A 288,358-nucleotide genomic window follows, 5' to 3' on the forward strand; every position below is an offset into this window, starting at 1 on the left:
CTCCTACACCATCACCCACCTTCAGTAAAGCCCGCCTCCCTATTTTCAAAGAAGAGCCGGTCTCCAGTCCTCAGCCTCTTCATCTGCATGGTTACAATATCGTTGAAAAGAAAGTGGAGGAGACTCAGTGCCTCTCCCTCATCCTCGGCCAAGCCCCCAGTGAAAAGGTCAATATCCTCTGGGCATCTGAAAAGTCAAATGTACTGTATAAATGACAATTAAATGACAGTCTACATGGTGCACATAGAAAACAGTACAACTTCATCAACTTGTCACATTGACCTTTCCAGATACATGTACATGAACAAAAGGCCGCCTGTGGATCGTGCAAAAGATACAATTTAAAGGCGAGGTGGTTGGCAACACTTGAATGCTCAGATATGTATGAGAGCGTTTACTGATCGCATAGAACTTAATATGGCAGCGAGCATATTTTGTTGTGAAGACACAACTCTATAGTTATGTATAAACCGCCAGTTAGTGCGTTTTCTATGCGTTTAAAAGTAGCTTATCTGAGGTCATGTGAAGATAAAGGCTCGAACTCGCGAGGGTTAGAGGCTGATGGATATCTTAACCACTCGACAACCTCGGAACATGACATTGACCTTTTGACATGACCCTTGGAACATGGCATTGACCTTTCGACATGACCTCGGAACATGACATTGACCATTCGAAATGACCTCGGAACATGACATTGACCCGACCTTTCGAAGTGACCTATATACATGTCATTGACCTTTCGACATGACCTAGGAACATGCCACTGACCTTTCGACATGACATCGGAACATGACATTGACCAATCGACATGACCTAGATACATGACATTGACCTTTCGACATGACATAGGAACATGACCTTGACCTTTCGACATGACTTACTGATACACTTTCGCTAGCCGATCCTGAATATCCTTCGGAATGTTTTCAAGGTCAGCGAAGGTAGCCGCCACCGACCGGTTGAAGAAGGCCCGCATCTGGTTGTAGGTCGGCAGACCGTGATCACGACCCCTGGATAAAACAAAACAGAACTTAGAGTAATAATAATAATAAAAATAATACGAGATATTCATACTGTGTACTAGTTCCACAAAGAATGTCTCTATTTATAGGCGTTCCGTCTTATACACCGACTCTCCAGGCTGGCTGACATGGACACTAGACTATGCTGATAGGCCAATCGGAAAACTTCGGCCATCTCCGGCTACGATGAGCATCGGATGTACGCCAGTGCATTATTAGTTCGTATAATATATGATAATAATATTAACCATTTGTAGTGTTTTTATTTCATAACTGGGTAAAAATTGATTCCAAATGATTGTTTTATTGCATAAATCATGAAGATTCCTCAAAAGTAAAAAGCAAAGTCCTAAGGCTTAACTGCTAAATTGGAATAACTACGCGATCTACTTGCAGGGTAGGTAAATGTCACGATTTCTGACATTGTAAACCGTCCATATACATTTCTGACATTGCAAACCGTCCGGCATATACATCTGAGGTTGTTTTCGATGGAAAATGGCCGAGGAGTTCCGAATGTACCTTTGTGCGTTGAAATATATGTTCTCGTGACTTTACCTTTGAATGCCGAGACTTGCAAGATCGTAACTTCCCCCCATTCCATCTCGAAAGAGGTTATCGAGGTAGTCAAGTTCCAGGAATGGACTGAAAAAACAACAACAACACAAACATAGACAGATTGTTCAGACTTTTGTGAAAGTTAACAACGTTGTTAACGTCATTGTTGTTTACTTTCAAATATGTACTGCTCTGTAGTTTAATGGATATACTTGTGATCTGCAATATTTCTAACAAGATGTAAGACAGCTCATTAAGCTGCACTTTGTATTTGAATATATGAGCACATTATCAAAAACTTCATGTTTAACAGTTAACAACGATCTCGTTTATCACGTAGCAGCCTATATAATATTAAGATAACATGAAATAAAATCTTGATGATAAAGAATGGGCGGAGGAAACGTAGTAAGATTTTGAACCAGTTTATCTAGAGGCTCTGTGGTATGTCTGACATTAATGTTCGCTCATCAAAAACCAAAGAGTTCAAAATAAAGCAATTTTCTGTCAATTTCATTCAAATCTTTTGAACTGTTTGTCATGCTTCTTTATAAATATGGGATAAAATACAATCATTATAGAACGATTAACTCTTACTCAGCAACAGTTCCAATGGGGCTAGCTATGAATGCCCGAAGGAGGTTTGTCACGCCTTCTCCGCTGCCGCCGTCAAAATAGGTGGCCACATTAAAGAGGATGTCACTGACGGGCACCGGGTTGCCAACCGCGTTGAAGTTGGCGTCAAACAGCCTCAGAAGTGCCGGTAATTGCGCGTGTGCGAAGCGCATGGCGGCGGTCGTGAACTCAACAAACACTGATGGGTCGACGTTGGCGTCGTAGTCGTTCTTGTAACCGCATACCTGTGGTAATAATTCGGTACATGCAACCATCATTACACCTGTACCAATGTTTTAAAGATGAATTTGTACGTTGCTTCCTCCTCTATTATGTTATAATGATGATGATGATGATGATGATGATGATGATGACGACGACGACGACGACGACGACGACGACGGCGGCGACGACGACGACGATGACGATGACGACGACGACGACGACGATGATGATAATGATTATCTACTTGCAGCGTGGTTAAATGTAAAAAATGTAATGACATTGTAAACCGTTCTTATATTTTCGAGGTTTTTATCGATTGAAAATGACCAATGTGTTCCAATTGAAACAGAATAGTGCGTTTACCCTGGTACCAATGCCCGCCTCTATAGCACTCGGCACGCTGATCAGTTTAATCAACCACTCATTGTAGATGATGTTTTGCCACTGTGCGATAAGTATCCTGCGAGTCTCCTGAAAGTCAATGACTACTTTAGAGTTTCATATCACAATTAAATACATTCTTAAAGGGACTACACACCAGATTGGCACCAAAAAAGTTTTATTCAGTATCGAATCTCAGGACAATTATTTGATACAATGTTTTACTCTTTGATATCATAATTGATAAAAAAAAAATGTAAACAAATTATCGGGTCGCAGACCGGGTTCGAAACGGGGTCGCCAAAAATTGCATTGCAGTGTTGTATCCACCGTGCTACGAAGGTTAACGGTATATTATAGGAATATTTAAAATATATACCTTACTTGGTAATATCACGTGATAATATCGACTAGCCAATCACGTATAAGAAATAATTCTTTTACGTAAACATACCTTGTAATCTTTTTTTTTTTATGGAAAAATACGGAAAAAAACTGCAAAAAATAAATTAATTGTAAACTATGTGGTACTTCAGTTAGTTAGTTTCAATACATTGTACACACCGATACCAAGTTTATGTCAGTTTTGAACGATTTTCTCCTTTTTTCCCCCGCTATTTCATCATACGGTGTATAGCCCCTTTAAAAACACATTTTTTTGCATTCAGAATGAGCAGAGTTTCAAATTAAGATGGAAGAACAGACATTGTACTCCAAACAGGGTTTGTTTTTTTTATTTTAAATTTTTGAACTTGTTCCTGTAGTTTTCATTGTATTATTGAAACAAAGATTTAAATAAAACGACAAAAAACAAAGTTTGTTAAACAGTTTAGATAATTGCATTAGCGGATCCAGGGTTGGGGCGCACCCGGTGCACACCACCACTAAAATCGTCCAAGTTTACTTTTTATTACAATAAAAGAGAAAAAGGTAACAAAATACCCCCCAAATGCACCGTTTCGGACAAGAAATTGCAAAAAGGGAGCGCAAGTCAAAAGGGTACGCCCCCTCTAACGTCAAATCCTGGATCCACCCCTGAATTGACGTACATATATGGAATTCAAAACCAATTTCAAAGAACTAGTTTTTCAGGAAAAAAAACAAAAAGCAAAATAAGTCTAGTTTAAAAGACGATTTTCAAATTAAGAATTGTTCGAAACCCAGTTTCAACTACATGCATAAGCATAATTCGAAACCATCTCAGTTTCAAATACATGCATAAGCATAATTCGAAACCATCTCAGTTTCAATAATAGTTTAGCTTGGCATCCGGTTTTAAAAACTAGAATATAATGGAATTCGGATTCAAGAATAAGCATAGTTTGAAACCTGTTTAAAGAATCAAATAATTATGGTCGGAACTCGGATTCAAGAAAAGGCATACATGTAGTTCGAAAGCCGGTTTATCTATTATGGAACAGGGATTCAAAAATAACCATACAGTCGAACCCCGTTGGTTCAAACTCGCTTGGCTCGAAGTCCTCTTTGGCTCGAACTGGATGTAAAGGACCGATATCTTTTTACTGAAGGCAAGCAATCCCGCCGAACGGGGTTCGACTGTATTGTTATTTTTGAATCCGTGTTCCATAATAAATTTGACTGTAGTTTGAATACACAGTTTAAAGAAAAAAATGGAGCTTGTTTTCATGGATAAGAAAAGTTTTTGACCTGGAAGAGCCGCTCGTCTCCCCAGTGTGGGTTCACGGCCGCGAGTCCGTCGGCTATCCGGTTGTGTTCCCTCGTGAACAGTGTTTGAATAGCGTCTGTGATTGGAGTGACCCTTTTAGCTCTGAAAGCTGTAGTATGAACGGGAAAATTATCCTTCGGAAACATACAATATAATATAATTATGAGCATGGTTTAAATTTAACTTTGCACAAGTGTTTTATTGTTCAGTGTTTAATGTTTCATCTAATTCTTAAATAGTTGGTAACATATACTAATTAAAAATTGTTTGTTCATTTATACTATTAATGGGCTCTGCATACCGCAATATATTGCTATGTATATTGAAATACGGGCTCTGCATATGACAAAATATTGCAATATGGGCATATCACAATACGGGCTCTGCATAATAAAAGCTACATGGCAATAAATTGCAATAAAGGCTCTGAATATTTCAATACAGGCTCAGTACAATACGGGCCCTGCAGATTGCAATGCATTGCAATACAGGATCTGAAGATTGCAATGTATTGCAATACAGGCTCAGAACAATACGGGATCTGCATATTGCAATGCATTGCAATACAGGATCTGAAGATTGCAATGTATTGCAATACGGGCTCAGTACAATGGGTTATCTGCAGATTGCAATGTAATTGTAATACGGGCTAATTGCAAAACTGGATCTGCAGATTGCAATGTATTACTATACCGGCTCTGAAGATTGCAATATATTGTAATATGGGCTAATTGCAATACGGGATCTGCAGATTGCAATCTATTGCAATACGGACTCTGCATATTGCAATGTATTGCAATATGGGCTCATTGCAACACGGGCTCTGCAAATTGCAATGTATTACAATGTGGGATCTGCAGATTGCAATGTATTACAATATAGGCTCAGTGCAATACGGGCTAATTGCAGTACAGGCTCTGCCGATTGCAATATATTGTAAAATGGGCTCAGTGCGATAAGGGATCTGCCGATTGTAATGTATTGCAATGCGGAATCAGTGCAATACGGGATCTGCATATTGCAATGTATTGTAATGCGGGCTTAGTGCAATACAGGCTAATTGCAATACGGGATCTGCATGTTGTAATGTATTGCAATACGGACTCAGTGCAATACGGGATGATTGCAATACGGGTTGCAGATGCAATACGGGTTGCAGATGCAATACGGGCTCAGTGCAAAACGGGCTCAGTGCACTACGGGATCTGCAGATTGCAATGTATTGCAATACGGACTCAGTGCAATACGGGATCTGCAGATTGCATTGTATTGCAATACGGTTTAGTGCAATACGGGATCTGCCGATTGCAATGTATTGCAATACGGACTCAGTGCAATACGGGCTAATTGTCATACGGGCTCTGCAGATTGCAATACGGGCTCAGTGCAAAACGGGCATAGTGCAATACGGGATCTGCAGATTGCAATACGGGATCTGCCGATTGCAATGTAATGCAAAACAGACTCAGTGCAATACGGGATCTGCAGATTGCAATGTATTGCAATACGAGGGCTCAGTGCATTACGGGATCTGCCTTTTTGCAATTTATTGCAATACGTACTCAGAACAATACGGGATCTACAGATTGCAATGTATTACTACGGGCTCTGCAGATTACAATACGGGCTCAGTGCAATACTGGATCTGCATATTGCAATGTATTTCAATACGGGCTCTGCATATTGCAATGTATTGCAATACGGGCTCAGTGCAATACGGGCCCTGCAGATTGCAATGCATTGCAAAACGGGCTCAGTGCAATACGGGCTCTGCAGATTGCAATGTATTTCAATACGGGCTCTGCAGATTGCAATGTATTACGATACGGGCTCTGAAGATTGCAATGTATTGCAATACAGGATCTGCAGATTGCAATGTATTACAATACGGGCTCTGAAGATTGCAATGTATAGCAATACAGAATCTGCAGATTGCAATGTATTACAATACGGGCTCTGAAGATTGCAATGTATAGCAATACAGAATCTGCAGATTGCAATGTATTAGGTTGCGATGCATTGCAATACGGGCTCATTGCAATGAGGGCTCTGCATGTCAGAACATATCTCAAAGCGTTTTTGAGCATATTGATGCAACCATAGGTCCTTGTAAACATTGTAAAGACATGAGACAATGCTACAACGAAAACACATACTTTGACAAAATATATATGGCCCGGTTGTTCAAAACTCTCGTTAAGGATTTAACGTTAACTATCATCATTAAATGTTACGCTGTCAACGTTAAAATTAATGTTAACTTTAACGTTGACAAAAATGAGTTGTTCAAACTTAACACTTACGCTGACGGCGATAAAGTAGGCGCTAACTTAACGACACTTCTAACGTTGGTCTGGACCAACATTAGAGTCAACGTTAAATAGTCTGTCAACGTTAAAAATGGCTGACACAGTTGGTGCTTTTCTCAACAACAGAAGAAAAGAGAGGATTAAATTATTTCTTTCGATCCACATGAAAAGTGTTGACTTAGAAATGCGATGCCGCTACTGTTTTGATATCAATGAACAATTGTACAGCTGCTTGCCGAAGACTTTTAACGTAAGACTAAACGGTCAGAGCGGTGTCAGCACGGGAGCGAGCAAGTGTGGCTCTGAGGTGGTGAATTGTTTAGATATGTCGACCATACTGTCCCTGACATTTGATACTATCCTCTGACTGGTCACTGCAAGTTAAATCACCAACCACCTGTCGCACATTTGATACAATAAGCGCAGTGTTTTTAAGAACCTGTTACTATGTTACTTACACATTTATTTACAGTACCAAACTGAATCAGTAATTGTTAACAGGCTATGAAATGATTATGGTTACCAAATAATTGCAGAATAATTACTAGTCTAAAATAATAGACGTGTTATACGGGATTCTTCCAATCCCTAACGTCTAAACGGGAATGTGCAAAAAACGGGGGTGTTTTAAAAATATTGAAATTGTTTTAAGTGAAGTATTTTATGGTTGAAATTGACCATAATGAGTTATATTCATATTTTACCATGTAAGTGAAATGCTATTTTGCACTAAACAAGCATTTAATGCATTAAAACAAGTTGTTTACCTTTCCAATAAAACGAAAGTTGAGTGACACAGAAAACAATTATGCGAAGGGGAACAACTCGATACAATCGTAATAACTCGGCCTCCTCCGACAAAGCTTCGAGATAGACCTCGTTGTACAATCGTAATAACTCGGCCATGGCCGAAATGTTCCGAGCGATTTAAAACTGTGCCCTGAAGCCTTGCAGGTGCCCTTCATGTATATATCGTTATGTTTTGACAGAATGAAATGAAGAAAAGCCGTCAAACTCATAATTATAAGTTGGATATTTATTTTTTGTTTACGGAACTAATATAAAATAACATTATCTGGTAATATTTCTTGTTTTTATGATATTTTATAGACGCTATATGCTTTAACCCGGAATCCTGATCGGAACAACTACCCACTTTTGATACTAAACAATTTGTACGTGAAGGATTTGCCATATCAAAAATCTAAAAAAATCCGTCAACGTACAATTATTTGGACTAAATAATTACCTGCATAAATGACCCTGAGGTGAAATATCTCAATGATGACAGATTGAGCTTCCACAAATGCATTGTCAATGTGACAAGTGTGGTAGACCACTCACTTTCCTATTTCCATAGAGGAAGCCACTACAAGTACAGTTTTAAATCCAATTTATCTAATTAAAAAATATTTTCTTCCACTGTTTACATCATCAGAACGCTTGAAATTACGACACAGATAAGTCGGTAAATTAGAAACGGTCGGACGCTTCACCCCACTAATAAATCGCCCCTTTTATGTATCAACCTGTTTCACTTCAATTAACAGGTTAACAGGTTAACTGTTTATCTTATCAAAATACAAATAAGCATGAATATTGCATTAGAATCACCAGTTTTGAACAACATAATTGTGAAAATGCAACATGAAAGAATTGCAAAATTATATTTGAGGAGGTTCCAGTTAAAACTCCCCATACCTGTTTAATAAAGCCTAATATTTTCCATTTCTGTTGTGATCCCCATTTTTATATCATGTTCTGTTTGTATATGTAAAGCATGTTTTTGCTCCAATGTTGACATATTTTACAAATTAAGTTTTTTAAGCTGCCCTTTGTGGTATAAATATTGCACATGGGTGCACAAGTTTGGTCTTAAAGCACTGTATATCCCCTGTTTGGTCTATTCAATCGAACACCATTTAAGTGTTTATACTTATCACGCCGATTAAATTAAAGCATTAATCCACTTTACATTTGATAAGTCAATGCAAAGTTAACTAGATTCTTATACTAGTAATATAAAAAAAATCAATAATAGGACGGTATTAAAAAAGCTCAACTGATATCCTAGTTAAGGGCAAGTAGTTCAGTCAACATGAATATTTAGTGTAATGTAACCTCAAATCATTTTTTCCCCTTTTTTTTTCGTTGTGGTTAAAACATGGCCTTGACATTCATGAAAAAAACAACAACGGATTTTTAGAAGCAGTTGTAGAATTTTGGTAATATATATAGATATACCAGTGTATGTATATATCATGTTATATATACCTTTAGGCTTTACGTATAACGGTTGGTTTACAAAACAAAACGCATCCTTAATTTGTATATCATTATTCATTTAATATTGACTAAAAAATAGCAAAGTGATGAAATGAATAATGAAATACACCACTGCCTGTGACTTATTAATACAAGTTTAACATTTTAAGTGGATTTACCCTTCAAGTGGACGCGGTAAGTTTAATTGGAATTTCGCCGTATCAGACCACAGAAATTGTAAACGATTATGGAAATACAAACAGGAAGTGAGCCTAACGCTGGTGTTAACGCCAACACGTAAGCGTTACATCAGTGTTAGCTAACGCTTACGCCTATAGATTTTTTAACAACAGGATAACGCTGATGTCGTTAGTTAACGTTAACGCTAACAGTTAACGCTAACATGTCAGCGTAAGCGTAAGTAATTTAACGAGAGTTTTGAACAACCGGGCCAAAGACTTACAAAATGGACAATAGTTGGTGTCCCTATTGAATGATCCCATCAGTTTACATGTGGTTTCTTCCAGGTTCGGAGGTAGTAGCCCATTGCGAAGTATCAGTTTTCCTGAAGTTCACCATTCAGTTAAATTTTATTGTTATATATATATACGCACACTACCTAAAATAATATATAAAGTATTGTAAATAATGAGCATGAAATTACATAAAAAATAAAGATACACTCTGAGCCTCAACTAAGATGTATAACAGGATTATTAATATATGTGTGTTTTAAGCTATTAAATACTCGGTTACAATTTAATTATCAGTAATTAACATTTTCCATAAATGTTTTATTTAGAAAGTACTTTTTAAAGGGTTAATCACTTTAAACTTTATGTTTGTTATACATGTATATGTATTGATTTTCAATACGAATGTCACTTAAAGCTTTCGGCGAGATGGCAGACATGAGGGATGATATCTGGTCGGTTTGAAAAGAAAAACTAGAAATGTGTCCATAGGACACGGATGCCCCCACTTCGGTTTTTTGTCACAGAAAATAAGCCATAATGATCTTTGAAGTATTTTTGGCAAAAAAGGGCCGTAACTCCTAAATGACTAAAGCGATTTCCATGACTATCGAACTTGATCAAGATATTATGGTCACAAACATGTGTTTAAAGTTTGGTGAGGATTGGACAAACAGTTTTCAAGAATTAGATCGGAAACAATCTTCGGGACGTATTTTTCAAGTCTTTTTTTTGCAAATAAAGGGCCGTAACTCCTAAATGACAAAAGCGATTTCCATGGCTATCGAACTTGATCAAGATATTATGGTCACAATCATGTATGTAAAGTTTGGTGAGGATTGGACACATACTTTTCAAGAATTAGATTGGAAACATATATTTTTGAAGTATTTTTGGCAAAAAAGGGCCGTAACTCCTAAATGACTAAAGCGATTTCCATGACTATCGAACTTGATCAAGATATTATGGTCACAAACATGTGTTTAAAGTTTGGTGAGGATTGGACAAACAGTTTTCAAGAATTAGATCGGAAACAATCTTCGGGACGTATTTTTCAAGTCTTTTTTTGCAAATAAAGGGCCGTAACTCCTAAATGACAAAAGCGATTTCCATGGCTATCGAACTTGATCAAGATATTATGGTCACAATCATGTATATAAAGTTTGGTGAGGATTGGACACATACTTTTCAAGAATTAGATTGGAAACATATATTTTTGAAGTATTTTTGGCAAAAAAGGGCCGTAACTCCTAAATGACTAAAGCGATTTCCATGACTATCGAACTTGATCAAGATATTATGGTCACAAACATGTGTTTAAAGTTTGGTGAGGATTGGACAAACGGTTTTCAAGAATTAGATCGGAAACAATCTTCGGGACGTACGTACGTATGTACGTACGTACGGACAGACAGACGTACGTACGGACAAGGGCAACCCTATATGCCGCCACTTTGTGGGGGCATAAAAACACACCAGTGAAATGTGTTTGCGTTAAATATCATACATGTATGTAGAACCTTTGGCGACAGGATATGAAATAATTTATAACGTCTTTATATATAAGCAATATTGACAAATTTTCAACTAAATGTTTTTGTATAAAATGTCACACGTTACACAGCCGGGGGACTTCAAAGCTTCTAAGTGAATATTTTCAACTTATAATGTGCTTTTATTTTAGGTTGAATAAAATGAAAACTAATGATGTTTAACACCAAATTTAAAAAAGGATAATCCATATACAGTCAACACCCGTTTGCTCGAACTCGCATAGACCGACGCAAGTACATCGAGCCTCAGAAAATTCGAGCCAAGCGGTAATGCTAACAATAAATAGAATAAAATCGTTCCTTTATATCAAATCAAGTTAGAATCAACGTGGTAATCGAGCCAAGCGAGTTCGAGCCAAAGGGGTTCGACTGTAATTAAGGCACGAATAGATTTGATTAAAATAGAGCGTATTTAAAATGTTCATTTTTTTAAAACCTTACTAAGGTCCAGGGGTATACCGGGTATAGGCGGGGGAAATAGGCCGTGTTTTAACCTTCCAGGTGGCCCCGTAGCGCCGGGTGAATGCGGTGGTTTAGTCTTCGCGCCAAATATAGGGGGCAATGGGCCTAACCTAGGGTCCCTGGGGTTCGGAGGCATTTGGCGGGCAGTCCGTCGTGGTTATAACTGGCTGGTGCGTTATACCACGTGCATTGTCCACTGACTCGTTTTCAGTCTCTGATTTTTCAAGTTCGGTTTCGTTCAATGATTCTTGAGAATGTTTCCGCTTAAAGACCGCAATCTTGTTACAAGAAACAAGGTTTACAAACACTCTTATTTGAGTTATAATGTCCAAATTATTTTCCGAGTCAGTGGTTAACGTTAATCAGAGTAATGTTTTAAAATAAGTTCAGGAATAAAGAAGTCTTCTTGAGACGCCACGAAGTTTTGCAACCTGCTTCATTTTATGGCATACAACTCCGAGGCCGTTTAAATTAAGATTTTAGTAATAAATTGGCAGTATTTAAACCGTCATACGGTTTCGTTATTTTGCTGCGTACAGTCGAACCCCTTTGGCTCGAACTCCCAGGGGTCGGCCAAATACCTGGAGCCTGTGAAAGTTCGAGCCAAGCGGGATTATTAACCCACAGTATAAAGAAAACGGTCGTTTACATCTAATTCGAGTCAATGAGTAGTACGAGCCAACCGAGTTCGAGCTAACGGGATTCGAATGTATTAAAGTGAATTGAACTTAAGCCTTTTTGTTATTTGATCATCACAATCAATAATGCATTTCAATTTTAAATTTACACACACACACTTGTGATAACGTACAAAAGAATGAATTTGTATTCTATAATCTTTGATATATGGCAGAAGGGGCGTGGTCAAAGGGGTGTGTCAATAAAACGCACCCTGCCTCCGTGCATCCACCTACCTCCCGTAAACATCCTAATCCTCCTGTTTTCTTGCTTGCTGATCCCATACAAGTGCGACAAGTCTATGAATGAGGTCTGGAAGTTCACTGGGGTACGGGTACCTATAAATGGCATTAAATTATAACTATAAAGTGTACATCCTATGTACATGTATGTTATGGTTTGAGCATGTCAACTGCCCGGACAACAGATTTTAAATATAAGTAGTGGTGGATGTAATAACCTCACAAAATGCTACTCGGCCAAAAATTGATACGAAAACAGATTTTTCTATGAGTTCCAACGCTTACAACAGATGATTCTAAATCTATAAGTGGTATTTTTTACAAATATTTCTACACTTGCCTCCATTCACAGATGATTGTAACAGTGTCTACCTTTTCCCTTTGATTTTGGGAGCCCCTACGTTTACTGATGATTTTACTGGTATATACATTTACAGATGATTCTGTGAGTACATACGTTTACAGATGGATCTGTGAGTACCGACGTATACAGATGATTCTGAGGGTAACCACTTTTACAGATGATTCAGTGAGTACCTACATTTACAGATTCATCTGTGAATACCTATATATATACGGATTATTCTACTGTTATATACCCTTACAGATAGCTCTGCCAGTGCTACATTTACAGATGAGTCTACTGGTATATATGTTTACATATAGTTCTGTGGGTACCTACGTTAACAGATAATTTTACCGGTATATACATTTACAGATGATTCTGTAAGAACCTACGTTTACAGATGATTCTACTGTTTTATATGTTTACATATGGTTGTGTTAGTACCTAAATTTACAGATGATTTTAACGGTAAATAAGTTATCAGATAGTTCTGTGAGTATCTTCGTTTACAGATGCTACTTCTGGCATTAACGTTTACAAATAGTTCTGTGAGTACCTATGTTCACCGATGATTCTACTGGTATATACGTTTACAGATGATTTAACTCGTAGATCCTGTGAGTTTCTACGTTTACAGATAAGTTTGTGAGTACCTACATTTACAGATTATTATGTGAGTACCAATATTAACAAATTATTATGTGAGTAGCAACATTTACAGATGATTATGTGAGTACCTTCAATTACAGATGATTATGTGAGTACCTACATCTACAGATGATTATGTGAGTAGCAACATTTACAGATTTAACTCGTATATTCTGTGAGTATCTACGTTTACAGATGATTATGTAAGTACCTACTTTAACAAAAGGTCCTTTGAGTACCTTCTTTAACAGATAATTCTGTAAGTTCCTTCTTTTACAAATGATAATGTGAGTACCTACTTTTACAAATGATTCTATGAGTACCTACTTTAACAGATAATTATGTGAGTTCCTACTTTTACAAATGATTATGTGAGTACCTTCTTTTTACAGATAATTCTGTGAGTTCCTACTTTTACAAATGATAATGTGAGTACCTACTTTTACAAATGATCCTATGAGTACCTACTTTAACAGATAATTCTGTGAGTACCTACTTTTACAAATGATTATGTGAGTACCTACTTTTACAAATGATCCTATGAGTACCTACTTTAACAGATAATTCTGTGAGTACCTACTTTTACAAATGATTATGTGAGTACCTACTTTTACATGTGATCCTATGAGTACCTACTTTAACAGATAATTCTGTGAGTTCCTACTTTTACAAATGATTATCTGAGTACCTATTTTTACAAATGATCCTATGAGTACCTACTTTTACAGATAATTCTGTGAGTTTTACAAATGATCATGTTAATAACTACTTTTACAAATGATCCTGTCAGTACCTACTTTTACAGATGATTATTTAAGTACTTACGTTTACAGATGCTTCATCCAGTTTATCATTTACATATGAATATGTGAGTACCTACATTTACAAATGACTCCAGTTCAAAACAAAATTACCATTGCAGTTGTCTTTCGCCACGGATCGTACGAAGTTCATGCATCCACTGGTTGCAGGGAACGGGTCGCCATTTCTTTGAACAATGGGGAAACACTCGGGGCTGGAGCAAAGAAAACACTTCGAGTTGTTTTTGCGGATTATTACATGTACGGGTTTAAAATTTTATAATTTATCCTTTTACTATTATCTTGGGCATTCATTGGAGCCGTTACATTTTTGTTACGCAGTGTAAATGCTCCAACGTATCTTCCGTTATAGTGCCAATGAGTGAAATATGGGAGTAAACAGTACAAGTGGTTTCTGTTTTAGAGGTTTATAAGAGTATAATTAATCAAAGCGCGAGGCGCTGAAAGACTATCTGCGGGCAAATATGTAAGAGTTGCAAATTTTATTTTAACTATGGGAATGGCTGAAGAGCACATAAATAAAAGTGAAAAATGTGCCGACAGCGCTTGTGCCCACACTGGGCGAAGAAACAAACATATCTATATCTTTATGGCGTCGTGTGGCATTTTGTTTTTGTAAATGTCACTTCAATCGTCGTAATCCCCCATCCCCATGCTTCAATCATTTTCTTTTATTAACATACACGTTTTGTTTAGGGAAAATCATTTTTTTACAAACAACTTTAGCAATAATTCCATTCAAAATGCACAGCTTTATATCAATTCAGTCGACGTATCCCCATGTATTTGAAGTTACAGTAAATGCTCTTTTCAATCGCGTCTAAAGGGTTTTCGGTGCTTTGATTAGATAGCATACGTTAGACAAATTTTATGAACTTACACGTTTTAATTCTTTAAGGAAAATGATTTTATTTTTACGAGCAACTTTAGCAATACTACCTTTTGAAATGCAGAGCTTATCAGATGGTCGTTTTCTCGCGGTGAGGACAAACATGTGGTCAGTTAATGTATGTAGAAACTGTTTAGAATATAGGTGAGTTAATGAAGTTGAAACTATTTTTAGATTATCGGAACTAGTCTGTTTTTATGAATGAGAATGGGATTGTGCTTTTTAACGTTTATTGATAAATTTAATGTTATTTATGTTTAATGTAAGTACCTGTGTAGAAACAGTACTAGTGATGTTATGAATGCTTCGTACTCGTTGGATGTTAAACAGGTTTAATCCGAACTACTTTGATTCACCAAACGTATGCATGACTCACTGTCGTATCAGGGCATGTGTGCTTATATAAATTGAAAGCCTAATGTCTAAAACTATGCCAAGAATACACCGGAACGAAGCTTTTATGCAAAAATGAAAAACATCTCATTAGAAATATAAACGCCTAAAATCATAGAATGAATAGTATCTTGTTATTGTAGGTAAATTACAATGTATAGTATTTGAAGCATTAGCAATGCGAAACCTGAGATACAACTATTTTAACACTAAGACAATAACTATATTTGTTTCGTATCTCATATAAGTCAAATAAAAAAATCACGTCAGGTTTAAAAAACAAATCCTGCAGGCGATGGGACACTTGCGGACGGTAATAATTTCTGAAACATCATGGGCTAAACTAGAGTGAATATCAATACTGTATGTTATCTTCCTACCAGAGCCTCCATTATCTTGACCCTCATTAATCTGATAAATATAACGATCTAAAAATAGTTATATTCTGCTAAAAAGAAAACGCCGGGATACATAATTACAGCGCGGAAATAGCCGAACAAGCAAAAACTCATACTCGGACTGCAACACGACCAATCCATTTGTATGGTTTCGACGTCATTCTGCTAAACATTGAGCGCATTGAGACAAAACAATGGGTTAAAACGACATGAATAGAAGTAGTTCTTTGGAGTTTGTGGTCTTAAGACTACCTGCGCGCATGCGCAGATAGTCTAAAAATGGCTGAAGTTGCATGAAAAGATCGATTATGGGTTGTGTAAATTGTACAAAATGATCGTCTAGAACATGCTTAAGCTTAATCTGGACAACGTCAAAGTCTGGATGTTCATGAAAAGTGTTATCGTACCTTAAGTTTTAGCAATATCTTCACATGTTTTTAGCCTTTTATTGTCAAAACGTTGCCTAGATACCTTAAATTTGTGAAAGTTGTCTTGCTTAAAGATTGTAATTAGGTAGGAAATGAAATGTGAAAATACTGAAACAATTTACTTTATTAATATCATTTTCGATCTTTTGAAAGTATGACAAACTACCGTTGGAGCATTTTCAACGCATAACAAAATAGGTATGGTTCCAATGATTGCCCGCTGTGTACGCAACAGCTCAAAGCTTGAAGTTGACATCTTCATATGTTTCTTTTATGAAACAGCATCAATAAAACGAAAAATATGTGGTTAAACTTACTGATTGCATATACCATCACAGCAGTGAGGTGGTTCACCATCTTTGTCTGAAGATAAAGTATGCATTATTTTTTTTATATTTATCACTCGTGTGTTTGCTTTTATTTAATACTTATAAATGTGGACATGACCTACATATCAAGCATTGACTATTGGTTGGGGTTGTACCTTAAATTGTTTAATCAATTAAGTAAGAAAAATCTTAAGTATATAAACATATATATATAACTATATAAAGTTATATATGGTTAGTAATATTAATGGCAGTTTTAAAGTATCTTCACGATATTCAGAATTGCGCACCGCTTTGAAGGTAACATTTTTCAAACTAAAATGAAAAAAATATTTAACAAATAGTTTGTTTCATTCGCTAATGTTTTTGAAAATGCACGTTTTTGAATTGCTTAATAAAGCTTGGCAAATCATACGAAGTGTTAAAACCAAGATACCAACAGCTGGAATCTTACAGCAAATGTTACTCAAATATCAATTTTCACTAGCGTTAATAACGGTATTGAGCGATTCGTTGTTGCTTGATCGGTTGATTGACATTATCACTTGATGTTATCAATGTTTTGTTTAATGGTCAAAATATCTACACTTGGTGGCCTAGTGGTTCAGGGGTCTGCTATATATGTTTTCTTGACTTTACCGGCGTGGCTTCAAAGCCAACTATAGCCAAAATACCTTTTTATACTATAAATGTATTTTTTCTTCAATTTCGATATTATGAAAAATAGAGTGGTTTCAGATGCATTTCCGAGAAAACTTATATTTGGATCTAAACATGAGCGAGTCCCTTTAACGATATCAGATAATTACCTTTATCACCATAATCCGACTTTTATGCATACGGCCGTTATCTGTTAGTTTGTTTTTAATTTGTATTGGTATGACTGTCAAATTCAAAAGGCTAATATATAATAATCATATGTGTATTGTCTTTGTTAATTATTATTGTGTTCGTTTCATACAAACGGCCACATTGTAAACATGTTGTTTATTGTATTGAATATTTAAGATGAACTGTTATAAATACTTGTATCTTAATGTGTTACCATCGGCAAATGAAAATGTTATTAATATTAGTTATTATTATATTATTCAGTATTCTATTTCCTATTAAGATGCCCTCAAGTGATAAGTGACTTCGTAGTATTTTGACCTTATATAAATATTTATTTTAGATACATAATTCAAATTTAACATTAATATTTGCATTTATATAGTATTCATTTTGACATGAATGAAACACAAGCATGGTTAACAGATTACGCAAACATGATTAACACAGTCTTAAACAATCGGAACACCTCGGCCATTTCCTCCATACGACGGGCCTCGGATGTATACTGAAGAATCAGTAAAAGTAGTTCGTAAAATTATTGTGTCGAAGGAAAATGGCCGAGGTGTTCCGAATGAAGCTCGGATCTTTCCGTACAACCTCTGTTAACATTCGGCAATTATTATTATTATAGGTTTCTCAAATGACTAAGACAAAACCTTTGTTGCTTGCCTTCTGAGAAATCTTATATAAATCTATGTAGTTTTTTTCTTGACATCAGGATAAAACATGCATACTTCTGTTTGTTCTATTACCCTGGACTAAGACGTACATTTGGTTCTTCTATAAACATTGAAAAAGCTTCGTCAGCTTGATAGGAATAAGCCTACATATGAATTATGGTAGTTCTACAAACTTAGATAAACCCATATATGTGTAACTCCAGGATTCTACAAACGAGGGTCGTTATACAAACCAATCCACTTGAGTTCAGGGGTCGCACTACAAATCTTTACTTTTGACCTCGGATGCATCATATACAATGGACCCAAGCGTAGGGTGTTTTGGGGAAACGAGGTTTACCGAGTTTCCGCATAACACCCTGCGCGAGGGTTGGGATGAACCTATCTTTCACGAGTGGCTATGGTAGATGTTTTTTCTCCCACCTCAGTTAAACAAAATAAAGTAAAAATGTATTTTTTCGCTGGAACTCTTTTGTGCGTAGTGAAAGAATGTGCGAACAGATATGTGATAATTCGTGGTTGTCATGGACATGCGCGCAGTGATTCAGATAATGTTAAAAGTCAAATCATTCTGTAAATAGTTCTGAGGATGGTGCAGCATTATTTCTTGAATGCAGCGTGAAAACTTTTTTGTGTCATTTGAAGCGAGAATTGATTGATGTGGATTATAAATATTGCCACAGGACAAGGTTTCCATGATGCTATAGACGATGGTCTTCAACATGTGAGGTAATTGTGTGGTGACAATAAAAGAGTTCCAAAAGGGTACTTGTTTTATCTTTGCCCATGGGCTTTCCAGCATGACCAAATGTTTGGATCTTCTTATTTGAGATGGACAAAAATGTCATGTCATGTCTGCTTGACTTCCGGATAAAACATGCAAAAAGATCGTTCTATAAACCGACGTCAAATCAATGTCTACTTGATTTCAGGATAAACTATACAGTTGTTGTTCTACAAACCGAGATAAGGTTTTAGATGTGTGATATCCGCGACGAGGTAGGCACCGATCACCAGGTTCAGGAAGGAGAAAAAATTGTCTGTTTTGTTTTCCTGATCCGCCATAGGTCTGTGGACGGCTAGGCTGATCGCCCGTGGGTCTGGCAACTCCTGGCCACCACAGCCCGTCGTCCGTGGGGCGCCGGTACCTGGAGGTATGGAAAATAGTTCTTCATCGAATATGCATTCAAGTAAGAGTGTTTCCAGTACATTGCTGTTGATCTATTAAGGTACACAATCTCTTAATATAATGATAATACCGAGCGAGCGAGGCAGATAAATACCTCATGGATTAAATGGGTGTGCGTAGACAAACTTAAAATAATTTAATTTCATTATAATGACCGCGTAAATTCAATGAAAAATAACCAGTTTAATTACCGTTTGCATACACATGTATGTAATCTGCTAAAAAATGCCAATATTGTTAATAGTCACCAGCCATCAGCATTTAACACTATGTATGTGGAGCTATGACATAACTAGTTAACTGTTTGGTTGGATTCCTTAATATATCTAAAGGTACCACTCTTATTATTGCGACGAAATGAAAATGATCTCATAAAATAAAATTCAATCTGTATTAAACAGCCAATAAACGACCACATTTGTATACTAGTAACAAAAAAAACATATAAACATGTTAGTATATACATGTATATTGATTACAACACCATCAGCAATAACAGCAACAACAGCAACATCAGAATTAATGTGCTCCTGTTCTGCTCCTGATGTTAAGCAGAAAATAAAATAATCTATCTATTCAAGTGAATAAATATAGTGACCATATGAAATGAATAATAATGTGTTTTTTACCGTTTGCATAATTACTCGGCAACAACCTTCCTCGAACGGTTTTAGCCATGCCCCATGTTGGATTTTGCAGATTATTACAGCTGCCGTCAAATGTGCGATAAACGGAAGTGGTGCTACAAGTTCCGGTGCTCATACTACCCAGCTGGCCGCTCATAGGACAACCGTTTCTAGATCGATCTGATTGGAATGATTTTGGCATTGACCTCTCGAAGGAGCTGCCACGACAATAAATCATACAGCGCGTACTGAAATTATACATGCATGTGGTAAATAGAGGAAATTTGCTGATTTCAGTGTAGGATCGTATTCCATTAACAAGTGATCAAAGAAAAACCCCCAGTAAAATCGTTTGTTTGTTTTATTTCAGGGGTGATCAAAGAAAGAAATCATTTTCATGAGTTAAAACATAAAATACGTGTGTACGCTTCTTTTCAGATAAATGCAATTTTATGATAACATAGAATTATTTATGGAATTGTTCAAACATTAATTTAGTGGTATTTAACCACGTCAGCAGGCAGTAAGCTCCCGCATAAATTATTGCCTCAGCCAATCACCTCTGAGTTTTATCTCAAGTGGCACCGGACAGCCAATCGCGATAAGTTGTAGCCATTACTGATATATATTTAGGGTGGACAAAAGCCTCGGCATTACTACTTTCAACGGTAACTGTTTTGCTTAAAGTGCGTCAGCAAATGAGAACAGCACCTGACAATTACCTGAACATTTTGTTTTTCGGCAATGGTATTGATTAATTTCTGATTCGTGTTTTATTCAAAACATAGAACAGCACTTGTTCATTCACTAAATCGACGATTCAAGCAACTTCCCTGCACATAATGACTGGCAGAAAATCAGCTTTCAACATCGTATGTCTCACAAGGCAAAGAAATGTTTTGACGAAAGTCTATGAAATTATGTTCGAGCATTTTTATTGTTTTCATTTATTATGATTTTGTACTTTGTCCAAACAAGAGCGAAGGTTTGAGGACATTCAGCTTCAAAAAAATGGAGTCAGCATTTCCCTAATAAACAGTGCTTTTTATTTACAAAAACAGAATATACTTACACATAAACATTTTTTACAATCATACTATCTACATTGACAGATAACTCTATTTCAAAAGTGAGGTACTGCATTTTAATCAGAGGGAAGTAATAACAATTGATAATAAAAGTAGTTCCCAATATTGTTTTAGCAATGCAGTTTGATTTATTTTCACTGTTAAAGGTACGCTCTCAGAGTTTGACAGTTTTGGCTTTTATTTTATGTCTGTCTCAGAACCAGCTGATTTTGGCATCAATACCTTTAATTCGGTCATTGAAGATAACTCAGTAAAGCACATGTCTCAATCATAAAACATCAATTTTCTAACGTTAACATGAAAAACTGCGATCTGACCTTTGTGTCAGCAGTCTTTTATCACTGGTTTTCATACATTAACGCACAGATTGGCTCATTTCAATACAAAAGTTGTCAAAACGGTCAATCTGTGAGAGCGCAGCATTAAATTGCCATTTCACATATAAATATGGACATTAATATGAGTCGGTTGATATGTGCTGTCGTAAGCGTAAGTTGCTTGCGTAAATTGTATGTCTTAAAATACCCATTGTGCGGTGTTACTTTACAAAAGTAAAATTCGACCACAGATGTCTTGTTTCCGTCCGGAAGAATAATGGTAGTTGATTGTTGCGTGTGTACTGATATGGGTAGAGGAAAACACAAAGAGTAGTTCGTGCTTCTACATTTTTGTCTAATTATTGAAATATTTTAGACAAAAAACAACTAATGTTGATATTTTCCGAGAAATAAAATATTTTCTCTTCCGGACTGAATTTCAATGAATGAATTTCTTACTCATGTTAACATTGAAAATTCGCCTTTATTTTTGATTCTATTTTATTTTCGGTAAAGCAAAATCATTGAAGACATTTTTTTGGCGGATACACACGTAAATTTGCTGGACGAGCTTTTTAAACACTCTCTATCCGACACTAACATTCGTCGAAAAATACTCAAAACCTTAATTGTAATTGCATAACACATCTTGTAAAATTAATGTCCCGTCTTCAGTACATTCAGTGCTTTGATTCAGTGATCAATATCGGATAGAAGTGCAGACATTTTAATTCTAATATGATTCGAATTTAAAATTTAAATTTATGTTTGATTACTACGTTTCGTAGAAACAGCATAAAAGGTTAGTTGTTTTATTTCATTATCAAATGGGGCGTACCTGAAGCATTTTGCACTGTACGCCCGCGATGCCAACATGTATTTTGGTCTGAAGATGGTATATGGGTTTGGCACGGGAAGGGGTTCGCCTATCTAAGTATTTTTATAAGAAAATAGTTTTCTTTTTTAGAACCGGGATTCTGTAGTAAACCGCCCTATATCAGGTTTTATTACTATTGTAGAAAATAAGAATATATATATATATTTTTTTACATCAACACATAAAAAATACTTGCACTATTATTTTGGAAATTTCGGAAAAAAATCCACACTTTGGCAAACAGAGGTCAATGGCTGGGTGGACAAAATAGGGTGGGTCGAGTTAGTTGAAATAAAGTAATCAATGTTTTTACACCTTTCACATATATGATATGGTTATTTTCTCAATTTCAAAATCAAAGCACGGGAAGCAATGTAAGATAGTCATTATTAATGCAAAGAGCAATATGAGAATAACTATTCTATGCAGTAAGTAAAGATGTCATTTTCTGTATTCAGCATTTTTTTCCAATGTAAATTAAAATTAAGTGTACGAGTCTAGTAAGTCAAAACAATATAAAAAATAACTGGATAATCCCTTCATTAATTCCGAGCAGATAGTTTAAACGGACGGAATATGAACATATTTGAAATGGAAAATTGTACGAATCCACATCCAAGATAGTTCAAATTGTCTGGATTGAAACAGTGACATTGAACTTGTTTTAAAGTTAAATCTTGTTAAATCAAACTTGCTAAATACTCATTTTATAGTGAGACATCCCACCCTCCTATTCCGAAACTTACGCTCTTCTTCGCACTAGGAATCTACGAAGAAACTGACATTTATCAGTTGGAGCAAGCCCAGAAGTTAAGAAGTACAAGTCCTCGCTTGACAATTTCGTAAATTCGTCTGAAATTTGCCAAAAAACAAACAATTAGCAAACTCAACCGATTCATATAAAATGTCATGATCAAAAACTATTCTGGCATATATTAACAGTTTTTTTTATCTTTTGCGTTGAAAATAATAAGATATAATAAAAATGAGTCTCCCTCTTTCTATATATATATCACGAAAACATTCCATTCATTTAAATTCTGATGAACCTAATATTGAGGGGGAAATGTATCGTTGGTTCATGTTCAAATAGGGGTGGAATTAATTTAAGGTCGTTATTAAGCAAATAACACACCAAGCAATACCAATTTGGATTTATGAAAGTTCTTTTTATTAGAAATTAATGCAAATAATTAATGGTCGTTATCCATTTAAAAAAGTACGATTCTGAATAAATAACAGTTCCTACTGGCATAGAATTGTGTATTCGCCTCCTCAAGAAGAGTGGTGCAGGCAGCAGACCGTGGCGCTGTCATTGAATTCACCGAATGGTGACCAACAGAGGGTCGAGCCACGGAATTTGATCCTCTCCCATGCCAATTATGGTGTGCGAACGACCCGCCGATCAATATCACAAAGAACACAATCCTCATGACGGAATTGATCCCTTGTCTTCCTGATTTGCAATCATAAAGTAAAGAATATTTAATAGGTGCCTAAACATCCATTGCTTGTGTGACTGAGAAAGGCAGGCACACGCTTCCAACGATATACTTAACAATCTACTTTCCAAACAAAAAAATGATAAAAATACTCACCGAACGAATTTTGAAACTTATGTTTAAATAAAAATAAACTGCTTTCAAAGGGTTTTCTGCTGTCAAATAAAAAAAATAAACGGGCGCTGTCCTAATTCCAACACTGTGTCGGATCTTTTGTTACGTGCGACCGTCTCACAAGCAGTAAAAGTAACTCTCCTACATCTATCGGCATCCGGCTTCCACCGATGCGCTTACTTTTTCCAACGCATACTGATGTAAGGTTTGAACACTTTTGACAAAACATTATTTATTTGAACGATGTGTTGCCTATACTAAACCTGAATAAATTATTCGAAATATATTTCCAGTTCATACTTTAATACGTATGCAAAAAGCTGCAGAAACAAGCTCATATAGGACATATCTTGCATTGCAATATTCCATTGTTATTAATTTGTTTGTGAGCAATAATATGTATGTGAAGAACACATACAAAAAGTGCTAAACAGTTTCCATCTTATACAACGAATTTGTTTAATTAACTATAAATATCCAACCGTTGATGTATGTGAATATTTCATATAACATGTTAATAATAATACTACCACTCACTGTAACTGCTGTTTACTGAGTGTGATGTTGTGTATCCGTACGCGAAAACTGTTTTAAAATAATATACTTTTAATATATATCATAAGTGGTTTATATATAGCATTCCTCCGGCTATTATTCAACATACGCTTATTAGGTAAAAAGAGGGCGGGACCGACCGAATGTCACGAAGACCGATAACAGTTAAAGTTAACCAATAACATTTCAATAATATGAGGCGCGAAAATCTCTCTCACTTTCTCCCTCCCCCCGCCTCACCCCCCCCCCCCTCTCTCTCTCACACACACTCTCTCTCATAATCTAATAATCTAATCAATCACACTTCATATCATTCTTATTCATCGCATAGTTGTTTTCTTCTTTATACTGTTAAAAATAGGCAGGTTACATAAGCAGTAGTGTTTATAATTATGCTTAGTCAATCAAGACATATACGTATACCTATTAATTTACAGTGACATAAATTACTACGTCGTTATTAAAATAAAATATTAAATATTCTGTTTCCTGTTTAAATACACCAAAAACCCTTGAGAAATGACTTTAACAACGTCAAGTTTACATATATATGTAGACTTAATAAGAGTACTCTATTTCAAATTAAAGTACACATTTCAATATAATAAATACGCACTTTAAATGTAACTTAACAAGAGCGGTCACAGACAGCTATATCCCCCGCCTCACGGGGGCATTTTTTTGTAACGAAAGCCAATCAATGGTAAGGGTAGTTTCTCAGGCACATAAAAATTGCGTAAAATTAAGAAAGGGCAATAACTCTTCCTAAAATGGTCGAATCGCGAAAGCCCGACAATATGCGCTGCGTCACTATATAGTCATCAATCTGTGAAAGTTTAATAGAAATCGCATGAAAAACGTAAGAGGAGTTGCGAAGAAACCAATTTTAAATGTAAAAAAGGGCAATTACTCTTTCAAAAATGGTCAAATCGGGAAAGCCAGACAATATGCGCTGCTTCACTTTATGATCATCAATCTGTGAAAGTTTGGTAGAAATCGCATGAAAAACGTAAGAGGAGTTGCGAAGAAACCAATTTTAAATGTAAAATAAGCAAAGGGCAATAACTATTTCAAAAATGGTCGAATCGGGAAAGCCAGACAATATACACTGCTTCACTTTATGATCATCAATCTGTGAAAGTTTGGTAGAAATCGCATGAGAAATGTAAGAGGAGATGCAAAGAAATGAATGTGGGACGGACGGACGCACGCACGCACGCACGCAGTGAATCGCGCCTACCATTACTATATCCCCTCGCCTTTTCAAGGCGGGGGATAATAATATACACTACCTACAAGGAATGTTTTCAATTGTACGGACACTATAAATACATTAGATTGGATCTTCCGATTGCAACTAAGTGACAGAGACTAATCGAGAAAAAAATCGTAAAACAGGTCCTTAACATTCTTCTTCAGTTTTGTCTATCTGAGCTCAGGAGGGAACCTACAAGTAACAAAAATGTAGGGATAGAAGTAGGAGGATTTTGTATGCAGGTATTATAAAGGCAAAAGCAGGGATGATACGACTCTTTACTTACCTTTTTGGATGCAAATAAATGACTACTAAACCTTTTCATCACTTGTGATGTACATGTAGTTATCTTTGCCTAAACTAAAGCTTCAAGAGTGATTCAGCCAGAGGGTGAGGAGCTGAACCTGGAACTGATTATGTTTTATAAGATCCGAATTCAGAACATAGTAGGCATCATAAATAACAACATACTAATATAAAGTCTTTTACATATAGAACGTATTAAAAATATATTTGACATCTGTACAAAGTAGCATCATAAAGCAACCGGCAAGACAAGCATTTTGTACACAGAGTATGTTATGTCTGTTAACAATACTAATGTCATACAAGTATTACTAGCATGTCTTGTTTATATGAATATTTAGAAAAGCAAGAACCTGAACTACATAGAAAAAAACATATGGTAGCTACAATTATAAAAGGTTTTTAACTAAGATATGGCATTGCACATGGTTACATGCTTGAGTTAGAATAAAACAAAACAGACAAGGGTTTTGTACACAGTCAAGTAGTTATTTTATAATGATAAGGTTCTATTTTTGCTTCCAGCATGGTTACATGGTTAGAATGGTATATATGTTTCTATATATGAGATAGAGGAGAACTAGCCACCTGGGCTATTTATTACAAGCCAAGCACACAATTTCTACAGCTCTACCCATTAATTTTCAGATCTTCACCATTTAATGGCATTAAGTTCAGTCCACAACCACATATATACATGTATAGTTCAACTGTTAAACACTACACTTTCCTTCCTTCCTCTCTTTCTTTTAGTGACGATTCACTATAAAGCAATTTATGTCTTTTCACATTCAATGTCATCCCTATGTTTTCTGCATTTTTCCATGACAGCCCTTGCTTGGTCAAAGTGTTTTGTTGCCTCTTCCAATTGACATTGAGCAATGTTTATCTCAGGAAAGTTATTGTCCTTCACACCATTTGTCAGTCTTTTATTAGCTTCTTGAAATACACTGTTTGCATGATTAAGATCTTCTTGGAGCTGTTTTTCATTTGCTTTTACTTTAGCCTCTTTTTACTTATTTTCCTTTTCTTTCTTCATTATTCTTCATTGTTTTCCCTGTACTCTTTCTAATATTTTTCTTCTTCATCCCCTTTTCTCTTCTTCTAGTCTTTCCTGGTATTTTTGTATGATCCTTGAACATTTTCATTTTTTTTCGTGGTAATTGGTACTGAAGTGACATTTCCATCAAGTAACGCAGCATCACGCGTTAGTCTTAAGCCATTTAATGTTTCACTACACACGAGTGTTCGTTCTGGTGTCAATATCCTCTGATTTATAGACATACTCGTTTCAACATCGGCATTGCAATGGAAACGGCACAGGCATGATGGGACATCTTTCTTTAGGGCAGGATACTCCAGGGTTCCTGCAGCTGTTTCCTATCAAGGATATTATTCCAATACATGTCAACTCTCTTCAACATGCAATCCTCATCATATAAAACATCATCTTCAACATTTTCTTCCCTGTAAATTTGCCACTCATCCCCAGCTTTTGTAACATTCTCATTTGTAATGTTTGGAAGGGGCACTGCTAGTTAATGTGATCACCTTCATTGCATGATCTTGGTCTTTGACTTCTGGGTGCAGACATCGAGCATTTTTGACCACTGACTCCTGCAAGGGCAATTTCTAGCCAAGGTGTTTGTTAACTTTTTGATAGAAGGTTCATATGTCGATTTGGACAGCTATTTGTTGACCACCTTCCAGTCAATACAACCCATAAAAAAACTTCTGGTCTTCCGTCCATATCTTTCAAAGACTTGCAGTTGTCCTATTCTAAAGTATATTTTGCTGCCTTTTAGCTACTTGCAATTGTGTTTCCTATGGCTGATGTCTGGCAGATCTTTAAGAAACAATGGCAAGTTGTTGTCCAGTTGTCCTTTACTACCTGAAGACATGGCACAAGTGTCAACCATCGACATTGCACAGGAAATAAATCGTCTTTCTTTGTATTCATGTCTCTTTTGTACAGATAGCCATATGGGCCCAGTTCTTGATTTTAACTGGAAAAACAACAACAACAACATAAAAGCATACATGAATCGAACTTCAACGCAGTGATATCTTATGGCTTGATTTGAAAGTATTTCTTCCTTCCTCGGAGGTGGAAGCCTACCTTGGCTACATTAATAAAAATTGAGACGGGTTGGGTCATAAATTTAACTCCAACCAGAACGACAACTAGATAGTTAGGTAGCGCCATTGAAGGACATTAAAAACCCTAACACGCCAGACAAACATGCAATGTATGGAAGACACTATGAAAATGTCTTAACTCGTGAGGATGTTCGGAACAAACAGCACTATTATCTATAGCGGGGACGCTTGTATCCATTAATGCCAGAGAAAAGGGTCACTGAGTCGGGAGTCGGAAAACTTCTTTAACAGTTTAACTAACAATAAAATATATTAGGAATGTTCTATTTCGTGGAACTTTTTGTTTCTTAGATAAATGATCATGTCCCAATCATTTTTGGACTTGAATATATATGTATATATATTTATTTTCGGGGGGGGGGGGCGTGGCAAAAAGGATGGGTCCTGTCAACGTAATTGCCGCCTACCCGGCATGGTCATGATCAGGCCAACACTATTACGCAATTTAGTAATTAATTCCGGTGTCTAGAGGTTATATCTTTCAAACAACGCCCGGATTGTGAGAAAAGTATCTGAAAATTATTTGAAAGCCATATTCGGATAATGAAGAACGCTAACATCATATAACGATCCGAACTTATTCCACAATGGTCCGCCCAAATTTGGAGTATTTTGCTTCAGTCATAGTTAGCAACACATTTACAAATTAGAGTTGATGCAAGGTATGGCAGCCAGGTACCACCGTTGTCAATACAGCAATACAGAAACACCAGCAGCGTATCCGGAGTGTTTGGATTCATTTGCGTCCTGGCACAAAGTCTTCGAACAATCTTTCAGTCCCTTACAACAGGATCAAGCTTGTTATTGTTGTTTTAGTGGAAACTGTGTTATACTATCCATTTAAAAACTTTTGAGACTGTTTGAGATAGTATAACAATGCTTTGATTTAATGCCATGTGTTATTAAAAAATAACGCATTTCACAATGAGTAGGCGCTTCCAAATTTGTGTTATTTGCCCTAGAGAACAGACTGTAACATCACAGATTCACAGATTCTATCACCAAATGGAAGACTCCACAGGAACAAATGCTGAGACGTCTGACTTTTAACTAGTGGATACGTTAATTCATATCTAAACTATAAGATGGTATGGGCAATTTGATAAAAAAAACACTTTGAAAACGTGTCAAAGCTATGCTGTGTTCTGCAAGTAGAACATTTGCATTGAAAGCCTATAGCTATGATAATAGCTGTAGTAATGTGAAATAGAATATATGTTGAACAGACTACATGTTGAATTAACTTATGGGTGGCATTGTCTAATTGTATTCAATTGTACTGCAATGCTGGTCGAGAATAAATGTGTGTAAAGTTTATGAAATCTTAAGTTATTAATACAAAAGCATACATCTCAGGAACAATCGGACAGGTTGTACATATAACTACACATTTTCCATTTGAATTACTCGTATATAGGTTAGGTTAAGCCCACAAATCTTGAAAAGGAGAACTAACTGCTAGTTCCAATACTAGATGCCGTAAATAAGTATTTCAAGTTCCATTAACCTGCCATTAATTGTCACAAAGCATTCCCCTTTGTACACTAGAGGTGTTGATGAATTCGCCTTTAAATGTATACACACTCCAGCTTAACATTCTAACGCAAAAATGCAACTTCATTATTTCCATTACTGCTAAACCTTATCTAATCATATTTAACAAATAGTATTAAGAGAATATATAGAGTTTTAGCCCGGTATTAAAAAAGGCATGGTGCTGCAAAAAAGAGATGGTAATAAGAAAGAAAAGGGCATGTTGACAGACTATGAAGATTTTGAAAATTAGGAAAATTCACCAGAAATGTTAGGTATTCTGCTTAATTGAAGTAATCTTAGATTTGAACTGCCAAGCATGTTAAATTAAAAGTGTGTATGATTTAATAATCATATTTTAAGTTTTAATCAAATAAGAAATATTTCATTAGCTTCCTCATTTAATTCTACAAAGACACGAGGGTACGCATGTTTGTCTTAATGAAGGCAGAAGGGTCCTACCAAAAAGGACAGGATGCAGCACCCATCCATAACTTCTTAGTTAAAACCCTAGAAAAGACCTTCATTTTGGCCTTGGAATCCCATTTGCTGTACTGTGGAAAAAAGCAGTGTTAATGAATTGCACTGTCTATCAGCACCTTTTGTGCTTTGATTTTTAGCAAACGTTGAGGGATAGACAGAACAAATCAACTAGGATCTATAATACGTTTATAATACGTTTGGTGTCGCCTATAGTAGCGTACATGTATTCAATATACACCACAACTAGTATTTTCGTTTTTAAAATCATTACTCAAATATACACATACGCGCATGTTAGGTTGGTTAGTGGTCACCAAGCGGGACAAGTGGTTTTTCTTCGGGAACTCCGTTTTCCCCCACATCACAAGACCACACTCTCGTGCAACATAGTGCCAACGAGAGTGACTTACAATGTAGTATAAGCTATCATAGCTTTCTTCACAATCGTTGTAAAATATATAACGTTTAAACTCAATATACACACTGTCGTGAATGACAGTTGTTTATCTTTTGGTTATAAACACTATTTAAATCAACAAAAACACAGGGTGACTTGTTTCATTTATCATACAATGTACATTCCAAAGATACACAATGCATTCATAGTAAACAAGTCAAGTCCATCCGGTGGCCACAGCACATAACCAAGTGCCATACATTGGTCACAGTGCTGAGAGCCATCCAACGGACGGAGGGCTCAGACTATCTCTCGCCATAGTTCAAAGTCGAGTTGAGTGTAGTCGCTGCAGGCCTGGATCGGAATCTGTGGTAGGGGATTAACGAGAAGCCAGCGAGGGAGTTTGTCAGCCGAGGTGTTGTCGCATATTATATTTGATAGCCTCAACTGGCGAAGGTGGTTTAGCTGGCCTGCGTAGGAAATATATATTTATTATATAATATAAAGTCGAAACTCGTTTGCTAGCCGGGAAGCTTAAAGATGGACTCTTACTCCCAAATTAGATTTACCTCTATTAATAATATTGTTTCAATATTTAAAAAAGGATGAATAAATGTCGAAAATTATGGTTCTTATGAAGGATACCGAGTTAAGTTTGAAAGAAATGTGCATAAAACACGTTATTTCTACCTTATGAAACTATAGTAGACCACAGTAAATCTTTTAGCATTCACCAATCATTTAATATTTTTGCGTGTTCAGCTATTTAATACACGGTTACAATCTTGTTATCAGTAATCAATATTTTCCATAAATGCATTATTTAGTAAGTAGTTTAAGGTTTATCACTCAAAAATTATGTTTGTTATACATGTATATGTATTGATTTTGAATAAGAGTGTCACTTTAATGAATGTGTATTTTTCTTTAATTTAAGTTCAAGAAAGTCTTATTTACTTCGTTTGTTATTTGCTACATTATCTCTGCAATAGAAGAGTATGTTTTGGACATAGTTGCCAATACACACATTGAACAGTTCGCAACATGACATTTGATACTAAAATATCATTTGATTTTTGTTATTTATATACGCAATAAAAACATAAACATATCTATGTGAAAACAATTAACAAGCAATTTTATACAGTATGTAACACATTAGCATAGCTTCGGTTGTATATGGTCCTTCTCTTGATTGCTCAGCATTTGACATTTGTATATATAATTACATTTGGAGAAGCAGTCAGCGCATTTTTTATGTGAAGTCACCTTACCAAAATGCATTGAGATTGGTACATAAAAATCAACAACATATTTTGACGTTTGTACTTGTGACAATTAAAGTGATTGCATATTTGCTCAAACAGGTATTTAAGTTTGATTATAATTATGATACCAATCAAGCAAATCTATTCGATTAGCAGCCCGGCTCAATGAAGTCAACCAAACAAATCAAGGTGTGAATTTCTTACATGAGCCCGCGTAAATGACATCGAGTCAAGCAGACAAAACAAAGTGTGAAATTCTTACTAGGGACTTGACTTGACCTATACTTTGACTACGAAAACAACATCTAGCGTGGATATAATTATATCGACCCGCAAGATATTGAACCATCCGATAGAATTTTATAAATAATAAAATAAAATTGGTTCTTTTTATCCGGTTTGAGCTAACGATGATATCGGTTTGAGCTAACGATGATATCGAGCCAACAAGTTTTGACTGTAGTTATTTCCGCCTATGTGATTTTAAAGGAGTAAAATAATAGGTATAATTTCATCAGATGTTTATTTACAAACCACAACCAATCTACTATGATAGCATTTTCAGAGACTTCTCCTACACCCTCACTGACCTTCGGTAAAGCCCGCCTCCCTATTTTCAAAGAAAAGCCGGTCTCCAGTCCTCAACCTCTTCATCTGCATGGTTACAATATCACCGAAAAGAAAGTGGAGGAGACTCAGTGCCTCTCCCTCATCCTCGGCCAAGCCCCCAGTGAAAAGGTCAATATCGTCTGGGCATCTGAAAAGTCAAATGTACTGTAAAGAATAGTTCTTTAAATGAATGACAGGCCTCGAATCATGCAAAAGATACAATTTAAAGGTGAAGGTGTGGTGGCAACTATATTATAATAATTGGTTATACGTATGACAGCATTTACTGATCGCATAGAGCTTATGGCAGTAAGGGTGACACAATACAATTGATTTAGTTCATACTGTGTTTTGAAGACAGAACTCTATAGTTATGTATAAACCGCCTTTAAGAAACTGCAACCTATAAGGTTGGAGGCAGTGGGATATCTTTACAATTTGACAACCTCAGAACCAATCATAACAACTCAGCCATCTCTGGCAAGCTTCAAAATATACCTCGTAAATAATTGTAAGAATATACGAAAATGTGATGCGGCCGTCGGCGATTAACACCTTTTTTAATCTGCATAAAGAAGGCCTGTTATCAGTTCTTCCATTGTCTTGGAACATGAAATTGACCCTTTCATCATTATATTTGATATTACTTTAGTTAGTTGGCGCCCAGAAGGGCGCTGACTATATTTGATATTACTTTTGAAATATTCCAACTAAGGGACTAGTTCATAAATTGCAGGACAATGATTTCAATAATTTCCACGTTGCATAATATAATATGAAGTTTAGTATATTTTATAAAATTTTACACTTCAATTTATAATGAATACTTAAATCATAATAGCTCAGCTTATCATTTTGAAAATTTTTGATTTTTAATACCAACTCAATCATAACAACTCGGCCATCTCCGAGATAGATACAGGCCGAGGTGTTCCGATTTATATCAACTTCCGCTCAAATAGATGAAGGTTACACGGTACTATTACAATATCCTTTATGTTTGTAAAACTCTTACGCAGTAATCTGCCCTGGCGACAGCAAAAATTCCGAGTTTTGAAAAATTAACATTGAGCTTAATGGTTTGTTTAAAAAAAAAATCATTCGAAAGAATGAACACCAGATAATTCCCTCTTGATGTATAGTTTTTTATCCCCGTTCTATATACTCATATGAGTGAAATGTGTTACAAAAACTTATACAAAATATAAAGCAAGGAATTCACATAACATGCCGGTACAAATAAAAGGTGAATTTCATGCTATTGAAATCTATATATTAGACCATTGACTCTAATTATTCCGAAGAAACGTATGTATATTTTTGGAATAATTTAGTTTTAACTGGAGGATTAGCTTGAACCTCCCCCCCCCCCCCCCCCCCAGACTATCTATAATTCCGGGTTTAAGCTCTTGTAACAATATTATTAACCATAATGTCATTCAGCATATGTACACCCAACATAAAAAAGATATTATCATTGAAATAATTACAATTTTTGGTTATCTGCATGCACGTTTTTCTTCTAAGTTCATTGCGCCGACATGATGCTATGCATCAACTTTTTTCTTGTGACTTACTGATATACTTTCGCTAGCCGATCCTGAATATCCTTCGGAATATTTTCAAGGTCCGCGAAGGTAGCCGCCACTGACCGGTTGAAGAAGGCCCGCATCTGGTTGTAGGTTGGCAGGCCGTGATCGCGACCCCTGGATAAAACAAAACAGAACTTAAGTAATAATTATAATAATAATATGAGATGTTCCTACTCTACTAGTTCCACAAACAGTGTCTCTATTATCTATTATTATCACAACCCCTGAATAAAAACAAAACAGAACTTAGTAGTAATAATACAAGATGTTCCTACTATGTACTAGTTCAACAAAGAGTGTTTGTATAAGGTATTTGATCGCATACACAGACTCACCAGGCTGGCTGACATGGGCAATGGACTATGCCGATAGACCAATCGGAACACCTCGGTCATCTCTGCCTATGACAAGCCTCGGATGTATGCCAGTGCAATATTAGTTCGTAAAATTAATGATATAATTTTACAATAATAATGATTACTTAAATTTCATCATTGCACTGGAACTTTAATGGGTAAATATGTGACCTGTTATTTTTCTAACAATGTATGATCTCGTGACTGTACCTTTGAATGTTGAGACTTGCGAGATCATAGCTTCCCCCCATCCCATCTCGAAAGAGGTTATCAAGGTAGTCAGTTTCAAGGAATGGACTGAAAAAACAACAACACACACATGAACAAGCAGCCTATATCATAGATACATGAAATGAAGTAAAATCTTAATGATAAAGAACAGGTTTAGTGAGCAAGGTAAGACATTACCACAGGTCATCTAACAGTCTTATGGTATGTCCTACATTAATGTATCCTTGAGGAAAAACAGAGTTAAAAAAAAGAAGCAATGTCAGCTTCATTCAAAACTTTCGAAATATTTGTGACGCTTCTTTAAACCTGGGACTGAATAATACAGTCATAATTCAAGATAAACTCATACTCAGCACCAGGCGCAACGGGGTTAACTATGAATAGCCGAAGAAGGTTTGTCACGCCTTCTCTGCTGCCGTTGTCAAAATAGCTGGCCACATTAAAGAGGAGGTCAGTGACGGGCACCGGGTCGCCAAATGCGTTGAAGTTGGCTTCAACCAGCCTTAATGTGGCCGGTAATTGTGCGTGTCCGAAGCGCATGGCAGCGGTCGTGAACTCAACAAACACTGATGGGTCGACATTGGCGTTGTAATCATTCTTGAAACCGCAAACCTGTGGTAATAGTTTTGTTCACCTGTAGCAATGTTTTATAGGGAAAACGTCAAATATGTACCTTTAATACTTCTATTGTTTATTGGTATATGCTCCTTAATACATCTTTCTTGAAATTTAATTCCTTAAACAGAATACAATCAGAACACGCCGGCCATTTTCCAACCATTTTCAATCAAAACAATGTCAGATGTATGCCAGTACAGTATTCCAAGTCATTTGTTAAAAATAATAATAATAATAATAATAATAATAATAATAATAATAATAATTACAATAATTGAGTGTAGGGTTTAAACGTATAATTGGGATTACCAAGTTAAAAATGATTACCAAATGAAGTGTAGAAAATTGCATGAATAATTATGATCTTGTAGAATGAAGTCCTTAGGCTTAACTGCAATATTGAAAATACTACTTGATCTACTTGCAGCATAGTTAAATGTCAAGAATTGTAATGACATTGTAAAGCGTTCTTTTATATCCGAGGTTGTTTTCAATTGAAAATGACCAAGATGTTCCAATTAGAACAGAATAGTGCATATACCCTGGTACCAATGTCGGCCTCTACAGCAGTCCCCACGCTGATCAGTTTAATCAACCACTCATTGTAGATGATGTTTTGCCACTGTGCGATAAGTATCCTGCGAGCCTCCTGAAAGTCAATGACAGCTTATTCAGTTCCTTTGCAGTTTTATATCATAATTAAATACATACTTGAAAATGCTTGGTTTGCCCTCACTGTAGGAGAAAAAAGCAATAAAATATGTCCAAAATGCACCGTTTCAGCCCGGAAATTGTTAAAAGAGGCGCAAGTAAAAAAAGCCCCCTTAGTTACGCCCCCTCAAATAAATCCTGGATCTGCCCCTGAATTGACATAAATGTAATTCAAAATCAATTTCAAAGAATTATTTCAAAGAAAAAACATTGAGCAAGAATAGCATAGTTCGAAAGGCAGTTTAAAGAAGAAAAATATTATAAAACAGGTATTCAAAAATAATCATACATAGTTTGAACCCTGGTTTAATTAAAAATAAAAATATGGAGCTCGATTTCAAGGATAAGGTCAGAACAGTTTTTGACCTGGAAGAGCCGCTCGTCTCCCCAGTGTGGGTTCACGGCCGCGAGTCCGTCGGCTATCCTATTGTGTTCCCTGGTGAACAGTGTGTGAAAAGTAGTAATGATTGGGATGACCCTGATGCTGCTGGAAGCTAAAAGATGAACGGGAAACTATCTATCGGAACACACTATATATGAACATGACACATGTTTTTATCAACATATTTAACTGTACATGGTGTTAGATTGCAATACGGACTCTGTATATTGCCATAGATTGCAATATCCGATCTGCATATTGCAATATATTGCAGTACAGGCTCTGCATATCGCAATATATTGCAATACAGGCTCTGCATACCTCAACATATTGCAATACAGGCTCTGCATACCTCAACATACTGCAATACAGGGACTGCATATTGCAAAAGATTGCAGTACAGGCTCTGCATACCTCAACATACTGCAATACAGGGACTGCATATTGCAAAAGATTGCAGTACAGGCTCTGCATATTGCAATATACTGCAATACTTGCTCTGCATATCGCAGTATACTGCAATACTTGCTCTGCATATCCCAATATACTGCAATACTTGCACTGCATATCACAATATACTGCAATACTAGCACTGCATATCCCAATATACTGCAATACTTGCTCTGCATATCACAATATACTGCAATACTTGCTCTGCATATCACAATATACTGCAATACTAGCACTGCATATCGCAGTATACTGCAATACTTGCTCTGCATATCCCAATATATTGCAATACTTGCACTGCATATCACAATATACTGCAATACTTGCTCTGCATATCACAGTATACTGCAATACTTGCTCTGCATATCACAATATACTGCAATACTTGCTCTGCATATCACAATATACTGCAATACTTGCTCTGCATATCACAGTATACTGCAATACAGGCTCTGCACATCGCAGTATACTGCAATATGGGCTCTGCATATCGCAACATACTGCAATACTGGCTCTGCATATTGCAACATACTGCAATACTGGCTCTGCATATCACAATATACTGCAATACAGGCTCTGCACATCGCAACATACTGCAATATGGGCTCTGCACATCGCAACATACTGCAATACAGGCTCTGCACATTGCAACATACTGCAACATGGGCTCCCAAATCGCAACATACTGCAATACAGGCTTTGCATATCGCAATATACTGCAATACTGACTCTGCATATCACAATATACTGCAATACAGGCTCTGCATATCACAATATACTGCAATATGGGCTCTGCACATCGCAATATACTGCAATATGGGCTCTGCATATCACAACATACTGCAATACTGGCTCTGCATATCACAACATACTGCAATACAGGCTCTGCATATCACAACATACTGCAATACAGGCTCTGCATATCACAACATACTGCAATACAGGCTCTGCATATCACAACATACTGCAATACAGGCTCTGCATATCACAACATACTGCAATACTGGCTCTGCACATCGCAACATACTGCAATATGGGCTCTGCACATCACAACATACTGCAATACAGGCTCTGCACATCGCAACATACTGCAATATGGGCTCTGCACATTGCAACATACTGCAATACAGGCTCTGCACATTGCAACATACTGCAACATGGGCTCGCACATCGCAACATACTGTAATACTGCATATTGCAATACACTGCAATGCAGGCTCTGCATATCACAATATACTGCAATACAGGCTCTGCATATCACAATATACTGCAATATGGGCTCTGCACATCGCAATATACTGCAATACAGGCTCTGCATATCGCATCATACTGCAATACAAGCTCTGCATATCACAATAGATTACAGTATAAGGTCTGCGTATCCCTATATACTTCAATAAGGTTTTAAGGATATTGATGCACCTCTAAGTCCTTGTAAACACTGTAAAGACATGACACAATGCTAAAATGAATCAAAGCGCTGATAGCGCTGCATGAACAGGGTTTTATTCGGGTTTTTCACCATTATGATTCACGATCATGTGTGTATTAATAAGATGCTGATATGTAGCACAGTGAATCTAAGAGTCCCCGTGTAAAACAACCAAAGGAGCCGCCCCAGGTTTATTGAAGCATGCTGGTAAATGGTAATATTTTATTGACAATAAAGTTAATGTTGCTGTGTAAGCAGGCAAACCAGGATGGAGAATGTAACCAATCCCAGCATAACTCCATCCTTTGGTGTTACAATATAAGTTAGGCTTGCCAAGGATTTTTTAATCAAAGAAATAAAATAGAAATTGGTTGATCATCCAGGGTGAATTAAAAATATACACTAAAACTGTTTCTGGTTGGTAATTAGATGTTGGCATTAACAAAGACTATACTAATTATTAAATTGAAAACGGTCCTTTTCAGGGCCACTGTTAAAATTTTAAATAGTATTTTAAAATGATATATACATTATTTACATAAAAAATGGATTCTCACCCGGGAGGAACGATAAATAGATAACATGCAACGGCAGGTGAATTATTGAAACACCATAGAAACAAACTCCACGAAGCCTTCCTCACCGTAAATGTGTGGGGTTTATATAATAGAAAATGAAAATATAAAAAAGGGTGAATGCTTGTGCTATTCCCAACCAAGAAAATGAAATAATTATATACTAATCAAACTTTACTCATTAGCAAGAGTTTGCCTATGTTTGCCTTGTTATTCACAAAACAACTTCGAAAATACAACAGATTAAACAAAAATAGTTTCTCAATTAAAATGATCAAAATTAAAATAATTGATTTCGAACAATTGTAAATGAAACACTTAAAAAAGTTATTAAATCCGTGATAAGTTGTTACACCAAACCAGCAGAAAAATATAACTCAATTCATTTCAATGAAATGCCATTTTCAAAAATAAATACACAAACATCCGTCTATACGTACACTATAAAGGTATATAAAATAAATTAAACAAAATAAGTCTTGAAAAATCTTTAATTTCAAAACTTTTTTTTTCCTTCTTTGTCTTTATGGTCAGCAACTCTCGTTTATTTCTATATCATCAGCTAACTCTTCAGCACTTTAGTACGTGCCTGTCAAAATGGCGTAAGTTTGTTATTCCCACGTGGGCTATCACGTGATGTTTTAAGCGGGGAAACTGTGTGATCATTGAGATCAATGATATCATTGTGTCACATGATGGAATGATGCGCTTTGAGTGGATAGTAATTCTTTGTTTACGTTTCGATGTTCATTCATTTTTGGGCGCAGGGATACTACTTTAATATTATCTTTATTTAAGTTCAACAAATTTAATGATTAAAATAGATATTGCGTTTTAATTGCTTCTTGCTTCGTCAAATCTAGCTCGGTTATTGGAAACATAGCTTGCAATTTATATAGTCCGCACTTTCTCAAACTATATTTTTGGTGGTAAAGAGGCAGACGACACTTGTTACTATAAATAGGCATTTTGTGTTGTGAGTGTCGAGTTTGTGGCTACACTGAACAGGGTTGAAAACAACCCTGGTCAAAAACATACTTTGACAGAAAAAGGTCTTATACCAAATGGACAATAGTTGGTGTCTGGTCAAAAACATACTTTGACAGAAAAAGGTCTTATACCAAATGGACAATAGTTGGTGTCTCTATTAAATGATCCCATCAATTTGCATGTGGTTTCTTCCAGGTTCGGAGGTAGTAGCCCATTGCGAAGTATCAGTTTTCCTGAAATTCACCATACATTGAATTAAAAAAAAATATATATACAAATATGCACACTAACTGGCGTAAGTACAAGTAAATAAGATATAAATTAAAGTTCATATTGAACATGAAGTTATGTACATAGAAAAAAGCTTTCGGCAAGTAGTCAGACATGTGGGATGATAGATTGTCGGTGTGAAGAAAAATACCAGTGAAATATGTTTACGTTTAAGTTTACATATATGTAGACACTGTAAAGTTGTCACCCCCTTCATTGAAAAGCAATTTTGACAAAGTTTCAACTAAATGTTTTTTGTATGAAATGCCACAAATTACACAACTATATTAAAAATTAACATAAACTTTTACTAAGTAAAATTTTTCACTATAAAACCTTATGAATAGAGCCTCTTAAGTTCATGTTCTCTATGCTTTTTTTTCATTCCTAAGGATCAAATTTTGCTTAAAGACAAACCACAATCTTTTTACAAAAAACTAGGTTTACAAACTTTCTTATTGTTTTTTTCCAAATTATTTCCTAGTCAGTATGTGTAATCAGAAATATCAGCACATATGTAGGTCAAATATGATCATAGAACGTGTGCATCTAACAATGAACACTCTGTGTATACTGTTTAGATATAGAGAAAAGCCAGTTTCAGTGCTGTATGTCTTCAAGGTGATGTTTAAAAAGCGGATGTTGATGGCGTAAAACATATCATTATAGGCAATAAATAGTTAAAATGAAACTGGAACTGTTGTTTTCAAACCTTTATTGTCTTTTGTGCTGCCAAAGGATACTATTTTTAATATTTTAATTTGCTAATGGTAGAGATCCCAATCCTGCCTGTTATAATTCAATGGTATCCCATCTGGCTATCGTGATTCAAGGGTATCTCATCTGACTCTCATAAACCAGGGGTATCTCATCTGCCTCTCATAAACCACGCGTATCTCATCTGCCTCTCATAAACCACGCGTATCTCATCTGACTCTCATAAACCAGGGGTATCTCATCTGACTCTCATAAACCAAGGGTATCTCATCTGGCTCTCATAAACAAGGGGTATCTCATCTGACTATCACAAACCAGGGATATCTAATCTGGGTGTCATAAACCAAGGGTATCTCATCTGACTATCACAAACCAGGGATATCTAATCTGGGTGTCATAAACCAAGGGTATATCATCTGACTCTCATAAACCAAGGGTATCTCATCTGACTCTCATAAACCAGGGGTATCTCATCTGACTCTCATAAACCAGGGGTATCTCATCTGACTATCACAAACCAGGGATATCTAATCTGGGTGTCATAAACCAAGGGTATCTCATCTGACTCTCATAAACCAGGGGTATCTCATCTGACTATCACAAACCAGGGATATCTAAACTGGGTGTCATAAACCAAGGGTATCTCATCTGACTCTCATAAACCAGGGGTATCTCATCTGACTCTCATAAACCAGGGGTATCTCATCTGGCTCTCATAAACCAGTGGTATCTCATCTGGCTCTCATAAACCAGGGGTATCTCATCTGGCTCTCAGAAACAAGGGGTATCTCATCTGGCTCTCATAAACCAAGGGTATATCATCTGGCTCTCATAAACAAGGGGTATATCATCTGGCTCTCATAAACAAGGGGTATCTCATCTGGCTCTCATAAACAAGGGTATATCATCTGGCTCTCATAAACCAGGGGTATCTCATCTGGCTCTCATAAACCAAGGGTATATCATCTGGCTCTCATAAACAAGGGGTATATCATCTGGCTCTCATAAACAAGGGTATATCATCTGGCTCTCATAAACAAGGGGTATCTCATCTGGCTCTCATAAACAAGGGGTATCTCATCTGGCTCTCATAAACAAGGGGTATCTCATCTGGCGCTCATAAACAAGGGGTATCTCATCTGGCTCTCATAAACAAGGTATATCATCTGGCTCTCATAAACAAGGGGTATCTCATCTGGCTCTCATAAACAAGGTATATCTCATCTGGCTCTCATAAACCAGGGGTATCTCATCTGGCTCTCATAAACAAGGTATATCTCATCTGGCTCTCATAAACCAGGGGTTCTCAACTGGCTCTCATAAACCAAGGGTATATCATCTGGCTCTCATAAACAAGGGGTATATCATCTGGCTCTCATAAACAAGGGGTATCTCATCTGGCTCTCATAAACAAGGGTATATCATCTGGCTCTCAGAAACCAGGGGTATCTCATCTGGCTCTCATAAACAAGGTATATCTCATCTGGCTCTCATAAACCAGGGGTTCTCAACTGGCTCTCATAAACCAAGGGTATATCATCTGGCTCTCATAAACAAGGGGTATATCATCTGGCTATCATAAACAAGGGGTATCTCATCTGGCTCTCATAAACAAGGGTATATCACCTGGCTCTCATAAACAAGGGGTATCTCATCTGGCTCTCATAAACAAGGTATATCTCATCTGGCTCTCATAAACCAAGGGTATATCATCTGGCTCTCATAAACCAAGGGTATATAATCTGGCTCTCATAAACCAAGGGTTTCTCATCTGGCTCTCATATACCAAGGGTATATCATCTGGCTCTCATAAACCAAGGGTATCTCATCTGACTCTCATAAACCAAGGGTATATCATCTGGCTCTCATAAACCAAGGGTATATCATCTGACTCTCATAAACCAAGGGTATCTAATCTGACTCTCATAAACCAAGGGTATCTAATCTGACTCTCATAAACCAAGGGTATATCATCTGGCTCTCATAAACCAGGGGTATATCATCTGGCTCTCATAAACCAAGGGTATCTAATCTGACTCTCATAAACCAAGGGTATCTCATCTGACTCTCATAAACCAAGGGTATCTCATCTGACTCTCATAAACCAAGGGTATCTCATCTGACTCTCATAAACCAAGGGTATATCATCTGGCTCTCATAAACCAAGGGTATCTCATCTGACTCTCATAAACCAAGGGTATCTAATCTGACTCTCATAAACCAAGGGTATCTCATCTGACTCTCATAAACCAAGGGTATATCATCTGGCTCTCATAAACCAGGGGTATATCATCTGGCTCTCATAAACCAAGGGTATCTAATCTGACTCTCATAAACCAAGGGTATCTCATCTGACTCTCATAAACCAAGGGTATATCATCTGGCTCTCATAAACCAGGGGTATATCATCTGGCTCTCATAAACCAAGGGTATCTAATCTGACTCTCATAAACCAAGGGTTTCTCATCTGGCTCTCATATACCAAGGGTATATCATCTGGCTCTCATAAACCAAGGGTTTCTCATCTGGCTCTCATATACCAAGGGTTTCTCACCTGGCTCTCATAAACCAGGGATATCTCATCTGCCTCTCATAAACCAGGGGTATCTCATCTGACTATCACAAACCAGGGATATCTAATCTGGGTGTCATAAACCAAGGGTATCTCATCTGCCTCTCACAAACCAGGGATATCTAATCTGGGTGTCATAAACCAAGGGTATCTCATCTGACTCTCATAAACCAAAGGTATTTCATCTGACTCTCATAAACCAGAGGTATCTCATCTGACTCTCATAAACCAAGGGTATCTCATCTGGCTCTCATAAACCAGGGATATCTCATCTGACTCTCATAAACCAGGGGTATCTCATCTGGCTCTCATAAACCAAGGGTATATCATCTGGCTCTCATAAACCAAGGGTATCTCATCTGACTCTCATAAACCAAGGGTATCTCATCTGACTCTCATAAACCAAAGGTATTTCATCTGACTCTCATAAACAAGGGGTATCTCATCTTGCTCTGGTGAACATTGTGTATCCCATCTAGCTCTGGCAAAACAGGGGTATCTCAACCGGCTATCGTGAACCAGGGGTATCTCATCTGACTCTCATAAACCAGAGGTATCTCATCTGGCTCTCATAAACCAGGGTTATCTCATTTGGCTCCCATAAACAAGAGGTATCTCATCTGCCTCTCATAAACCAGGGATATCTAATCTGGGTGTCATAAACCAAGGGTATCTCATCTGACTCTCATAAACCAGGGATATCTAATCTGGGTGTCATAAACCAGGGGTATCTCATCTAGCTCTGGTAAAACAAGGGTATCTCATCTGATTCTCATAAACCAGCGGTATCTCATCTGACTCTCATAAACCAGGGGTATCTCATCTGCCTCTCATAAACCAGGGGTATCTCATCTGACTATCACAAACCAGGGATATCTAATCTGGGTGTCATAAACCAAGGGTATCTCATCTGCCTCTCACAAACCAGGGATATCTAATCTGGGTGTCATAAACCAAGGGTATCTCATCTGCCTCTCATAAACCAAGGGTATCTCATCTGACTCTCATAAACCAGCGGTATCTCATCTGACTCTCATAAACCAGGGGTATCTCATCTGACTCTCATAAACCAGGAGTATCTCATCTGACTATCACAAACCAGGGATATCTAATCTGGGTGTCATAAACCAAGGGTATCTCATCTGCCTCTCATAAACCAAGGGTTCTCATCTGCCTCTCATAAACCAAGGGTATCTCATCTGACTCTCATAAACCAGGGGTATCTCATCTGGCTCTCATAAACCAGGGGTATCTCATCTGACCATCACAAACCAGGGATATCTAATCTGGGTGTCATAAACCAGGGGTATCTCATCTGACTATCACAAACCAGGGATATCTAATCTGGGTGTCATAAACCAGGGGTATCTCATCTGATTATCACAAACCAGGGATATCTAATCTGGGTGTCATAAACCAAGGGTATCTCATCTGACTCTCATAAGCCAGGGGTATCTCATCTGACTCTCATAAACCAGGGGTATCTCATCTGACTATCACAAACCAGGGATATCTAATCTGGGTGTCATAAACCAGGGGTATCTCATCTGACTCTCATAAGCCAGGGGTATCTCATCTGACTCTCATAAACCAGGGATATCTCATCTGACTCTCATAAACCAGGGGTATCTCATCTGACTCTCATAAACCAGGGGTATCTCATCTGACTATCACAAACCAGGGATATCTAATCTGGGTGTCATAAACCAAGGGTATCTCATCTGCCTCTCACAAACCAGGGGTATCTAATCTGGGTGTCATAAACCATGGGTATCTCATCTGACTCTCATAAACCAAGGGTATCTCATCTGACTCTCATAAACCAGGGGTATCTCATCTGACTCTCATAAGCCAAGGGTATCTCATCTGACTCTTATAAACCACGGGTATCTCATCTGACTCTCATAAACCACGCGTATCTCATCTGGCTCTCATAAACAAGGGTATATCATCTGGCTCTCATAAACCAAGGGTATATCATCTGGCTCTCATAAACCAAGGGTATCTCATCTGACTCTCATAAACCAAGGGTATCTCATCTGACTCTCATAAACCAAGGGTATCTCATCTGACTCTCATAAACCAGGGGTATCTCATCTGACTCTCATAAACCAAGGGTATATCATCTGGCTCTCATAAACCAAGGGTATCTCATCTGACTCTCATAAACCAAGGGTATCTCATCTGACTCTCATAAACCAAGGGTATCTCATCTGACTCTCATAAACCAAGGGTATATCATCTGGCTCTCATAAACCAAGGGTATCTCATCTGACTCTCATAAACCAGGGGTATCTCATCTGACTCTCATAAACCAGGGGTATCTCATCTGACTCTCATAAACCAGGGGTATCTCATCTGACTATCACAAACCAGGGATATCTAATCTGGGTGTCATAAACCAAGGGTATCTCATCTGCCTCTCATAAACCAGGGGTTCTGATCTGCCTCTCATAAACCAGGGGTATCTCATCTGACTCTCATAAACCAGGGGTATCCCATCTGACTCTCATAAACCAGGGATATCTTATCTGGGTGTCATAAACCAAGGGTATCTCATCTGCCTCTCATAAACCAGGGGTATCTCATCTAGCTCTGGTAAAACAGGGGTTTCTCATCTGGCTCCCATGAACAAGGTATATCTCATCTGGCTCCCATGAACCAGGTATATCTCATCTGCCTCTCATGAACCAGAAGTATCCCACCTGCGTACCCCTCCTGCACTTAAGAACCAGGAGTATCCTGCCTGCACTCGAACAAGGAGACACTTAAGAACCAGGAGTATCCTGCCTGCACTCGAACAAGGAGAATCCCTCCTGCACTCAAGGATCAGGAGTATCCTGCCTGCACTCAAGCACTAGAAATATCATGCCTGCACACTCAAGAATCAGGAATATCCTGCCTGCACTCAAGAAACAAGAGTATCCTGTCTGCACTCAAGAAACAGGAGTATCCTGCCTGCACTCAAGAATCAGGAATATCCTGCCTGCACTCAAGAACCAGGAGTATCCTGCCTGCACTCAAGAAACAGGAGTATCCTGCCTGCACTCAAGAAACAGGAGTATCCTGCCTGCACTCAAGAAACAGGAGTATCCTGCCTGCACTCAAGAAACAGGAGTATCCTGCCTGCACTCAAGAAACAGAAGTATCCTGCCTGCACTCAAGAAACAGAAGTATCCTGCCTGCACTCAAGAATCAGGAAAAACCCACCTGCACTCAAGAAACAGGCGTATCCTACCTGCACTCAAGAACCAGGAGTATCCTGACTGCACTCAGAACCAGGAGTATCCTGCCTGCACTCAAGAAACAGGAGTATCCTGCCTGCACTCAAGAAACAGGAGTATCCTGACTGCACTCAGAACCAGGAGTATCCTGCCTGCACTCAAGAATCAGGAATATCCTGCCTTCACTCAAGAAGCAGGAGTTTAAAAAAAATGCACCACAAACCTATATTGTGCCCCTTTTGAAGATTAAAAGCCTTATTCAAACAGGTCCCCGTCATTCATCCACCTACCTCCCGTAAACGTCCTTATCCTCCTGTTTTCTTGCTCGCTGATCCCATACAAGTGCGACAAGTCGATGAATGAGGTCTGGAAGTTCACTGGGGAACGGGTTCCTTTTAATGACATTAAATTGCTAATATAAAGTGTACATCCTACGTACATGAATGTTATGGTTTGAATATTTTAACAGCTGGGATATTTATCTATAATATAAGTATTACTTTAATAATAGTAATAACCTCACAAAATGCTACTTGACCAAACATTGATGCGAACACCAAAATTTCTATGATTTCCACCGTTGATTATACAAATGGTATTTTCTTCAGATATTCTCACGCTTGTCTACATTTACAGCTCATTCTACCAGTATATACTTTAACAGATGACGATGTGAGTACCTACATTTACAGCAGATTCTACCAATGGCTTTGTTTAATTATTGCAACTTCAACAGACAGTTACTCAAAGACTAAATTGAAACTGTTCCTTGACAGATTTTCAGGTAAAAACAAAATTACCATTGCAGTTGTCTTTCGCCACAGATCTTACAAAGTTCATGCATCCACTTGTTGTAGGGAACGGCTCGCCATTTTTTTGAACAATGGGGAAACACTCGGGGCTGGAGCATAGAAAACACTGGTGTTGTTTTTCGTGGATAATTTATGGGCTTAAAATATTGTAGTTTATCTTTTATTACGCGTCAGTTCAAAACTTGAAGTGGACATCTTTCCATTTTTTCATGATACAGTATCAATCAAACGAGAGCTAGCATTTAAGAAAAATAAATAAATAATAAAACTTACTGTTTGCATATACCATCGCAGCAGTGAGGTGGTTCACCATCTTTGTCTGAAAATGAAGAACCATAAATATTATACATTTTTATCATGGTGATTTTATATTTATCACTTATGTGTTTGCTTTTTATAATACTTATTATTAAAGTCATGAACTACATATTAAGCATTGAATATTGGTTAGGGTTGTCCTTAAAGTGTTTAGTTAATAATGTGAGAAACATCTTCAAGTATATAAACATTTTAAGTTATTTATGAGCCGCTTCGCGCGATTTTGGGCCTTCGGACATATATTTGGTATTACAATGTTTTAAGGTATTTGAATGAAATGATATTTCAGGAAGAACTTCTGAAAATTTCATGATGATCTCACTTAAATTGCGAAAGATACATGTTTACAAGTGAGACCATGTATTGCGCATTTTGAATACTAAATTTGACGTCATTCACATGACGTTGTTACGAAAGCCCATTATTCAAATGACGTGCAAAATTAACGGATCAATATAACATCTAGCTTATAATTTAATTATTTTCTTATCACAAAATCTTTAAGGAACATAAATTAAGATAAAAACAAGAGGGCCATAATGGCCCTAAATCGCTCACCTGAGTAAAAGAGTTTAACCTTTGTAATCAATATAGCTTGATATTTGTTCTCAAAAAATATTGAAAAACATACTGATCAAACAGGTTGCCTGGATAAGCACTGACAGGACTTGTCACAGTTGCCTGCACACTGACAGGACTTGTCACAGTTGCCTGCACACTGACAGGACTTGTCACAGTTTCCTGCACACTGACAGGACTTGGTGATTGACTGCACACTGACAGGATTTTGTTCAGTTGCCTGCACACACTGACAGAAATTGATGATTGACTGCACACTGACAGGACTTTGTTCAGTTGCCTGAACACTGACAGCACTTGGTACAGATACCTGCACACTGAAAGGACTTTTTTCAGTTTCCTGCACACTGACAGGACTTTGTTCAATTGCCTGCACACACACACAGGACTTCGTTCAATTGCCTGCACACTGACAAAATTATGTTAAATTGCTTGCACACTGAAATATATTTTAGTATAGATACACAAACAACAAAAAGTGCACCATCCAATAAAATCAATAAACTGCCTTAAAGCTGCAGTCTCACAGAACTACCGTTTTAAAACCTTTTTTATTTTGTGTCTTGAAAAGAGCAAATTTTGGCGTAAATATTTGCCAACCAATGATAAAAGATTGCTGACAAAAGATCAGATCACAGATGTTCATATTTCTGTTTGAAAATTAATGTTTTATGGCTTAAAACGTTACTAACGGTTAAAGAAAAATGCAGAAAACCTCAATTTTTGAACTTAAATTTGTAAATCTGCGATCTAATTTTTTGTCAGCAATCTTTTATGACTGGTGTCCATGAATTTCCGCAAAAATAGCTCGTACCAAGACAAAAAAATATTGTCAAAACGTTCAATCTGTGAGAGTGCAGCTTTAAGCTCTAAAATTCAAATATCAGACCACATTCAGCACCCTCCACTATTATCATTGCTTCTTCCATTCAGGTCAACATCACCTTCCTTCACATGTTCAAGTTCAAAATTTTCTTTAAATACATCAAGGTTTATTCACTATCCACACAGAAGATTAGATTGTAGCCAAGAATAATATACATGAACATCAATGGAAATTATTAGTGTGATTATTTAATTTATCAGTAAAAATGAAATTTCTTCATAAGAATAAAGTGTATAATAATTATTTGAATCTATGAACCTAAAAAGAGAACAATAATTACCTTTAAGTTACTATGTTGAAGACTTAATAAAATTTAAAATCTATTCCCTTGTTACTAAAATAGAAAGTAGTGGAATCTCCAACAAAAAGGGAGACCATATAGCAAGACTTGCTGCCCTTGCTTCAAGTGTAAACTTTACATAACTATCAGATTTTAATATCTTGGCAATTTTATTGTTGTTGTTGTTGTTGTTGTTGATCAATCATGACCTTTGGTGTATTTTGGTAGAGGGTCACCCAAGGAATTTTCCTGTAAAGTTTCATTGAATTTGGAGAGGTAGTTTTAGAGGAGATGTTTTTTAAAGCAAAACAGGAAGTCGGCCATTTTGTTGTTGTTGCTGTTGTTGTTGTTGTTGTTGTTGATCAATCGTGACCCCTTGTTGTATTTTTGTAGATGGTCACCCAAGGAAGCTTCCTGTGAAGTTTCATTGAATTTGGCCAAGTAGTTTAAGAGGAGAAGTTTTTTAAGCAATTGTTGAAGGACGGAGTGATGACTGACTGACTGACTGACTGACTGACTGACTGACTGACTGACGGACGGACTGACGGACGGACGCCGGACAAAGACCGATCACAATAGCTCACCTTGAGCACTTCATGCTCTGGCGAGCTAATAATGAATTTGTATTCTTAATTCATTTGGCCATTTTAAACACAGACTATTAATGCAGTCAAAATATGTCGGGATGAAATCTATGGTTGCTATGGAAACTTGGGTAAACCAATTGTCATAAATCGTCGAGAAAATAATGCACCAATGACAAACCTTTAAAAGAAAGAAGTCTGAAAGAATTTGATTTACATAGAAATATATCATTATTTTTGGCATTTTTTATTAATTATTATTTATTTTGTAATAATTATGTTCAAAGGCTTAAAATCGCATGACGCGGCCCATATAATGATGTACATTGATGTCAGTTTTAAAGTATTTACAGATATTCAGATATGCTTTGAAGGTACCATGTTTTACTTAACATACAGACTATTTAATTTAAAAGGGAGTCGCTCTTGTTTTTGTAAAATGAATTTGATTTTTGTATGACAAAATAAAGTGCATTTAAACTATAAGATACCAAAAGCTTGAACCCTTATGCAAATGTAGATATTTGCTGAAATATTGTCTTTGAAGACCACAATTTTCATTACTGTTTAAAACAGCTTTCAGCGATTTGTTGTTGTGTGATTGGTCGATGACATTATCACCTGATGTTATCAATGTATTGTCAAAATGTCAAAATATCCATCACTTTTATATAAGTCCTTGTGGTCGAGTGGTAATTAGGTTTCTTTTTTCCTTTTCACTTGACTTTACTGGTGTGGCTTAATCGCACCCGAAAATAATGAATACTTTTTATGTTGTTTTTTTCCTGGAATTTTGATATTATAGAGAAACTATTTTTTGGTTCAAAAACATATGCGTATCCCTTTAAAGATATCAGCTTATTACCCTAGTCAACATAATAACATTGTCTGGTAAGCGCAGTGGTTAGTGCACTCGCTTTTCGCCAAGGCGACCCGGGTTCGATTCCCGGCCTGGGTGCATGTGAGTTTGGTTTCTGGTCACCAAGTCGGACAAGTGGGTTTCCTCCAGGCATAGTTTTTAAAAGTAATTACCCATTAAAGGGCTGTCTACTGTCTGTCTGTCTGTCAGTACAAGCTCAGATAAAACAATCTGCCAAACATACGAGGGTCGTTCTACAAACCAAGCCACTTCATCTCAGGGGTCGCTCAACAAACCATTTATCTTGACTTCGGATTCTCCATACAATTGTCGTATAACCTAGATCATGCCACTACTGCTTGACTTAAGGATAAAACATGCAAGGATCATTCTATAAACCTAGACAAGCCCATGACTGCTTGACTTATAAGATAAACTATACAGTGGTTGTTCTATAAACCGAGATAAGGTCTTTGTTGTGCGATATCCGTGACGAGGTACTGGCACCGATCACCAGGTTCATGAAGCATGCCTTCTGAGAAATCTTACATAAATCTTTGGGTTTTTTTCTTGACTTCAGGATAAAACATGCATATTTCTGTTTGTTCTATTACCCTGGACTAAGACGTACATTTGGTTCTTCTACAAACATTGAAAAAGCTTCGTCAGCTTGATATAAGGAATAAGCCTACATATAAATTATATGGAAGTTCTACAAACATAGATAAACCCATAACTGTCTAACTCCAGGATTAAACATGCGAGGGTCGTTCTACAAACCCAGCCACTTGGATTCAGGGGTTGCACTACAAATCTTTACTTTTGACCTCGGATACATCATATACAATGGACCCAACATCCTGCGCGAGGGTTGGGATGGACCTATCTTTTACGAGCGGATATGGTAGATGCTTTTTCACCCACCTCATTTAAACAAAAAATAGTGAAATAATGTGCATACACATATGTGATAATTCGTGGTTGCCATGGATATGCGCGCAGTGATTCAGATTATGTTAAAAGTCAAATCATTCTATAAACATTTCTGAGGATAGTGCAGCATTATTTCTTGAATGCAGCGTGAAAACTTTTTAGTGTCATTTGAAGCAAGAAATAATTGATTTGGATTTTTAATATTGCCACAAGACAATGTTTCAATGATGTTACAGACGATGGTCTTCAGCATGGGAGGTAATTTTGTGGTAACAATAAAAAAGAAGTTCCATACAGGTACTTGTTATAATCTTTGCCCATGGGCATTTCCAAATTTCCGAATTTCCAGCATGACCAAATTTTTGGATCTTCTTATCTGAGGTGGGAGAAAATTTCATGTCTGCTTGACTTCCGGATAAAACATACAAAAATCGTTCTATAAACCTACGACAAATTAATGTCCACTTGACTTAAGGATAAACTATACAGTTGTTCTACTAACCGAGATAAGGTTTTATATGTGTGATATCTGCGACGAGGTAGGCACCGATCACCAGGTTCAGGAAGGAGAAAAAATTGTCTGTTTTGTTTTCCTGATCCGCCATAGGTCGGTGGACAGCCAGGCTGATCGCCCGTGGGTCTGGCAACTCCTGGCCACCACAGCCCGACATCCGTGGAGCGCCCGTGCCTAGAGATATGGAAAATTGTTCTTCATCAAATATGCTTTCTAGTTAGAGTTTCCTGTACTTCTCCTGTATTGCTGTTGTTCTGTTAAGGTACATAACCTCTTAATTTTAATAGTAATGATCATATTATGTTAAGGCAAATCGCTCTGTGAATTTGTTTTCATTTAATTTACATGGGGAACGCAGAAAATTAGAATATCTTGAAATGGAACTATTTTTTGTTACTTAATCAAAGTAACGGGCGAGGCATATAGAATACCTCATGGACTAAAAGTTGTGCGTAAACAAAATCAAAACAACTAAATTTCATAATAATGACCGCACAAATTCAATAAAAGAAATTCAAGTTCAATTACCATTTGCAAATGTACTCAGCGAAAACTAACATATGTTTAAAGTCACCAGTCATCAATGTTTTACATTATTTTAATGTCTGCCCTATGTATTCAGCCAATCAGGGGAGCTAGATTTTTAAAATGTTGAGTTTCATATTTGTGAAGAATCATTTTTTATTGCTGAATACGACCCTTCTATATAAAGAAATTCCTATAAATGCGCATGTGCATATAGCCACGCCTTGTGTGCATATGCAACAGGGCAATTTCAGTGCCAACACCGATTTAAAAGATGTGATAATATCTTGCACTGATTGACAGGTCTTTTGACAGGAGCATGGCTTAATTTCAAAGCTGATTCAAATTGGGCGGGGCTTCACAAAGTCGGTTATGATTTATTAAGTAGTTTCTACATGAATATGGTAAGGTTACATATTAACCCTTACCATGCTGCAATGTCTCTGTGGCCTAGTGGTTAAGGCATCCGCCTACGGAGCGGGAGGTCGTGGGTTTGATCCCTGGCCGCGTCATACCAAAAGACGTTAAAAATTGGTACAAGTAGCTCCCTTGCCTTGTGCTTGGCCTTTAAAGGGTAGTGCTTGGAAAATAGGTGTACTCAGTACTGGTTTAACCCAGGAAAGTTGTATCCCGTGTATCAGTGCTTTACACTGAGCACATTAAAGAACCAAGGGGTCTCTTCGAAAAAGAGCTAGGGTATTGCACCCGGACTTCCTTGTATCCCAACCCTGTTTCTTCCACGTGCTTCCCTTCAGCAAAAAAACAAAGGAGCCCATTGAATATAAGTGCTTGCCCTTTCACGGTTATCCTTGACCGCAAGATCTAAAGAATTGTGAAGTTCTTTGTGCAGTGCTCACTGCTGAGTTGTTTTGAGTGAATGTTTAATATATGACCCATTTACTTTAAAAGAATGCAATTTATATAAACTTGTTTTACAGCATTCAAACTTTCATCAATAAAATCTATGCAATTGAAGTATTTTTGGGAATAATGAAGATTCACATTGTAATTGAATGCAACTAAATGAAAACATAATGTTATTGTTTATTATTTTGGACAACATTTGTTATATGGGTTGTGCTGCAAGAACTGAAGTTAAATGGATTTGGTGAACATCCCCTGGTAAATGTCCGCCCAGTTAGCTCAATCGGTAGAGCGTTGGACTGTGGATCGGACAACCCGGGTTCAGTTGTCAGTTCCTTGCAGAGGTGAAGGCACCTAGTACTGGTTAACTGCTTGATGGTCTGCTCAGGATAGGTGTGCGGTGGTTGAACTGTCACTCTGGGACCCTTCAATGTGCTCACACCGGGACCCGGAGTGTAACTACTAACACCACCACCCCTGGTAAATATCCTGGTCCGAAAATATCCAGACTTAGCATGGATCTAAGGGTTACCCCAAAACTAGATCCGAATATATTCAGACCCAGCATGGTAAGGGTAGAAATAACTTTGCATATGTAATGGAGCTATGACAGAACTAGCTTATTTTTGGGTCAGATTCCTTTTTTTTCTTAAGTAAAGGGTCGTTTTAAAAAAAATGAAAAATGTTATTTTTCGCATGTAAAGCAGGAAAGAAAATTATCTATTGAAAGTGAATAAATATAGTGATCATATTTTTATACACCTTCCAGATTGGCCAGTCTTTTATACCTGACTTTCTTTTCCGGATCGATACAGAGATTTCTGTGGATCCAGAATTAGTCCTGTCCGGCCAATCTTTTATACCCAACCAAAATGAATCATAATGAAGGCTTTTACCGTTTGCATAATTACTTGGCAACAATCTTCCTCGAACGGTTTTAGCCATGCCCCATGTTGGATTTTGCAGATTATTACAGCTGCCGTCAAATGTGCGATAAATGGAAGTGGTGCTACATCTTCTGGTGCTTGTACTTCCCTGCTGGCGGCTCATAGGACAACCGTTTCTGGATGGATCTGATTGGAATGATTTTGGCATTGACTTCTCAAAGGAGCTACCGCGACAATGAATCATACAGCGTGTACTGAAATCATATATGTATGTGATAAATAGAGGATTATTGTTCATTTCAGTGTAAGATCGTATATTATTTCAATAGTGATCATAGAAAAAAAATCAGTCATGGTCAAATTGTTTTTTACGAGTGTTCATAGAAAGTTAATCATTTTCATGAGTTAAAATATAATTTTATGTGATCAAAAGTGATAAAAAATACGCTTATTTTCAACATACAATAATATTTTGTTACTGTTTTGCTTAGTGGGTCAGCAAAATGGATTAGCACCTGACAAATATCTGACAAAATAGTTTTTCAACAATGGTATTGGTTTATAACTAATTCATGTTATATAAGAAAAACTGAACAGCATTTTTTTAATCATTCGTTTGACGATTCAAGCTAGGTACTTCCCTTAACGCACATTTATTACTGACTGAAAATCAGCTATCAACATCGCATGTCTCACTAGGCAAATAATTATTTTGACGACAGTTTAAGAATTTATTTTAGAGCATAAGGTTTTTATTTACAAAAACATTCTGTACTAAAACATACATTTTTTATCATCATACTAATTACTTTGACAGATTATTTCTATTTCAAAAGTGAGGTACTGTATACTAATCAGAGAGAAGTAACTACAATTGATAATAAAAGCAGTGCTTCGAGTTTAAGTAACGATTCTAAAAATCTAGCACCCCTGATTGGCTGACAATGTAGGGCAAACACTAAAATGTGTATGAGCTGGATTTCTATGAGCCACAAAACCTTTGAGAAATGTGTCACATTTTTATCATTTCATTTTACATGTACCTTTGAATAGGTCAAAACATAAAGTTATTTGTTTCCACTAACATCTCCAAAAGAAAAAAGTAGGCATATCTTTTTTTCAAAACAGGGATTCTGTACCAAACAGCCCTATATCAGGGTTAGGCGTGTAGCTGCTTATACACGAGTATGTGGCTGCAATTAATTCATGAATCAACATGATTCTGACAAAAATATATCAGCCTTAGTTGAAGTATGCGTACTTGACTACATGATCCTAAAACTGTTCATTTTCCGGTACTAAATAATGCACCTCAGAATGCCCAGAATGCACCAGATAGCACCATGGCTTTGAGGGGGAATGGCCCCGAACCCCCACCCCCAGCACAATTAAGAATCCACATGAACAGAGCGCTGGCTATGCTCCTGAGGATATAATCACAACTGTAGAAAATTTTAGTTATAAATTTCAATAAAAAAATCACACTACGGCAAAAAAAGTGGAAGGCCGGGAGGAAAATAAAGGGTCGGTCAAAATAGCATAAACAATGAAGTTATAATTTTAACGCCTTGCACAAATAATTCTTTTTTATGTTATAATTACTTTCTTTATTTAAAAATCAAAGCACTGGAAGTGATGTAAGATAGTTGAGGCAAAAGTGCAAGATGAGAATAACAATTCTGTGTAAGTTAAGATGTTTGGTTCTGAATTAAATATACATTTCTGATGTTTTGATAAACATTAAACTTACAAGTCTAGTTATTTAAGAGAAAATACATTTAAACATCATTTATCCGAAATCTTCGGGACCCAGATAAAATATATTGAAATAGCGATCTCTAGGATTAACAATTTTTAAAAATGACAGCGTTCACGAATAATGGATAACGTTAAGTATTTAGAAGTGAATATTGCATTGTTTGTTACATGATTACAATACCTCCAGGGAGAAATAGTGACTTTATATGTTCCTTTCGTTTTAGCCATGGTTACCGAGCCCTTCTCCTGGTTGTTCGGTAGTGAGTCGAGTGAGCAATGTGGTAATGAAATAAGATATTTTCGAATGATTGGGTAGACCAGCAATATACACACTACATCACCCAAATGAATCGCTTATTTTCTGACATTGATGTTTGCAACATACACATGCTCAATGTCATTCTTTAACAAGCGCTAATAGTGCTTTATTATCACCTCAAGCAGATGCCCGAGTGCTTTGCAGTAGTGTGTGAAAAACTATGAGATGATTGTGTTCCAAATAAGGATTGACAATTAGGTGTGAACAAAATCGGGACCATACTTTTTACTTGGGAATAGCGATTATTTCGGATAAGCGATTAAAACTTTAGTACAAGAGGGCCATGATGGCCCTGTATCGCTCACCTGTAGCTTTGCTAAATAAAGTGAACATTCTATTGACCGCGGATGACCCAATGTGGAACTTGACCTAGATTTTATAAAGATGATCAGTCTGACCAAGTTTCATAAAGATTAGGCTAAAATTGTGACCTCTATTGTGTTCATAAGGTTTTTCTAATATCTGACCTAGTGACCTAGTTATTGACTGCGGATGACCCAATATCGAACATGACCCAGATTTTATAGAGATGATCATTCTGACCAAGTTGCATTAACATTAGGCTAAAATTGTGACCTCTATTGTGTTCACAAGGTTTTCTACTAATTGACCTATTGACCTAGTTATTGACGGTAAATGACCCAATATCGAACTTGACCTAGATTTTATAGAGATGATCATTCTGACCAAGTTACATTTAGATTAGGCTTAAGTTGTGACCTCTATTGTGTTCACAAGGTTTTTCTACTAATTGACCTAGTGACCTAGTTATTGACCGCAGATGACCCAATATCGAACTTGACCTAGATTTTATAGAGATGATCATTCTGACCAAGTTGCATTGAGATTAGGCTAAAATTGTGACCTCTATTGTGTTCACAAGGTTTTTGTACTAAATGACCTAGTGACCTAGTTATTGACCGTGAATGACCCAATATCAAACTTGACCTACATTTTATAGCGATGATCATTCTGACCAAGTTGCATTGAGATTAGGCTAAAATTGTGACCTCTATTGTGTTCACAAGGTTTTTCTACTAATTGACCTAGTGACCTAGTTATTGACCGCGGATGACCCAATATCGAACTTGACCTAAATTTTATAGAGATGATCATTCTGACCAAGTTGCATTGAGATTAGGCTAAAATTGTGACCTCTAATGTGTTCACAAGGTATTTCTACTAATTGACCTACTGACCTAGTTTTTGACCCCAGATGACCCAATATCGAACTTGACCTAGATTTCATAGAGATGATCAGTCTGACCAAGTTTCATAAAGATTAGGTCAAAATTGTGACCTCTGTTGTGTTCACAAGGTTTTTCTAATAATTGACCTAGTGACCTAGTAATTGACTGCGGATGACCCAATATCGAACTTGACCTAGATTTTATAGAGATGATTATTCTGACCAACTTGTATTGAGATTAGGCTAAAATTGTGACCTCTATTGTGTTCACAAGGTTTTTGTACTAATTGACCTAGTGACCTAGTTGTTGACCGCGGATGACCCAATATCGAACTTGACCTACATTTTATAGAGATGATCATTCTGACCAAGTTGCATTGAGATTAGGCTAAAATTGTGACCTCTATTGTGTTCACAAGGTTTTTCTACTAATTGACCTAGTGACCTAGTTTTTGACCTGGGTTGACCCAATATGGAACTTGACCTAGCTTATGTTAAGATGATCATTCTGACCAAGTTTCATTAAGATAAGGCTAAAATTGTGACCTCTATTTTGTTCACAAGGTTTTTCTAATAATTGACCTAGTGACCTAGTTATTGACTGCGTATGACCCAATATCGAACTTGACCCAGATTTTATAGAGATGATCATTCTGACCAAGTTGCATTAAGATTAGCCTAAAATTGTGACCTCTATTGTGTTCACAAGGTTTTTGTACTAATTGACCTAGTGACCTAGTTATTGACCGCGGATGACCCAATATCGAACTTGACCTAGATTTTATAGAGATGATAATTCTGACCAAGTTGCATTGAGATTAGGCTAAAATTGTGACCTCTATTGTGTTCACAAGGTTTTTGTACTAATTGACCTAGTGACCTAGTTATTGACCGTGAATGACCCAATATCAAACTTGACCTACATTTTACAGCGATGGTCATTCTGACCAATTTGCATTGAGATTAGGCTAAAATTGTGACCTCTATTGTGTTCACAAGGTTTTTCTACTAATTGACCTAGTGACCTAGTTATTGACCGCGGATGACCCAATATCGAACTTGACCTAGATTTTATAGAGATGATCATTCTGACCAAGTTGCATTGAGATTAGGCTAAAATTGTGACCTCTAATGTGTTCACAAAGTATTTCTACTAATTGACCTACTGACCTAGTTTTTGACCCCAGATGACCCAATATCGAACTTGACCTAGATTTCATAGAGATGATCAGTCTGACCAAGTTTCATAAAGATTAGGTCAAAATTGTGACCTCTGTTGTGTTCACAAGGTTTTTCTAATAATTGACCTAGTGACCTAGTTATTGACTGCGGATGACCCAATATCGAACTTGACCTAGATTTTATAGAGATGATTATTCTGACCAACTTGCATTGAGATTAGGCTAAAATTATGACCTCTATTGTGTTAACAAGGTTTTTGTACTAATTGACCTAGTGACCTAGTTGTTGACCGCGGATGACCCAATATCGAACTTGACCTAGATTTTATAGAGATGATCATTCTGACCAAGTTGCATTGAGATTAGGCTAAAATTGTGACCTCTATTGTGTTCACAAGGTTTTTCTACTAATTGACCTAGTGACCTAGTTTTTGACCTGGGTTGACCCAATATGGAACTTGACCTAGCTTATGTTAAGATGATCATTCTGACCAAGTTTCATTAAGATAAGGCTAAAATTGTGACCTCTATTTTGTTCACAAGGTTTTTCTAATAATTGACCTAGTGACCTAGTTATTGACTGCGGATGACCCAATATCGAACTTGACCTAGATTTTATAGAGATGATTATTCTGACCAAGTTGCATTGGGATTAGGCTAAAATTGTGACCTCTATTGTGTTCACAAGGTTTTTGTACTAATTGACCTAGTGACCTAGTTGTTGACCGCGGATGACCCAATATCGAACTTGACCTACATTTTATAGAGATGATCATTCTGACCAAGTTGCATTGAGATTAGGCTAAAATTGTGACCTCTATTGTGTTCACAAGGTTTTTCTACTAATTGACCTAGTGACCTAATTATTGACCGCGGATGACCCAATATCGAACTTGACCTAGATTTTATAGAGATGACCATTCTGACCAAGTTGCATTGAGATTAGGCTAAAATTGTGACCTCTATTGTGTTCACAAGGTTTTTCTACTAATTGACCTAGTGACCTAGTTTTTGACCCCAGATGACCCAATATCGAACTTGACCTAGATTTTATAGAGATGATCAGTCTGACCAAGTTTCATAAAGATTAGGTCAAAATTGTGACCTCTATTGTGTTCACAAGCAATTGTGAATGGACGGACGGACGGACGGACGGACGGACGACGGACGAAGAGTGATCACAAAAGCTCACCTTGTCACTACGTGACAGGTGAGCTAAAAACAAAAATGAAATATCGGGAATGAAAAATAACTTCGAAATAGGAATACTTTCAGAAAAATGGTGTTCAGAATATCGGTGTATAGAGGAATTACAAAAATACCAGATTTCTTTTTAATTTTTGCAATTGTTCCCTTGAATTAATCCAGGCAGATGGCTAAAACTGTCCGTACATGAATTTATATTTGAAATGGAATTGCGTACAAATCCAAATCCAAGAAAAATTTAAATTGACTGAACTCAAGCAGTGACATCGAACTTAATTTTTACTTGGAACCCGTTGTTGTTTCATCCAACATGTTAAATACTATTTCTTTAATGAGACATCCAGCACAACTATTTTAAAAAGATAGAATGAATAAACAATAAGAAATAACTTACGCCCTTCTCCGCACCAGGAATCTGCGAAGAAACTGACATTTATCAGTAGGAGCAAGCCCAAGAACCAAATAGTACACTTCCGTGCTGGACAATTTCGTAAATTCATCTGAAATTTGCAAAAAACATAATTATTAACTGAATCATTTAAAATGTCATGATCGAAAAATATTCTGGTATATATTAACAGTTTGTTTTATAATTTCTGCTGAAAATGATAAGGTATAATAAGTATGTATGAATATCCTGAAAACATTCTATTCATTTAAATGCTGATGAGCCTAATACTGCATACATGCCATATCCCCCGGCGGGGAAAAAAATCCCCCGGAAATTCGATCCATCCCCCGGTCTCCCGGCGGGAGGTAAAAATCACCCGGAAGTAAAAAAAAAAAGATTTTTTATTTTTTTTTAGAGATTTTACATAAGGCAATAATGACAAAGTGAAACCACAGTATGTGAGAGAAACTGAAAGAAACAACTCCTCAAGGGTGAAATTACTGTTTAAAAAAGGTTTGATAAATGCCAAAAGGAAACCTTAACAACAAGTGATCAATTAATTTGAAGTAATGATCAAAGGCAAAGAAATATTACTATTTTGGAAAAGGAAGAAATTAATAATTTCTTTATCTTAGAGTCTGAACGTCATCATAGCTGATAGTATTAAGCAGATTTTTTTAAAAGACTTTGGACGAAGGTAAATTTAATTTACAGTAGTACAGTATGACATGACAGTGTATCATAAGAATATGATAAATCATGACATCAAATAATTCTGTATAATGGAAAAGTTAGAGGTTTTCATAGCAAAATATATGTGAATACTTTTTTTCGTACTTGCGTCTTAAAACACTTTGAAATTTCGCCAACTTAAACCTGTTAAAAAAATCCACCTGAATACTACCAAAATCCCCCTAAATTTCAGCCTTTCTGAACAAATCCCCCTGAATGGTCTCCAGAAAATATGGCATGTATGATACTGTGAGGGAAGCGTATCATTGGTCCATGTTAAAATATGAATGGAATTAATTAGAGGTCGTTAATATTTATAAAACGACAAACCAAGCAATAAGTAACTCATCCTGATTTATGCAAGTTTCAACTATCAGATGCCGATGGATTTAATTAAAAAGGTCGATATTTAGAAAAACAAATGCCAAGCAGTACGATTCTGAAAAAATAAAAGTTCCTACTGGCATAGAATTGTGAATTTGCCTCCTCAAGAAGAGTGGTGCAGGCAGCAGACCGTGGCGCTGTTATTGAATTCACAGAATGGTGAGCCACGGAGGGTCGAGCTACGGAGTTTGATCCTCTCCCATGCCAATTTCGGTGTGCGAAGGTCCCTCCGACAAGTAAGACAAAGAACACAATCCTCATGATGGAAACGGTCCCTTGGTGTTTCTGATTTACAATATATATTGGTAAAAAATCATTAATAATTGCCTTCACATCCATTGTATGTGTACGCCCAAGAGGGAATGGCAGTCACATCATGCCAACAATTTAAGCTTAATTATCTGCTTTCCAATGCTCAATGTGATAAAAATTTCTCGCTGAACAAACTTCCAAAAGCAAAATTAGCGTATGTACAAATGTAAATAGAGTGCTTTTTAAATATTGTTCTGTTGTCATATTAAAGCTGCACTCTCACAGATTGAACGTTTTGACAACTGTTTTTATTTTTTGTCTTGGAACGAGCCAATTTTTGCAAAAATCCATGAAAACCAGTTATATAAGAATGCTGACAAAAATTAGATTGCATATTTTTATATTTAAGTTCAAAAATCGATGTTTTATGCATTTTTCTTAAACCGTTAGTAACCGTTAGTAACGGTTTAAGCCATAAAACATTAATTTTCAAACGGAAATATGAAAATCTACAATTTGATTTTTTGTCAGCAATCTTTGATCATTGGTTTGCAGATATTTACGCAAAAATTCCAATACAAAAAATAAAAAGTTGTAAAAATTGTATATCTGTGAGAGTGCAGCTTTAAAGCTGCACTTTGACAGATTGAACCTTTTAACAACTTTTTGTCTTGAAATAACCCAATTCATGCGAAAATGCATGAAAACCAGTGATGAAAGACAGATTTTTATATTTAAATTCAAAACTTGATGTTTTATGCATTTTTCTTAAACAGTAAGTAACGCTTTTAACCTTCAACATTAATTTTTCGTAGGAAATATGAAAATCAGCGATCTGATCTATTGTCAGCGGTCTTATATCACTGGTTTACAGATATTTATGCAAGAATTGGCTCATTCAAAGACAAATTAAAAGTTTTTAAAACAGTAAGTTAATCTGTGAGAGTGCAGCTTTAAAATAAACTTCGCGCTATGTCCTTTTCTGTACCCTTTGCATCGATATGTCCCCTTTTTTATTGACTTTAATGCGTGCCATATGTTTGTAAAAAATGATGCAATATGTGCTATACATTTTGTATCAAATACAACGATTATTTTAAATAAACTATTGTTTCCAACTGCTGATTTATGTGAATATTTCCTTTAACATGTCAGTAAAATTTTTAAATATACTACCACTCACTGCAACTGCCGTTTACTCAATACTTGCAAGTATAGTATTTCTAAGTTTTAATTTCAAATTTGAATGTGACGTTGTGCATTGGTAAGCGGAAACTGTTGTAAATAATTGTACTTAATTAGTAATAATTAGTGGTTTGTATAAGATGTCCTGCGGCTATCATTCAACATAGTCTGATTATGTGAAATGGCAGGAAATGACATGAAGTACATTTACAGTAAACGTCAACCAATAACATTGCAAGAGATTTTTCTTGGAATTATTTTTACCAATGTAAGTGCAAATTGGGCTCCCTCCCTCCCTCCCTCTCTCTCTCTCTCTCTCTCTCTCTCTCTCTCTCTCACCCTCCCTCTCTCCCTCCCTCTCTCCCTCCATCCGTCTCTCTCTCTCTCTCACTCTCTCGGTTTCTCTTTCTCTCTCACTCTCTCTCTCGGTTTCTCTCTCTCTCTCTCTCTCTCTCTCTCTCTCTCAAATAACAATCACTTCACTTCTTATTATTCTTATTTATCACAACATAGTTTTCTTTGTTATACTGTTAAAGATGGGCTTGAAGCAAAGCAAAAACAACAGAAGGTCAGAGATTTTGTGATGTTTTTTTGTATCCAATTATCAAATTAACTTGATTAAGCTGTGCAACACATTTATGTGTAAATGCTTACTAATTATTATCCAGCATTTGTTTAAAATTATGCATAGTCAATCAATACATATACATATAAAAAGTATTGTACAGTGATATAAACTAGTTCTAGGTACAGTAATTCAAACATGTGTGATAATTAAATATTCTGTTTCCTGTTAAAATACATGAAGAGCCCTCGAGAAATGACTCCAATAACCTCATGTTCACAGTGCATATATGTAGACTTGATAGGACTAATTTACTTCAAAGCAAATAACACATTTCGATGCATATAATAATAACTTTGACCTTAATGTTTTAATCATAATGCAAAACAAATAATATTTACTTACTATGTCACAGGGTGAGAAAAATGTGCAGCCAGACCGGGGCTCGAACCCGGGACCCATTGCTTACAGGGCGGGTGCTCTACTGACTAAGCTACCGGACTGCTTACACATCTCCTCACCACCTGTATAGGTATTGGTACGTTGACATACTTCCCCACAAACTGGAACCTCGTCCTTGAATTTGAGGAACACCAGTGCTAAGGAATACACATAATTAACTCTGAGAGCATGTTATGCTGCCAAACAGTGCTGCCACGGTCTCTTGTTGGGAACCAAATATGTCACAGCCTGTCAGGGTGAGAAAAACGTGCAGCCAGACCAGGCTCGAACCTGGGACCCCTCACTTACAGTGCAGGTGCTCTACCGACTAAGTTTCCAGACTGCTTACACACCTCACCACCTGTATAGGTATTGGTACGTTGACATACTTTCCCCACAAACTGGAAATTCATTCTCGAATTTGAGGAACACCAGTGCTAAGGAATACATATGATAAACACTAAGTGCGTGTTTATGCTGCCAAACAATGCTGCCACGGCACCACATTGGGTGCCAAACAAGAAATGTTTGTTAATTGAACGGACTCTTCAAATACATCATATTAGATCTTCCGATTGCAACTAACTGACAGAGACTAATAGAGAATAAAAATCATTGAACAGTTTCTTAACATTCTACTTAAAGCTGCACACTCAATATTTATTGTTTTGACAAATTTTTCTTTTTTGTCTGTGAATGAGCCAATTTTTGCATAAATGTCTAGAAACCAGTGTTAAAAAAGCTGCTGAAAAAAATCAGAACTCAGTTTATTATATTTTGTTTGAAAATTGATGTTTTATGGCTAAAAAAATTACCAATGCTTTAAGAATAATGAAAATTTCTGCAGATTACCAAACAATTGAGATCTAATTTAACTGATTTTCAGGAACTCAGATACCGAAATCAGCTGATTCTGGGACAAATGTTTTAAAAAGTATCAAAACAGACAATTTGTGAGAGAGCAGCTTTAAGTTGTGTCTATTTGAGCTCAAAAAACAACCTACAAGTATAATTCCATTAACTTCAGACAACAGATTAATTCAAGTGACCAATGACAAAAATGTAGGGATAAAAGGAAGATTTTTTTAACAAAAAGAAGGGGAAAAAAGGGATATTGAGGGCAAAAAGTAGGGATAGTAGGGTTCTTTATCAATTTATTTTGGATGCAAATTAATGACTACTAAACCTATTCATGAATTGTGATGTCCATTTAGTTATCTTTGCTTAGAAACCAGTGCTACAAGAGTGATTCAGCCGCAGGGTGGGAAGTTGAACCTTGTGATGTTTTATTAGATCCAATTCCTGAACCTGTATTTTTTTGGTGCAATTTACAGCCTTCTAAAGGCTGTTTGCCCTTACAAAAAATTGTCCTTTATCCAAAAAAATTATATTATTTTCCCAATTTGATAAATTAAGAGTATATTAATGTATAAAAAAGCAATGAATTTCTTGAAAAATAAACAAAATCTTGACAAGTGTAACTCTTTCAAAGCATAAGGTATGCCTTAAAAAGTGGAAACACGTTTATTTGCCATTATATTAGCTATTTTGGCCTGATTTTGTATTTTTTTCCGAAGTCGACTTTTTTTCCAAATTTGCAAGGCACAGGCAGGAAAAATAATTCCAAAAAAAATCACTGTGAACACAAACTTAAACAATGAAATTATGTCAGAACATGGTAGGTATCATAACATAATAACATACTAACATACATTTAGAGCATTACCAGAAGGGGAGTAGTTCTCGAACTCTTTTTGATGTTTTATTGATATATTATACTAATATTTTTGAAGATATATGATAAATCAATGTTTATAATAAACTTCAGCTCTTTTTCTGTTAAATTAATGCAAAATTAATTGAAAATAAACAAATTAACTCCATTGTCATAGGCTCTGAATGAAGTGCTCAAAAAAATTATACTCGCCTATTGGTATATCTTTATATTAATTTACTTTGCACTAAGAAACGATCAAATGGAATATATGCCAGGTTTTATGTTAGCTTCTTTAAAATGCACTCAAATCATTTTACCATCAAGATAAGATGTGTTATCACATGAATTGAAGGTGATACCTGCAAATGCCACTTCTTTCAACACATGATTTCAGCTGTTGTTTCCTGGATTTTCATGGTAATACTTTAAGAACATCTTTATCAACATCACCACCTCCTTGTGATACAAGTTGTCCCCTCTCTTGTGCTGGAATCAAACAACGTTTGTTTAATTTTCAAACCTTTGCAAGTTATTATTACATAAAAAAATTAAAACACCCAATGTGATGCACCAGTCAATTGTAGCCACAGCCCCCCCCCCCCCCCCCCCCCCCCCAGGTCCTGGGAATAGTGAGGATTTTGACTTACTGTCCAGCAAATCCGGGTCAAATCCCTGCCAAATGCCCGTGCACCCAGGGGACATCCTGGGTAAGGCCCATTCCCCACTATTTCCTTTGTGAAAACAAATCTGCCGCATACACTTGGCACTGCGGGGCCACCTGGGAGTTAAAAACATGGCCCATTTCCCCCTGACCTGGAGGGGGTGAGGGGGGCGTGATTACAATTGACTGCTGCATTACAGACACTATGACTCAAATCTTCCAGACTTTGACAAATTCACTTGCAATCTTCCAGAGAGAATTTAAATTCCACAAATCACTGTCAATTCTTTATCACATGTATCATCCATTAATAGTTATTCTTAACTGAATGAATAATTCAATTTTAAAATAAAGTACTAATTTCCAAGATGGGGGGGGGGGGGTACGCCTGTGGTTACAATTGACGGGTGCATAATTATAAGCAGTAAACAAGCATTGTTATAACCAGAAATTATGTGGGCACACCATCTAGGAGATGACACAAGTTATAAGAATTTTTTGCTTACTTCTCAAAGATTAAGTTCAGTTTTTGAAATACCCTCGCTATATTGTACATGTGATTCAATATCTCCCATGTATTGGAAAATAAGGAACGCATGATCACAGTGAGTGTCTTTAACACTTGCCAAATTGCCAAAACATTGAAAAAGTACTGAAATATTTTGGTGTTTTCTTCAGCAATAACCACCATTGGGGTAGCATTGCTAATGTTAGTCTGTGTACAAAAAGCCTTTACAATCATACAATGCTTATCATGTTCCTGTATTATTCTTCAAAGCGTTGAAGAAAAAAAATAACCTTACCTGAAATTGGTGTCTCTGACTTGTCAATTTACACCACTCATTCTCATCATAGAACACCTCTTGCATCAAACTAATCCCACAGAAAAACTAAACATGGATTCTTATTTAAAGTCAAGATTTAGATTAGTTCAATCCTGGCTTTTACTTTAAAACTTGTCTTTTATTTCTACATTACTATTGCAACGTGCAAGGTCAAAGACGCAACTGATCCCTTCCTGAGAGAAAAGCATGCTCAACCCTAAAGTGGCCGACTGGTCTTATACATAAAGACCCTAAACCTCCACACTGCCAATTTGCATATTACCAATCAAGTACACAAATGTACTATGAACGCTACAGCGGAACGTTACGCTATGAACGCACTTCTGCCTACAGCGGAACGTTACATAACTTTCCATTATGAGAAGACTAGTCCCGCGTCTTAGCCTGGGAAACTCGTGGGAAAGGCAACTCCGAACCGGCAGTTGTCTTCATCCCACCGCTGCCACCATTTGCAACGTGCGAGGTCAAAGACGCAACTGATCCCTTCCTGAGAGAAAATCAGGCTCAATCCTGAAGGGGCCGACTGGTCTTATACATATTGACCCTAAACCTCAACATGGAGAAATGGATATGCCAATTTGCATATTACCAACCAAGTACACCATCGTACTATGAACGAACTTCCGCCTACAGCGGACCGTTACGCAATGAACGCACTTCCGCCTACAACGGAACGTTACACAATGAACGCACTTCCGCCTACAGCGGAATGTTACACAATAAAGCTTATAAGCCTGTTAAAAATGATTAAGCCATATGTGTGCAAACAAAGCGTTTACCGTGTGACACTGCGACGAAACATACATATGGTCGTTCTACAAATCTAGATAATAATTTGCGTTGCGACCTCTCGTAAAAAATATAAGGGGTTGTTTACGCATTTGAAGTCTAACTGTAGTTTGGAATAAGTCGTTCTACAAACCTTGATAATATCTTGTTTTGTTTGATATCTCTAAAGAAAAAAACGTCAATCGTCAAAGTCAGATATGTGGAATTTTCAACATCCGACGAAGGCCTTCTCCGCAACCCATGGCAACCACAGTCTATCGTCCGCGGGACACACTTGCCTAGGTGGTGGAAACATCGTTTTCCGTGGGTATACGAACACTTCTAACAAACATATCTACATTGTGTATATTTTAATACTTTTATTCCACATTCAAAAGTAAACACCAATTAATTGTACAAGCATATTCAAGCAACTAAATTATTTATCGAGACTTACAGTGTACATTATATTATTCGTAACTCGTGAAGTCATGTTGTCATACATGTAGATACGTTTCACACATTGATTGAAATTTTCTTTAAAGCCAAATTTCGTCAAAGGATTTTTCATGAATGGAGTTATTCCACCGTATCGAATGCCTTTCTAAAATCTAAAAATATTTATTGCCCCTTCTGTGTCCATCTGTTCTGAATATTTTGTAATATTATTGTCTAATGTTATTTTTTATATACATTTATTTTATGTAACTTTGTAGATCATGATAATTTTTGGTGAAGCATGTCTTCCGTATGACCTCATCCTTCACAAACTCCAGTTTTATGGTCTCACAGAGGTATCATAAATTATAGTCTACTGAAAAGTAAGCTGTCAGAAAGAAAACATTAGGAGTCAAATTAGGCGACCTAACAGCACATGGCAACACGTTCTCAGGGGTCCATACTAGGGCCTCTGATCTTCAACATCTTCATAAACGACACATTTTTAGTTACCAGCAATACCCATCTCTACAATTATGCTGATGACAGGTTTTCTTAAAACGAAATGCAAGCAAATCCAGATAAATTTCAAGCTATATCAGTTGGTAAAAACACACAATGAAATTAACTCATTTAGTTTATCTAGCAACACAATACAATGTGATGAACAGGTCAAATTTCTAGGAGTGGAAATAGCGGATTACATGTTCAAATTTGACACTCAAATATCATGCCTGTGCAAAAAGGCAAGAACTCATTTGAACATTATTCAAAGACTAAGCAAATTTTACTCCGAAAAGAACAAACTTCTTATTTTTAAATATTTCATCAGATAACAATTTAACTATTACCCTATCATCTGGCATTTTTCTAGTACGAAAAACTTCAATAATGGCCATTTGAATTTAACTGGCATCTTATGAAGATCTAATAATTCGCTGTAATTTGTCTACTCTTCATGCTGGACGGATTAAACCAATAGTCATTTAAACTTATAAGTGCTACATGGTCTCTCACCAGAATATTTACATGATCTTGTTTAATGTAATAACCACCTACATGTATACAGATTCAGATTTGCAAACTCAGTTGACATTTCTAGGGTAAGAACTTCCACATATGGCAAGAACTGATTTCATTTTGATGCTGCCCAGGTGTGGAACAACCTTCCAAATGAATTTAGACAAGAGGACAATTTCAAAGAATTCAAAATACTTATAAACACCTGGCCAGGACGTAAATAGTTTTATAAGCTACAACAAGCTTTACATTGATGCTAATCTTTATCTCTTTTATGTAACCTGTTATAATTATATCAGATATATTTCTTGTAAAATTAACTCTTTGAGCAATGTGTATTCATTTTCAATTCATTATTTTGTGTTTTTAGACTGCTCTCAATTTCATATTGGTTTGTTTTGATAATATCATATACTAGTATGTGTAAATATCTTAGTTATAGAATATGCTTAGAAGTTTGACCCTATATATTCTCTATTTACGAAGTTTTAGCATGCTCAACATTTTTCTAAAAGTACATCTTTCTTTTCATTTGGCACATTTACCTCGGATATGTCTGTAATACCATGTGTTTGTGCTGCTTTTTATAATTTATTTATTGTTTGAAATCTGCTTTTGTATCAATATTTTTGCATTTTTGGATTTTAGCTCTGGAAACTTATTTTTTTCCAATATTAAAATCAGACGTAAGCATCGTCTGGATACTCTTGTAATTATAATATTAATATACAAATCTTTTTGTCAACAGCCGTTTGTAATAATTTTAGAATGAGATATTTTAGTTTTTTTTAAAATGCGATATCGCCCCCCCCCCACCCCCGCGGCCCAATTAACCTGGTGAAATTTCAAACACTCTCCAAAATTGCTCAGTAACATAGGGAAATATAAGATTTCTTATATATTGAAGCTTCATTTGAACACAAATGATAACTTTGTATGAACAACAATAATAAATGATATTAATAAACTCATGTGTTGATGTTTTGTGGGGGGGGGATACTTGAATGGTGTTAGGACATTACAGCCCATGGACTATACGGGCCAGGCATAACGGACCATATTTGGGGACATTACGGACCATGATTTATCATTTTACTTACAGGATGAATAATTGTTACGGGCGAAAAGTGGTCTGTTACCAGTGCAGTCCTTAAAAGCGTGAACTTAGATTAGTTTTTGGATTCGGCAATGACGAAACTTCAGCGAAACTGACCGTGATGCAAATCCTTAATGTTAATAATAATAATAATAATAATAATAATAATAATACTGCTACTGCTACTGCCACTGCCACTGCCACTGCCCCTGCCACTGCCACTACCACTACTACTACTACTACTACTACTACTACTACTACTACTACTACTACTACTAAAGATAACACATTTAGTTACATAAGTAACTTTACAATGTGGTCTTCAGTGGAGTCTTTAGTCACACAAGACATCTGATCCCTTAGATAAGCGGTTGGTTCATGATTAATTAGATAATTGGCTTTTCTTGAAACAAAAATAAGGACATACATGTATTATATGAATTTCATTGATCCATATTGCTACTGGATTAAGCAATTCCGTATTAAGCAGAGAACAGCGGCATGGATTGATAGTGAAGTTCTTCAATGCATAAATGACAGAGATGAAGCTTTTTATAATTACAAAAGTTGTAAAACTGAAGAAAATTTATGTCTGTTTAGAAATTTGAGAAATAAGGATCAAAGTTGCATAGCAAAAGCAAAGAAAAACTATTTTAAAATCTCTCTTGAAAGTAATAAACATGATTCAAAATCTTTATGGAATAGTCTTAAACAGATAGGCTTACCTTCCAAGAAAAGTCAATCTACTTGTAGTGTTGGCTTAAACATAAGTGATGAAATTTGTTTCGATAAATTGAAGGTTGCCGAAAAGATTAACTCATTTTACACATCTGTTGCTGCAAATCTCGTTGATAAATTACCAAAATGTATCAACAAGTTTGGAAGAAATTTTGTTTCACAATATTATATGTCTAAGGGTGTCAAACCAAACAGCTATGGTATTAGTATTTCAATTGTGCCTGAATGTAAAGTTTTAAAATACAGTCTTAGCTCCAACAAGGCCACTGGACTTGATGGTATCCCCTCAAAATTTATAAAGGATGCTGCAAATTGCATAGCACATCCTCTCTCTCATATCATTAATTTGTCAATTATTCAGGGCGTGGTGCCAGACGACTTGAAGTCTGCACGTGTTGTCCCTTTGTTCAAGAAAAATGACAAAACAGAAGTTGGCAACTACCGCCCCTTCTCTATTTTAAGTATTGTCTCTAAGGTATTGGAGAAAGTTATTTATGACCAAGTTGAAGATTATCTGACCAATAATGAACTTTTATTTAATTATCAATCTGGTTTCAGGCGCAAATTCTCTACTGAAACATGTCTTCTTCATTTGACAGATTTTATTCGTTTTAATATGGACAAAGGACACCTTGTTGGTATGGCCCTGTTAGACCTTCAGAAAGCTTTTGATACAGTCAATCATAGTATACTGTTAATGAAACTTGGAGCTATTGGATTAAATGAATCAACTGTTAGATGGTTTTCATTATATTTGTCCGACAGGCACCAGTTAGTGTCTGTCTCAGGTACATTTTCTTCACAAGCAAATATAACATGCCTCAAGGGTCCATTTTAGGTCCACTCCTTTTTTAATATATGTAAATGATATGCCAGCAGTTGTAAAGCATAAGTTGCTCTTGTATGCGGATGACTCTGCAATTCTAGTTCCTGGTAAACATAAAGATGAAATAGAATGTGCCATCTCCAATGAATTGGAAAGTGTAAGTGAGTGGCTTATATGTAATAAACTTTCATTGCACTTAGGCAAGACAGAAACAATTCTATTTGGTTCTAAGCAAAGGCTGAAAATACAAGGTGGTCTCAATGTCACCTGTAAAGGAGTTCCCATTGTAGCTAAAAGTTAAGTAAAATACCTTGGTGCAACTATTGATAACTGCTTATCTTTTGAAGACATGGCTATGTCAGTCATCAAAAAGGCTAATGTAAGACTCTAGTTTCTGTATAGGAAACGAGAATTCCTTAACGAACACACTAAAAGGCTGCTAGTTATGTCCATTATTCAGTGCCATTCTGATTTTGCTTCTACTGTCTGGTTTAATTCCATTACCCAGGACTTACGAAACAAGCTACAGGTTACCCAGAACAAAATTATGAGGTTTATTTTAAATTTAGATTTTAGATCCCATATTGGCAAGGAACAGTTCACCACTTTAAACTGGTTACCCGTAGCAAAAAGAGTAGACTTTAAAACTCTCTGTCATGTTTTTTAAAATACATACTAAAACAGCCCCTTCCTATATGATGGAACATTTTATTCCTGTAAGTACTGCACACAATTATAGTACTAGGTTTAGAGTGTCAACTACAAACAATAGTGAAGATACATGTACTTTCGTTGATAGTGGACGCTATTCTTACCCAAAGGTCAACAGTTTTGGTAAAAAGTCATTTGCCTACCGTGGGTGTTCATTATGGAACAATTTACCACAAGATTTAAGAAAGATCAAAACCTTGAATAAGTTTAAGTTCTCTATTAAGACACACTTGTTGGACTAGGACTGTTCCTCTTTAATTTCAATATAATTTTTGTAATCATGTCTTAGACAGATTTATCAGAGTACATACTCTTATGTTTTTCATTATAAAGCAAATTTTATGGTATAATATTTCATTTTATAATGCTCTAAAATGTCTTCCTATGTCAACCAATTAATATAAAAAGGACCACAATGGAAATAAGGGATTTTTAATCTCTTTTTTGTGTTATCCTTAGCAATATAATGTGGTTTTAACATGGATGCATTTATTTATTTTGTATTTTTATCATGTATTTAAATGCCATGTTATGTACATTTTATTTCTGAAATAAATCTATCTATCTATCTATCTACTGCAATCTAATCTGGTGCGATTCACGGAGAACGAAATGGATGTGGGCGAAAGTGATGAGGTAACACGTGATCAAAATACAATGGCGGAAATGAAAGCATTTGTGACAGAGTTTTGCTAATATTTTAACGATAAAGTGAGTAGCTATTGACAACATAATGTCAGTTGGGTGTGTGTATCTAACTTTACATATAATATATAACTGTCAACTTTATGTGTGTTGATATTTGCTATTTATAGTAAGATAATTAAGTTAACGTGTCACAGATGATAAAAAAAATGTTGACACTTATTTAACTCAAAGCTATTTCAGTGGGTGGGGTTACAATTCTTGAATAATTCTATATAAATGACCCTATCATTGGTAAAAAAGGTAGTATTCAAGCCGACATTTCCTTTCCACAGGTAATATAAAAATATAACTATTCATTTACCTGTCCAAAATAAAATGTATACAAACAGAGATTTTTTTGTGTGCAATTAACTGCCTTCAAAAGACTGTTTCCCCTTGCTAAAATATGTTCATTTTTCCTAAAAATTAATGATATTTTCCCATTAACTGAAGATAGATCCTGTGAATGAATGAAAAAAACAATGAATTTATTAATAAATAAACAAAATCTTGATAAGACTAGCTTTTTTACAGCATAATGTATGCATAAAAAAGGTAAAATATGTATACTGTATTTACTAATAATGATTTTGTATTTTTCCCAGTCGAAAAAAAACCACCCCAATTTGATAGGAATAGGCAGTGAAAATTATTAAAAAAAATCACAGACAAAAAACAATCATGCTTGAAAAAGTTTTGTTTCTTTCTATATTGTGGCCAAACTTCAGATATGTGTGTCTTTCCTGCATTGTTTTTTGTATTCATCCAAGCAGTTTTAAGACATCAGGTAGCAGATTTTAGTAGGATCCTTGCACAAGGTTTAGTTCTCTAGTTTCATTATTAAAGTTTCTAGTCTTGCAACCTTGGTTGAAATAGAAACAAATGTTTCAAGTTCTCAGACATATCTTAATTTTTTTACCTTGAAATTGGAAACAAACAATTTCATCTTTTTACAATTATTTATTCTGGAATTATAGTCAAGAAATAGATAGGTTCTTTGGACACCGAAAGAGCAAGAACTGCCTGTCTAAACCGAGAAAAGAATGTCTTTGATTGAACTGTAAAATGTTATATTAAGACTTAGGACAAGTAAATTTTTAATGAATAAATAACATGTGTACAAGGAAGGTATATAGGGTGTTATCTATAGAGTTATGGAAGGCTGCTGCACACTTTCCTAATTTGGTAGTACCCTTTTGCTCTCCTGGAGACCAACCTTCATAGAATGAAATGCTTAAACGGACTTGGTCATGTTTTGCACCAAAGATTTGTTTACCTAAGGCCAAATAAAAAAATAGGTCTGTTTCAGGTTACCTGACCGACCCTATTTTTTCCCGCCGACCCTAACCTATTTTACCCTGGAAAAAATGTGATTTGGGTACGAAAAGCATTTGTTACGAAATGTATGTACGTAAAGTTGACAATATTAGAGTTGGATTTCTGAATGTATTTACCGTACTTCAGCTTAGAGTTTGGACACCTTGAAATAATTAATTTTCGCTCTGCGAATTCATAGAAAATTACCATTTTTACATTTTATCTACATGTATGGTAAATCTGCCTTTTTTCTTCATGTCTGCATTTTACCACTTATTAATTTATCCGTAGTTATCAATGGTTATTACGCCTATAAGTGTAACTCCTTCATCAAGTTAATTAAAATCCCATTCAACACCATTTTATAAATGCATTGAAATGAATAAACACCTTTTATCGGCTTCAGATCAAACAGTCACATTGTGTGACGTCACATAACTTTCAGTTATACCCACGAGGATCTCATGGAGAGCATGGATATTGCTATGCAGGATTAATGTGTCTGGGTGGTGTTTTTGATTGTAACTTAAGTATTGCATTTCTAACTTTAATTTATCACATTAAATAGTTACCTGTATCATTGAATGTGTTGACTTTTATTGTTCTATTGGTGTTTCAATGAGTATTACCGTACGATTATTGCTTCATAAAGTCTATATTAAAAGTGTGGTACAAGTTTCAAAGTTTATTGGCGGATCGTTTTACAAACATGTCATGTCTGTGTTTTCTTAATCTCCTGATTGCCCTTGTTTTTTCTTTAATCCTCCATTAAATATATCACACATCCGTTTCAACAGGCAATAAATCTTTTAGGATGGGTAGTAACTAACTAACTTATCACAGTGATGTATACGGTTAGGTAATCTAGCCAGGCATTGTAACGATAAAGATCAACAATTTTTGTCTGTGAGACTTAGTAACTGTAAGTTATAATTGATGTCCTTTGGGTATCCGAAAATTAGGTACCTAAAATTAATTATTTTTGAAAATAATAATGGATGTCCGAATTTTTAGATTGTCCGAACTCAAAGGTGAATTACGGGTAGTTTGTGCTTGTGTGGCAGGTATATTTCAATTCTTGAACTATATTTTCTTGTCAGATACAAATGTGTCAGATACTGACTTTCGGATTGATATGTCAGACTTAAGTGTGCAATTTTGGCAATAAAACCTGCATGTTACTTGTTCTTCAAACCTGAACCCCCAGGTCCTCTTGACAGCATTGAGGTTTACTTGGCTGATGGCTTATATAGTAAATTTGCTGTCCCACTCTTCATGTAATTATGTTACAGGGAGGTTAGCATTCTACAGAGGGGATTGAAAGCAAAAGGGTGCATAAAGAAAAGTAAAACCGTTCCTTGAAAGTCTTAAATAATAGCAGAGTGGTGTACCATAACTTAGTTGAAATCCAACCATCATTGTCAAAGTATTTAACTAGACAAATAAAGAATGTTTCCTTTGAAGCATAGAACATGTTTAAAAACTACCGATAAACCTGAAAATTGATGACTTTTATTTTTGTTACTTTCTGAGTCAACAGTTACTGAAATCAATATATCAAAAAAAATATATAAAAAAAATAAAAAAATATTCCGACCTACCTACCCTATTTTTTTTGGCAGTGTTACCTGAAACGCACCTATTTTTTATTTGGCCTAATGAAGAACAGTGAAGAAAACAATAGATATTTAAACCTTTGGAAACATTGGTAGCATCATGTGATGATTTCAATCAACCAATCGTACTGCGGCAGTTGAAACTCTATATTACTTCAGTTAAACACAATTCCTTACATTTTTGGCAAATTTTCTTTCTTTTTTATTTTTAAGTTCCAAACAGCCCTCCTAATGTGCACTCTCCACCCTTAGCTACCCATCCCTTGTCTGCAGGACCCAGGTTTCTTTTTAAATGGCTAAAACTCTCGACTCTAACCTAGGGCTTTTGGGAATGGGAACTTGCACCAAAAAAATGATAAATCCCTAAAAAATTTAAATTGGGCAATGAAATTTCCCGGACTTCAGGAATTTTGCATAATTTAAAAGACTGAGAAGGGGTCAAAATATCTGATTGTGTAGACGAGTTATACAACTATCTGAAGAACCATGAAATTATGATTGACTTTAGATGTTCTATTTTTTCTGTTTTGTTTCAGAAATGAATTGAGTCAATGGCATTTTCAATTAAAGAAGCTCCAGTATATGTAAGTAAGATTTTTCATTTATGATGGCAAAATTATTTGATATAGTTATAAGTTGTATGAAGATAAAATTGAACATTCTCTGATGCAATGCTTTATATACCTTGGTCTTTCAAAGTGTTATAACTTTTGGCAAAAGTTCTAGACTTGCAATCTAATCTTGGTTGTTCATCAACCTAGTCAAATACAGACACGTTTATTTTTTGTGGAACAAAGATTTCTTTTTCTTGAGAGTTATAAATTTATGCTATGCCTGATTTTTAGTGCGCCCTACAGACTTTAGTACCACAAATCAAAATCAGGTATCGTTAGATCTATTTTTTTACATGAAAACTTTAAAAGATTAATGTGCCAGGGTTGCAAAATGGGATGTTTGATGTTATGCAGTTTAAAAATGTGGAATTAAAAGACTGCTATATTTAAATATGTTCATAACATTGCATCGTTAATGTTAATTTGAATGCAAGCCTAAGAATCCCTATAAAGCTTGGTGAGGAACCAAGGTGAAAAGATAATTATAGATAGTTAGGCAGAAAATGGAAATGTGTTGACTTAAAAACCCTGTCTTACTTTCACATGCTACAAATTGTCAAAACAGGGACCTGTACATTCATTTGCTTTCAATATTACAGTCTTGAAGAATATATAAAATTGATGATTTACAATTTGTTTTCTAAGGTATTAAAACAGGGTATTTGAAAAGAGCCTTGCTATTACTAAAGCAAATAATAGTTTACCACATCTTCTAAAAGACTTATTTTGGTAATCAAATACTCGAAAGAATAACCCAATATTCGAATATCAATTTTGCCATTCGTTTGCATCCCTATTATTCATATTTCTTATTGATTTGTCTAAGACTCTTCCAATATATGTTTTTGTATAATATCCCTCAACTGTTTTCATATGTTAAACAGGGTGGGGTAACTCTGGTGGTAGAGTTTGATGAAGACACACCCCTCTCGTCCCTCGGCAACTACTATGTCGTGTACGAAGGTTCTCGACAACGTCATGTGACCCAGGCCCGACTACTAGCACCCACAAAACTACACTCTGTTGTGCCAAGTGAGTATGGAGCTTTGTGACACTTCACCATGAAGTTATTTCATGATGCACTCTTAATTTCATGATGCAGTGGTCAGAAATTGGCTCAGGGAGAGCAATACTTGATAAGGGTATAGAGAGCTGATTTTTCTACATTTTGTACCCTGTGCATAGGAGTGGGTGCCTGATATTAATAATTATCAGTATTTTTTTGCATTTAACATGATAACCTGGGTTGGTAACTTTTAAAGAAATCTTGCACCATCAAATTATATTTCTAAAAAAAGTTGTGGCATTGTCATGTATATAATTGTTGGTGCAGTCTCCACCATGCAAAAGCTTTATTAATTACATGTATATTGGGAATTAATTGGAAATTGTTCAAGACATTTATTATACTCCGTATGCATGTTTATAATGACAATGTGGAGCAATGTCCCTTGATCAGCTGAGTTTTGACGTCTGTTAAGGGTGCTGTTGTTTTTAATGTAAACAAGCGGTGTTTATGGGAATTTAAAATACATTGTGTTATGTTTGGATGTATTTAGAATATAATGTGCATATTTTGAGATGTTGGTCTCATTAGCTCAAACATTCATGATTTTAACTTCACACAACTTATCAAGGTGTCGGTTTAGATGTATTTAAGATATATGGTGCAAATTTTGACATGTTGGCCCCATTGACTCAAACGTCCTCGATTTCAACCTCACACAACTTATCAATGTTTGAGTTTAAGGTGATAAATTTGGTGGATATTCTTTAAGCAACTAGTACAGATAAAAATCTATTATGTTTCGATGCAATCTTAGGCTATTAAAGGCTTAAGTGCTTCAAAACCCTTGATCTTCAGGCCCTAATTTCTCGAAACTTCTTAAGTCTCTTATAAGAGGATTAAGCTTTGCTCACTTTTTTTGTCTTTCGATAATTTGTGTAATATTTACTTATTTAAGAGTTTTTATGCTTTAGATAGGAATTATCATTATGACAAAAACAATAAACCATTTTTTATTAATCAAAATTCAATTTAGGAATGTACTTTGCCTTATTGAAATAAGTTACTTAAGCCTGTTAAGCTAAAGAAGTTTCGAGAAATTGGGTCCAGGGCATTATTATGCTGCAATGGACCCTCCAAGGGGCCTAACTTGGTCACCTTTCCACCCCCTATGTAAAGTGGTGTCAACTTTCAAAAACTACAAAGGGACCCTGAAAGTGGTCATTTTGCTGTATTCAAAAAATAATATATAATGCTAAATTTGGATGCGACCATGTTTTAATACAAAATTGTGTTGGATGGAAACTATCCTATCATATTGAATGTTATTGTTGACCTTTAATTTAGCAGGAAGATAAATATCTTTATTCATGTTTTAGCTTTTCTGTTTCTCAAATAAAAAAGTCAAGGTATTGTGTACACCTTGGTGGCAAAAGTGTTGTGTGAAAACTTAAACTTGGGCACAACTTAAAACTTAACTGCGCAAGATATTCCTATGAAAGTTGGTACACATGTTGCCAGAGACCAAATGCACATGTACAGCAAGGCCCATAACTCTTGCTTTAATACTTGCTGAGTTGTGCCAGTTTTTGCCTGGAAAGAGATCGGGCAAGCATAGAGAGTTTGTTCTGCGGTGCTCTTGTTTACTACAGCACATCATTGTGAGTTTTATCACACATGCCATATTTTTGAGAGGCTTCCCAGGGGATTTTGGTCTGAATTCCAGGGGATTTTGATATTACACCAGGGGATTTTTTCGCAGCGAAATTTAGCGCAATATCTACATTTATTATATAAGAAATTAGAATACATGCTGAATCTCCTCTTATTACAATACTTTTTGGATTTAGTCATCATGATCCTTCATGGAATTTCACACACACAATGTTATGGATGCTTTCTACTGTCAACCTTGAGCTAATTTTTTAAATTCCAGGGGATATGGATCCCCCCGTGGGGGATGAGGGCATGGGTTGGAATTCTGGGGGATTTTTTCCCCGGCTGGGGGATATGGCATGTATGGGTTATTGAAAGAAATTAAGCTGCCGATCCATCATTTTTCTTAATAATCAATGATTCTTCTGAAAGGAATGTGAACCAGTGTTAACAACATTTTTAAACACACCTTTCAAACATTGGCGCATGTCGCTGATACACAAACATACATTCTTATTGATTTGTTTGATCCCACTAGGCAGTTACTAAATAAGGTGAAACATCAATCTAAATGTTACAAGTGTTAGCTAGCTAGTACACCTTTTGCCCCACATTCTGACAATAAAGTTTAAGAAGTTATTCCAACTTTTATTGACACTACTGGAAAAGCAATCAAGAGCTGCCATTCCAGTGTAATACCTGTTATTGATATATCAGAACTAGTGGGTTTTATATCCAAGCTGGATTGAAGAGGTCATTGACAGAGATGGAATGATCGGCCTATAAATCATTGGACTGCTGATTGTGGTTGTCACCAGTAGCCCTCCATAGATGATAGCAGATCCAGGCACAGTTTACTTTGTTTTCTATATAGTTCATGTTGAAATGTGTCCATTACTTCTATTGGGATTGTATTTTCTCTTTGCTGAGAAAATCAATTAATATATATACATATTATATATATGAATATATATGTTTCTAGAAGACAATGTTTTTAAATACTAAGCGAATCGCATCTGCCATCTTGAAATTGATACATTATAATCTGATTGCCTTTTGCACATTTTTGCGTATGGAAACATTCCAGCATCATCGGCAACCAGGGTTCTCTCTTCTGTTACACTTCATTCATACCACGGGGAAATATCTCATTTATATGAATATGCATGTGGCAGGGGAGACAACCTACTTCCAATGAAATTGCATGTTACAGTTAAATAACCTCAATTACCCTGTATTGTCTCCGCAGCAAGTGGTCCATGAGGCTGTGTTCATATTTGTAGTGATCTGGTGGACCAAGTTCCATTCCCCAGAATACTTTTCTATGGGTTAAACATTACTTTGAGTGTCTGTGCATTTTTCCACATTGGTACCATGCAGAACCATTGAAACTGCCTCATTAATTATTTATGATTATGAGATTTTTCTACCCAAATTGCCCACCTTACACAACAAAGCATAGCCCAGTAGTGTATTGAGCCTATCTGACGATGGCATTCCAGATTACGTGAAGATTGTTTTTGTTGATATTTTTTTGCAATTTTTTATTTTGAACCTGTCATGCAAGTCTCTCAATATTTTGGACCAGGCCCAACTAAAGTTTACTGGTTCAGTAATGTATTATGTTAACTATTGTAATTTAGTTTTATTCATCAACATGTGCAACCAAAAAGGTTCCGGTATTTTGGGTTGTTATTTGTTTTGGTCCAATTATTTAAATAAAACTCTTAGGTGTAGCAAGGGGATTTGTTATGTGTTACAGTGTATGCAAGGTCATTTTGGCGTTTTTTTTGCAAATTGTCTGTATCGACTACAGGAAGCATTCTTAACTTAACAAAGTATTTTCAACCAAACTACTATTTATTTTACTTTTCTACACATAGGGGGTCTTTTTTTTTTAATTGCAGACTAATTTTTTTTTTTTCGATTTTATGAGACAATGTGTACGCAGCTGCGTACTCTGCGTACTCTGCGTACAGGACGATACGCGCTTGACTTTCAACAATGAAATGTACATTATTCGTCATCCCGTATTTAAGGTGACTTTGAGTCACTCTGTTTATCCTGGTGCTGATATCTTCAGAAGTCCATAGATGACCACAAAGTGCTGGACACAAATATTGATAAATTGTAACAGCCTGATTTAAGTACTAGATGTACTGACAAGGGGTCAATGTACTGGACAGGACATCTGGCCCTGATTTCTCGAAACTTCTAACTGACTTAGGTTCAGCTTATTTTGTTTAGCAAAATTTCGTATTTCAACCTGATTTTGATAAAAAAAAGATTTTTTTTATAATTATCAGACAGATAACTTTGATAGATAATACAAAATCTTCCAAAATATTAAATATTTCACAAATTTTAGAAGAACAAAAATAGTGAGATTAGCTTAATCGTCATATAACAGACTAAAGGAGTTTTGAGAAATTGGCCCCACATAATTAAGACATTGATCATCTATTTTGTTGACATTCATTAGGACGATGGTCAAGAGCTTTGTTAAAGATTCAACATAAAAATGACATCGTTGTTTACTTTTATATGTAAAATATTTCATGATATGCTCACATATTTAGATATAAAGAAGTACAGCTAAAACAGCTGGCTAAAAATTTGTTTCAAAATACAGCACAAATTAATACATTAAAGATGCACTCTTACTCCCAAATAAGATTTACCACAATTAAAAATATTGTTAAAATATTCCAAAAAGGATTAATAAATGTCGAAAACAATGGTTCTTATGAAGGTAACCGTGTTTAATTTGAAAGAAATGAGCATAAAACATGGTATTTCTACTTTATAAAACTATAGTAGACCACAGTAAATCTTTTAGCATTCACCAATCATTTAATATTTTTGCGCTTTCTGCTATTAAATACACGGTTACAATCTTGTTATCAGTAATTAATATTTTCCATAAATGCATTATTTAGTAAGTAGTAAAAGGTTTATTAGTCAAAATTTATGTTTGTTATACATGTGTATGTATTGATTTTGAATAAGAGTGTCACTTTAAACTTGCAAAGCAGTAATGATTTGAAAGTAAACAATGATGACGTTAACAACTTTGTTAACTTAAACAAAGGTCTGAATATTCTGCCCCGTGCATTGTCATTCATTGGTTGCTTAAATATTTGTTTTATTGTTTTTGTAAGTAAGTCAAATGATTTTAACTTTCTTTGCAACAATACTGCAGCTGCAATGTATATTATAGCATAATTGTCACAGTGTGAAAACGACACCAATATTTATTTTTGTTTTCATTCAATGAATAAATTATTTCCAGTAGGAGGACATGTTAAAGTTACGGTAACAAAAATAGTCCATGAATATTCTTTTGGTTGAAAATAGTGCACTTTGTTTATCGAATCAAATTATGTGGTAACCCTTATTTGTTTATTTATATGTAAAAGATTAACTTATGAGTCACAAAATTTATCAATTTTGTAATTATGCAAGTAACGTTAGGTTAAATAATAGCATTGTTTCATTGAAGTTCCTTCAGGAAAAATAATATATGATAAACATGTAGTCTGTGCTTCTACAGTATAAATTTATGTATATTTCTATTGTTAATACATCAAAATAAACCATGCCAAGTCTAACCATAATTCATGGTTAATTGTTGAATCATGAATTTTAAAAAGCAATAAAAGTTTTCTATGAATATATTTCTGGGTTTTTTTTGCGTACATTACAAGTTTCACAAAATAGTAAATTTATTACCCTTGTTTTTTCTCATGCATGAATAAAACACTCGTAATATTCAGTCGTACATAATCTGAGACCCGTCATAATTTGTATAATAAAAAGAAGTTTTCTCTTTAAATTCTGTGTATAGTTGGCTTATTGTTCAGTATTTTGTTCGTTTAAAAAGGCAAAAAGTTTTTTTTTATAAAGAGTATGGATTCTTCTATCTTTTCACACGCATTACATATTGTTTTCTTTCTTAACGCCCATATTTACAAAAGAAAATTTGTGAAGTTTTGTATTTATGTATATCTGATAATGAACAGATACATTTGAAGGTTTATAATTGGTTCTATTGTTTGGTCATTGTTGACGTGATTTAGATAAAATTTTACCGTGTTCTCTGCATGGTAGAATATGAAAAATTTAATGATTTAACGCGATGTTTCAACGATTTAGCTGTAGATTACGAATGAATATTCATCTGCATAAGATATCAGAATAAAATCCTAGTATAAAAAAAGAAGATTCATAATTTTGTTCAGTGATTCAAATTATAATGAGATTGGATAGAATTACCAACGACATTTTCTTTATGAAGGTATCATATTTTTTTGTTTGTGTATTTAAAACCATGTTGTTGAAATCATGGACCCATAAAAATCGTTCCCATAAAATATGATAATACAGTCAAACAATTTCATTGTGGTAGGCTGTTGAAAGTCAGGATGTTATATTAAACAGATGGATCTTGCCAAGTGTGACAAAATGTGTGGTGTAATAAATTATTTATGGAATTTTAATATTTGGAATTGCGTAATGAACGCACATGTGACATACTAAATTTGGAACGTATTGTTCATGTTTGTTTTACTTTTTTTTGGTGTAAATATTAATGATTCATGGATCATTTACTTTGTGTGTCAAAAACATATGATAAACATATGATTTGGAATAAATAAAAACATCCGAGTTGCCTGTATATGACTTTGATATATATGGAAAAAAGGTTTGATTATTATTATTGTTGATATATAAATATAAAATATCTATACTCGGAATGTAATAATGTTGATTGTGAATTTCACACAGGTGTGAGTGAAATAGCCAATACATAAGAGAAATTTGCCTTAATTACTGTCGTTAAAAGTGATTTATTTATATATGGTATCAATAATATGTTGGTACCGACGGCCGTATGGTTAGTGTATCAGACTCTGTATCGGAGGGTCCTGGGTTCGATCCTTACTCAGACCTGTTTGTTCATGAAAGTACTGGGGTGGTATTCAATAAGTTTCTTAGTAATAATTTTCAACTGAGTGAAAAATTGCCTTTTTTCTAATTTGAATTTGAAGAAAACGAACAATGTTTGTACACCTAAAATCTGAAAATAAGCAAGAAGATGGTCTAAACAATATATGCATATGAATGAATCTGACAAACAGTAGGAGGTATTTAAAATAATCATAGTAAAAAAAATTAAGGTAAAAAATTACGAAAATTCTCAGTTGAAAATATTAATTAAGATGCTTTGTGAATAAAATTGGCCCCTTGTTGATTAATGGTTCTGAATCACATGTACATAGCAGATTTTAAATACATATGTTCGTCACTAAAAATCTAAACAGAGCTTAATATGTAACATGTTCTTAAACGTCAATGATCTGCATTGCAACATAAAATCAATCTGACCTTCACCTTTCTGTAATATTACTTGCGTGTTTGTTATGTATAAAAGGTATTACAATCAGAACAATGACCTTTAAAATGAAATTATAATCAATGTGACAGAAATTCGCAGTATACTTCCAGAAAGCAATCATTACTGCATCATAGAGAGACAATAATTTACTGGTAGTTGTAGCAATTATTAACAATATATTTTTGCTTTTAAAATAAATGCATAAAAAGAGGAGTTCTGATAAAATGTACCTAGTGTAAGCTTCTTAATGATAATGAAATGGATATGACTGAGTTGATTGATTTTCAGAGAAGTGAGTCACACATTATGCAATTTGAAATTAACAATTAATATATAGGTCCAGTTACTGGAGTCAACTGTAGTATATCTTAGTTTATCTGTCTTCAAAGAAAAAGTGAAGTTATTGTCATAGCCTTGTTGTTGTTGTTGTCAGAGCTGTTGTTGTGCAAAATTTTTGAACTTGGCCATAACTCAAAATCTGTTTAAGGTTTTCCCATGAAACTTGGAATACATGTTGCCAGAGACAATTAATAAGGGTATGTATTTTTAGGCCCATAACTCTGGCCTTAATAATTTTCAAGTTATGGCCCTTTGTTCAATAAAAAAGTGACGAGCATTATATAAGGAGTTCATTATAATGTTCTGATCTTCACATAGTCTTATAGTTAATTGGTAAGAACTCAGAAAATATAGCTTCAATGGATGTGGTTGTTGTTGCCAATATTTTCAGATAGATATGTTTTGAAACGGAGAAAATATAGCTTCAACTTGTGTGATTGTTGTTGTCAATATCTACAGATAAATGAGTCATTTAGCCCTGTAGAATGATATTAATAAAAAACTTGGATCTTTTATTGCATGAAGATTCTTGGAGGATGTTTCACTGTGTGGATCTGATCAGATCTAAGACTTGTAACAATTGTTTTTCTGTAAAACATTAGTGTTGGCATGGTAGGAGCTGGCGGTCTTTAAGAAATCCAGGATAGATCTATCAGTGCCAAGCTTCTGTTTAGTTTAACAGATATATGTGGATGACAGTAACCGTTCCATTGTCTGGAGTAAATACGTAATTGTTATTGTTCAACTGTTAATTATTTTTATACATGCAAAAATAAAGTGTTTGTATCGAACGGATTCAATTCAAAATGAAGGTAGATTCGAACAGGTAAGTTTTAAGTTGTTTTGTCATATATGTCCTAAAAGAGGAAACTGGCACATGCCATTGAAAAATCTTCAAAATATATTGTTCAAATTTAGATATTGGTATACCAGTTTGGGTTTTTTGGTGCCAAAATTCGGCCCCATTCCCCTTTTAAAAAGCAAAAAAAATCCCCTGCCCGTGTAAAAAATTCCCTTTTTTTTTTATATTTTTGAGGAGCATGGACCTCTTAAAATTAATCAATTGTAGCAATCTTATGCAATTAATGAATATTATCATAGCTTTTGTTTAACTAAAAATTTGAAAACATGTTAAACGTTATATGAATCATGTTAGTATTATTCCCCTTTTTGCCAAAAAGAAGATTATAAGTATCTTCCATGGCCGAGAGTGTAAGATAGATTCATTCCGACCTGAGCGTAGGGTGTTTTGGGGAAACGAGGTTTACCGAGTTTCCGCAAAACACGCTGCGTGAGGGTCGGGATGAACCTATCTTACACGAGCGGCTATAGTAGATGCTTTTTTTTCCACCTCAGTTAAACAAAATTAAGTAAAATGTATATTTTTGCTGGAACTCTTTTATGTTTAGTAAAAATAAATGCGTATGTATATGTGATAATTCGTGGGTGTCATGGACATGCGCGCAGTGATTCAGATTATGTTAATAGTCAAATCGGTCTTTAAATGGTTCTAAGGAGAGTGAAGCATTATTTCATGAAAGGTGCGTGAAAACTGTTTTATGGTGACATTTGAAGCGAAAAATAATTAATTACCATTCTAAATATTGCCACAAGACAAAGTTTCCATGATGCTACAGACGACAGTCTTCAACAAGGGAGGTAATTACAATGTGGCGACCATTAAAAACGAGTTCCATACGGGCATTTTATCTTTGCCTGTGGGCAAGATAAATATTTCTAGCATGATTAAATTATTGGATCTACTTATCTGAGGTGGGAGAAATATTTTTCTCCTTTCAAAGGGCCCACTCATTACTGAAGTACGGAAGTGATTTTTATTCAACTTTGGCATGTATATTATATTTGTAATGTTTAAGACCAGCATTACAAAGTTATTATTTGTAATACAGATAACAAGAGTGTAACTTTTCACTGTACAGTAACTATAGCATGTTTTAAAATTGATATCAGCAGGGCCAGGGGTACAATAAACAGAAAAATGAGGTGCATGATTATTATGCTTGTCTGTTTTTTTTAGAAAACAGGTCGGGGTATATTGTAAATGTGATAGCCTTCATGTCCTCTGAATCAGTCACCATCCGTTGGAAAAAAATAAACTTTGGCCATGAATAAATAACATTTTGAAGATTTTTAATGAAACTTGGTACACATGTTGCCTGGTAACAGACAATTTGCATATGAACAGAAAGGCCAATACCTGTAGCTTAAATTAGTATTGAGATAAAACAGACAAGCGATTGCAATCCCTTGTGATGCTCTTGTTTCAATGTCGAAAGCCATTGTTGAAGCTCAAGAATCTTAGAAAATCTACGAAGAGACGACCTGCTTGTCGTTTGGGATAGTTATAATGGCACACTGATTGAATATAATGAAATAATCATCGAAGAGCACCAAACAAAGGCAAATTTTGATTATGATCATCAATAAATGATTTTCATTAGATGTTTATTATTCTGGATATGATAACCGGTTATGGTTGTCTGTTTTGATTTGATAATCAATAATGAAATTTTATCTGTTTTATCAAACACTACTATTGCTAGTGCCTCTATATGGACATTTACGGTATACTCGGCTTATGCATTATTTCCCAACAGTAAAACATATTTCACTGACTCAAGTTTTTGTGTGACATTTTCATTTAATTACCAATGTTCTTGTGAATGAAGTATTTCGAAAGTTTAATGAGTTTAATCAATTTAAATACACTCATTTAAAATGTTTTCTTTTTGTTAAGATATTGTTATAAAAAACATTATGTGTGTGACTCATTGTAAATCTCTTGGAAACTTTGTAAATTTCCATGATAGATGATTGCAAGGCACAATAAATAGAATTCTGAGAACTGTCAAGTATATTATGTGAAGACTATGATATATTAAAGCATAAGTTTTTATACTTCTGAAATTGAATGCATTTCTATTATAATGATTATGAAATTTCCTTTAAAGCTTATTAAAGATGCAATTCTAACTCCCAATATGTCATACCACAATTAATACCTTTTTTTTAATTACCAAGAAGGATGAATAAATATTGAAAACAATAGTTCTTATGGACGACACCGTGTTGAATTTGAAAGAAAGGTGTAGAAAATAAAATATTTTTACCTCATGAGACAATAGTTTTAGCACTCACCAGTCATTTAATAATTTTGCTTATTCAGCTGTTAAATACATGGTTAAGATATTGATAACAGATATCAATATTTTGCATAGGTGGATTATTCAGTAAGTTGTTAAAGGTTTGTCACTCAAAATTTGTGTTTGTTATAAATGTGTATGTATTGGTTTTAAATAGGAGTGTCACTTAAAGGATTGTGTATGATTGTTTTAATTAAAAAATTCTCAGTTTAATCAGACTTCAAATGATTGTCACCAGGAAATGTTTGAATCTATTCAAGTGTTTGGCATTATTTATTATCAGTTTCTTTCCTCAACATATTGTTAAAGGGACTATACACCAGATGATACAGTTGCAAGAAAAATTGTCAAAAACTTACCTAAAATTGATACCTTTGTGTGCAACAAATTGAATCTTACCCATGATGGTGTGTGTATCAGACTCTGTATCCGATGCTCTTCAGGGTTCGATCCTTACTCAGACCCAGGGCTTCTAAAACTTTGGAACCTCAATCGGTCCGGACCCGGCGACAACCCCCCCCCTCAAAAAAAGAAAGACCTGTTCAATAGTCCGATTTTATAAAAATGTCATACATTTTCGCGACGTCTCTTCTGTCAATATTTTTTTGCGATATGGCAGTTTGTAAGAGGGCTCTAGAGCCAGCATAGCCAATTCGGATAGTCATTGATACAAGTTTAATTCAAATGAGATTCTTATCGAGTTCTGCGGCGTTTCTAACAAGAAAGACTGCGATCGTAATTAACTGTGGCTGTCGGGAGGCGGTCAGACGACAAAAAGTGAAACAGTATTATGATTTATTTGCTTAATGCTTCTTTAGTGGGTCAACATTCAACTGATAATCTTGAATAATAGTATATATCTAGATTTAAAATCGGGGCATCATGCTTAAAGTGTGATATCGACAAAGATTTTTTCATTACTGCGAATAAGTAAGCGGCAGACTCAGCTGTCAGACTATAGTAGTTAATCAAGCGTATCACTGTTGATATCATATATCCCCAACATACAAAATACCGGTGGTTACCTAGTACCGGTGTAATCCGAAAAGTCCGAATATCTAGGTCATGAAGAGCACTTCCGGTATTCTTTGTTTACAATATCTCTTTGTATATCTCAAAATGAAACTTTCAATAAATATTTAGTTCCTAAGGGTGAAAAACACATTTATTATATCAAAATTCATTGGAAACATATTTTTTGAACTTTTTCTTTTCATATCTGTTACAATGAATGAATAAATTTTGAATAATTCTCAAACAAATTTTGACAGTTGGCATCCATCTTGTTGATTACGTCATCTCTGAGCATGTGCTTTTTGGGAGCACTGCTACTAGACTAAACTTCTGACTTTTTAATGTTGAATAAAGATGCCAATATTGAACTCCAGAAATGGTGGTGGGATCCTTTGATAGGGCTAAAATAACAATAATTTTGGTAAAAATGGGGAAAATATAAGCATAATTTATTTATTGTTAACTTTTTTTCCATACTTATTTATATAACTAACTTGTCTACATTCTCATGAATGGCACTGTATTGCTATATTTAATAAATGTAAAGAGGTCTATGCTCCTCCTCCAAAAAAAAATTGTTTTTTTTTGGCAATATTTTGTTTAATATGCACTTTATTTCTGCAATGTAAATTATAATTCTATACCCAGACCTGCCAACATTGCTGACATAATAATTTTAGCTTACTAACTGGAAGTTTAATGCAGTAGCTACATTTCCCATGATTCCACCGGAATTTGGTAACTAAAAAATCCAAGATGGCGGCCACGGTCGGTAAACAAAAGGCGACAAGAAATCAATAATTGTGTTCTCTGGTATACGAAACTTATTGTTACTGATGGCAAAATGATTTCTCTTAAATATGAGTGAAATTTAAAGAAGCTTGCATGTAACCTGGCCAAAATTCCATTGGATAGTTGCTCAATACACCGGTAATTGGTACATCCAGGATATATTATTACGTTAATTAATTCGGTATTTTTATGCTTTTACAGATTAACAATGACATGCATTTATCTTTAAAGCCGTTTTTAACCAGCAATGGTTCTTTATAACAATTTAACAAACGGATATCATGTAATGATCGACGACGAAATAGCATATTGCCATGTGAAAATATGGACCGATTTTAACACTTAATCAGGAAAGCTGCAAGCAGATAATTAACACATAGTTTGTTTAATTGTGTCTTCTGCTTATACCAAAACACGTGATTGGACCGATTGCAAGCGTCTGCTAACTAACAGATAGGCTATAGAGTGATCAGCGTAGCGGAAAAGGAAGCTGGTCGCATGGGTCTCATGGTAACCAAGACACTTTTATGACCTATTGGATGTAGATTTGAATGTGTGAATGACCCATGAATGTTTGTGTATTACAATTTCTTCATCTTTTACTGACTTAGTTGTTTTGGACCGAAATTACAAAAAAAATTAGAAAATTTCGGACCAATTTTTTTTACACTTTTTGAAACTGAAATCGGTCTGGCTTGGTCAAAATTGGTCCAGACCGGCAAATTGCCGGTTTTTAGAAGCCCTGCTTAGACCTGTCTGTTCATGAAAGTACTGGGGCAGTATTCAATAAGCATCTTAGTAACAATTTTCAACTTAGTGAAAAATTGACTTTTTTTCAAATATGAATTTGAAAACAACTTTTCCCAACAAGTGTTTTAACCCATAACACATGAAACCGTTTTTACCTTTCAGGTCACATTGCAGAGTAAGAATCGGTACTAGTGACCTGCGTACGCATACAATAGTTGATAGTCAAAATAACTTTTCCCTTTGTAACAAGTGTTACCCATAACACATGGAACTGTTTCTACCTTTCAGGTCATAGTGAAGAAGAGGACGTTTTAGTGTCTGTTGTAGACTTCCAGGGACCTCAAGTGTCTGCCCCTCTTCTTGCGCGAGGCCATATAACATTCCGGACGGACTCCACCTTCCATTTAGCGGAGTTCTTACGAGACAGTGTGTTCCATATAGACTCGCTTGCAGACCTTGAACTAATCAAGGGAGATAATTTCAATATTGCCAATGAGGAGTTATCTACTCTTGATGTGCGATTAAGTCGTGCATTAACGTATTTAGGTTTTCCGGAATGGTGGTCACTATTGGGAAATGAATCAAATTCAGGTGATTAATTTCTAAGGACACTTTTTATTATCTTATTAACAGGAATAATTAACTATACTCTATTTGGAATGGAGTCAGTCAATGAAAATTTGATCAAAATAAGCGAATGATCAGTTATATACTTAGTTTGGATTTTTACATTGCATTGTAGTATTACGCATGCATTCGAAGTGCATTATAATGAAAACTGCAACAAGCCCAAATTGTCTTACAGTATATATGGCATTTTTGTGAAATATTGTGAAATATGACATCATAGTTTTCTGTTACTGCAAATGGAATGGTGGAAATGAAGTGACATTTTTTCAATTAATTAAGAAATATTACACACCACTGAGTGTCATATGACATTTAAAGGACCGGCCAGTCAACCCACAAAGGTGTATATGGACCGAGGCGCCAGCCGAGGTCCATTCACCTTCGGGGTTGACTGGCCTGTCCTTATAATGCGATATTGCCGGAAGTGGTGTGTTATATTTCTTATATTATACCGAACACTTTTTTACCATTTAATAAATTTAAAGTGCCTTTGATGTGTTTTATTTAACAAATCTAATAATGTTTCCTTGCGAAAACAAATTTGTTGTGCAAATTAAAAGCATCACTCACCAGTTTTATGTCGTCAGCGGTACATACTGTAGGACGTCAGCGGTCCATATTATTTTTTGGCGTAGTCCGGACCGGCTAAAACATGATATGGCCCGCTGACGTCAAGAAAACTGGATTTTTATTAAAATACATTGAAATACGGACCGATCAACTTTATATACACAAAGAAGGGACACATTTATGTAAGGTATAATATAAGGTTATAGGTACATTCAGGGTTATTTACAGTATTTATTGTTTTAAAAAATATTTCACATGATTTTTAAAACCAACAATTTGAAAAATGAACCGCAAGAAATAAAACCCGGAACTTTATCCCTTTTATTTTTGGCCGTTCTCTCCTTTGATTTCCTTCAGTAAATTAACATGACTCTGAAAGGTATTTTGATTGATTTGTAATGAATAAATATACGACATGTTGATTATTCTTTTCAGAATCCCCAGCACCCAGGGAATCATTGTTGCACTTCTCAGCGAGGCTGGGACTGGTCAAGGTCACTGGGTTTTTCCTGCGTAAGACTGGCAGTGAGGCGTGTCTAAAACTCCCGAATAGTCGCGGTCACCTGCCAAGGGACGTTGCTCTAGACCACGGCTTCAACGGTCTTGCAGAATTGTTATCAGAGTGAGTCTTATTAATAAGAATAGCGCTTACTCAGTGTTGTTCAGCTTCAGGACTGTTACATCGTCTGTATGTCGTCTATATATCACCCTTTTAGCGAAATTAAAATAATATTGTGTTTTTTATCCGTACTCGAGTAGTAATTTAGTACTCCTGAAGTCATTGCCATGCCTACCAATTATATATATTGATCAGTTATGAGTTGGTTAGGGTTAGGTTAATGAAGTGTTGCATGTTGCTGCTGCCTAATAATAGTCAGTGTGCCATTTTAGCCATCTACTGGATGTACACTCAACCCATTTTTATGTTACCCAGTTAAATGGTGGTGAATTGAATGTGTCGTCTGCTTTTGATCATGAATGACACCCATAAAGTCACTACACAGGGATGTGGTTGACCTGGCAGCTGAAGGGCGGAAACCATTGCAGTAATGGGTTCTTGGGGCGCTTCAAACCCGCAATAGGGATCTTAGGGGGTGAAACATCTTGGGGCAGATGGTTTGCAATGATCATCGCTATTGATTTGTGGATGTCTTTGACTTAGGATTATGGATATTAATGAAGTAAAGAAAAAATATTACAGGAGAAATTTCATGGAGTCATGTCAATATTTGTCGTCAAACGGGCAGCCGACACCAAGACATGCATTTTCCGAGTACTCCATTACTTGATTGGAAGATTATCCCAGTACTCCAGTACTGATTTAAATTCTTTTTGCCATCCCTTATGATTAGCCTCGCCTATGCCTGCTTCTGGATGTTATTTAGACTTTACCATAACAATTTTGAGGTATTTTAAAGCTGTCAATTAACAGGTTTGTTTTAGGTAAGGTTCATGCTGAGTGTAACGTAGACACCAATTATGTCAAGATCTACGACACGCAATAGTACAAAAATATAATACGTAGGTGATATGTGATATACTACCGCAGTGCCAGGGTATCAAAATAGCAGAATTAGTATGGCATTTCTTAGAAAAGCCACATTGAACAATAAATGAATGATAACATTTCATTCTGTTATGCTGGTGTGAATTGGAACAAACGGTAATGTCAAAGTATCATTTGTAAAGTATTTCATTTTTTCTACGAGCTTGCTGATAAATATGGTATTGTTATATTAAACCATACTGGATTTTTTCTTTTGATTTTTTCAAAGTTGAGATTATTTTTATCTTTTTTCTCAGAATTGTTGACAGTGGGAGTGTTGTATGAATGGAAGTAATTTTTAATTCATTCTAAATTCATATTTCTTGGAAAACCTATGAAAATTTAACACTGATTATTTTTAGACTTTGCTGAATTTACAATTTATGATATTATAGATATATTCAGCAAATACGATCCTTTCAGAAAGCAAATTACTCCTGAAGTTCGATAAGAATGTTTTTACTTCCCAGAAGGTGGGCATATACAAATCGCAGAGTCCAACCTTCTGTCCCTTCATTCGTCTGTGTGTCTGGCTCAATTTCTCGTTTCTGGACTGTAAACTTGTATGGACATATTTTAATATAACTTGCCTCATGTGTTTGACATAACCTGTGTTCCTACCTTTAATGTCAAGGTCACACTTACTGTTTATTTAGAGTAAAGGAGGTCATGTGCAGGCTGTAACTTTCTCTTGTATGGACAGATTTTAAAAGAGTTTGACATACCAAGAAGACATGTCGCATGCATGACCTTTGTCCCTACCCTTAAGGTCAAGGTCACACTTAATGTTTATTATGCCCCGCTGAATCGAAGATTTCGGGAGGAGGATATTGTTTTGGCGTTGTCCGTCCGTCCTTCTGTCCGTCCTTCCGTCCGTCCGGTACCATATCTTGGTAGGCATTGATCAGAAAATGTTTAAACTTGGTCAGAATGTTTCCCTTGATCAAATCTCGACCACAGTGGGTCACTTGGGGTCAAAAACTAGGTCACTAGGTCAAATGTTTGAAAAATCTTTGGAACATACTAGAGGCATTATACATGGTTAAATATTCATTAAACTTAATCAGAATGCCTCTATGAAATATTGGAATAGTTTGAAACTAGTAGGTCATGTGGGGTCAAAAATGAGGTCACTGGGTCAAATCTTAAAAAAAACCTTGTGGACACTCTAGAGGCTATAATTTTTGCAATATATCTGGACCAATCTTCATGAAACTTGATCAGAATGTTTACCTTGATGAAATCTTAGATTAGTTTGGAGTGGAGTCATAAACTAGGTTTTTTGGTCAATTCTAAATGTTACATTATATACAATATTTTTTTTTATATCAAACAGTTGCAATCAAACTCAAACTCGTATATATATATATATATATATATATATATATATATATATATATATATATATATATATATATATATATATATATATTTCATCAACAATTGATTTCCATTCCTTGACTTAGCCCAATCAGGCTGGGGATATCAATTCAACGAATTTGCTTGTTTACTATGGAATACTGCATAATTATAAGGACATAAGAGTATAGGTGGTTGTGTTAGGTCCAGGCTTTAACTTTATTACGTATGGACGGACTTTAAAATAACTTGATATATGTGTAAAACATATCAAGACGACGTGTCGCATGCAAGACCTGTGTCCCTACCTCTTAGTCAAAGGTCATACTCCCTGTCTTTTGACAATGGAATATAAGGAATATATATATAAGGAATATAAGGACATAGAGTATACATATTACATATTGCAGTGACCATGCATGGGTCTCATGTGAGGTTTCAAGGCATCAATGACAGGAAATCAGTGTTATTATATATTGCATTCGTTTATAAACATTCCCTTCTTTATCCACACATTTCATTGATATTTCTTTTCCGTTTCTAAATGACATTTGAATCACACTTGAGTACCACTTCGGGGGCATTTATCACTTACAGTGACAGCTCTTGTTTTTTTTTTTTACTGAAATTGGGATTGAAATTGTCCCAATTCACAATCCAAAAATAAATAACTTTATACAAAAACTTGGTCTCAAAATTATCTTCTTCTTTTCCCAAGTCTTAACAAGTCAGCTTGTACAGATAAGATTAAAATATTATCTTAGATTACTTCAGTCTTAGGTCTTAAAGAGGCGTTTGCTTTCTTTCTGTGTTGAAATATACCATGATAATTCGCAATTTTTTAGCCATTTTGTCGCCATTTTCACAATTCCCTGATGTGCCCTGGCCAGATCGCAAAAACATGCAAAAAAAACCCATGTCTGGATAATATTTATATTTCGAATTGGCAACTTGTCTGAGTGGGTATATAAATTGCTTTGTTTGTTTGTCGAAGATATGCACAGATCCTGATAATATCTTGTGTTCAATGATAAAAGTTGCAGCTGGATGATTAGAAAAACAGGGAAGACATTGATTATTGAGGCCCTCCTGATATAACAGTAGAAAACACCTAGATAGTTAAGCCTATTTTAGGTGACATTTGTTTGATCAGATGTTCCAAAAATAACTGTATTCATTTTTGGGGTCCCTGGAGTAGGCAAAAACATTGAATTTTTGTGGCATTTGTTTTGAGATTATAAGTATCTTCCATGGCCGAGAGTGTAAGATAGATTTATTTCGAACCGAGTGTAGGGTGTTTTGCGGAATCGAGGTTTACCGAGTTTCCGCAAAACACCCTGCGCGAGGGTCGGGATAAACCTATCTTACACCAGCGGCTATGATGGTAGATGCTTTTTCTCCCACCTCAGTTAAACAAAATTAAGTAGAAATGTATTTTTTGCTTGAACTCTTTTGTGCTTAGTGAAAATAATTGCGTATGGATATGCGATAGCACGTGGTTGTCATGGATATGCGCGCAGTGATCCAGTTAATGTTAATAGTCAAATCGGTCTTTTTAAATAGTTTCAATGAGAATGAAGCATTATTTCTTGAAACTGTTTTATGGTGACATTTGAAGCGAGAAATAATTAATTAGCGTTCGAAATGTTACCATAAGACAAGATTTCCATGATGGTACTGATGACAGTCTTCAACAAGGGAGGTAATTACAATGTGGTGACCATTAAAAAGGAGTTCCATACGGGCATTTTATCTTCGCCCTCATTTCTCAGTGATAAGAAATGATTTGGACCACTCAGACTTTTTCAGTGGGTTTGAAGGTCAGGGTCAATGTTAAAGAGTACTTAAGATTCTCTTTTAGGTAATTAACTTACCTGCAAAATTTAATTTTATATTTCCTGACCAAAGTAATGCTTTAAAATGCATTTAAAAAACAACAATTTTTCCATATTGTAATTGCAGAATATATTTTAAGCAGAACACATTTTAGCAGTCGAATAAAATTTAGGAAAATTGTTGAATTTAGGGAAAAGATACTATTTCAACAATGCTTGTGTTGTACGGCCCTGCCTGAGGAGCTTTTCCTGATGTTGGTAAAATATCAACCAGTTTGTTGGTCAGGAATAATTCCTTACTGCAAACCCACTGAAAACATTTAAGTAGGTGCCACTGAAAAGAAGCAATATTTATGATGGCCTTAAAACGTACCATAAATCAGGGTGTTGTTAGTCTTGATAGGAAGGATGATTTCCTGAAGTGGTGGGAGGAAAAGTGTTTGTAGTTTGATAAAACTTCTTTGATTGATCTAAATGTTTATCAGTTCCTTCTGTTTAACGATGTTTTTATTTGAACAGTAAGCCATACCAATTATGTCTGTAGAGCTTTCCCCTATTTCTGGATTACATCTAGCAGATTTTACAAGATGTTATATCTTCTATAAACACTCAAGGTTGTCTTAAAAATCCATTCTCCTTGAGAATGATAAGGCTTTTGGGGCACAAGCTGGAATTCTTATATATAGCAGATTGGATTTTAAAAAGATCACCAGCCCTGCTTTGAAAAATATTCAGAAATTGGACCAAATTATAATTGCTTGGCCCATATTCACTAACGTCTTTGCATATAATCTCAGTTTGAGTCTCAGACTAATTGAAAGTCTCAGTTTGCGTGTCAGACTTAGTGAAAGTCCCAGTTTGAGTTTTTAGACTCTGCAAAAGTCTCTGTTTGAGTGTCAAACTCAGTGAAAGTCCCAGTTTGAGTTTTTAGACTCTGCAAAAGTCTCTGTTTGAGTGTCAAACTCAGTGAAAGTCCCAGTTTGAGTCTTAAGGCTCTACGAAAGTCTCAGTTTGAGTATCAGACTCAGGGAAAATCCCAGTTTGAGTCTTTAGCCTAATGAAAGTCTCTGTTTGAGTCTCAGAATCAGTGAAAGTCTCAATTTGAGTCTCAGACTCAGTTAAAGTCTCAGTTTGTGTCTCAGACTCAGGGAAATTCTCAGTTTGAGTAGAGCAAATTTTGTAGAAATGCTATTATTGGAGCGAAGATGGTAAAATTGGTGTATCTTTTACAAATGATATGTTCTACAATCAGGCACAAATATTTTTGTCAAAATAAGTTATAGCTATTTTAAAACATTGAATCATTCATTTTTTTTGTGCCTGAATCTGTAACATTAGTCACTTCCAAGCTGCGGCGATGGAAATTCCCACAAGGCAACAAGCCCTGGGCCCAAATACCTTGTGCTAATTTCCATGGCTGCAGCTCGGAAGTGTTGATGCTGGTACAATCATACATGCACTTGATATAAAATGTTTCAATAATTGTGCAATCGTCACTTCTCTTGTGATGTTCGCAGATTTCTACATCTGATACAACTTGAAAGCCCAAGAACAAACAGTTTCATAATAGTCTTGTCAGGCTAGACTTAACACAATGATGGGGCTGTTTGTGTTCTGTAGAAGGCTCAGTGGCTTGATATCTATCCCAGACATCTTGGATTCTGCCAGGGTCTAATTTGTGGAGACTGACTGAAAAGTCTTATATGTTTCATGATTAATTTTAATTTCATTGTAACTTATCACACATTTAGAAAGTTTAATGATTGTGAGAATTAATAATAAACTTGTCAGATACATTTTTACCAGTCTTTAACCTATTATGATGAAAGTTAATCTATTCATTCAGCTCTCCTACTCTTTCTCCTTTTTTGAAAAGGCCTCCTATTTTTTTCCAACTTATTGATAAAACATCTGAATATTCCTACTTTTTTTGTGAAAAACGATGATTTTTAAATCAGTTTCATCTATCATTGTTTATTTTGTTCACTGATTACCTCGTGAGTTCAAAGTGGTGCGTATAAGTCAATTGAAACATTGCTGACTTGGGATGGCCTCATGGCTATAAACTTGACAACAACTTGAAACTGTTGATAAGGGTTTAGTTTTATCACAGCTTTGATGAAATAGGTAGAAGACATTAAAATGATGTTTTTTTTAAGTAGGGAATTGAAGTAAAATGATGTCATAACTCACTTTCTGTTGAAAAAAAAACCCTCCCATTTTCTCCTAACATTTTGTCATCAAAGCTCTTATTTTACGCTTTCTTTTTTGTTGGACACTGGTTGAGAGCTTATTCTTGGACCAAGATTGCTTGAGGTCATACGCTTTGTGATTTTGACCTTTTGAATAAATTTATTTTTATTTTTGCTTAACTTATTTTATGTAAAATATAAACAACATAACCAGATTGTTACCAGTCTGTAACTATGGCACCGAAAAAGATTTGGTAATTTTATATTGAGGATGGATATTTTTAATTTTGCTGAACTTATTTATCTGTAAAATATGAACAACATAACCAGTGTGTTACCAGTCTGTAACCATGGCCACCGGTAGTGTGGTACAATGGTAATTTTATATTGAGGATGGACCTCTCAGTATATATTTACTATAATAATAAAATGTACGTATTTATGACATATCTTGCAAGAATGATTTTACAACTTGTAACCAATAAGGCCGCTACATTCAGTGGGACAATGATTTTTCATGGAGCAAAGTTGTTGTAGATTTGACCTTGACTTTATATTTTCTATAACCCTTTACTTCATGTAAACCTAAGCCATTTCAGGCTGCCAGTGTATGGCTTATCAGTTCATATCAGTACCCCTACTTCATAGGAGATAATTGATATTATTGTAATTTTAACCCTCATGTATTACAAACCTATTTTCTTAGTATTTCTTTTGGTTAAATCAATAAGTCATTAATGTAAAGTTTATAGAGAATTAAATTTCCAATCCAGTCATATAAATTTTATTTTGTTATCTAAATTATTTACGCATGATATTCATAAATAAACAGAAAAATATGTCAAATTTGATGAAAATTAATTTTTATTACACTTTTGTTTATCAAACATAACACAAAATATTATATAAACAACATATTTTTATAATTCATTTAATGCAACCTGAATTGAAACAAAGATGGACAGAATTAAAATATAATTCATAACAAAGAAGAACGGTATATTTATATATATGAAACAGAAGAAAAAAAAAGTTGATCGACCGTCACAGTACGTATAACTTTCGGTTATTAAACAATACAATGAACCAATAAAGTTATTATTCAACTACTAAATGAGGCCTGCATGTTGTTGTTTTCTAAATTTATATCGTTTATTGCATGTCCAGGTATTGTCATTTGGGTTTGATTTTAAAAATCCTCATTTCTCGTATCCTTGTGTGCGTGATGCCGAGGTCCGAATTCGCCATCTCGACGACGTACTCAAACTAATTTTAATCGAAGCCAGAATGTTCCGATTCGTCAGACAAACACTGAAATATAAATGACATTATTCAGGAATGTTGATTTAAACTGAAGTTAACAAGGGCAGAAATTAGCTCTACATTGCATTCTTGTGTATTCGAAAACACGTGTTTAAACAGCTGATCGATGTTAAATTGGGTCATGTCAAAGTTTAACAATAGGGATAGTCATTATTTTATAACACATTTGTACTTACTTTCAATTTGTAGAAGCAGATGCGCATTTTTATGACCGGATTAGCGAAACAGAAGTGACACATATGTCCCATATAATGATTTATGGCCTTTGTTTATACAAGCCAGATGATTTTTTGTTTATCCAACATGACCGACATTTTGACACGTTTTCGAACCATGACCTGTGACGTCAGGCGCGTGATCAATAAAATATAGTTGTATTATTGGTAGTTAATTATAACTTGCAGTATTGTGTAAATTTCCACGAGGAAAACGAGAAAGGAATGCCCACAAACCTGCGCAGTCAACGTTTTACGCATCTTTGATACCAGTGACCTTATTTCGCGATTTTCCGAAATTCTTTAAATAGTAACATAGTGTTTTTTTTAGTGCATTGTATTTATCAATGTTTATACTTCATGAATATGAATTTATAGCGAATAAACAAGCATCAGGTATGAAAATAAATGCCCCTACATTACGAATACGTAGGATTACGTATCTATGAAGCTATGGATAAAACGTTAAGATCCGTATGTATGAAGCTATGGATAGATAAGTAAAATTGCGTATCTATGAAGTAAAGGGATAAATAAACCACATAACTAATAAATAGTGTGTTTTTTTTTAAGGTATATTTTAACCAGCCTGTAACCAATAGGGCGGTGAATTCAGCGGGACAAAGGTTGTTTCTGGATGTTGTTGTTGCTGAGAAGATTTGTCCTTCACTTCGTATTTTTTTTTAAAAAAAAACCACAATACTAATGAATTGTTATTTTTCAGGTATAATTTAACCAGCCTGTTACCAATAGGGCGGTGGATTCAGCGTGAGGAGGGACGCTTCCAAACCCAGGACACGGGAGATGTGACCTTGACTGCTGATCTGCAAAATCATCATAAAACCTTAGGTATGAATACCTTCAAATCAAATCTTCTAAGGGGTTATGTTTATCGCCAAAAAACAGCCAATTGAATTAAAACCAACCTGTACATGTATGGAAGCTTTGCAGGGTAATGAGCCCGCCTCTTCAGGAGTTATATCCACCTGATACGTTAAAGAATATGCGAAAAATCACGGACAGCCACAAACAGTTTTTCTTTAATGTGTAAAGTCCATTAAGTGTTCAGACCAGAGATGATACATTTGATTTGAAATTCACTTGATGAGTCTTTGGCCGAGCAAAAGCCACGATCATTTAATGCTCTAAAATATTGAAATGCAGTCATTCGCAAACAGTTGTATTGTTTGGTAGCTGGAGTATAAGCTTATCTGTTTGGTTGTCTGGTTTAAGAGCAGTGGTTAGTGGACTCACATCTCATCTATGCAACCAGGATTCAATTCCCAGCCTGGGTGCATGTGAGTTTGGTAAGTGCTCACCAAGCCGGACTTGAAAGTGGGTTGCCTCCAGGAACTTTTCCCCACAACACAAGCCCACTCTCGCGTAAAATTGTGCCAACAAGAGTGATAAATATAATGTTGTAATAACTTGTTTCACAATCGTTATAATGTAAATAAGTTTAAACTAAGCTTGTCTGTTTTTTAAAAAAGAATAAAAGGAGAAGGTGTCTTTGGTATTTTCATGGCACAGCAGAGCAGGTCTCTTCATTAAGGATTGTCATGGTAGAGTTATACAAACAGGGTACGCATTAATTGAAAATATGTTAAGTTTTCATTTATTATAATTTCTATTCACTTGCAGTGTAAACATTTTACTAATGTCAATAATGTAATGGATTGCCTATCATTTTGGCCAAAGAATTGAGTTATGCCACGAGATGGACTGAGAAAAGTAGGCCAACTGTTGGCGTCCATTTGTGGTTCTCCAGTAGACATTTGTTGTATTGTCTTCTCCTTCCATGCACACATTTTCCATGTATATTTCAGAAGAGGATATAACTGTGCTACAGTGTGTCAAGCAGCAGTTGGAGTCAGAAGATATAGATGTGTCTCGGAACTGGCAGACAGACTGGCCCCACCAAAACACACAGACTGGTATACGAAACAGTGGTTTTACTTCATTTTGTAATTTATTACACTGCACCAAAAATGGGTGGGTGGGGGGTGTTGGTGCGTACGATTCGCCCCTGTCCATTCCTGAATCTGTAATTTCTATGCAACTCATGTTGCTCAAAAATCCAAACCTTTATCACCTAGAGTCAGGAAACCTTAGGTCAATGTTAATGGGATGATTTAGTTGTGCTTCTTTGATTCGTTTCCCGCTGCTTTTAGTAAATATTTTCTGGAATTGTGTCACTCAAAACTTCCAAATTATATTACCTGGAGTCATGAAACCTTAGGGGAATGTTAATATGGTGATGAAGTTTTGCATGTTGGGGTTTGTTTCTCGAGGTATTTAGTAAAGCCAGAATTATGGCTCTTGAATTTCTGGACTTGTGTCGATTTAAAACTTAAAACCATTTCACCAAAAGTCCACAAACTTTGGTGGAATATTATTTAGGTGATGAAGTTGTGCTTCTGGGATTTTGTTCCCAACTGCTCTTAGTTTGTCAAACTCAAAATTTTGATGCACATAAATGGAGATTGGAGAAAATAATGGCCTTTGCTTTGATGACAAGCACGGCATAAAGAGGCATCTGTGTCCTATGGACACATTTGTAGTTTTAACTATAAAAATATATATGTTATAACAATCTGCCGTTGATTTACTTCAGTTTATCATATCTTTTTCCTACAAAAACTTTCCACAGCAAAGCACACACACTGGTATGCAAAAAAATAAAATTGTTATTATCTATAAATTTGTTTTCCCAATAATAATTTTCCACAGTCAAAAACACACAGACTGGTATATGAAAAAATAGTTAATCAACTATTAATTTGTAATTAGGTTTACCTATAATAATTGGCAACATCAAAACACATAGACTGGTATTTTGATTCTGTGCATATTGTTGTATGTTATCCTGCAGTATGATGCCAGAGAAATCATTGATTGTGATCATAAAATGTTTCATATGCTTCAGTTTGTGGTTTGTTTATCTGCATTATGTATGAGAAATCTTGTGCGTAAACTACTATTGATGAAAACCATTATTGGTAAAAATCTTATTACAATAACAAATGATAGGCTTCAGAAATTCCTGCAAATACAGTAAGTTCAGAAATAATACCCGAAGCTTTCATAACTGTGCACAGTACTACTTTATTATCTTGCGTAAGAAAGCGTCATCAGACGTAAAACAAAATATTTTAAGATAAAGTAATTCGGTCTGAATTTATTGTATTATCAAAGAAATAGATTAAAAGTTTTACTTGCAAATTTAAATGTCTTTGGTCTTCAATCTTAGGATTTCGAAATATATCTCATCTTAATACAGGAACACTGATTAAAAAAAATTACTCAGAAATATTGATTCTTAACAGTTACTCACAAAACACTGATTCCAAAAAGTTACTCAGGGAGAGCAATTCAAAAAGAATACTCACAAATACTGATTCTAAAGAGTAACCTTGGGATACTGATTCAAATAAGTGACTTAATACGGATACTGATTCGAAAAAGTGACTCAGGGTTACCAATTCGAAAAAGTGACTCAGGGATACCAATTCGAAAAAGTGACTCAGGGATACCAATTCGAAAAAGTGACTCAGGGATACCAATTCGAAAAAGTGATACAGGTATACTGATTTAAAAAAGTGTTTGCCTGCAGTATTATGCCAGAGAAATCATTGATTGTGATCATAAAATGTTTCATATGCTTAAGTTTGTGGTTTGTTTATCTGTATTATGCATGAGAAATCTTAAGTGTATACTGCTATTGATGAAAACCATTATTGGTAAAACACTTTTTACAATAACTAATGATAGGTTTCTAGAAATTCCTGCAAAAAAATAAGTTCAGACTGGATACCTGAAGCTATCTTGACTTGGCGCAGTACTATATCACCTACAAACGTACATCAAAATGTTTTTTTTAAGATAAATGAAATTCAAACTTATGTAATTTTATTATCAAAAAATAAATCAAAAGTTTTACTTGCAAATTTAAATAAACTGTATTTTGTCCTCAGTCTTAGAATTTCAAAATATATCTAATTACAATTAAGGAACCCTGATTAAAAAGCAACAACTGAATCCTTGGAAGTACAAAACTTCCAATTTATTTTAGAAAACTTCCATAAGGGAATCTGGTGAAATGGCCATTTTTTTAATAAGTCTTGAAGTAAAATGAATTCTTAAAATACCATTTTGTGAAATTTGCAAGTAATAATTACAAATAAATTATTTCATATTTTAAGTATCTTGTTCGACATTATTGTAAAATTCTTTTCAAGAGGCCTGAACTTCAATATTTCAGAGGATAACCTCCAATATTGGTATCAAGGAAGTTCATACTTTCAGTTTCACATTCTTAATGGAAGCCTGAAACTTTCATGACTGTGCACAGTACTGCTTCATTAAAACTCTTATGCTATCTCTTCAACACATCTACAAAAAAAATAATTAAGATAAAGAAATTTGGTCTGATGTAATTGTTTTTATAACAAGATTAATTAAAAGTTTTACTTGCAAATTCAATGTATTTAATCTTAGCTCATTACAACTCAGGAACACAGATTCAAAAAGTTACTCAGGGATACTTATTGAAAAAAATGAATCAGGAATACTGATTCGAAAATCAACTCAGGGATACTGATTTGAAATGTGACTCAGGGATTCTGATTCGGAAAAGTGACTCATGGTAAGATAGAGTTACCATGCTTGTCTAAAGTTTCAATGCGATATTGATTCGAAAAAGTAATTTATGGATACTGATACGAAAAAGTGACTCAGGGATTCTGATTCGGAAAAGTGACTCATGGTAAGATAGAGTTACCATGCTTGTCTAAAGTTTCAATGCGATATTGATTCGAAAAAGTAATTTATGGATACTGATACGAAAAAGTGACTCAGGGATTCTGATTCGGAAAAGTGACTCATGGTAAGATAGAGTTACCATGCTTGTCTAAAGTTTCAATGCGATATTGATTCGAAAATGTAATTTATGGATACTGATACGAAAAAGTGACTCAGGGATTCTGATTCGGAAAAGTGACTCATGGTAAGATAGAGTTACCATGCTTGTCTAAAGTTTCAATGCGATATTGATTCGAAAAAGTAATTTATGGATACTGATACGAAAAAGTGACTCAGGGATACTGATTTGAAAAAGTAACTTGTGAATACTAGTTCTTAAATGTGACTTAAAATACTGATTCGAAAAAATGACCCAGGGATACTGATTCGAAAAAAGTGATCATTGATTCAAATGTCTTTTATTAAGTTTTTGAAGTGCAGTTGTTAACAAGGTGTATACGTTTTTGATTGGCCTTACAATTTTATAGCTTCTTTCAGTGCTTGTTGTGGGTAAAGTTATCCATGACTTGTGAGCATTGATTGATTCTGATTTAATTGTCAAATTTTCTTGCCCTTGGGTGGTGTGTTTGAGCTCCCCCAGGGGCAATATGTCTCGCTCCTGAAGGTGACACCATTATTTGTTTCTTTCCAGTGAAAAGACTTAAATGTGATCCTTTATAAGTTATATGGAGGATATTTGTTTGTTGCAGTGTAAGATTGTTATACAGTCAGTTCACTGAGTGAGCACCAAAAATTATATTTTATGGGTGGCGCCGCAGTTTTTCAGAAAATAGCGCCAATTTGCATTCAAGCATAATGTCATTTCAGAAATAAACGTTGAAATTATATACCAGCCTAACCATGAGAACGTGTTATTTGGAATTGAAGTCAGGCTAAAATATCAAAACAATGAAAAATAGCAGAGTGATATTTTTACAGTTTGAAACAGTAAAATATCAATTTTATTTCACTGATAAAACTCTATAATCAACCTGAAGGCATTTAATAAATCCGTAAAATCAAGTTGAAATAAATAAATATGATAAAAAAACTTGTTCCTTACAGATAAAGCTGAACCAGACACTGACACATTCAAAGCTGTATGTGACAAAGCCAAAGACCTATCAACCCTTGTATCAGTAGATGACTATTGCGCCCCAGCAGATATATACTCAGACCCAAACCTTGACGGCGGCCATGATGGCGGCCATGATGATGACATTGAGATGAGCGAGGATTGTGACGTTGCCATGGAGATGGACTCACATGACCAGACTGAAGGCGATGAAGAGACACATGATATCATGGGTAGGTTTATTGAAAAAAGTACTTCGGTTTTAGCTAAAGAGTAATGGAAGGGTGCTTCACCCTGTCCCTTTTTGGAAGCACCCTTTTGCCCTTATGGAGACCAGCATGGGTACCCTCCTGCCTTCATAGAATGTAATGCTTAAGTTAATAAAAAAATAAATTGTTTTGATTAAAACTTAAGCTATTCTTATAAATTCATACAAACTTGACATATTTGGCAGTTGAAACCTATGATTACTTTAGTTAAGCACACTTTCTACTTTTTTTTGTTTAAGTTCAATTTTTTCGCTGCCAGACACAACGTGCCCTTTTTTCCCTAGCACCATGTCCTTTTAAAAACCTGGTTAAAACACTAAAAGTACAAAATGTGGTACGATAGTGCGAGTTTGGTAAACAAATCTTGAATGTGAAAGACACCTAAAGTCATCCTTAGGTGCTGTGAAAAATCTGCTAGAAATGCTTATTGCAGCATATAATAATAACATGTCGAACAATTTTTTGAACATAAAGTTATATGAAATAATTGGTTGACAATTGCAGTCCATGTGGTTTTGTTGGTCGGCCATTGATAAATGTTCTTGTTTTTACATTTAGATACAGGTATGAGGAAGTGATTAGTAGAAAAGCAATTTCGATTTTGTAATTTTCAGTATGATTCATTAACAGTTATGTGTTATTTCAATAAGACGTGTTGAAAACATGATTTATTTTGTTATTCTTCCTTCTAGTTTGTAGCCAGAAGGCAACATAGGTTAAGTGGTATTTTTCCTGTCACACTTTATACACTTCAAAGAACAGTAAATCAGGTGTTAAAAGACTCCCTCATTATGGTTACTTCCCTTGAACCTAGTACAGATTTCGACTTGGAATATTAGAACTCAATAGAAATGATACGGCATTTTGGAGATTTCAACAGTTAAAAATGAAATTAGTTTGACTAGGATATTGATATTTGTTTGCTAATTTTATTGCCGACCAGTGGCCTTTCCCTTAACAAAGAAACAGCCATTTTTGTTTAACAATACTGAGAAAGGCTCTTCTTAGATAGAATGGAGTAGGTTATTAGGAAATTGGCATGGTACATTTTTCAACAGCAGAAACTATCATATATAAAGAAAATAAACATTCTAATTTTTTTTACCAATTGAAAAATCACAGAATAAAAATAAAATGTGGTCAAAATTAGCCTGTATGCTCTAAAATATTTTCTTGGCTTGAACAAATTATTGATTTTATAAAGATAGCATGCAGTGTTTTTTTATGCCAAATCAAGCTTGTATCATCCAAAATTCTAATTTCATTAGATACAAATAAATTTTAATCAAAATTCTATAGAATTATGTACTTCCAGTCAATTTTGCATCATTCCTATAGAACTCCTTTCCTCATCCCATTTCTTCTTCTTTTTGATACTTTGACATTGACATCTGTGGCTGTTGTGACGTCAAGATGTTTACATCTGTCTTAAATAGCATTCATCACATGCACAAATTGTGTACTTGTGCAATACCAACAACATATTAATTGCAGGATTTTGGCAGACAACATCCAGTTTTATACAACCGTTTGTCAGGGACTATTTTTGGAAAGTTATTTGTATTCCCATCCCGGTTTGAAATTATCTGTTTAACTTTATCTTTATGCCCTAGACAGTTAAAAGGGTACCAAGGAAATTGATCTGTTGTTTTTCATATATTTTCTTAATGGGAAATTGAGAATGTTTTGCAACTCATATATTGCAAGCATCTTCAGTACTAAAGGAGTAGACTCATATAAGTTGCAAGCATTTGCAGTGCCATTGCTATATGAGTAGACTCATACAAGTTGCAAGCGTTTGCATCATTATAGGAATAAACTCATAGAAGTTGCAAGCATTTGCATCATTATAGCAATTATCTCATATAATTTGCAAGCATTTTGCAGTGCTATAGGAGTAGACTCTGATAATTTGTTAGCATTTGCACTGCAAAAACATTAGACTCATATAAGTTGCAAGCATTTGGAATGATAAAGAAGTTGCCTCATATAAGTAACAAGCATTAAGAGTAAAAAAGGGGCAAATACACTTTACAAGCATTTGTAGTGCAAAACAGTAGACTTCATAAGTTGCAATCATTTGAAGTAACAAAGTAGTAGGCTTTATATTCATTGCAAGCATTTGCAATGTTATAGAAGTAGATTTATAGAAGTTGCAAGCATTTGAAGTATTAAAGGAGTAGACTTATAAACATTGCAAGCATTTCAGTGCAAAAGCAGTAGAGTTATATAAGTTACAAGCATTTGAAGTACAATAAGGTTTAATTAAACATGAATAATATTTGTATCTGCATGTAGGTATTTGTAAAACCTGGCTGATAACCAGAACTAATCATTGACACAGCTGAAACTGGGTATCAGACCTGGTACCCTCTGGGGTATGGTACGTCATTCAGTCATCGCCACTGATAAGTGTTATTCTCTTACATTGAAAGTCAGAAATGGTTCTATTATCATATCACATAGGCCTTTTTTATTTCCTCATTCCTACTGAAGATGTGTGTCTAAAATAGTATGTGTTTTATATGGCAGTCTTCAAGGCTGAGACACGAGAAAAGACATTTTATAAATGGTTAGGAAACCTATTGAGCAGACATAGCTGGATTCATAGCTCTATTCATAGGTTGAGTTTAGCTGGATTTAAGTCTCCATTTATGCCTTGATTATAGCTGGATTCATAGCTCTAATCATAGGTTAAGTATAGCTGGATTCATAGGTCCATTCATAGGATGATTATAGCTGGATTCATAGCTCCAATCATAGGTTAAGTATAACTGGATTCATAGCCCCATTCATAGGTTGATTTTAGCTGGATTCAAAGCTCCAATCATAGGCTGATTATTGCTGGATTCCTAGCTCCAATCATAGGTTGAGTATAGCTGGATTCATAGCTCCAATCATAGGTTGAGTATAGCTGGATTCGTAGCTTCATTCATAGGTTTAGTATAGTTGGATTCATAGCCCCATAAATAGGTTGAGTATAGCTAGATTCATAGCTCCATTCATAGATTTAGTATTGCTGGATTCATAGCTCCAATCATAGGTTAAGTATAACTGGATTCATAGCCCCATTCATAGGTTGATTATAGCTGGATTCATAGCTCCAATCATAGGTTGATTATAGCTGGATTCATAGCTCCATTCATAGGTTGGATATAGCTGGATTTATAGCTCCATTCATAGGTTGGGTATAGCTGGATTCATAGCTCCAATCATAGGTTAAGTATAGCTGGATTCATAGCTCCAATCATAGGTTGGGTATAGCTGGATTCATAGCTCCAATCATAGGTTGGGTATAGCTGGATTCATAGCTCCATTCATAGGATGAGTTAGCTGGATTCATAACCCCATTCATTTGTTGACAATAGCTGGATTCATAGCTCCATTCATAGCTGGATTCAAAGCTCCATTCACAACTGGATTGTAGCTGGATTCATACTAAGTGAATGATTACAATTTTAGTGTTGATGTTATTGAAGTGATGTGGTGTATTTTGGTAAGAAAATTAATATTGTAGTTGTTTTACCTAGAAAATGGACAAAGCCTGATTCATACCCAGTGTTCGCTTGCAAAACAAAAAAGGTTTTAATTGGTAAAAAAAGGCAAATTTTTCTTCTACCCAGTAAACTGTCAGCCATTCATACCCAGTAATTCATAATCAGCTGTGTTTATTTTCAAGGTGAAGTTAATTAGTGAGGAACATGAAGAACATTTCAGGTGTAATTAATGACTGTTCTCAATCTAGACAAACAAAAAATGATTTTGTTTTGGGAAAAAGCTGGAAAAAAAAAGTTTGATGTTTTAGTTTTATATAGAAATTACATACAATTCTGAAAAGGTTCAACTTGTAGTTAGAATGGTGACTGATTTAAGATGTGCCTAATTGAGAATTTTGCAGTAAAAAAGCTGATAGAATGAAATGAGTTTGTAAATCGAAAATTTCATACATGCAAAAAAACATCTTATACCTGGTAAATTTTGATTCTTGGATTTCCCAGCCAGATAACTGATAAGCCTTTTTATGACTTAATGAATCTGAATGTAACTGCTTCTTCAGCAAATCCAAGCCTTCAATTTCACCAAACTGTGAGGCAAATGGGATGTTTGGTGCATTTTCAAGATTATTTTCAGATTTTATCTTCAGTTTGATTATCAGCCATTTGAAAATTCACCTGCAACAGCTCCTGTAATGATAAGGTAGAAAATGGAGGGATTGTTGGGATCAGACTTCAGGGCGTTTTATGAGCTGTAAAAAGTTGTTTGATTTGTTTTTTTACAAGGTGCAGAACAATTTTGAAAGCTTAGAAACATCCGTTTGTTTGTAAGATTGGAAATTCTTGATTGGTTTCATGATGATCTTGTGGTTCGTAATAAATTTTGCATCTGAAAATTGATATTAAAAATCAATGAAAATTTGCCAAACAGACAACAGTTATGAGTAATTTTCATCGAGAAATTTGTAATGAACATCATGGATTGCAAAATGGCAATTTTATCTCCTTGATAACTTTCACTTCAGCAAGCCCAAACAAGCAGCTATTAAAAATGCCACTACTCCTAGCTGGCTGGTGACCACAAACCGCCGTCACTTGCGCTCAGGCCAGGAATTAAGCCTGCGACACCTTAATGAGATGTGTGGGTGCTTACAACTGTCATAACTGGACAGTAAAATTTAATGCATTTTGTTTGAATGTTCTTGGAATAAGTCCACCATTTTGAATTTCTCTGAGATACCACATCTAAATCAAATAAAGCTTTCAAAGAAATTTTGCTACTAATTTTTCAACTGAACCTGAATTTTGTAACTTAGATTGTATTTGGTTATGAATATTTAACTTTTCAACAGAACCATATCAGTATGATAAAAACAAATACAAGGACAGGTAAAATTGAGTTTAATAGTATAATGTTGCTGGAATAAGTCCTCAGCCTTTTCAATGACCCAATAACCACAGCTAATGAAGCTTCTAAGAAATGTGGTTGCTTATACTTGAAATAACTTAACTGGCAGATTGTATGTGGGTTATGAAGTTCACCTAAACAGTAAGTTTAAAAAAAAACAAGAACTTGTAAACATATTTATGTTTTGGCCAGATGTTTATTTTTGGTCGAGATTGCTTGCACCTTGCTCAACCTGGGATAAGAGAGCAGTTTGAAGCTACCGAAGATGGTTACTGTCAGTAGAAGATAATTAACTGGGGCTATAAGTGTTTCAACCTCAATTACTAGTAACTGTTTTGGTGCTGGGCTGAGAGAAATAGCCAGAAGTCTATAACCATTGTTTCTGTATTATAACAGAGATTGATGTTTTTGGTATGACGTTAATAAATAGATAACCTATTAAATAATTAAATAAATAGCACAATGATCTCCATCTTTTCAAGTGGTGTACTGTGTACTTGGTTTTGCATGTGAAAGAGGTCCACTTAAGATTTGAACATTGTTGGGCAAATTGTGTCATGTTATACCAATGGCTGTTAATACTTTTTCATGGCTGTTAATACTTTTTCTGCTTACAGGAGTTTCAATATTGTTTAAAATGCTTTTCCAGACCCTATATTACAAAGTGTCTGGACCAATTGGCTTTTTGTTAGTGTTTTGTTATTATACTAAGCAAAAGGCCAATTTTGTTAGCATGTTTTCATTAACAAAAGACCCAGTATGTTGATATGATCTTCATCATCGAAAGACCCAGTTTGTAGGCATGTTCTTCATCATCAAAAGACCCAATTTGTTGACCCAGTTTGTATGCATGTTCTTCATCATCAAAAGACCCAATTAGTTGACCCAGTTTGTATGCATGTTCTTCATTATCAAAAGACCCAATTTGTTGACCCAGTTTGTATGCATGTTCTTCATCATCAAAAGACCCAGTTTGTAGGCTGTCTTCATCATCAAAAGACCCAATTTGTTGACCCAGTTTGTAGGCATCTTCTTCATCATCAAAAGACCCAGTTTGTAGGCTGTCTTCATCATCAAAAGACCCAATTTGTTGACCCAGTTTGTAGGCATCTTCTTCATCATCAAAAGACCCAGTTTGTAGGCTGTCTTCATCATCAAAAGACCCAATTTGTTGACCCAGTTTGTAGGCATCTTCTTCATCATCAAAAGACATATAGTTTGTAGGCGTCTTCTTCATCATCAAAAGACACAGTTTGTAGGCATCTTCATCATCAAAAGACCCAGTTTGTAGGCTGTCTTCATCATCAAAAGACCCAGTTTTTAGGCGTCTTCTTCATCATCAAAAGACCCAGTTTGTAGGCTGTCTTCATCATCAAAAGACCCAATTTGTTGACCCAGTTTGTAGGCATGTTCTTTATCATCCTTCTGACTCCACACACTTAGACCAGCCCAATTGCGTTCATACCCCGATAATGACATCAACCCCACAATTCATTCCTTAAATATCCAGTATGTTGATGTGTTCTTCATAAGCATAAGAAACAGTTCATAAAGAAATTAACACCAGTATTTAAAGGACCCATTTTATTACTGTTCTTTAACAGAGAAGGAGCGAATTGGACATTAAATTTTGGACAGGGACAACTTGAAAGGACCAAATGTAATGGTTCGTTCCTCAATTTGAAATATTTTCTATGACACTAATTGAAGTTTGATCGTTCAAGCCCTAGTGGATTGACCCAACTGAAAGTTTGTATGCAACGGTTGAACTCAATAAAATGGTTTGTTTTTCAACATGGAGTAAGTTAAGTGCACTTTGATGAGTCAAGGATTTCAACAAAATATTCAAATTAAAAAAGTTTTGAATATAAGTACTACTATGGATACTCATAAATCTCTGGGGACGATTTCCTCCTGGATGCTCAGTTCACCTGGTATGATCTCCAATCTCCAAAATAACCACCTGTGTAGGAGGCCAGTGCTTACTTTTTTATCGGAAAAACAAATATCTTCATTCCATTGTAGGCTTGGGAAACCCACCCTCAACATTCATTGTTCATCCGCTACCTTGCTTTGTATTTGATTTTTTGGCCTGATCGGAATTTGATTTTTTCGGAATTTGATTTTTTCGCCACTTCAATAGAGATTTGTTTGTAATTCTAGTAATCTTGTGTTTCTTTCAAAGTCTGTAATGATTATTGAAAGCCGATTATTTTCAGTAACTTGTTTGAGGGGGAGCTTAAAAACCCCATTAATATCAATACGGATATGTTTCAATTTTTATTGTCTCCAATTAAAAGGTTTATACCACGAAGATCTGATAAATTTACAGGAATGTACTTATTATTTATGAATATGTACCTTTACTTTTGCTGCAAGAATTTTATTCTTACAGAACAGTTTAATATCTATAATAAAAGCACGTGCATCTGCCAGTAATGATTTAGTCTGTTGAGAGACAGGCACCTGAATGCAATGATTTGAGCGCTTGCCATTCCCGAAAAAGAAAATAATTGAAATTATTTGCACAATTATTATTAATTGTACACATAATAAGTATTACAAGCTTTTAATTGAGGTTAGAAGCTATATGATTTTTTCCTTTTCGTTTCTGGGTGGCTTTAGACCTAAATTAGACTCCATTTCTAATTTAAAAAAAAATAATTTAAAAACTTTCACCAATTAATTATGTTGACCAAAATAGTTCTGTTCTGTTCTGTTCAGTTCTCACAAGCATACAATGAACAGATGTTTATGGAGACATTAATAGAATATAATTTTCATATAATTATTTATTCTCTTACAATTTGTATTAAAAAGATAATTCCATATCTTTAATAGGCTAAGATATTTTTTATTCATTTCCCTGCTAATAATAATTATTGTCATCACTAGTCTTACATGAAATTATTTAACACGCCCCCTCAAGATATATTCACTAATCCTTCAATTATACAATATTTTAAACACTGATTTTGAAATATCATGATGTCTATAAATCTTATATGAGATGTTTTAACGTTAAAATTATCCGGCTATCTTTTTCTGTACGCCTGACAGCGTTTAGTTAGGAGGAAATCAGGCTTATTGGTACCTGGCAGTACGTTTTTTTTCTGCTGAGAGATTTCCAAGAGAAATTTTCAACTGTTGCTCAGAACTGCTCAAGACTGTCTGTGGTGAACATTTACCTTTCGTTTAGTGGATTTTAATCAGGGATTTTATTCACTGACTTTTTGTGTGGCTTTTTCGTGTGTTTTCCATCTCCATCGTGGTTTGGAAATATATTTTTTTGTTGTTGTTTGTAATTAAAGTATCTTCAAGGGAATTACAAAAGTGTGGGGCTTGGATAGAAGCCCGTTATAAGGTATCTAAATCTCGTTTGATTACACACAAAAAAATTATGCGAAATTTTATTTTTACGCCTCTTTGGTGAAATTTTGCATTCGGAGTGGAAATACACCTTTTGCAAACTTAAATTATCGGATAGCATAAAAGAGCTTACTAGATGTTTTTTGTTATTGAAAAATAGAACGTCTTTTGTGTACTTCAAAAAAATAATGTTCCAGTATATTTCTGTAAATTACCTTCGAGGCATAAGGAACTTATATTAATTCTTTTATATTTTCAGAGGGCAGTATTTCGACCCTTCACCAAGTGAGCGAGCATTTACAGAGGATAAGAGCGAAAAGTACAGTGTTCAGCAAAATACTGGAACAGGTACACTAATTGCACCAAATCATTGTGACATAATTGTGTGTGGGTGTTGTTTTGTTGATATTGATGACTCTCTAGTTGTCTGTCATTGAATAATCATTGCTCAGTGTTTGTGATACAGTGATAGTCTTTGAGTCATTTTGTCATTGGCATGCTAAAACTTGATACCTTGTAACTTGGTATACATGTTGCCAGAAACAATTTGCGCATGTACAGCAAGGTTCTGTAACTCTGGCCTTAAACATTGTTGAGTTATGTCCCTTGCTTGACTGAGTAAAAATAGCAACAACAGACAATAGTTTGCTGTGTGGCTCTCTTGTTGCCCTTAAAGGGACTGGACACCAGATAATACCATTGATAGAAAAAAGAAAATAGTCAAAGACTTAACATAAAATTGATATCCTTGTGTACAATGCATTGTATCTTATTGACATATCACATAGCTTACAACACAAGTATACTTTCACAGTTTTTGCGTGTTTTTCACATTGGAAATTTACTGAGGGTGTCTACCATTTAAATACCAGAAAAATTAAAAATAGCTTTGGTATATGTATCTATACTAATGATGTGACTTTTACATTCTAAATATACACACTATACACTGGGAAGCCATTATGCGCTTTTTGAACTGGTAAACTCAGCAACAGCGACAATTTTTTTTTTAACCATTAAGTGATGTATTATCAGCCTCATACAAGCTCGTAATAAAAATTCTTGGCTTTTTTCGAGGAAATTATGTCTTTGCCAATTTTGTGAACCTCTAGTGTTTAGTCCGTTTAAACATAAAAACTGACATTCAATGTATATTGTTCCATATTACAACATCGAGAAATCAAACCAATTTCTTAGTAATCATCAAAATTCTTATGCTTGCCAAACGTCATGATAATGTCAGATAGCCAATGCTTTGTAGAAGGAGGTTATACTAGTTCTTTACAAATTAGATAGCTAAACAATACTCTACCTTGATTCATGTTACTAGGGTAATCACAAGAGAATATCGGTAAGATTTTATTGTTAATAACCATCAGGTAGTTTATACACTTTTATTTTCATTTTTTGCTTTGTTTTAATCCTCTATATCACTCCTTCCGTAACTTTATGAGCTTTGTTTATGAGCTTGTGATGTAATAGATGGTAGTATTACTTCTCCCTAGTTTATGAGCTTTGTTTTTTTTTAAATTGTGATCTGTAAAAGATGGCAACTATTATACCCACAGATAGGAGTTTCACCCGCAGATAGGAGTTGTGTATGTCCCATCACTTCAGTTCACAAAAACTTGTGTCGTATATAGCTTCATAATGATTGAACCGACTCACATGGAACTTCATAGGAATGTTGGTCAGCATGGGTTATTGTGTACCTGCAAGTTGTGCCACATTTCACTCCTTCTAACAAGAGTTATGGCACTTACCGTAGAAAAAAATAGTCTGAAAAATATTGTATAGCATGTAGATCCCAGACTATTTCACCTACACACATGAAACTTAATAGGTATGTTCATCAGGATAAGCTGTTGTGCAACTGCCATTTCTTTTACATTTCAATTCTTTAAAATACACAACTCAACATTCAACAATTCATGTGTCCATGCGGTGTCTCGGGATGTTCATTGTGACTGTGATAGCTCGAGTTCTGTTAGTGTTATTATCTAACATTGGTGTCAGCTTTTAAAGCTTATCAGAATATTATTCCATAAATGTCAAGAAATGAATTCCATCCCCATTACATCATCTTGTTTTTCATTTGAAAGTTTTAGTTATTTATATCCTTCTTATCTTTGGTGGTGTGCAAACACTAGTTTGACGTACATTGACCTTGAAAACTTGGTACACATGTTCACTTGGTAATTACATATATTGTATAGCAGGTGCAATAACTCTTAAACATATGTTTATTGTGCGTCTAGATTGCGAAAAAATATTGGACGTTATCACACGAGCTTTGGCATCCTCGGCTGATCTTGCAGCAGAGATAGAGCTTAAAATAATAGCTGTTCCAATATTTGCATGGAGTTTCATTTCTACTGTCTAACTTTTAAGTTTGTATGACATCATAGAAAACCCTTTTTCAGTATTAAAAAATTACTGCTTTTTCATCTTGCTTTTAAAGCTGCACTTTCACAGATATACCATTTTTACAACTTTTTCATTTTTTGTCTTGGAAAAAGCAAATTTTTGCTTAAATATCTGCAAACCAATGATATAAGATTGCTGACAAAAATTCAGATTGTTGATTTTCATATTTCTGTTCGAAAATTGATGTTTTATGGTTTAAAACGTTACTAAGGGTTTAAGAAAAATGCATAAAACATCAATTTTTGAACTTGAATATAAAAATCTGCGATCTAATTTTTTGTCAGCAGTCTTATATAACTGGTTTCCATGGATTTTCGCAAAAATTGGCTTGTTCCAAGACAAAAAATAAAAAAGTTGTCAAAACATTTAATCTGTCAGAGTGCAGCTTTAATTATTCCCTTCATTAGCTTGTCCTGTTCTTTTACAGCCTTACTGTTGTTGTCATTAACAATACGTTTTAACTCTCATGCCATGAGTTTAAAAGAATGTTCAGGATATTGAGTGAAACTTGGTACAATATATATGTATTGCCAGAGAATATACATGTGTGCAGAAGGGCAATAACTATGACTTTTATAATTGTGTAATTCTACACCTTGTTAAACTGAAACCCTCTTACAAAATATTAGCGTTCATTTGCACTCCCCAACGCTCTTGTAAACAGTCATCTGTCTATGACGACCCTTGCTTATATCTGTTTAGGATTATGTCCTCACTTAATGCTGTTTATGATCATCCTCACTTTAAGCTGTTAAGGACCATTCTTATGTTGAGCTATTTAGGACCACCCTTACTTTAAGCTGTTTAGGACCATCCTCACGTAAAGTTGTTTTGGGCCGTCCTACTGAAATCTTTTTAGGACCATCATCACTTAAAGCTGTTTAGGACCATGTTTAGGACCATGTTTGTTTAAACCTGTTTACAACAGCCCACACTGATACCAGTTTAGGACAATTCTCACTTAAAGCTGTTTAGGACCATCCTCACTTAAAGCTGTTTAGAACCATCCTTGCTTAATGCTGTTTAGGACCAACCTCACTTAAAACTATTTAGGACAATCCTCACTAAACACTGTTTTAGGAACATCTTCACTTAAAGCTGTACAGACCATCCTCCCTTAAAATGTGTAGGACCATCCTTACCTGAAGCTGTTTATGACCATCCTCCCTTAAAACTGTAAAGGACCATCCTTGCCTAAAGCTGTTTAGGACCATCCTTACCTAAATCTGTTTAGAACCAGCCTTACCTTAATCTGTTTAGGGCCATCCTTGCTTAAAGCTGTTTAGGACCATCCTTACCTAAATCTGTTTAGGACCATCCTTACTTAAATCTGTTTAGAACCAGCCTTACCTAAATCTGTTTAGGACCATCCTTACATAAAGCTGTTTAGGACAAGCCTTACCTTAATCTGTTTAAGACCACCCTTACCTAAATCTGTTTAGGACCAGCCTTACCTAAATCTGTTTAGGGCCATCCTTGCTTAAAGCTGTTACCACCCTTAATAACTACCTCCTTTACATAACTACCTTTCTTTGGTCATGTGCATTTGTTTTCCCAGGGCTGATACAACTCCTAGTATGTTATGAATATTTAGATGAAATAATTGGAGCTAAGATTGATGTAGCTAATCAGATTTACTCCTTATAAATAACGGACCTATACAGTGAATGGAGTCAATGATGTATGACCTTAAGGTTGCCTTAAGTTGAATATTGAATATCACCCGTGGTTATTTCGGGTCATGTCAAAATGTCTCAGAAAAAAAAAGAAGAGTTCATGACATAACTTTTCTGAGACATTGCTGAGTGTAAAAAGGCTGAAAATGCCTACGTGCAATATTAACTAGTTAGTTACATATTAAAGACTCGTAAAATATTTGAGAACCTATAATATTTCGAAAATAGAATTTAGGTTTCAAAATAAAACTAATAATTGACAAAGAAATTGGATTTCTCTACACCTGATGCTTGTTATTGAACGCTTGGTTATAAACTGGGTGAGTTTGAATTAGGTATTTCTAAGAAATATGGAGACCTAGATGATGTTTGGTTACCAGACGTTTGATGCATTTTCATTTTCTGCAGCTATGTGGTGGGTTTTTGCTTTTCCTTGGCATTATTATGAGTAGGACTTGATCAATTATTTTCTATTTTTTTATCTGTTGTGCCTCAGTTAGATTTTATAGTTGTTGGCGGGCAATTAATTATGCGCTGAGTTGCATTTGTAGAAATAACAGCAAAATTTTAAAAAGGAAATGACAATATATTAATGTCTACAGTTGAAACCAATTTGGTGGATTTGCTAGGATTGATTTCCTCATTGGGTTGAACTGGATGTAAAGGACTGATTTTGTTTTGCACTTTGTAAGCATTCCCGCTTGGCTTGATATTGGCGAGGCTTGAATCTTTTTGGTCGGTCCCAGGGATATCAAGCTTTCAATGGGTTTCGACTGTACTAATAAAAGAACCAGATAAAAAGCCAAAAATAAGGCCATCCTTAAAAAGATGTTTGCAGTGGATGACCGCTTCAATTTAATGTCGCAATAATCTCGAGCTCATGAGCTCATAAACATTGTTATATATGCTGTTGTGATATATATTAATTTCTGACGAACTCAATACCCATGGAAAGTATTAGGCCACAGCGTAAACCAAATTATTCCCATTAATGGCCTTAAAAGTTTCATTGCTGCCAATAAAAGATTTAAAAGACAAATCACTGTATAGGTCCGTTATTAATAGCAAATAATCCGATTAGCTTCATCGTTCTTACAACCAATTTCGACCAATATTGAATACCAGCCCAGGAATCATTCCCTTATCTGTATAAAATCTTTGGCATAAATATTCATAGTGCGTCATTTGTATTATAACGTTATTAATTAGGTGATTTCATATTGGCCTAGTTATTTGTCCGAGGTTAGCTGTATTTGCCTGAGCCTGAAATACAAAGTGGTTTAATTATTCAATAGGTTCAAGTATTCCAAATTGAGTTATACGAAGCACATTTTTTTCAAAACAGTCCGAAAACGGAAAACAAAATGGCTACTTTTAAAAATAATTTTCAGCATATTTCTCATATTAAGCGAGTTTCGACAGCCAATGAAAATGGCCCATTTCTCCAATCCTATATTAGGCGGGTTTTGTAGCCAATCAAAATGGAGGAAACTGATAATAGGCGAGTTTTGTTTATATTGGCCGAGTTTGGTCAATATTGAGCAAATTCTGGCATTGTCTTCAATTGTCTGGTATTGGTACAGCAATTGTCTCTGTATCTCGTCAAATATGTAATAGTTGATTAATAATATAGGATACGAACTGGGTAGTTAGTCATAATATTTATTTCATATATCTGTAAATGTTTAATGTAAAATTTATCTTTAAATATGGTCATACATATTTTCTATACTACACACTGTTTTCTGAACACATATCTCATATTTGCATAGTTCGCATGAATCAATTTACTTCTGAAATGTATACAAAAATATTTTGGTTTATTTTTAAAGCTTTTTTTAAGGTATTTTTTATCGGAAAAAAAAAGAAGATGTAAATAAATATGAAATAAAAGAAATATTTATATTAAATCTCGGTTGATCTAAAGCTTATTATGTTGCTGCTGTCTTATGGTATATGTGGGTTATAACAAACCGCTTTATGTTATACAACTCAAAAATCAACTGACTAACTTAATATTTCTTATGTAATATAATTAATATATATAACTTAGAATTTAGGAAACAATTATAGTTGAGTTACGAAACATTTCTATGCAGATTTAATGCATTTATTGTATGTGTAATATTTCTACTGTTCACCAATTTGACATGATTTTGTATGCAAAGAAATAAGCGGAATAAAAACAGAGAAAAAAAAGAATTTTATAAATAGATGTACATGAACAAAACAGCTTTATTTATGCTGTATGTTTTTTTCCAGGACCTGCGTGCGGAGAACCTAGCGCGGTTCAGCACATCCTGTCCATCCCTCGACAACGAAAGTCGAAACTCCCCGCTTCCGGTTATAGATGAAGCAGGTAGGAAATTTTTATATTGATTAAAAATTATGATAGTTGGACCTAGGTTGGGTAGAGAATCTAGCGCAATTATGCTCTTCATGTCATGAATGAAGTACAGTCGAAACTCCTCTTGTCGAACTCTGTAATCTGGATGTTCCAATGATGTCAACTTAATTTGGGTTTAATTAGACATGTTTTGTATTTCGGTTATATTGAATGTTCGTTACCTCAAAGTTTACAGTGGTCCCAACAACATCTACTTTTGACTGTAGGTATGCTTATTATTTGGAATTTAAGCTTCGTTCATTACTTACAGCCCGATCCTCAACTCTCACAACTCCATGTTATGCCTCGTAGATGAAGCAATATGAAACTAAAGAAACATATTTTTTATATGAATGCTTTGGCCAAATGTTGAGATTAGCACTGAAATCAAATTTATCTTTTTAATTACTATAAAGGATATGACAAAATACCTCTGTTAAAAAATTATATTCCAAATGATCCATTTAACGGTTTCCATGCCATTTATTCATTATTTGTCTCCTATTTAGACCATCACAAGTCTATGGTGGACCTTGCGGATGACAATGTGGGGGACTCTGGCGCAAGCCCTGCATCCATGTGTTCGGGGGACGTGTATTCTTCAGGTCCTGACATCGCTGACGGCTCCGACGGAGTCCATATCATAGTTGACGGTACTACAACAGACAGCTCCACAGACATTGGCCTAGAGACTCAGGAATATGATCGGTTTCTTAATGGTGAGCTCAACTCTGTTAAATTCGAATGTCTTCATATAGAACCCAGAGCTGTCCTTCTACATATGGGAATGGGGACCTTGGCCCTGAGATAGGGAAATTAAGTGTTCTTTTAGCTAAAAAGAAGAATTGTGACAGTTGACTGAAAAAAAATTGAATGAAGTCAATGATGTATGGCCTTAAGATTAACTAAAGTTGCATATTGAATGCCACGCCAGCTGAACTGAATACAAGACTCACTTTTTTTAATAATTTTAGAAAAAATATTTTGTAAGATATATTCTTACATGTATATGAAAAGCAAAATTGCCAAAGTCATAATTGTGACACAGAATATTGGTTAATCTTAAAACATGATACTGTGATTTATGAAAATAATTGTTAAAATGATATTATTTTCTCAAAACAGTTTATGCCATTCTCAGGTGTGAAGTTTTTATGAAAATATGTTATAAAGCATTGAATTGGATGTTTTCAACAAAGGGATAAGTTATTTTTGAATTTTAGAATGGTATTAACAAATGAATGTCTATGTGAATATGTGAATGTCCCATGTGTCACATTGTGATTGAGGATAAACAACATTTCAATGCTTGAAAACATTAGGCATCATATAACTGTTGAATGGAAAACAATATAAGTCTTTTCACATCTTTCTTTATTTATCTTACGTTGTTCAACACACCACTATTTAAAAAATATCACTTCAAATTCAAATTGGGTTGTGACAACAGAAATGGCCCGCTCACTGATATAAAAATTTGTATAGGTGTTATGCACCAGTCAATTGTAACCACGGCCCCCCCCCAGGTCCGGGGTATACCGATGATAGCCGGGGAAATGTTGTTTTTTTTTTAAACCTTTCAGCTCCGCAGTGCCGGGTGAATGTTGTGGTAGAAATAGAGAGGGAAATGGGCCTAACCTAAGGTCCCTTGGGTGCGGGGGCATTTGGCGGGGATTTTACCGTCAGTTCATCCCTGCAGTGCAGGGATTTTAGCCGGGGTTGCCTGGACCGAAAGTGAAAGTCCCTGCTGTTCCCAAGATCTGGGGTAGCTGTGCTTACAATTGACTGGTGCATTATACAACACTTGCATGTAAAATAGACAGTAGTCATATGCATTAACATGGCAAGTCTCAAAATAACAAATAAAACTATTAGGATAGTGAGATACTTACAGAAATGAAAGGTCAACTGTCTTAGATCAGATGTAAGACTAAGAAAAATTTAAAACCCCAAAGTGAGTTATTTCCCATTCTGTGGTAATATTTTATTCATCAGCTATAAGAAAGTTTCAAAGGGGAATAAATCTGAATTATCACTTTCTACGATCATTAATATCTTGAGCCTCTAATCTATACACACCAATCAAGACCATTGTTTGTAATGCCTAATCTGATTTGCTATGAAATCAAATCGTGCTTTCAGGATTGGACACAATGTGACTTACACATGGTGAATTACAGAAATTTTTACTGAACATTAAAACTTTATTTGAAACAACTGTTCCTACCTTCCCTACAGTAAAACAAGAAGAAATTGTTACCATAAAAAATATTTAAAAAATGCTACGCCTCCATTTATTTTCCTGGTTACTCATTGCAGACTTCTATGGGGGCAACGTTCCACAGGTGCGTCGCCGTAGTTTCAGTCCACAGCCAATGAAACCCCCTGTACTACAAGAAAGGGAACCGGACAACAACAACATGCTCATACATGCTAACAAGAGGTAGGAACCAGTATATTCAGTTTTAGAAATTGATTTTCTCTAAGTTGTTAAATCTTTCAACTGTGTCCTGATTCAATATTAATGCATTTTGGATGCGTTTCTAGAGTTTATTGAACAGGTTCCAGGTCATATCCTTCATCGTGCTTGGAGTTAAGTTTAGCAGATCTTGTCAGCCATCTCATGAACCAGTTAAAAGACCCTTATCAAACTATCTTGGTTATTTATGTTTTATGGGAACATGAACTGCACACAGGCAGATGGAAGGAACTCTTTGAATTCTCTTGAAGAAGCTGAATTTAATGCTGTCTTTAGATTTTATAACATCATATATCACAGTTTTTTTTTGATCTTCAGAAAATTAAAAAAGGCTGTTGTTAAAGCATTTGTGGCAGCAACCAATCATTGACCTCATAATTGTTTAGTAGTAACTTTAATGTTGCCCATTTCTGGAAAACTGTTATTGATAATCTCATGAAACTTAGTAGTTTGTGGTAGGATTATTGGATGTGCTTGCCGGCTGTCTGTCTAGTTGTCTTGTTTATCTTTCTCAGAGTTATGACCCTTTGTTCTTGTACTATTAGTGCACATTGAGAATGTTGTTAGCGCCAACATGATTGCATTCGATTTTTCTACCTTTTTACAGTGACTCAGCATTGTTCGTAGATATGAGTCATTCACACACACTGTTTTCCAATCACATTCATGATGGCAGACTGCCAGCAATATTGGATAATTTTGTATTGCACTCTTCTTCAACAGTTGGTGTTGCATCTATAAAATTCTTGATACTTCACAGAAATAATTGGCTTAAGCAGGTGTGGTGCATTAACTGATTATTTTCAAATCAGATTCAAGATGGCTGACTGGTGGCCATATTGGATTTGCTATATATTTCATGCCCTACATAACTTGCACAGTTTCACATCACATTAGTTTGACCATCAATTAATCTTGAATTATCTTCCTTTAATCTTGTTTGACGGTCACAATATTTTGGCCAGAAATTGCTGTGAGTTGTGACATTTGTGAAGTACCTGTATGATTGAAATAAAGGGAGGGTGGGGGGTTGCGGACAAAGATTGTAATCCTATATGTTTCAAGTACCATTTTTCTGAAAGAAACAAATATTATGTAGCGATGTGCACCGTATGAACAGAGAAAAACAGATGAGCAGTGCCATCTTCATCTGGTGCCCTTGTCTATTTCATTGAGACTATGGTCATTCTTCTAGAGGAAAATCAGTGATTGGATTTAAAAAAATGCAGATAAAGAAATCCCATATCTTAAAGGGACGGTACACCAGATTGGCACCAAAAAAAAGTTTTCTGTAACGAATCTCAGGACAATTATTTAATATAATGTGTTATGCTTTGATATCATAATTGTAAAAAAAAGTACCAAAATGTAAAACAAAAATTGTGTCGGAGACTGAGTTCGTACCCGTGTCGCCCAAATTGCAGTCCAGCGTCGTATCCACTGAGCTACGACAGCTTACTCTAATTGGGTGACATAATTAGGCTATAGCCCTCACTCGGTAATATCAAGTGATAACACCGACTAGCCAATCATGCATAAAGAATGAATTCTACTAGGTAGACATACCCAGTAATCTTTTGTAATGGAAAAATACGTAATTACTGCTAAACTTAAATAAATTGTAAACTATGTGGTTCTTCAGTTAGTAAGTTTCAATGCATTGTACACATTAATACCAAGTTTATGACGGTTTTCGACAATTTTCTTTTTTTCTTGCAAATTGATCATCTGGTGCACAGTTGCTTTAGCATATACAGATGAATATAAGCTATGTCTAGCATATTATCAACACATCTTCATTTCAATGATGTAACTTTTTATCGACATATTTTATTGAAAAAATGAAATGCTGTTGCATCAGTGTTTTTAATCAGACTTTAATTTCAAACATGACATATTAATATCTAACTTAAAAAATCTTAATCGTATTCAAGATATCATTAAAAAAAATCAGGTACAGTAAAAATGTCATTAACATTTAAAAAGAACACCTGTGCCATGTGAACATTTATATTTTCTATATTATGTTAAAAATTTAAGTATTGATGTAAACAAAAGGAGAAACCAGGAAATGGTAACACAACATAGCTCCCTATGACGCAGCATTTTAATTCCCTCCAAGCCACAGATGCAACCAGGAAATTGTTTCGATATGCTGCTTTCTAATGCAGGAATTTACTGTTACAGCCTATATTTCAAGAGGAACTTTTTCTGCCATTTACCTTTGACATAAAACAGACTTGCAGTAAAAATTCATGAAATGTTTCTTTTCTGAACATTTTCATAAAATGATAGATAATGGTAATATGTTTAGTGATATGCTCGTATTATCTGTCAATAATGTTGAAATAATGTATTTTACAGTCTATGAATGAACACAGGTATTGAATTTCTGGGAAATTAGACGATAAATTCAATAAAAATCGACTTATCTTTTTTGAAAATTGAATGAAAGGAAGAAATCACTTGAAAATGTATAAAATAAAGGTGTTGTAAAATATTTTTATGACATTGTATGGTATTTAGGTTTAGACTTTATAAAAATTTAGGTTAGGGCAGTGGTTAGAGCACTTGTTTCTCAACCAGGCACCCCTGGTTTGACTCCCAGCCATGGCGCATGTGAGTTTGGGTTGTGGGTAACCAATTCCGACAATTGGGCTTCTCCAGGCTCTCTGGTTTCCCCCAACAAGACTATACATTAACTTAACAAGAAAAAAATCTTTTGAAAATATATGAAATGAAGGTTTTATAAAATGTTTTATGACATTGTATGGTATAAGGTTTGGACGTCATAGAATTTAGGTAGTCTGGTAAGGGCAGTGGTTGGTGTGATTGTTTCTTACCAAGGCATGTTGGGTTTGATTCCCAGCCTGGGTACATGTGAGTTTGGTTTGTGGGTAACCAATTCTGACAAGTGGGTTTTCTCCGGGCTCTCTGGTTTCCCCCCCACAATACAAGACCACACTCTCACTTAACAGCGTGCCAACGAAAGTGATTAATATAATACTGTAATAACTTGTTTCACAATCATTGTAAAATATAAATGACAGCACAAATTGAAATAAATAAAATCAAAGTTTTTCTAAAACGTGGCATTGTCATAAAATACATGGAAAATCAAAAGACAATGTTGTATTGTTAACATCTTGTTCTATAGAGGCAAGAAAGTAACAAATCTCGAAATATATCAGACTGTAAATATGTTTTAGTCATTAACTGCTAACAGACAATGAGAAAAACATGAAAGAGTTATGTTGTTTATTTGTTATGATGAACCCTGTCAGTGGGACTTGGCTGAAATGCAGCTGATTTTCATGGCACTCATAAATCACTGTCAGTAAGGCCAGAGATGTTTTATTCTCATCCCCACATGCTATTATTGAATAAAAACACTAATTGGAAAAATTTCTCATCGGACAGAAAATGGGGGACTTCTTCAAAATTGAAGCCTCAATCTTATGCTTTTTATTTTAAATATATCGATGACCTCAGTTCAAAATGCCGAAGCTGCAGTTTTTCTTTTTCGGAATTTTTACATCACTAAAATTGTATAGGCGAGCTGCATCTAACTGAAAAATGCCGAGTAAATAGTCCAATGAGAAATTGGTTTTGTATCATGTGATTAGAATGTTGAGCAGTGATTGGACATCTCACAGAGAAGCAAAAATGCCGAACCCTCAGAAATTCTAACTGCAACAATTGTAACATCTGCATTTTGGAAAAAAAAAACGTGTGATCAAATTACCAAGATTAAATACTAAAAACTTTGCTACTGAAAACGTGGGATTTTGTAGCTACGACATTTGAAAGTGTGCGTCTGAGGCCATCGATATACTCCATCCACACATCTTACAACTTTTAAGCGTACCTTAACCTATTGCAATATTTAGGTCATAAAATTCTCTTTTGTGCATTGTCCGTCCCTCTTTCATCATCAACATTCAGGTTGTGAAAGGTCTAATTTTAAATGCAGGTGAGATTCTAAAGTGGGTTTTTCTTTGGCCTAATTGTCTAAGGTCAGCTGAAATTGGTAACTATAGTGCCAGACATTGGTTAGTGTGTTTTGCTCATTGAAGCTCTGGAATTTTGACTTGCTAGTGACCCTTTCTCTGGTATGAAGCAATTATTTGCTCCTAAGGTATTTGGTTGCTTCAAGTTCAGTTTTGACTTTTCATCAATCCAAAATTATTTGTCTGTCAGTGGTAAGTAGAAAACAATTAAGGCAGTGCATAAATATTTTTTAGGTGAGATTTTTTGCTTGTGTCTGTATCTGCCAAGAAAAAGAGGCAAGATGATGTCATAGCATATGTGTCATCAGCCATCACCTTTTCACCCTTCTTTGCCGAAGCCAATAACCGGCTACTAATCACCAATGGCCAGTTTTATATTATGAGAATTTCACTATTCATTAAAATGATGATTCTGAGTGATAAATATACTGCTTCATTTATATTTTACTTCATTTGTTCAAAAATGAAAAAAGAGTGTGTTTTCCCCCATAAAATGGGCTATGGTGTATGCCCCATAACTCAGGTTAAAAGCCCCTGTCAGGATGCACAAACTTTACCTTCCAGGCCATGACTCAAAACTCACTCAAGATATTTCTATGATCATTTAAGCACATTTTATGAATGACAATTATAATCCACACTTATATTGCATGGCCTTTAACTGTGACTTTATATAAGATATTTGTCTTATTTTTCCCCTTGACTTTGACCTTGTATGTTTTTTTGAAGAAATGAAGTTGAGGTAACGTCATGTCCTTGATGTTGTCAATGTTAGCATTGTGGTCATTATCATTCAATAACTTTTAAACCTTGGCTTTTATTACTTCATGATATTCTTATGAAAATTGGAACACATGTTCACTTTGAAAATACAATTAAATAGCTTTTAGTCCCATAACTCTGGGTAAGATAATAGTCCAGTTATTCCCCTTAGTTGACTGAAAAGGTATTATAAGGAGCATTGACATACACTACAGCACTGTGTTGGTCGTATAATAAATGCAAGAAAATAATAAAATTCTAGTCTGAACAAAATATTGAATTTCTAAATATGTGATCTTGAACAAAAGAAAATAATGAAATTCTAATATATTTGAGTTTGAATGGAAGCAAATATTGAAATTATAAAGCTGTGAGTTTGAACAGAAGGAATTAATGAATTTCTAAATAGATTTGAACAGAAGCAAATATTGAAATTATAAAGCTGCAAGTTTGAACAAAGAAAATAATGCAATTCTAAATATATGTGAGTTTGAACAGAAGAAATGAATGAAATTCTTAAACTGTAAGTCGAACAATTATGAGGAATGGAATGTTTCATACCTGGTATTATACAGGCATTGCAGTGCTCAAGGAAGTTGAATGATAAACAATAGTTGAAAATTTGGCAGGTCTAAATCTTTTCCGAAGGCAAATCTGTCATCGTGTCTTGGCTGTCTTCAGACATGAAGATTAATGCAGATATCTTGGGAAAAAATAGGTGAAAAGAGAAAAAATAATATATCAAATATTGATGCTTGTACTCATGTATAATTCTGTCCGGTGCAAAACATGATATTTTAATTTTTATGTATTACATGTTGAAACGAAAATTCAAGATTTTGTACAAAATTTTCCCTGAAAAAAAAAGAAGTCTGATGTTATATTTAGTTTGAACAATATATAGTTTTTTACAATGATTGTGAAGAAAGTTATGATAACTTATTAAGTCACTCTCGTTGGCACAATATCTGGCGGAAGTGTGGTCTTATGATGTGGGAAAAATCAGAGAACCCGGAACCCCCCCCCCCCCCCCCCCCCCCCCTATTGTCCGACTTGGTGACCAAGCACTAACCAATCTCTCATGTGCCAAGGCCTGGAATCTAACCCAGGTTGCCTCGGTGAAAAGCAAGTGCGCGTAGCTCTGCCCTAACAGACAACCGATAATTTGAGTACATGTATTAGCCAATGCACTTTTAAAATAATGAAATGTACATTTTTCTTCTTTTCTTCTCTTTTTAATGTTGTGTACTTTTAATTTTAAGACAGGTTTTTTTTATGTTTGGTGTTAATTATTTGGCCAAATATAATTTTTACTACCTGTAGCAATTATTAATTTTAATAAAAATGAGGTTTATTGTCTATATTATATATCTTACTCATTTGTATAGAATTAAAATCTTTCTATCCAAGCCAGATGTATTTTAGAAATAAGCCAAGAAAATTATTTTTCTCAAATTCTGGTAGGTATTTCGAAAAAATGTTATGCCGTCTTAAGCCTTCTTTAGTTGATATTACTGTCAATAAGTCTTAAATCAAACTTAAACTTTAAAAGTACACCCAAACTGTAGAAAGTTTGATTGAAATCAGATGAAACATCACATTTATGTGATATCAAAATATGCAAGTTCAGTGTATGTTCTAAGAGTGCAAAAAAAGTATTGTAGAAAATTTTATTGAAACCATCTGAAACTGTGATCATTAAATTTGGTGCTGAGCTATAAACTTTTATTTTAATGAAGAGTACACAGAAGCTGGTAGGTAAATTTCAAACAAATTATGTGAAATTAGGTTTATGTGATAATTAAAACTGACATAGTATGTTTCCAAAATAAACAAATTTGCTCTAAAGATCGTTAATTACAAAATGTTTTTTGTTGGGGAATTGATCCAGTTGAACTTGTGGTAAACCATATGGCAGAGGATGTCTTTGAGAGGAGATTGTATTCACAGTTTATAAGAAAACAGAAGAAATCAATCATTGGAAAATTGGTTAATTTATTTCTCAGATATGCGTTTGATTTGGAGAAGGGGTGCTATCTAGAAACATTAGCTGGTACTGATGATTTTAAATACTGAGAACCATTTGGATGATTCTTGTTTTTGATGAACGGCTGCCAGACTCTTGGTTTTGAGATAACACTTTAGATGATATTACAGTTAAACTGCGATCATTCAAGGACACTGGTATCTGAGCATAAACCTCTGAGTGATACTAGGTTTCCAAAGACTCAAGCTTCCATTTTAGTTACTTGTAATGACTTACAATGTATTTTCAAAGTTTGAAGTCGTCATACCGGTTGTTTGCTTTTCGGGGAAAATGTGTAAAACTAATATGACCTTAAGGTTACATCATAAAGTATTGTGCATGATTTGTGTATTTTGGACCGGCCATCAGGTGCTCGAGTCATTGACTTATTGAGGTTTAGTTTATGAGTATATTTTATATGAAAATAGAAGGAATAATGATTGAAACTTATAAGCCTCGACTGCAACCGATCATTTGTGCTCCAATGATTACCTGCTCGAATGATCACAGTTTTTCTGTATAATTATTTTATGTATCATGTAAGGCCAAAACAGGTGCAGATAACATACAATTCTGTCCTTAGCTAATTGTCCTTTTGGTGTTTTGATGCAGTTTTTAATAGAGTTATTGTCCTTTTGTTAGAGTTATATTGTACAGTATACTCTATATAATTATGATGACTCCAGATGAAACGAATATAATGAAACTTCAGAAATAAAAAAGATCTGGGCCTGATTTTATTACCTCTGTATTTACATTTTATTATTAACAAACCTTCCAAAATGTGTATGCTTCTTCCATAAAATTAATATTAATGATGTTTTTTATCATCACCAAGACAAAGTGCCTGTGGATTAATTATTCCTAAATTTTAAATTTTGCCAGAGTTATGGCCCTTGGCTATTTCAGAACTGTAATTTGTTTGCCATTATTAGATAGCATTGGTCTAGGGACTATCAGATTTCTTTAATGATTAAAAAGAGATTAGTGTTTGCTTTTGGTTGTAACTTTTTTGTTGTTAGTATTGATCGACATTCAAGTTTGCTTCAAATTTTAATCCAGAAGAGCCCTTGAATGGGCTTCTTAAAAGCCAGTTTTGCTTCTTCGGCAGGGGGCTTTGTCCCCTTTTAATCACATTGGCGGCCTTAAGTTGACCCCCCCCCCCCTCCCCCAGGGCCAGCAGCCAGGTCAACTACATCCATGTATGTCATTTTCAACATAAACCACCTGTAAAATTTGAACATGCAATAGATCTTTAAAAACATTACATATATGATGTGTACATACAAAGCATCATCTAAATATCTTTAAAACGATAACATACTTGATGTTTCAAAATTACAGAATAAATGTGTTGTATGGAATCAGTAATTTTCACAAAATCAGCTGTTATCAAAAGATTGATCATGGGGGAAATAGCCCTAGACAGTTCCTGGCAGATCTTGGCATATTGCAAACTTTCTATGGGTCTACCTGCGGCTACCTACATCAGAACTGACACGGAAACCAGCACAATCTCTGTTGGTCTTAAATTTTTGATGTATGAAAATGGTGTCTGATATATTGATTTAAAAATGGCAGTAGAAGTATGTAAGCCCTCTGATTTTCACAGAAAGAAATGTGCAGGTACTAGTATTTGTCATACTGCGGCCTGTGGATGACATCTTCATTGTGCAAAAACAGTACTGTTGACCAGAAACCTTTAAAGAAATTGAAATGAAACTGTTAAGTTATTTGAAGCAAGTTCCATCACTTTTTGCTAAAATGCTTGTAGAATTATGCCTCGTGATTTACTTGATTTACATGGAAAAACAGACAAGCATTCGCACCTGCTTGTTGTGGTCTAAATTGGCATGTAGCTGCTTCGAAAATTGAAACAACACATGCGCAGTAAGGTTATTCAATAAGCAAACTAAATGAAGCTTAAAAGCATTATGTAAATTACAAACACTTTCATTCACAGAACTTCTTAAATGTAAAGAAAATCCTGAAAGATCCTTGAAAAGATTGTGGTAATTTCCTAGAGGGCTGTATATTCTGGCATCAGTGTCTGAAAGTTATCGGAGCGACAGACAGGAGGGGAAGACAGGATACCAGTGATGGATCTGTTACGGAGATAACATCTTATTTTAGGCCACATACAATTTTTCTTTAGATTCTTGTCATGGATTTAAGCTTGTCTATTTTTTTTAAAGAAAAACAGGTATTGTTATGTAAGCCTTTGAGTCGGCATCTACCTCATTGTGCAAAAACTGTATCCTTGGACACAACTGAAGAACCATTGATGATATTTAAATTAAACTTGGCATACATCCTGACAGAGACAATACTCACATATATGGTGACAAGGCCCATAACTCTGGCTTCTTGACAGAGACAATACTCACACGTATGGCAAGGCCCATAACTCTGACTTCTTGACAGAGACAATACTCACATGTGTATGGCAAGGCCCATAACTCTGGCTTCTTGACAAAGACAATACTCGCATGTGTATGGCAAGGCCCATAACTCTGCCTTCTTGACAGAGACAATACTCACATGTATGGCAAGGCCCATAAATCTGGCTTCTTGACAGAGACAATACTCACATGTGTATGGCAAGGCCCATAACTCTAGCTTCTTGACGTAGATAATACTCACATGTATGGCAAGGCCCATAACTCTGGCTTCTTGACTTAGACAGTACTCACATGTGTATGGCAAGGCCCATAACTCTGCCTTCTTGACAGAGACAATACTCACATATATGGCAAGGCCCATTACTCTGGCTTCTTGACAGACAATACTCACATGTATGGCAAGGCCCATAACTCTGCCTTCTTGACAGAGACAATACTCACATGTATTGCAAAGCCCATAACTCTGGCTTCTTGACAGAGACAATACTCATATGTATGGCAAGGCCCATAACTCTGCCTTCTTTTCAAATATTGACCTTTTCTTACCGAGGCTGATTTTTTTGATTACTACAACATCGATGCTAGGGGTTCAGATATTGGCGAGAGAGGATGAAAAGCTATAATTATTATTTCATCGGCTGTACGGAGATTACCCAATCACTTACACACAGAAAGCTATCTTTAGTTTACATTATTTCCTCACTGGGGGTTCCCGTAATACTGCCTTCATTTTGATCACATTTCCTTGTCTTTAATGGCTTTAAAGTAGTAAAGAATGAAAAGTATTGTTCAAATTGTTGTATTTTTTTTTTTTTTAGTTTGTCTGTTTATGAAGAAAATTGGTTGAGTTATTTTCAAAGCCTGGGTGTTGTTGTTAAGTATGTTGTAGCAAGGTAAGTTTGGCTTCGATTATTTTCAAGTTATTCCCCCTCTTTGACTGAGAAAAGTCCCCCACCAGAGATGATTGGTGGCATTTGCTCCATGGCACTATTATTGTTAAGAATACAACCTACATTTACAGCCAATGGTATTTCAAATAGGCAATTATTAAGTACTAGGCTAAATCATGAAGAATTTCGGGGATGTTTAAAGGTCCGCCCACTGCCACTCATCTGATACACAATCCCTGTGTGAGATTTTGCATTTACAATGTGTCAGCCAATGATGTTGTATTCTAATTCAGTTAGATGACCTGAATTAAAATCTAAATGATTAAGAAGGGTGCATTTGATACATTCACTCTGCCCATTCTTTATCATTAAGATTTTAATTCACATGATCTAAATGTCATTAGAATCATCGTGAAACACTCAAACTAGAACTATTCAAGATATTCCCATTAAACTAATGGAACATTGTTGTTGGCAGTGCAAATATACACATGTGTATAGCAAATTAGATAACTTTGAACATATAATTATGTTTTGAGTATTGACCCTTGGTCAAATTTAATAAACAACAGGAGCCTCAGCATTCACTGAGGTTCTCTGGTTGGAAGAAGGAAGCAATGGTTTAAACTGACTTGTTTTAAAATGATTGTCAAAGAAGTAGTTGCAACATTATAATTTTATTAATCTATGTATATATTGTTGACCAAGAATTTGGTCAGCCGGGGGATTATGCTTGGGACGACTTTGCAAGAATTCAGTCTGCTTACTGAACAACCCAAGGCGATAGTTTACGAAAGTATGCTTCAATTTGTGTCCTTCCCCTAGCCTGTCATTGAAGTTTAATTAAAACTCGTAGCTTTGAAAAATATATCACATTAACCCTGCAGTTTTCAGAATCTGTAGATGAATGAAAAATGATACCGATCTGCAAAATGCAATTTTTTAACATCTGTTTGCCAAACTACTGCATTTTGCCAAAGTTTGATTTGTAATGTTTACTTGCAGATCTGGATTCCTTAGTTTATGTCTTATAGATGCAATTGAGCAGTTTATGAGTCAAACTTACGTCACGACATACAATTATTTTGAACAGAAAGCTATACCTGTATGAATTTTGATTAAAAGCCTCTCATATAGCCAGTAAGGAAAAGCGATTTATTCCAATTCAAGATCCTTTGAGTGTGTTTTTCACTTATTTTCTGTCTGGTTTTGTTGTTTTCTAAGTGTCAAAGCTGTCAATCATTGTTGTGAATAGTTTTGCATAATAAACATTCTAATAATTGTTTTGCAAAAGTTTTCATCTGCATTTTAACCTATTATTTGTGAAAGTTGAATTTCAGCATAATTTATGATACTTCAGTGCATAGAAGCAAGTTTCAACATTTAGGATTTTGCCGATTATATTAAATGTTGATAAGTTGTCTCAAGGTTATATTTCAGCATATTAATACTTCAGTGCAAAGAAGCAAATTATAAGTAGCAACATTTAGGATGTTGCCAATTATATAAAACGTTGATAAGTTGTCCAAAGGTTGTATTTTGGTTAGTTTGGAAATTCAAGAGATTTGATTGGTCAATTTGTATCCAATTATTACTATAGACCATTCTATAAATGTTTTAGTTAACTTTGACACTGACCATCACTCCTAAGGCAGAGTAAAACACTGACCATCTTTGTAGGCAGAGTAAAACACTGACCATCACTGTGGGCAGAATAAAACACTGACCATTACTATAGGCATATTTAAACACTGACCATCACTACAGGCAGAATAAAACACTGACCATCACCGGAGGCAGAGTAAAACACTGACCGTCACTGTAGGCTGAATAAAACACTCACCATCAATGTAGGTAAAGAAAAACACTGACTATCACTGTAGGCAGAGTAAAACACTGACCATCACTGTTAAGGCAGAATTAAACACTGACCATCACTGTAGGCAGAATAAAACACTGACCATCACTGTAGGCAGAATAAAACACTAACCATCACTGAAGGCATAGTAAAACACTGACCATCACTGTACGCCAAATAAAACACTGACCATCACTGTAGGTAGAGTAAAACACTGACCATCACTGAAGGCAGAATAAAACACTGACCATCACTGTAGGAAGAATAAAACACTGACCATCACTGTACGCCAAATAAAACACTGACCATTACTGTACGCCAAATAAAACACTGACCATCACTGTAGGCAGAGTAAAACACTGACCATCACTGTATGCAGAATAAAACACTGACCATCACTGTCCGTCAAATAAAACACTGACCATCACTGTACACCAAATAAAACACTGACCATCACTGTAGGTAAAGAAAAACACTGACTATCACTGTAGGCAGAGTAAAACACTGACCATCACTGTAAGCAGAGTAAAACACTGACCATCACTGAAGGCAGAGTAAAATACTGACCATCACTGTACGCCAAATAAAACACTGACCATCACTGAAGGCAGAGTAAAACACTGACCATCACTGTAGGCCGAATAAAACACTCACCATCACTGTAGGCAGAATAAAACACTGACCATCACTGTTAAGGCAGAATTAATCACTGACCATCACTGTAGGCGAAATAAAACACCTGCCATCATTCTAGGCAGAGTAAAACACTGACCATTACTGCAGGCAGAATAGAACACTGACTGTTATGCCTTTAAGGGTTGAATAATAATTTGATTTTATCATGCTCAATTATGTCCCTTTATCTATTTCCAGTGTTAATCTGTTGCCGGCAGAGGAAGACACGGATGAAGACTCGTTCCCAAGTCGAGAAGACGTGTCAGGGTCCGATGGCAATCTCAGTGGGGGAGGGGATTCATACCGACGCCATCTGAAGAGTGATGGGGATGCGATGGTTACCCAGAGGAGGCGCATTTTGCAAAATGGGGAAAGTAGGAAAATTTGTTCATTCTTCTGAAAGCTGATCTGTTTTTTTGAAGGGAAAACAGTCGAGGTATTTTCATATTTTAAGTTAGGGTTCTCAATAAGTTTCGGTTGAATTATCTCTAATAATGAAGTAACCAACCTGCTACTACTTATTGTACTTACGAAATTTGAACCGGCCCAATTGCCATTTGAACCGACTATTTTGGCCGGCAGTTGGTTCTTATTGAGTTCTAGTGGGTGACCAGAAATGGAACATAAGGGGAAAAGGAAACCATATTGGGTTAGAGCGAAGTTCGAACATGAATATGGTTTCCTGCTGTCCTTTTATACCATATCGGGTCAGCTATAAACCTTGTAACATATAAATCACATCAATAACCTGTTTAAATTGATCAAGAAGCCAACTCTATAAGGGAAATAATTATTTCTTGGTATCGGAAACGGACACCATTTTGGTATCTATATTAAGATTAGTGACCTAATATGGATAAATATGTGGACACCGTGTGACCTGTTCTGGACCAATGGCGTTGCGTCATTCATGTTAGAGGCGTGATATTGTATTGAACTGAGTGCTGATGTCATGGTAACCAGACTTGGTACAGTGTACATGTATTTTGTAAGTGTCGCTATTGTTTACGAAGTTGGTATAAATAGCTAACACGGTATTGTTGACTGTTTCAGCTGATGTGAATGTTCGGGGTAAGGAAAACAACGTTCGGTACAGCGCGGACGTCGAGACTATGATGAGAAATGCCAAAGTCAGAGAACTTCAGGTAAACAACTAAAGGGAGGCTATCAACGGATGAGAGTGATCTAGTTGTATAGGTGTCCGCCCAAGAGGTTGTGGGGTTGATCCCTACCATGGGTACTTTCTCACGGCCTCTCAAAATGAACACCAGTACTGGTTTCTTCCCAGGAAAAGGACTCGACAGTGATTCTATAAGCTATCAGCTTTCGTCACAATCGAGCTAAAAGAAATTTAAGTTTACATTAAGTAAAGGGAAGCTATCACAATAAATAAGTTTTATATGTTAAAGGCCATCTAGCCATGAGCTATTCGTTCACATACAGCAAATAACATTGTCATGTATATTGATCTGATCATAAGTTAAATAAGCAATTTAAGTCTCAAGGTGATAGTGGGAGTGGTCTTGTGATAAAGGTTTCCCCCCCCTGCCCAAGATGTTGTGGGTTTGTCCCCACCAGGGGTACTTTCTCATGGCCTATCAAAAGAACACCCATACTGGTTTCTGCCCAGGAAATCAACTCGAGGGTGATTTATGTCAGCTTTTAGATGTTTTCACCATCAAGCTAAATGGAATAGTAGAAACTAAGTGATAATTAAATAATATCAAAAAGTCATGTCGACATCAGCTTGTATGGCAGGCGCCCATTGTAAGCCCTGCTTAACAGGATCACGGCTGAGGTCCCATGGGTCAGCACTCCGTTTACCACCTTGAGGCGATGTTGGGGGTGTCCCATGGAGATGGGGGTGTCCCCTTATCAAAGTGTCCCATGGGAAAACTCGGAACCAGAATGTACAATCCTAGCCTTCTTTCTTGTGTCACTACTCCAGTAGCTACCTTGTGGCAATGTCCGGGGCATCCCATGCAGAGGGTAGTCCTTAGTTTGCACTGCCCAAGAGAGGGGGTTTCCCCTTATCAACTTGTTCTATGGGAAATGTTGAAACCAGAATGTACATTCTTTACCTTCTTTCTAGGGTCACCACTCCGGTAGCCACCTCGAGGCGATGTCAAGTGTTTCCCGTGGTGATGGGCGTATCTTATCGGCACTGCCGCATGGTAAAATCACCAAGGCTCTCAGTATGTCCTCGATACCGGCTGCAACCAACGCTGACAAAACCAAGGGTATAGTAATTTCATTGAGTTACAAGTGCATCTTAACATTGATTTTATTGATGCTGGAAGAAAGGGTTATATTCACTTACGCCTTGAGTCTGAGTGTAAGACTCAGACTCAGAAAAGTAAAATTTTAGTTATGTTGTAGAAATGCTATTGTAGGAGCAAAGATGCTTAAATTCGTTCCACCTATTACAAAATAATCTGTTCTACAATCTAACAGACAATATTTGTAAAAAAATGTTATATGATAGATATTTTGAAACAATTAGTAAGAAATTAGTAAGAAATCAGCTTTTCTTAGTCTGAGTCTGAGTCGCATATTCAGACTCAAGACCTTAGTGAATATGGACCTACATGTCATGTTTAACCTCTTAATCAGAAGCAGACATGGAATTTTTTAATTGTTAAAATTTATTTGAATACCATAATAATGGTAAATATTTATATAGCTGACCAAAAAAATTTTTTTTCTAGATTTTCTTACAATCCTAACAATTCCTAACTTAAGTTGATTTCTTAGAATTTTTCATATTCAAATTAAAAGAAATGTATAAGTGTTTTTAACATTAATGAATCTTTTATTCAATAAAGGACAATTAGAATAACGTATTTTGGAAATTCTTTATTTTTTAATTCATAAGTTAGGAAATGACTCAAGAAGTTTCATGAATACGCCCCTGGTCAGCAAACGCCCCTGGTCAGCAAACACCCCTGGTCAGCAAAGTAAAAACGCTTCACAGCTTTTATATGTAATCTTAAATAGTTGGGAGAAGGTACATGATTTGAAACAATGATATTGATGTTTTTAAATTAATTGATTTTATCTTTCTAATAATTACAGATATTTTCATGTTATTTATGGATTAAACATGTTTGTTTGATTTTAGGTTCCGGGCTTAAGGGCAATGATAAAGCGTAAGTGTTTTGATTGATGCGTTTTCCTATAATTATATTTGAAATGTGTCAAACATGATTTTAGATTTTAGATTTGAATGCACCGCTGGCTTTGCTTGGAGCATTTAACCGCATTTATAGTTATGGGAGTGTTTCCACTTTTACTGTGTGTAAAATATATATTTCACCATTTTTATATATTAAACCAAAAGTATATTTAATTCCCTTATACTCTTTTTAGACTAGTTTCATGTCCAGTAGAAGATTGTTTTAAATTTGTGAGGGATACATTTTCGGACTTCATATTTAGTATTTAAAACTTCACTAAATAATATTTGAAAAACCTATGATGTTTAATAAAAGCAAATTGTATTATCAATTTAAGACGGCTTGAATATTAGCCGAAATTGTCAAACACAAATTTGATAACAAATGTCCTCTACACTTACTTAACGTAACATTTAGATATTTTTTATTCCCATATAGTCTGTCACTCTGTATAATTTATATGTAGCTAATTACTAATTTAATCCTTACATAAAAAATACAAGTACCATTTGAGTTCGTAGAATTTTGCTAGACGTAGAATTTTGCTAGACGATGTTCCCATACAAACGCTTATAGTAAATAGCCGTTTTTCAGGACCCCTTCATATCTCCTTATACAAAAGCTAATAGCTGAACATGAGTGAGTTTTCCATTCCTGACCTCAGTTTTGTTTAATCCTTGTCACGATCATATTCGTTTGGATTGCATTTAATATCATCTTGTTCATACCCACAAATTCTCTTCCTTGGAATGTTTTGTTCTTTTGAGATATAAGTTATGTCTAATTTGGTTTGTTTACTTCTACCGTACTTCTTATTGTAAGCTTCAGTTCAACTTTATTGATGTTTTGTCTATTTCTGAACGTATTAGCTTGTCTGATCATTTTCATAGAAATGAGCTTAGATATTGTCATAGCGCTTGTATTGTTTGAGTGGGATGGGGTATTCTTGTACAAAACCATACAAATATTCACTCTAATGATACATAGTACACAATATGCGTCTATCTTTACAAGCTCACAACAAAATATTGAGTTTAAAAAAAACAACAAACGAATATCAGAAATTATGTTGAAAGTTTATAATGCAACATAAAAATATACTTTGCACAAACTGAGCTATGCAGCTATAAGCTTTCAAAAAGATTTTCTTATTACTTAGAAATATCAATTAAAAAATATGATTGTATGATATGTGCGGTTATAAGATGGTCAGATAATGTATAACAGGGCAAAAAACTCTTAGCCCCTTTCAACAAAGATCATAAGGCTTCAGATCATAAATTTCCAAGTGTACCCTTTTTATGCCCCCACAAAGTGGCGGCATATAGGGTTGCCCTTGTCCGTACGTACGTCTGTCCGTCTGTCTGTCTGTCTGTCTGTCTGTACGTACGTACGTCCCGAAGATTGTTTCCGATCTAATTCTTGAAAAACGTTTGTCCAATCCTCACCAAACTTTAAACACATGTTTGTGACCATAATATCTTGATCAAGTTCGATAGTCATGGAAATCGCTTTAGTCATTTAGGAGTTACGGCCCTTTTTTGCCAAAAATACTTCAAAAATATATGTTTCCAATCTAATTCTTGAAAACTGTTTGTCCAATCCTCACCAAACTTTAAACACATGTTTGTGACCATAATATCTTGATCAAGTTCGATAGTCATGGAAATCGCTTTAGTCATTTAGGAGTTACGGCCCTTTTTTGCCAAAAATACTTCAAAAATATATGTTTCCAATCTAATTCTTGAAAAGTATGTGTCCAATGTGGATCCAACAAGTTTTTTCCTGCCTGAATGGCGCCATATAACCTATACAGTCTTGCCGTAAAACCCAACTCAACTCAACTTATCCTATATGTGCAGATTATCCTGAATAATCATTATGGCTTATTTTCTGTGACAAAAAATCGAAGTGGGGTCCTATGGACACATTTCTAGTTTTGACATTAACTGCGTTTAGATAAAAATATAAGGAAATTTATCGAATAGATTTTGCCTGTAACTTTACGTGGGTACCTGACCACTCTTAAGCAGGGTAAGGTTTACAACTAAGATAATCTTATTAAAATGGGGGTCCATGCTTAAGATAATTCTAGATGAGCTTAGAAAAACAGACAAGCGTTGCCTTTTGCTTTTGGTTCTCTTGTTTTAGGTCACACAGTGGTTTGTTTTCTGTTGACTTACATGTACCTCATTCTTCTGCGTTCGATCTCGTTCTTTGAAAGTTAAATATAACATGTTAATGAAGTTCACACCACCTGCACGGCATAACTCTGGTTTTACAAATATTCCTCGAGTCCGTATTTGATTTGAAACAAACAGCCCTGAAATTAACCCCATAAAAAGCTGTTATAATTGTCAATGTTAAACTAAATTAAACAAGCAGGTTTCTAGAATAATCAATTTAGAATGTATTTACATAGTAATTTGATGTTGTCACAATTTGTATATTATGCAACAATTAAATGGACTTGGTTTGAGTTATAATTACCGTACTACACCTATTTAACACCCCTGTCTTCATAAATAATAATCTTAATAAATTCTCACATGATAAAGATCATATAGTGTAAACCAAATAAACAACAAACGATGACAAGCAGTAATAGGTTTTACAGCAAATACAATGTATTAAAATGGGAAATATGTCTTCTCTAGTGATGTGTTTCAGGGTCATGGGTTCCTCTACCAGTTGAAACCCATTGGCTCGATATAGCTTGGCTCAATTTTCTTGTTGGCTCGAACTTGATGTAAAGAACTGATTTATGTTCACTTTTTGTAAGCATTCCCGCTTGACTCGATATTTGCTAGACTTGAAGTTATAATTTTGGACGGTCCCTTGGATATTGAGCCAACAGGTTTTGACTGTAGTAACATTTCTTTTATATCATGTAGAACATATCTAATTTCATGCCAAAAATTGATTATTCAAAAAAGAACGATAACACCGATTTCTGCTAGTCATGGTTGCAATATAACAATTTAATAACCCACAGCACACATGTATGGCTTTGTTTGTATTGCGTTGTAGTGCGCAGTTTCACGACAGCAATGAGCCCTTGGAGGAGGAGAATGGCTTTCCCGTGCAGCACGTGCAAACTAAAACACCAAATAAGCAAAAACCTCAACTCTCTCTCTTAGATTTCCTTAATGAGTAAGTGGGTTACTTTTAATAACTTTGCTCTCATAGTGCACTGTTTACGGGTATAAAGGTGTTATTTAGCTAACTTTTTCATGTGGGTATCTGGATGCTTCAATATAAGACTTAGTGTTACAATTTTGGATGTTTTGGGCTATAAATAAGTCAGGCTTGAAGAAGAAGAGTTTTCCAATTGACCAACAAAATTGCAGTGTTGGCATCACCTTGCAGGAGTGTAGCTACACCAGAATTGATTTGCAGGCCCAGTTGGCTGGGGTGGGGTGGGGGAGGGGGGTCAGCTTACACATGCTTTAAATATTCCCATTCACCAACAAGTCAAAATTGTAGTGTTGGCATTCCCTTGCAGAAGCAATGTTAGACCAGAATGGATGTTTTAGCCCAACTATTTAACGTGGTTTACGGGGGCAAACTATCTCTGCGAGTTTCATCAATCGTGGCAGGATGTGCTTAGATGAATTTCCACAATTTCTTGGAATAAAGTACAAGAAAAAAAAAACATTAAAAAAGATTGGCTTATATTCTTACCTGAACCATATATTTCCTACCCCTTGAGTATTAAATGCATTTTTGGACTTATTAAAAATAATTTTTTTGAAAATCATGTGCAACCCCGGACCTTAAGTACCTTTGGGATGGATATACACCAGTGCCTTATGGTGCTATTGTTTTACATTATTATTAGATTATCAGAAAATTTATCAGGTTTGTTATGACTTTTGAAGTCATACTCTAGTTTTTTGTCCTCAAAAATTTGCGCTGAAATAATTGCAGTTGGCTGTACTTAAAGAACTTTGAGTGAGAATGCCACAGAATGCGGGCACAAACAGTTGATAACTGTCTGGCTGAATCTTGATTCAGCTGAAAGTACAAACAAAAAATACACCCATTTATATAATATTGGCATGGAGCTTTTCCCAGGACACATTAGGAGTCTGTAGTTTGAATGATAAGAATGTAAAAGCATGTATCAATAGAAGGGGGACAATTTAATTCAAAAGTGTGTTTAAGTTTCAATGTGGTATTTGACCCTGATCCTGTATGCTGGTTAACAGTTGTTGATATTTAGTTAAACCAAATGTAAATAGGTGCATGAAATGCTCTGAAAGACATCTACTTCAAAAAGAAAAAAACAGCTAGAAACAGCTTATTCAGGGATGTGATTTGTTCGTGTATTTGCGGAATTCAGGAATTCAGGAGATCTTATAGCCCCAGAGACCAAAAATACATATAAAAACTGATTAAAAAAGGTTGCTTATGGTTATTTTATTTGTCGTTAGTATTGACACTCAGTTTTCTTCAAATTTGAAGGAGATGTTTGAGGGCTTTTAAAAAAAAGCCAGTTAAATGCTGCTAGTAAATCACCCTCTTTGACGCCCATTGGGGGCCTTAAGCACACCAAAAACCCAGGCATCGCCAAAATGGTTTCATCTCTATTGAAGCAACGTTCATTCTACCATTCTATGGCCACTTGTCCATCATAACTATGATCGTTAACAAAACAAAACAACATCACTATCATTATTCAATAATTGACTGAGAGTTTTCTTAGCTTGTAACACATTGTGTCATTATCGTTGGCAATTTAAATACAAACATGTTGGGCATTTCTTGGAAACCTGGCATGATATTCACATGAAAATGTATTCTTTGACTGCAATACATTGAATGAAATAAATTGTGCAAATCCAATCAATTCCACTTTCAATATTTGTTAATATATGTCCCTTGTTCAGCCCCTTCACTTTCCACCATTTCAGATTAATTTTGGAATATTTCAGCTCGTCCAATTTCACAGACTCGGGTCTGAGTTCCCCGAAACAGAAGGAGGAGAAAAAACCAAAGAAGCCCGGAGTCTTCTCCCGATTCCACTCAAGCTACAGAATCAAAAAGGTAAAGGGAATTTTTGAAATTTAATGAAAATTTTTGTTTTTTGGAAGAAATAAATGGATTGTCAGTTTTTGGCAATTCCAAAGAGAAAAAAAGATAATAGAAATAAAACAACAACTTATATTTTAGCACCTATGGATGTCTCATACTGTAAGTCATAATTTATTGCATGTTTCCTTCAAACAAGAGGTTTGATGGCCTAATTTATGATAATTTTGTTCTTTGGTAACCCAGACATTGATCAATTTTTTTATGTTATCCGCTTTGTTGTCCTGTGATGTTGTGTTTGTCTTGTTCAGTTTCTGTTGGATTTTGATTCTTGTTTCTTTAAACCTAAGCTCATTGTTAAATCTCCGACTGCAGTGTTTGTCCCTGTAGTTTCAAATGTAGACTGGGCTTCTAAACTTACTGACCAGACTAGTTCGAAACAAGGCAGATTGACACGTATACCCATGGTGATAAATATAGAATAAGTTTGGCATGATTAAACCTTAAACCGGGATTGAGAGCTTTTAACCTCAGACTCTTGTACAGATGTAAAGTCTGAAATTGTGGGGTTAGAGAGCGGGGTGCACTCTGGGAGCAAACTAAGAAAGTATGCCATCTTCCCAAAGCATACCAAGAGAGCATGGTTTTTCATGGAGTTAACTTCGACTTCTAGTCATCCCAAAATAATATTTAGCCATTTATGTCTGAAATAGTGCATTCAAGTGCAAATTGTTTCTTGGATATTTACACAAGTAAATAAACTTGAACAATTTTTAGATGGGGAACATGCCATGTGCACCCCTATCTTAATCTACATGTGATAACCACAAAATTATATCTATTAAAATTCAGCTTCTAACTTCCAAGGATTTTGCCATTTTCTTTAAAGCAAAAATATTCCTTGGTGAAAAACAACAAACTCGTCATAATGTACAAGTATTACGTGACCTTGTTTAATTACATGTAGGTCTTGTAGGTCTTACGCAGACAGATGTTAAGATATAGGAACATTTACATAATTATCATTAGTGTCGCTCATAGTTAGAAAAGGTCTTCCAAATCTGTTCAAGTTGTATTTCTCTCTTATATTCCTCAGTTATTTCTTGCCAACTTGTCATGTTCTCTTAAGTTCAACCTTTTAATGATACATTGAGTTTCAACACAGATGTTTGTAAGGTACAGAATAACTTTTTTGCTGTAGTACATAAACCAAGTTTTCTGTTGAAAGTTGCACTCTCACAGATTAATTTTTTTGACAACTTTTTTATGTTTTGTCTTGGAATGAGTTATTTTTTGCGTAAACTTGTGGAAACCAATGATAGAAGACTGCTGACAAAAGATCAGATTGTAGTTTTTCATTTCTGTTTAAAGTAGTTTTTCATTTCTGTTTAAAGTAGTTTTTCATTTATGTTCGAAAATTTATGTGTTACTTACGCTTCAAAAAATTAAAATCTGCAGTTTCCCAAACAATTGAGATCTGTTATATTTTGAGTTATCTTATATGACCGAATTGAAGGCATTGATGCAAAATAAGTCAATTATCTTTTGAAATGTTAACTGTCTGTGAGAATGCAGCTTTAGGGTTTCAGTTATGCACTAGTCATTTGTAACCACGCCCCCCCCCCCCCCCCCAGGGGAATAGCGGGGACTTTGACTTTCGGTCCAGCCAACCCCGGGTAAAATCCCTGCCCTGTGGGGATGAACAAATGGTAAAATCCCCGCCAAATGCCCCCACACCCCAGGGACCCTAGGTTAGGCCCATTCCCCGCTATATTTTTGCGAAGACAAAACCACTGCATTCACCCGGCACTGTGGGGCCACCTGGAAGGTAAAAACATGGCCAATTTCCCCGGCTATCCCCGGTATACCCCAGGACTTGGGGGGCCTGTGGTTACAATTGATTGGTGCATTATGCACTTTTCAAGATTTCTGTATTAGGTTACATCAATACCTGAATGTTGTACATGAGTGCTAATTGATGAAGATAATTACATTGTAAATTTTGTTCAAGAATTTCCAATGTCAGTGCTCTAGATTTGGATGGCTTATTTCTAGTTTTGATCGCCTTGTTCACTTACATTCACCTATCTTTAAGGAGGTCACTGGTTAAAGGAGCTTTTCTGTTATTTCAAAGAAAAAAAGACAAGGTATGTGATGGCCCCTGTGTCGTTGTTGTCAGCGGCAGCATTTGCAAACTTGTCATGCAAAACTTGAACCTCAACTTGGGCCATTACTCAAAGATTGTTCAAGATAATTTAAATGAAACTTGGTACACATGTTGCCAAAAACAGTCATAATGCTCACGCTCTGCAAGGCCCATAACTCTTACCTAAATAATGATTGAGTTATATCCCTTGTTAGATTGATGAAAAAACAGATGAACATTTGTGTTAAATGCATGACGCTGAAGTTCCTCGAAAATTGAAAGAAAAAGAAAAAGAAATAACCTTGCTGATATTCCACAGTTAGACATTTACTTGAACATATATGAATAATCTAATTCTTAATAAATTGCGAAGAGCTAAATATAAGTATCATTTGCAAAACTGAAAATTGTGCCCATTTAGAACTATAATTTTTTGTAAGTTTTTATAATAGTAATTTTTTGAAACTTGTAAGCTTAAAATTCATTGGCTTTCTATGGCCTTATTACATGAACACCCACAGTTCCTTAATTCCTGATCTTGTTTCAGAACAAAGAGAAGGAGGGAAAGGAGAACAAACTTCGTGCCGCATCCCATCGCTTTGTGCAAGTCAGCTTCAGTAACGCCACGACCTGTGACGTCTGCCGAAAACCTCTCATAAACAAACCTGCTTCAAGTTGCCAAAGTAAGTATCGATTGTCAAGGTTTTTTTTCAATTATTTAGAGAAAGAAGGACTTAATCAATTATCTGATATTTACCTTAAAGTAAGTAAGTTTTTCTAGCCCAGATAAACAAAAATGTTCATTTATGTTTAATTTTGCAAAAATGATCATGACAAGTTTTTCTTTACTTACTGGTTAAAATATTTTGTTTATTTTTGTTTATCTTAATCATTAAATCAGTAATTGTTGAGTATATCCGGGCTCTGAATTTAGTGGTTTGATAAAATAAAAATAAATACTATCCATTTTAGTCTTTGGCGCGCATGTCTCTATATACTAACCATTGTGCATGCATTTTCGTTTAAAAGGCACTAAATCCAACAAATTACGGCATGGAACATTGGTGGTCATTTTTGCTAAAAAAAAATTTGATCAAAAACGATTCCATTGACAGAGTCATGGGGGTAAACACTAAAATTATATGTTTTTCAAAATCATAGTACATTTGATTTTGTATGTGCTAAATTTATGGAAAGGAGTCCATAGTGGATTGTTATTGCAGCTTCATTTGATCAACTGTAATAGTGTGATAATCTTTGTCTATAGATTATGAAGCTTTGATATGATGTTTTCCCTTTATTTCAGCTTGCCTTTTAAACGTTCATGACAGTTCCTGTAAGGAGCACATAACTGCCTGTGATAAATCAAAACTTAAGGTAAGCCAAGTACTGTTTATCTCCCTTTGTTGTAACTAATCACACAAGGTATTTCATGGTAAGTCTTTGCTTATAGTATGACTATATATATTTGATTAGCTTGTTTTAGCTGTTATTGAAGAAATGTTTTTGAGGAATTGCCTTGGTGTTGTTGTCAAAATCGACAGGATAAAAACTTTCAGCTTGACCATAAATAAAATATGTTTGTTTCGGGTTTCATGCCCCCAAAAATAGGGTAGGTAGGTTGGATAATTTTAGGGACTTTTACAATTTTTTCATGAGGCGAATTTATACAATCATTATTAGCATCACTTTAAAAACCAAAAGAATTTTGATCAACAGATACAATACATACTATGTACAGCACGGCCCATAATGCTGGATTAATTGATCATAATTGTGAAGTTATGCTGCTTTTTGGGGGGTACTGAAAAACAAACAGAGGAGCATTGGGGTTCCCTCTGTGTCTCTTGTTTGTATGCTTAATATGGAGTGATTTTTGGTTAGTGTAAAAAATAAGCAATGAATAAATGCTCCATGTGCACTGGCATTGAAAAAAATGCGGCTTTCAAATAAAATATAACTTTATGGTATAACTTCATAATTTAGAATAATCGACCTGCACTAGCAGTGTATTTCGCCAAATATTTATTGTTATTTTATTACCATAAACACTTAATGGTCGTTTAATTGGAATAAAATGGAGAAAAAAATTGTGCACCTAATTGCTTTCTGGCTTACCACCTCATTGGCAAAGTAATGTTTAAAGCACAGTGAATTATCTTGTGAAATCACAATTTAACATAGGTTTGTTTTGCGCTTAATGTACTTAATAATTGGATTTTGACAGGTACCCTGTTATAAAGGTGTAGTAATGATTATGTCATTGTAATTTATGGAAAGCCAAGACACTTTACAAATTAGTACAATAGGAAATGCAAGAAGATTGTATCTTAAGACAGGTTAATAAAGAGTTAACATTATCTGGCCTTGACCTTAGTTAGCAAAGCTGTATGGGTCATTAAAGTCAGTTTTGTATATAAGCTTTACTATGGGTATTTTGTGTTCATGATAAACAAAAAAAATTATAATGTTGCCGAATTTGGTGATTTAGTGATTTGGTATAACAAGAGGGCAAATTTAGTGATTTGGAAATCTGCATGACGAATTTGGTGATTTGGTAAACGGAATATGGCGAATTAATTGATCAAGGTGAATTTAGTGATTTGTTGAACCAGCATGGTGAATTTACTGAATTGGTAAGCAAGCACAGCGGAAAATAAACACTGAAATCAATTCATGTGGATCAAGCTGTTTAATCTTGTAATTTGCATAAAAGGCTAGAGATTAGCATGTTGAAATTTGACTGATAACAATGTCCTTTAAAGATGGGGAGCTCTTCATTGCCCCATGATTTAAGGTAAAAATGGTCCTAATTTAGTACTTCCTGTCTCATTCCCTTGCTAAAGGTGGCAAATAAACAGTAAACTGATAAAAGGACTGCATTGCCAAAACTGAGTAAAAGGAATATTTGTCAAAGTGATTTGAATCTTATCGTTAATCTCAGATCAAAATTTGCAACACATGAAAATCCAGGATTTAAATGAAAATTGGGGTATTTAGACTGGTTATTAACTTCTAATGTATAACTGCCCCGCTTTCACCTGCTTGGGAAGTAACTTAAGAAGTAAAACAAACACTCAGCAGGTTTAAACTTTTGTCATAAGATTTTGATATTGATAGTGAATTGGATATAATTGTGATTTACCTGTGTTGTATACACGAGTATTGGACATTTAAAATGAATCGATCATGAACTTTGTCGGGCTGATATAATCTGGAATAATTTATGATAAATCAAACACATGAATACATAAAAGTAGTTGGCTTTTCATTATCATTATCATGCTTACTTTGATCAGGATTGGACATACTTAAAAAAAATCTTTGAAATTCTATGAAAAATATGATACAATAATTGGGATATAACTGGCAAAGCTTAACAAAGGATATAAATCAGAAAAATGGAAATGTGCTGGATTTACTTACAAGTGGGATTGTTTATGTAATATTGATCAATCAAGATCAGATCATGTATTGAGAAACTTGTGAAGTTTTATGTTATTAAAAGGCCTTAAGGAGTTTTGGTAAATAAATACACAGTATGTATATGGCTGAGTGACTATAAGCGAGCATTTGACAGCTGTGACCCATAACTGTGTAGTGTGCACAGATAACTTGATACTCCTGCCATAGTATACTATCTCTCAAACCTACTTTGTAAGTGCCTGACACAGGCTCTTATACAGGTGATTTTAATTGTTTTCCGTGGTTTAAGAGAAACAATTAACGGGACTCATACAAGGAGACTCACTGTTACCAGTTCTGTTTTAAGATATTCAGATTATTTGGATCAATGAAGAAACCACTGATTTGTGTTTGTGATGAAAAATGGAAGGTGACATTAACTGAATACCAGCTTGTATGAATGTATGAAAGAACTTGTATTAAACCTGAACAGGAGATAACTTTGGTAGCAGATGCAAGAGGAATCATTCATATGAGGAAGTGTTATTGATGTTGGATAGTCATTTCAGTAATATTATATCACCTTAAATAACTTCCACCACACGTGTGTCGGGCATTAAGGTGCCTGCTGGGAAAGTCTGCTGTTTTCATAACCGCGCTAATGTCATTGTATTGATTTTCCTGTGAAGTTTGTTAAACAATGGACTGTGGAATAATATTGATTTGGAATGTCAATACCTTCTGCCATAACTGGTTAGCAAATTAATAAGAATTATTCCAACTATGTTATCTCTATGTTCTATGTGCATGTAGGGCTTGATATAAACACTTGAGAATTAAATCGCCAGTCAAGATAGCGATCTGTGCTGTGAATGGAGTTAATTCGGTGACACCCACAACGGAATTCCTGAAGATCAGTATTAAACCCCTCTTTTGAATAATCCCACTGTAAAATGTTTCAAATCAGGAGTACATGTAGTGATGTGTCTAATTCTTTTGGAAAAGTGACAAAGGACGTAATGCTTCAACTTGCTACTTGTATGGTAAGGTTGTGATGCTAGATTTGTGCTTTTTATGGATGGTCAGACCATCAAGATGACGGATCAGTATTATTACAACTGCCTAGTCCCAGATGCCATCCAAGGCAAGTCCAGGATTGGGGCAAGTGGGGAGGAGTCCCCTCCTCCCCCTCCACCTAGACCTCCAAGATCTCAGGCCACCTACAGCGCCCACAACAGCCCCCAACCTTACACTCAAGTTCAACATGTAGGACTTGAGAAGCACAGGCCAAGAGATCATTCATTACCTAACTCTGAACAGCATGGAGTAAGAGATTTCTTGCCTGAGGCAAGGAGTAGAGGGTCGGAAGTTTCGCCCAAGTGGTTTCAGGATAGTGCAGGTCGAATATACAATGACCTTGAAAGTGGTCAGAGTCAAAGTCCAAAATATAACCATGGAAGGTCAAAAAGTTTTCAGTATGGATCAGAGTATGAGTTAACTGCACAAAGTGCTCCGAATTACTCAAATTTATCACCAGTAGTGTCACCGAAGTGGAACAAAGTGACGAACCAATTTAATTCCCCGCCGTATGATCCGAACATGTCTGTAGCCAGTGAGCCCACCCCGTCAATGACAGAAATGTCCCCTCGTTTGCCAGATAGGTCACCAAGGAGACACACAATAGACGCTAACATGCCTCTCCCTCTTAGACTATCATCCGCTGAGAATTCCCCTGCTCTGCCTGCAAAAAGTCATGCACGGCATGGCTCTAGTGTGGATGAGTATTCCTCTGGATCGTTTAAGGAGCTTGCCCCTGGAGTACCTAAGAGTACCCCCAGGTCTGCAGGGTTTGAGTACTCGCCTTCATACGAGTACCCTCAGTCCTCACCCCGCAAACAAGAGTGCCTTCAGGTGGGTTAGGTCAAACCGATTTATTTACTTATTTTATTTTAGACTGTTATTCACTTCATCATACCTGTTTCTGGGTTTGTTTCCTTGATAACAAAAACAAAGCTCATGCTCATTTTAAGTGACCATGAGAAAGTGTGCCTTGTTTGGCTCAACCCACAATCTTTTGGGTGTGGGGCTTATGAGTCTGTCATTAATCTGTTGTAATTTACTTATAACTGAAGGAAATTAAAGACAAAAATCAATGAGGATATTTTCAATGTATCAATCATGATTATATCACACATGACCTTGATCCTGCTGTGCCTGCCAATGGCTTCTATCAGGACATCAATAAAAATGTTGCAGTCATCAGAGCCCTTGAGCAGTTTGTGAACCACTCCTCAATGTTAGCTTGATCCACATAATGCTGATATGAGGCTAATATGATTCATTCTCAAGTCCATAAAAACCAGTAGTTGCATCTTTTTTGAGCAGCCAAGAAACAATTAACTCTTGTGGGGCTTGAACCTACAAACTATTTGGTGGGTGGGTGGGTGTTAGGGGGAGACACCCATACAACCTCCTGGAGACCACTTACCTTCAGCTACCGCTGCATGTTATGTAACAGGGCTTTTTCTATAGTACCCACGGGTCCGACTATCGGACCCATTCCCAAAGCAAAATATAAGATATTTTTCCCAATTTTCAGAAAAAAATCCCAATCAAAATAAAAAATTTTTTTTTTAGAAAGTCTTTTTACATGTACTGGATCATTTTCAACATCATATCAATTATGTGATGTTAAGTTTTTTTGATAATTGAATTCGGAAATCATTCATTTTCATCACATTCAGATATCTGTATAAAATATTATCTGTCATGATCGATTTATTGCAATAGATATTTACACCCAAAGATTGATATTTCAGCCATTTAAGGTATTTTAAAGGGAAATAAACTAACATAAAACCATTTCCTAATTCGCTGGAGACTAGACAGCTTTTTCTTTTAACTGTAAAATTTCCCAATTTCGGCATTTTCACAACGCAAAATTTCCCAAAATGTCAAGGGTCTTTTTCCCAAATTGGGCAGAAAAAGCCCTGTGTAATGAATGCTTGTCCATATCCAGTGTGAGAACACCATAAAGGTTATCATCAAACAATTAACTGAATTATGCAAATATTTAGTCCACTTGATAACATTGTCTCAATAATTAATTGTTGTCCTGTATTTAGATGTTGAATCATCCTTGGTATATTCAATGAATGTGTATCTGGATAATAACCAGCCATGATTATGAGGGGCATGATTAGGAATGAATCTGGAGCATTAGACTAGCTAGGAAATTACTATGTAAATTCAAATCCAACCATTTTCTTAATGAGTCAGTTATCTTGGACAACAGTGTCTTCAGTCAATGGTTTTACTTTTCACAATTTGAAACTCTGTAAGGAATATTTTCCTGATACAGTATATTTTACATCTAATTTAGAATTGAACGTAAAAGAACTGATCAATATTTTATAACTGTCTTGGAAAACCAGGAATGACAAAGTTTTAAGTCTGCCAGTTAAAAAGCAGAGTTAGTATGAAGGCGCTTTTTACCCGACTTCTATGGAGTGGTCAATCACAAGAGATATTAATACCCTCTGGTTGCCATGCAATGATATATAACAAGAGATCTTGACCCCCACCACCCACCCCCCAACCCCCTAGTGGTGAGAGAGTTGCGCTTACTCTTAGGGAGTCTGTTGTTGCATAGAATATCTCCATCTTACGTATAAAAGTAGCGTGTGCATTTGGTGCTCTTTTTCTATTGGTTTACTAATTCATTTTTTAGAAAAAGGGGTTTTGAAAATTTGATTATAAGGCTTTTCTGCTGTGATGGGAATAGCCTTCGCTGCAGTCATGATTTATTTGTAAGTGAAAGACGGTCATCTTGACTGTACAAGAACACGATATAAAATGCCAGCAATATAAAAAGTTTATGAATATTTGTCCATCTTCGCAGTGAAAATACTGTGAAATTAATCATAAACGGGGAAGTATCTATAAATAAGTATTATATACCTCCCAAATATTATTTTAATAGGTGACGTAACATGCATCATTCTTCCCATGACATATTTGCAAATCCACGAAAAGGATATGATCGAAATAGTAAAAGCATTGTTTATCGAAAGTCCTGGTGTAAAACCAAACACCTGAACAGACGTGTCATTTGAAATTAATGACTTCTAATATAAAGTAAATCACCTTTAATGCTTAAAGCTAAATCAGGGTTTTGTTTCAAATTCGTAAAGTGATTCATACCAATGGTTGATAACAGGCTAAACTGATGGATGATTTTGGGCAAGCCCTGTATGGCCTATCAAGATTATGCATCTTTTTGCGCCATTTGAAATTCGATACTTCTCTTTTGTATACGTCTTGTGCAAACCATTAATTACCTGTTGTACATTGATCTGCACTCGGTACTTTGGTTTTCGTTACAGTGCGTTGAAATTGACTCTTTTTTACATGTTTTTAGATCACTTTGAAGATGATACTGTAATTTTATCGCAGTTATAACAAAAGTGTGACCCTCATACAGAATTTTATGTGAAATTTCCGCAGATATACATGTACACATAACGAGGAAAACCAGCTTGAACCCATTGATCTGTTTTCGTACCATTTATTATTTTCTCAATTCAAGTGACACTCTTATTCAAAATTAATACTTGCACATGTATACCAAACATAGATTTTGAGTGATAAAACTTGTTACTAATAAAACTTCTTACTATAAATGCATATATTTATGAAAATTATTAAATACTGATAACAATATTGTTACCGTATTAAATTAGCTGTAAACATAAAAATGTTAAATGATTGGTGAGTGCTAAAACATTTCCTGTGATCTACTTTTGTCTCATAAAGTAGAAAAACCATGTTTTCTGCACCTTTCTTTCAAATTAAACACAGTATCCTTCATAAAAATAAAATTGTTTTCGACATTTCATTATTCATCCTTTTTGGTATATATTAAAACGATAGTATCAATTGTGGAAAATCTTTTTTGGGAGTAAGAGTGCATCTAAGTCAAATGCTTATTTCGCTTGGATAGCCATTATAACATTGTTCAACGATGCATTTATGTTTTTAGGTTAGATATACATGGCTTATCAGCCAAATCTTATAAATCCCCACCGAAATTACAAATAAATAATCGAGAATAAATTGGAAGTTTTGAAGTAAATGATCTGACCCATGAACTGTCACATACGTATTGAATGCTAAATATTTTGTACAGGTCAGCTGTCAGGGTTTATACTCCTGTATACAGCGTGTAAACAATTAACGGGACGACATTCCATTGTCAAACAATTGCACTGCAGATATTTTTGTCCTATCATTAATAAGACAGAGCTATATTAGTCAGTTTTGAACGGCAATGAGTGTATAGTGATCTATGTATTGTTTATGAAATGTTTGACTTATTGTTTATTTTATCAGAGAAATTCTGTTCGTCAAATCTATTTCAAATATTCAATTCAGTTTTTAGAATTGTTATTTTAGTTTTTATTGTGTGGGCAGGTCTGGTATTTGAAAGTATTTTCTGATGAATAATTTTTGTAACTCTATCCGTCTTGTGACTCAAGATTATTATAATTCTTTACTCGACAATACAGGACCTAAATTCATTTGTTTACAAACAGTTGCATCCATTATTGAATGTAAACATGCTTATATTTGTCTTTTACCGACAATCATACACACAAATGTTTTCCCATTTATTTGTGCAAATAAAACAGACAGACTACTAGACCACTGGTCTACTCAGTTTAACCTAGAGGTGTAGAACGCGCCGATATATTTCACAAATTGTACGCTTATACCATGAATTTTCATGAATCTTTCTTCAGCGTATTCATATACACCATTTATTTACCAATTAACTTGGTCGTAATCTTCAGTAAACATGTGAAATCACCTTATAAGTGGAAATTACATTCTTTACAGCATACTTGGATGGACTGAACCCTTAAGCGGCATACAAAATAGCCTTTTATGGATGTTAAGTTTATCGCTTTAATAAAAAGATTTCAATTTGGGACAGATTAGAGGAGTCAGTGTTTAACGCTGACATCGCCATTTTCGATAAAATCTTAATAACAGATGTCCACTGTGCCTTTAAATGAACGACATAACTGCCAAGCTGAGGGTTTCATTGAAGCTTTCTTGTGTAGGATTCTTTGTTAATATGCCAAGGGGTACTTTTGAATGGTCCATAATATCTTAACAAAACGCTGAGTGCAAGATGTATGACAATGTCAGACAACGCAGTTGAAATGCAGCAAAAACTACATACAAAATCTGAAGGCTTTAAAATGGTGCACCTGTTTGACCGTTTTGTGTATTGTCCATCGTCCTATTCAATGGTTTGCAAACAGACATTATTATGCTGAAACCAAGAAAACAGACTCTTGTTGACGATATGAAAATTCCGTGTTCTATATAGGAATGTAAAATCGAGCGTTCTAATATGGTAGCCATTAATTGAAGCTTTGATAATGTATATGAGATGATTGAAGCATTCATAATGTATATGAGATGATTGAAGCATTCATAATGTATATGAGATGATTGAAGCATTCATAATGTATATGAGATGATTGAAGCATTCATAATGTATATGAGATGATTGAAGCATTCATAATGTATATGAGATGATTGAAGCATTCATAATGTATATGAGATGATTGAAGCATTGATAATGTATATGAGATGATTGAAGCATTGATAATGTATATGAGATGATTGAAGCATTCATAATGTATATGAGATGATTGAAGCATTCATAATGTATATGAGCTGATTGAAGCATTTATAATGTATATGAGCTGATTGAAGCATTTATAATGTATATGAGATGATTGAAGCATTCATAATGTATATGAGATGATTGAAGCATTCATAATGTATATGAGATGATTGAAGCATTCATAATGTATATGAGATGATTGAAGCATTCATAATGTATATGAGATGATTGAAGCATTCATAATGTATATGAGATGATTGAAGCATTCATAATGTATATGAGATGATTGAAGCATTCATAATGTATATGAGATGATTGAAGCATTCATAATGTATATGAGATGATTGAAGCATTCATAATGTATATGAGATGATTGAAGCATTCATAATGTATATGAGATGATTGAAGCATTCATAATGTATATGAGATGATTGAAGCATTCATAATGTATATGAGCTGATTGAAGCATTCATAATGTATATGAGATGATTGAAGCATTCATAATGTATATGAGATGATTGAAGCATTCATAATGTATATGAGATGATTGAAGCATTCATAATGTATATGAGATGATTGAAGCATTCATAATGTATATGAGATGATTGAAGCATTCATAATGTATATGAGATGATTGAAGCATTCATAATGTATATAAGATGATTGAAGCGTTCATAATGTATATGAGATGATTACAATGTTTGTTGATTTTTCACAGGGCCCCCTAGCCCGACAGTCGAGTACCGACGGTGATGGTGGGTCTCCCAACCAGGACAAAAACAATGGCTCTGCAGGTATATTATAGTTATAACTCACTCCCTTTCTGTATTCAGAAATGTAGAGGTGCAACTCCAGGGCTGTCTCTTTGCTATCTTAAGGGGAGAATGTGGCCTGGGGCTTTATTAAGGGGGGAAGGGGGAGATTTAATTAGCCAGGAAAAGGGAATTTGAAAATCATACTCATTCTTGAGTACAATTCACACACAGAACTAAATTCATATAAGAAACTTTTAACTGACCATTTTGCTGGCAAAAAATGGGGGGGGGGGTGTTGAAGAACGTTGAAAATGAGAAGAACGAAAAGAATTGATGAATATCTTCTTTTAAAGCGGGGAAGGGGCTGAAATTGAGCCCTGAAATTTCAGCCCATAAAATCATTAGAAAGACAACCCTGACCTGTGTGTCACCTAGATACTTTTCACCCTGTTTACAAGGTATATCCATATTTTCTCACATTCAAAGACCTCAAACTTGAGACACAACACTGTAACAACATGATATCATTGGTTCGGGGGGGGGGGGGGGGGTATTCAATACTGGTCTTAATTGGATCCAAAAACAATGTAGTTGATCAAATTGCTCCATTTACATAATAATAGACCTATACATTGAATCGAGTTTTGTTTATGATGTATGACCGTAAGATTGACCTAAGTTGCATATGGAATACCTACCCAGGGTATATGGGTATATGACCCCAAACCAAATTCATTGGCGTCCAGGTCGGGAAGCAAACAGGAACAGGATGTTTTGGTGAGAAGCGAGGGCACTAACCTATATTATTTAAGAGATGTGCCTCAGTCAACATAATGAAAATGAGTTTTGACAAAAAAACAGCCGAAGGTTTTTGAAAAGACTAAGCTGTTTGAAAATGAATTTAATGAAAACAACCCCTTAGACTGGCTCTTTGCTAAGACTCATCATCACTTGTTGAGAAATGCTCTTGATTGAAGTCATTTCTGAGGCCATAGTTTTATCAGTTTACACAAACATAGCTGTCTTTCAGTAACTGAGATAACCTGGAATATCGATCCATAGGGCTGTCTCACTTTAATTGCTTCTTGATCGCAGGAATCAAGGTTAACACAAAAAGCAACAACCTTGCCTTCATTTTTTTTTTTTTTCACCAAGACCTTTAGTCAGTACATTTATATCAAAGCCTAGTTGAAATTAAGAGCATTTTCAATTTTATCTACATTTACAACAGTTTTTGTCAACTGCTGTGCTGGGGAGAACTTTGATTTTAGTGAAATAATATATATGTAAATTGTGGCTTGTGTTACAGAAAGGTTTTTTGATTGTTGCATTTCAAACTGTACTTCTTTAAAAGTTTCTTTATAAAGTTGGTCACTTTAATAATATTGTTAAATTTATACCGTACCTTGCTCTATTAAATTACTTACTACCTCTATTAAATTACTATGTATATGTTATAGTTACATACCTACAAACCTAGTTTATGAAATTATTCACGAGTGGTTCACTGCAAGTATATAATATTAAATACGATGGCTGTGGGTGAAGTTACCGTTAAGAATGTTGTCAAAACAGCGGTCAATAAATTGCATGTGTTTAAGTGACTGTAGCATTGAAGTTAATCTGCACAATAGTTATGGCATATCTAAGCTCCGCCTACTTGCTACTATTTAGACATTGGCAGTAAATGTATAGACAAAAACATTTCAAACATGGTATAAGTAGAATATATAGGTCGATGACAAGTGCCAATGTAAGGCGCAGTGGTCGAAATTAACACAAGCCCGCAAACCCTGCACTGGTAAAATGTCTTACGGGCTTGCTCAAATTATGAATTTTATACAGCAGGGCTCTGTCAAAAATTCGATGCCAAGCAATAGTAAAAGAATTCAGCCTTGTTCATCCAAAAGTCTTATTTCTATGACTGTAAGCGCCAAAAGAAACAAATGTTTCTGATGTGCAAAATCATGTACTTATTTGACGTAACATTTTTCTTATCCTGCAGGGGTTACCAGTATGCGTAGTGCGTCATTCCGGGACAACTCTACGAGAGTTGTCAACTCGTACGCAGGCTCCTCCACCCAACCACTGCCTGGTGCCGAGGTGCCTGTACAACCAGACATCGCCAAGGTAATGAGAAAAAGCACTTACTTAGTACTGTGGAATCATTCATTTTTGCGGTGTTGGTGAATTTTATATTCATTTCGCAGGGTTCTTTTTTCTCCGTATGTCAAAAAGGTTAAAATGAGAAATTGTCAACTGCAAACATGAATGATTTCAGAGTATTGTGATACTGATAGCTACAGTTTTAGGTCGGAAAATATTGTAACTAAAGTTTAAATATTAATAACGAAAGTGTGTTTGAACCCTGTTTTTACTACCAAAGCATTTGTTGTTTACTATAGATAACTTAGTTTAGTCATGGAGTGTAAACTTTTCTTGATGAAGTAGCCAAGTGTTTTGACTTTGGGAATGTTTATATGATAACAACCATGTTACGTCAACTTATGTTTTGATGAAAATGTCAAATTTCCCGTGTGACTAGGAATCAGTCGTGGTGCGGAAACGAAAAACAAAAAATGCTGTAAGATCCCACTGCCTTGTCTCTGCATTTTCTTGATTGCTATATAAGTTTAACAAATCTGTGCACATTTGGAATGCATTTAGATTTTTGATATGAGAGTTTTTTTGTTTGTTTTTTAAATTGATTTAAAGTTGAAGGCATTTAAATATTAGCTGAAGGGGGATTCAGTGCATTTGTTATAGTGTCAAAGATATGAACTAAGATATTGAAACATTCTTATTGCCCTATCAAAGATTAAAAGCAAATTACAATAACAGATCTATATGTTGGTAGTTGAATGAAAAAAACATTTTACTGCAAAAGATAAAAGTTTAATTCTTATTTTAAACAGTTGATCAGAAACATTCTCAAATTAAATGCGACCTAATGTGCATATTTGATAGCTGTAGGTCTTGCCCCGGTATCACAAAAATGCTCAAGTAAAATCTTCATCTCATCTTATTTTACCACATAAAAGCATGGAATGATTGAAAATCTTGTATGTTTTCACTCACATTTTAAAAAAAAATTCTTGTTTTTTCTCATAGAATGTTTTGATGAAAACTGTTCGTCAATATTTCAAAGAAACTTTTTCTAGAACAAAAATCGGTACTTGAGTAATTGTTAAAAACAATGAGCTGTACTTAATTACATTTTTTGCTGTAGAATATTTTTTCTTTCGGATTTTAAGCAAGGTTTTTAAAAAGAATTTTTTTTTTATTCTATGAGTGAACACACTTTTAAAAAGAGTTGAAACATTCAATTTTTAAGACATTTTGATTTAACGTGGTAAGATTGAGATTTGACTTCAGTATTTTCGTTATAATATGGGCCTGTTGTGCTGTGTTTGGGCTTTGCACCATGTTGTATTGATCTCCTGCGGGATGCATGTTCGTCAGTGTTCGTCAGTGTTCGTCAGTGTTCGTCAGTGTTCTAGGTTGTGGTTGCTTATTATTTGAAATATGCGAAAAAACCGTCATTTGCCTAAACGTTATTTATGTCTGTGGTTTTTATTTGTTATTTTAAGCCTATCCCACATGAACAATCTACAGCAGATGAAATTGACAATGTTTGAACTAAAACATGACCAAGATTGATAAATAAAAACAATTTTTATTGCATAGAGCTTTAAACATTGTGGAAAAAAGGGGGAATTGCTCATTTTGACCAATTTCTCCTTTTTGTCACAATGTTTTCAAAAATCGTCTAATGCAGAGATGTAAGAAAGCGTTTTTATGTCATAAAGGGTTAAAAAGACAAGTCTCCATTTTAGTCAAATATTTATGAAATGAAATTTATAAAGCAAACAAGATAAAAAAAAAATCTGCATTTACAGGAACTTAAGTTGTATGAAAATAAATGTTATTTATGTAATATGAGTGTTGAGTAAGCTATTTAATGCTTCTTGTTACTTCGTTTGCTTCCGCATTATGTTTTATTTCAACCCACAGCTTTCGACTTATCATTACAAATGTGTTTGAAAATGTTCTCTTAAAATTTATGTTTGACATTTAATAAATCTTTCCTTTATTTCGGTTTTATGCACTTTCTGTGTTTTATTTCCTGGTCTTATTCTGTTGTGGTTAAGAAATGTCAAGCATGATAAACTACACTGAAATGCATGAAATAGGAGGTCTCTTTTAAGTGCATTCTGTCTGTGTTCAAGACTTAGTCAGACTAGACATGATTGTGCATTCTAAGGGATAAAATTTCCCTTTTAAAACTATTTTTTGGGGGGTTATTTGACCTTTAAAGATTTTGCACAATCAAATAAGCTTTGTATATCTTACGTGATAAGCCGCAAATTATCCAAGCAAGGGTAACATTTTCAATTAAATGAGAAATTAGAAATGTATATGTTATACTCATATTTAGTAAAACCACATTTTTAATAAAATGAAGTAATGGTTTAAGGCTATAAGTATGTATTTACCAAAATAAATGGTTGAATCTCAGATATGCTGTTTTAGTGTTAGAGATTATATTTTGTCTCCTGACCCAGCCTCTGTTTTATTCTACCGATTCACATGATTTAAATCATGGCTGACTGCTGTTTACTTTAACAATTTACAGCAGAGATGAAAAATATAATCAAAATCCTATTAGACAAAATATGAGTTTGAACACTATTTATAGATGATCTGCTACAAATTTTCAAGAACAGTATAATAATTAGTTTCATGATTAATTAAATTCATGACTTTCATTTGTTGTTATGTTTATAACATATAGACACAAGATAATGAATAGTTAAATGTCTTTTACTGGTCCATTTCAGTTGCAGTCAGCCGCCGCTCAGCTCCAGCGACATAGTCTGCCAACGCCAAGGTGAGTGGTTCATATATAGTGCAGGGGTTTCTCCTGGACACCCTTAGCTGTCCCATAGAAAAAAAACAATGACTTATGTATGTTGGACATTTAATAGTATAATGTTGTCACAAAATGTAAACAGTGTGAATATTGAGGCAGATTTTCACACAGGCTTTTAAAAGTGCTTATATATGTCGGCTCTGTATGTTTTATGCGAAGACTGACTTTGGCTTTATCCGTTAATGTCATTTGGTGTCCGTATAAAATTAATATATATCGGTATCTGAAACGGCTAAAAATTCCGATTTTCAATGTTGTGTTTTACATTTTAATCAGTAGTATTGTGCAATGTTTAATTGGAATAATAACTTTAATCAGTTCATCAAAATACAATGCAATATAAATGCATGGCTTTATTCGTTACTTCAAAAGAAGTAATTATTAATCGGCAATAAGTGCATTGCATGTTGGCAGCATTGAATGAAATGCTTTTTGTTGGCCTGTAGCCTAATAGCAAAGGAATGGTTGTAGTAACATTTTTGTGCTGATGTTGCCTTCCCCGTTAAAGATGTAGAATCTTTTACCAGGATACAGGTAGATACGAGTTATCTCGACAAGCGGTCAAAATCTCCGGGTCGATTGACGACTTCAAATTCTTTGCCTGCGAGCAATGATGTTGTTTCTAAAAACAGTCCCTCCAATAAGTAAGAAAAATCCTAAATGTGTGAAGATTATGTATGGAAAAGTATTAACATTGAATATGAATGTTGCACGGTCTACTTAAAGCTGCCATTTTGAAATTTTGTGTTTAACAAACTTTCATCTCAAGCCTGTTAAACCCTCGTATTTGGTTGTTACGAACTTGGGGAAGTTAAATTTTACATAATTTATGAGTTTTCATCTCGCTTGTATTCTTTCCACATTTAAAATTTTGTCAGAATGGCAGCCCACTTGAATGTATGTATTTTTGGCGCAAAATGTCTGTCAATGTAAACTCTCTTACACGATACTAATGAATGCATTGGATAATGGTAATGTCTTATAAAAAGCCTTTTAATAAATTTTCTTACCCTCTGGGGCATTAAGCTTATGAGCTGCACGGTGTGATTTGGGGCCTTCGGACATTATTATTATTACAATTGAAATAAATGTTTTATAAAATATGTGAATAATATTCATTTGATTTTTTTCAATATGTTTTAATTTTTTTTTTTAAGAATTGTCATTGGCACCAGGTGATATTTTTTGACAATTGCTTTACTCATGTTTCCATAGCAACCACCCATTTTATCTGGGCTTATTTTGACTGCATACAAAGTGTCTAGCTGTGTCAACTGGCCCGATTGTTTAACAGCTGCTGCAATGCATCCTCAGACCTTTTTAATTATGTTCCAGAAAGATTTGGCATAAGGATTTAGTTTAAAATTATAAGCTACCCCAGAAGTTTATGGTATTGATGCATTAAGTATGATGTGTGTCTAATTTCAGTACTGAACTTATATGCTTCATGACATCATGTGTATGATGTCAGTTTTAGTATGCAGAATGGTCAATGACATGGTATAACTTGTGAACACATGTCACATATTATCATGAAAGATGTAGTATTATTTCATGAAACACCCATTAAAACAATTATATGTAGGGGTATGTCAGAAGGCTCAAAATCTTGCGATGAGGCTAAAAAAAATTGACATCATTTAGCTGTGATCGGCGTTCAAAACTCTAGACCACAATTATATATGATATAAATTGGTTCTATACTCACTAAGCGTTAAACTGACAGCTGAAATGATTTATGACTTACTTGAGTTTGATTGTTTATCAACTGAGTTGAAATATGGTTCTCTATATATGGTTCTCTATATTCGTATGGCCTTTCTGCAAAAGGCTCTGACTTGTGTATATTCTATGTTCTGTTTATTGTTTGCTAAATATCTAAGTGTCTTCCATAATATTCATTTGACATTTTGATAACTTACAAAAAATATATTCTTGAATTCGATGCTAAAAACTTCAGTATAACATGATACTTAATTTTTTTTGGCAATATCCATCCCAAAATAGATTTTATATCATTTATGTTCTATTCTTAGTGTGGAAAATGCATTTTTATTCCAAATTTGCATGGTAATTTATTACCAGTAAAACTGTTCAGCATTTTTTGTACCATAATTCTATCACTGATTAAAATTAAAAGTTTTGTAAGTTTTGTATATTTTTAAAAATAACAGCAGCAAAATATAACGTGTTTGTGTGATTTATATTGTATACATTTTTTTTTTCTCAAATTTTGGTTAATTATTATGAGTTTTAGCTGATAGATGTTTTTTTTGTAGATCTATACATATAGATATTTAAAATCCAAACTTTTCAGTTGTTTTTGATGCACATTCTAATGTTATTACAAAATGCACTCTGCTACCATTGTTGTGTGATATATTGACATTTCCTACGCAGCTTGTTTGGTGCTAATGCGGGAACGTACTTACAATGGCGACGCGCGTCCTCAGTCAGCGTGGAGTAAGTCATGTGACCTGTTCCCATGGTCCTGCGTAACTTTTATAGTTCAACATATTTTTATAGCAGCATTTTTTTTTTTCATTTTCCCATCCGGAAGGCTGCAGATATATTAATGTCTTTTTGCTTATTTTGTTCCGTAATTGCTTGGCTAAGAGTTGAGAATATTGTTGAAGGTTTGCTAGTAGGATTATGTTTATTTTAATTGGCCAGTTTTGGTGAAGGTTAGATATCACTATGTTGATGGCACAGGGTTGATAGCTACCTTATATTGCTAAGAATATAAAAAAAGGAGTGGTCTTGTTTTTAGTTGTCTGTTCTTTTGGTCAAATCATTGTATGGAAATCATTTCTCGGTGCTGATGTGAAAAATTAAGACAATGTTAATTGTTATTAAATTAAATTAATAGAATCTCAATATGTTAAGCTCATCCTTGCTTCATGTGTATTATTATTATGCTACTGCCTATCGTAAAAGTCCTATTAAATGCGCAGGGCGTGTGTCCTTTTGAGAACCCTGTGAACCAAGTTGCAACTTTTAAAATCCTCTAGATTGGAGTAAAAAACTTAGACCAACAAAAAACAACAACGGCACATCTATAAGGGCATTCACATTTAATTGGACATTTACGGTACAATATTGGTGGTGCTTTGTCACATTGTTCCTGGCTTGGCTTTTTTTGCAACAAACACCAGGCTTTTAAGTATTACATTCAAAGTACTGTGTCAGGGGTTAGATGTTCGGTCTATTCAGGGGTTCTAAAGTTCATAATTGATCTTAAAATCTGAGGATTATAGCTTCTAACTTTTGACTTTTGTACAGGTGTTAAAATTGTTTTTTTGCATTAATAACAGTAGGAAGTACCTTGAAATTAATATAAATGACTTTGGAAAAAAAATTCAAAGGGGGTACTAGGCTCTTTCACCCAACTTTAGGCATAAATCCCTCATTCTCAGACCCCCCCCCCCCCCCCCCCCCGCTGTTTTTCAGAATTGATCATTATCATCTGTAATAGAACCCCTGTATATTATATCATCACCTTAGTGCAATAACTCCATAACTGCCTATTGAAATAGAAGCAGATATTGAGTTCTTGCACTAAGGTGACAATATATACTATTGTTTTAGTTAATTAATTGATTTTCAGGCTGGCTTTGTAGATTGTTTTGTATATTATAATGTATATGATTAGTGTAATTATTATATATACATGTAATAATTGTTTAGCTAGATATATGTAGTAATAATTTATTTGTATAGAAATAGAACATGTTCCAAATTATACTTTAAAAATCTAATACTGGTAACATTTCTACTCAAATTACAGTGTTTACTTGTGAAAAATGATTCACCTGTTGTATTGCACAGCTTGAATTTCTTATGAATTATTATATGCATGCGATATAATAAAAAATATTTCTTTTTTATATCTTAATAACCTGGAGCATTTTCACTCAAACTTTTGTTTAATTTTTGTTTAGTTTGATAATAGTCATTTTCTTGAACTATTTTATTTTACTTTCTTAAACATATTAGCCAGCATGAACACCTCCTTTAAGTTTGTAAAAGTTTATATAAACTGTTTTGTGTGAAATAGTAATCGTAGAAAAACATCCCGCATGTACAATTACATGTGTATTTAGAAGTATATAGAAAAGTACCCAGATCATTATGTTCAGTACCAATTCATTCATTGATTGCTATGGGACTTTTTATGAGATTAGAAGGCTGATAAGCCCTGGTGCTGAATTTAATAACCAACTTTAATTTAAAAGTAGAATCTAAGTGTTTTTATTGGACAGTATAAATAATTAACCAAAAGACTGAATTGAATCACTGAGGCATGTCTAAGGATAAGGATAATAATTATCACGAATACGGGCCCCGTTTAGCAATCAATGGACGAAATTACAATCAAACGGCCCTCGTTTTGAATGCTCCCTAACCCAAAATAATGTCCTCATTATAATTTATGTATTATTGTATTTCTGTATATATTTACAGCCATGCGATTGCAGAGGAGGGAGAATCTGATCGAGACGTCTCCAGGCTGGACCTGGGACCATCGTGAGTTTATCCGAGTTTTATGCCCCTTGGTGTATTTGGTATTATCTTGTCTGGTATAATGAATATTATTTTTTGAGACTTTATAATAGCTTTTGAGTCAAGTTGAAACGTAACTCTGGCCATAACCAAAAACGTGGTTAGAGCACTCTTTTCTCACCAAAGTGTCATTGGTTTAATTACCAGCCTGGGTGTATTTGAGTTTGGTTTGTGGTCACCAAGCCAGACAAGTAGGTTTCCTCTGGGGTCTGGTTTACCCCACAAAGAGCATTGAATCTTGGCCTTAATCCAAGAACTGTGGTTAGACAACTTGCTTCTCACCAAGGTGTCGTGGGCTCGATAATACCGGTCTGGGAGTGTGTGAATTTGGTTTTCTGGTCACCAAGCAAGACAAGTGGGTTTTCTCCAGGTTCTCTTTTTTACCCCACAAATAGCAAGACCACACTCTTGCATAGGACCGTGCCAGTGAGAATGACCAAGCATAAGTTAATGTGACCTTCTTAACAGCTTGTAAAATAAAAATAATTTAAAGTAACCCAAAAGTTGTTCTAGATATTCAACTTGTGTAGCAAGGCCCATAACTCTGAATTTAATGTCTATCCAGTGTTCTCAAAAAAGGTCCAGCTGCCCTCCAAAGTAGACCGTGCAAATGGCAATTTGGCCAGTTCAAATTAAGAAGAATGAGTGAATTGGTAGTAGCTGGTCAATTAATTTACTATTCACGAGGGTCCGACCGAACCCTGCTATTAATGCAAAAGACAGCATCCATTTTTGTGCCTATTATTAAATAAATTGACCGTGAAATTAAAAAAACAGACCATTCAGAAATGATATTTTAACTGCTTGACCATTGTTAATATTGTGGGTTTAATGCTATGTTACCAAATGATGTTGAAATATGGAAGGCTTTGGCATTAAACCCCATGATACATACATATCATTTATTACATTGGGTGATGCCTTTCAGGGATTAACTTTTTAAATTGATCAGATGTCTATCCATATAATTATATTTTCTTTAAATATTGGACTATAGTACTAAATGAATTAGCTTGATATCAACTTTCAGATTTGAACTACAGATTTTGTAACATTTTGAGCCCGATGTACTTGAACTTAAACCTTGGCTGTAACTCAAAGACCTTTCAAGACGTGCCAATAAAACATGGTTCACATGTTACATGAGACAATACACACATGTATGGCAAGACCCATAACTCTGGCTTTAGATCATTTTTACCGTAAGTTATGCCCATAGACTAAAAAAGAAAAGAGACCAGGGTTGGCGATCGCTCTTCAGCAATCTCGTTTTCTATTTTGTTATGCTACAAGACTGACTTTCACTCCATTACCATTTTATAATATTTGTATTCATTTTTTCAGTTTCAATGAAGCCATATGTCGCTCAACAGAATCTTTGGATGAATTGGACAGTGCTAGTAAGTCAATCAAACTGTTAGCTAATCTTACTCAGGATACAATGAAAACTACAGGGCCAGCACCAGTAGCCTAAAGTGAATGAATACCCTGTTTTAATGTAAGGCTATGGGGGCTCACAGCTGCTTAACAAGAGACACTCATTGTTACGTACAAAGCAAAACAGACCACACCAATGCATCCAAATATATTTATTATTAAATGTAAGCAATAAATATTTATAATGTGCTTGTTTTAACTTTGTAATGTTTACCAAAATGATTTGCCTCCAAATGTGGATTTTTTTTTGTCCTGAAATAAGGTTTTTTGAAATAAATATTGTTTTTTTTTTGGTACAAAAATGATACAGAACAGTTAATTTGTATAACAAACATGACCTGTACCCTTATTTCTTGCATACCGGACATGCGTTTCCGAGCGTGTGACCAGTACTGGAATTTTTTAACTTCCACTCCCTGATGAAAGTCGAGTCTTGTTCTTGAACGGGCTAATTGAAAATCTTTTAACATATAACTTAATCAAATAAGTAATGAAAAGAGAAAACTAAACTTACCAAATTATTCAAACTGTGTAATCTTTGGATGTTTTTATGATTTTACATCAACTGTGATTTTAAATTTCTAGGTGTCATGACGTCATCGAATAACACATGACTTGATAAATTTGAAAGTTATAAGTATGCAAGAAAATCAATCAATCATTTGTTTCCAGTACGGATGGGAAGATTTTACCCATGTGCACAGTGCTTAGCTGGTAACTCGACAAGCCTCATTACCATTTTCCTTCTTAACAGGGAAAACATAAATGATACTTGTTTTTTTTCCTTGACAAAAAATGATATCCAGATGTAAAAGAGTGCACATTATGTAACCTTCTTATCAGTTTTTAAAGTTTTCCAGAATTTATGTTTGTATGTATAGAAAAGAATATCTGTCTTGTAGAATCAAAATGAAACTTTAAATTTTGACATTTATCTTATAGCCATGTCGGAGTCCCGAGTGAATGAAGAGTTACTGGCCCTGGATGTTGTGGAACCAGAGACGTGGAGTGAGACGGCGGATAAGAAACTCCTGAAAAAGCTTCATTCCAAGGACATTAAACGACAAGACACCATATGGGGTAGGGTAGCTTTACTTAAGAATAGATTGGTCTGAGACATAAATGTTACTTTGTCCTTTGCAAAATAGGCCTTAAACAGTCTTAAGTCTGTCTTAAAAGGATCAAACTCAGTTCATAATATAATTTGTCTTAGTATTATACTCATTTTGAAGAGTTCTGAGACTTTTAATTGAAAAATTCAGTTAAATAATTTGGCTTAATAAAATAAGCTTCTTACACAATTTTGCTTAGTAATAAGACTTTTCGAAATATTGGGGATAGGGCAATGTTTCAAGATATCTCAGTGGTAAACCTTACACTGCTTAAGAATGCTTGGGGACGTCCATTAAGTTATGTGCAGAATTTATATAATAAACATTTTTATATTTTCATTGAAATGCATCTTACGCAAAAAACTTGGTTTTGCCCGGAACGTGTCAAAACTTCTTTAGGTTAAAAGGTTCAATTTGCTTATTTCAATAAGCCAAAATACATATTTTGATAAATGAAAAATGGTTGATTGCAATTATCATTACCATTATTCCTATTTTAAGTCAAAAAAATGTTAAACATTAGTGAATATAAAGCAAATTGTAGAAAACTAATATAGCATGCTTTACTATACATGTTATAAGGGACTTAAGAAGTTTCGAGAAATTGGGGCCACCACATCATCTATGATAGAAAAGAATTAATCAGTGGTATTTATTCTTATATACAGAGCTTAATTAGTATTTCATTCATAAGCCGCCGGGGGATCGAGTGAAATTCGGGGGGTAGGGTGGGGGGATTTTTCCCCTGGCCGGGTTATGTGGCATGTATGCTATCTGAGTACAGATCATTAGATGATAATATTGACATTCTTTTTATAGAGTTGATACAGACTGAAAAGCAGTATTGCAAGAGATTAAAAGCACTCAAATATGTAAGTAGCTGTTTCAATTAAACCTTTGAAGAACTTGAACTGGTTTTATAGTATTTATCTTAATTCCAAAACGATATATGTGATTTCGATATAGATTATCTGACTTTTGCAGACTTGATGGATTCCTCTTTAAACAAAATAAAATTGTGAATGGAATTTAAAAGAATTGTATAGATTTACAGATGAAAATCAAGATTTAGAAAACTAATGGTATTAAAAAAATATAAAGAAAATCGTAATTTTAAATATTTCTTATTCAATTACCAAATACATTCATCTGCAGTCTAAAACTGTATGTAATAAAACACAAGATCAAGGAAACCATCTTGCAGTAATTTTGAACCATATTTGCAAAAGAAGTTTAAAAAACAAAGACTTAGTTCCATTTCACTAGTGTCATATTTCAATTGGAACATTTCTATTTCTTTAAAGTTTTCTGGATTCCCTATACGTTACGGAAACAATTATTAAAGTTTGACTATAATTTAGAACCTATTATCAAAAAACGTTTGGAAAGGCCTGACGTCGAGTCTAAAATATTGCAACTGGCTAATGATATGATAGATGTCTGCTAGATTAATAAATAAACTCGATACCACTGCTCGCTGCAGATCTTCCGTGAGGGAATGGTTCGCGAGTTACGGATGTCAAAGGTGTGGTTTGAACGTCTGTTCCCGCGTCTAGATGAACTGGTCGCGATACACGACAACTTCCTGGCACGACTTCAGAGCCTGCAAAATGTACGACCTGATCGACAAGTGGAGGAGATCGGGCCCGCACTCATAGATCAGGTATAATATCGTCCAATGCTGACTAATAATTGTTTAAAGACATTTAAAGCTGAACTCTCACAGATTGAAAAAAAACAGATCGCACGTTTTCATATTTTTGTTCAAAAACTAATATTGAAATATGATCTTTTGTCAGCCTTCTTATATCACTGATTTTTACAGCAAAGATTATGCGTACATATATGAGGTGTTTGTGCTTATTTGTCTTTGGTATTTAGCGGTCAGCGTTTGAACCTATGACAAGCTATTAGGTAATAAAGTTTTGTTCAAATATGATGTATTTTACACAAAGTAACATAGGATTTTTCTCCCAACAGTTTTCCAATGAAGCTGGACAGAAAATGAAGGAGGCATATGGGGTTTTCTGTAGCGGACATCTGGAGGCTGTTCGAATATATAAAGAATTACTTGCTAAAGATAGGAAGTTCCAGCTTTTTATAAAGGTACTGTCAAATGTTGATTTCCCGCGTGTTGAAATTGCATGAAATGTGATTTTTTATTTAGAATATTTGCGAAAGTTGCAAAAGTATAAAAAAACAAAACAATCAGTAATAGATTAAATTCATCTGCTTCACCATGTATTTATTTTTTCTTTTATTTGTAGGTTATTTTCTTCACTTTTATTGTAATTTGCAGTCATGTTCCGATAACCCTTACACTAAGAAGCGAGAATTCCCCGACTACATCCTGCTCATTACTCAGAGGCCGACAAAGTACCCCGTTCTCGTGGAAGCCATCATCAAAAACACAAAAGGTTAGGGATCAGTTATTAGCATATTTGCTTTTTGTGAAAATAGTTAATATAAAACAAGGTTAACATTTGGCATAACAAGGAATTTTATTTGGAACATATTTCATATGATGACAATAATAATGCACACATTTGTAGCCAGTCGATGGCCTCATGTCAGTATGCTGAAGCTGCATTATTTCAGGTTTGATTTTTTTCAGAATCACTCAAATTATACAGGGGAGCCACATCTTATCGCAAAATGCTGAATATATAGTCAAATGCAAAAATGTATCATGTGATCAAATTGACAAAACCGTAATTGAACATCTCACAGTGAAACAGAAATGTCGAACCTTCAGAAATTGTTAATTCTGCATTTTGTACACAAATCATGTGTGATCAAATTACAAAAAAAGTACCAAAAGCATTTTGACAGAACTGAAAACCTGGGATTTTTTAGCTTCTGCATTTGATGTAATACCATCAAAGTGCTATCGCTTGTGCTAAGGTTTTGTAGATCTAAGCTACCTAAGTCTAAATGAAAAAATAAAGATACCAGCATTGCTTGTAGTGCTTTTGTTTCAAAATTCTATTCCAAAACAATACAGCCATTTGGACTAATTAAAGGGAGACCAATCAAATAAAATCTAGATTACCTGTTTCAACTTGGGAAAACTGTTTTAAGATTTGAGTTAATAAAGAGCAATATTCCTTTCATTGTAAATATGTTTATCTAGGAGTTCATGTATATTTTGTTGTATACTGGTCAGAGAAAGCACAAAATATCATGTTTATCCATGAGGTTGTTTTATACAAATTTATTTAAGCTAGATTGTGATGAAAGCTGATGGCCTCTATAAACAATGTTGAGTCCATATCCTTGGCATATATCAGTACTGTGTTCTTTTTGAATGGCCATGGGAAAGTACCCCTGATGGGGATCGAGCCCACAACCTCATGAGAAAAAGGTGGACACCTATACCACTCTCACCCCTACATTACATCCATCCATTAGAGTGTAGCAATTACTGTTTGTAAATATGTTTACGATTGAAACACAATAAAATATATATTTATTGCTGTCAACTTTCTTTGCATTCCTTTTTCAGACAAGAAGGACAGAGAGTACCTTGTTCATGCGCACGGGTGTGTTGAAGATGTGTTGAAAAGCGTTGACCAGCAAGTTTGTGCAGCTGAGCGCGCCATGAAGTTACAAGAGATCAGTTCACGTCTTGATATCAAGTCATATGCTATACATAGGGGGCGGAAGTTCAAGGTGTGTATGACATTATGATATCATTGCTGTCTTATTTTTCTGAATAATTCCCTTTGATCGAGACCATGGGTAAATAATAGATATTTAGCCATCATACATTCATGCGCTTGACTGCATTGAAAATATGTTAAAAAACTTGTACCAGTAAGTTCTTATAGAGGAAACGCCATGAAGTTACATGAAAACAACTACTTAGTTCTAATTAGATGAAAATATGTTGACTGTGTTTGTTTGCCTACTGATTGTCCATAAGGGGCAAATTACACCAATTCGGAAATGATTACTCGTTGTAACATGTTTTTTTATGTGGTTTTTAACCACATTGCGGTGAAACCATGATTATACGATATCAGAACATGCGCTACTTTCAATATGCTAGGTTTTGAATGTGCTTTCAAAACTTTGCTGAATATGCTGGTTTTACTTGATCTATTTTTTTGTTTACACTTTCACTGCATTGTTTGTATCCCTACACATGATTTGGTCACTTTATCGAATACAAAGTGGTGACATTCAACCAATTTTAACCTAACTTTTATTCTTATGTTGTTTACTGTTAACTACATAAGTGGAACTTTCTTCCCATATATGGTGTTGGGGTCATGAAAACCTAGCACTCAGTGTTATTTCTCATGCCAATTGGTCAATTTACTTTAGAACAGGGATGTGATTTGTCTGCGGATTCGCGGAATTCCGCGGATCTATTGGCCCCAGAGACCCCCCCCCCCCCAAAAAAAAAATAATTAAATAATAATAATAATAAATAAATAACAAAAAAAAAAAAATTATTTTATTTTTATTTACCTGAAAAGGCTGCTTTCAGTTCTTTAAGTTAATATTTCAGTTTGCTCCAAATCAAAGCCAGGAGAGCCCACAAAAGAGCTTCTAAAAAGCCATTTTTTTCTTCTACAGCAGTGCACTTTTGACCCCAAGAGCGCCCCATAAACTCATGGCCGAAATGTTTCAGCCCTCCAGCTGCCAGGTCAATCACATCTCTGTTTAGAATATATAGGAAATTTATTTCATTGTCTGTGACCAAGGAATGGTCTTTTATCATCACAGCGAATTTTTTTGCTTATCGATTTGTCCCTGTTGTATTAGTCGCAATACTTATCAGAAGAACTTCACCTATGTGATTCCATCTGTCTGACCACAAGTTCTTTGACATGGGTAGACCAAACTAATAATATGAACTCAATCAAACTCTCTTGCAGAAAATGAAAATACACATGTAGCCGACAGTAACAAGATACTGTACAGACTAAAAAAATAATGATATTGCCAAATTCTTGCAGAAAGCAGATGTAACTCATCGAAGGTTACTATACGAGGGTATGATCGGATGGAAGAATGCACGGGGCAAGGTTGTCGAGGTTCTAGCTGTAGTTCTCAATGATGTATTGTTTTTCCTGCAAGATAACAACCAGAAACTGTCATTCTTCTCACAAGATAACAAGGTATGTGGCCAGCTTAAACTTTCTTTAATATTGTTTACATGTTATCTGATTGACTTTTTTTGCTAAAAAAGTTGTGATTATTGTGATAAATTTGGTGCGTTGTTTGTGTTGTCAAAGCACTTTTTTTTTTTACCTTGGCCATAACTCACACACCGTTCAAGGTACCGAGTATTCATATGACCCAGGCTCCAATTTCTTGAAACTTTTTAAGTCCCTATAACAGGATTAAGCTAAGCTCACTTTTTTGGTTTTCAATAAATTGCATAATATTAACTTCATGAAGACTTTTTAGCTCGACTATTCGAAGAATAAGGAGAGCTATACTACTCACCCAAGCGTCGGCGTCACCCCTTGGTTAAGGTTTTGCGTGCAAGCACACATAGGTAAATATCTCAGCAACTACTTGAGGTATTGCATTGAGACTTTATACAATGGTACTCAACCATCCAACCTACTTAATTAACAAAGTTTGATAACTCGACTTTGTATTTAATGCAAATAATAGGCCTTTATCATTTGACTTAGAAATTCTGGTTAAGGTTTTGCGTGCAAGCACACATAGGTTAATATCTCAGCAACTACTTGAGGTATTACATTGAGACATGATACAATGGTACTCAACCATCCAACCTACTCAATTAACCAAGTAAGATAACTCTAGTTTGTATTTAATGCAAATAATAGGCCTTTATTATTTGACTTAGAAATTCTGGTTAAGGTTTTGCATGCAAGCACACGTAGGTTAATATCTCAGCAACTGCTTGTGGTATTGCATTGAGACTTGATACAATAGTACTCAACCATCCAACCTACTTAATTTACCAAGTGAGATAACTCTAGTTTGCATTTAATGCAAGTAATTGCCCTTTATTATTCGACTCAGAAATTCTGGTTAAGGTTTTGCATGTAAGCACACATAGGTTAATATCTCAGCAACTACTGGATGAATTGCATTGAGACTTCATAAAATGGTACTCAACCATCCAATCTACTTAAATAACCAAGTAAGATAACTCTAGTTTGCATTAAATTCAAATAATGGCCCCTTTTTTATTCAACATAGAAATTCTGGTTAAGGTTTTGCATGTAACCACTTTTAAGTCAATGCTTCAGCAAATACATCATGTATTGCATTGAAACTTTACACACAGGCTCCCAACCATTTAACCTTCTTATTTAATCAAGTAAGATAACTCTATCTTTCATATTATATAATTTTTGCCACTTTATTATGCGACTTAGAAATTCTGGTTAAGGTCTTGCATGTTAGCACACATAGGATAATAGCTCAGCAACTACTTGATGTATTGCATTGAGACTTTATACAATGGTATTCAACCACCCAACCTATGTTTTATGTTAATATCTCTGCACATCATGTATTGCATTGAAATCTAATCTAACAGTGATCCATGCATGTTTCGCCAAAACTTTTCAATCCTTACACTGAAAAGAGGCGGAATAGTCGAGCGCGCTGTCTCTGTGACTGCTCTTGTTATACTTAAGATGGGCATTATCGTTCACATTTTCCTATGTTTTTTGGCTGATCAAAATCAGCTACTTAAAAGTTTTGAGAAATTGGGGCCAGGTACACATGTTGCTGGGACAATATGCACATGTTCAGCAAGACCCATAACTCTGCTATAACCAAATATCTGTGTAAAGAATGGATTTACTGTAACCCAAATATCTGTGTAAAGAATGGTTTTTCTATAACCCAAATATCTGTGTAAAGAATGGATGTACTATAACCCAAATATCTGTGTAAAGAATGGATTTACTACAACCCAAATATCTGTCTAAAGAATGGTAATAAATTAAATTTAAAAGATTATTGTGGGGTGAAAGCAAAAAAAATCTAATATGTTTAATGGTCTGGGGTAAATGTGAAAAATTCTACAGCAAGAAAGACACACAATATAACATGCTCTGATTGGCCCATTTATCCATCCACAGCACGGTGTAGTGTCGCTGTTTAACCTGCTGGTTCGGGAAAAGCGCGACTCCAAGGACACAAAAGGCATCTATCTGATCAGTCAGAATAAGCGCAACCCGGAGATGTACGAGATTGTCTTCAACTCCTCTGCGGATATGGGCAAGTGGGCCAAAGCTCTGAGAGAGGCCATATCACTGTGCCCGGAAGAAGGTGAGTAATAGAATATTTTCTGAGAGTAATTTATAGCTATATATCTCCTTAGAAAAACGCTTTCGCAGATTTAGCCAAGATGGCTGTGATATTGGTGAGAGAGAAACATTTTCAGTGGTGCCTTTGCAATTAATCCTTAGACCTCCAGATAGATTTAACCCTCCAGATAAATCTAATTCCCAGAAAGATATTTAGGGCTATAAAGGATTTGCACATTTTCTGTTCTGTTGCATAACATCAGAAAGTAAAATTTTGTTAAAGATGACATTATACAGATTTTGAAATGTACAAACAAGTGTTTACCTGATGTTATTCACATTTGCTGGCAAAAGAACTATGAAAAAGTATTAAAAAACAAAACAACAAACTTTGTACAGCAAAACACTTTGGGTAAAAAGTTCCACTAAACAATCAAAAGAAAATATGACTAAATTAAAAAGAAAGTCTTGTGTTTTCCAGAGGAAGAAGAGATCTCTGAGGCTGAGGAATTTAGGAGACGTCAGGAGGAGAAATGTTTAGAAAAACACGAGAGGGCCAAGGGACTTATGGGTACGTAGTCATAAGACATTGGACAGCCTGATATGGTGTAATAATACAGGGCTAGAAATTTGCATTTGCATAATTTAACTCTTTCAGGATTACATTTGAATTTGGCATTTTTGGCTCATCTGTGTTTGAAAGAAAAAGTCTGAGTATTGTGAAAGCCTTGTTGCCATTATTGGCCGGCCCCTGGCACTATCAGCGGTATTACCTTTTATTCTGTCCAGTGTGCTGTGTAGACCAACAGTCTTCAATGTAGTTATATTTACGGAATGAATTTCAGGATTGATGTCATTATTGGGGTATTTACACAGTTGGGCTGGTTAAAATGTGTTTACTCCACGAGTACTTACACCAGCCCAACTGCATTTATATCCCCGATAATGACATTAATCACACATTAATTCATTTCTTATCTTTATACCAATAAGTAAATATTTCTTCCAAGAGCAGCAACATAAAACTCACAGTAATTCTTCTCACCCATTATGTAAATAAAACGACTCAACCCTAACTGGAAACTGTTCACAACTGTTTGTGGCCTTCTGACAGTAACAAATTAAACAAATTTCAACTTACATGTTTATTAATATGTGAAGATTCGGATTCTACATGTTTAATAATATGCAAAGATTCACAATCTAAAAATATTGGAAATTATTAGCAATTGCGGAAAGGCAATTCATTTAAGGAATGGAAGTTGGGGTGTAAATATACTCTTAAGAAGATAAGATAAAGTTTTCTTTATTGTTTGCTTTAATTCCACAGAGCAAATGCACGTGAAGGATTGTGAGATCAAGCGACTGTGTGACGAGAAGAATCGACTCACAGACGAGCTCATGGCTGTTTTTAATGACGATGATCAGCCTAGGGTAAGTACACATTCATTTTAAAAAATAACAATAAATGCAAGCTTAAGCTTTTTCTTAAGGACATCTGTATCTAAAATTAGATTTTAATTTGAAGGGGCACTTAAGATTTTATGCATTTTTAAGTAATAATTTAGTTTCCTATTTTTTTCTTAACAGACAGGAAAATTAAGTCTTACTTCTTGAATTTCCATCACATGAAAATCACAGTTGTCTTATAATATTTGTGCCTATAGTCAACAATGATTCTGTTTAGTTAATTACATTACACTTAGAACCAGATCGCTGATAATTTCTTATTTCTGTTTTTTCCAGTCTCGGCCAGGGTCGCAAGACTTTGAGGAGCTAGGCCATGATTCATCGTCCATAGTGGGTGCCTCACTGCAGGCGTGTGTCCAAGATGTGTCCAGTCAACTGACCGCGCTACTCCAGGGGAACGTGTCCAATCTGTCTCGCAGTGTTAGCAGTGTTGGTGAACATGCTAGCAACACGTTCAAGGAGATATTTGTACCAAAACGGGCCGAGACATTCGCTGGGTTCGATAACCATGAGCATACCAAAGGTAGAATCCCAGGGCTGTAAAATTCAGGGCCTTGTTCACTTACAACTGGGGCAAACAGTCTTAAAACTGCACTCTCTTAAAATGACAGTTTTGACCTTCTTTTTTTAAAAAAATGTCTCAGAACTAACTTATCTTGGCATCAGTGTTTTCAATTCATTCATATAAGATGACTAAAAATACAATAGAACAGATCACAATTGTTTTGTAAACTGCTGAAAATATTGTTCTTAAAGGGTTAGTAATGCTTTAATTTAATACCAATTTAACATCAAATTTCAAATGTAAATATTAAAACTGTGACCTGCTGCTTTGTTAGCAGTCTTATATCACTGGTTTCCAGACATTTATACAAGAATTGGCTCATTCTAAGACAAAAAAAAAAAGTCAAAGGATCTGTCTGTGAGAGTTTTAGTCTTGACTAAGACTCGGAAAACTACTTTTTTGATAGAAAAAAAAATCATCTTTATTTCATTTCTTTTACAAAATTAAATAATTGTAAAGCATTCAAATAGTGATATAATTTAGTAAAGTTCACCATAAATGCTTTGCTAGAAGGAAAGTTACAATGAAATGAAGACTTTCAATTTTGTGTCTAATTTTAGACTTGAGACTGTTATAATTGACATAGAGTCTTCATTTGAGACTAAGAGTCAGAAAAGCAAAAAAACAACTTAATTTTATTGTCCATATTTTGAAACCTTTTAAGTATTAAAGTTTCTGAGCCTGTTTCTACTCATTAAAGTTTGATCCCATATTAGTATTAAAGTTATTGCAACAATAGTAATATTCTTTTTTAGTGCGTTGCCGCGTGGATGGCGCGGACCAGGGGGACAATTGTATTGCAGGGGAGGGTCGTAGTGACAGCCTTCACGATCTCGCCGGTGACCTCTCTAGGGTATGTAGATACTAGTATATCAGTTTTTTCACTTTCTTCATAATGCAAGAACCCTATTTCTCATTTCAAAAGAGAGAGATGAGAGTGAGGGGGTACTGGATTTGGTTTTTTCCCCAGTCTGGTGACTTCTAGCTTAGTGTCACCCCTGCAGGACACTTTTGACCTTCATAATACAATACCATTATTTCTCATCCCACAGGAGAGTAACGAGAGTGAGGGGAATACAGGGCATGGCTCCTCCCCAAGTTTGGTGACCTCTAGCCTAGTGTCACCCCTGCAGGACACTTTTGACCTTCATAATACAATACCATTATTTCTCATCCCACAGGAGAGTAACGAGAGTGAGGGGAATACAGGGCATGGCTCCTCCCCAAGTTTGGTGACCTCTAGCCTAGTGTCACCTTAGCAGGACACTTTCAACATTCATAATTCAAAACCATTATTTCTCATCCCACAGGAGAGTAATGAGAGTGAGGGGGATACAGGGCATGGCTCCTCCCCAAGTCTGGTGACCTCTAGCCTAGTGTCACATTAGCAGGACACTTTCAACATTCATAATACAAAACCATTATTTCTCATCCCACAGGAGAGTAACGAGAGTGAGGGGGATACAGGGCATGGCTCCTCCCCAAGTTTGGTGACCTCTAGCCTAGTGTCACCCCTGCAGGACACTTTTGACCTTCATAATACAATACCATTATTTCTCATCCCACAGGAGAGTAATGAGAGTGAGGGGGATACAGGGCATGGCTCCTCCCCAAGTTTGGTGACCTCTAGCCTAGTGTCACCCCTGCAGGACACTTTTGACCTTCATAATACAAAACCATTATTTCTCATCCCACAGGAGAGTAATGAGAGTGAGGGGGATACAGGGCATGGCTCCTCCCCAAGTCTGGTGACCTCTAGCCTAGTGTCACCCTAGCAGGACACTTTCAACATTCATAATACAATACCATTATTTCTCATCCCACAGGAGAGTAACGAGAGTGAGGGGGATACAGGGCATGGCTCCTCCCCAAGTCTGGTGACCTCAGTGACCTCAAGTCTGGGCTCACCTCAGCAGGACACACCAAACATCACCAATATCATCAAGACTCTAAACGGCATTGTGGTGAGTAATACTTCAATGTTTAACAATAGAGTAATACCCCATAGAGTTTATGAAATGATTAAGCAAAAGTTTATGAATGGTTGATTATTTCCTTAACCAGGTTATTAGAATGAGGAATTCATTATTGTCAAACCATGGATTCTACCCAATAAATTAAGATGTGAAGAGCTAGCTTTGCTTTTGAGGAAGTCAAGGCCAAGGTCACTGTTACTTAAAAAATAAAAATGGTTTTTGCCCAACAACTTTAGTTTTCTGATTGCCCATACTTAACACCTGGTTTTGTCGCATTGCTGCATTTCTAGTCATTGACTTTAAACAGTCTTTTGGTTTTGACTGGCAACTAAGTGGTTGTGTTCGTTGTGTTTGCATGTATTTACCTTACTTGAAAGTTTGTAATAAGACATGAAAAAAATGAGTCTTTCAATATAATACCAAAGAAAAGCATATTCATATAAAAAAAAATGATTATTTGTAATGATAAACAAAGAATTTACTTTAATTTCATATATTGAGAAAAGGTATAAAGCATGTCAATATCAATACATATTCTATATCTGGTATTGGAACAGCTGAAATAAATATCTTCTTCTTGTATCTAAATTACATTTGACAATGAAAGCAGATAGTTTTTAAAAAAATATATAAATAAACTGGTTTGCTTTAAAGACATACAACATAACTAAGGGAATACCGGTAGACTCAGAAACAGCAAAGGAAATTAAATATTTCAAAAATCCATTCACAAAGAATTATGATTGTTTTTCTTGCAGCATCTGACAGCCAGTCAGGGCACTGCTGTGGAGACATTACGAGCCCAGCTGGCCGAGGCAAATGAGCGCATCAACAAACTCTCGGCTGATGTACACGACAAGAAGTCGGGATACAAACATAATCAGTTGGAAGAGCTTAGAAACCTCTCGGTAATACATTATTTGTAATAATTGTTCTCTTTCTGAAGAAATCAGAATACACATCGATGCAAGTCTTAGCTGAAATATTTGTTGAGTAAAGCTGTGTAATAAAGTGAGAAAAAGCAACTGGCACACGCTTATTATGGGATTGTGAGATTCTGATCTTGTATTGGTAATAATTGGAATTGGTATCATAATGATGAATCATGTTAAAGTAACACTCTTATTCAAAATCAATACATACACATGTACAACACACATACATTTTGAGTGATAAACTGTAAACTACCTACCAAATAATGCATTTATGGAAAATATTAATTACTGATAACAATATTAATAGTTACTGATAACAATATTAATAGCTGAAAATGCAAAAATATTAAATGATTGGTGAATGCTAAAAGATTTACTGTGATCTACTATCGTTTCATGAGGTAGCAATACCATGTTTTCTGCACATATCTTTCAAATTAAACTCGGAATCCTTCATAAGCACCATTGTTTTCAAATATTTGTTCATCCTTTTTGGTATATTAAAACAATTGTATTAAATGTGATAAATCTTGATTGGGAGTAATAGTGCATCTTTAATACTTTTGATGAAGTTTTATTATTCAAAAGTTACATTAAAAAGGAGTATATTCCAGTTATCAGAATATATTTTGTCATGTATTTTGTCTGTATATCATATTAGAAGAAAACAGATTGATGTAATAAACTATTTGTTTTTGTGTCTTTTAGGGTGTTATCCAGCGCGAGAAAGAGGAATGGGAGAGAAAACGGGACAAGCAGCAGTCAATGCTTGAACATGAGAGAAGGGAACTAGAGGAGTTTAAAGCCCAACTCTCTAAACAGGAGGTAGGGTATGGGTAGGGGTGAAATGAAGGGGGTAGGGATGGGATAGGCTGAGGTTGGGTTGATGGGATGTGGTTTGTGATTCATTTGGAATAAATGCATGACAAGGAGTAGTTAATCCTCGACCATAAATGGCAGGAACACGAAGTAGGTATAAGGGTTTGAGGAGAAGGGGTGAGGGAGGGGGTTGATAAAGATTATGTGTGTACAAAATATTGGCTTAAACGTTATAAACCTTCAATTATATCTTATAAACTGTGTGCTATCAATTTTGTGAGTTATTAATGCCTCCTTTGGAAGAAGTGGTGGTATTTTGATTTGCAAATTTTGGTTAGACCAAACCATGTCCTATTGATAGCTAGGGAATCCTTTTTTGCCACTGATGACCCCTTTTGATTCTAAGATCAGTAGGTCAAAGGTCACAGTCATATTGACCTTGAACTCAAAAACCTTGTCTGTCAATTTAAAGAGACCACTTGCATCTATGGTCCTCAATCTTATTATAGCCACATTGGTTACCACTTCCATTGATTTTCAGGCAACTACATCTATATCTGTTTAACTTGCTGTGCCTATTTTCTTAACTTTATATTATTAATTGATCTGTTATTCACTGCCGTCAAGAGAACGCACAGATGTTTTACTGGAAACTACACCTATAACTCCTCTACATGTAGAACTGGTCAATAAATATACTTACTGTCCTCGTAGGGATACTAGTCATGGATTTGAATTACCCCGCAGACAAGTAAAGTTATTCTGACAGCTCTAATTGTAATGTAGACATCACAATAGCATTATATTCTATTTCCAGGCTGAGATCAAAGCTGAGCGTGATAAGTTGAAGAAGGAACGCGAGGTCCTACAGAAGCAGATGGATTTTCAGCGACAGAGTGGTCTTCTGCCCAAGGCCCAAGTGGACCTCGATCATTACGATCCTAGTAGTGATAACCAAGACTCTAGTAGCGATAATGTGCAATCTAATCCGGACTTTGTGCCCGGACATAAGCGCTCAGCATCCGCATCAGAGTCATCTAAATCTTCAAACGGAGATTCCAGTAAGAAAACAGACTCTAATGCAAATAGTACTTCAGCGAAAGAGAATAATTTTCGACCTGAACACAAGTCTGTACCTAAGCTTCAAAGTTTCTCTTTCGGAAGCGGTAACAAACCCGTACCCGTGCATCTTCTTAGTGCTGCTAATGAACAAAAGTTTGGATCTAAAAATGTGCAACAACTTCCCTCGAAGCTGCTTTTGAGCGGGGCCTCAACTACATCCCTACCAGCCCAGGCCATACCAGGAATGAAAAATAGTCCCTCTGGAAATCAGTCCTCAGCATCCCTTGCTGAGGATACAGGTAGTCGAGGCGACGCCGGCCAGCTTGGTCATAGTGCTAGTCTCGGAACTCTGGGGACAAGTGTCACTGTTCCCAAGGGGAGTAGACAGAGTAATCGACCAAAGCCGTCACCCTTGGGAGGTGGATTATCGACCTCGTTACTAAAACTTGCAGAAAAGGGCGATAAAAAGAACAAAAGCAGCAGTTCTAGTCAAAAGGAAAAGGAAGAAAAGGGGGCATCGCCCCCAGGAGACAAAAGTCAGCGCCCGCAAAGTGCCGGAAATCGCTCCGGGAATATAAACCATAAGCCACAGAAGTCAGACAGCGATGTTATATACTTCTAGGATATTAAGATGGTAAGCAAATTTTTGTAATCAAAACTTATGATATGAACTATAAAATATCATTAAATAGTGAAGCCCTTTCATAATAATGTGTTGGATGTTTGTGATTAGAAAAGTCATTGCAGATTGGTCAGTCTGTAATTGTAGGAATTGCATTTATTTTTGATTAAAATTATTTAAGCTTACCAATTTAAACAAACACATTCTTAATGATAAAAGTGATAACAAATATTACATGTATTCATCAATGTCAGAAGAACTGCACATTTTTTATCAGTATATATTAATATTCATTTTCATTGAAAGTATTCGCGGTGAATAATTGGCTATTCTATTATTAAATTATTAGATTTATCAGTGAGATAAAATTGATATTTAACTAAATATTTAGCACACAGGGCTGGGATACAATTTGAACAACTTCATTTCCGAAATGACGTTACATGCACATACAAATTGGCACGTTTTTCTAAAAAAAGTGAAAAAAATTGACTTTAAATTTAAGCCATATAATAAAAAGAAATGTTGGTGTTTCAGTGTAAGATAGCAATATATTTCACCTTGTGAACACCAAAAATGAGTATTTTACTTGTGTTTCGCCACTCGTGAAATATAAATTTCGGTGTTCACTCAGATTAACAGATTACGATCTTAAACTGAAACAATAATTATTCTCTATATAACAATTATGAATTGTTGAATTTTTCAGGTTCAAAGTAGTTCAACAGATGTACAGAATGAAGAAGATAGAAGCTGCAAAAATGATGACAAGATATCCCTGAGATTATATCGGAGTGCCTTCCTCACAGCCTTTCTGCTATTGGTCACATATTTTAGTTTTAGCGGAAACCAAAGTCACTTCTCTGCGATAGTTAATCAATAATTTGAACAGTGCTATGGTATATATATGGTTTTAGCTTGTGCTGTGTAAAAAATTCACATCCAGGTTGATGCATGTATTTTGAATCAATCTTGGAGGGTGGTTTAAGGCTTAAAGGTCAAGTAAAAATGATTTCACACTTTTTCACACTTAATGGGCTAAAGTGTGAGAAATATTAGTCGTGTAACATGTAAATTATGTTCAGATTTCAAAAATGTGCAATACTGTTTGTTTTTTTAATGATTTTTATCTTTTCTTTTTATTCAGATCTGTGAAATATGTATTATTTTGATTATAGTAAAATAGTATTTCAGATGTATGATTTTGAAAGGAAAAAAGAAGAAAAATCATTTTTACTCATTTGTACAAAGATATAAATTTTAAAATAAAAATACATGGGAATTTAAGATTGTATCATATTTAACAAGAGCAACTTATTTTTGTTTCTTGATTGTTTTATGTTTTTATTGACTAATTTTCTATCACTAAAAACTAATAATATGCATGACTGACCGTTATATTTTAACCTTCTGCTATAAATTGTTAATGTATTGAAAACACAAGATGTAATGATGTAATATTTATTTTATTTATGAATGTCTTGATTATTATTTTTGCTGGACATGTACATTTTTATTGAGAATGGCATGAATAATTTTACAAAAAAAGGCGTATTATAAAGATGTACTGATAAAAGATCGAATGTAACAGTGCGTAACATATCAACGCGGAAAAAACTGCCTTGTTAATATACTTATTTATGATATATATTAGTTTAATCAGTAATAGTATGCAATAAAGTGTGATTTAAATTGTGAATATCAAAGTCAGTGCTACTTATTCTAAGCTTTAGACTCTGTTTTTTATTTGCATGTTCCATAAAATTAGGGCTTCTGATTTATTATCAGAATCGAGAACTTCAAATACCCGGTAAAAACGTTTTTCTTGCCAAACTTGTAATGTAACTACTACTTTTTATATTTTTTTTAAGAATTAGAGATGCTTTTGGCATATAGAAAAAAACAATACATTTTTTGTTAGAAATTGATCAACTGAGATGCATTGTATTGTGCCTTGCTCTTTTTTGACCCATAAATACACTTACATGTCGATGTAGTGTACTGCAACCAAACATGTTTTAATACGCGCAATTGTGAACGAAATCAGCTGTATGGCATAAATCTGTCATTTTGAATTCAGGTAGCATTTTAACTGATGACACATCAGTATAGACCGGTAATAGTAGTCCAACTAACAGTGTGAATTTTACAACCCAGAAATGGTTGTATTGATGTGTTTTCAGATTTTAATGTTTTATATAAACACATTCCTATAAACGAAACATGGATATCTATTTTTGCTATATGTTGATAAAGCATATTGTTTATAAAGTACTATTTTGTAATAGGAAATATATCATACCAGTCATTTAACCATATTTCCCTTCATTTAATGTTTGTACGTCTTTCACATTTTCCTAATGTTAGAGTATACCCTTGTATACAATTCCTACGAAATAGGTGACCTTGGTCTTGTACTGTCTCCAGTTTTTCTGAGCATTAGGTGTCTTACGAAATAGGAATATTGGATCAATTGTTCAGAACTTTGTTAAAGTTAACAACAGGATTAACAACATCGTTGTTAACTTCTAAAGTTGAAATATTTTACGATGTGCTCATAGATGTAAATAAAGCAAGTACAGCTTTAATAGTTGTTTCAAATCTTGTTAGAAATATACTGCAGATTATAATTGCATCCATTGTAAACTTTGACAAAGTTTTGAACAATCAGCCATTTATATTATTAAATCAAAACAATAAACAAAATTTTATTTTAGCATTGAAGACTGTAGATTATTGCTTAAATTCTACAAGTTTTCTTTATTTGCTATGTGTTATGTTAACAAAATTTGTTGTGGAACATTATCTTATTATTAATAAGCAACAATAATTAAATATTTTGTAAGGTTTTAAAATCAGACGATTGCAAATATTTAACACAAGCGTATTTGAACAATCTGAAGTGGTCAGTGGTATTTATCACACATTACTATAAAAAGAGACATTTTGAGCAGACAGCAGTCTGGTTGGTAAATGATTGTCAACAATGGTTTTGTATATATTTTGTTCTTACGAAAGGCCTCCTAATGTTTCAGAACTTTTGGCAGTATCTAATGGACCTTCTGTATATCTTTTAGGGAGGCATTCTTACATAGTTGGCACATTACTCTGGATTTGCAGTTAAAAATCATGAGAATGATAACTGGAATAGTTGTATTTACTGTTGATAAAAACTTGCGTTACAAATTTTTAGAAGGTGACTAGAAAGTCTTCAAGCAGCATTTTTGTTTGGTTAATAATTGTAAATCATTAAAATCAAAAGTTTCAGTTAATCATGAAATTTAGGATATAGTTAATCAATGAACTTAACCCTCACTTTTTTATTTTTATTTAACTTAAATAGAAGCTTCATTTGAACCTGTGGACAAGATATTGAAAAGGGAAGAAGAAACAACGGAATTTGTGCTATTTAGATTATATTGTGCCTCTGTGCTTAAGATAGCCTCATGTGTACAGATGAATATATATAACTATACTCCTGTATAGAAAAGTTTATTGTGTATTATTTTCTTTAAAAAAAGGAAAATAACCAAAAAAGTCTAAAATGAGAAAATGAAGAAAAAATATAGCGTAGGAAAAAAATTAATGTGTTCAGGGCGACTATGCTGAATTATGGGTAAATATATACTCCTGTCTATATTGTTAATGTTTGAGGTGTTTATTAACATAAATCTCTGAAACGACTGGTTCATGGGAAAATGGAACATGTTCTAAAAATAAATCTAGGTTGACAAATTCATATTCTATACATTTATGGTTTTTGAAGTCGTGTATTATATTGTGACTTAAGTTATAAAAATGTGTTGATTTTAACACTTTTGATGATAAAAAAATAAGCTTGCACTGCTATTTGTTCTTTATACTTTTATGTAGAGTGCCACACTCTGCGATATTATTGCATTGTGTTCACTGCATTTCTTCGTTTAAAAAAATCGATAATTTTTTTTTTTTTGTATCAATGTGATTATCGTATTATGTAAACTTTAATAATTAAAATTTGTCGCCAGAAAGAAAATAAATTGTATGAATTTGGCAATATCGTAATTGATAAAGACGTAAAATTCTGGACATAGAAATAGCCATTTTCCCAGGGCTGAACATGTTTACAGATGATTCATGTATTAGTTTGTCTTTTTGTCACTCTCGTTTCATCTTCACACACCCTTTTTAATGTGTTTGAATTGATTTTTGTTATCGGATTGAAGATTTTAGGACATCAAGCTGGTAGAAACAGCACTTGGTAATTTAATAATAACTACTTTTATCGCATACTGGCCTTACGAAAGTTTAAATACTTTTATAAGATTTTAACTCATTTTGTGTTTTGTTAAGATGCATGTTATCAGTTTTATGTCAAGGCCTAATAAATGTTTCGATGTTCAGAACTTTCGATATACAATATGTACTACTAATAATTGTATAAAACGGTGATTAACCATGAATGCTATATTATGGAGACGGGTCTCCAATGTTTTTCGATGATATTTCCAGCTTGCTGGGCAGATTAACAAAATTGCTGTACAAGAGTGAACTGTCATGTACACATTCTAGATAATAAAACATATCAGTTTCATACCCAGAACTTTAGTTATTTTATGTCCTCTGAGTTTGGTTCGAATATTGACTGAGAAAAGAGCTTTATGCACTTAAAAGCTATTTGATTGTGTTCCTACATTATGCGATGGTGAAGTCAAGTTATGCAATTATTTCACACACCTTATTTGTTGTCACCATATCACCATGTTAGACATAACATGTGGACTTCGATTGATTTAGCATTTGAGAATAATAATAATGCACCCCTTCAAAGAAGCAGGTGTGTACTGTTTGCACATGTTGGCCAATCCGTTGGCCAAACCTTGTCAGATTGATAACTAGAGTATACTTGGGTTTAAGGTCCTCAAACTTGGTAGGAAGGTTGGTCATGGCCACCAGATGACCCCTAATGTTTTAAGATAGTAGGTCAAGGTTCATGGTCATGGTGACATTGAATACATAAAAGCTTGTCTTATTAATAACTAGAGTATGCTTAGTCCTTAGGTCCTCAAACTGGGCATGGAGGTTAGTTATGGCCAACAGATTATTCCTCTTGTAAATAGTTTGTCAGACAGACCCTTTAATTGTTGTTATTACAAGCTTTACTCATTTAACTAAGGAGAATAACAACAGAAATTATAGCAGGAGTAATGGGACTTCTTAAATGCCCTCTTCCTTGACAGGTGTAACAAGTTTCATGTTCTTATGCCAATGTTATAGTTGTATGATAAAGACTTACCTAATAGGACAAGATCTAGAAAAATGAGATAAGCCTTAATTTTACGCAAGGTCAAGAGATAATCACAAAGTTATCAATTAATTAATAAGTTCACAAACACCCAGCAATCTTCTATTAATAATGAACGTTTAAATAGCTTTTTGTCACTTCCAAGTGACCAAACCATGACACTTCAACATGGAACAAATGCTTCGTGCATATATGATGTATATTGAATATTGGCATGGTCATGCACTAAGGAATCATTTTCATAGTCCAAACAAATGCAAATCCAAACTGTCAACATTTTATTTTAATTGATTCATCACAAAAAACAACAACACAAAACACTTGTGGTAAAATATTGGAATAGTAAAATTGAAATCTGACACATAAGTAGCAAACAATATGTCGCAAACATCTGTCATGACTGCCTATGAGTCCTGAAATCCCTCATACTGCTGTGATGGAAACTGTGCCCAAATCCTTTGAACTGCACATGATGGAAGTACAACACGCACCTCTCTTCCCAAATATCCCCAACACCATCTGACAAACTGCCGATATGCCACATATCTCTGTTGCCTGCAAAATAAGATGTCAAACCAATGTGAAATTATCCAAGTAATTCTTTTCCAATTATAGGGAGTTAATTTTTATATGCGGTTATTGAAGATATTAAAACAAATAAAGTTCTAAGAATATCGTGCGCAAGCATTCTAGTGACTGACAGAATGTAAATGAACTTTGAACCACATACATTGATTATTTCATTACAACTAAGACTTACTCATTATCTTCTTGTTGCGGCACTCCATACTGCTGTCTGTACTGGTAGTATGCAGTCTCTAGCACAAAAAGCTTGTACAATTGATAGCTACAGTAAGCTTGGTCCTCCAACTTGGCAGGGAGGTTAGTCATGGCCAGCAGATGATACATAGTGACATTGAACACAATAATCATGTCCGATCAATATGTAGAGAACGCTTGGACCTATGATCCCCCAATTTGGTGAAGAGGTTTGTCATGACCTGTAGGTCTCTACTGATTTTTTGACCAACACATTAAAGATCAAGGTCACCAAATTGCATCATACTTGTACTTTGTACTGATCAATAGATCACCCTCACATTCAGCTCTGAACCTGGAAAGCTGGTTGCAGTCCAATGAAATTGTACATCATTCCATGTTATCAGGAATGCGCAGACTATGATACATTAAGATCGTTGGTGAACAAATACTCTTACAAGTTCAAGCAACAAAATGCATCTCAAAAACTTGGATCCTGTTAAGACTTTGTGTAGCTACAATTTATTAACCGAAATTCAGAAACGATACAGCAACTATACATTCCACCTCATCAAATACCTCATTGTTGTGCATATGTATCATGGAAAAGCACGTGAATGGTTGTTTATTGACGCCTTAACGCATAGTTTTTCCATGATTTTTATGAATTTTAATTAAAATAATTCAATTAAGTCTTGTATAATAAAATATTCAATTACGCTTCATCGAAATGACATTTTGTAGTTATCATTAAACATAGAGAGGAAGAAATCAGAAGTGGCGCGTTGATTCGGCCGACTCATCTTCCTGATTTGTCCGGTGTGCAAATAATATGTGACACATCAAGGCTGGCAAGACATTGCGCTCTACGAATTCCCTTAAGGCTTTAATAAAGTGCAACCAGGCTCATATACATATTATTTATAAAAAAAAATCAGGTTGAGGTAATAGAAAGGGTACATATAAAGTGTTGCAAGAACGGTGCTTAATGTAAAGCGGTCCACTAATTCATTGTCACCTTATGGCGAGCTATTTAGATTTGCACTGTATAATAAGCGCCATATCCAAACTATCAAATATTTTATTCATTTAAACAATGAGAAAAGTTGGAATTGTATTCTCGGAACAAAACGACAGGAGCAATACAGAGATGTAACTAAAATCCACAGTCCACAAATTTGGTACCTTAAGTTAAAGATATTATTCAGTCGGTCGATTGTGTAGACGATCGGCTGTTATCAGAGTCTGTTTATATAAACGCATTTCTTCCCATGTTTAGTAATAGACTCAGGGATATTTTTATAAATATAACAGGGTCTAGGGCTGCTATGGATACAAACTCACCATTGTATTTGTAAAAGGAGGTAAAACATATATTTCAAGCTTCGAGTTACATTTTAGTACAGGAATGTTTAGGCAAAGCTTAAACTGTCCTCTAATAATTTGAAAATTGAACTGGGTCGACACAACAATATTCCCAGAAAAGATAGGAAATGTACATTCTGTAATTTGAATGATATGGAAGATGAGTTTCATTTTGTTTAAGTTTGTCCTATGTATAGCGACATTAGACGGACTTAATCCCGAGCTATTTATTATATAAGAAATACATGTATGTTAAAACTCATAGCATTACGCACTTAATTCCGATTAATAAAATGAGCTATTTTCTATAGTAAGGCTTTAATAATAATAATAATAATAACAACTTTATTTAACGAAGGTTACATACTAAGTGTACAATCATTACAGACATACTACTTATTTCCAGCATGGCCTTCACACAAAAAGTATTACAAAAACACATGTACTATACATATTAAGCAACATACAAAACATACAATCACACTATCACTATCATACATTTCTTCGACAAACACAACTCAGTTTAATATGATGATTATAAATTACAATAATTTCATACTGTAAATAATGTAGATATATTCAGTAAAACCACATTCAATCAATATATTTACATATTTGGTAGTATCCATTACAAGTTGTTGCAAGAATGTCATATACGTACATTAACACAATTCATGTAAACAATGAACTATTTATTATAAAGTGATTTAAATAAAGTGTCAAGATTTTTTGTTCATGTGATAAAATAATTTGCCAATAAGTAGCCTTTTAATGCATGTTTAAAGGCTGGTAGCTTATCTTGACATTTTATGTATGTAGGAAGATTATTCCAAATTTTCATTGCTTTATAGGCAAATGTATTTTTGATATAGTTTGTTCTAGGTTTTACAACAAAAAGATCCTTGTTTTCTGAAGAACGCAAGTTATAGTGCTCATTTTTGGCAAATGTTAACAATTCTGTGAAGTACGAAGGAGTCAAACAATTCATGCTTTTGAAAACAAGTAATGAGAGATGATAATAGCACCTGTCTTCAAAAGATAGCAACCCAGACTGTTTGAACATGTTTCCACAGTGGCTAGTTCCCGACTTCATTATTAGCTTAATCGCTCTTTTCTGAATGTTAGTGATTTTAGTGGTATCTGAGGAATGTGTAAGTCCCCAGACACTACAACAGTACTCAATGTTTGACATGATATATGCATTATAATACAATGATTTCATCTCGTCTGTTAAATAATATGCTATTCTTCTTAGAAGTGCCAATTTTGAATTAAGCTTATTCACTACAGTCTTATCATGTGTATGCCATGACAATGTCTGATCAACATGCACCCCGAGGACCGTTTGACATTTCACGTTTTCTACTGACAATCCATCTATTGATAGTTCAAGTTGCAATGCATGTTTTGCCTTATAATTAGTACATAGAATCATACATTTGGTTTTTGATGGATGGATTGACATATTATTTGTCTCACACCAACAGCTCACACTATTAAGACTTTTTTGTAGATCTGACTGAATGCTCAATATACTTGGACCTATTTTGTATAACGTGGAATCATCTGCATATAAGTCAATACATGAATTGGAAGAAATTAAAGGCATATCATTGATGTATATTAGAAAAAGTAAGGGACCGAGTATTGATCCTTGAGGGACACCCGACATAGTTTTCATTTTCTCTGAATTTATGTTGTTCCCTTTCACAAATTGCATCCTGTTAGTCAGATAGGACCTAAATAACTTATTAGACCTTTCTGTGAAGTGATAAAGTTTAAGTTTGTGTAAGAGTATTTCATGGTCGACTAAGTCAAATGCTTTTCGGAGATCGAGATAAATGGCCCCTACATAATCACCACTGTCTATACCCTTCAACCAAGTATCTATAAGATGGGTTAATGCAGTCTGACAAGAGTGATTTGGACGGAAACCCGACTGATTTTTGTGTATAATATCCGTTCTCTTAAAAAACATTTGCAACTGAGACGCAATATGTCGTTCAAATATCTTTGATAAAGTATTGAGAATGGATATAGGGCGATAGTTTCCCGGTTCGTATTTATTTCCTGATTTGTGTATCGGGACAACAGAAGCTTCTTTCAATTTGTCAGGAAATATACCGCTTTCTATACTGTTATTGATGATGGAAGCTATTGTAGATGTTATGTAATCGCCACAATAGCGTAAAATGTTTGGTCCTATTCCATCAGGACCAGTGGACTTTGAAATGTCAAGTTTATCAATGATGTGCTTTACATCAAGGGCTGTAATATTTTCCACATTAAATTGATGATGTCGCAATTTTTCATCCAGATATTTCTGCAGAGTAGAAAAATGTTCCTTAGCAAATGGTTTTCTCTTAATTATATTAGATATATTGGTGAAGTGAGAATTTAAGGCTTCCAATATTTCCACTGTACCCTCAATATCTTTTTCATTTATTATAAGTTTATTTGGAATACTAAATTGGTGTGCTTTGTTGTTATTTGTGATATCATTCAGGTTTTGCCAAAGAAACTTTGAAGATTTATTATTTTTGATAGCATCGTTATAGAAGGATTTCTTGCTTTTGCGTATCATAGATGAAATTTTGTTTCGTGTTTTTTTGTAATTTTCAAAATCTTTGTGCAAAAAAAATAATCCCTCAAAAAAATTGTTTGTTTTATTTGATCCGAGAACCAAAACGGTTGACTCGCATGTTTAATTCTCTTTTGCTTGATTGTCGTATGGTCAGAAAGAGCAGTATGAATTGTATCATAAAAAATGTCCAAAGCAAAGTTTGGATCTGCTATTGAATCGATAAGGATCAGATTCGAGTTAACTAAATCTGCTTTAAAAAGATCTTCATCGAAGCCTTTATAACATCGATAAGTTATTGAATCGTGACTGTTTTTCACTTGTTTCTTTTTTACTGATCTCGTGAAAGCGATAGGCAAGTGGTCGCTTATGGTATAATTATATACAGCAATATCTGAGATGAGATCTTTTCTTGTTGTATATATATGGTCTATAATAGACGAACCATTTGTATGAATCCTAGTTGGCGTTTCAATGATTTGAGAAAGTCCAAACTTTGAAAGAAAATTTTCCCATTTTGCATTATTGAATTTATTTGTTTTGTCTGGAAAATAATTGATGTTAAAGTCCCCTAGAGCATATACTTCACTATCCTTGCTTCCTAATTTGTTGTATTGAGTTTCAAATAGATCTATCCAGTTTTGTGAAGAATCAGGAGGTCTATATACAAAGTTTACTAAAAACGATTTACTTCTGGGTAAAGCGATTTGAACCCAGACGGATTCTAAAGTGTCAGACTCTAAATCATATCGCCTAACATATGAGAGTTTATTTGAAATGTAGACAATTATACCCCCGCCCCCTTTGTCGAGGCGATCTTTGCGCACGAAGCTATATCCAGGAATAACTAATTCATTATCATGTACACTGGGTGTCAAAAACGTTTCGAATAAACCAATTATATCAATGTGAAATGACTGAAATAAATGAAATTTCAACTCATCTCGCTTGTTTGAAATGTGTTGAATATTTAAACTGACTATGTGTAAGCCTTTATGATTCTTTTTGTCATGTTTAATTGGCAAAGTCGAAATATTATTATTAAAGCCTGTATTTCTTATCAAATCAGTTTGGATATTCACCGTACATGAAATAAATGGATATATATTTTGAGGCTGACCCGTAGGTTGTAACAAATAGTCAGAGTTACATGCATTTGTATTCGCACATTTTTGATCGCGATTCCTGATTGAAATTCCTTCATTATACTTGTTCATAATATTACAGAATTTACTATATATATATACAATAATTGTAATGGTATCATTATAAACGTATTACGTGGAATAATTTGAAAAACAGTTTCATTACTTTGATTGTGTTTGTCGGCGGATTCCTAGTATTTCCGGTAAGAGCTAGAACTGAAATGTGTATTTCCAGCATGCCGCCTTCGTCCACACTCGCTGGTATTGTGGTTCTGCATTCTGCAGTGTGTACACCATTTATTACGATCTACGGGTTTATCTCGTTCTATGTCAATGCCGGCAACATTTTGCCGAGGGGATTTATTGTTTATATTGTCCGAGTGCCTCCTTGTTCTTTCACCGCGTTGTCCCGCAGATTTTCTTTCACGACCCGTCCTATAAGCTGCTTCGGGTTTATGTGTGTTTCGCACTGCACCGCCGATTTCGGAGTGATAACTTCCTGCGTCTGTTGACCTTCGAATTATTTTCACCGACGTGTTAATTGCACGAACCAAAGCACTTGTTCCTTTTTTGTTCAAATGAATACCGTCGTGGTTGTAATACTCCGGAATTGAGGAACCGTCACCGAATACAAACTTATTAAATGTATTAATAAGTTTGGCTCCCGTTTCTTCGCACAGCGCTGCCAGCATTTTATTTGCCTGGCTTACCTCACAGTCCGCTCGGGGACAAATGGTGCAAACGTACATTTCGCAGTACGGATTTCTACGTTGTACTGATTCTATTCCATCTTTCAGTTGTTTATACATTTCGTGAAGATCCTGGCCATCAGATACATCGTTCCCACCGATATACAGAATAACGTTTTTCAAGTCGTCTACTTCCCATTTTTCCAACCTTAAACCAACATGGTTAACTTTACCCCCTCTTATCATTCGAATTTCAACATTTCCTAATCCTCTTGAATTTACATTCTTGAGAATAGAATCTCCTATCAACAATGTTGTCTCTGGAAGCAATTGTACATCTTCATTGCAACTTGCCTCGTTATTGTTGTCTATTGTAAATTCGGGACCTTTTATTTCACGCCGACTCTCTGATTTTCCTTGACGAGATTTCAGTATATTATAGATTTTTCAAGTTAAAAGACTCAAATATACATGTATGATAATATATAAGACATGCTCACATACATTGCTGTTTACATTTGTTTGATATTGATGTGTTTTTTTTGTTTGTACTTGTTTTAGTTGTTGTTGTTTTACACCATATGACTTAAATACACACTGATTATTCAATAAAAGTATCCATAATACATAACATATAATATCCATGCATGTCTTTTTGCTGTTTGGTGTTTCTAACGATGAATTGTTAATGCTTAGGTTTAATAAACATTCTATTCTTATCTGTTAAAATGCACCAAGAGGTGCTAAACATAGGTGTCCCTTCTGTAATGCCTAAAGGCATTTTGAATCAAGTTTTTCATTAAAAAGAAGTATCTATTTCATGTTGACTGTCAACTCAACATTAGCCCATGAAATAGATATTCCATTCACTTAGCCTATGTTGGTAAAATCAACGGACGTGGTCAAAATCTACTAGGTTATAATAGCACGTAGCCAATGAACGTATTGTTCAGGACTGTGTTAAAGTAAACAAAGTTGTTCATGTCATCGTTGTTAGCCTACAAATCACCTTTGATCAGCAGTTTTCCTGGCAAGAGTTTGAGAACATCATAAAAATGTTCACCTTAGTTAACTGTTAACAACGAAGTCGTTAATCGCGTTGTAAAATGTGTAGGAGTTTCTTAAAATGTAGGATACGCGGCGGTTCTATGTTGAATAAAACAATTTACTTACCTGATTTCCAAATTATGCACAAACAGATGCATTATGCACCAATCAATTGTAACCACGCCCCCCAGGTCCGGGGGTATACCGGGGATAGCCGGGGAAATGTGCCGTGTTTTAACCTTCCCGGTGGCCCCGCAGTACCGGGTGAATGCGGTGGTTTTGTATTCGCGCCAAATATAGCAGGGAATGTCCCTTTCTTAGGGTCCCTGGGGTGCGGAGGCATTTGGCGGGGATTTTACCATCAGTTCGGCTCAGGGGCTTTACCCGGGCTTGGCTGGACCGAAAGTCAAAGTCCCCGCTATTCTCCGGACCTGAAGGGGCCGTGGCTACAATTGACTGGTGCATTAACAACAAAGTCGTTAATCGCGTTGTAAAATCCTGTAGGAGTTCTTATAATGTAGGATACGCGGCGGTTCTGTGCTGAATAAAACAATTTACTTACCTGATTTCCAAAGTATGCACAACCATATGCATTATAAGCAGTGATTAACTTTGTGAAGATTATAATAAAATATCTTCCATGGCCGCTCGAGTAAGATTATAAGTATCTTCCATGGCCACTCGTAAGATTATAAGTATCTTCCATGGCCACTCGTAAGATTATAAGTATCTTCCATGGCCGCTAGGGTAAGATTATAAGTATCTTCCATGGCCGCTCGAGTAAGATTATAAGTATCTTCCATGGCCGCTCGAGTAAGATTATAAGTATCTTCCATGGCCACTCGTAAGATTATAAGTATCTTCCATGGCCGCTCGAGTAAGATTATAAGTATCTTCCATGGCCGCTCGAGTAAGATTATAAGTATCTTCCATGGCCGCTCGAGTAAGATTATAAGTATCTTCCATGGCCGCTCGAGTAAGATTATAAGTATCTTCCATGGCCACTCGTAAGATTATAAGTATCTTCCATGGCCGCTCGAGTAAGATTATAAGTATCTTCCATGGCCGCTCGAGTAAGATTATAAGTATCTTCCATGGCCGCTCGAGTAAGATTATAAGTATCTTCCATGGCCGCTCGAGTAAGATTATAAGTATCTTCCATGGCCGCTCGAGTAAGATTATAAGTATCTTCCATGGCCGCTCGAGTAAGATTATAAGTATCTTCCATGGCCACTCGTAAGATTATAAGTATCTTCCATGGCCGCTCGAGTAAGATTATAAGTATCTTCCATGGCCGCTCGAGTAAGATTATAAGTATCTTCCATGGCCGCTCGAGTAAGATTATAAGTATCTTCCATGGCCGCTCGAGTAAGATTATAAGTATCTTCCATTGCCACTCGTAAGATTATAAGTATCTTCCATGGCCGCTCGAGTAAGATTATAAGTATCTTCCATGGCCGCTCGAGTAAGATTATAAGTATCTTCCATGGCCACTCGAGTAAGATTATAAGTATCTTCCATGGCCACTCGGGTAAGATTATAAGTATCTTCCATGGCCGAGAGTGTGGCCCTATCTTACACGAGCGGTCATGGTAATTGCTATTTCTCTCAACCCAATTAAACAAAAATATAGTTAAATTATTATTTCGTTGGAACTCTTTTGTGCACAATTATAATATTTCGCGATAGATTATGTGATAATTTGTGGTTGTCAAAGCTATGCGCGCAAATGTAAATAGTCAAATCGTTCTTTAAAAGGTTCTAAGGACAGTGCAGCATTATTTCTTGAATGCAGCGCCGTGAACACTTATTTGGTGCTATTTTAAGCGATATATGATTTATTTGGGTTTTAAATATTGCCACAAGACATTTGATTTCCATGGTGCTACCGACGAAGTTACAGACGAAGGTCTTCAACAAGGGAAGCAATTGCGTGATGACATTAAAAAAGTAGTTCCATACGGGTACTCTTTTATCTTTGCTCGTGGGCAAGACTATAAGTATCTTCCATGGCCGAGAGTGTAAGATAGGTTCATCCCGACCCTCGCGCAGGGTGTTTTGCGGAAACGAGGTTTACCGAGTTTCCGCAAAACACCCTGCGCGAGGGTCGGGATGAACCTATCTTACATGAGCGGCTATGGAAGATGCTTTTTCACCCACCTCAGTTAAACAAAATTAAGTAAAAATGTATTTTTGCTGGAACTCTTTTGTGCTTAGTGAAAATAATTGCGTATGGATATGCGATAGCACGTGGTTGTCATGGATATGCGCGCAATGATCCAGTTACCGTTAATTGTCAAATCGGTCTTTTTAAAATGTTCTAGGGAGAATGAAGCATTATTTCTTGAATGGTGCGTGAAGACTGTTTTATGGTGACATTTGAAGCGAGAAATAATAAATTAGCGTTCTAAATATTGCCACAAGACAAGATTTCCTTGATGCTACTGACGACAGTCTTCAACAAGCGAGGTAATTACAATGTGGTGACCAATAAAAAGGAGTTCCATACGGGCAATTTATCTCCCGTGGGCAAGATAAGAATATCTAGCATGGTTAAATTATTGGATCTACTTATCTGAGGTGGGAGAAAAGGATTTCCAGCATGGGCAAATATTTGTATCCACTTATCTGGGGTTGGCGAACTCGAACATGAAAAATATGGCAGATATGAGTGATTCACTAAACATTGCCATTATAGCGGAGTGGTGAAAATAGAGTAACATTGTCCCAGAATACAGACTAAAGACTCAAATTTCGTTTTTTTTCTTTATCTTTTTTTGGTACAATGTTAACTCCGTCTAGCAAGGCATGAACGGTGGATTTTGCTGATTTATCGATTACCACTCAAACTTTTCAACATTAGTTACGCTGGTTTTGTAAACCGTAATGCTAATGCATGCTTGATCATTTATTTTAAAGTATTCTTTTTTTTAATCTGAGTTTAAGTCAGACTTGTGAATATTGAGGCAAGTGTGCACATGAGGTGAACGTTCTTAATTAAACCAGTTCAGTTGACCCGGTACCAGTGAGTTCTTCCTGGGCACTGACCGTGCCACGGTGTAATGGCAAAACAAGCTGTTTGTTTCAACTAACATCTCTAGGTAGGTAGGCAGAACTTTGACAATAACCTTTGACTTTACTCTGAATCGGTTGCCATGACGATGCATTATGTGTCTCAGTACAACGCTTGACAGAATGATCTCAGCAGATAATGGATGAAACCTTTCGTATCTCTAATTGCTTTTTTCGACCTGATTTAAGTCTTTTGTGCCGATATGACTCGCATAAAGCTCAGGATTAATTCCCGACGCAGACAAATCATCACATATCACAATGTAATTAGGAATGTTGAAGGTATGGACTTTCGTTAAAGTGACATTCTTATTCAAAATCATTTCAAACACTTGTATAAAAAACATCAGTTTTGATTGATAAATGTTTAACTACTTACTAAATAATGCATTTATGGAAAATATTAATTACTGATAACAATATAATAACCGTGTGTTTACAAGCAGAAAGCGCAAAGATATTAAATGATTGGTAAATGCTCAAAGATTTACTGTGATCTACCATCGTCTCATACGGTAGAAATACCGTGTTTTATGCGCATTTCTTTCAAATTAAACTCGGCTTCCGTCATAAGAACCATTTTTTTCGACATTTTTTCATCCTTCTGGGAATATTAAAACAATAGCATTAATTGTGGTAAATCTAATTTAGGAGTAAGAGTGAATCTTTAACACATTGACTCCGTAATCATAAGGGGTCATAGAGTGTTATTATAACAACTGATATATTTTTTTAAAGATCAGTTTTAAGTAGCTTTTTTAAATAAATGAATAAGTTCTTGAAGCTGTTGTAGAGTGCGGATAAATATGGAATAAAAGTAGTGTAAATAAGTGTTAAGTGTTCATGATTATGCAGATTTCTGCCGATGTCAGAATTTTATTTGAGAAGTTTTCAAATATTTGCTTTAAAATCTATAAATACCAGAACGCGCTGAGCGCAAACACGTGATCCAAGATCTATCAGCGCTTATAACTAGTACTTTGTATATTAATTAAACAAAAGCAATGCAGTGTAAATTTCTTTCTTCGTAGAATTCTTGACCAGATGCCGTTTGGACGCTCCAGACACTATTTAATCTGACCTTTACAGATACGAATGTATATCAATAGGACAGCCACCCAGAGATAACATATCAAACCGCACGACCTAGGTTTACATAATACGACACTATTATACAAACACAGAGCAGGGTATAGCTTTGTTCAGAAAGGAGCGATGTATGGACAGTATGTGAAGGACTCTACTAGGATGACGACCAAGAGAGATTCGCTCGTGTTTTTCGTCAATGGACAAAAGGTTTGTGCCATTTATTTCTAAAAACGAATTGTTTTCATGATTGATCGCATGTTTTCTTGTGTTTATGATGCATGAACGCAGTAGGGCACTCGAACAAATTCGAGAAGAGAGTCAGAAAACAACAACAACAACCATTGTTCTGGTTTACTTCTCAATTATGTAGAATGTATACTATTGTAACCATTTTTCTTTATAATATTTGAATTCACTTTATTGTATTTTATTTCGCTATTTATCAGTTTCAATGCTTATGGTTTATGTATTATACTATTTGAAACAACTAATGGTTAAACTAAAGAAACATTAACACTTTCAAAACGATGTTTTCTGGTATAACACACACACCATGCTTTCTTTGCTTATGTTTGGAACCACCATTGTGGTGTCGTCCTCGGCGTCGGTGTCGTTCAAAAACTTTAACCACTTGGCCATAACTCAAAAAAAAAAGTTCAAAATATTCAGAGGAAACTTGGTACACATGTTATACAATTATAAGTGAGATCGAGTATGTACATATATTAATGGAACATGGTTATGACATAATAACATGTAAAAAAGACAAGTGAAATGAATCTATTGCGTTATCTCTGTGGCATACTAGGTAATTATTAAGGTCTATTAAAGAAAAGTGAAAATATAAGTTGGAGTTTTTAACAAATAATAAAACATGATCTACAACGTCTTTTACTAAGGTGACGGACCCAGCGCCCGACCCCACCGAGACCCTGTTGGCCTACTTAAGGCGGAAACGTATCCTTTGAAATTGTCACCGACATCTCAGTTTATATAGATATATATAAAAAACGTAGTGGTAACACATTTGACTGTTAATACAGGGACGGTGGTTCGACCCCTTGAACCAGGGTATTATCTAACTGGATAGTGTTTGTGCCGATGCAGTTCCATGTTAGAGGACGCATTTCACAAATCAAATGTTCACATGCGTGAAAATTATGGTCATAATTATTTTTCAATAAAATTGTTAATTTTGTGGTAAAGTGTTATTTATCACTGACGGGGCGAGCGGTCCAGTGGCAATATGGCCAACGGGAGCGGGCATACCTTAAACATCCTATATTACCCTGATGTAACCCGTTCCTACCGGATCCCAATGTCAATATTTTGTCATTGGGGCTAGTGTTTTACCTAAGAGAAATGGCTGGCTTTTAGAACACTATATAGAACACTGGGAAGAATGTAGTACAAACTTCTATGTTTCTTTGCTTAGCGTGCAAACACTCTTATCCATTGATGTTAGCAAACTTAGACCAGTCTCGAAGTCTTGATCGTATCGACATATATGAATATGATTAATGTTTTCGATAACATATTTGAACGCGGCAAATTTTGAGCAAATATCCCTTTTGGCATTTGTGTGTACTTACGTCGCGCTCGACCACCCGGTAAGATAATTATAAACATCATGCCATTGTCAATGGTCACGGGAAGACCCTTAAAACTCTTAGAGCTGCACCCTCACAGATTGACCTTTATGTCCGTTTTTTTGTTGTCTTGGAATGAGTCAGTCCAATGTTTAATGGCTATCGCATTAAGAAAAATGAGTTTTTACCGCGGCAGTTTTCCACACTGGCAATTGAATTGGGAACTATTGTCAAGGGCGTAGCTAGCTCTATTCATTTGGTTTCCTAATTGTGCTAGGGGGTTCGGGTCATGCCCCTTCGGAAATTTTGAAAAAAAACATTGTGCAATCTAATGCATTTTGTGCGTTCTGAAGTGCTTTATTTAATACAGGAAAATGGACAGTTCTAGGATCATGTAGTCAAGTATGCATACTGCAACTTTGGTTGATTTTTTAGTCACAAGCATGTGGATTCAGCCGCGTACTCGCGTAAAGGCAGCTACGCGCCTGATTGTGAGTTGCCTTATATTACTCATTTGAAGGCATAGATGCCAACATCAGCTGATTCTGAAACAAAAAGAAATAGAAGAAAAGTAATAACTGTCAATCTGTGAGAATACAGCTTTAAGAAAGAAATCTATTGAAACAAAGCCCAGCATGTGCCTTGACTCTGTTCGAAGTCAGCCTACCCGGAACAAAGGAGGGATGTGGAGTCGGCGGCTGTGGTGCCTGCACTGTGATGATCTCATCTTATGACGTCACGAGCAAACGAATAAAGTATCCTTTTGTGTGAGATTGTTGGGTTACTTATAGACCAAAAGCCTACAGATGATGTTGTTTTTTGTTGTTGTATTTTTTTGTGATTAGTAGACGTTTTAAATCATACAGCCAAACTATCATAAACTATAATATTATTTTCGTGTACACTCTTAAACGAAATCCACATATTGTAATTGATTAAGTACGGATGCAAAGTTTCTCCTTTATTCCTCGTTACAACCATACCTGTCTCTATAAAGTTTGAAAGTTTCAGTTGTATTTCTTGTCAGATATATCTATATACTCCTTAACTTGTAACTATGCACGTTGCGCTTGACTCGTGTCTGTTTCCGGTGTGCGCGGCGCACGGGAAATCAGTGGTCACAGTTGAGGGAGTCGGGAACACGGACACTGGACTGCATGCCGTCCAGGTAACGTTCATTGGTGGGTTGGAGGTCGTAACAACTTAACTATTTTATAAACATTACAAACCTGAAATTGTGTTTTGATTTTCGCATAATTATATCAAGATGAGCTTTAATAGTGAATACTCGAAAATTCTAAAGATTTCTATTTAAAACATTCAAAATTTAACCAATACTTCAAGAGTTGCAGTATGTTTGTTTGCCTAATTTGTGTTCGTATCAGTATGCGATATCGTCAATTTTATTTTAAAGAAATTTAAGCATTGTAACAGCAGTCTGTTAAAGCTGCACTCTCACAGATTTACCGTTTTGACATCTTTTTTATTTCTTGTCTTGGAATGAGCCAACTTTTGCGTAAATATCTGCAAACCATTGATTTAAGACTGCTGACAAAAGATCAGATCGCAGATTTTCATATTTTCCGTTCGAAAATTAATGTTTTATGGATTAAACCTTTACTAACGATTTAAGAAAAATGCATAAAATATCAAATTTTGAACTTAAATATAAAAATCTGCGATCTGATTTGTTGTCAGCATTCTTATATAACTGGTTTCCATGGATTTTCGCAAAAATTGGCTCGTTCCAAGATAAAAACTCAAAAAAGTTGTCAAAACGTTCAATCTGTGAGAGTGCAGCTTTAAAACGTTCAAAATATTAAACAAGATTTAAAAACTAGCAGTCGGTTTGTATGCATAATTTTGGTTCGTATCATTTTGCGCTTTCGTATATTTTATTTTAAAGAAATTTAAGCACTGTAACTTAATCTCAGAGATAGCGGTTGTACTGAACCTTCAATATACTGTTCCTTTGAAAACGTGTATCCCTCTGATCAAATTAAATGAATCTTTTGAAATGTGATGCATCTGCGATTACAGATCGGGTTTTTATCGGACATTCCTCCAATCAAAGTCATGCACAGAGGTCTATATTATAAGGGATCGCCACAATGCAAAATGTGTTTGAAGGACCGAAATGAAAAAAAAAACTTCGAGAAGGGAAACTTCTCTCTATAGGAGGTCTGCTGGAGGACCATGGTTTCGTCATGGCCGCGTTCAAGCTGCTACGGAATCATCCCGCCCCGTCATTTATACATAACAACACATCCCCTAAGGTGTTCTCTTATTTTTCCTGTAGCGTCCAATGCTGGAGAGTCAGGGCCACTGTCCACAAAGTTCGTCATGTCGGCGTTTCCGCTGCTACGGAATAACCCCGCCCCGTCCTTTGCATATACCAACCAATCCACTTAAATGTTCTCTTTTACACCTGTAGCATCGATTGCTAGTCTAAGAGAACCACGGCATCCAGAACGACTTTTGTACCCACGTTTCACACTGCTACTCAATTACCCTGCCCCGTCATCTATCCACTAAAATGTCTTTATATTCTCATGTAGCGTCGACTGCTGGAGAATCACGGTCTCCAGTGTGGCTTTTGTACCCCGGGATTCGTCATGTCGGCGTTCACTCTGCTACGGAATCATCCGGCACCGTCCCGCCGACAGGTGGAGAGGTCGATTGAAGGTAAAATCCATCTAAAGTGTGTCTTTTTAGAATGGGCGAGCGGGGTTGGGATGGAGGTGTCGAAATGGTTGTGCTTATTAAATTAAGTTCGGAAGCGACAAAAAAAGACGAAATGTTGCAGAAATGACGGGAGTTTTTATCGACCGATTCCATAACCGATGAATACATCGAAATATACAACTATGCATAACTGTAAGTCATAAACACGCGAATATCAGAACTATAGTATAAGCTGGCGTCAATTCACCATTAAAATAACTTGGATACGTTTTATTGAATAACACGTCAAAAGAATTTGAAAACCCACCGGATGTCACTTAACTAGCTTATTTTAACCTGAATAATACATTTTGCACGTTTCAACCGTTTTGTTACTTTACAGGGAACTTGTGCCGGTGTACCGGATACCGACCCATCATTGAGGCGTTCTCGTCCTTCTCACCGGAAGTGTGTCCCATGGGGAGCCAGTGCTGCCGGAACCGCGATAGGTTGGAGAAGACTCCCAGCGTTGATAAAAAGGTATATGAATAGTACATTAGGGTATAATAGTACATGCATACATAGGATTATGCATTTAGAAAATGAAATAATGTAATAAGTTTCGAATATTTCAAAAGACCGGTATTCATACCAATTTTCATTTCATTTTTATTCCAGTTGATTGCAGAGAATGAAGACCAAGTTCCTATATTCCCACCCGAGCTTCAGGTATGTTTTCATGTTCTTCTTATGTTCTCTATCTGTTAAACATAATTCAGGATGTACGAATACTTAATTATGACTAAATATGTCGTCTGCAAAACCTTTAAGACTAAGTGCGAGTGTTGTCTGTCTCTTGGTTCTGCGTCAGCGTGTTATGAATGGATTTGATTTGCACGCGTCGCGTGACTCTCGTTCGTCTTCGGGGTGAGTTTGCGTGTTGGAAAGTGTGTTAAATCGTTATAAACGAAGGGCATGCGCAAAAACCAAGCTCGCAAGCTATAAGGTCAATGCCCCTTAATGTGGCGGCATTAACAACACGCAACTTCTTTGGAAATTTGAAAAAAAACATGTTTTGTTTCAGAAAAAATGCAAAACAGTTGTAATCCGCCAAAAATCTCAACCTGCAAGGCTTAGTCAGTTTTGGAAATGAAGCAATGTCATTTGCATTGGTCGGCGAAAGATTGTAAAATGTTCAGTTAATTCGATACAGGTGTCGGACGCATACCGCTCGGGACAGGCGGTGTTCGGGAGCGGCGAGATCACGTGGTATCGGCCGGTGAGCCTCCGGCAGCTGCTGCAGCTCCGGGACTCCTTCCCGTCAGCCCTTCTTGTCATGGGGAACACCACAACAGGTAACATACCCAGATTGGATTGGATGACACGTCTGCTATGATATTGGTATCTACCTTCAATCCGAAGTGACGTAATAAACGATCAGGGGGTGGTATTCAATATTGGTCTTATTTGGATCTAATAACGATGTAGCTAATCGGATTACTGGATATGAATAACGGACCTCTCCATGAATGGAGTCAGTGAAGTATGACCATAAGATTGACTTAAGGTCGCATAATAAATACATGCCCCATGCTCATGGTGACCCGAGTCTATTTCTTGACCTGGGCACATATGAGTTTGATGACCAAGCCGGACTGCATATGGGGTTCTGTGAATACGCTGGCCATTATAACATCAGAATGTTCTCGCGTAACTCCGGCATGACATGTGGACTTATGTGATCGTAAATAACGCTTTGTTTCAATTTACTATGGTGTAAAATGAAATTAACGATAGACGTTCTTTTCTTTTTCCCGTAGGTTTCGCCATAAAGAAGCACGAGTTTGATGGCCCGCTTATTTACGGTGGTGACGTCACGGAGCTTAAACGGTGCGACGTCACCGACGCGGGCATCACGGTTGGAGGCGGATGTACCATGAACGAGCTCGAGGAGCAACTATCGGTACTGGAGGCCAAGGTGAAGGAAGGTGCGAACCAGTATTTCCTAACATTTTAAAGTAAAATATATAGTGTCGATTTAATTTGATCAAAATAAAATGTTAGTCTCATTCAATATACTTTCTAAAGTGTCTGATGAAAACCCCTTTGGTACAAACAAAGTAGTCTTAAAATTGATGGAAATCTTATGTAGGCTCAGAATACATTCTTGTTTAAACTAATACATTCTTTATGTTGCTATATTTATACAGTCGAAACCCGTTTACTCGATATCACAGGAAAAAGCCAAAATACTTGAGCCTCGCGAATATCGAGTCAAGCGGGAATGCTTACACAGTATAAAACATAATCAAGTTTTCAAGCTTCAAGTTTTATTTTCATCATGACATATAATATGCATGTGATATCACAAAAGAATGAAACACTTATTAATTAACATCAAATAAAACAGTTAACAAACATGTCAAACGCACAAAAGAAAAGAAAAAAAACATTACTAAACATCATTGAAGATATGAAGTAATAAGACATAACTGGATGGTATTGTAATTATGAACAGTTCTTGTAGTTAATCGGAATATGGATGGTGTGTCATCTGCATTTCAGTATGATGGTTTTACAGAACAATAATTAACACTTAATTAATTTAGATCTATTGTTACACTTCAAAAGTTCATCTAATTTAAAAGAGTTTGGGTGACGAATGTAATAAGGAACAATTTTTATGAACGATTAAAAAAGGGTTACATTCAAGTCACATTTAAATTCATCACCAATAACATTCTTAGTACATAACTGACATAATCTTTGGTTTCAGTCGTTTACAGCTAGTTCGAACCAACGAGGAAATTGAGCCAAGCGATATCGAGCCAACGGGTTTCGACTCTAATTTATCAAAGTGGATATAACGTTTGACTCTGATTGAATAATGAAGTTTAAAAAGTATTTATTTTTTTTCAGAATGGAAGAGAAGACATATTAACGTTTTTAACGAGATGTTGTCGCGATATGCCGTACAGCAGATAAGAAACTGTGCCGTAAGTACACGCGCCGATTGTTCAGAATATTGTTAACCCTAACAACGTTGTTAACTGGGTCGTTGTTCACTTTCAAATCTTTAATACTCTAATAGATGCATGGGCACATATGTGATCTGGTGTGGTATTCATTATGTAACTTTAGTCAATCTGATGGTCATACATGATTGACTTCATTCACTCTATTGGTCAGTTATAAATAACAATCAATCCGATTAGCTACATCGTTCTCAGGTCCAGTTAAGACCACTATAGATACCAGCCATACATTACTTTTTATTTACACATAGAACGTGATTCAGAAATGTTTTATATTAAGAACATCAGATCAAGATAAAATAGTTAACCTTAAAAAGTTGCCGTTAACAACTTCGTTATCTTTAACAATGTTATGGACAACGGCCATTAGTTTTTTACACATATCTTTTCGCAAAAGGCATGTTATAATCGTATGTCTACAATGAAACGTTAGCAAGACGGGCACATTAATAACAGAACAATGAAAACAATCTTTACGCTTGCTAAAAGAAATTGACCCGAAAATAAGATCATCTCCGTTTTTTGCAGACGGTTGGCGGAAGTTTGTGCTGTGGCCGGAACGACTCGGACATATCCACGCTGTTACACACGCTACCAACAGTGGTCACAATCGCTTCCCGTAAGTCAAGCAGTAGTTACACATACATTTTATCACAACCTTCATTGCCTAATGAAGTAATGAACCAACATACTTGAGCAAAATGTAAAACTATTAAGGAATATCCATGACAATTGCATTAACATTCCATAACCGAAGACTTTGTGCACGATCTGGGATTTTTTTTCGATGATTAAGGAATACAACAAAATCTTAGTGCTGCTCTTTGTCGATGCCCTAAGAGTGTTGCTTCTTGCTTTTATTTGTTTAGCCACTTTCGGAATACCTCGGTCATTATACATCGAAAACAACTTCGGATTTGTATGGACTATAGAGTTTGTCCTTAAAAATCGTTTGCGTTATTTTTCTTGCGTGTTTTCTTTCCAGTAAGTGGCGAAAGAACTGTTCCCATTCAGAACATGAAGCTGGGGAAGGGAGAAATCATAACTAAAGTCCTCATTCCTCACAGTGAAAAGGTATGATGTACGACGGCAGCATAACTTAGTGCCCGCCTTTCTGATGTTTAAGAGATGTTTGTAAAAGACGTTGATAAGCAAACAAGGAAAGTATATATGCATTAGTATTCCTTTCTCGAAAACAAAACCGTTCACGAAACAACAGCAACGACGCCGCCGCCAAAAAACAACAACAACAACAAAAGCAGCAGCAACAACAACAGCAGCAGCAGCAACAACAACAATAGAAAGCAACTTCCTATTTATTTTAAAAAATCTAAAAACTTCCTGCTTCAGTTCAGCGATCAGTCCTGAACGGAGCGGGGCTACCTTACGAAATAATAAAAATACATTCAACCCCCTGGGTCACACCTATGTATTCTATTATGCATTCGTGTTTATTTTCAGCGTGAGTACAGCTGGTATTGGAAAGTTGCTGGGCGACGATCCTTTTCCCTGGCAATCGTGAACGGGGCGGCGTCTGCCACCATAGGAACGGACAACACCGTCACGCGTCTCCGGTATATATATTTTTCATCCATACATAAGTGAAAAAATAATGTAGATACTCACAAAAATGTATCTTTTGTTGGGCTTTGGGGTCGGTTCCAAAGCCTAGGCCTTGAATATTTTTCTTATTATGCGATTTATAGTATTTTTAGCCGTACTGGTGCATCTCAAGTGCACACGTCGAGGTGTGAATTCGAAAAGGTTCTTATTGACATTAAATAAAGAAGAAGATAGAACCTTTTCGCTTTCATTCCCGCTTGTGCGATTCGTATTTTTGGCTTCTATGTTACCGCGTTTCTTTTTTTCAGAATCAGTTTTGGAGGTATCGCGAAGGGCAAGGTTTACTCTACCGACCTGACGTCATTCAACAAGAAGTATGTATGGACTTTCACGTACTAAAATTTATATCTTAGCGTTACTTATAAGCCTTTTTCGTATTTTTTACGGACAGAGTAACGTTTCAAGAATGCTAGAACATTAATGTACCTATGAGATTGTGTATCAGAGTAGTTTTGCAATGTTGAAAATCTTGAAACAAATTGTCCAATAGCATTGTACATACAGTCGAACCCCGTTGGCTCGAACTCGCTTGACTCGAATTACTCGTTGTCTCGAACTGGATGTAAAGGACCGATTTCTATAAACTGAAGGTTAGCATTCCCGCTTGGCTCAAATTTTCCGATGCTCGATGTATTTTCGCCGGTCCCTGGGGGTTCGAGCCAACGGTGTTCAACTATATTTTTGAGTTGTATGGTGCTAAGTACTGTCAGAAGTCACCGTTGCCGTCACAAAGCACTTGTCCTAGTACAATCACTTTGGCAACACATTATTTTGTTAATCAACTCCCTGCCTCCACACCGCAGGAAGTGGAATGATGATCTGCTGCACGGAGTTCTCGGGCGACTCACGGCGGCCCTGGAGTCTGTCAACGGCCAACAAGAGGACAAATATCGCAAGGCTGTGGCGTCCGCTTTCTGGTTCAAGTTCTACGCGAAAGTGACAACAGAATTACAGGTACTTACAAGATGATAACAACGTTTTCTGGGGGGTTTGAAGCTTGGAACTTTAAAGATGACAATTTCAGATAAATTCGATAGTAAAGTTCTGAACTAAAACAAAAGCTTATACATTTATTTCATTATGCCCACATGAGCTGAGATTGTGTCCGAGATTAATACATTGAATTATGACAAAAAATAAATAAATAAATAATAATATTGAGAAACTCAGACGAGGCTCGTTACCGTCCGTTTTCTTGGTCTCAAACACATTCTACATTTCAAGTTCAACTCAGTACTGAATGTCAAATGGAAATCTCATTTGTAAGGATTTAGATTTAATCGGCTAATGAACAATGAATACACATAGTTAGTCTTGCACTCTTTTTTAATCTTAATTAGAACCTCAGTCTGAAGATTTTTTTCAATATGTCCTTGGTGGGAAAAGATATTTGGTGCAAATTAAATCAAGTTTTAGTTTTGCGATACATGTTGTATTCTAGTTGTATCTGCCAGCATTTGGTTCTCACAAAGTTTATTAATTAGGGGAGCATTTCAAAAAAGTTCTTAGTCCACTGACGCCTCGGTACCATCGTCGGCAGACACGGTACTTTCTTTCGTAACACTTCATACATACTGTGGGACAATTGACTGACAAAATCTCATTTTAATGAATATGCATGAGGCAGGAGAGACAACTCTTCATTCAATGAATCCGCATGTTACAGGCAACTAGTGTTAAATAACTGTACAATGTCAGTAGCCTCCGTGGCCGTGTGGTCTTGCACACTGCCAAATATTTTTGTGCTGCGGAGGCGGACCCGGTTCAACTCCGGCACTCGCCAGAATATTTTTCAACCGTAAAGCATCTGATACTTTGCGGAACCAATGAAACTGCCTCATTAATTTATTCATGATTACGATATTTTCTTAGCCAAATTGACCACGGTACATGACGAAGTATAGCGCAGTGTGTATCGGGGGTATCCGACGATGCCTCTGGACACGAGACACGCCGCGGTGTTTCACTTATACATACACAGAAGTGACTGAAACTTTTTCAGCTTTCCACGGCCAATGACTACCATAGCCTCCTCACACCACTGTACCGGGAGGGCTACCACAGCAGACAGACCCACGAACAGCCGACGTCCACTGACGCCGTAGGGCGGGAAACACGCGTCAAACACGGTGACGTCGCCGTCTCTGGCCAGGCGATGTACGCAGATGACGTTCCGGCTGAAAAAGGTAAGATATATACATGCATGTAGAATGTTAATAGCAGTTTGATTTCGAAAGTTAACAGTGTAATTCAGGAGCCTTTGAAAAAACACCTTGACGAAAATTCTAATTCTATATTTAATTTGTATTGACCTTTAACGTTAATGCAAGTTTTGACATTTTTCTTCTTTGTTATCTGTTCGAATTGTATTACCAGAAGGGAATTTGAGCTGTTATGTATTTCATTGCCATTTGTCATTTCACATGCTTAATCGCTGGTTGGTACTAAACAATGATCACTTAACGCACACGTTAATATGATGCGAACCCACTTAATATTTCTTAACAGGTGAGCTGTCTGTCGCCCTCGTCCTAAGCACGAAGGCACGTGCCAAGATTCTCAATGTCGATACTTCCGGTGCATTGATGATGGAGGGCGTGCGGGCGTACCTAGACCACAGGGACCTGGCGGCGCCGGGGACCCACGGGACCATTATAAAAGATCAGCCGATATTCGCCATTGGAGAGGTGGAGTATTTTTGTGTGTTTGTGTGTGATATATATTTGGTGTGTTTAAGTAGAATCTGGGGCATTGGCTCGATTTGGGGTAGTTCCTTCATTACCAAAAGTTTCGCCATATCCGTTAAAAATAAGGATTACTTATGAACACGTGTTTTGCGACTTTCAGGTGCTGTTTTGGGGGCAGCCAATTGGAGCCGTGGTCGCCGAGACCCGGGAGTTAGCTGTTAGGGCCGCGGCCAAGGTGTCAGTGCTGTATGAAGACCTTGAGCCAATTCTCACTATTCAGGTACGGTTTGAGGGGTTTAATGTGTAGATTGAACTCAAAACTTTATGGCTAGCTATTGGGAGCCACGGTTGCCTAAGGTAGAGAAGTGGTGGTCAGAGCCGTGTCTAATCTCACCGGGCTGTATGAAGCAAATGAGCCCATTCTCACTACTCAGGTATGGCTTGACGGGAAAAAACTACATATTTTAAGCCTAGCCGGTTGGAGCAACGGTCGCCTAGAGGAGAAGTTAAAGGGTTGTAAAAAGAACTTAAGTCCAGTGAGTTTATGGGTTATGAAGTGGGTTGTGAAAAGAAAGTTCATGCAGGGAGACTGCTGTTAAGTTAGTGATGGGACTAGCGTCGAAGAATCGGGTTGGGAGTAGTATAATTCTTAATTAATTCTAAGTATAATTCAAACATTGTAGGCTCTGGGTCCATGATCACGAAAAGTCTCCAGTCCGAGTCTAGACACCGACTCAAAACCCCCACTTTTATTGAATTTAAAAAAAACCCTATATATTTATTACATTTATTCGTTTTACAAAGTAAATACTCAACTATAGGGAAAGTTACATTGAAATTAATGTCTGCCAATTGATTCTGAACTCGGACTGTTCGAAAATCGTGGCCCCTGTTACTCAGAAACCACCATTAGTGAATGTGAACAGATTGGGTTTTCTTTAAAAGAGAAGAATAAAGACAGTAGCCTAAACATGTAATTGTTTATGTATTCGTTTTCATCCAAAAGGAACCTTATCCAAACTGTTTTCTTACGTCCAGGAAGCCATAGAGAAAGAAAGCTACTTTGGGCCACCGATGGAAATGGTAGAGGGTGACGTTGAAGCGGCCTTGGCCAAAAGTGACGTAGTTTTTCAGGGAGAATACGCCACCGGGCTGCAGGTAGAGTTCTGGGGAGGGGTTATTAAATAGGAAGCTCCCGATACTCGCGCCTTTTACCTTTAGCGATCTTCTTGACATTGTATTGTTTAGTGTCCCGGATTTTTAAAATAGTATGCGAAATAATATCACTATGTATTCATCTCGTAGTCCTTTTTTCTTGATGAAGTCAAGTTTATATAAAATAAGTTCAAGGTCAACTCAGAATTTTGCAGCAAGCGTCCACATGTCTTACATGTTTCAGGACCACATGTACATCGAGCCGCACGCAGCGGTGGCGCGTCTCCGGGAGGGCGGCGAGATGGAGGTAACGGTCACCGGCCAGAGCATCCGACACGACCAGGAGGCAATCGCCGAACTACTGGGTATCCCTAACCACAAGACAACTGTCAGGGTCAAACGACTTGGTGAGTTCAACCCACAATCAATGTCAGTATCATGCACCCAGTCTTTTTAACGATATACAGACCGTACAGTTTATTCAGAAAACGGTCTTAGTATATAGCGAAAGCTGTACTCTCAATGATTAACAGTTTCTACCTTGTTTATTTCCTTGTCTCAGAATCAACTGGTTTTGGCTTCCGTGCATATATTTTAGTGATACAAGATTACTCAAAACTCATATCTCAACCGTTTGGAAAACTGCCGAAAAATTCTTCTTTTCTAAAAGTCTTACTAACATTCACGCAAAAAATTGACCGTCCAAGACCTAAAGAATAATGTCAAAACGGTCAATCTGTAAGGGAGCAGCTTTTATTTGCAGCATTTTTTTATCCTGGATTAAGAGGCCACTTGTCCAAAGCAGCCAATATGATCGTTTCCCAAAGGCTACTTTGTACAGGTTTGACTGTAATACTGTTCGTTTCCTCAAAAATCAGGGTCAATGTCAAAGTCTAAACATTGCAAATCCCAATCGGAACACCTTCGGCTGTTATCCAAAGAAAAAGAAATCTTCCGAGCTTGCCGGAGTAGTTACGATTGCTTATGTCCCTGAAACAAGGTCACATGAAAAGTCAAATAATATGAATTGTATTGTAGTGATGCTAAAACTGATTTATTCGAAAGAATGTGGCTGTTCTCTGATGTAAGAGTTGTTAACGAAAATGAGGATATGAACACAATATTGATGACGTACTTTTAGGCGGCGGATTTGGCGGGAAGGAGAGTATTTCCCCAGCAGTGTCTGTTATCACCGCCCTTGCAGCGAAAAAGTTCGTATAATATCATTCCTTAAAGGGACAAGACACCAGATGATACAAATGCAAGATAAAAATAAAATTAACAAAAACATACATAGAATTGGCATCGTTGTGTACAACGCAAACGTTTACGACACATGTATATTTCGCAGTTTTTGCGTACCTTTTAAAGTCTAAATTTACTTGGTTTGTCTACCACGTAAATCCCAGTAAATTTAAAAATAGCGTCGGTGTATTTATCTGTACTAATCACATGACTTTTACGTGCTCAATATACACACTTTAAACTTGGAAACCATTATGCGCCATTTTGAAACGGCTTTAAACTCAGCTGAGATAGTGACACAATATAATTTTGATCATGTTAAATGATGTATTATCGGCGTGATACTAGTTCCTATTGATAATTCTAGGCTTGTTTTGAGGAAATACTGTATTTGCCGATTTTTGGACCATCTGGTGTCTAGTCCCTTTAAAAATCCTTAATAAATGCGAATTTCACCAAGTAAGTTAAAGATATGCATAATCGTAGCAAGAACAGAAAATGTGTAGCAAAAATAATTCGATAGATAAAGTAACCATCATAATGTATCTTTTTATGTATGTTTTTACTTCTTTCAAATTCAGGACAGGGAAGTCGGCCCGCTTGGTGCTACCGAGGGAAGTCGATATGGCGTTTAAGGGAAAGAGACACCCGATGCTCGGAGTATATAAGGTGGCGAACAAGGATGTTTTACCAAATTATCATTTCATTTCATCTCCTAGGAAACATGCTAGGCCATGGCAAATGTATACTGACTTAAAGCTGCACTTTGGCAGATTGACCGTTTTGACAACCTTTTTGTATTTTGTCTTGAAATGAGCCAATTTCTTCCTGAATGTCTGGAAGCCAGTAAATATAAGACATATGACAAAAAAACCCAGATCGGTTTTATATTAACGGTCGAAAAAATATGTTTTGTGGATAAAATCGTTACTACTTTAGGAAAAATGAGTTTATCGGCATTAAACATAAATTTTCGAAAGCAAATATGAAAGACTGTGGTCTGGTTTTTTTTGTAAGCAGTCTTATATCAATGGTTTCCAGATATTTACGTTAAATGGTCTCTTTCCAAGACGAAAAGAAAGAAAGAAAAAACAGTTGTCAAAACGGTCTAGCAGCTTTTGAAAGTGAAAGTGCAGCTTTAAAGTTAAATGATAATTAACACATACTTTTATGGAACCCTTTAACTGGCTTTAAGTATTTAACATAACAATTGTAATTATAAAAAGTGACAGAATAAATGTTAAACAATCAGCGTCCTTTGTGGTTGCCAGGTGGGCGTGTCCAATGACGGGATCCTTGAAGCCATTGACGTGAAATTGTACAGCAACGCTGGATATGCTGTCGACCTCTCGTGGCCGGTAATAAGTGGTTATTCTTATTATTTAAATATATTTTGCAAACATATATGAGTATCGAATAACTTTACTACGTACATATAATAACATGCTAGTATTTGATTGGATGGCGATTTTTGGCTTATGTTAACTTATACATTTTAGATACATAATAGCTGTTACTTTAAATAATTGTCACAAGCAATTGGGGATAATAAAGTACTGAAGATCCAGGATAAGACGTAAGAGTAGACGTAACTTAAGGGCGTAAGCTTTTGACTTTCAACCCCCCCCCCCCTCCGAACCGATATTTATTTTGGTTTAAAGTGTTGGCAGGGGGTTTTAGGGGTACTCCTTTACGAAAATGTTAACAATTTCTAGTTCGAAATGGTGCATCCCAACATCATTTTGAGGCTTATTTTATCAGCTGTATTTAATTGTATTGAAATATAAAAAGTTAACTTGGATGTTTTGTTGTTGTTGTTTTTTTTTTTGGGGGGGGGGGGGGCGCATATTCACAAAAACTGTATTCAGGTATTACACATTCATAAGACATCGAACAAGAAAATAATGATAGAGGCGCGGGTGTGATGTATTGTAGGTGACATATTACTAAAACAGAAAGATAGATTGACATTTATTTTGACATAATCTTTAAAACCAAATTTTCTGTACATCAGATTTTAGAGAACGCGGTGACGTCATTCGAATCCGGCTACAAGGTGCGCGCTCTGCGAGTGGTGGGGCGTGCTTGCAAAACTCACACTGCGTCCAACACCGCCTTCCGGGGATTCGGCCACCCGCAGGGTGTCCTGGTCATGGAGGATATCGTCACCAGGGCCGCCGCCGTCACGGGTCTAACACCGGAAGTGGTTAGTTACCGGACATGCTCCAGTGTTGAATATACCATACATGTATTGTAAAGACATGCTGATCTTGAACAACAATGTATATGTTACGAAGGACATCGTCATAAGGTCCACTGGCATCATCGGTCTCACACCGGAAGTAGTATGTCAAATAACAAGTAGTGAAAAATCAAGGGATCTTCAGGGTTTGCTTTTTCTTCTGGTTCCATCTGTTTCGTCAGGTGTTTCACCAGGAGAGTCGTTGGAAGTTGTGTTTCACATCTGACTGACGAAAAAACGTTCTTTTCCACGGTATTTTCAATTCCACGCGGCGGTTTACCATACGTTAAAACATCAATGGAACAATGCATACCCCAAATAACAAAAGGCACTCTTCATTTTTTGACAAATTTTAATCATCATTGCAAATGATTACAAGAGAAGTCGTACCACCACAAACTCGCACTACTACAAAGTCGCGCCATATATGGAGAACTCGCCCGGCATATGGATTATATAGTACATGCTGTTCGTTATACAAAGTTTTTTTAATGATTAAGAATTTATGATGGTAAATTAATATAAGGTCTATATGACAAGATACTTTTATGAATCTACCCATACCGCCTATATAATACATATGTCGGGCGACTTCTCCATATATGGCGCGACTTCATAGTGGTGCGAATTTGTGTTGTTACGACTTCTCCTGTTACCTTGCAAATTCATCTTCCATTAGCCAGATTTCGTATCTTATCTGGAAAAGTAATCGGATCTGTCAGGACATTTGTGTAAGCATATTTTTTTTGTCGTTGCAATAAGATCATTCCAAGTTTCCGCTGTTAAAGTTTTTCCCCCTAAAATGGTTTCTTCCCTATATATAATATAACACTGTTGTAGATCCGTGAACGCAACCTGTACAAGGACGGTGACATGGCGCCGTGTGGGACGTTAATGAAGAACGTTACGTTACCGCTACTCTGGCGTGAATGTAAACAGGGCAGCCATTATGAGCAAAGACTCAAGGAAGTTGAAGATTTTAACAAGTATGCCCGTGTCTTTCCTAGAAGTTAAACGCTGAGTCTATACTAACAATATTTTGCTTCACGATATAGAAAATGAGTAACAATAATTAGTTATGAAAAAACAGTTTAAAAATACTGATCTAAAAGAAAACCTGTTACTATAAGAATAAATAGATCCGGAAGGCTAGTTTGGTAAATCGTAAACAAAGGGGTACATTTTGCATTCGGAACTCCTCGGCCATTTCTTAAAAAAAACAACGTTGTTTTGGATTATAATGACCGATGAGTTCCGAATGGTACATTTTGATCACGGGCCAATCGTAAAAACTCGGCCATCTCCGACAAGCCTTCGGGATTCTGTTGGATAATGGACGAGGTGTTCCGATCGGATCACGGCCTTGTAACGGTCATAATTATGTGTTAGGAAGTCAAATGACTTGTACTGTGGGGGCGTTTCTTTCAGGCAAAACCGATGGAAAAAGCGGGGTATCGCTATGACTGCAACAAAATACGCCGTTGGCTTCGGTCTCCCAACTTATAACCAGGTAGAGACCATATGCTTAACCGATTTTTTTTAATATTTGAGGTAAAATAAAAACACATTATAACCCACCTTTCGGTTACTATAGATGTGCTTAAAGCCTACTTAAAGTATCATTAAATTAAGTATACTTAAATAGTACGATATTAAAAGAACACTTTTTGGTTCTTACAAGTTATACAGTAAATCCCGGATATAAGGAACCACCGGATATATCGAACCGCCGGATATAACGAACTGTCGGATATAACGAACCTCCGGATATTACGAACCACCAGATATAACGAACCTCCGGATATAACGAACCTCCGGATATAACGAACCTCCGGATATTACGAACCACCAGATATAACGAACAGCCGGATATAACGAACAGCCGGATATAACGAACAAATAATTTTGGCCCGATTTTTGTCCTTCTTTATTCAATGTAAAACATACGCATATAAAGTACTCCGGATAAAACGTGAAGAGGCGAAAATGTAACAACCAATTTCCGCGTTTCTTCTGCTTTGTTAATTAAATATTTTTGTATCTGCTAGGGTGCAGCTCTGGTGAATATTTACCTGGATGGAACCGTATTGGTCGAGCACGGAGGAATCGAGATGGGGCAGGGACTGAACACAAAATGCATACAGGTCAATAAGTGATACAAATTCAGTCGAACCCCGTTGGCTCGAACTCCCAGGGATCGGTGAAATAATTCGAGTCAATTAATTCGGACAGTTCGAGCCAATGCTAACATTCAGTTGAAAGAAATTGGTCCTTTACATTCAGTTCGAGCCAACGAGGAGATCGACCCAAGCGAGTTCGAGCCAATGGGGTTTGTCTGTACTCGATTCGATCTACCGTTTAACAAAATAATATGACTCTTTTTGTTCTTCAGTACGGATATATCGATCTTTGTAATATATCTATGACTTATGCATTCATGGAAGTCAGTTTAAAAAGTTTGTCATTGGCTATTTGGTTCAGGTCGCGTCACGAACGCTTGGACTACCGGAAGAGAAGATCTACACTTGGGAATCGTCCACGCGCGAGATTCCGAATGCCATAGTTACGGCCGGAAGTATGGGCTTTGACCTGTACGGACCCGCCGTGAAGGTCAGTATCTATGGGCGCATTGTTTATCATTTTATAGATATACCGTTATTTTGGTACAATAATGAAAGACAGAGATAGGGTCTCTGGGGAGCACAGCTTAACTCCTTAATCAGCGGTCCGACGTTTTACATCTATATCTTGAAAAAAATAATCTAAGTTGCTACTATTTATCAATTTACTTTATTATTCTATTTTGATTAAGTAAATTTAATGGGTTATGATATAAATGTACTTTATACAGCGTGGAATGGTGGATTCATTGAATCTATATAAAAGGTTGAATAATATCGGTTGTGTCATCTCTTACTATTGGCCATTGATCTAATCCAATAAAAAAAATGTGATAAAAAGGCGCACCGCAGCGTATTTGAAATGAACTCCGTACCGTTAGTGCAAATGTTGTATAATTGCTATAGATCGCGTGTGTGACCTTGATTGAGCGGTACTTATTGCAAATGTTGTATAATTGCTATAGATCGCGTGTGTGACCTTGATTGAGCGGTACTTATTGCAAATGTTGTATAATTGCTATAGATCGCGTGTGAGACCTTGATTGAGCGACTAAAGCCTGTACGGGAAGCGATGCCGGACGATCCATGGGAGAAACAGGTTTGTACCACCCCTGCCTTCTCACCAGTTCATTTTTATCTGAATGTAATGCAAATAAATATTTTAATACGTTTGTATATATTTCGCTGTATTTGATAATCCAGTCATATAGAATGCTTTTGATTAATATCTTGAATATAAAAATAAAATTAAAATGAGAGTGTAGTGTTGCGTTTTCCTAAATATTCAGGTGAAGGCTGCCTTTCAACAGAGGGTACCCATGTCGGCTACAGGATATAACAGGTGGGGTTCTAACTTAAACATGAAAATAACACACTGAACGTGGCTTAATGTTGAAACTTATTTCAAGCCGGAATTGTTTATTTGAAAAAATCGACTTCGAAACAGAATATATATGCTAAAAGAGTAAAGAACAATGCTGCGGACACATTAGCACACCGGTCCGACCTTGACCCGAGATGATCCATATTCACACCAGTCAAACCTTGACCCGAGATGACCCATATTCACATCGGTCTGACCTTGACCAGAGATGATCCATATTCACACCGGTCCTATCTTGACCCGAGATTACCCATATTCACTCTGGTGCGACCTTGACCCGAGATGACCCATATTCATACTGGTCCTAAACATCATGAGGAATATTTGACTGAGTTTCTAGGAGACTTGGTAAACACTATTGAATTTATGAACATTATAAGAAACCTTTGTCTTAATAGTCGACCTAGTGAACTAGTTTTTTTTAACCCAAATGACCCATATTCGCACTAGTCTTGAATATCAGGTTGCCATGTTAACAGTGTTGAATTCATGAACGCATTTGACCCAAGATTACCCATACTTACACTGGTCCTAAACACCATGCTGAGAAAGGTTCTGACCAAACTTAAAGATTGGATGAACACTGGTGAATTTGTGAGAGTAATAAAAAAATTAACACAAAGTTGTGTCTTAATAGCTGTGTTAGTGACCTAGTTTTTGACCGGCGATGACCCATATTCACACTGGTCGTACGAAGCATGCTGACAATTACTATGACAAAGTTTCATGAAGATCAGATACAAATTGTATTTGTGACACGAAAAAATATAACTTTAACGCAAAATTGTTAACGACACCGGAACGCACGACCGATTCTCGCCAATCTTAAACCCGGAGATTGTCGATGAGAAATCCAGCTAAAATTAAAGGCAAGGGTATAGTTTGTACATGTATAAAATGACTTGACATTCTTTAACATCTACATTCTACGATCTAGGCCGCCCGATAAGGACCATTTTAGCATGGCAAAGAAGAACGGAAACAAGCAGGACTATTTCACATACGGGGCTGTTTGCACCGAGGTGGAAATAGATGTTCTTACAGGAGAAAACCAGGTAAACCCCGGGGAGTAGAAGGGGTTGGGGGTTGGGGGTTAAAGATGGGGCTGGGGCTGGGGGGAAGAGGAACTTGAATCAAGCATGACTGTGTCAAGAGCCTAGCGTTCCATCTTTATATAGGGAGATTAACGTTTTCACTGGATAAACGGGAAGGGATGTTTAGAACCACTCCAATTACCTTTTCCTATTCAAAACGTATAAATTTACATGACTCTTGTTTACATACATGGATTGATATTCTGTAAAATGCACAGCTTAACGAAACGGAATATACAGTAAAACCTCGCTGACTCGAATTCCTTTGGCTCGATTTTCTCGTTGGCTCGAACTCGATGTTAAGGTTCCATTTCTTTACACTGAAGGTTAGAATTCCCGCTTGGCGCGAATTTTCCGAGACTCGTGGTATTTTCGCCGGTCCCTCGGAGTTCGAGCCAACGGGGTACGACTTATTTTGAAACGATGATCTGACAACATGCCCCTATATAATCGTCATTTTGTGTCTGTTATTATTTTCCTCAAATCAATAAAACAACTAAATCGAATATTACAGGTGGTTCGTACTGACATATTCGTAGACCTGGGCTCCAGCGTCAACCCTGCCGTGGACATTGGACAGATAGAGGGCGCCTATGTGATGGTAACATCCATTGTTTTTATTAAGTGGGTTATTCAGCGGTGTACGCATTCGCGCTAAACACTAAGATAGCTAGTTGATTTTTTTTGCTTTACAAAACACTTAAATCGACTACAGGGTGGTTCCGGGTATGACTTAAATACGAAAATGGGTTATTTGCGCGAAAATATCATATTTGACCTAAATACGAAAATAAGGTCATTTTTGATGAAAATAATATTTTTAGGCCACTGCAGTCCTTAGAGCGAATAGTACCCTGCCTATTTAAAACCATTTTATGTTTGTTTCACCAGGGTCTGGGTATGGTAACTAGTGAGGACATGCGAGTAAACGCGGAGGGACAGAATATGCACTGCAGTCCACTTCTCTACAAGATCCCTAGCGTCACAAGTGTACCCCGATCTTTCAACGTCACTCTCGTTAAAAACCCATACGATATCAAGACTAACATCTACTCATCTAAGGTAACATTTCTAGCACCTAAGTAATCCCTTACGTAATCAAAAAGTCAAAACTTATGTATATATATGAGGCTCTGGATAAAGCAGTATAAAAGATTTATCTTTGAGACTATTGCTAGAGGAGAAAGATTGCGTAAATATGAGGTTATGGATAGAAGAGTAGAACGTCTATCTATGAGCTGTGATAAGGGGCGTAAAAAGGCGTATCTATGAGGTTATGGATATATAAGCAAAAATGCGTATCTTTGAGGCTGTTGAAAGGTGAGTAAAACGGCGTATCTATGAGGTAATGGATAGCGGAGTAAAACGCGTATCTATGAGGCTGTGAATAAGGGCGTAAAAAGGCGTATCTATGAGGCTATGGATGGAGCAGTAAAAAGGCGTATATATGATATTTAAGTAGTATAATTTAATACATCTTCATTTTCAGAGTGTCGGAGAGCCTCCGTTGATCCTATCCATGTCTGTAATTACCGCAATTAAGCACGCAGTAGGGGCTGCGCGGGCACAACAGGGTCAAGAAGGCTACTTCCGGATGGATTCACCGGCCACTGTGCAGAGAATAGCGGAACTTTGTGGAGAGCAGATTAATACCAAAAAATAAAGAGTTAAAAAGTTGTGCATTAAGGAAGAATAAATTAATAAAATCAGTAATAAAATGTACGTACATGAACTAAAGAATATAATATAATACAAATTCACTGTCCGGGGAAATTGATATGTTCCAGAGCTACAGATATTATTTGAATGAATTGAGTTAGAAACGTCGGAAACTTTTGACAAAATTTTATGTTATTCAGTAAAACGTCTTTCTTATAAACCCTCTGACAAAAGCAGATTTCATTGAATATTAAAACTTGAATGGAGTTCTGCCAATTTATGATTAAATTATAAATAATATAGCAAATGTAACAGTTATATTCTAGTAAAATAAACATATATTATTAAAATGCTTTTGGTTTTTTTTTACAAAAAATAGAACTAGAGCTATCAAAATTGTGATGAATGGTTAAATGTCGGGTTGTGGAGTTAAGAAATAAAATGAGACAGAAAAGACAGGTGCATAACAGGCCATTATCACAAACATCCCTATTAGGTTTCATAAGTGTAGGTGCATTAATTTTGGTGCTACATGCAACACAAGGTTTGGCTAGTGCACCACAGCCCATGTTGGCCAACATTGCTATGAAATTCTATGTGTGTATGCACAATGCTTTAAGAGCTACATACGGCATATAAAGTTATTCAGATCATGTTTTACTTATCCATTGGTCAGGGCCCTTGTAAGACTTAGTGAAATGTTAAAAAATGGCAGGTGCGCAAAAGCCCATGCTGACTAACATTTCCATTAATATTCAAAAGTGCAGATGCAATACATGAGGCACTTCAGCGACACAAGCTTTTACAGACAATCGTTTTTTTCTAAAACAAGGGCAAAAAACTCTTGTTAGCCCAAGTCAAATGTGACAGAAATAGCAGGTGCAGAACAGCCCATGCAGACCAACATACATATGAAGTTTGAAGTAACGTCTGTACTAGATGTCACATGCGACACAAATTCAAGGGCCATTACTCTTGTAAAGATAAGTAAAAGACTAAGAAATGGCATATGCACAACAACCCATTCTGACCAACATTCCTATGAAGTTTCATGTGTGTAGGTGAGATACTTGTGGTGCTACACACGACAGATTTTTGCAACGGGACATGAAGCGACACAACGAACGCCAGCACTCCGATATATCTATATGACGGTATAATCATATTCGTTATTGATATGCATGTCAGTGAATATAATAAGACCATAGTAATGCACAGTTATATAGTTTATAAGCAAATTAAATTTGGAAATAATTTTAATAGTTATTCATCAAGTTATTCATTGACAATAGAAGCGGCTTATATCATTCAAAAATATAGAGTAACATTTTGTCTACCATACAATTCAAATACAAATCATGAACATTGAAATCATAAAAATCAAATACAAATCATGAACATTTCAAACATTAAAATTCCATTACCAATCATGAACATAAATTTATGAATCAGTAAAATTACATTACGAATCATGAACCTTTGACTCGGTAAAATTTGAATACAAATCACGAACATTTGAAATCGTAAAAATCAATCACAAGATCATGAACATTTGTACAATTCAAATACAAATTATGGACATTTGAGACCAATACATAAACACTTTTATCATGAATATGCATCATAAACGTCTTTATCCTACACATCAAATACAACACAAATACATAGGAACAATACACTTCAAAAACAGCAATTGGACATTCAAACCATACAAATAAAATAAATAAATAAATATAACAAAGAGACATTTGGAATCATGAACGTAAGTCAACTGTGGCTGACAATGATGTCCCAGCTCTATCAGATAGAGCCATACATGTCCCCAAACAGATTAGAAATCAGATTGGTTGGGACTTCCATCACCAATCCATTTTAAACTGCTTTTAAATCATTACCTCTTATTTATATTATTTCTTCTGACAGAGTAATCAAGGAAAATATTTTCAACTCCTGAAATATATTAAGCTATGAATGCAATTCTGAAGCAGACGGATTCTCCCTCGTAGCATGTGACAGTTTTCAAAATTATATCATCTATTAAAATTTCTATTTGATTGGTTCAGTAAGATGCAGTTGATTTTCTTGGACAGCTTCTTTTAATTCAGCTAGTTGTATATTACAGGAGTGTTTTTAGCTAAAGCAGAACAGGAGGGCAGCTCACCCTTTCCTTTTTAGACCCTGCCCCGTCTTCCTTTTTCGCCCGCCCCATTATATTTAGGCTCCACATATTAAAATTGTATCTCAAAAAGTTGTACACAAAACATTCCAGCCTGAAACACAGAAGAGAGCTGATGTAAAATCTGACCGCTCCTGGCTGTGACGACAAAATTTATTGACCATTGGGATGAGGCCGTGCAAATAGAGATCAATATACTGTTCTGTAATTTGAAGATGAAAATGATTATATCAGGAATATTTGCATACCTTTAAGAGGGTTTTTTGTTTACAATGAAGACAATTTAAATTTCAAATCAGTGCAGTCGGCATTAATGACCAGAATCGATGGCGTCACCATTGTGTTGTTTACGACTGTCACGAAGACCTCTAAAGAACAACAATGTATAGGTTTAAAGACGACTAATCTTAAAAAAGCTCATCATGAGCAATCAAGTGTTCTGGTATGCTACAGAATAAAAAAACTTTTTAATATATACTAATACAAAAATACAGACATTAATATTGCATAAAACCCTTGACAGAACACTCGGCTGAACATTTTAAAAATAAAATAAAACTCTCATATCATGATATGCTACATCAATGTATAGTAATGTCATAAACGTATGTAATGTATATAATAAATAAAATAGTCTTAGTGAAAATTACGTCTTATTTCTCGCAAAAACATATCACAACAAATGTGTTTTTATCAAAATAGTTTTATACAATAGATGAAAGTTTTCCTTTCCAACCAGGAAATCAAGAGAAGTTCAATCTCTTTACGGTTTCCTTTCTACACCAATAATAACACAATGGGCCGACTGTTCAGAACTTTGTAAAAGTTAACAACGTGATAAACGACAGAGTTGTTAACTTATAAAAGTGAACTATTTGATGTGCTCATATATTTAAATACAATTCTCTATTACCTTGTTAGAAATATTGCAGATAACAAGTGTATATATTAAACTTCCAGAACAATAAAGATTTAAAAGTTTTCAAGGATGACGTTAACAACTGGCTGATTGTTAAGAACTTTGTTAAAGTTAACAATATAATTAACATCACTGTTGTTAACTTTGAAACATGAAATATTTGATGATGTGTTAATATAATCAAGTAAAACATGTACTACTGAAGTATTAAATCTTGTTAGGAACACTGTAGATCATAAGTGTATCCATTAAACTTTCAGAGCAGTAACAATTTGCAAGTGATCAACAATGAAATTAACCACGTTGTAAACTTAACAATCAGGCAGTTGTTGTTAACTATAACCAATTTCTCAAGTCAACATTCTGGCAATTGTCGTTGACTATAAGAAAGGTCTGAACAATCCGCCCAATGTTAAAATGACCTTAAATTTTAAAATCCTATCTATCAGCCCATAATTGACATGACACTTAATCAGATCATAACAGCCATGCTTAATTAGTGCTATTCCATTTCAACATATAACCCCAGGTGATTAAAATCATGCCACCCCACTACAGAAGCAAATTTACCCTTTTGGGGTGAAAATCAGCGAAAAAAGACATCAACCCATATACTATGAAAATATTTACTCCCCCACCCAGGGGTTATATGTTTTACTGGAATAGCCCTTACTCTGTTTAACAAAATCATTTATTGAATCCAAGTTCACATACTGTGTGAATTCACGTCATGTCTATTTCAGAAAGGTCTCACATTGGAAAACTATCATCTTTGTTTTGATAACAGTATCAATGAATGTTATATTGAAATAACAACGAAACTATTTTGAAAACCAAAATAACATCAAATACAATTCATTGCAGCTGCCAGGTTTCTGTGACTAGATTTAGTAAGATTATAAAATGACCTAGAACATGGCTCGCATTTCATGCTGTTTGAGATCACATCTTGGAACCTGTTTTCTTGGCATCCAATCTTAGACAAGCTTTAGTTGTTTGAAGTCAACCTTGTCATGTAAAACACTGGTTTACATTGCTGTGACTAGCATATCGTCTCATTGAACCAGACCTGAAACAAACAGCAAAACTTATTTTTATTTCAAACAGAACTAGACAAACATTTACCCATACTTAAAGCTGCACTCTCACAGATGGACCTTTTTGACAACTTTTGATTTTATTTTACAATAGAATGAGCCAATTGTTGCGTCAATGTCTGAGAACCAGAGATATAAGACTGCTGACAAAGAATCATCACATTTTTCATATTTATGTTCGAAAATTGATGTATTTTGCTGAAAAGCTAATTTTTCTTAAATCTTTAGTAACGCTTTTAACCACAAAACTTCAATTTTCAAACGCAAATATTAAAAACTTTGATCTGATATTTTGTCACCAATCTAATATTACTGGTTTCCAGATATTTAAGCAAAGATTGGTTCATTCAAATTTCCAAGACAAAACATAAATGTCAAAACGGTCAATCTGTGAGAGTGCAGCTTTAACAATATGTCATACATTTCGTAAGTCTTTTTATAAAATGGAAGCAGCCCCCACACAGCGATAGTAACATATACTGTTTAAAGCTTATAACGTTCAGAGTAATAAAACTTATGAAGAATCGGACCGTTTTCCACAATGATAAATGGGATAATCCAACCTTGAATATCATATGTGTCATTGGAGTAAAGCCCTTCATGCACACCCTGGACCACGATATCGGGCAGTATACCTGAAATATGAACACAATCATTAAGTAACAACTCCCTGTTCAACAAGACTTCTGTATTAATCAATATGCTGTTGGTCAGTAGCGCCCATCATTATGTAAGTAATGCTTACTACTTACTAGTGTATAAGCTAAAGAGTTATGGAAGGGTGCTGCTTCCTGTCGTTTTTGGAAGCACCTTTCTCCCCTCTTGGAGACCAGCATGGGCATCCTTTTGCCTTTATTGAATTAAATGCTTAAGACTGTCAGTGTCTTCTTGGTTTAAAAACTCATAATAAGGTTATAAATACATTGCAATTTACATATTTGGCAGTTTAAACAGTTTTAACCTAACATTTAATACTTAGTTTAAACACAGTTCAAAGCATTTTCTGTCAAATTCATAATTTTCCAGCTCTTCACAGGCCAAACTATGTGCCATTTTCTCCCTAAGCATCCTGTCCATTTTCTACTAAAAACCTAGCTAAATTGCCACTAGAATTGCCACTGGCATATTTTCTGCAGTCACTCATTTCAGCAGCTAGTTGGAAAAGACTATCGCAAAACAAGATTAACCTCAGAGAGGTGAAACTTATCGAAGACCATAAAAGCTGTCAATCAAAAATTAACCATAATCATTGTATAATTAATGCTATTTACTTCTGTAGTTTTCCTGCAGGAAAGCATCTTTAGAAAACCCAACTACAGGAATATGTGTTACTGTAGGCTCTGTCATACCAACATCTAATGAACTGAAATAGATTAAAGTTGAACATCAATAAGGCCTAAAAAAAAAATTGTTTGGTTAGGGTTACATCCTTCTCAAACATAGGTAGGGTAGGTAGGTTTTTTTTATTATTTTTTTTTATTTTTTTATTAGGCTTTATATAAGAATATCATTTTCATCATTGGAGAATGATGTTAAAGCTATCTTCTGTATAAGCATTTAAGGTTTAAACTACATATTGAAAAGCAATTGAAAAAAAAAACGAATTTTTTTTTTTTTTTTCATTTTTTTTTCAAACTGACTTTAAAAATGGTAGGGTCGGCGCCTATTCCGTAGGTAGGGTCGGGTAACCCGAACCAAATGTATTTTTTTTTAGGCCTAACGCCAAAAGAAAATGATATTGTGTTTCCTGTTACACGCTGACAAAAGGTAGAGAAAACATCTCAATTTTGGAATATGATTTTATCCTGTACAAAGAATGGATATCATTAATTGTATTGTTTATATAAATACAAAGTCTGGCATTAACTTTGCCAAAAAAGTAACACAATGAAAATTAAACTGTACCATCTTGTTTAAAACAGCACCACATGGGTTATATATAAAAATGAATAAATAATTTTATTTTATAAAAATAAGAGCCATCTTTAAAAATAGGGAAGGTCAGGTAACTGGAACAAAAATTAACTTTGTTTGGCAAAGTTAACATTCTATTAAACAGCAAACTAAAGAAATGATGAGCTTATGACTGTGTCTAACGATGTGGCTTCTCATGAATAATTCTGAAAATAGAAATTGTATCAAACAATGAGTTGTGGCACACACCCATATCACGTGTGATACGTAAACTAGCATTAGATTGCTCAATGCTGCTCTTAGTTAGTAATCTTTTGAACTATCTTTAAATCTTGGATGTGTTCCTGAACAAAGTCCTTTAATCACTAGTTAATCACTAGTAAAAGGATCATCATAATCGAAAAAGATTTGATTTATGTTAAATCGAGTACTCACTCAAAACTGCCTGATCTTGGCAGATGCACCTCTAGAAACTTGAAAAATGACCTTGGAATGGTTTCACTTTCTAGGATTCCCTGAAATGGAGAAAAAAATATATCATTAGCATTGGTCTGGAAATGGTTCCATCAGGTCAGTCTTTTTTACACAACCTATTCAAATTCATTTTTTTCTGAATAATTTCCCCATAAGAAGGGCCCCAGACCTCTTCCCATAGATCTGAGATATAGCTATGACTATTTGAGATAAAATGGAATTACAATGACATGTTAAGCTGTCTGCTTTTTGTTGACTTTGAAATAAATAAATAATACAATATACCTGCAAATATAGCTCAAGTGCAACTCTTCTCTGCTCAACCACTTTGTGGCTGAATTTTAAAACTTTTTTCGGTGGGAACTCTGGGGTGTCTACAACTTTTTTCAACTGTTTATGCAGTTCTTCAAATTCTGAGTATCTTTTATATAAACTATGAGATCTTCCGCTCTGGAACACATCTACTTTATATGCCTGAAATATAATAAAAACACTTTTAATAAGTGGTCCATGAGGGCCTATGCTCTACTGGCATCTACTGGCATACAAGTATTTGAAGATGAAACCCTTTTATTTAGAACCAAAGTTATATAATTAAAGCTATCAATTAATATGAAAATAATGCAATGCATATTTATAAAGAAAACAAAAACATTTAAATGTCTAAATGTTTGACAAATTAACTTTATTTTATAAAACAACATCAATCATATAATTCTATATTGTTAAAATGAAAGGTCAAAATTGATTATAATTATTCTATAAAATAGTTTACATTAAAACATCTGTTGAAACTAAACACATCATTCTAAGTTTCACAGTAAAGATAGCATTTATTATAGACTGAAGAAGCCTTATCTGGTCAGCCCCTTGTCTCCATTTAGTCTTTCCCTTGTCTTACCCTTGTCTTACCCTAGTGCACTACGAAGTGCACTACGAAGTGAACTGATAGTGAACACGATGTGCACTTACTGTCAAGTTTGGTCTTAACAGTACTGTAGCTCTTTTAGGCTATATACTCAACCCACATTCAAAGGGATGCAATCAATGAATCATATATGTTTCAAAGGGAGAAAAAGTTTGAAACATTACAATAACTCTCTGTAAGGACTTGTCTTCAATCCTTAAGGCTTTTTTTTGCATTTCAAGGGGCATGTTCCAGTCATACATGGGCAGATCGGGCTGCTTATGAAAAGTTTTTATGGGTATCTGACTACTGTTTTGATTCAGAAAACTGAACACTTTATCAAATTCACAAGCAATTGTTTACAAATGCATGGTCGATGGACACTGCGCCATTGCATAAGACTTTGGCCAGATAAGCTTAAAACCACAGAAATCAATAATTTACATGTACAACTGTATAATAATGTTTTTCTTGGATAATGTCACTGGCTAAGGTCACAAATCTGAACTCTTTTTGAGGTTTTTCACAATTATCTTGGAGAGTTTTTGTTGAAGTAAGTTAAAATTGCGTATGAAACATCTTTGGTTAATGTGACAACATCTGTCAAAGTACAGACACACAATCTCTGACATCAATTTTATGTCGAAAATCGTTCATTTTATGGACAGTAGATCACCCTTAAATTTATGCTTTGGAGGGCACAAATACCGAACACTTGAAAAGCGCAAATACATGGTCATACAATTATAATTAATAAGTATGCTATATTAAATAAACACTTAACTGCAATGTTAATTATTGTTTCCGATGTTTTTTCAAAACATGAAATTCAAATGTAAAACGTGATTTCCATTTATAAATACCTTGAATGTAGGTCAACATAACTGCAAAACTAAAAGATGCGCGTGTGCCCTCTGACATCATTCCCCCATGTACTACATTTTGATCTTTAAGGTATAAACATTAAATTGCATTTTTTTAGAAAAATACTTAACAAAACAAGATGAAACTTCGCAAGTGTAGTCAAGGCAAGCCTCTGAATTGATCTTGATCCTCGAATAATCGATCACGGTAAACAAATGCGTGTTTTAGCCGGTGTTCGGTATTTGTGTCCTGTTCGGAAATGTACCGTCAACCAGTATGGCTGCCTGGTTGTGTCCCAGTTTCCACTGCAATCTTTTGTTTTTGTATCATTTATGAATTTCTATAATTGTGCAGCCTATCGGACCAGATATCTATTATTTCAATAAAAATGAAACTCAATTAATGTAAACATTTAGCCAGATTTTCATAACCCCATTCTAGATCTCTTAAACGCCCACTGTTTTAGCAACGAAGATAGTGTTGTGTAACCGTTGCCAACTTAAGCTGTTTTTACAGGCGATGATGCTCCAGTACATTAATGCTTGGTTTGATAAAAGATTAAATCATGTATTTACCGTGAAAGTGTCACCATTTACTTCCATTTTCTGACAAGTTGGAATAGAAACTCGGAGCATATTGGCTTTAGATGTTATTGTTGCAATCTCGGTAGAACTCGTTGCACATGCACGGTTAAACACTACTGTAGCAATCTTATACCAGCAGCATCAGCAGTTATGTCCCTTGCATTTAATAATAATAATAATAATAATAATAATAATAATAATAATAATAATAATAATAATAATAATAATAATAAAAAATGATAATCATAATATAAATAATATTAATATTAAAAAATATAATAATACAAACAGTTTTTGCACCTTAACATTTTCTAAGGGTCTTCCATTGATTGTAACACATAGACTAGCGACATGCTTTGTTTTGTTCAGTGCCAGACAGCCATCCATTTTGATTAGGTAGAACTTAACAGGCCAAAGTACATGTAAGGGATCCGGTGGCATTACTAATTTTAATTTTAGGATGCGTCTATGAGCCTTTTTAGCTGAAAAAAGTGGTGTGGCCTGTATACAGACATGATATTTACATTGCACCAATCACCTACGGAGTTCCGGTTGTTCGCTTCATAAGTGTCAATAGTTATTCATATTGTTGCCATTTATATACGTCCAATTGACATGTATAGACTAAATATTGTAACCACATATTTTATACCTAAAGCTTTGGATTTGTGGGTGATATGTGTACATTATTTTTCGAAAAATCCTGGAATGTTGTTGTATTCTCAATTTATGCATGCGTTTTATATTTTAAGATATGGACACATGTTATGCTGTTCATAATAATTAGAACATCTGGTCTACATAAAATGGTGTTTGTTCATCGATATCGAAAAGGTGATTAAACAAGGTATAACGATTGTCATTTCTATGTTTTCTTTATTTGTATAATTGACATTATCAAATATATATGCATCAACAATAAAAATAACACACAAAACCAATAAACTTGCTGTCTTTAATTGAACGCTGCATGGTTTCAATTAGCATGGCAAAAAAGTAATCATAATAGAGCTCTAGACTATAGAACCAATCGCTCATTAAACGAACAATTCTCTTCATATTTAAACTATAAAGTACGTTAAAAATAACGTAACTCCTGCGATTTATTATAAATGTACCAGAATATAATGTATTTCATTGTGTTTTTCACTTTTGTCGGAATGCTGACAGCGTTAACCTATTCATAAGTTCGTATATTTTTGGTAGAAACTCTAATACTAGTGGTGCTCAATTAAATTAATACTCATTTAATGCAATGTCGTTTTTTCACGGGTATTGTCATTTTTGGATGTATTCTTTATGCACCAGTTATTTGTAACCACGCCCCCCCCCAGGTCCGGGGAATAGCGGGGACTTTGACTTTCGGTCCAGCCAAGCCCGGGCAAAGTCTCCGCCCTGCGGGGACAATCTGCTGGTAAAACCCCCGCCAAATGCCCACGCACCCAAGGGACCCTAGGTAAGGCTAATTTCCCGCTAGATTTGGCGTGAAGACAAAACCACCGCAGTCACCCGGCACGGCCACCTGGAAAATAAAAACACGGCCCATTTCCCCGGCCATCCCCGGTATACCCCCGGACCTTAGGGGGGGGGGGGGCGTGGTTACAATTGACTGGTGCATTAACGATCCGGTTTTGTAATGGTGATACTATATACAGCACGCGAGAGATGAGAAGTTACTTGTCTTAGACTGATGACTTTTCTGTTTTCTTTTCCCTCACTAGGCGTTGAGTGCTGATTCACTGTTCGTGTCTATGTTTTCTCCATGTTCAGATGTAGTCTCATCACATTCTTTGGGAACGTTGTTAGGGACAGCACCTGATGTTTCTGGTATAGCAGCATCAAAACCAGCGTTGGCTTCAAAATGTTCACGTGATGTGGCACGTGACGAAACACAGTCCTCTGATTGGCCCGCACCACGCGGCTGCACAACAAACATGTCGAGATCTGGACCGGAAGCGTTTCTCTCCTCTTGTGCACCTACCCGACTCTTCTCTGGTAACAGAAAGTCAATTTAAGGTAAGCCATCTATCATAAGGCTGAAAAGAGGTTTCTCCCTTTCATGCTTCAAAGTTGTGTAACTGCTTAAAGGTAAACCATCCATAAATCGGACGTTAAAATATGTAAGTGTTTTTATATTAACATCGAGGTTATTTCAATGTTTAAATAATTTTTATTTATTGATTAACTTTTATATTTTTTGCATGGATGACAATGAAACTTAGCATTTTGAAACTTAAGCAATTGTACAAGTAAAAGAAAAATTCATATCGACTAAGATCGAAGAGCTGGTCGCTCTCTAACCGCACTCCGCCCTTCTTAAGCATTCAGGGCCACCTTTTCTCATCACCAAATATACGACAATATTTCGTTATATCGAAAGATTCTGAGAAATATTTTTATTATCACAAATACAAAAAGTTTTCCTTTAAAATATAAAACAGTTTTGCCTGATTCGCCCAATAATGCTGTAAGGTTCATAACAGATGTTATAACCACTCAAAATTATTTATTTCCGAAAAAATATAATAAATGCCCCAAAATGGAACATAATTAAATTAGAAAAATTGAAAATAATTTTTTTTAGAAAAAAGTACATAATAGTTAGAAAAGTTGATATATAATTGGAGTAATTATCTATGCATGTAGCATTTTCAAGTTAACGTTTCTGTGAAGAACACATTTTGAACAATTGTACACCATTTTTTCTTAGTATTACGTACTTTTTTTTCTATTTTTTCAGTTTCTATTTTCCTTTTTTATTTATACATTTATAAAACTATTTTTACGTCTTATATTTCGCGTTGATGATCTTTCTAACCAACTGTACATATTTTTTTCTAAACACTACGCAAGTTTCTATTTTTTACTTTCATTTTTTTTTAAATTTTTATTATATTTATAAAACTATTTCTACGTCTGATATTATCACATTGATTTGTTTTAAAAAGTTTTACATAAAAAATCAACCATGTGCCTTTAAAATGAAACATCATTACTAGACACAAAGAAAGCACGTTCTCTGCCATTACTTATCCTTTCTTCGTTTTCTGAAAGTCTAGTCGCCATTACGTGCCAATAAACTTACGTTTATAGAGCCCATGGCGAATATGATAACGGCGATATTTGTAGATTCCCACAGATAGTGTAACCGTTAAGGACAGCACTATAAGCACTGCAAACAGCGCCGCCACCACGACAAATGTGTCCACTCTGCAAAGAAAATAATAATTTACTATGATTTCAACCTACATTCGTAAATGTGGTTTTTGTAGTCTCAGAAATGTAGATGTCACACAGTCTGATTTTATTTCATTCTGCACAGAACAAATATATTCATTAAATGTGTCTCTTGGAGTGGATGTATGCCCAAGTCGATTGTTTTGGCGGAATAACACATTTGATATACATTTGTATATGACTTTAGTGCAATAATATTCGAATGGAACGGTGATTTCTTTTTCAAAATTAGAAAACCACTAGAAGCGACACAAATTTCGATCCTTACCCTTTTTCGTCATCCTCAAATGTTTGCGTTGTGATAATTGGTTCGGTTGTATTTGACGACGTCGTTTCGCTTTGTGCTAAAATATATCATGCACGGTATAGCAATGTAATCAGTAAAACGCACCCGTACATGTAACAGTTTAAGTATATGTATATTTAGTTTATTTTTTTTTATTTTATCATGAATCGAATTCTTTGAAATAAGATTGTAATTCAAGTGTACACATAACCCGAACGCATTTATCACCACTTACCCTATCCCTAAATTAATACCATGAATAAACCTAACTCTAACGCTACCACTAACCCTTCTGCCTATACCGCCGCTAACCCTAACCCTAACCTAACCTAAACATCAATCTTAACCCAAACGCTACTACCACCATTAACTCCAGCCCTACCGATAATAACACCAACAACCCTGACCCTGAAGCTAACACAAAAAACAACGTCGCCTAACCCAAATGTAAATACCATGTCTTAATCTACCAGTTACGCTCATACCATCACTGCCCAAAATGCTAAAACCATCATTAACTCTAAGGCCATTCCCCCATGTTAATACCAACTCTAACCCTAACCCTTACGCTTATACCATCACTTCCCCCAATGCTTATACCAACATTAACCCCAAGGCATTCCGCTAATGTTTATACCAACTCTAACCCTAACCCTTACGCTTATACCATCACTTCCCCCAATGCTTATACCAACATTAACCCCAAGGCATTCCCCTAATGTTTATACCAACTCTAACCCTAACCCTTACGCTTATACCATCACTTCCACCGATGCTTATACCAACATTAACCCCAAGGCATTCCGCTAATGTTTATACCAACTATAACCCTAACCCTTACGCTTATACCATCACTTCCCCCAATGATTTTACCAACATTAACTCCAAGGCATTCCGCTAATGTTTATATCAACTATAACCCTAACTCTTACGCTTATACCATCACTTCCCCCAATGCTTATACCAACATTAACCCCAAGGCATTCCCCTAATGTTTATACCAACTCTAACCCTAACCCTTACGCTTATACCATCACTTCCCCCGATGCTTATACCAACATTAACCCCAAGGCATTCCGCTAATGTTTATACCAACTCTAACCCTAACCCTTACGCTTATACCATCACTTCCCCCAATGCTTATACCATCATTAACCCCAAGGCATTCCGCTAATGTTTATACCAACTCTAACCCTAACCCGTACGCTTATACCATCACTTCCCCCAATGCTTATACCAACATTTACCCTAAGGTCTTCCCCTAATGTTAATACCAACTCTAACCCTAACCCTTACGCTTATACCATCACTTCCCCCACTGCTTATACCAACATTAACCCCAAGGCATTCCGCTAATGTTACTACCAACTCTAACCCTAACCCTTACCCTAATGCCATCACTGCCCCCAATGCTTATACCACCATTAACCCCAAGGCATTCCCCTAATGTTTATACCAACTCTAACCCTAACCCTAACGCTAATGCCATCACTTCCCAAATGCTAATACCACCATTAACCCCAAGGCATTCCTCTAATGTTTATACCAACTCTAACTCTTATCCTAATAATACCACCATTAAACTCAAGGTATTCCCCTAGTGTTTATACCAACTCTATCTCTAACCCTAACGCTAATACCATCACTTTCCCAATGCTAATACCACCATTAACCCCAAGACATTCCCCTAATGTTACTACCAACTCTAACCCTAACACTTACGCTAATGCCACCACTTCCCCAAAGCTAATACCACCATTAACCCTAAGGTCTTCCCCTAATGTTAATAGTAATACCAACTCTAACCTTAACCCTTACGCTAATGCCACAACTTCCCCCAATGCTAATACCACAACTTCCCCCAATGCTAATACCACAACTTCCCCCAATGCTAATACCACCACTTCCCCCAATGCTAATACCACCACTTCCCCCAATGCTAATACCACCACTTCCCCCAATGCTAATACCACCACTTCCCCCAATGCTAATACCACCACTTCCCCCAATGCTAACACCACCACTTTCCCCAATGCTAATACCACCACTTTCCCCAATGCTAATACCACCACTTCCTCCAATGCTAATACCACCACTTCCCCCAATGCTAATACCACCACTTCCCCCAATGCTAATACCACCACTTCCCCCAATGCTAATACCACCACTTTCCCCAATGCTAATACCACCACTTTCCCCAATGCTTATACCACCACTTCCCCCAATGCTAATACCACCACTTTCCCCAATGCTAATACCACCACTTTCCCCAATGCTAATACCACCACTTTCCCCAATGCTTATACCACCACTTTCCCTCAATCCTAATACCACCACTTTCCCCAATGCTAATACCACCACTTTCCCTAATGCTAATACCACCACTTCTCCAAATGCTAATACCACCACTTCCCCCAATGCTAATACCACCACTTCCCCAAATGCTTATACTAATACTTTCCCCAATGCTTATACCACCACTTCCCCCAATGCTTATACCACCACTTTCCCCAATGCTAATACCGCCACTTTCCCCAATGCTTATACCACCACTTCCCCCAATGCTTATACCACCACTTCCCCCAATGCTAATACCACCACTTCCCCCAATGCTTATACCACCACTTCCCCCAATGCTAATACCACAATTAACCCTTAGGCCATTCCCCTATGTTACTACCAACTCTAACCCTTACCTTTACGCTAAAACCATCACTTTCCCCAATGCTCATACCATCACTGCCCCTAATGCTTATACTATCACTAACAATAGTTACTAATACTAATACTTAATACTAAATCTAATCCTAATGCTAAGCTGCATTAATCCTAACGCAACTCTAACATCAGCCCTAACGTGCTCTATCATAACTAAGACTTAAATCTCAACATTCATTATTTATTCACATCTCAGCCCAAATGAGTACATGCTACATGTTTAAAGTGATTAGTTTCTTGTTTATATAAAGAATACATACCGAACACAAGCAAACACGACTCCAGTAATAACACGAAAAGAATCATATTATTTCTTCGCACGATTGTTACATTTTAAAATCTTATAAATCTAAATTTAACATTAATCTGTTATGCATAAACGTGTAAAACAATATGATTTTTTTGCCAATAAAATGATCAACTTGAAATACGATATTGTTTAAACAGGGTTTACAAACAGAACAAATACAGTAGGTTTAACAAAAGACATGTTCGAGGTCGATAATGTATTATCTTATCTTATATCTGTTTTATTCCGTTAAAAACAATATGCGCAAGCTACGGCGTTAAGGAACGAGCAAATGTCTGCTTTATTTTATAATATTATTTGCTTTGCATTTTACAACCAACAAGAAAGATTTCCCATATCAATTGAAAAAAGAAAGAAAACACACATTTTTATGAAATCATAACACTTTATTGTATATTTCAATCACATATTTAACAACTTCTGAATTCCAGTCTTATAATATATTTGCATATGCAATTGCAAAAGACAAATTTTATTACAATATTACGATATTTTCGTCAGCAAGAGCAAATCATCTACATCCTTAAGCTAATGATAAAGTCTGATGTCTATAATAACATTGGCCAGTTCAAAACTGCAGTCTGCACAATGAATGGTAAATGATGCCGATAATCTTCCGTGCATACAAGTAACTGGAGATGACGTCCCAGTCCATTGCCGCCTCTGGCAAGCATCATAATGAGTCTGGACTAATTAGGTGTTAGGACGGCATTAGTGGTCACGTATTGATTGAATGACTCAAAAGACCACTGGTCCAGATGGTGTCGGGTTAATTCGTCCTAGTTATCATTTCAGCCTGGTCCAATTCGGCTTACTAGTTTTGATATGCTTTAATGAACATGTATATGCATACGATTATCAAATAATATGTTTGAACGATACTTCGATGATTTGCAATATTACTATTTTTAGAATTCGTCCTTTAAATTTCAATTATATATGTCGGCCACTCCATTGTTTAGCTGTAATGTTGATATATTTATATGTAAATGTAACAAAACAACTGGAAGTTAATATGTACTACTAAGATGTGTTCTGTTTTTTTTCTTTAAAAGGTCGTATGAATCTGCAAATGCAAGCTCTCAAATAAAAAAGAAACAAGGCTAAATTAAATTCTGGCCTGTCTGTTTTTACGTGCGTATTTATTACCTCAAAATTACATGGTGAAAGTCAAGGTCACATGGAGTCATTATGCATTAACATTTAACATCTTCATAACTGTTTGACGCAAATCATGATTGTTCTCAATGAATATACTATCCTCCTTGAATTTTTGTGACTGTACGACCGCTCGATTCCGTCCGTCTGTCCATCGCAGTCCAGACATTTACTTCATGATGTATTTAGATTTAAAAACAACAACTTAACACAAGAGTTAACCACAAAACCTTTTGAAGGATTATCCTCAAACTTTGATAAAATACTCAACAAATCAAAGTGAAATGCAGAACCAATGTTCCAGGCGCAGTAGTTCAAGGTCAAGGTCTCCATTTAAGGACATCATTCAATTAAATAACTGGATTGGTCAAAGTTAACCAAAGTTATTTTCTATAACTATCAACCAGTAAAATTAATTTGATTTAAAATTTGGCCAAAAGGTAACCTATGGACAACTTAGCCAAAGTTTTTACACTCGCACGATAATGTTTAAATGCATCACATTTAAAATGTATTATCACTAATTTCTGTCCAAGTATCATTTGAGATAAAACAACAAAGTTTCTTTATAATTTAAGATATTGAAATTTGATTATAAATCAAACATAACTGTTTTTTTAACGTTGAAATATCATATTTTTTCAATTTGGTTTGAATTGCAGTAGACTCGAAGTGGATATAAAAGATAATTAGATTTGATTATGATTGTACCCCGGATTCCTCGACGAGATATGACGTCTAAAACACCTTCTTATCCAACTAAAATCCAACGTTTTAATGTTGGGGTCCTTAGTTGGCACAACGTCCACCCAACGTCGATGTTCACTCGGTTTGAGCATTGAAGTTTCGTCCCCGTTCCATATGTTCTACCACGAATAGAATATCCATAAAATTGGATTAAATTTTAACCTCATTGCGACAACATCCAAACCCCATGTTCTGAGGTTAAAATATAAGATCTTGGTGCCAGACATTTAAGGAATGAATTGCGGGCTTGGTGTCATTATCGGGGTATGAACGCAATTGGGCTGGTCTAAGTGTGTGGAGTCCGAAGGACTCCACGAGTACTTTGACCAGCCCAATTGCGTTCATATCCCCGATAATGACATCAAGCCCGCAACTCATTACTTATATTTACACCAATAGTTAATTATTTCTTTCAAGAATTGTTAAAAAAAACTTAATTTCATTTTAAAAAAACTTTTCAGTAAACCCATTCCTACCCATTCTGTAAATAGAACGACCCGACTCTAACCGGAAGCATTTTTTTCAAATGACGTCACAATATCGCGGGAAAAGATCAACCACTTGACATCACTTTTAAACGTAAAATTCAAGCAGTTATGGCAACTACACATTTAAAATTTAAAAAACTAACACTTTCTAAAATGTTGATTTATATTTTACGGGACCTTCTGACACAATACAAACAATAACAAGATAAATATTTTTCATGTATATTGTTATGCAATGAATTGCGATCCGAACATATCCGAAGATGTTGCGTTCATCGATTGATGAACGCAATTGCCGAAATGACGTTCATTTAAGGAATGGAAGTTGAGGTGTAAATATTGACATTTGAACTCAGTTGCAGATGATTATATTAGCCGGTAGGGGACTTTGTATTGCATGGATGCAATATTACGAAAGACCAGTGGTGACATTTCAAGTTCAATACTCGAAATTTCCCGAAATTATGAAATCTTGATGTTGAAATTATAAATTCGTGGAGTTAAATTCATTTAACCGTGACTTCTCGTGAGTCTTGAATATAAATTGCGACTATAATCATAGCATTAGCAAAAGATTAACATTTTGATAAAGTTTGCATTAGTCTGTGTTGAAAGCCATATAAAATACGATGAATTACCTACATTTTAGTATTTATATATTATATATGTGTATGATACATACCGCTGCGTATTATTCGCTCTTAAAAAGGGACCATAAACGTGTACCTATTAATTAGTCTTGTCAATTAATTTACACTCAAGATGCATGTCTTTTATTATTTGAAAAATGCATTGTATGATATTGTTAAAGAGCAGTTATAAAGAGAAGTGTACCCACTAACCCTATCCCCCAAAGTAGAGGTGCACCTCTATACTTAAAGGTGCCTCTCCTAATATTCAGGTGCATCTATTTATTTGATGTATGAAAAACATGTTCAATGTACACCTCTATTTTGAAGGTGCACATCTGCTTTTAGAATTGCACTTCAAACAGTAGAGGTGTACCTCTTAATTAGATATAGATGTACCTTTTAATTTAGGATACACTTGCAAACTGATATTCACTCAAAACTACGGCGGCTGGTAGCTTAAATTGATACACGAGCGATAAACGAAATGTGAAAAATTTGTTGGTATTAAGAGGTGGTGAAGTTGGTGGTGGTGGTGGTGTGGGGGGGGGGGTACGAGAATTTATCAACACCGACTTGTGACATATTCGTACTAATACAGCGTGTGACATATTTCTTTGTGTGAACATTACTGTGCAACATACCAGTTTTTAATGTCAAAGCAATAAATTAGACAACTGCGTAATGAAGAAATTATTTTAAAGAGAAACAGTGTTCTTCATAAAGAATTGTTGACTTTTCGACGTAATAATGAAATAAACATCCAGATTATAGAGCTATTAAACGGTATTAGCGAATTAAAAAGAAGTCATGTTCTGCTTTTGGCATATGGTGCTCACATTCCTTCTTGAAAAAAAATTATCCAGATACCAATGCAGTTAAAGAAACTCGATGTGAGGAAAAAGAATTCCACAAAGGCTAACATTAATTTGCTCTCGATGAATATTTTAATGTTGTTCTGTGTTTGATTGCAAGACGGGAATGAATGTATTGCATTGGGATCAACTCCACTATCATTTCTTGATATTCCTTCAACTGTAATTATGTCTCATGAGGTGTAAAAACAGTTTGTTTCCGGTCAATAGCTGAAGATTATTTAGGCCCAGGAACTAAATACTTAGTATGCTAGTTGGACAGTTAGTTACACCAGTACGTGACCCATATTGATTTAGAAATCAGAAGGTCAAATATAAAGCTAGTTGTGAAGGTGGAGAATGTTGGCGCTGACCTTAAGCTGAAACAAAAACCGCTTGCACCCAGGAACTTCATAATTTGTATGCCACTTGTTGATTGTTCCTTGACAATAATTCCAGGTAAAAATGACCTTTAGGTGAAAAACGGTTGTCATACTTAGTATGTCAGTTAGTATTGAATAGTTGGTGATCCAAATTGATTTTGGGATCAGAAGGTCAACGATCAAGGTCAGAGTTAGGTCACTGTGACTGTGAGGTAAAAAACGGTTTCCAGTAAAGAACGCTTCATATTTGGTATACCAGTGGTAATGACGTGTAGATGACCCCTTAATGTTCATGCTTGTATGTCAAAAGTCAAGCTGGTCTTATGGAAAAAAAGTTTCCACTGAATAAGTAAAGAAAGATTGGTCCCAGAACTTTACAATTGGTTTATTTAAGATGGTCTTGATTAGTAGCTGGCCCCTTTTGATATTGCGATTAGTAGTTCAAGGACAGAGTGAACTTCTGGTCACCAGTCCGTACGTCACACTTTTTTCCGCTCAATAACTAAAAACCGCTTTGACCCAGGAACTTAATACCTGAACCCAGGAACTTCATAACTGGTAGGCAGGTTGGTCATGACCAGTAGATGACCCCTATGTTTGTTCGTCTCCAGTCCAAAAGTACAAATTTTATGTCCAATATTGATAATTTCCACATACGACCACACACTGAGGGGACAAGCGCTTTTTCAAAAACGTATGTGTTGTTGTTTGACAATCTTGTTAACTCCGCCAAACTGTTGGCTGAGCATTTGTGTAGAACTATACATAGAGTGAAATTAAATAACGCTGAAACGAAGTTAATCAAACCCAGGTTATTGATTGAAAATTTGGTTGACAGTAAATATATCTATCAGATTGTAGCGTTATCGTGCTTATATCTCACAGTATCAGTCAGGGATGAGGAAACAATCGTTTTGAGTATAGTTTGGAATGTTTATCTTGAGTTTAGCGTTAACTGTAATAAGGTATATGCATTGATACAACAAATGACCAAATGTACGAATATCCAAACGGGTACTTTTTGAAAAAGGTCTTGGTGGTATTGCTAAATGAAACCCGCCCCTGACCTTTTTATGAAGAACATGTAAAATATAGACATTTTGGCCCCAAAGGGGATCTTTTCTGGTAAATCATTTGAACTTTGATTTAAATAACATTTTAAGTATCAACTGATGTAGTTCTACACATATTTGCACTCATTTCAAGTTTTCGTTGTCCGTTTTTTTTTTCATTCACTACTGACATTTTGAGGACGACTTAAATTTTCTAACTTTTTATAACAAAACATTGCGAAAGGGGTCAGAAAGCCAGAAAACGAGCACGCTTTGACCAACTTGGAATGCATTAAAAAGTAAATATATATTTGAGGGAATGCCCACTATGGAACTATACATATTTATACCTATTTTTAAGCCATAAAAAAGAAACATCTACCCACATAAATAGACATAAAATCACAATGTCCGTTGGAAATAACATTAACTTGGAAACAGTCAGTTTTCATATTGACGGTTAGAAATCTCAGGAATACTCATTAAGACAATAATAAAATTTTGTAATTCATAGTGAATTCTGCATGTTTAAATGCATCAACATTTTACAACAGTCGTCTCTTTATAAGAGACTACAGCAGAATGGCGCAATGCATGCATTCCTTTGCGATTACCATGCACATTTAAGAATGATTGTTTTGTGACGCCTGGTTTCATAAGCCACCAGAGAATCATAAAGAACCAGATCCAAAGGCAATACTTTCTGTACCAAGATAAACGTATCTTAATCTGACCATTTTGATACGTTACATTACATAATCAGCCATCGTGTTATTAAATTTACTGCTTATTTAATATAATCTCACCGAAAAGGCCATCAAGGAACAGTTGCATGAAAGGCTTAAGCTCCGGGGAAATTTGCATTTCGGAAAATAGTGTACATCTTTGACAATCGGGCTGATAGAACCAGAAATGATATGGCTGGATGTTGATGAATCATTCCATTAAAAGTGTCATTGTCTTAACATGTCCTAAGATATCAGCTAATTGAATGAACTGATATGTTTACGCATTTGAAATTTCAAGGGAATGAAATAAATTTCATGAGGGGATTATTGATAACTGAACTCCTTTGATGATTATCATTTCACCGATTTTTGTTTCTCATACATTTAGCATTAAGAATAATTAACTGACGATTGTCAGACGTTGAGTGTATTATTTTTTTTGATAGCTCGATTGTCAGGGAAGCTATAACAGAGGAAGAACTCACGTGACTTCAATGGTGATCACCCGGAGGTCACAATGTATTTAATGATGCAATCCTTTTTCCAGAATTTCAATTTGACGGAATTTAGTTAAACGATGCGCTGTGTGCGCCGTGAAAGTTTGACCAAGGATCGCATCGTTAAAATACAATCAAATCTTAAAGCTGCACTCTCACAGTTTTACCTTTTTAACAACTTTTTTATTTTTTGTCTTAGAAAGAGCAAATTTTTGCGTAAATATCTGCAAACCAATGATAAAAGATTGCTGACAAAAGATCAGAGCGCATACTCGCATATTTCCGTTCAAAAAATAATGTTTTATGAGTTAAACCGTTACAAACGGTTTAAGAAAAATGCATAACACATGAATTTTTGAACTTAAATATAAAAATATGCGATCTTACTTTTTGTCAGCAGTCTTATATCACTGGTTTCTATGGATTTTCGCAAAAAATTGGCTCGTTCCGAGACAAAAAATATAAAAGTTGTCAAAACGTTCAATCTGTGAGAGTACAGCTTTAATATGTCACACAATATGATAGGCCAAAATAACGTTTGCAGATCCAAGGTCCGGGTGTGTCAATCCTACGGTCGACTACTTTGGAATAAAAGATCTCGGCAGTTACATTATAGAGGATAATAGTTTTGTATGTCGCCGAGTAAGCACCAAAAGTCACATTTCACGACTTGCTCAAAATAATTGCAATTATTGCATAGTATTCGAAAGTATTTTGCCTGGGCTAATGATGGAAACATTTTATTATGTTACTTCTGATTTGAAATAACGTTGAACTATCGGGTCCATGCATAAATTTGTTTCAGAATCTATAAGGTTCTTGCATTTTGTTTCTACCATGTACACCCCTTAGATTTATTACGTCAAAATGTAGTCATGTTAACAAATACATATACGTTTATCAACTTGCTTTTCTATTCAATATAGGTTGTTATAAACTTGTTAGGTTGTTTTTCTTTCTCTCCTACACAAAAGAACACAACTCAATGGTATTTGAGTCTGTCCAAAGTTTTCATTTAGTTCTAAATGAAAAAAAAATACAATTGTACTTCAAATCATTGGATAATTGGAATAGACTTAAAGACAACCGTTGATCGTTCTGAATACAAATTATGCGGTTTTTCCTTCAATAACTCATTTATGACAATAATAATTAAAATATTTTGGCCATACTATTCCTACTAAATGCTTTACAGGAACATCTATTTATTTTTGGAAGTATACGGTATGGAAGACACTTAAATATAAATGTTTTGTTATTATATCAAGTCTTTGGATCCGCTGAACTGCTGTGATAAAATGGGATGAAAATCAGCTAACGATACTTTCTTTTTACTTATATAAATACGAGCGTATATCAAAGCATTATTTTCACCAGCTCTGACATATGCTGCCACGGCCGTATATATATATATATATGGAAAATCTGGGAAATTATGTACTTGTTATAGCCTAAAAATATTTTAGACAAATGTTTTATTCTGCGAAGTTGCGACATAATGGAGTCATCGATGTCATTTGCAGGTTTCGCGGTATTTCTTCTTGCTCGTGTTTTTTCCCTTAAAATGTCTTTATTTAATTTATGTTGTTATACGACGAAGTCATATGTATGACATTTTTAATTTTGAACCACATAGGAATGCATATTGGATGTAATTTTGGGCCGTTTTCGACTTTTATCATACCGTTTTCCGAATCATTTCGCCAAAACCGTTCTATACGGGGGCCATTAAAAATACGTAGACTTTCTGAATAAATTATTAAGTTTTTGACGTGATTAAAACAAAAGAAAATAGAAAATATTTCACACGTGTAAAAGCAGAAAATAGTAAAGTTCTTTATAGGCTAAGACATAATTTCATTAATTTCCTGTCAAAGTTTTTAAGAAATTAACGTTAATATCTTGCTTGTTTACATCGGTTGTGACCCGTGGTGACCCATGTGAGAACACATTTAAAGTCACGTGATTCCTCAAACTGGACTCAATGTTTGCACACAATAATTAATAATTGGATCTAGATTACAACCGATAAATTTCAGTCAAGGTTGGAATTAGGTTTTTATTTGTATGCCTACATATACGCACGCTCAATAACATGCCCAGATTAATTAAAAGCGTTTGTGCTAGTCGAGTAGGATTTGAAAGTCATACCCAGAGCTTACGATTCCTCTCAATCGTAAATTACTTTCGTTCCTTGGAGAAATAATTCAATTTGTGAAACATATTGCCATGCCACAAATTCAATTTACAAAGAAAGTAGTTTCTTACTTTGGAAAACTAATATGTTAAACTGCGTTTCAAATTCACACATTTTTAAGTTAAGTTTTAAGTTAAATGATACAGGCTAAACGTTTGATTGGTGTTCGAATGATGCCGACAATGGACCGACTATACACACAAGGTGGTCCAATGGGGGTACCTGGCGTGCGCCTCTCCACCTCCTTAAATCGTCAAAGTTTACGTTATTTCATTATCGGAGACAACTGTAAAACAATCGGCCAAAAATACACCATTTCAGACTAAAATTCGGGTCTGAGGGAAGGGTGCAAGTCAAAAGGTAACGCCCCTACTTTGCGCCCCTCTTACGTCAAATCCTGGTTCCGCATCTGATATTCATAAGAAACTTTCAACTTCAATATGACCGTTCAGAAGAACACCCCTTCTCTAGTTTGGTGAAATTATAGTATGGACCACAACCCGAGTTAGTCACATTAAACACAAGAACGTTAGCGCAAGAATACAATTTCTATCATTGTGGCACAATTTGGCATTGTGTTACGTAACTGTTTTATAACGTAACGTAACTGTTTTGTATCATGTTGTAAAGGACAATGTACAATAGCGTACTTTATTCACTGAACAAGGTAAATATAGAAATACTGAAAGGGTAAATAGAATATGTACTAAATCCAATATGAATTGTGTTGAAAATGAGAACCCTTTGCTACTTATAATTCCATTGTATCGTGGCCTTGGAATATCTCATTTATATAAATATTATACACGTCGGTCATGTTTGGCAATATTTGTAATGTCATTAACAAAATTGCAAGCTTTTAAAAGACGAGGATAATATTTAATCACGTTGATTTAAATATAAATTAAAGTTTGTTAAGTTTTGATGATGGATTTATCAACAAGTCCACTTCAAACCATTAAGTACGCATATTTTTTCTGCATAATATTTTGTCATAATTATGTTGATTCAGAGTAAATTTCATCAACATTCTTGTTTGTTCAATATGTACGGCAATGTTATTACTTCTTTTTTAGTATTGTCAGTTCCGAGGATTTGTAATTCGTAGCGTTTTCGAAACATCTATTCTAAAATCAAAGTTCTGTTTTGTGCTGTAAATGGTCGTATTAAACTACGCATCAGATCACTAAAATGAAAGAAATAAAAAAATACTTAATAAGTTTCAGACCTGTCATTTTTGAACATGTATATGTTTATCAAAAAGAACATGAAACACTAGATGAGCAAGCACGAGTTTTAACTCGTATGTCAAAAAACATTTATTTATGTGTATATTTTATACAATACTAAGTAGTATGTCGAATTGGACCAGAACGAATTTGTAACTGGGTCGAACTGGTTCACGCTGAGTTGTTCACTGGGTCAAATTGGACCAGGCCGAGTTAATCATTTGGCCGAAAAGGACTAGGACGCGTTTTTAACTGAGCCGAATTTGTCAAGCCAAGTTTGTCACTGGGCCGACTTAGACCAAGCCGACATGATTAATGGGCATAAACGACCAAGATTACTCCAGATGATCTTGTTAATATGGATGAGTAATATGGACCATGGCGCGTTTTCAACTGAGCCGAATTTGTCAAGCCAAGTTTGTCACTGGGTAGACTTAAACCATGCCGACATGATTAATGGGCTAAAACGACCAAGAATACTCCAGATGATCTTGGTAATATGGATGAGTAATATGTAGAAGCTATAGCATCCTACAACTAGCAGATGTAGGGAAATCAACATTAAACAGGTTTATAAAACTTCCATCAGCACCATTTCTGGTTCTATCAGCCCGATCGTCATGTATGCATAATTAATACTATTGATGATGATAATATCTCAAAATAAAGCTTAAATGTTGAAAGTGTTTTCTAAAATTATTTATCACGATGAATGCATCCAAAAATATCGGGTAAAATATAATTTATACGAATACGTCACACATTGCAAAACAGTCTATGCCACTAAGATAGATCAGGGGTCATATTATTATTGCTATATCCGATATAGACCTCATATGTCATAGGATGCTAGAACATATTGAGTAAATGACCCATGTACAATTTTGGGCCATTGGACACAAAAAGGTGAAGGTCCAGGGTGTAGTTATGTCGATTTCTTTAGCACTCAATATTTTGATAACCTTTCGACAATGATACTTCATATGTGCAGTAGAAGTTCCATGTTGTTGTAAGGGGTCAATTGGTCAAGGTAACATGGGGTATTAAACATGCTATCCTTTAAAATCTATCATCTTCGTGGAGGTAAATTTGTTTATCGGTGATTTCCCAGAGTTGAAATCGTAAATTTAAATTGCGTTATCATCAAAGCATATGCAAAATATAAACAGTTTGATAAAGTTTGCATTGGTCTGTGTGTTAAAAGTCATATAAAATTCGACGATTTAGCCAGATTTGAGTATTTAAATATTATATGAGTATGTGTATAAAACATACCGCTGCGTATCATTCGCTTTTAAAAATGGACCATAAAGTTGTTCCTATTTATAAGTATTGTTAATGAATTTACAAAACTGATGCATTTCATCTATTATATGATATCTTTAAAGCGCGTTTACATATGGAGTGTACCTATAACCTGTATATTTAGAGGTCAGGTTAAACTGTTTACTTGAGGTTATCAAAACATGGTCAATGTTCACCTAAAAGATATAGATGCGACTCTAAATATAACTCTAGTTTGTAGTTTAAAAATTGACGTGCACCTCTGTTTTTACAATCGCGCATATAGAGGTGCACCTCTAAATTTGATATAGTTGTACCTTTTAAATAAGGCTATTGTTGCGACCTGATGATATTCACTAAATACGGCAACTGGCGGATTAATTTAATGAACGAGCGATAAACAAAATGTGAAATATATTTTGGTAACTAGAGGTGGTGAAAAAGGGGGTAAGAGAATTTTACAACACCTTTTTGTGACATACTCGTATTTGTGAAAACTACGGTTTAACAGATCAGAGTTTTAATGTTTAAGCAATCAAATGTGAAAACTGTGAAATTAAATAAAAAAGAAATAAAGAGATATAGTTTCCTTGTGAATTGTGAATTTTTCGACGAAACAATGCAATAAACATCAAGATTGTAGAGCTACTAATCGGTTTTAACGAATTAAAAAGTCATCGTCTGCTTTTGGCATATGGTGCTCACATTCCTTACTGATAAAAAATTCTAACATTAACTAGATACCGATTACACGTTATTTGCCAATCAGCACATATACAGTTGCAGGAACTCTTTGTGGGGTAAAGGAAATACACAAAGGCTTACAAGTTTAAGCAAAGTTTTTTTGATGTCGATGGAAATTTGTTTGTTTGATGTTGTTTTGTATTCGATTTTAAGAGGGGGTTAATTTTATTACATTGGGATCAACACTGATTTAAAAATACCATTTCTAGATATTCCTTCAACAGTTATTTCTTATGAATCGCCGCTATGGCGTCATGTTTACATTGAAAAACGTGCTTTGAAAGTTGTATAGTTGTTTGGACAATCTTGTTAATTCTACCCAACTGTTGGTTCAGCATTCTTGTAGGAATATTCAGAGATTGTAAATAAATAACGTTGAACAACCATTTAATCAACCCATTGACTGATAATAGACAGCTTTTAGCGTTATCGTGCTTATATGTGACAGTTTCAATCAGGGATGAGGAAACAAATGTTTTGAATATGATTTGGAATGTTTATCTTGTGTTTTGTGGTTACTTAATGAGTTATATGCATGTCTGATAGTACATATTGTATTAACAAAAACTGTTATTCAAACTTATATGTTCATTGACACCATCCCTTGATGACTGATGCATGTGGTTAAATAAATGAATATCCAAACGGGTATTTGCTTCGGCACCTGTTTCAAACGGGTCTTGGCGGTATTGCTGGACCCGTCCCTGACCATTTTCGTTTTGGCCTAAAAGTGACAATTTTCGGGTATTTCAGTTGAACTTTGATTTAAAAAGCATTTTTAGCATCAAATGATTCTTCACATATTTGCACTCGTTTCAAGTTTACACATTCATTATTTCATTCAATACTGACATTTTGCGGACGACTCAAAAGCAATTCTAGCTTTTGTAAAATAATATGCAAAAAAGGTCAGAAAGCCAGGAAATTGGCACACTTTGATCCAAGTTGAATGCATCAAAAAGTAAAACCTTCCCGGAAAAAGTAAACAAAATGCATTTCTTGCAAAAACTGATACTTTAAAGAAAGGATTTTTACCCTTAAGGTTATACGCTACAATTACCATGATCTAAACATGTCTATGTCAAAACATCTTGTATCAAAATTTAAGATATTTTTAAGCGAATACAGACTATTATATTTTCATATCGATACCTTCTTTAAAAATCTCCTAACAAAAATAAACTTAAAAAATCACATTGTCTATCTGAAATGGCCAGTACCTTGGCAACGCAGGGAATGCAGACTGTGAAAATTTAACATATGTATATCTACTTTTTTAAGCCGGACAAAATGTAAAATCTCTCCACATCAAAAATAGACTTAAAAACCATATTGTCCACCTTGATATTCTGTCAGAAATTACCAGTACATTGGAAACAGTTAGTCTTCATCTCTACATATTGACGGTTAGAAAGGTCAGGAATACTCCTTACAATAATGGCATTTATTTTTATTCACAGTGAATTCTATGTATGTTACAATGTATAGTCATTTGACAACAGCAGTCTATTATTGAAGAGACGGAAGTAGAATAACTCAATGTTGGCATTTCTTTACGATTACCATGCACATTAAAACATTTTTTTTGTGACGCCTGGTTTTATAAGCCACCAGAGAATCATAAAGGTCCACATCCTAAGGCAATACTTTCTGCCTCAAGATAAACGTTTCTTATTCTGACCATTTTGATACGTTTCGTTACATAATCAGCCATCGTGTTATTAAATTTACTGCTTATTTAATATAATCTCACCGAAAAGGCCATCAAGGAACAGTTGCATGAAAGGTTTAAGCCCCAGGGAAATTTGCATTTCGGAAAATAGTGTACATCTTTGACAATCGGGCTGATAGAACCAGAAATGATATGGCTGGAAGTTGATGAATCATTCCATTAAAAATGTCATTGTCTTAACATGTCCTAAGATATCAGCTGATTGAATGAAGATCTGATATGATTTACGCATTTGAAATTTAAGATAATGAAATAAATTTCATGAGAGGATTATTGATAACTGAACTGCTTTCATGATTATCATTTCACCGATATTTGTTTCTCATACATTTAGCATAAAGAACAATTAACTGACGATTGCCAGTCGTTTAGTTTATCGAATAAATTTTCGATTGTGGGGGGAAGCTATATCAGGGTAACGATGATCTCCCAGGGGTCACCATGTTTTTAAATGATGTCATCCTTTTTCGAATATATAAGCTTGACGATATTTTGTTGTACGATGCTCTGTGTACGCCGTGAAATTTTGGCCAAGGATTACATCGTTAAAATACAAGCAAATATAAAAGAATACAAGTGTAGCAGCAGAAAATTCAATGATCTTTTATAAGCTACGAACTAAGTTCATGTCTTTTCTGTCAAAAAAGTTATTTTGAAATAAATGACACTTACTTGTTTGTTTATATCGGTTTTGACCTATGTGATATCCCCGCTGAAAACACGTGATTCCCCACCCTGGTATATAATAAGACTGTTCATCAGATTTGAGCTGTGGGACCACTCTAGATGTCATTCATCGTAAAGCTCGCGACATTTGGGGTACAAAATTACTCGTTTAACGAACATTCCACATAACGGTGGGAGTAAAACTCCCCCTTTGGTCGTAAAATTATGTTTCAGTCACACTTGGGGAAGTGACGGGGTCAAGCCTTAATTCAGCCTTTATAGGGCGCGGGCAGACCTTTATAATCTCAACAACATCAACGACTGTGGTCAATAATTCAATATAAAAACTCCTATTGCGAATATCCCATGAACTTGTGGGGGTAAAACTCCCCATTTGAATTCAAAATAATATTTAAGTCACGTTTTGTGATTTTACGGGGTCAATCGATAATGCAGCCATTATAGGGCGCGTGCAGACCTTTATACACCCAACAACATCAACGACTGTGGTCATTCCTTGCCCATTTTTCTCAAACTTGCAAGAAATAAAATTAATTCATGGGTGCATACCTGCATGCAATAGTTGTCTTGAGTATCTTGGACGCATTCAACGCTCGCGAAAAACCACGTTTAAAAAATTAAACGATTTGAGGGAAATCCTACTTTACATCCCAATTTACCGTGTTAATTTCTAACAGTCAAGCTGATAACGTGGACAACAAACACACACGTGAAATATTTATTGAATGTACCCGCAGGAACGAATCTTCCAAAGTAGTTAAACTATTTAGTTCTAAATGAAGAAATTTACAATTGTTCTTGAAATATTGGATAATTTGAATAGGCAAACACTGGTCGTGCTGAATACAAAAATACAAATTCAGTGGTTTCTCCTTCAATAACTCATTTATGACCATAATAATCAAAATACTTAGGCAACACTATTCCTTCTTAATGTCTTTACAGGAATATCTGTGAATTTTTGGGAGGTATACGGTGTGGAAGGCATTTAAATATATTTTTAATCATATTAAATGATTGTATCCGATGAACTGCTTGGGATAAAATGGTATCAAAACTTTCAGATTTGTTAGGCAAGGGACGAAAACAGTCTTCGATACTTTCTTTTTGTAATTTGATATATAAATTAATCAAAACATTATTTTCACCAGCTCTGACATATACTGTCTGCTACTGATGCCCGTATAGATATGGAATAACTGGTAAATTATGTACTTGTAATATCCTTAAAATATTGCAGACAAATGTTTTACTCTGCGAAGTTGCGCCATAATGGAGTCATTGATGTCATTTGCAGGTTTCGCGGTATTTCTACTTGCTCGTGTTTTTTGTCTTGGAAATTTTCTTATAATATTTATTTTGTTATACAATGAAATCGACGTCAAACCTCTAAAATTCTGAGCAACATAGAAATACACATTAAATGCATTTTGTGAGCCGTTTTTGGCGATTTCCGAATCATTTTGTCAAAACCGTTCTATACGAGGGTCATTAAATATACATTAACTTTCTTAATCAAGTATTAAGATTTTGATATCGTATTAATATATTTGGTGATAATGTAATAAGTTACGGCATTTTTATGCTTATTGGTACCAGGTTGACCTATCAGAAATTGGCAAAAAAAATAATCGTTGCTTCGTTCTACAAAATGCCGTGAAATTGAAATTTGGGTCAAGCATTGCATCATTAAAATAAAAGAAAATCGAAAATATTTTATACGTGTAAAAGTAAAAATAGCTTAAACTTTAAATGCTAAAAAAACATAAGGCCTGTTAAAAAGAAATTTAGAAATAAACGTCACTGACTTGTTTGTTTACACCGGCTGTGACCCGTGGTGACCCATGTGAGAACCCCTTTAAAGCCACGTGATTTCTCATCCTGGATACGATGTATGACCATACTAATTACTGACGCGATGGTGCTAGATTACAACCGATAAATTTCAGTCAAGGTTGAAATTAGGTTTTTGTTTATCTGTCTACATATACGCACGCTCAATACCTATCGTGGCTAGAGTAATTAAAAGCGTTTGTGCTAGTCGAGTAGGATTTGAAAGTCACACTCAGAGCTGATGCTTCCTCTCAATCGTAAATTACTTTCGTTCCTTGGAGAACAAATAATTCAATTTGTGAAACATATTGCCATGTCACAAATTCAATTTACAAAGAAAGTAGTTTCTTACTTTGGAAAACTAATATGTTAAACTGCGTTTCAAATTCACACATTTTTAAGTTAAATGGTACAGGCTAAACACTTGATTGGTATTCGAATGGTGTTGACAATGAACTCACTACACATGCACTAGCCGGTCCAATTGGGGGAACTTCTAACAAAGGCATTGTGTAGCGTATCATGTTGTCAAGCACAATGTTCAATAGCTAGCGATTGAAGATGGTAGATATAGAAGTATTGAAAGGTGGAAAAGAATACGTATTAAATGCAATATGAACTGTGTTGAAAATGAATACCCCTTTCTAATTATATGTCTGATGTATCGTGACCTTTGAATTTCTCAATTATTTAAATAGTTTACACGTGGCAACCTTTTTATGTATTATGTCAACAACGTAATGTTATTTACGAAATAGCATATGATTTATATCAAGCTGTTCAAAGACAAGGATAATTCTCTATCACGTTAATAAAACATCTAATTATTGGATGTTTCGTTGTGATGATGGATATATCAACTCGGCGATGTTAAACTATAAAGTATGCTTAATTCTATCCATATTGTTATATTTTCATTATGTTGATATATTGTTAGTTTCATCACCATTCTTGTTTGTTGAATATTAACGGTAATGCATTAAATGTATTAAATGTGTTTGCGAAAGAAATGTTGACTTGACTTGACTTGATATAAGTGAATGGGTTGTAATTTATTCGCACTTAAGTAATTGCATGGTTAAGCTCCGCCTACTTGCTACCGATCCGATCAGGGAGTTAATGTAATGAAAACCAAGATAACTCTATAAAGTTGTTCAAATTGACGTTATTGTTTGCTTGAGCACAAACTTTAAACAGGCCCCAGCGTCTAGAATATGTTTAAGCATTATTTTATATATCATTATTAAAGTTCTTTCATAACGTTACATCTTGACATGATTCGAAATCTTAAATTATTTGATTTTTATATACTTTCATATTAGTATGTTAATGAAGATTTTTGGTAAATATTTTGTAGTCTTTTTATCTAATTATTTTATCACAATAACTATGTTATTTTTATGATTATATATGATCGAAATCATAAGTAGACCAGCTTTTAGCAAATACATGGTTAAAAAAGTATCAATATTTATAACGTTTAAACATTACTTACTTTTTTAATATTGTCTGCTCTGAGGATAAGTAATTCATAGCGTTTTCGAAATAACTAAACTAAAATCAATGTTCTATTCTGTTCTGTAAATGGTGGTATCAAATTGCACATCTAACAAAAAAGAAATATGTTTCAGACCTGTCTTTTTTGAACATGTACATTTTTATTAAAAAAATGTGAAACACTAGATGAAGAAGCACGAGTTTTAACTAGCATTTCAAGAATTATTTAGCTTAGTATAAAAATAAATCAATTAAAATATTTATTGATTGTGAATAATTTATACAATACTTAGTAGTATGTCGAATCGGACCAGGCCAAATTTGTAACTGGGTCGAACTTGATCAAGCTGAGTTGTTCACTGGGTCCAATTGGAACAGGCCTAGTTTGTCATTTGGCCGAAATGGACCAGGACGAGTTTGCAACTGAGCCGCATTGGATCAAGCCGAGATTGTCACAGGGCCGACTTCGACCAAGCCGACATGATTAATGGGCAAAACGACCAAGATTACTCCAGATGATCTTAGTAATATGGATGAATAATATGTAGAAGCTATATCACCATACAACTAAAATGTGTAGGGAAATCAACATTAAACAGGTTTATAAAACATCCAGCAGCACCATTTCTGGTTCTATCAGCTCGATCGTCATATATGCATAACTAAAACTATTGATGATGAGAGTGGCTCAAAATGAAGCTTAAATGTCGAACATGTTCCTAAAATTATTTATCACCATAAATGCATCCAAAACATCTGTAAAATATCATTCATACGAATCTGTCACACATTCCAAATCAATCTATGTCACTAAGGTAGATTGTTCTTGCTATGTCCGATATAGTCCTCATATTTTACAGGATGCTAAAACATATGACCCATGTACAATTTTGGGCCATTGGATCAAAGGTCAAGGTCATAAGGTGTAATAATGTAAAATTCTTTAGCATTTAATATTTTGATAACCTTTCAACAACAATACTTCATATGTGCAGTAGAAGTTCTATGTTGCTGTAAGGGGTAGCTTGGTCAAAAGTCAAGCTAACCTTGTTATAAACATGTTATCTTTTAACATTTATCATCTTCGTGGAGGTAAATTCGTTTAACCGTGAGAGTTGAAATCGTGAATTTAAATTTTGTTTATAATCATAGCATTATAAAAAAAATGATCAGTTCGATAAAGTTTGCATTAGTATTTGTTGAAAGCCATATGAAATGCGATGATTTTGATATATTTCAGTATTTAAATATTATATTATTATGTGTATAAAACATACCGCTGCGTATTATTTGCGTTTAATAAGGTACCGTTTTTCCTATTAATAAGTCTTGTTAATGAATTTACAGAACTGATGCATGTCATCTATTTTATGATATTTTTAGAGAGTGTTTATATGGAGAAGTTTCCCCCTAACCCTATCCCTCAAAGTAGAGGTTCACCTGTATATTTGGAGGTGTCGGTCCTAATATTCCGGTTCATCTCTTTATTTGAGGTAATACAAAACATGTTCAATGTTAACCTACAAGCTATAGATGCACCTCAAAATTTGAATGTTCAACTCTATTTTGTATTTTAAAATTTTACAACTGCACTTCTAAATATAGAGGTGCTGCTCTAAATTAAATATAGATGTACCTTTTAAATATGACTACTGTTGCGACCTATTGTTATTCACTCAAAAATACGGTGGCTGGTGGCCTAATTTAATGAACGAGCTATAAACGAAATGTGAAAAATTTCGTTGGTACTAAGAGCAGGTGAAAAGTGGGGTACGAGAATTTTACAGCACCTAAATGTGTCATATTTGAATGTGTGAAATCTATGGTTCAACATACCAGCTGCTTTAATGTTTAAGCAATCAAATACGACAACTGTGAAATGAAATAAAAACAAATTAAAGAAATAAAGAGAAATAGTTTTCTTCCTAAAGAATTGTGAACTTTTTGACGAACCAATGCAATAAGCATCACGATTGTAGAGCTATTAATCGGTTTTAACGAATTAAAAAGACATTTTCTGCCTTTGGCACATGGTGCTCACATTCCTTCTTAAACATCGTTATCCAGATACCGATGCCAATCGGGCCTATGCAGTTGCAGGAACTCGAAGCGAGGTAAAGGAGATGCAAAAATGCAAAGTTTTACCCACATTTATATGATCTCGATGCAAATGTGCTTGTATGATGTTGTTTTGTGTTTGACTTTAAGAGGAAAATGAACACATTACATTGGGATCGACTTCACTGATTGAAAAATATTACTTCAACACAATTTTCTTATTATTCGCCCTTATGGGGTCATGTATATATTGAAAGATATTTGTTTATATAGTTGTACAGTTGATTAGACAATCTTGTTAACTCCGCCCAACGGTTAGTTAAGCATTCAAGTGGGAGTACCCATAGGTTGTTAATAAGTTACACAGAAACCCATTGGATTGATTAATTGGATGATTGACTGATTAATAACTATGATCGATAGGCAGCTTTTTGCTTAATCGATCTTATGTGTGACGGTATCAATCGCAGATTTGGAAACAAATGTGTTGGGAAGAATAACGCAATGCTTGCATTCCTTCACGATTACCATGCACTTTTAAGAAATATTTTTTGTGACGCCTGCTTTCATAAGCCACCAGAGAATAATAAACGACCAAATCCGAAGTCAATACTTTCCGTACCAAGATAAACGTATCTTATTTTGACCGTTTTGATACGTTTCATTACATACTCAGTATAATCGTGTTATTATCTTTACCGCTTATTTAATATAATCTCACCGAGAAGACCATCAAGGACTGATAGAACCAGAAATTATATTGCTGGATGTTGATGAATCATTCCATTAAAAGTGTCATTGTCTTAACATGTCCTAAGATATCAGCTATTTGAATGAAGATCTGATATGATTAAAGCATTTGAAATTTAAAAAATGGTGAAATAAATTTTAATGAGGGCATTATGGATAACTGAACTGCTTTGATGATACTCATTTCACCGATATTTGTTTCTCCTACATTTAGCATTAAAAATAATTAACTGACGATTGTCAGACGTTTAGTGTATTAAAATGTTTTGATTTCTCGATTGTAAGGGGAAGCTATTACAGGGTGAGGAATCAAGTGACTTCAATGATGATCCCCTAGAGGTCACCATGTATTTAAATGATGTAATTCATTTTTTTTCCAAAATTTCAATTTGAAGGAATTTGGTGAACCGATGCGCTGTGTGGGCCGTCAAAGTTTTGCCATGGATCGCATCGTTTGAATACAAGCAATTCTTAATATGTCGCACGTGGAAAAGCAGACAAAACGAATAGCATTTATAGGCTAAGATTATTATCATATCTTTTCTGTCTAAAATGTTATTTAGAAATTAGCTGACGTGTCCAAGGTCCGGTTGTGTCCATCCTATGTCCGGTCAACTATTTTTGAATAGAAGATCTCCGAAGTAGCATTTAAGATGATAATTGTTTTGTGTGTCACCGACAAAGCACCAAAAGTCATATTTCACAACTGGCTCAAAATAATTACAATTTTTGCATCGTATTCAAAAGTATTTTGCCTGGGCTAATGATGGAAACACGTTAGGATGGTTCACTTTTGAATCGAAATGATCGGGTCCATGCATAAATTTGTTTCAGAATTTATAAGGTTCTTCCATTTTATTTCTACCATGTACACCCCTTAGATTTATAACGTTAAAAAGAAGTCATGTTAACAAATACATATACGTTTATCAACTTGCTTTTCTATTAAACTATAGGTTGTTATAAACTTGTTGGGTTGATTTTCCTCCTACATAAAAGAACACAACTTAATGGTATTTATTTGAGTCGGTCCATAGAACGTGTAAAAATTCTCATTTGTTTTCTTTTAACAAACCGATACTAGTTTGAATGCCCACAAGATTGTTCTGAATGCAAGTAAAGCCTCGAAAACATTTAACCACTAATGACAAAATGCGAATCATTGCATTTTGAACGCCCCTTTTATAAATACAGGGTGAGGAATCATGTGACTTCAACGGGATTCTCACATGGGTTAAATTAACCGTGTTAATTTCTTACAATCAAGATGATAACGATAAACAACAAACACACACGTGAAATATTTATTGAATTTACCCGCAGGAACGAATCTTCCAAAGTAGTTAAACTATTTAGTTCTAAATGAAGATTTTTTTAATTGAACTTAAAATCATTGTATAATTTGAATAGACTTAAAGAAAACCATTGGTCGTCCTGAATACAAAAATACAAATTCTGCGGTTTCTCCTTCGATAAATCATTTATGACAATATGATTAAAATACTTTGGCAAAACTGTTCCTTCTCGTATTTACTGGAACTTCTTTTAATTTTAGGAAGTAATAGGTGTGGAAGGCATTTAAATACATATTCTTTAAACCATATTAAACCATTAGATCCGATAAAACTCTCGTGATTTGTTAGGCAAGGGACAAAAACAGTCTTCGATACCTGTTTATTGTTATTTGATATATAAATATATCAAAACATTATTTTCACCAGCTCTGACATATACTGCCACTGATGCCTGTATCGATATAGAATAACTGTCAAATTATGTACTTGTAATAGCCTTAAAATATTGCAGACAAATGTTTTACTCTGCGAAGTTGCAACATAATGAATTCATTGATGTCCTTTGCAGGCTTCGTAGGCTGAATGTTCTTGCATACGGTCAGATTATATGCAATAAGAATATGAACACATTGGAAAAGTACGCATCGAAATTTTTCCGTTCAATGCTCTGTATTGATAGACTGGTACCCTCTTCTCTTTTATCCGAAAAGAAACCAGTATCAGCTAACCGCGGTGCCCGTCGCGCATTCGAAATGTCTTGTGAATTCATACGTAAAGCGAATAAAGCGTGCGGTCCAAGTAGAAAACAACCAGGAAAGTTGGTTTAAAAAAGTATTGTTATCCTTTGTATACAATGTTGGTATTCCAAAGTAGGTCCCTGTTCTTTTTTTTCGACATAATTTGCATGTTTCCGTGATATTTTCTTTTCGATACAAAGTTTTTTTTAACTAATCATCGCATGGCACGTTTTTAAATACAACATGATTTTTGGTATTTATTGTTCAAATACTTTTAATGTTAACTAAAAATCATATGCCGCTTACCTGTATAACTTTATATTTTTGAGGAAAAGTAAATCAGGGTACCAGTCTACTTATTGACCTCAAAATTTACTCTGATCAGAGCGGCCGAATGATTCAGACATGTATGTTATCACTACTTCCGGATGATGATGAAGTGAATTTTATAGTGTTTTATTGAGGAAATTTATCAATAAAGCCGCCATTGAATGATTACCACTATCAAACGGATTTATTTTCATCTTACCGTTGGTAGCATTTTTAATTTGACACGTAAATTTTTGTTACAGTACAAATTCGTTTAAAAAGATCATGTGATTTCGATTTTGCAAAATGGAGATAAAAATATCAAATATGCGCATACTTATTTATGAAGTTTCATTCTTAATGAAGCCAAATGTATGAATATGTGCACAGCATCTGTGAATAAGATGATTGTTTACCTATGTGCATAGAAAAGTCTTGGAGCCACTCTCAGTGTAAGTACATGACATTGTGATAAACCATCGCCATTGATAAAACAATCTTGCATGCTCAATTTTGATTTCCTCTCTTATAATGCACCAGTCAATTGTTACCACGCCTCCCTCGGGATATACCAGGGAAAAGGGCTGTGTTTTTACCTTTCAGGTGTCCTCGTAGCTAAAGATCTTCAGCGAACACATTATATATTACCCTTTTGGATGTGTTGTAAACATCAAAAAAATAAATATCAACATTAAAGTCATGGAAGACAGAACTAGTGTCCTCGCAATGCCGGGTGATTGCTGGTTACAATTGAATGGTGCATACTTTACAAGTTCTTTTTCTGAAGACGCTTTGTGCTCACTTTATGTTTTCTTGCCAAGAATGATAATCAAACATCAGTCAGAGATACAGTATGGTGATGCATTGTTGTTGATAGATCAATAGAAATTCGTGAAATATTTGAGGGAAATAATTAACAAGTGTAACTTTTGAGTTTTATTTAACAATGCAGTGCCGAATATTGTGGAGATAGAATTGAATTTGTATTAATTAATCAGTTGACTTGTGGCGTTTAGGGAACAAAATTAAAATCAAAATATTGAATAAAGTTCCCTTATCACCCAATGTTGTGGAATAGTAAAGTAATGAAGATTTAACCTCACAACAGTCTTTCTCAAATGCTGTCCAGGCTTTTTATGCTTAAGAATAACTAACCTCGCGATGTCAGACCAGAAATCATTTTGGCTTAGATAGGATCACTATGGATTATTATGCAACAGTCAATTGTAACCACGGCTCCCACATCCGGGGGTATACCGGGGATAGCCGGCGATATGGGCCAGGTCTTCCTGGATAATACAGTGTGGATGGGGCTTAACCTAATGTCCCTTGGTTGCGGGGCATTTGGTGGGGACTTTACCATCAGATTATCTCCGCAGGGCGGGGATTTTAGCTGGGGTTGGCTGGACCGAAAGTAAAAGTCCCCGCTATTCCGGGACCGGGGGCGGGGGGCATGGTTACAATTGACTGATGCATTAGCTTGTGTATTCAGATAAAGTTAAGAATATATATTTATTTATATAAGTTATACTTTGCAATCTAAATCAAAGATTTGAAAAAGGTATCCTTTATCAATAAATGCAAGTATACATAAATGACTGTGCAAATTTTTATGTATCATCCAAATATGAGTACCTTGCAGGGTGAATGTTATTTGTAAAAATTATACTAAGTGAGCTTTCTAGATTACCTTTCCATTCGCATACACAATGCAGTTTGAAACCTGGATAATTAAAACAAATTTTGGTTGTAGACCATTACTTTTAAATATTTGATAAGTCACAGACATTATAAGGTACAGTTTAAAGGGGCTGTACTCAGTTAATGATGTAAAAGCAAAAATTTAAAGAAAATTGTAGAAAATTTACATAAACTTGGTATCGATGTGTACAATTATTGCATTGAAACTTACTGATGATCCCCATAGTTTACAAATGATTTATTAATAGCAGTTATTTCGTGTTTTTCCATTTAAAAAAAGATTACTAGGTATGTCTACCGAGTAGAATTCATTCCTTATGCGTGATCTGTCGTTGATGTTATTACATGATATTAGCGAGTTAGATATACATCTGGAAAATACCACCCAGTAAAAGTAAGTCTTCATAGCAAAGTGGATACGACACTTCACTGCAATTTTTTTTCATTTTGGTATTTTATTTACAATAACGATATAAATTATTCCTGTCATAGATTAAAGCTACACTCTCACAGATTTACCGTTTTTACAACTTTTTTTGTCTTGGAAAGAGCAAATTTTTGCGTAAACATCTTCAAACCAATGATATCAGATTGCTGACAAACAATCAGCTCGTAGTTTGTCATATTTCCGTTCGAAAATTAATGTTTTACGGCTTAAACCGTTACGAACAGTTTAAGAATAATGCTTAAAACATCATTTTTTTAACTTTAATATAAAAATCTGCCATCTAAATTTTGGTCAGCAGTCTTATATAACTGGTTTCCATGGATTTTCGGAAAAATTGGCTCGTTTCAAGACAAGAATAAAAAAAGTTGTCAAAATGAGAGTGCAGCTTTAAACTCATGATAAAATTTCAATGCACTACATTTGACATAATTTTAAACAGATGAACAAATGTTATTTTTAAAAAGTACAATATATCTTTTATGTGACCTTACATTATAATGAATTTATTCAGATCATAATTAAGAGACTTTTCTTGCACTTAAATGTGAACAAGAAAGCTTGGGATTGAACACTAAATGAAACAAGAATGAAATTAAATGAATCCCAAAATATCATCAAAATTATACACACAAATGTTCTTTGATTAACAAAAAAAATGAAACTTTTTAGACTTTCAAAAATTGAACATTTACTTAATACGGTTACATAAAATGATGAATACATTTGTAAGATTTGATATCCTACTAGATGTAACTCACCTTCGTTCATTTTTCTTAACTTTCTCTCAGTGATGAGAAATAAATTTTATTCACTGCAGTTGTTTTCTAAGTTTATGAAAATAAGAACAATTGAAACAATTCATTAACTACTGTTGATCAGTGCAGATTGTGGGAGGTCATGGTTGATTTCAATGAACCACCAATAAGACCTGCCACAATTGGATACTGACTGGTCAGTCAGGTGCTTTTGGTAGGCATGATTAGCATGAATATTAATTTTAACCATCATTTATGAATGTTTACAAAATCATTGAATATTGAAATAATAAGCGAAATGTTAGTTTGAATGATGAAAACCATGAAATATGTGAAGTATTGAGACCATTTTTTTTCAGCTTGTGTAAAAAATGAGAAAATTGTTAAGTAAAATTATTTATTGTTTATCAGGAAAATGTCGAAATCTCATGTTTAGGCCTATAGTGATCATACCTGATTGCTATGTTATTGGCACTTATTGGAATATGTTTTATTCATTGCAATATTTATGTAAAACATTAATTATTATGCTGACTTAAGTTTGTAGATAAGAACTAATGGTATAGGTGATGTGAGAATGATCTCGTAAGTCTTTAAAACCCCTTTTAGTATTCAGGGCTTCCATTAAGAATTTGAAACTGGAAGTATGAACTTCCTTGACATCAGTATCGGAAGTTTTTCTCTGAAATATGGAAGTTTATACCACTGTAAGCACATTATGTCCGACTAGATACTTAAAATGTTAAATAATATATAACTATAACTAGCAACATTCACAAAGTTGTATTTAAAGAATTTGTTTTCTTTAAGAGTTATTGAAAATGTGGCCATAAAGTAACATTGACACCAAGTTTTGAGCCTTCCAAGCTTTCACTTTTGGAAGTTTTCTCAAAAATAGTGGAGGTTTTTGTACTTCCAAGGAATCCATTATGGAGGTTTTGGCCCATTTTTAGGAAGTATTATACTTCCAAACTTCCTTTAATCGAAACCCTGAGTATTGTGAGTTTTTTGCTCCAGTCTTGTTCAGATTAGCTTTTGAAGATTTTCAAAGTAACTGCAAAACAAGTCCAGCTGTCTAGATAGACTATGTCAAACCCTGACCAGATATAATTTCTTGTCTTTTCAAATTACCAACTTGGCAATGGTTTTATCATAACATAAGATATTGATTTTAAAGAACATGTTAGTGTTTTTGTATGTGGAATGAAATATCATAAGTGGCACTAAATTGAACATAATTTATAGTTCTCATTGATATTTACACATAGCCCCAAGTACATGTTGATCTAAGATTTAAGGCTTGGATGGAGTCAGGGCAAGAAAAATGCATCATAATACATGATTGTACTTTCCAACGCAAGAACTGTTTGTTTATTCAAGTAAATAAAGCAATCCCCACACCAAGGAACTGCAGTATTGCATAACCAGCTTAATTGACATTATGAGTTGGAGTTCAAATTGCTGCAATTAAAGGCACATCTAATTTTCAAAATTATTAAAACTCTGATTAAGCAGCCTTAATATAGTTATATGAAATACTTTTGCAAAATGAAAGCTTTTTTAGATTTACAAGGACGGGTGAAAAGTATTTGCCAAATGTACTGCAACAGCTGATACCTGTTGTCTAGGAATCCAACACATTCTTGGCACTCCAAATGTTACAGTACTATTCAATTGGAGTGTCTGAAAAGAAAGCTTCTTGATTCTACATTCAACATCTTCTTTCTGTATGACATATTGGACCAGGAGAATCATGAACCTACAACCTTTTTCATCTATTGAGATAGGGAGCTATCAGGACAGTGACAGAGGACAATACAAGAATGGCCAACTGCTGCATTTAATGAGTTATCTAATGCATACAAATTAAGACGGAGAAAATAATTCTTAATTTTTCCAAACTACTTCTTTAAGCATATTGTACATGTAGTTGTCTTTTACAATGATTGTTTAAAGTTACAATGGCCCTGTGGGTTAAAGATGCTCTGTCCACGGGGTAACAGATTTTGTACATAATAGGGTTATAAGTACTGCGTTTTGATCCAGGAGGTTGTATTCGACTCAAGTAGATTTTTGCAGATTCGGATTTCACAAGGCACAAGCCGAGTAAAATCAAAATCTACAAAAAACTACCAGAATCAAATATGCCATTCCGCCGTATCCTGATCAAATCGCAGTACTAATAACCCTTTTATTATATACATTACTGATTAGATCACTTAGAAGCCACATCTTTGCATAATAAATTTCATTTTGCGCAACATACTTGTTATGACGTGACGTCACAAGAGTGGTATATGGCCGTATTGCACTTGAGCGGAATATGGGTTAAAGTATTTTGTGATATGTATTGCATGTGGATAGATGATGGGTATAAAATAAAGAATAAAATTGTGTTTGGTATTCCATTCTCACTAGCAGTGTGATGAACTGCTGACACCATGTTATGAAATTTGATGGTCAAAGTATTTAAAAGACATTTCAATATTTCATACTTTAAAAACGATATTCATCTCATCTTAGCTAGTCTACTCAACTTGCTTTGCTATGTACAAAAGTCTGCAGCAGTAATATGAATAGCATTAAACAGAAGGCAGTGCCTAATATTTATCAACAGCACTAAGTTATCATGGTAACATGTTATATGAATTGAATACCAAGCACAACTTAAGAGGGACAAGATTGTTCAAAGTATGGCCCTATGGTTTAAAGCTCCCCTGAAAAAGAGGTGACAGGTTTTCTATATAGTATATAATTACATCATTGAAAATCTTCTCTGAAACTGCAAATAACAGTCCTTTGATATAAAAGGATTTGATCAAATTAAAGAAGTATGTGTGCCAACCACGTAAATTAATTTGTACAAGTCTGATTTAATGACTTTGAGAAATTCAAAAGAACTATGACTTTATCTGATTTAACGCTTTAGCCCCCCCCCCCCCACTCTACACACACTTAACTAGATTTTTCAAATTTCCTCTGCAGCTTGCAAGCAGTTTTAGTCTTAAGTTTAAGCTAGCCCATTAAACAGTGACCCCTTGTGATGTGAGCCAATTTTTTCAATCTTTGCTTAGAACATGGCTGTCAACATTCCCCTGAATGAAGCCCTGGTCCATCAGTGCTTTCAGCACTTTGATTTATGTTAATTTAATGCAAAAAATTAGAAATCTTAGAGTGTCTGATCAGATTTATGTTAGGGATATTTGTTATTGTTGTAGTACAAAATATCTTATTCCACACAAGACGGGCGCTGAATTACCAGCTTTATAAATCAACGGATGACTTAAATCTGGCGGCTATTTTAATGAGAGGTTTCCTAAATTATTACGCAATCTAATTTGCCGAATTATAATATTTTCATAATACACATCAATAATCGTTCAAATCATCGGACTATGCTGATTAGTGCTTTGTTTTTTATACATTCATCTACAGTAATAACACAGCAATAAACAGTCCTATTACTTTATTTATTAACAATTTCTTATATAAGTATCAGAAGAGATCTGCAGTTATAAGGCTCTAAGCTAAGCAAAAGCATAGTAAATCCAGTGTGTGACACTCATTTCATACACAAAATATAACTTACAAACCAAAAAATGATAATCGACAGAAATCTGCACTGTAATAAGCACAAACGGATCCAGGCAGTAGAGGGGGTGTAACTGCCCCCCACCCCCTCAAAATCATCCAAGTTTACTGTATGTCACTATCGAAGGAAAATGTAATAATATACAGATCTATCAAATACGCGACTATAGCGTTCAGTGTTTTGAATCTAAGTTTGATAAAGCCAATCGGTTATCGTTGAATAAAAACATATACAATTAATAAATTCCACTAATAGGGGTAACCATATTATTGACTAAGTTTGTTAGTGAATATAACTCTTGAACAACTTTCAACGAGGGCCATTTGTTACGCAACGGTTGGGGGAGGGGTGGAGGATGTTCAGTTCTTGACGTTAAAAAATGATCGGTCCTTCTTTGAACAGAAAGAAAATGACTCATGTGGTTAATATATAACGGGGTCAAAATTGAATGTTAAAAAGGTTTAAATATTTATCATTTAATCATTGACTTTATTGTGAGTTTCGTGGACTTTAATGCATCGCGTTTTCGAAATCTCTAAACAAAAATCAATTGCATGACTATTTTTGTTTTGCAAATTAACTGATTGTTAAAAAACACCCGCATGCTATATGGAAATAAGCCCTCCATTATTAGATTGCTTGAGTTAAATATCTGTGAAGCTATCTTTGTTTTCCTTTTTCTGCAGCATAGAACTGACAGACCGAAACAATGGTCGATTATATAGAGATATCTGAAACTTTCAATGCTTTTTCCAAATTTTATCATCTTTGCATAGCACACATTTCATGAAAATATCATTCATGCAATAATCATGCGCATAAACATCAAGCGAGTGGAACTGTAGAAATATTTGCCTTATTGGTTAATCGGCTGCTTAGCGCGTGCTCCCTGTATTGGTTCGTCTGCGCTCGCCGTTTGCGCGCTGGATTTGGAAAGTCGTCTGCTGGTGTTTCCAAATGTGGCCAAAATGTGACGACTTATTTTAATGAGTACTCGTGCGTGCTTATGTCGAACTTGAAAACATGACAGGACTTTCGTTATTAATTGTGATTTCACTCAGTTCAGGTAAAGTGTCCTGGTATTATATTTGTAATGCATGCTGTTTATATATATATATATATATATATATATATATATGAATTTACTGACTTGTTAGGTATTGCATGTGCTATGATATTAACAAGTGGAAATAAGCCTTCGTTCAATATTGCTTTCATCTGGTGATTATCACATGATTATGAATTATTAACAAGTCCATAAGTGTTTTATTGCATTTTGTTTTATTATATCTGTTATCTGGAATCGACATCACACTCCAAGCTATTGTGTTTCCATTTATATTTTAATTCTTCATATGAAAACAAACTGCTTTGTAGACAGAAACATGATTATCTATTTTTAAGAAATGTCAGAGTGATAATTAATAGAGCAATAGGGGCACAATAGAGGTTTATGCCAAAACGTTTATGACAGATAAAAATTATTAGCGATATTTTAGCGCTTTTTAGGTGGGGATTTTGTGGCCACGTAATCATAACTAAAAATAAATAAATTTGTTGCTCATTAAATATATTTTGTGCCCCTTTATATGTATCTAAATGTTTGATACAATCAGAACGTGTCCTAAGAGTCATTTAATCAAAACTCCTTGTACCTAGGAGATAGTGTTAACAGTAGTACTGCACTGTTTTAAATCCTGCCTAGGGGCAACAATACTAAGAGACTTCATGTAACGGACGTCAGGTTGACTTTTCAACTAAGTGTAAAATTGCTTTGATCAAAATGGTCCACAGGTTAAGTTTTCCACTTAATATAAAATTGCCTTTTATCGAAGATTGAATTTTCCACTTAGTATACAATTGCCTTTTATTACCGCTGATTTTAAAGAAATGATCAATTTTTGCTAAAGAAATATGAACACGTTTAGTATATGGGTCTTAAATATGAGTTAATATGTTTTTAACTAAAAGTAAAGAGGATGTAAAATGAACATAATCAACAAATTAGGAAAATGTTCGCTGGGTTAAAATGCTTACCAAGATCCTTCATGGAAAATTCTAAAAGCCCCTGTTTGATCACATGAAATTTGTTTTAAGATCATATAATAAAAAGAGTTAACTACCCTGGTTAAATAAGCTGTAAATGGTAAAATCTATTTTTGGTTGAATGGTTGTACCAATATTTTAACATACACGATTACGAATTCCCTTTCTTAGCATTGCGATGATATTTAAGTAAATATATAATGTGTTATTGATGACATAAACGGCTGATTAAGTATTAAGTTGATTTTCAAAACTTTAAATAATGATAATTTGTTCAAGCATTTGCTATTCGTTCGCCTTTTTAGGGGTTTGGGGTACGAGACAGGGGGTCGGCAGGGAGCATTTAAGGGGCTCAAGGCATCAACATTATTCTCTTGTGACAAACTTTGGCATAAAGACATATAGGTTCAAGTAACATCATATTCTATTTTTAGAAGTGTCAGAGTGACATTGCGGTTAAACTTCTGATCCCACGGCTGTTGTCAAACCTCCCGTGTACAAAGGGGAGATTTGGTCCCCCCCCCCTCCAACACCACCACCTTCCACGTTCCTGTTTATTTAACTAGACATAGGTATTTGTTATACATGCAGAAATGATGCATGCATTTACTGACGTTACTGAAATGATATATTGAATTCCTGTTTAAGAGACTGTATAACCACTCAAGAAATAAACTGTATACAGGAAGCAGTTATGCAAATGACGTCTTTAACGGAATCATTGCAGACCCACTTACATTCCCTCCTCAAAATTACGGTGTGCGGCTAATCTACCTCTTCCTCCTCCCACTAATGAGCGGGGAGAAAACACTGAATGATTCTTTGATCCAAAAACGGATATGCACTCTATTAGTAATGGGCTCTTCCTGTTTTGAGCATGTATATACTTTGAAATATAAAGCCTTACAGAATTCCCATGCATTAAGCAGGAGTACAAAACACTCGTAACAGTTGAAAAAAAAAAATACCTTTGGTTTAAAAAGGACAGGGTGCTGCAGAGTACAAGTTGATTAGGGTGAAAAAGGCACATGGTATGGGGCTGAAATAAATGTGATCATTATGAAATTGAGAGAAAAAGGTTTGAATTGTGTTCACTTGTAGTAATATTAGGTTTGAATTGTCACGTATGAATCGTTAATATAAATCGATAATCATATTATGAGTCAAAATAAGCTAAGCATTTATTTCTTGGAAAGCAAAAGGGTACACACGCTAGTCTCCATTTGGGCAGAAGAGTACCCATGCTAGTCTCCATTTGGGCAGAAGGGTACCCGTGTTAGTCTCCATTTGGGCAGAAGGGTACCCATATAAGCCTCCATTTGGGAAGAAGGGTACACACGTTAGTCTCCATTTGGGCAGAGGGGTACCCATGCTAGTCCTATTTTGGACAGAAGAGTAACCATGCTAATCTTCGTTTGGCCAGAAGGGTACCCGTATTAGTCTTCATTTGGGCAGAAGGGTACCCATATTAGCCTCCATTTGGGAAGAAGGGTACCCGTGCTAGTCTACATTTGGGCAGAAAGGTACCCATGCTAGTCTCCATTTTGGCAGAAGGGTGCCCATTCTAGTTTCGATTTGGGCAGAAGTGTACCCATGCTAGTCTACATTTGGGCATAAGGGTACCTATATTAGTCTTCATTTGGGAAGAAGGGTACCCATGCTAGTCTACATTTGGGCAGAAAGGTACCCATGCTAGTCTCCATTTTGGCAGAAGGGTACCCATTCTAGTTTCGATTTGGGCAGAAGTGTACTCATGCTAGTCTACATTTGGGCAGAAGGGTACCTATATTAGTCTTCATTTGGGAAGAAGGGTACCCATGCTAGTCTCCATTTGGGCAGAAAAGTACCCATGCTAGTCTCCACTTTGGAAGAAGGGTACCAATGCTAGTCTCCATGTTGGCAGAAGGGTGCCCATTCTAGTTTCGATTTGGTCAGAAGTGTACCCATGCTAGTCTACATTTGGGCAGAAGGGTACCTATATTAGTCTTCATTTGGGAAGAAGGGTACCCATGCTAGTCTACATTTGGGCAGAAAGCTACCCATGCTAGTCTCCATTTTGGCAGAAGGGTACCCATTCTAGTTTCGATTTGGGCAGAAGTGTACCCATGCTAGTCTACATTTGGGCAGAAGGGTACCTATATTAGTCTTCATTTGGGAAGAAGGGTACCCATGCTAGTCTCCATTTGGGCAGAAAAGTACCCATGCTAGTCTCCACTTTGGCAGAAGGGTACCAATGCTAATCTCCATGTTGGCAGAAGAGTGCCCATACTAGCTAGTCTCCATTTGGGCAGAAGGGTACATGGTAGTCTCCATTTTGGCAGAAGGGTACCCATGCTAGTCTCCATTTGGGCAGAAGAGTACCCATGCGTGTTTCCATTTGGGCAGAAGCGTAACCATACCAGTCTCAATTTGGGCAGAAGGGTACCCATGCTAGTCTCTGTTTAGGTAGAAGGGAACCCATGCTAGTCTACATTTGGGCAGAAGGGTACACATGCTAATCTCCATTTGGGCAGAAGGGTACACATGCTAATCTACATTTGGGCAGAAGGGTTACCATGCTAGTCTTCGTTTGGGCAGAAGGGTACCCGTATTAGTCTACATTTGGGCAGAAGGGTACACATGCTAATCTTCATTTGGGCAGAAGGGTACACATGCTAATCTCCATTTGGGCAGTAGGGTACCCATGCTAGTATCGATTAGGGCAGAAGGGTACCCATGCTAGTCTACATTTGACCAGAAGGGTACCCATGCTAGTCTCCATTTGGGCAGAAAGGTATCCATGCTGGCCTTCATTTTGGAAGATTGGTACAATGCTGGTCTCCATTTGTGCAGAAGGGTATCCATGCTGGTCTTTAATTTTGCAGAAGGGTGTTAGTAAAAAAAGGAAAGTGTGCAGCACCTTTCCTTGACTCTTTTGCTAAAACCCCACTGGGTGAGCAGTCACTATAGGGCCGAATATTCTGAATCTTGTTAATTTAAACAACGTATTAAGCGATATCGTTATTAACTTTTTTAACATGAAATCGTTGAGGCTATGCTCATATATTTAAATAAAACAAATACAGCTGAACAGGTTATGTCAAACCTTATAATTGTTACTGCAGATAAAAAGTTTATCCAGTAAACTTCAAAAGCAAAAAAAAACTATTTGAAAGTTAACTTATTGACGAAAACAATGTTGTTAACTTTAACAAAGTTCTGAACTATCGGCCCTTCAAATATCTTGTCAATTCATGCCTATCACTGATATTTATTTTAAAATCTAAATTTGAAATTAGGATATGACTTGATAAAATCCTTTTAAAATATTTTAATGTGAGATAGATTCTGCTATTCTTTATACGATTGTATAAACCCGTCATGCAAATCGGAACACACCGCTGGAAGAAATTAAAACCGTTCTCACTTAAATGCACATGTAAATGCTCTTCAGTTTCAATGCATTATTTATAGTATTTGATTGTCGGGCTGGCGGGTATTTTCCATCGCAATAATTTATTATAATACGAAAAAGACGCACTTTTAGTAAATTAGTCTTGATAGACCGCCTCAATATAGCACATATTTCACCAGATATTTCCAACTCATTGCATCTCGTTTAAGCAGCCATTTTGACCGTCTTATAAAGATCAACTTCATGACTTGATCATATTGTTTACAATAGGGCTTAAATTTCATTAACCAGACGTACCCTATTTTTTCCTCCCGACCTTTCACTTTTTTAGCTTTAGTGTGGACTTTTTCGTAATTTCTTTAATAACTGTAAACTAAATAGAAATTAACATGTTAAAATTTGACATTTTTGTATTAAACATTCTCTACAATAATGATATACATTGGGTTTGTTACAGAATGCCGGTTCTCTATACATAAGTATCAACAAAGATATGCCTACCCACCGACCCTATTTTTTGGAGAAACATGTAATTAAGGAAACAAATTAAATATGCTCTTGGCCTAAGCAAATTAAATTCATTAAGACTGATTGCGAAACACAACGTGCACGTGCACTTGTACGTAAAGCTAGTTGCAGTTGAGGTTGAGTACGTGCACGCTCGCTGATTCACACATATAACAATTTCCGCGGGTTATCGGCAATGACATTCTTAACGTGTACAGTGTATTACATATTTGGATTACGTAGTGCACAAACAAGAGCCAACACGTACACCTGCCGGTATCATTAGTTTCTTGCTACTTCTCTATTGTCATGGTCATGACTGACTAGATTCATATATGCCTAATTATCTGTAAGTAAGGATTGTATGGGAATATACATACGAGGGATGATCCAAAAAACGAAGTTTGAAGGGGGTATATTGGAGTCACCCTGAGGTCGGTCGGTCGGTCCATCGATTTGTCGGTCGGTCTGTTGCAATTTACCTTGTCCGGAGCATAACTTAAAAACTACTGGATGGAATTGGATTAAACTTCATACAATGGTAGAGCATAATGAGAGGAAGTGTAGTGTACAATAACCATACCTCTATTCTTGCTTATTACTGAGTTATTGCCCTTTGTTAGTTTTTTCTGTCCGGAGTATAACTTGAAAAGTACTAGATGGAATTCATTGGAACTTCATACAATGGTAAAGCACAGTAAGAGGAAGTACAAAGTTCAAGAACCATAACTCTACCTAAACTAATTACTGAGTTATTGCCCTTTATTTGTTTTTTTGCTGTCATTTTTTCCAGACATTATATTGCAAACTACTAAATGGAATTCATTAAAACTTCATACAATGGTAAAGCACAATGAGAGGAAGTGCAGTGCACAAGAACCATAACTCTAGTTCAGCTTATTAAGAGTTACTGCCCTTTGTTATTTTTTTCTTGTCCGAAGCATAACTTGAAAACTATTGGATGGAATTTAATAAAACTTCATACAGTAATAGATCATAATGAGAGGAAGTGCAGTGTACACGAACCGCAATTCTATTTTAGCTAATTACAGAGTTAGTGCCCTTTGTTACTTTTTCTTGTCCGGAGCATAACTTGAAAACTATTGGATGGAATTTAATAAAATTTTATACAGTGATAGATCATTATGAGAGGGAGTGCAGTGTATAGGAACCGCAATTCTATTTCAGCTAATTACAGAGTTTGTGCCCTTTGTTACTTTTTTCTTGTCCGGAGCATAACTTGAAATATATTGGATGGAATTTAATAAAACTTCGTACAGTGATAGATCATAATGAGAGGGAGTGCAGTGTACAGGAACCGCAATTCTATCTCAGCTTATTACAGAGTAACTACCCTTTGTTACTTTTTCTTGTCCGGAGCATAACTTGAAAACTATTGGATGGAATTTAATAAATCTTCATACAGTGAAAGATCATAATGAGAGGAACAGTACTGTTCAGGAACCGCAATTCTATTTCAGCCAATTACAGAGTAATTGCCCTTTGTTACTTTTTTCTTGTCCGGAGCATAACCTGAAAACTACCGGATGAAATGTAATAAAACTTTATACAATGGTGCAGCACAATAAGAAGGAGTTCAGTGTACATGAATCACTACACTATTTTAGCAAATTACAGAGTTATTGCCTATTTCTGTGTTTTTTTGTCAAACTTTTGTCCGGACAGTAACTCGAAAACTACTAGATGGAATAGCATAAAACTTCATACAATGATAAATCATAATGAGAGGCGGCTGTCGGGGGTATTAATCACATTCAGTAATAGCTCTAGTTTATTTTAAAAAACAACAATAAAAAAACTGCAATAATTCTTGACAAAATAGATGTAGCACAATTTGCTTCGTTAGATTATATGATCATCCGTATGTTATGAATGTGTTAATATCTTTGTAAGTCTAAAGCAATCGCCCAAATGTGGTATAAAGACTCACGAGATGCATAAGATTGATTTCATCTACTCTGTTTACCGAAATTACAGAAAACAACAAAAACGGATAAAAGTTTTTCAAAATTTTGAGCAAATATAATTCTGAAAATTTAAGGATTGAATGCAGAAAACGTTGGATAATCTTTGCTTGAACCAAATCCTCGAACTGATGTACGAGGTGTTTTACACGCACACATGCTTCGTTATGCTTTATAAAGAGGTCAATAGAGCAATTCGTCATACTTCTGATCATAATCCAAGGCCACGTCACAAACCCCTTCATTTCGATTATCTTTATGATGCCTGATAATTATGTGGAGTTTGTAGCTAATCTCCCATGGGACGTTATTTTAAACTTATTTATTTTGCAACGATTGTGAAACAAGTTTTTACAAAATTATAGTAATTACTCTCGTTGGCACGATGTTATATGAGAGCGTGGTCATGTGTTGTGGGGGAAACCGGAGTATCCGGAGGAAACCGTTTTGTCCGGCTTGGTGATCACAAACCAAACACACATGCCCCTAGTTCGGGAATCGAACCTTGCCTACGTGAGAAGCGAGTGTGCTTTCCACTGCCCTATCAGGATATCCGGGAGTCGGCGACACCTAAGATTTCTGGACGTACAGACGTAGACAGACAGACAAGATCAACTCGACATTCAAACCAATTTCTGAGTTTAACATAGAGGTTTATACTTCTTATGCTGTCTGCTATTCATGACAAACTATACAAATAGATGTGTTATATACAAAAAATAACATCTCATTTGCAATATAACCATTAAAGTGACACACTTATTAAAAATCAATATATACACATGTATAACAAACATAAATTTTGAGTAATTAATCTTTAACTACTAACTAAATAATGCATTTATGGAAACAATTTATTACAACTTATTGATAACAAGATTGTAGCGGTGTATTTAATAGCTAATACGCAAACAGATATTAAATGATTGGTGAATGCTAAAATATTTACTGTGATCTACTATCGTTTCATAATATAGAAATACCGTGTTTTCTGCACCTTTCTTTCAAATTAAACTTGGTATCCTTCATAAGAATCATTGTTTTCGATATTTATTCATCCTTTTGGTATATTAAAACCATTTAAATAATTGTGGTAAATCTAATTTGGGAGTAATATTGCATCTTTTAAGTATTCTTGCGTGTGATATAATGCTACAATGGATGTCTAGCATTATGCAATTATATATTAAATGCAAATCAGTGCTTCAGTATGGCGAATCGAATCAATTAAATTGACAAAAAAGTGATGACGATTATAAAATGATGTCTGCATATATTGTATTTAAAATTGTGCAAAGCAAATGTGTCTTAAAACAAAGCACAATAGACGACCGAGTAAACAGGTTAAGGTTGTGCCCCCCCCCCCCCCCACTTTTTACAGCTATATTTTCTGAAATTTATACGCCTGCTGAACCTTTTACCATTTTCTGCCAATTGACCGTTGAGATTTTAAGGAGACACAACATGTCTGATACGTTACCCCTTGATTTCAAAATTCAAAGTAGTTTCTAGCTCTTGATATTTTTCTTAAAAATATGTATCAAAACAATAATGTTTTAGCATGTTAGATAAACACATTGATCTCTTTAACGTTCAGGAAGAAATAAACAATGCTTATATTAACTGAAACTGTATTAAGGCCTGTAATTTCAGTTATAATACGTTACTGTTACAGGTAACTCTTCTGTTTTAAACAGTTAAATTGTATCACTATTACCTGAAATTATGTAAATTGCTTTTAGTGCATTGTTGTGTGTCAAACCAGCTCGGTATTATTTTCAATCTATAGAGTTACTGATATCGTTTGTTTCAATGTTACAGCATTTTGTGTACATAACCTGATATTTCTTTATTTTAAGTATTTGTAAATTATTGATCTTTAGTTCTTAATGTCTTTAATATGTGGACTCGAATATAGTTTCTTTCTATTGTCGTAATGGTTTAAGATTGCAACAGATATATTTTCTGTGCTAATTGAGGTTCTAACAGTATGTAGATTACATAACTGTACGTTACCAAAATCAACTGATACTTTTCATTTATATACTAGGGTTTTATGAAAAGATTGAAGTCAAAAAGTAGTAGATCCAAACTTTGCTTGGTCGCTGTAGCTGCAATTGCTTTAATTGCGAATCTTTTATGTCGTGTCAACAAAAATCACACTCTTTTACCTGGTAATGTCAACGTTAGGAGCTATCTTATACGTGAACACTGTCATACAAAAGGATTTGTATCAAATAAATGTCATCAAGGTTAGTGCTGGAATAAAAAGACACACTTATTATATGCATGCATCGATAATGACAGCCTGCGTGCAGTACAATCCAAATTGATATTTAGTGCTCCTTGGGTTTAAATAAAATAACAGTCTGTTCTTACAAGGATGAGACGCAATAGCATGCAGTATACTGACCGAGTGAATACCTTGAACCGCTCAGTACCTAAATCCCGTCAATCCCTTTTAGAGCGTTTCCACTTTAATATTTAAACATTAGCATCAGAGAAAAATAATGTCAAAACACGATCACATCATTATACAAACATCCTTGTAGTACCATTCGTTTTCAATATTTAGGACATTTTGTTCTGTAAGCGGCGTAGACTGCGCTATGTTTCATTAAAATGGGGAAGAAATAGTGAAGTTAGTTTTATTTAAAGTCTTCATTCGAAGCAAACTGTTGCCCTCCGACATGTATGATGCAATTTATCACGTGGTATACACACACTGAACATACATCTGGGGCAAACAATCAATGACGTCATTTCTTAAATAAATCATTATGACGTTAACAATGACTTTAGAAATTCCAAGCTTCCAAGTTTATTTCGTATAACTCATGTCACAAAACATGACAAAAAGAGTATGGAAATATATATAACTATGTTGAGAACGAGAATAGTCTCAACATTTTTTAAAAGTTGCACTCTCACAAATTGAACGTTTTGACAAATTTTTTGTCTTGGAACGGGCCAATTTTTGCGAAAACCCATGTAAACTAGTCATACAAGACTGCTGACAAAAATTAGAAAGCAGATTTTAATATTAAAGTTCAAAAATTGATGTTTTATGCATTTTTCTTTAACCGTTAGTAACGGTTTCAGTCATAAAGCATTAATTTTCGAACGGAAATATTAAAATGTACGATCTGATATTTTTCTGATCTTATATCATTGGTCTGCAGATATTTATGCAAAAATTTGCTATTTCCAAGACAAAAAAGTGAAAAAGTTGTAAAAACGGTATATCTGTATTTTTTAAGAAACAATAAATAAATCGGTGTCATACAATATTAACATTATACCTTTATAATGGAGGAGGCATTTAAAGGGAAACAAAATACATCAATGTATTTATCATTATCAAAATCTAACCATTATTTCTTTAATGAGTTTACAGAGCGTTCTGATGTTATTTAAATGAGCTTTTAGCATGTAATAAAGTAGCAATTTGTTTCAATGTTTTTTTTTTATTAATGTTCATCTCTTCTACACAGATAATTGATATTTTGGTACATCAATGCATTCTTACTTTCAAATTTCCTAATACATTGGATGACAATATTGTTTGTCAAACCATCCTGGCATTCAGTGTCGAACGTTATTTATCATGGGAGCTCGAAGTTCGTTTTCGGAATGTCGAATGGCGACGTTAATTGACATTCAATGTCATTTTGATAGTATTTCCACGTTTTTGAAATCAATTTTATTAGAAGATGATGGTGTTAGTCGAGTCAGCTCAACATTCATTTCTTAAATGTCAAATGGTCATTGTAAAGTCAACATGCAATGTCAGGTGTCAAGCTAGCTTGACATGAATGTTCTGAATGTCATTTGTCAAGTTCCACGGATGCTTTGCAGGTCGTTTGTCAAAACCACTTCAACATTCAATGTTGATTCTTGTTTATTGAGTCAAATTAACATTAACTTTCGAAAAACATGTTTTGATTTGTCAAACCAATATTCACATTTGATTATAATTTATATCATTCAGCTTACTTTAACACTAGCGGGTTTCGTGTGTGTGTGTGTGTTGCACCCCCCCCCCCCCCTGAAACCGCCCAAGTTTACTTGATATGTCAATATCACAAAAAGAAGTTATGAAATACGCTCAATCTAAAATGCACCATTTCGGACTATAAATTATAAAATTTCTTGTAGGAGTAGTCCTTCACCCCCCTTGCAAACATTTAATGTCACATTTATTTCTGTTTTGAGGGAAGGGCGCCCGTAAAAAGATTGCGCCACTAATTGACGCCCACCTCTAATGTTCAATTTCAATATATATTGATTTTTGTCACATCTTTAATTCGTTGCATGTGGAACTGCAGACATTAGTTCATTTAGCATTTCAATGTGCAGTCCCTAAGGCCTTCTGCAATTCCTTTCACGTAGCCGGATTTCTAACAGGATTTTGCCGAGTCCTTTGTTAAAATTCATTGAAACACAATTTTACTAATTTACATGTACACTAAATTAATGGCACAACTTCATGAAATTACAGAGTATATACTGTTGAAACTAATTATATGTGCGTGTAAGCACAAAAGGTTCTACATGATTAGAAAACAAAACTCTTTTAAAGGGGCTAGACACCAGATGGTCTCAAAATCGGCAAAAACATTATTTCCACAAGAAGGCCTATAATTGTCAGTACTAGCTAGTATGAGGCCGATAATACATTCTTTTACATGATCAAAAAAATATTTTGTATATATTATCCCAGTTTATAGTCTGTATATTTAGCACGTGAAAGTCACGTGATTAGTACAGCCACATAAGCCGACGCTATTTTTAAATTGACGTATATTTCGAATTGGAAAAATACGCAAACACTGTGAATAAAGCATGTGGCGTAAGCGATTTGATACATCCGTAAGTAAGATTCAATGCGTTTTACACAACATTATTAATGTTTTGTAAGTTTTTGGCAATTTTCTTTTTTTTCTTGCACTTGTATCATATGGTGCCTAGCCACTTTAAAGTGACAGTTTTGTTCGAAGTCAATACAAAACATGTATAACAAACACCAATTTGACGGATAAACCATTAAAGGCCTAGTTTAAGCTAGTTCTATAAGTGACCCCCCTAAAACTGTGTATAGTACACAACTTCTGTGTATTGATCTTAATGTTTATTGCCTTGTGCTGTCTATCAGATCTCTGATCTGAGTATCCTGCTGTGCTGTTCAAGTCTTATTATAGAAATAGTCAACCTCTTTATGGCTCTGAGCCAATAAACAAACACACAGGAAATTGGCCCCTACTGTGACACCAGTGCATTTAACAGGGGATGCACAGCAGGGGATCATCATGCCAAACATTCCTTAAACTAGGCCTTGAACTTCTTACTAAATAATGCATTTATGAAAAATATCAATTACTGATAGCAAGATTGTAACCGTGCATTTAATAGCAGAAAGCGCAAAAATATTAAATGATTGGTGAATGCTAAAATATTTACTATGGTATACTATACATGTAGTCTCATCAGGTAGAAATATGGTGTATAATGCGCATTTCTTTCAAACTAAACTCGGTATCCTAAATAAAAACCATTGTTTTCAACATTTATTCATCCTTTTTGGAATATTAAAACATTATTATTATATTAATTGTGGAAAATTTGATTTGGGAGTAAACGTGCATCTTTAAGTCGTTGCAACATGTAAACAAAACAAATCACGATACAAAACAGTTTCCAATCAAAACAGACACGGCGTCTTTGATGCCATGCAATGTCATGTATCGACATTTGCCTGTGAAGTACTAGTGTAGTCGCTCATAGAAGAAAGGGTTACATTGACTCTCTCAAATACTCGCAATGTTTTCTCGACTCAAATAGCCTACACTCTCTCTCTCTCTCTCTCAAATACTTTCAGGGTTTTCCCAATAATTCTTTATTGACACAAGTAGCCTAGACATTTCGCATGGTTCGGGTTCGTCAAATCAACGATAGACAATAGCCTGATTGAGATGACAAAAACAGTTGCAAAACTATATGATATAAACAGCTGCGTATGTTGTTATATTTTGCAACAACAACAACACCGTCGTCTGACATACATTATATTTTATTTTTACCTTATTTGGTGTTAAATTACCTGGCAATTTATAGCTCTACTGGATATGGAGAATTTATTAATACATGCAGCTTAAGTCAATCTTAAGGTCATACATCAATAACTTCATTCACTGTATTGGGCCGTTATTCATATCATGCAATCCGATTAGCTACATCGTTCATATATCAAATTAAGATCAGTATCATACCATAATTGTCCTCACTTCTTGAAATTTCTTAATCGTAGTAAGAAGCTTAAGTTAGGTCAAAATTCTGATTTAATATTTCTTTTATTAAAAAGATATGAGTTTGTCTTTTTGATACAATTTGTGAAATATTAACATTCTTTATCATTTTTGGATGAAAGATGTCTTTATGATAATCACCGTGACTTAACTTTTGAAACTTTCTATTATTTTAAACAAAATATTTATTTTTTTAAATTTTAAAATAAACAGGGAAATTTAATTTAATTGAATTCAAAGTGTTATAATCGTATTTAATGAGAACGTTGTCAACGCACAAATGGCGTTTCGCTACAATATAAATTTAGAAATATAAACATGAACTAGACACATCATGATAATAACATTTTGTCGTAAGGAAAAAAGCATGAGCCACAATTAAACGTCACGTGACGTTGCATATATTTAAAAATGTTAATTAAGTGAAGTTAAGCATTTCATTCATTTCTACTTAATAAGCAGCAATATCATACAATATTCTATCATTATCACAAGATGACAAGCTGATAAACCTAGTCTTTTGAGGAAAAGTCGTCTGCATCCCCAAAACAATAATACCTGTGACGCCTAATCCAATTAAGAAGGTACTGTGGCGTTTTCATGATATCTTTTCAAATGGGATGTCTTTAAAATAAGTGATGCCTTCAATATACTTCCTGGTCACAAATATGTAAATAGGTTTCTTAAAATAGAAGCATCATTAAAGTGCAGAGCACATTGTTGGTGTCTTGGTGACCAACCATTGGTCGTCCATAAACTATTCCTACACTTTTTCGCATTTGGATGCAAATGCTTTTTAAAGCAAATGTCTTCAATCTATTCCCCGAAGTATTAACAAATGTACATAAAGTCTCGCTAAAGATTGGACATAAAAACACTGACTTTTAAAAAAATAGCTTAATGACGTAATCTCGGAAATGACGTCATAAAATATATAATTAAGTGCGATATTATAAAAAATGTGGTCTTGCACCTTAATCGAATTTTCGCATTAAACACTCTCAGAACAAATATAACAAACAATGAAGTAAATGTTTCCTGCACATTACACAAACGTAAAAGTATATGACATGAAGTAAAATATTTGTGCTAAAGAATGGGCAGAGTAAGCTCAGCGAACGAGCCATTCCTTTATCATTTACATTTTACATCAGGTCATCTTACTGCATGTACTGACTTAGAATACAACCTCATCGGCTGACACATTGGCAACGCAAAATCTGAAGCAGGGCATCGGCGGACTTTTAAACATAGGTGAAAGCTGAAATTTTAATAATACAGCCTAATATCTAATGATCTTACTGAAATTTCATTGGCTAAAAAATCTTGGTTGTATTTTTTTATGTATTCTTGTATTACTTTCAACGCGGTGGTTGTTCAAACATCAATATAATAAACATAATTTTTAAGACAACCACATCGGTAAACGTGTCAAAAATCGTTGCCTAATGGCCTTACTTCTGTATTTAGTTTTGCTTAATTAACTTCCAATACAAACTATAAACGTTATGCCTTCTTTGATGTGGTTTTCTGTTCAGTGCTGCGTTCAAAAAAGTTACTTCAACCATTCGGAGCTCCTCGGCCATTTTTTTTATGGAAAACCTCGGATGTATTTGGACGGTTTACATACTCAAAAAGCGGTACGTTTAAGTCCGCTGCAAGTAGATCGCGTTGTTATTTTATTAAGCAGTTAAACTTTATGACTTAACTGTTGGGAATCTGAATTATGTTTGCAATTAAACACTTCACTGGCAATCAATTTAAATTTAATAAATATCAATAAATACAACTCTTAAAGGGACTGTACACCAGATTGGCACCAAAAAAGTTTTTTTTCTGTAACGAATCTCAGGACAATTATTTAATAAAATGTTTTACTCTTTGATATCATAATTGTAAAATACATACCAAAATTTAAAAAAAATCAAGTCGGAGACCGGGTTTGAACCGGTGTCGCCAAAATTGCAGTCCAGGGCTGTATCCACTGTGCTACGAAGGCTTACTTTAAACAGTTGGAATATTTAAGCTATATACCTAACATGGTCATATCACGTGATAACATCGACTAGCCAATCACGCATAAGGAATGAATTCTACTAAGTAGACATACCCAGTAATATTTTTTAATGGAAAAATACGAAAAAACTGTGAAAAATAAATTAATTGTAAACTCTGTTGTACTTCAGTTAGTAAGTTTCAATGCATTGTACACATCGATACCAAGTTTATGACAGTTTTCGACAATTTTCTTTTTTCCCCCGCTGTTTTATCATACGGAGTACAGTCCCTTTAAACACAACATTTAATTAATGATTTAATTAAAAAAAATACGAACTACTTCAACTGATGTACCCGCATACATCCGAGGTTATTTTCAATAAAAATGGCCGAGGAGTTCCGAATGATACTGCACCAATTAAAAAAGAAAAGAAATCCCAACAACAACAGATCCACATACAATACCTTTTGTAGTTATAAAACAAATATCATTATGACATTAATATCATCCACAGCTATGCTATGTGAGGTTTTAATCGAGTTACAAAAAAAGACAAGCTTATATTTTCTTCTTCGCAATGATCGGAAAGGCATAAAAGTCAGGCAATTTCCCGAAATTGGAATTCGATTACCTAGTAACTAGATTAGCGATTCGCGTTGGTACAAATAAGAGATCGCAATCGAATTATTGCAATATGTTCCTTTCATCTTTTACATTTTTATAACGATTTACACTATTTAACTAGACAAGAGATACAAAAATTAAGATAATATCTCCGAGCAATAACAAAGATAAATCCGAAATGAAAAATAGGGAGTCATACCACTAAACTATCATTAATAGAATAATTAGATACAGCTTTGATGATTTTTTGATCAATGTTCTTTTGTTCTTTAAAACAAGAAAATGCACTCCAATCAAAATAATTAAACTATCAAGTATAGAAGTGTTTTCACATTATACTTTCTCAACATGCATAAAAATTAATATACATTATAATATCATATCATTTTTTTTTCTAAACATTAGTTATGTTTCTTGATTAGATAATTAAGTACGTCACCGTACTGACGCACACTACATATTTACAAACAAACAAGATTTCATGAAGAAGTAAACTATGTTACATTTCACAAATAACTTTACCTATTTAAGTAAGCAAGAAAACAAGCAAGTAAGCAAGCAAGTAAGCAAGCAAGTACTTGAGTGATTGAGTGAGTGATTGAGTGAGTGATTGAGTGAGTGAGTGAGTGAGTGAGTGAGTGAGTGAGTGAGTGAGTGAGTGAGTGAGTGAGTGAGTGAGTGAGTGAGTGAGTGAGTGAGTGAGTGAGGGAGTGAGTGAGGGAGTGAGTGAGGGAGTGAGTGAGGGAGTGAGTATGTAAGCAAGGAAGCAAGCAAGCAAGCAATATGGCAAGCAAGCAAGCGAGCGAGCGAGCTAGGGTGTGAGTGAGAGAGTGAGTGAGTGGATGGGTGGGTGGGTTTGTTTGTTGAGTGAGTGAGTGAGTGAGTGAGTGAGTGAGTGAGTGAGTGAGTGAGTGAGTGAGTGAGTGAGTGAGTGAGTGAGTGAGTGAGTGAGTGAGTGAGTGAGTGAGTGAGTGAGTGAGTGAGTGAGTGAGTGAGTGAGTGAGTGAGTGAGTGAGTGAGTGAGTGAGTGAGTGAGTGAGTGAGTGAGTGAGTGAGTGAGTGAGTGAGTGAGTGAGTGAGTGAGTGAGTGAGTGAGTGAGTGAGTGAGTGAGTGAGTGAGTGAGTGAGTGAGTGAGTGAGTGAGTGAGTGAGTGAGTGAGTGAGTGAGTGAGTGAGTGATAACAAGCAAGCATGCAAGCAAGCATGTAAGATAGTATATATTTATTACTATGACATGTGCTATATACAAACATGATCATACAAATAAATTATAACCTCACAAAATGAAATAGATTCACCCGGCCCCAGTGGACCTAAATTTCGCCATGTTTAACGCTTGTGTGAACCAAGTGTCAGAAACATCAAATATATCAAGTAATTCATTATCAAAAAAATGCGAATATCACATATAATATATACAAACATATTACAATATATTTTCTGTAATAAATGCGACAAAAAGACCGTCCACGCTGAATGGAGCATGAAGAAGGTGGGATAGACACAATTTATTGGCTTGTCTCTTAACTGGTTTCTCAATAAACTACATTTTATCCTTTTTCAAGGCACCTTTGTTTTCCCACTTTACAAAACTTACGTAAGTCTTTGGGTAATAATTTGATTATCCAAGAAGACAATGTTTTAGTAACAAAACCCTGAATCCAGGACCAGCTTTTCACCAGGTCTCGAAACACAAACCGGAAACAGTAAAGAAACCGGTCATATTTAATTATCAAACAAAAAACCAGATTGCTATTTATTATGTAATAAAACGCCATTACAAAAAATGATCCTATCGGAAATGGGTTAATTTCTGACATATCACACAATCATATAAACGGTATTGTTCTGGTCAAAAAAAAAATGTTTGTTTAGGGTAACCTTCCCCAAATTTTTTAGGTAGGGTAGGTAGGGATCTTTTTTTTTCAAAATCTGTCGTAAGTTCAGAGTGTTTTCTTGCACATGGCAGTCTTTCCTACATTACTGTCATTGCCTGGCTGTTTTAT

The 288,358-nt window shown here is 35.2% G+C and overlaps 7 protein-coding genes across 13 annotated transcripts in view; 3 read left to right on the forward strand and 4 right to left on the reverse strand.

Annotated features, from left to right (window-relative positions):
- Positions 1–21,583, reverse strand: part of LOC128241334 (peroxidase-like) — a 22,034-nt gene extending 451 nt beyond the window's left edge. The window contains exons 1-12 of the mRNA XM_052958264.1: positions 20,058–21,583; positions 19,202–19,387; positions 16,714–16,759; positions 14,382–14,482; positions 12,445–12,569; positions 7,568–7,640; positions 4,473–4,600; positions 2,787–2,894; positions 2,181–2,443; positions 1,584–1,670; positions 885–1,013; positions 20–186 (exon numbers count right to left, since the gene is read on the reverse strand). Of these exons, the coding sequence (XP_052814224.1) occupies positions 20–186; positions 885–1,013; positions 1,584–1,670; positions 2,181–2,443; positions 2,787–2,894; positions 4,473–4,600; positions 7,568–7,640; positions 12,445–12,569; positions 14,382–14,482; positions 16,714–16,759; positions 19,202–19,387; positions 20,058–20,316 (1,672 nt within the window). The 5' untranslated portion in view covers positions 20,317–21,583. The remainder of the gene's footprint in view (positions 1–19; positions 187–884; positions 1,014–1,583; positions 1,671–2,180; positions 2,444–2,786; positions 2,895–4,472; positions 4,601–7,567; positions 7,641–12,444; positions 12,570–14,381; positions 14,483–16,713; positions 16,760–19,201; positions 19,388–20,057) is intronic.
- Positions 21,584–30,849: 9,266 nt separating this feature from the next.
- On the reverse strand, positions 30,850–68,514 carry LOC128241335 (peroxidase-like). Its single transcript, XM_052958265.1, has 18 exons — positions 68,428–68,514; positions 66,359–66,485; positions 61,917–62,124; positions 60,727–60,832; positions 54,689–54,933; positions 52,392–52,577; positions 47,724–47,769; positions 47,439–47,539; positions 46,929–47,030; positions 39,987–40,088; positions 39,927–39,947; positions 36,393–36,520; positions 35,857–35,964; positions 35,047–35,309; positions 34,677–34,763; positions 34,096–34,224; positions 32,500–32,666; positions 30,850–31,111 (listed from the first exon to the last, which is right to left on the reverse strand). The coding sequence occupies exons 3-18, from the start codon at positions 62,098–62,100 to the stop codon at positions 30,942–30,944; spliced, it is 2,145 nt and encodes a 714-aa protein (XP_052814225.1). The 5' UTR covers positions 62,101–62,124; positions 66,359–66,485; positions 68,428–68,514; the 3' UTR covers positions 30,850–30,941.
- A 5,233-nt stretch (positions 68,515–73,747) lies between these two features.
- On the forward strand, positions 73,748–189,669 carry LOC128240241 (rho guanine nucleotide exchange factor 28-like). 7 transcript variants are annotated; one of them, XM_052956775.1, is made up of 46 exons: positions 73,748–73,813; positions 77,259–77,306; positions 78,221–78,368; positions 91,744–92,046; positions 93,091–93,277; positions 101,850–101,974; positions 102,952–103,059; positions 106,991–107,233; positions 115,800–115,888; positions 116,871–116,891; positions 121,906–122,002; positions 122,539–122,748; positions 124,349–124,472; positions 137,330–137,505; positions 138,185–138,276; positions 139,224–139,371; positions 140,253–140,280; positions 140,902–140,946; positions 143,338–143,460; positions 145,245–145,356; positions 148,035–148,170; positions 148,794–148,864; positions 158,311–158,386; positions 160,353–160,477; positions 160,893–160,931; positions 163,189–163,238; positions 163,808–163,924; positions 167,745–167,807; positions 169,188–169,243; positions 170,223–170,360; positions 171,212–171,264; positions 171,876–172,055; positions 172,373–172,498; positions 172,692–172,809; positions 173,898–174,064; positions 175,360–175,521; positions 177,478–177,667; positions 178,127–178,216; positions 178,976–179,079; positions 179,392–179,638; positions 180,436–180,533; positions 181,507–181,644; positions 182,415–182,564; positions 183,300–183,416; positions 184,228–185,106; positions 185,804–189,669. In XM_052956775.1, exons 2-45 carry the CDS (start codon positions 77,274–77,276, stop codon positions 185,092–185,094), a joined length of 6,090 nt encoding a protein of 2,029 aa, XP_052812735.1. In that variant the 5' UTR covers positions 73,748–73,813; positions 77,259–77,273; the 3' UTR covers positions 185,095–185,106; positions 185,804–189,669. The 7 variants fall into 7 exon arrangements, with proteins under 7 accessions (XP_052812735.1, XP_052812739.1, XP_052812737.1 ...); XM_052956779.1 differs by lacking the exon at positions 163,808–163,924; XM_052956777.1 differs by lacking the exon at positions 160,893–160,931.
- Positions 189,670–204,771: 15,102 nt separating this feature from the next.
- LOC128241703 (xanthine dehydrogenase/oxidase-like) lies at positions 204,772–224,939 on the forward strand. The gene is made up of 31 exons (XM_052958744.1): positions 204,772–204,882; positions 206,273–206,399; positions 206,782–206,918; positions 207,057–207,107; positions 207,592–207,733; positions 208,199–208,366; positions 209,298–209,374; positions 209,942–210,032; positions 210,399–210,487; positions 210,875–210,987; positions 211,285–211,350; positions 211,840–211,990; positions 213,039–213,222; positions 213,545–213,723; positions 213,884–214,003; positions 214,762–214,881; positions 215,123–215,285; positions 216,020–216,089; positions 216,705–216,792; positions 217,395–217,481; positions 218,138–218,329; positions 219,206–219,351; positions 219,794–219,875; positions 220,414–220,509; positions 220,847–220,975; positions 221,510–221,584; positions 221,775–221,827; positions 222,807–222,924; positions 223,478–223,564; positions 223,855–224,025; positions 224,453–224,939. The coding sequence occupies exons 1-31, from the start codon at positions 204,772–204,774 to the stop codon at positions 224,624–224,626; spliced, it is 3,657 nt and encodes a 1,218-aa protein (XP_052814704.1). The 3' UTR covers positions 224,627–224,939.
- Positions 224,940–225,835: 896 nt separating this feature from the next.
- On the reverse strand, positions 225,836–233,645 carry LOC128239944 (sorting nexin-24-like). Its single transcript, XM_052956403.1, has 6 exons — positions 233,549–233,645; positions 231,488–231,676; positions 231,164–231,243; positions 230,086–230,177; positions 229,378–229,449; positions 225,836–228,786 (listed from the first exon to the last, which is right to left on the reverse strand). Exons 1-6 carry the CDS (start codon positions 233,606–233,608, stop codon positions 228,773–228,775), a joined length of 507 nt encoding a protein of 168 aa, XP_052812363.1. The 5' UTR covers positions 233,609–233,645; the 3' UTR covers positions 225,836–228,772.
- A 774-nt stretch (positions 233,646–234,419) lies between these two features.
- On the reverse strand, positions 234,420–240,188 carry LOC128241668 (uncharacterized). Its single transcript, XM_052958688.1, has 4 exons — positions 240,059–240,188; positions 237,063–237,138; positions 236,643–236,767; positions 234,420–235,549 (listed from the first exon to the last, which is right to left on the reverse strand). The coding sequence occupies exons 1-4, from the start codon at positions 240,102–240,104 to the stop codon at positions 235,275–235,277; spliced, it is 522 nt and encodes a 173-aa protein (XP_052814648.1). The 5' UTR covers positions 240,105–240,188; the 3' UTR covers positions 234,420–235,274.
- Positions 240,189–270,378: 30,190 nt separating this feature from the next.
- Positions 270,379–288,358, forward strand: part of LOC128241549 (opioid-binding protein/cell adhesion molecule-like) — a 50,951-nt gene continuing 32,971 nt past the window's right edge. Inside the window, exon 1 of the mRNA XM_052958553.1 lies at positions 270,379–270,558. Within this exon, the coding sequence (XP_052814513.1) occupies positions 270,516–270,558 (43 nt within the window). The 5' untranslated portion in view covers positions 270,379–270,515. The remainder of the gene's footprint in view (positions 270,559–288,358) is intronic.

Source organism: Mya arenaria, chromosome 7, assembly GCF_026914265.1.
Source record: "Mya arenaria isolate MELC-2E11 chromosome 7, ASM2691426v1".
NCBI lineage: Eukaryota > Metazoa > Mollusca > Bivalvia > Myida > Myidae > Mya > Mya arenaria.

Excerpts from the sequence above, each read along its gene's own strand:
- LOC128241335 (XM_052958265.1), bottom strand. The coding sequence starts at position 62,100 with ATGAGGATTGTGTTCTTTGTCTTACTTGTCGGAGGGACCTTCGCACAC. Across the intron at positions 36,521-39,926 it reads CACCAACTATTGTCCATTTG|CTTCCAGCAGCATCAGGGTC; the intron begins GTATAAGACCTT and ends TTCATCTTTTAG. Across the intron at positions 34,225-34,676 it reads GCAAGTCTCAACATTCAAAG|GGGTCGCGATCACGGCCTGC; the intron begins GTACAGTCACGA and ends TGTTTTATCCAG.
- LOC128241668 (XM_052958688.1), bottom strand. The coding sequence starts at position 240,104 with ATGATTCTTTTCGTGTTATTACTGGAGTCGTGTTTGCTTGTGTTCG. Across the intron at positions 236,768-237,062 it reads TTTGAGGATGACGAAAAAGG|AGTGGACACATTTGTCGTGG; the intron begins GTAAGGATCGAA and ends TTTTCTTTGCAG. Across the intron at positions 235,550-236,642 it reads TCGCCATGGGCTCTATAAAC|AGAAGAGTCGGGTAGGTGCA; the intron begins GTAAGTTTATTG and ends TTCTGTTACCAG.
- LOC128239944 (XM_052956403.1), bottom strand. The coding sequence starts at position 233,608 with ATGCTCCGAGTTTCTATTCCAACTTGTCAGAAAATGGAAGTAAATGGT. Across the intron at positions 231,677-233,548 it reads TAAATGGTGACACTTTCACG|GCATATAAAGTAGATGTGTT; the intron begins GTAAATACATGA and ends ATTATATTTCAG. Across the intron at positions 229,450-230,085 it reads CCTGCAGGAAAACTACAGAA|GTATACTGCCCGATATCGTG; the intron begins GTAAATAGCATT and ends TTCATATTTCAG.
- LOC128241703 (XM_052958744.1), top strand. The coding sequence starts at position 204,772 with ATGCACGTTGCGCTTGACTCGTGTCTGTTTCCGGTGTGCGCGGCGCAC. Across the intron at positions 207,734-208,198 it reads CATGGGGAACACCACAACAG|GTTTCGCCATAAAGAAGCAC; the intron begins GTAACATACCCA and ends TTTTTCCCGTAG. Across the intron at positions 220,510-220,846 it reads TGAACACAAAATGCATACAG|GTCGCGTCACGAACGCTTGG; the intron begins GTCAATAAGTGA and ends TATTTGGTTCAG.
- LOC128240241 (XM_052956775.1), top strand. The coding sequence starts at position 77,274 with ATGGCATTTTCAATTAAAGAAGCTCCAGTATAT. Across the intron at positions 138,277-139,223 it reads CCAAAGTCAGAGAACTTCAG|GGTCACCACTCCGGTAGCCA; the intron begins GTAAACAACTAA and ends CCTTCTTTCTAG. Across the intron at positions 140,947-143,337 it reads AAGCTAATAGCTGAACATGA|TGCGCAGTTTCACGACAGCA; the intron begins GTGAGTTTTCCA and ends ATTGCGTTGTAG.